Source organism: Salmo trutta, chromosome 9 (genome assembly GCF_901001165.1).
Source record: "Salmo trutta chromosome 9, fSalTru1.1, whole genome shotgun sequence".
NCBI lineage: Eukaryota > Metazoa > Chordata > Actinopteri > Salmoniformes > Salmonidae > Salmo > Salmo trutta.
Window position 1 is genome coordinate 16,677,315 of NC_042965.1, and position 288,358 is coordinate 16,965,672.

The window sequence follows — 288,358 nt, forward strand, 5'->3', positions numbered from 1 at the left end:
TCTTAAATGGAAGAAGTTTGGAACCACCAAGACTTCCTAGAGCTGGCCGCCTGGCCAAACTGAGCAATTGGGGGAGAAGCGCCTTGGTGTGGGAGGTAACCAAGAACCCAATGGTCACTCTGACAGAGCTCCAGAGTTCCTCTGTGGTGATGGGAGAACCTTCCAGAAGGACAACCATCTTTGCAGCACTCCACCAATCAGGTCTTTATTGTAGAGTGGCCAGACGGAAGCAACTCCTCAGTAAAAGGCACATCACAGCCTGATTGAAGTTTGCCAAAAGGCACCCAAAGGACTCTCAGACCATGAGAAACAAGATTCTCTGGTCTGATGAAACCAAGATTGAACTCTTTGGCCTGAACGCCAAGTGTCACGTCTGGATGAAACCTGGCACTATCCCTATAGTGAAGCATGGTGGTGGCAGCATCATGCTGTGGGAATCGAGTGCAGAGAAATCCTTGATGAAAACCTGCTCCAGAGTGCTCAGGACCTCAGACTGGGGCGAAGGTTTACCTTCCAACAGGACAATGACCCTAAGCACACAGCCAAGACAACGCAGGAGTGGCTTCGGGACAAGTCTCTGAATGTCCTTGAGTAGCCCAGCCAGAGCCCGGACTTGAACTCGATCGAACATCTCTGGAGAGACCTGAAAATAGCTGTGCAGCGACGCTCCCAATCCAACTTGACAGCGCTTGAGATGATCTGCAGAGAAGAATGGGAGAAACTCCCCAAATACAGCTGTGCCAGGCTGTATTCGCTTCCAAAGGTGCTTCAGCAAAGTACTGAATAAAGGGTGTGAATACTTTCAGTTTTAAACATTTTATACATTTGCAGAAATAATGAAAAACCTGTTTTTGCATTGTCATTATGGGGTATTGTGTGTAGATTGATGAGGGGGGAAAACAATTTAATCCATTTTAGAATAAGGCTGTAATATATCAAAATGTGGAAAAAGTCAAGGGGGCTGAATACTTTCCAAATGAACTGTATATGTATTAGTGTTTCAATACTGTTTTTATTGTGATAGTGTATGATTATTACTTTGCTTACTAACATTAGTTTGATCTAACAAATATAAAATATAAGAGAGAGCTTATTAAAGTGTTATCTGACAGAAAACATTCATTCCTGATCCACATGCCTTGCAGAGTAAGCACATTAATCTTTGGGAAATGATCTTGGTAAAACACATTCATCCAGTTCTAACAGGACATTTGACAGATGACCTGACCTTGTCTCGTCAAATCCACCTCTCGCAGAGTGATCTTGGGGTCCCAGGCAGCAGACCAATAATGTGCTTTAAATCCACACCAATCACTGAAGGACCACAGTCTTGCCAAAAGACAAGGTTAGGGTAACAGGAACAGTGACATGGTTATCAGCACAATTTCCCTCCTTGGTTTATTTAATCCATCTATGTATTTTCTGGGATTTTTGTTCTCAACAAACTATGCTAAAATATCACAATCGGATATCCATTCTTTACGGTCTGTCAATGAGCCTGTATATCGGGGTCCATGTGCCATGCACACAGGATATTATCTGGCTGTCTTAAATTTAGACAGCTTGTAATAAGTAAGGAACAGAGACTGATATCATAGGAGTACTTTTTTTATGGTTGTATGAAAGCATTATATTTTGACATCATATTTTGACATCTACTTGACATCTGAGAGGAAATATGTCAAATTATGAATGTGTTCATTTCTGCATGTTTTTGACATGAAGAGAGTTGATAAACCACATCACTGTCAAAGACCGAGGTCTTAAATCTAAAACTTGAAGGGCAATACAGGAGAATTACCCACTGACTGATGGACACATCTGGGCCCAGTTTAGACAAAGTGATTGTAGCAGTCATATCTTCCTGATGTGTCTCCTGCTCTGTTCAATTGAGTTCTACCCTACTGAGCACACCACCTCATTTTAACATTGAGAATATTTGGTTGAGACGTTGATCAATGATATTTCAACCTTTATTCATAGTCAAAAAGACAGCCAGAAGTTTGTTAAATTCCAATGTGTTATCACTATGCTTTCAACCATCTACAATATAAGCACAACCAAATTCCAATGGAAAAACAGTGTTGAATTTTTGGTTTAGGTGTCACCCAAATGTCTATTACTATCAGGTATGAAGGTAAGACCCAGATGCAGACCATGTCGAATTAACAATAGTTTAATATTCCAACAGGGGCAGGCAATAGACAGGTCAAGGCAGGCAGGGGTCAGCAAACCAGAGGTGGGGCAACGGTACCGGGCGCCAGTCAGGGTAAGGCAGAGGTCGGTAATCCAGAGGGGGTCAAAGGTACAGGTCGGCAGGCAGGCTCAGGCAGAGTGGTCAGGCAGGCAAGGGTCAAAACGAGGAGAGCAAGAAAAGAGAGACTGGAAAAAGCAGGAGCTCAGTTGGTAGAGCATGGTATTTGCAACGCCAGGGTTGTGGGTTCGAGTCCCACGGGGGACCAGTACGGGGGGAAAAAAATTATGAAATGTATGCATTCACTACTGTAAGTCGCTCTGGATAAGAGAGTCTGCTAAATGACTAAAATGTAAATGTAAATGAGACACAAAACGCTGGTTGACTTGAATAAACAAAACAAACTCTCAACAGACTTGCAGAGCACAGGTAGAAAGAAGTACACGGGATAAGGGGGAAGATGGGCGACACCTGGAGGGGGGTGGAGACAAGCACAAAGACAGGTGAAACAGATCAGGGCGTGACAATTACTGTGCTTTCAACCATTTAAAAGCTCAGCAAAGTTCAAATGAGAATACAATGTCAGATATTTTGTTTATTTATACAGCAGATACATGTGTTATCACTGTGCTTCGTCTAATAGCAGAACCAAATCTAATTGTATTTGTCATATGCACCGAATACAACGGGAGTGGACTTAAAAAAAAATAGTAATACAAATAAAAATAGTACACAAGAGGAAATACACAAGAATGGAGCAAAATACAGGGAGTGCCAGATCAATGTGCAGTATTTGAGGTAGATATGTACTTGAAGGCAGGGTAAAGTGACTAGGCATCAGGATAGATAAGAGTAAAATAAAGAACAGAGTAGCAGCAGCAAATGATGTGTAAAAATGTGTGTGTGTGTTTGTGTTCTTTCACTGCAAAACTAAATAAATATAATAAAAAGCATTCAATTGTGTTTCTTTTTTAATTTTACTTTTTGGGGGGCAAAGATCAAATGGGGTTTTCAAGTTAAATTTTCTAATTTAGTTTTCTGAGCTTCTGAATCTGGCATGTAAATGCAGCCAGTAGATGGCAATGTTTCAAAGAGCCCTTGCTTGTGCATCACTATCACTAGCTATCAGTAGCTAACAGGGAAAAAATCAAAATGTGAGCGCGGAGCATGAGCGTGAACCATAGGCGTGAACAGCACACCCAACACCAGCAGTGGTCAGTCACAAAAGGCAAAGCCCCGTAGAGATAGTTCTGAATACATTGCTGGTAAGGACAAAAGCAAATGTATTGTAGTGTCAGCTTTCAGCGTGTGGAACAGAGATCAAAGGGAAAAATGCAACCAACCTCAAAGTTAATCTGAACAGCACCCACAAAGAATTTCAAGATAAAGACAAAGTGAGACAGCTACACTGAACAAAAATATAAACGCAACATGTAAAGTATTGGTCCCATGAGCTGAAATAAAAGATCCCAAAAATGTTCCATACGCATAAGCGTATTTCTCTCAAATGTTGTGCACAAATTTGCTTGCATCCCTGTTTTTGAGCATTTCTCATTTGCTAAAATAATCCATCCAACTGACAGGTGTGGCATATCAATAAGCTGATTAACCTCTCTGGCGCAGGTGGGACGAATTCGTCCCACCTGCGTAACAGCCACTTAAATCCAGTGGCGCGATTTTTGAAACGTTTGAAATACTATTACTTCAATTTCTCAAACATATGACTATTTTACAACTATTTAAAGACAATACTCTCGTTAATCTAACCACACTGTCCGATTTCAAAAAGGCTTTACAACGAAAGCAAAACATTAGATTATGTCAGGAGAGTGCCCAGCCAGAAATAATCAGACACCCATTTTTCAAGCTAGCATATGATGTCACAAAAAACAAAACCACAGCTAAATGCAGCACTAACCTTTTATGATCTTCATCAGATGACACACCTAGGACATTATGTTATACAATACATGCATGTCTGTTCAATAAAGTTCATATTTATATCAAAAACCAGCTTTTTACATTAGCATGTGACGTTCAGAAAAAGCATAACCCCCGCAAACTTCCGGGGAATTTACTAACAGTTTGCTAAATTACTCACGATAAACGTTCACAAAAAGCATAACAATTATTTTAAGAATTATAGATACATTACTCCTCTATGCACTCGATATGTCCGATTTTAAAATAGCTTTTCGGATGAAGCACATTTTGCAATATTCTAAGTACATAGCCCAGCCATCACGGGCTAGCTATTTAGACCTTTCCTGTTCTTCGTCAGAATGCACTCCCAGGACTTCTACTTCAATAACAAATGTAGGTTTGGTCCCAAATAATCCATCGTTATGTTCCATCAGCCACGTTTTGTTCATGCGTTCTAGACACTATCAGAATACTAAATCACGGTCATGAGCATGGCGTGACAAAAAAATTCTAAATACTCCATTACCGTACTTCGAAGCATGTCAACCGCTGTTTAAAATCAATTTTTATGCCATTTATCTCGTAGAAAAGCGATAATATTCCGACCGGGAATCTGCAATAAGCTAAACAGCCGAATGAAATTTCTCCACGGGGGCGAATCGCGCACGCGCCTCATTGCATTGTCACCTAATGGGACACTTGGAAAAGGTGATAATCTGTTTCAGCCTGAGGCCGCCTCATCATCGTTCCTGTTTTTCCCGGGCTCTGAGAGCCTATTGGAGCCCTAGGAATTGTCACGTTACAGCTAAGATCCTTACTCTTCAATAAACAGAGGCAAGAAGAACGACTCCTTGTCAGACAGGCCACTTCCTGCATGAAACCTTCTCAGATTTTTGCCTGCCATAGGAGTTCTGTTATACTCACAGACACCATTCAAACAGTTTTAGAAACTTTAGGGTGTTTTCTATCCAAACCTGAACAATAATATGCATATTCTAGCTTCTGAGTTGGTGTAGGAGGCAGGTAAAAATGGGCACATATTTTTTCCAAAATTCTCAATACTGCCCCCTAGCCCAAACAGGTTTAAACAGCATTGTCATTATAAAGGTGCACCTTGTGCTGGGGACAATCAACGGCCACTTTGATATCAACGTTGTGAACAGAGTGCCCCGTGGTGGTGGTGGAGTTATGGTATGGGCAGGCATAAGCGGCGGCAACGAACACAATTGCATTTTATCGATGGCAATTTGAATGTACAGAGATACCATGACAAAATCCTGAAGCCCGTTGTCGTGCCATTCATCTGCCACCGTTACCTCATGTTTCAGCATGATAATGCACGGCCCCATGTCTCAAGGATCTGTACACAATTCCTGGAAACTGAAATTGTCCCAGTTCTTCCATGGCCTGCATACTCACCAGACATGTCACCCATTAAGCGTGTTTGGGATGCTCTGGATCGACCTGTATGACAGCCTGTTCCAATGTATTAAAAATAAACAACTGAAATATATCATTTACATAAGTTTCAGACCCTTTACTTAGTACTTTGTTGAAGCACCTTAGGAAGCATACACTGATATCACAATAAAAATAGCATTGAAACACTAATACATATACAGTTCATTTGGAAAGTGTTCAGCCCCCTTGACTTTTCCACATTTTGATATATTACAGCCTTATTCTAAAATTGATTAAATCGTTTTTCCTCCTCATCAATCTACACACAATATCCCATAATGACAAAGCAAAATCAGGTTTTTCATTTTTTTTGCAAATGTATAAAAAATGTAGAACTGAAAGTATTCACACCCTTTATTCAGTACTTTGCTGAAGCACCTTTGGAAGCGAATACAGCTTGGCACACCTGTATTTGGGGAGTTTCTCCCATTGTTCTCTGCATATCTTCTCAAGTTCTGTCAGGTTGGATGGGGAGCGTTGCTGCACAGCTATTTTCAGGTCTCTCCAGAGATGTTCGATCGGGTTCAAGTTCAGGCTCTGGCTGGGCCACTCAAGAACATTGAGACTTGTCCTGAAGCCACTCCTGGGTTTTCTTGTCTGTGTGCTTAGGGTTGTTGTCCTGTTGGAAGGTGAACCTTTGCCCCAGTCTGAGGTCCTGAGCGCTCTGGAGCAGGTTTCGATCAGGATTCGACTCCTGGTATCATATGAATACTCAAGACATTGAAAATGTGTACAATTGAAGGAAATCAGCTTTAAGACTGCTAAATGTTCTCGATGGCGTAATGTGTAGAATTGCAGAAAATGTTTCTCTCTGCCAACAAGAAGGGTGTGAACAGTTTGAACAGCTTGGGGTCGCATGGGTTGTGAGGTGGGGGTTTGTTACTATACCGATAAATTAGAATATCTATCTTTGCCTCCTAGAGAATTTGTGTGAGCGGACCATCTCAAATAGTACTTGAGTACCCCGCTATAGGCCAACAACACATAAATGGCTCCTAGCCTCCCTTGAATAAGGCTACTTTCTGACACTAAAACATAATAATATAAAAACAATAGAAATATTTTTATCAAACTGAAACAGAATTAAAAACTAGTAAATCAAGTCTGAAAACGAACTGAAACTAAAAGAATTTCAAATAAAAATCTAAAAATGAATAGAAATAAAAATGAATAGAAAATCACAAAACTATAATAAGCTTGGTACAGATATTCCAGGTAACTGTTAATTAACTATTTAGCAGTCTTATGGCTATTTAGCATTCTGATGGCTTGGGGGTAGAATCTGTCTCGGAGCCTGTAGGTTCCAGAGCCGATGCTCCGGTACCATATGGCCGGACGGTAGCAGAGTGAACAGGCTAATGCTTGGGTGGCTGGAGTCTTTGGCAATTTTTCAGGCCTTCCTCTGACACCCCCTGATATAGAGGTCCTGGGTGGCAGGGAGCTCGGCCCGGGGATCTCCTAGGCTGTCCGCACCACCTTCTTTAGCGCTTTGCGGTTGAGGGAGGTGCATTTGCCATACCAAGTGGTGATGCAGCCAGTCAAGATGCTCTCATTGGTGCAGCTGTATAACCTTTTGAGGATCCGAGGGCCCATAAAAAATATTTTCAGACTCCTGAGGGGGCCTTCTTTACGTGGACCATGTTAAGTCCTTAGTGATGCGGACTCCAAGAAACTGGAAGCTCTCGGCCCGCTCCATTACAGCCCTGTTGATGTGGATGGGGGCGAGCTCTCCCCTCTTTTTCCTGTAGTCCACAATCAGCTCCTTGGTCTTACTGACTTTGAGGGAGAGGTTGTTGTCGTGGCACCACACCACACTGCTAAGTCCCTGACATCCTCCCGGTAGGCTGTCTCATCAACGTCGGTGATCAGGCCTACCACCGTTGTTGTCAGCAAACTTGATGATGGTTTTGGAGTCATGCGTGGACATGGAGTCGTGGGTGAACATGAAGTACAGAAGGTGACTAAGCACACACCTGAATTGCAGCTGAGATTTTATTAAAAGTAAAGTACATGGTGCAAGTGATTAATGCTGTTCGAGATTCTGTCAGGTTATTACAGAAATTGTGAAGATTTCCAAAGACCTGCAAGCTTTTCATGCTATCAAATCAAATGTATTTATAAAGCCCTTCTTACATCAGCTGATATCAGCTGATTTCAGCCTAAAACTACAAACAGCAAGCAATGCAGGTGTAGAAGCACGGTGGCTAGAAATAACTCCCTAGAAAGGCCAGAACCTAGGAAGAAACTTAGAGAGGAACCAGGCTATGAGGGGTGGCCAGTCCTCTTCTGGCTGTGCCGGGTGGAGATAATAACAGAACATGGCCAAGATGTACAAATGTTCATAGATGACCAGCAGGATCAAATAATAATAATCACAGTGGTTGTCGAGGGTGCAACAGGTCAGCACCTCAGGAGTAAATGTCAGTTGTCTTTTCATAGCCGATCATTCAGAGTATCTCTACCGCTCCTGCTGTCTCTAGAGCGTTGAAACAATTAGGTCTGGGACAGGTAGCACGTCCGGTGCACAGGTCAGGGTTCCATAGCTGCAGGCAGAACAGTTGAAACTGGAGCTGCAGCACAGCCTGGTGGACTGGGGACAGCAAGAAGTCATCAGGCCAGGTAGTCCTGAGGCATGGTCATAGGGCTCAGGTCCTCCGAAAGAGAGAATGAAAGAAAGAATTAGAGAGAGCATACTTAAATTCACACAGGACACCGGATAAGACAGGAGAAATACTCCAGATATAACAGACTGACCCTAGCCCCCCGACACATAAACTACTGCAGCATAAATACTGGAGGCTGAGACAGGAGGGGTCGAGAGACACTGTGGCCCCATCCGACGATACCCCCGGACAGGGCCAAACAGGCAGGATATAACCCCACCCACTTTGCCAAAGCACAGCCCCCACACCACTAGAGGGATATCTTCAACCACCAACTTACCATCCTGAGACAAGGCCGAGTATAGCCCACAAAGATCTCCGCCACGGCACAACCCAAGGGGGGGCGCCAACCCAGACAGGAAGATCCCATCAGTGACTCAACCCACTCAAGTAACACACCCCTCCTAGGGACGGCATGGAAGAGCACCTGTAAGCCAGCGACTCAGCCCCTGTAATATGGTTAGAGGCAGAGAATCCCAGTGGAGAGAGGGGAACTGGCCAGGCAGAGACAGCAAGGGTGGTTCGTTGCTCCAGAGCCTTTCCGTTCACCTTCACACTCCTGGGCCAGACTACACTCAATCCTAGGACCTACTGAAGAGATGAGTCTTCAATAAAGACTTAAAGGTTGAGACCGAGTCTGCATTTCTCACATGGATAGGCAGACCATTCCATAAAAATTGAGCTCTATATGAGAAAGCCCTGCCTCCAGCTGTTTGCTTAGAAATTCTATCTATGCTAATCTTGATCATGCACACTTTATATGATTACATAAGACATTTATATACTGAACAAACATAAATGAGTTACAGTTCAAAAGGAAATCAGTCAATTTAAATGAATTCCTTAGGCCCTAATCTATGGTCACAGATACCTTTAAAGAAAGTAGGTGCGTGGATCTGAAAACCAGTCAGTATATGGTGTGACCACAATTTGCCTCATGCAGCGTTACATCTCATTCGCATTAAGTTGATCAGACTGTTGATTATGGCCTGTGGAATGTCCCACTCCTCTTCAATGTCTGTGCGAAGTTGCTGGATATTGTCAGGAACTAGGACATGCTGTCGCACAGGTCGATCCATAGCATCCCAAACATGCACAATGGGTGACATGTCTAGTGAGTGTGTAGGCCATAGAATAACTGGGACATTTTCAGCTTCCAGGAATTGTGTACAGATCCTTGCGACATGGGGCCGTGCATTATCATACTGATGGTGGTGGATGAATGGCACGACAATGGACCTCAGGATCTCGTCATGGTGTTCGTTGTCCGTAGCTCATTCCTGTTGTACAACTCCGTAGGTGGAGGAGTGTGTCATATGTGTGGTAGTGCAAAACCTAGAGACAGACAAGGCAATTCAGCACTCAAAGGGGATTTATTAACTCAAAAATGGCTCACAGGTAGCTTAAGGAATGTTCATGTCCCAAAAGAATGTTCTCACTTCGGCATTGGGGTGCTGACTGGTCCAATGATTGCAACAGAGGTTTGGCGTGTCCTCCCCACAATTCTCTCTCCACCTGAAGGCCACTGCCTTCTCATGTGCTGCTGCTGCAGCCCTAATTGTAGCCAGGTCTACAAGAAGTGCATCTGCAGTCAATTAAGTATCTGTGGCGAGATGCCACACCTTGTAACGAGTGGTTTAGCCACCAGATGGGGCCAAAAGCAGGCCTTTTTTTCCCCTTACACCCCTCGGGTGCTCACACTGCCCATACCATAACCACACCAACACCATGGGGCATTCTGTTAGCAACATTGACATCAGCAAACAGCTCACCCACACAACGCCATACACTTGGTCTGTTGTTGTGAGGCCGGTTGGACGTACAACCAAATTCTCTAAAACGATGATGGAGGTGGCTTATGGTAGAGAAATTAACATTCAATTATCTGGCAACAGCTCGGGTGGGCATTCCTGCAGTCAGCATGCCAATTGCACACTCCTTCAAAACTTGAGACATCTGTGGCATTGTGTTATGTGACAAACTGCACATTTTAGAGTGGCCTTTTATTGTCCACAGCACAAGTTGCACCTGTGTAATGATCATGCTGTTTAATTAGCTTCTTGATAAAATTAAGATCCAAGATGGCATAGCAGTAGGACGTGTGTGTTTGTCCTTGTCTTATCCCATGTAAATAGCCGGTCTTCTTCGTATATATCTTAATCTCACTTTCTATCTATGAACTAAATATACTTTTCTGCCACCTGCCTCACCCATGTGGTACGGATCTGCTATTTTTATTCCTTATAACTGGAACTTCCATCAGGAGCTAGCCAGCTAACTAGCTACTAGTCTTTGTTAGCCACGGCTAGTGGTCTTCACCTTTTTCTCGGTCACCAGCCAGCCAGCCTTAGCTCAGACAACACCTGTCTATCTGCTCGCCGCGATATCAACCCAGAGCATATGGGACTTCTTCTCTCTACCAATCACCGGATTCCTGCCACTCTGGACCATTACACCGAATCATCACAGCTAGCTAGCTGCAAACGAGTGGCTACTGTTAGCTAACGCCTCTGTCCCGAAGCAAGCACCAGCTAGCCTTGAGCTAGGCCCATATACCAGCTAATTCTAGGGCAACACCTCCTTTGCCAATTGGCCTGGACCCTTTATTGTTGACACAGAGCCCCACCGATCCATCACGACTGGACTGCCGACGTGATCGCCCAATGTGGTCTCAACAAGGTATTCTGTTAGGTTGTCGCCAAAGAACCATCTACTATCCCCGGCCCGCTTACTTTTCTGAACGCTGTGTACCCTTCTTGCCTAGCGTAGTAGTGACTACCAAACAGCACCCTGACTCACCTATTGCTGCTCTTTTGACCCTATGATCACTCGGCTACACAGCTGATGACTGTTTCAATAACACGGTACCTTATTTTGTTTACCTGTCGGCCCCAGCCTCAAGCTCAGGTCCTGTATGTACCTAACTGACCCGCTCTGCCCAATCATCGCCATTTACCCATTGTTGTCTTAGGTCTCCTGATCAACACCTGTGTTTGCTTTATGCCTTTCTCTAATGCCTTGTCTAGTGCTGTCTAAGCTAGTTCTTATTGTTTTAATTCCCTGTAAAGCCCTCAATCCCACTCAAAATGCCTTAGATAGCTCTTTTGTCTCACCCCACACACATGCGGAGACCCAACCTGGCTTAACTGGTGCCTCGAGAGACGAAACCTCTCTCATCATCACTCAACGCCTAGGTTTACCTCCACTGTACTCACCACCTACCATACCATTGTCTGTACCATTGTCTCACATCCTACCATACCATTGCCCTGAATCTATTCTACCACGCCCAGAAATCTGCTCCTTTTATTCTGTCCCCAACGCACTAGACGACCAGTTCTTATAGACTTTAGCCGTACCCTTATCCTACTCCTCCTCTGTTCCTCTGGTGATGTAGAGGTTTACCCAGGCCCTGTAGCCTCCAGTTCCAGTCCTATTCCCCAGGCGCTATTATTTGTTGACTTCTGTAACCGTGAAAGCCTTTTTGTCATGCATGTTAACATCAGAACCCTCCTCCCTAAGTTTGTTTTATTCACTGCTTTAGCACACTCCACCAACCCTGATGTCCTAGCCGTGTCTGAATCCTGGCTTAGGAAGACCACCAAAAATTCTGAAATTTCCATCCCCAACTACAACATTTTCTACCAAAGAACTGCCAAAGAGGGTGGAGTTGCAATCTACTGCAAAGATAGCCTGCAGAGTTCTGTCTTACTATCCAGGTCTATGCCCAAACAGTTCGAGCTTCTACTTTTAAAAATCCACCTTTGCAGAAATAAGTCTCTCACTGTTGCTGCTTGTTATAGACCCCCCTCAGCCCCCAGCTGTGCCCTGGACACCATATGTGAATTAATTGCCCCCCATTTATCTAAAGAGTTTGTAATGTTAGGTGACCTAAACTAGGATATGCTTAACACCCCGGCCGTCCTACAATCTAAGCTAGATGCCCTCAATCTCACACAAATTATCAAGCAACCTACCAGGTACAACTCTAAATCCGTAAACACGGGCCCCCTCATAGATATCATCCTGACCAACCTGCCCTCTAAATACACCTCTGCTGTTTTCAACAAGATCTCAGCGATCACTGCCTCATTGCCTGCGTCCGCGGTCAAACAACCACCCCTCATCACTGTCAAACGCTCCCTAAAACACTTCAGTGAGCAAGCTTTTCTCTCTTTTTTTCCCACTTTTTTTACCCCCTTTTTCTCCCCAATTTCGTGGTATCCAATTGTTAGTAGTTACTGTCTTGTCTCATCGCTACAACTCCCGCACGGACTCGGAAGAGGTGATGGTCGAGAGCCATGCGTCCTCCGAAACACAACCCAACCAAGCCGCACTGCTTCTTAAAACAGTGCGCATCCAACCCGGAAGCCAGCCGCACCAATGTGTCAGAGGAAACACCGTACACCTAGCGACCTGGTCAGCGTGCACTGTGCCCGACCCGCCACAGGAGTCGCTAGTGCGTGATGAGACAAGGATATCCCTGCCGGCCAAACCCTCCCTAACCCGGATAACGCTAGGCCAATTGTGCGCCGCCCCATGGGCCTCCCAGTTGCGGCCGGCTGCGACAGAGTCTGGGCTCGAACCCAGAGTCTCTGGTGGCACAGCTAGCACTGCGATGCAGTGCCTTAGACCACTGCGCCACCCGGAAGGCCGCGAGCAAGCTTTTCTAATCGACCTGGCCCGGGTATCCTGGAAGGATATTGACCTCATTCTGTCAGTAGAGGATGCCTGGTTATTCTTTAAAAGTGCTTTCCTCACCATCTTAAATAACCATGCCCCATTCAAATAATGTAGAACTAAGAACAGATATAGCCCTTGGTTCAGTCCAGACTTGACTGCCCTTGACCAGCACAAAAACATCCTGTGGCGTACTGCATTCGCATCGAATAGCCCCCGCGATATGCAACTTTTCAGGGAAGTTAGGAACCAATATACACAGGCAGTTAGGGAAGCAATGGCTAGCTTTTTCAAACAGAAATGTTCATCCTGTAGCACAAACTCCAAAAAGTTCTGGGACACTGTAAAGTCCATGGAGAATAAGAGCACCTCCTCCCAGCTGCCAACTGCAATGAGGCTAGGAAACACTGTCACCACCGATAAATCTTCATTAATCAAGAATTTCAATAAGCATTTTTCCTACGGCTGGCCATGCTTTCCACCTGGCTACCCCTACCCCGGTCAACACCTCTGCACCCCCCACAGCAACTTGCCCAAGCCTCCCCCATTTCCCCTTCACCCAAATCCAGATAGCTGATGTTCTGAAAGAGCTGAAAAATCTGGATCCTTAAATTTGGACACTAGACCCAAACTGTTACAGACCTATATCTATCCTACCCTGCCTTTCTAAGGTCTTCGAAAGCCAAGTTAACAAACAGATCACCGATCACTTCGAATCCCACCGTACCTTCTCCGCTATGCAATCTGGTTTCTGAGTGGGTCATGGGTGTACCTCAGCCACGCTCAAGGTCCTAAGCGATATCATAACCGCCTTCGGCAAAAAAGACAATACTGTGTGGCCGTCTTCATCGACCTGGCCAAGGCTTTAGACTCTGTCAATTACCGCATCCTTATCGGTAGACTCAACAGCCTTGGTTTCTCAAATGACTGCCTCGCCTGGTTCATGAACTACTTCTCAGATAGAGTTCAGTGTGTCAAATCGGAGGGCCTGTTGTCCGTACCTCTGGCAGTCTCTATGGGGGTGCCACAGGGTTCAATTCTCAGGCCGACTAGTTCTCTCTGTATATATCAATGATGTCGCTCTTGCTGCTTGTGATTCTCTGATCCACCTCTACGTAGACGATACCATTCTGTATACTTCTGGCCCTTCTTTCGACACTGTGTTAACAAACCTCCAGACAACCTTCAATGCCATACAACTCTCCTTCCGTGGCCTCCAACTGCTCTTAAATGCAAGTAAAACTAAATGCATGCTCTTCAACCGATCGTTGCCCACACCCGCCCGACCGTCTAGCATCACTACTCTGGACGCTTCTGACTTAGAATATGTGGACAACTACAAATACCTAGGTGTCTGGTTAGACTGTAAACTCTCCTTCCAGACTCACATTAAGCATCTCCAATCCAAAATTAAATCTAGAATGGGATTCCTATTTCGCATCAAAGCATCCCTCTCTAAGGTCACTCCCTGACCTTAGAGAGACGTTTTATTTCCTCTAGTTTGGTTAGGTCAGGGTGTGATGTGGGGTGGGCAATCTAGTTTTTGTATTTCTTTGTTTTGGCCGAGTATGGTTTCCAATCAGAGGCAGCTGTCTATCATTGTCTCTGATTGGGAATCATACTTAGGCAGCCCTTTTTCCCTCCTTCAGTTGTGGGATCTTGTTTTTGTACAGCTCAGTAAAGCCTGCAGAACGTGACGTTCGTTTTCCTTTGTTTGTTGTTTTGATTTAGTGTTCTGAGTTATAATAAATATTAATCATGAGCACTTACCACGCTGCACCTCGGTCTCCTCCTTACAACGATCGTCACACTCACTCATGCTGCCAAACATACCCTCGTAAAACTGACTATCCTACCGATCCTTGACTTCGGCGATGTCATTTACAAAATAGCCTCCAACACTCTACTCAGAAAATTGGATATAGTCTATCACAGTGCCATCCGTTTTGTCACTAATGCCCCATATACTACCCACCACTGTGAACTGTATGCTCTCGTTGGCTGGCCCTCGCTTCATATTCGTCGCCAAACCCACTGGCTCCAGCTCATCTATTAGTCTTTGCTAGGTAAAGTCCCTCCTTATCTCAACTCACTGGTCTCCATAGCAGCACACGCTCCAGCAGGTATATTTCACTGTTCATCCCTAAAGCCAACTCCTCCTTTGGCCGCCTTTCCATCCAGTTCTCTTCTACATTGCTATATTGCTTGGATATTTTATTTCAGCTCATGAAACATGGGACCAACACTTTACATGTTGCGTTTATATTTTTGTTCAGTATAATTAAAATATTTTCTAGACAGGTGGGTCCACCCCAAAGTGCCGCATGTCATGACAGACACCTGTCTCGATCATTGAGAGAAGACTTGAAATAGATAACATGGCGGCTTACACATTGTTGGATTTCTTCATGGAGCGAAACCTTTATTTTTTTAATAACAGAGCATTTTCTAAATTCAAATGGGGGTCAACTGGACAGATACATTTTATGAGACTCCTGTTTCCATGAATCGAGGACGAAGATAGTATTGCCAATACCAGCAATTGTTGAAAAAGTAATACATTTTCATACTAAGTTAACATACCGTAATATAAAATTACTCAATTAAAAGTGAAAGTCACCCAGTCTAATACTACTTGAATAAAAGTCTAAAAGTATTTTGTTTTAAATATACTTAAGTATCAAAAGTAAATGTAATTGCTAAAATATACTTAAGTGTCAAAAGAAAAAGTATAAATCATTTCAAATTCCATATATTAAGCAAACCAGACAGCACCATTTTCATGTTTTTTATTTATTTACGGATAGTCAGGGGCACACTCCAACACTCAGACATAATTTACAAACAAATAATTTGTGTTTGTTGAGTCAGCCAGATCAGAGGCAGTAGAGATGACCATGGATGTTCTCTTGATAAGTTTCCTGTCCTGCTAACCATTCAAAATGTAACGAGTACATTCACGTGTCAGGGAAAATGTATGGAATAAAAAGTACATTATTTTCTTTAGAAATATAATGAAGTTAAAGTAAAAGTTGTCCAAAATATAAATAGTAAATTACAGATACCCCCCAAAAAACGACTTAAGTAGTACTTGAAAGTATTTTTCCTTAAGTACTTTACACCACTGAATACCAGGTTAGTTGAAAAATGTCTGGCAACATTTTGTGTTGGCAAACCTGTTACAGACAGTATAATAGATACTAATTGTTTTGGGTTAAATTACATTATCTGGTGTTACAATCTGTAGCTATCCCGAGGACAGGTCAAGGCAAGTGCTCACGGCTACTGGTAAGGTTTCTTGACTTGGACATTCATTTTTTTGCCAACACATGGCTCACTTTTGCTTAACCAGCTAAACAGCTGCTTTTAGCGAAAATGTCTTTGGAGTTACCTTTTTCTAGCTCTTAAGCTATGTTAGTTTAAACTTTCTCTTCCAATTATAATGCGGGGAGTTGAAAATAATGAAAAACGATCTACTAAATCTATTCATTTTAAAATGTTGATTACTTCTCATTGCTATTATCATTCACCTGATAATAAGAAAAGATATGAAAATATATATATAATTGTTTCACATAATATGATGTGGGTTCCTGGGTCACCAGTTTGCCTCGACGGGGGTCCCTGGGGAAGAAAAGGTTGAAGACCCCTGATCTACAGGTATAGGGTCCTGTACTGATACAGAGAGTAACTGTTTCACAAAGGCCAGTATCAAAGTAGAAAGAATAGTACAGTGGCAATAGTGCATTGGCATACACAAGATTGCGTCTATCGTTTGTTACTAGCATAACGTCCACAGAGAGGCAGTAAGGGTGCACTCTGGCTGCACTACAGAGCCTCTGCCAGTCACACTCCCTCGCATTAAGCTGGTAGAGACTGATGCAGTCTCATGAATACAAATCCATTCCCCACACCGACCGCCTGACTGACTGACTACAGGAGGCCACACAATCAACGCATGGAGCACAAACCATTTGCATACATATTAAAGTGACGCTTCCAAAAAATTGAGAGAGGGAGAGCGAGAAAGAGGGAGAGGAAGATGCAGCAAAAGAGAGGGTATATGCAAACAAGGCTTTCGTCAAATATGCAGGAGCTAGCTAGCATCACTCAGGCATAAATCTGCATGCTTCCGCAATCGAGCGAGCAAGCCCCAGTTGTACAGTGAAGTGACTGACTGTCTGAGATGCACATGGTCAAGGGGACACCCTACAGGGCACCATGTTATTGATCATAGTGTCATATCAGAACACGTTAGATGAAGTCCCTTAGAACAGGGAACCATAGTGATAACTGCTGATTGATTGGGCTAAGCCAATGTGACTGATTATAGGTAATGGACATGCTGATAAAACAGCATGTCCTGGCAGTGTGGAAGATCTGAAAAATATGACTGTACCTCATTCAACATTGGATTTCATATTTCTGGCAGTATTCATGCAAGGAAGCTTAATAAAACACAATTTACTGGTCTGAGAATTGGAAGTACTGCCATGCTGGGTTTCCCATGACTGTGTGTGTGAATAGTAGCCTACATGTTGGACACCCTTGAACCCTCTTTCCTGTTTTCCAGTCTGAGCATGAGGCAGGGAACCAGTGCATTCTGTACAGGTGATCTACACACAGGAAATGGAAAACTGTGTGAGGAAATTAGTAACAGGATATGTTGAAAATAACATAAAGGACATAGACAGAAAGTGTCATATGATCTGAAACAGAAGGTTGATTTATGTAGCCACAGAAAAATGTGGTTTTGAATGGACATTTTTTATTTTGCTCTCAGTGTGCCGTGCACATACACAACACATGGAAACATTATGACTTAAGCTCTGTGAAAAAGGCTACATTTTCAGATGTTTTTACTCATTTCTTTTTTCATAGCACTTGTGCTAAATTCAACGTATGTTTTCATGTGTGAATGGATAGAATTTCTTACATCTGTTTGCCACATTTAACAGCAAAGACCTTCAGTAGTAAATGCTCTGCTATTTGTTCATATATTTACATTTTGTGGTTATAAAAGTTCCTTAAGTTTTGCTTTTGTTTTCAGGAGTACAGAACCTATGAATGTGCCCCTTGCAATACACCTTTCATATTATAAATAAACAGCTATAGTGGCTGATGTTGTTAATATTAAACACTGCAGTATGTATTATGGTTTACAAAAAAACAATGCTATTGTACATTTGTGTGGTGCTCTTAATGTAAGACCTTCGCTGTCTTTGTTAGAGCTTTCGGTCTTTCTGAAATGGGAGTGGCATTGGCAGAGGAATTGTGTCAATATATATAATCTTTACAACTTTATATTCAATTTGCATGAAATATTATATATCTGACTTTTCCTTGAAGGTTGCAGGTATAGTCTCTTCTGCTCTTCTTCAGAAGAGTCTCTTCTGAAGGATGCTTCCTGGAGTGGTTAAATATTAATACAACACCATATCCTGCTCTTCCCCCTCCATCCCTCTCTCTCTCCTTATTGTTCCACCCTCACAGTAACCTTGCGTATGCATATGTAAATTTAGCACACTTGCTTGGTGGAGGCAATTGTATGCATCTTTACCAGCCGACAGCCTCAATCTTTTTTTCTTTCAGCACCTTCCCTCTTCCCTGTTACACAGAAATCAGTCTGCATTGCAGGGATTAGAAATGGTCTGTTTGCATTTTAGAAGTTTATATAGTTAGTTTACATTAGAATTGTTCATTTGCTTGGATTAAGTAGAATTTTGTTGACTGAGATCATTTAATCAATGTATAAAATTCAAAGAGCTAACCCTGATCAGAGATCTAGTCTTAGAACTATACTTTTCCCATCCTCTTTTCACTGCCTTGGAGAGAGGAGAGTAAACTTTTTTTTTTAAACTTTGTTTCAAAGATATATATTTTGTCAGGCTTATACATCAATAACCCTTGTGATACACAAGGTGTCACTGAAACCACATGCTACTACCCTCTGAGACAGTAATCGCTCTATTTTGTCTACAGGTCAAAACAGATCGTAGCACTGTATTGTAACTAGCTGCCGTTTTGGGAATGGGTCCACTCTTGAGACAACTGAAACAGAATTGATTGTGATATTCAGAGAATCCGTAGGGTTGTTTTCTGTAAACAGTATGCATATCAAGTCGTTGGCACAATTACTTTCTGTGTAGATTCTTTCCTCTGGATATCGTTACCTTAAGGCCTTCAATAGCCATCTCCCTCTTGCCCATCACTAGTTAAGACCATTATTTCTCTCTGAGTTGATTGAGGCTACTACTGTACCACTTGTCTACTTCCTTGCATTGTTTCTCCTTGGTCTGTCCATCTAGCAGTGTTGAATAAGTAATGGGGCTGTTATCAACTGTGCTCAGGGTGAGTATACGTTCTTATCCAACACATTAACATGTTATAATATGGAACATTTTATACTGCTGCTTAGTGTCACTATAAATGACAATCATTTAATTTAATTTAGAGTTAGACAAGGATGGCACATAAAACAGGTGTATCGCTGCAGGTCACTGCATTAGTGCCCTTGACTTGGCTGTCTCTCTGTCTGTCAAAGAGGGTGACATGGTGTTAAACATTTGACCTGCACCCTGATAGTGCTTGGTGCTGTAACTATGCCCCACTTTGGCAGAGATGTTAACTGTGTGTGTGCGACTGTCATGTATGTGCCCTGACTTGACATTTGTGATGGCAGTGTCAAGAAAAAAGAAAATAAATGGATGTGGATGAATTTGAGTGTTTTAAATCAAACACTGGTGAATTCAGGTTTCTTTTTGACTCTAGTATACGTTGGAATTGTAGTTCCCATCCTTTATTACAGTTAAAAACCCAAACAACACTGACTTGAGTGTAATTGTAGTAGGCTGTATTGTTGTTACTGCATGCCTCAATCTCTGCCAGTGCGTTCTATTTGAAAGACTGAGGCTATAGCAAACCATGTGATCACCTTGTGGGTGGGGGAAGTCCCTTTTGTCAAGGTTCAAAGACAGTCAAAATGAGTCACACTCATTTGATTCTCTGATTCTGGACATTCTGAAAATATACACTTAAACACTGCCATACACTGACAGACTTACCATCACACACTACTAATTTGACCTACAGTTTTATCAGGACATAATAGCCTTAATTCTGTTCTTTTTTTCACCTAAGTGGTTAACTCTACAGTAACCTACAGTATTTGGCAGAATATGAAAGATTTGTGTGTATTGGGTATATGTTGTGAAATTGTTAGATATTACTGCACTGTCGGAGCTAGAAACACAAGCATTTTGCTACACCCACAATAACATCTGCTAAACACCTGTATGTGACCAATAAAATTATTTTATTTTAGGTGACCAATATGATGTCATCCATCTGTCTTCTATCAGCAGATGTGCAACTCGGTGTGTGTTTGTGTGTGTGTGCGTGCGTGCAGCAGATTCAGTCATTCATTATTCAATTAATTTCTGCACATCTCATTCAATATAACTATATGTTGGATGAGTTGAAATAGTCATTTGATTAAATGACATGTTTGATGATAAATGTAATATATTGCAATAACAGCAATACAATGGGTTTCCATAAATTATGATTGGGGAGATGAAAGTGTAGCCTACTAAAGCATTAGTAGGCTGTGAGCTTTTGGCACAAAGATATTTGAATAGTAGTATAACAGCCTCTCTCTCATTGGTTAGTACCTACTACAAGGCGTGGCAAGCAAGCCAGTCTTTAACGCGCGGTTTTGTTGGTGGAAACTGCAATGGGGGAGGAACCTATGCGAGATAGCTTTAAATCCCTCACAGCAATGAGGGGCATCATGCCCATTTCCAGAAAGTATGGGAAAGCAAATTCAGATGTTCTCCACGAATTGATTAAACTCTAGGAAGAATATTGCTATTTTTACGCACAGATTAGTTTTTTTTTTTTTCACCAGAATCAGATAAAAACAGTTGGACATTTTTAATGATGGGGGAATGTGCCATTGACGCACAGAATCTTATCTCCATTTCTTTGCAGAAAATCCATAACTCCAGGACGCAGAGAGGAGGTATCAAGCTCCACAAGAACCTGCTAGTTACCTACGTCCTGGCGAACGCTAGAGACTTTTACATGAGCGTGGAGTTCGCAGGAATGTACAGCATACAGCAGAACGGAGAGATGAGGACTGTCTCTGATGAAAAGCAGGACTCATTTGAATTGACCAAGAACTGCGACGAAATAGCTGGTGAGTTTTGCGGCAACTACAGCGGGGATTCGTTGGACACTTACCACTGCGCAGCGCCACAGTCGGCTGGTTACACAGCAATGGTGCCCGAAACGCACACTCAAACGGTACCTGCCTGTCCCATGGCTCCTGTGCGTCATTGTGACTCTAACCAGATGGACTCGGAAGTCAGCTGGGACTGTTATTCGGAACATTACACATCCAAACGGGACATTCTTCTTTCAAACACACCCAACAATCAAAAGACTGTATTGGACTTGGACACACATGTAGTGACTACTGTCGATTATGGATATCTCCCCGCTGACCACTGCGCGTCTCTGAAACAACATGGTCAGTGCCTGCAAAGTTCACCTAAGAAACGAAAAATTGACTCAAGTTATGTTTCTGATTCCGATTATCTGTCTGATTGTTTGCCCATGTCATGCAAACAGATTAGGTCTGAGGACGTTTATTGTTGTAGTTCCGAACAGCTGGACACAAATAACATCTCCAATCTCATGTCAGTGTTAGACTCGGGGTTTAATGAGCTGTTGAACTGGCAAACGGACTTGGAACAAGTAGGCCTAGTTAATGGACAAACAAACTGTTGCAAACAAGCATTGGCGGGCAGCGGTGCATGGACGAGAGTAATTGAAGCTTTTTGATCGACACGCTTTTACTTTTTCTACACTCCATTTCTGGTCTCAAATAAAATATGTATTTTACACACTCTTCTCCTCTCATTTTAAAAGCTGTTGAACTCAATTTCACTTTTGCGGAGAGGGCCCTTTCTTGATCCTGCACCAGCATGTTGCCTTCATGTGATCAGCACGAATGTGTGACGCAGAACGAGCTCCACCATGCGACAATAGAACATAATTACACTTATTTTGCACACAGAATGTATAGATATCACTGCCGCCGTGAAATGATAATACAATTACCAGGTGTATTGTGCATTTTATAGGGCAATATAAGCTGTTTTAATTAGGCCTTTGAAGACCAAGTTCATTTTGTTTAAATATGTCTTACATCATTTCTGTGGCATGCCATCATACTTAATGATGTCCCTCCACAAAACAAGGTAGTATGTATGCATCAAGACAGTATGATTGAATATGGGCAACAGTGTATCCAGCAGTAGACATAGGCTATATCGTTTCCTATCATGGCCGGAGGGGGGCGTAGAGATGTCCGACATTACTCAGTAACTTCTCAACTGGTGTAACTTTAGGCGTGGGCTATGTCCTTGACATGACAGCTCGAGGTGTTTCTTTACACTAACAACAACCAAAGCCTCGCGGGGTCATTTTTATTCAATTATGTTGGGTCTTCTTTTGAGAGTCGTGGTGAGTCAAACGTTTTTATAATTCATAAATGCGCAGTTGTGCACCCATAACTGAGGGCAGCGCGTTCACTATTACTGCTGTAAATGTATGTTTGTGGTGGGGGGGAAATAACGTTTCAAGGTTAATGGCTATATCAGATCAATACTGATAACAATTCGTTGAGGGACAGTGGGTTAAACTATTATGCAATATTTTAATATAGACTACAGCTTGCTTTTTATTTGTGTTTGCAGTGGTGGAAAAAGTACTCAACTGTCATACCTTGAGTAAAAGTAAAGATACCTTAATAGAAAATTACTGAAGTAAAAGTGAGTCAATTAGTATTAAGTAAAAGTCTTAGTGTCTGGTTTTAAATGTAGTTAAGTACAGTGGTGGAAAAAGTAGGCTACTTGTCATACTTGAGTAAAAGTAAATGCCATGAATCAAATTCCTTATATTTAGCAAACCAGATGCACGGTTTTATTTTTTTCTTATTTTTATTTACTGACAGCTAGGGGCACACTAAACACTCAGACATAATTTACAAATGTAGTATTTGTGTTTAGTGAGTCTGCCAGATCAGAGGCAGTAGCAATGACAACGGGTTATATTGATAGTCTAAGTACTCAATTGGACCATATTGCTGACCTTCCTGAGCATTAGAAATGTCAATGAGTACTTCTATGTGTCAGGGAAAATGTATGTGATTAAAGAATACATATTTTCTTAAGGAAATGTATTGGAGTAAAAAATTTAAAAAATGTAATTATTCAACAAAATTACAGACCCCCCCCCTCCAAGGAGTGTTCAAAACATTAGGAACACATTCCTACTATTGAGTTGCACCCCTTTTGCCCTCAGAACAGTCTCTGTTTGTTGGGATGCTGGCCCATGTTGGGGATGCTGGCCCATGTTGACTCCAATGCTTCCCACAGTTGTGTCAAGTTGGCTGGATGTCCCTTGGGAGGTGGGCCATTCTTGATACACACAGGAAACTGTTGAGCGTGAAAAACAGCAGCGTTGCAGTTCTTGACACACTCAAACTGGTGCACCTGGACCTACTACCATACCCCCATTCAAAGGCACTTAAATATTTGTACTTGTCCATTCACCCCCTAAATGGCACACATACACATTCCAGGCACGACGTCCGCTGAAGGCCCATTCTGCTAATCGCGACCTGCTAGCTACATAGAGCTACTTGGAACCCTACTAATTCCCCGACTGGTCTACCACCATCGTATCGACGCCACCGCACGAAGAAGCAAAAACAGACTTACCCCCATCGCGACGTCCCCCGGTCTGCTAACTGCTTGCTTGCTAACCCGGTCTGCTAATTGTTAGCTTGTTTAGCCCCGGCCTACTAACTGTTAGCTTGTTAGCATCGGCCTGCTAACTGTCTGAATTGCCGTCTCCCCAGTCAGCCCAACCAATCACTGGACCCATATGTTCACTTGGCTACGCATGCCTCTCTCTAATATCAATATGCCTCGTCCATTACTGTCCTGGTTAGTGATTACTGTCTTATTTCACTGTAGAGCCTCTAGCCCTGCACAATATGCCTTAATCAACCATGTTGTTGCACCTCCTACATATGCGATGACATCACCTGGTTTAAACGTCTCTAGAGACTATCTCTCTCATCATTACTCAATGCCTAGGTTTACCTCCAATGTACTCACATCCTACCTTACCTTTGTCTGTACACTATGCCTTGAATCTATGCTATCGTGCCCAGAAACCTGCTCCTTTTACTCTTTGTTCCGAATGTGCTAGACGGCCAGTTTGTATAGCCTTTAGCCATACCCTTATCCTACTTCTCCTCTGTTCCTCTGGTGATGTTGAGGGTAATCCAGGTCCTGCAGTGCCTAGCTCCACTCCCACTCCCCAGGTGCTCTCATTTGTTGACTTCTGTAACCGTAAAAGCCTTGGTTTCATGAATGTTAACATTAGAAGGCTACTCCTTAAGTTTGTTTTACTCACTGCTTTAACACACTCTGCCAACCCGGATGTCTTAGCCGTGTCTAAATCCTGGTTTAGGAAAACCACCAAAAACTCTGAAATCTCCATCGCTAACTATAACATTTTCCGCCAAGATAGAACTGCCAAAGCAGGCGGTGTTGCAATCTACTGCAAAGACAGCCTGCAGAGTTCTGTATTACTATCCAAGTCTGTACCAAAACAATTCGAGCTTCTACTTCTAAAAATTCACCTTTCCAGAAACAAGTCTCTCACTGTTGCCGCTTGCTATAGACCTCCCTCTGCCCCAGCTGTGCCCTCGATACCATATGTGAATTGATTGCCCCCCATCTATCTTCTGAGCTCGTGCTACTAGGTGACCTAAACTGGGACATGCTTAACACCCCGGCCATCCTACAATCTAAGCTTGATGCCCTCAATCTCACACAAATGATCAATGAACCTACCAGGTACAACCCCAAATCCGTAAACACGGGCACCCTCATAGATGTCATCCTAACTAACTCGCCCTCCAAATACACCTCTGCTGTTTTCAATCAAGATCTCAGCGATCACTGCCTCATTGCCTGCATCCGTAATGGGTCTGTGACCAAACGACCACCCCTCATCACTGTCAAACGCTCCCTAAAACACTTCTGCGAGCAGGCCTTTCTAATCGACCTGGCCGGGGTATCCTGGAATGACATTGACCTCATCCCGTCAGTAGATGATGCCTGGCTGTTCTTTAAAAGTGCCTTCCTCACCATCTTAAATAAGCATGCCCCATTAAAAAAATGTAGGACTAGGAATAGATATAGTCCTTGGTTCACTCCAGACCTGTCTGCCCTTGACCAGCACAAAAACATCCTGTTGCGTTCTGCATTAGCATCGAATAGCCCCCGTGATATACAACTTTTCAGGGAAGTTAGGAACAAATATACACAGGCAGTTAGGAAAGCTAAGGCTAGCTTTTTCAAACAGAAATTTGCATTCTGTAGTACTAACTCAAAACAGTTCTGGGACACTAAAGTCCATGGAGAATAAGAGCACCTCCTCCCAGCTGCTCACTGCGCTGAGGCTAGGAAACACTGTTACCACTGATAAATCCACTATAATTGAGAATTTCAATAAGCATTTCTCTACGGCTGACCATGCTTTCCACCTGGCTACCTTTACCCCAGTCAACTGCCCCCTCCACAGCAAGCTGCCAAAGCCCCCACCATTTCTCCTTCACCCAAATCCAGATAGCTGATGTTCTGAAAAATCTGGACCCCTACAAATCTGGACCCCTACAAATCAGCTGGGCTAGACAATCTGGACCCTCTCCTTCTAAAATGATCTGCCGAAATTGTTGCAACCCCTATTACTAGCCTGTTCAACCTCTTTCGTATCGTCTGAGATTCCCAAAGATTGGAAAGCTGCCGCGGTCATCCCCCTCTTCAAAGGGGGTGACACTCTAGACCCAAACTGCTACAGACCTATATCTATCCTACCCTGTCTTTCTAAGGTCTTCGAAAGCCAAGTTAACAAACAGATTACCGACCATTTCGAATCCCACCGTACCTTCTCCGCTATGCAATCTGGTTTGCGAGCTGGTCATGGGTGCACCTCAGCCACGCTCAAGGTCCTAAACGACATCATAACCGCCATCGATAAGAGACATTACTGTGCAGCCGTATTCATCGACCTGGCCAAGGCTTTTGACTCTGTCAATCACTACATTCTTATTGGCAGACTCGACAGCCTTGGTTTCTCAAATAATTGCCTCACCTGGTTCACCAACTACTTCTCTGATAGAGTTCAGTGTGTCAAATCGGAGGGCCTGTTGTCCGGATCTCTGGCAGTCTCTTTGGGGGTGCCACAGGGTTCAATTCTCGGACCGACTCTCTTCTCTGTGTACATCAATGATGTTGCTCTTGCTGCTGGTGATTCTCTGATCCACCTCTACGCAGACGACACCATTCTGTATACTTCTGGCCCCTCTTTGGACACTGTGTTAACAAACCTCCAGACGAGCTTCAATGCCATACAACTCTCCTTCCGTGGCTTCCAACTGCTCTTAAACGCAAGTAAAACTAAATGCATGCTATTCAATCGATCACTGCACGCATCTGCTCGCCCGTCCAGCATCACTACTCTGGACGGCTCTGACTTAGAATACGTGGACAACTAAAAATACCTAGGTGTCTGGTTAGACTGTAAACTCCTTCCAGACTCACATTAAGCATCTCTAATCCAAAATGAAATCTAGAATCGGCTTTCTATATCGCAACAAAGCATCCTTCACTCATGCTGCCAAACATACCCTCGTAAAACTGACCATCCTTCCGATCCTCGACTTCGGTGATGTCATCTATGAAATAGCCTCAAACTATCTACTCAACAAATTGGATGCAGTCTATCACAGTGCCATCCGTTTTGTCACCAAAGCCCTATACACTACCTACCATTGCGACCTGTACGCTCTCGTTGCTTGGCCCTCGCTTCATACTCGTCGCCAAACCCACTGGCTACAGGTTATCTACGAGTCTCTGCTAGGTAAAGCCCTGCCTTATCTCAGCTCACTGGTCACCATAGCAGCACCCACTCGTAGCACGCGCTCCAGCAGGTATATCTCACTGGTCACCCCCAAAGCCAATTCCTCCTTTGGTCGTCTTTCCTTCCAGTTCTCTGCTGCCAATGACTGGAACGAACTGCAAAAATCTCTGAAGCTGGAGACTCATATCTCCTTCACTAGCTTTAAGCACCAGCTGTCAGAGTAGCTCATAGATTACTGCACCTGTACATAGATGGGCTGTTTGCAGATGAGCTATCTACCTACCTCATCCCCATACTGTATTTATTTATTTATCTTGCTCCTTTGCACCCCAGTATCCCTACTTGCACGTTCATCTTCTGCACATCTACCATTCCAGTGTTTAATTGCTTTTATTGTAATTACTTCGCCACCATGGCCTATTTATTGTCTTAACTCCCTTATCTTACCTCGTTTGCACTCTCTGTATATAGACTTTTTGTTTTCTTTTGTTCTACTGTATTATTGACTATGTTTTGTTTATTCCATGTGTAACTCCATTTTGTATGTGTCAAATTGCTATGCTTTATCTTGGCCAGGTCGCAGTTGCAAATGAGAACTTGTTCTCAACTAGCCTACCTGGTTAAATAAAGGTGAGATAAAATGTCTCAATTGACTCAAGGCTTAAAAATCCTTCTTTAACCTGTCTCCTCACCTTTATCTATACTGATTTGAAGTCATTTAAACAGGTGACATCAATAAGGGATCATAACTTTCACCAGGATTCACCTGGTCAGTTTTGTACGCTCAGTATATATTCTAACCTGAAGAAGCTGTCAGGAAACTTGACAGCCAAGCACAGTCCAAACAAGTAGTGTAACAACATACTAAACTTGACCGAGTTGCTTGGTCTCAAGTTTCTTAGTCATAACATTTGCTCATACATTGCTCTAATGATCTATTGTTTGCTTTGGTTTTTGGATTCATACAGAATTATACTGATCACACCTGTTTAAATTGAAACCAACGTAAATGCATGTTAATCACTTTGTTTAACCTTAATATGGTGTCTGCTTTATTATGTTCTGGTTTCCGTTGCAACGGCCTAGACCCTTTGGGCTCTATTTTCAGCTGGCGTCAACAAGCCAGCGCAATTGCAAATGCCATATGGCATCCCAAGCCGCGTCCTAAGAGCATGCACAGGCCAGCTGACTGGAGTGTTTACGGACATAATCAATCTTTCACTATCCCAGTCTGTTGTCCCCACTTGCTTCAAAATGTGCACCATTGTTCCTGTACCCAAGAAAGGGAAGGTAACTGAACTAAATGACTATCACTCCGTAGCAATCACTTCTGTAATCATGAAGTGCTTTGAGAGGCTAGTTCAGAACCATATCACCTCCAACTTACCCGACACCCTAGACCCGCTACAATTTGCATACGGCTCCAACAGGTTCACGGACGACGCAATTGCCATTGCACTGCACACTTCCCTATCCCACATGGACAAGAGGAGGACTACTAACGGAGGGCTGAGCATGCCCCCATCCACATCTACAGGGCTTTAGTGGAGCGGGTCGAGAGCAAGTTCCTCTGTGTCCACATCACTAAGAAATTATCATGGTCCACACACAACAACACAGTCATGAAGAAGGCACGGCAATGCCTCTTCCCCCTCAGGAAACCGAAAAGATTCGGCATGGGACCTTAGATCGTCAAGCCTCACCGCTCGGTATGGGATCCGACCTCAAGGCACTACAGAGCTCAGTACATCACTGGGGTTGGGCCGAACTTCATTGGCATCCAGGATCTCTATACCAAGCGGTTTCAGAGGAACATACTATTTATATATGTACTGCTGTACTACATTTTGAAAATGATTTTAGACTTTTTGATTGTGTGTTTGTTTGACATTTACTGCTGTGATTGATAGGAACTTGGAACATAAGCATGTCGCTGCACCCGCCATAACACCTGCTAAACGTGTACGCAACCAAGATTTTATTTGGTTAAAAATGTTGATCCGTTTTAAGCTCTTCTATTTTCAAACCCTAGCGCCAGGATTTGTAATTTATCTGTCTTATGTGAGCTCACTCGCTCTGAGGTGGGAGGGGTGGCAATTGTGAGAGAAAGAGTTGTGCCCTTAAAAACGTGCGCCAAAGTGCCAATTTCAGTATGCACTGGTGGGGATATTTAAGACCAACCAAAAGTTGGTCTTAGCGGTAACTCAGTTGGTTATGGCATGGATTTTGACATCGGAAGCGCAGCCTATCCACCCGTGACACACAGTACCCATATGCACATGGAATTAGAGATGCACTACATGACCATAAGTATGTGCACACCTGCTCGTTGAACATATCATTTCAAAATCATGGGCATTAATATGGATTTGGTCCCCCCTTTGCTGCTGTAACGGCCTACACTCTTCTAGGAAGGCTTTTCACTAGATGTTGCAACATTGCTGCGGGGACTTGCTTCCGTTCAGCCACAAGAGCATTAGTGAGGTCTGCACTGATGTTGGGCAATTAGGCCTGTCTCGCTGTTGGCGTTCCAATTCATCCCAAAGGTGTTCGATGGGGTTGAGGTCAGGGCTCTGTGCAGGCCAGTCAAGTTCTTCCACACTGATCTCGACAAACCATTTCTGTATGGACCTCGCTTTGTGCAAAGGGGCATTGTCATGTTGAAACAGGAAAGGGCCTTCCCCAAACTGTTGCCACAAAGTTGGAAGCACAGAATCGTCTAGAATATCATTGTATGCTGTAGCGTTAAGATTTCCCTTCACTGGAACTAAGGGTCCTGGCCCGAACCATGAAAAACAGCCACAGACCATTATTCCTCCTCCACCCAACTTTACAGTTGGCGCTATGCATTGGGGCAGGTAGCATTCTCCTGTCATCTGCCAAACTCAGATTAGTCCGTCAGACTTCCAGATGGTGAAGTGTGATTCATCACTCCAGAGAACGTGTTTCCACTGCTCCAGATTTGCGCATGTTGATCTTAGGCTTGTGTGCAGCTTCTCTGCAATGGAAACCAATTGCATGAAGCTCCTGACGAACAGTTCTTGTATGGATGTTGCTTCCAGAAGTTGTTTAACTCGGTAGTGAGTGTTGTAACAGAGGACAGACGATTTTCAGCACTCGGCGGTCTCGTTCTGTGAGCTTGTGTGGCCTACCACTTTGTGGCTGAGCAGTTGTTGCTCCTAGACGTTTCCACTTCACAATAACAGCACTTACAGTTGACCGGGGTAGCATTAGCAGGGCAGAAATTTTACAAACTGACTTGTTGGAAAGGTGGCACCCTATAACGGTGCCATGTTGAAAGTCACTGCGCTCTTCAGTACGGCCATTCTACTGCCAATGTTGATCTATGGAGATTGCATAGCTGTGTGCTTGATTTTTATACACCTGTCAGCAACGGGAGTGGCTGAAATAGCCAAATCCACTCATTTGAAGGGGTATCCACATATACTTGTATATAGTTTGTGCTTTTTGTGGCCGTCAACCTTGTATTAAAAAAACAAAGCATAGCCTCCTCTCCTCTTATTGAAGGCAGTTTTTTTTGTCATGCCCAATGCATTCGCCAAGTAGTCAAGACTATTGATAAAGGGTTTGGCTTGTGAGGCCGCTTTGAAATATACATTTGTCACCAAAGCTTTATTAAAAGATCAAGTTTGGCAGCAGCGAACAGTGAGAGGACATCCCGGCTATTATATTATTTTAGCCAGCTCCTGGTATTATTTTGGATGTGCGTAAAATCCCCTCCATGTAGGCTATATGCCCATCATTGAATGAGAGATGAGATAATCCAGTGACAGTCCTATTTCAAAACATGTACCTTATTTGTCTGTAACAAACCCTTAGTAGGATACCCTTACCCTGCTATTACGAAAGCTGGTTCTACAGCAATGGATCTGGTGTTATTCTTATGCTGGCCATACATTAGCCTGCAAGTAGCCTATCCATAAAGGGTTTCTAAATGGTCTACTCTTGAGGCTTTTGCCGACATACTTTTGCATTATTCACAATTCACATAGATCTACCTGCTGTGCATACTCCATTCGGCTTGTATCCATCCCCACTTCCAAAGAGCGCTTCTTGTCCGGTTACCAAAGATGCGCTCCTCCAAACAGGCCTAGGCTATATCTTGCTTATTTAGAACGTGCCTCACACATACGGTACAATTTACGGGAACTTTGTCCTTTTAGTTTGAGGAGAAGTGCGATTCGTAAAGGCCTATACTCGTTGAAGCCAATTACAACAATGTTGACTATCAGCACTCTAAACATATTGAGAAAACCAAGGTTATTATAGCAATTTATGTGTTGTAGGCCTGTAGTTTGCCAAAAAACAATAACTTTTTGCCACTGGGGGACAGTAATACATAAGTTCATGGGCCAGAACCGTAGACTTGGATAGACCTAGCATCTCTGTATCTGTATCATGATGGCGTCTGTGAGAGCATGGGCAGCACCATTGAGGCCATCATCTTGAGATGGTCAATGTTCTTCTTCTCAAGTAAAATTCATTGGCTGATCCCTCCTGATGACACAGCTGTCACGACTCCAACCGGGTCATCAGGAAGGATCAGTCAAGGAAGTTGGAAGTCCCACCCAGTTGACTAAATCAAAATGGTGAAAGTCCTGAATGGAGCTGCCCATGCTAACACAGGCTTTTGGCCACTACAGGACTCCATACAACTTTATGGCCAGGACATAAATAATAAATCAATCGATTTAAAGAATAAGCGCCTAGACTGGTGCAATAAATATAGTGGAAGGAAACTCTCTTGCCTATGTTTACACCAATCCAAAGCTTTGTTCTAACATCTACTTCGTTAAAAATCAAGTACTTTTACCTTTATCTGACAGAAAGAGAGAGGAAAAAACAACAAATGAAGTCATGGCCCATTTGACATGTTACGTTTATGTAATATTAAACATGTATCACTGACTAACCCCTTTAAAAAGGGTTCATAAAAACAGCTGCAACAACAGCAAAAACATAAGCAATACAATATTTCTTCACAAAACTATCAGTTCACAGAACTGTGTGTGTGTGTGTGTGTGTGTGTGTGTGTGTTTTTCTCTTCAACCAAACAAGATTTTCTGGCTTCTCTTCAAGAAGACACTGCGTTTCAGAGAGGTGGTCATTCAGTTTCTCAAGCCTGATGACAGTTGTCCACAGACAGATAATATTCTCTCCACAAACACTTAGGATGCAGTGGCAGAAACCAGATTCAGTGCCACAGGGCACAGTTTGCCTGGCAGAATTTGAGGTGACTCTGTAAACATGCCCCCCTTTACATCTTCCAGGTATTTCCGCAGCTTACATGGGACACTTAATGCCCTGCCAGGTTGACCCTCCGGCTGGACAGTGACCTCAGACACAATCTTCGATGCGAGGAAGCTATATTTCTGAAGCACAGTGGTAGAGATACTATCTGGATTAATCGTGCTGGCATCTTCCTGGGGTCCTGCTCCATGGCTGTACTCGCAGATTTTCTGAAGTTCAAAATCATCTGCTTCCCTAATCAGGGGCTCCATCTCTGTTGAGCGATGTGCCAGAGACACACTTGGGTCCATCAGGCAAGCTGCTGCAGGGGTTGGATCAAAGTTGGCTGTCAGTGGATTCAATAAGCATGTGAAGTGCTCACACAGTGACTTCAGGAGGACCTGTGCCAACTGTTTTGCAACAGTAGTTGACAGCAAGTGTGCCTCAAGGTTGAGAAGGCACACCACCACATCAGACAGCGACTGGCTGTCAGTTTGAAGTTGGTCAGTGTGGATTGAGAATGGCTCCAGCCTTCTTCACAAGCTGCTATAGCTTGGCCCAGTCACTGGTCAGCAAGTTGGTCGATGTGGATTGCGAACAGCTCCAGCAACTTCACAAGCTGTTCTAGCTTGGCCCAGTTACGCTCCATGCTCGCCCTTGGATTCTTCCATGTGAGCTAGTGATAGTGATGCACAAGCTAGGCCTATTTCAAACATTGGCATCTACTGGCAGCATTTACCCACCAGATTCAGAAGCTTGAAAACCCCATTAGAAAATAAGCTTAAAAACCCCATTAGATTTCTGTAAAAAAGGTATGATGGTTTTTATTTTATTTTAATTAGTTTTGCAGTCAAATATAATCATTTTAGCTTTTCAAATGTTTTAATTTTAAAAAATTATTTCATTTTACTAAATTGTTTTTCCAGTGTTAGTTTTTATTTTAGTTTCAGTATTCGTTTACTATAATAACCTTGGAGCAAAAACATGTTTTTCTTTTTTTTTTACTGTTACTGTCACAACTCCGGACCTATAGCACTACCCCCAGCACTTAGATTTACCACTGCGTTAGAGGGCTCTATTTTAACAAACCTAGAGTATGTATCATGGTGTTGACAGTTGCTAGCCAGTAGGCCTACCAATCAGCTCTGTGGTGTTCACCTAACATTGCTGATAGATTTTATATGCTAATGAAATTATCAACTTAATATTTCAGGAACTTAAACTAAATATCAACCTAGATACTGTACAGTATGTGTGGTATTTCAGTATGTCATATTAAATGCAAAACACATTCTTTATTAGAAATGCAATGACACAGAATGCATTTTTTCAGCTAAGGCCGGGCTTGGTGAAGCCATGTCGCCTGGTCAAGCCGATGTCAGTGACCATCCTCCCAGAGAGGTCCTCGCATCACCAGGACAATTTGCCCAAGCTGCCCGTGCCTCCACTAAGGCAGACATTTGAGCGCTACCTGTTGATGCTGGAGCCCCTGCTCAGTGAGGAGGAGATGGATCACACACGCAAGCTGGTCAAGGAGTTCCTCATTCCTGAGGGAGTGGGAGACAGGTTGCAGAGGAGCCTGGAGCGCAGAGCTAGCAACAAAGAAAACTGGGTGGGTACTGTCATAGAACAGAACTGGTCTCATAGAGCAGAGATGGGTACTTAGTAGGGCAGAGCACTGGGTTGATCTGGGTTGATTGGCAGGAACAGATACCTGTATTATATCCTTTATTCACCTACAGTATATGTCATGTTGATGGTCTATAGCATTATCATGGCTGTTTGTGGATGTTTATGCAGCTCACAGAGTGGTGGATGCAGTCAGCCTATCTGGATTCCCGGATGCCTGTGGCAGTCTATTCCAGCCCTGGGGTGGTCCTGCCCCGCATGACCTTCCAAGATCGCCAAGGACAAATGAGGTGAGCAACAAGGAACCATGCGTGTCTGAGACCACTGTACCAGCCATTGCTACGAGATTATACAGTAGATACCCACCCTCCCTCCAGCACTAAAACATTTTAGGGCTGTCTATACCGATCAGTGAAAAGGACATTTTATAGGCTTACTGCTTAGTAGAAAAGTTCGTAGAAAGTGATTGACTTCAGTGTTGTAATCCGCCATAGCTCTGTTGAACTTGAGAATAAGCTTGAGATTCAGTTGACCTTTAGACAGACTCCCCTTTCATGCTGGCTATTTTAAGCACATTGGCTGCTCATAGCATTGCTCAGCTTTTTTGGACCGCGGTGACCCACGTACGCAATCAACATTGCAGACAGTGCCAAACACATGAAATAGAAGATGACACTAGAGCAGACTTCCATGTTCATATGAAAAGTCAATGATTCAACAATATACTGTACCGTAATGTACACCATCTTATTCGCTAGACTAGAGTGACACAGACAGAGATATAGAATCAAAATGGACAGATATCATGGTTCTGAGTTGGACATGCTAAGCAAGTCTGGTTGGAGATATGAGGACATGGAAAACAATGGTGTACTAAAGTGTATTGGAGTTAATTATGTGAATAGAACATGAGATGCTGGAGAGGTAAAAGGCTGAATCTCAAGTTGGATGAGGAAATACCATATAAGGTATCATACTTAATTAATCAATAGGGCGACAGGTAGCCTAGCGGTTAAGAGCATTGGGCCAGTAAGCGAAAGGTTGCTGGTTTGAATCCCTGAGCCGACTAGTTGAAAAATCTGACGATGTGCCCTTGAGCAAGGCACGTAACCCTAATTGCTCCTGTAAATCACTCTGGATAAGCGTGTCTACTAAAATGTAAATCAATGTTTTCTGCTCAGGTTTGCTGCTAAATTGATTTCAGGAGTTTTGGACTTCAAACAAATGATTGACAAGTGAGTAATATTGATATAGAAAATATTATCTATCCTAATGATATACATCTAATATATATTTGTCACCCAAGTTGACTCTCTAACTCTGTGTCACAGTGAGACCCTACCTATTGAGTATTTGGGTGGGAAGCCTCTGTGTATGGACCAGTACTACCAGATCCTGTCCTCCTGTCGTATCCCTGGACCAAAGAGAGACACTGTGGTCAACCATGCTATCGGGAAAGTGGCCCCTACTCACATCACTGTGGTCCATAACTTCCAGGTACACTAGGGTGTGCTATTGCTTTGCTTTTCTCTCTTTGATGCTGCTTTATGTTGCTACAACACAAGAGAGGAAATCAGTAACATTGTTGCATTGTTAGTTTATTGTCTGTAACCCACTTAACCAGAAGCTCAAATGCTGATGGACCTTCTCCCTCTGTCCTTAGTTCTTTGTCCTGGATGTGTATAACAGTGATGGCTCCCCACTGACGGTGGACCAGATTTACATGCAACTGGAGAAAATCTGGAACTCGTCCCTGCAGAGCAACAAGGAGCCTATCGGCATCCTGACTTCCCAGCACCGCAACACCTGGGGCAAGGCCTACAACAACCTCATCAAGGGTGAGGCCAGGGAGAGCCTTGAATGCTAGAGAAGGGTCTTTGGAGCGCATGGAGTGACCCACCAAATAAACAAAACCCCAGTCATAACCCAGTCTTGAGCCATAACGTAAGAGTGACTGGATGCAACCTATCCCTTTGCACACACTGTTTTAGACATATTGGTCGATGCTTTTCCTCAAGGTCCTCGTAGCTCGCTCATTGTATCGTTTTCTTCCTTAGACAAGACAAACAAGGAGTCTGTCCGTGCTATCCAGAAGAGCATATTCACGGTGTGTCTAGACGCCCCCATGCCACAGATGTCTGAGCAGCGCTACCAGAGCCGCGTTGCTGCCCAGATGCTGCATGGTGGAGGGAGTCGCTGGAACAGCGGCAACCGCTGGTTTGATAAGACGTTACAGGTGAGCTCCGAGACTAAAGCTGTAGAACAAAGGTTGTATCCTCACCGATACATGTTCATATTTTTATTCACAAGAGTCTCTTGCATTATTCTACTGTATTCATAAATGTATTTTAAGTCTTATTATTATAACGTGTATTATTTCATCCCCAGTTTATTGTGGGTGAAGATGGTACCTGTGGTCTGGTGTATGAGCATGCCCCAGCTGAAGGCCCACCCATTGTGTTCCTAGTGGACTATTTGGTTGAGTACATGTAAGGCATAACAAAATATGTTTATTTCATTCATTCATTAATGGTACACAGCACTACCAAGGTCATTGTGTACTACAGATAAAAAGGTCGGCACAGGTTGCTGGTTGCTATGGTTGCAATGGCCATTTTTCCAACCAGAGCAGGTGCATTATGCCTGAGTGTAGCAAGCATTTTGAAGATTCTCTATTTGTCATGTTTAGATAGTGCCTGATCCATTTGAAAATGATTTTTACTACCATTTGAAGCCCACTGATCATGGCCAAGCTGGAATCATGATCCTGGCCTGCTACTGAATGCGACTCTGCCTCTCTTGAAGTATAATGTTTTGTGATGTTTAAACAGGGGAAGGATGGAGGTAGTACGCGCTCCCATGATCCCTCTGCCCATGCCTCCCAAACTGCGTTTCAATATCACACCTGAGGTCAAGAAGGATATTGAGTCGGCCAAACAGAATATGAACATGCAAGTAGAGTCTGTTTGTGTTCCTAGCAGTTTCCATTCAAACATATCTTTGAAGCGTTTCTCACTCTTTGGCTACTCTTTCATTCACCAGAATGTCACATGATTTGGATGTGAACGTGGTCTACTTTGCTGACTATGGGAGAAATGTTCCAAAGGCTCACAAGATGAGTCCAGATGCCTTTATACAAATGGCTCTACAGCTTGCCTACTTCAGGTGGGTTTCATGAACAAAACAGTCAACATCTGAAACAGCAGTCGGGTTACCTTAACCTATCACTTTGAGACATATTGATGAGACATATTGCTCTTTCATGTTTCAGAATGTATCAGATGTGCTGTTCCACTTATGAGAGTGCGTCCCTGCGTATGTTTGCACTTGGTCGAACAGACACAATCCGCTCCTGCTCCAATGAGTCTCTCAAGTTTGTCCAGGCAATGGAGGACCTAGCTAAACCGGTAGGTCAACTCTGAAACCTGAACGTTGACACTAAATAAACAATAAACCCTGACTGTCACTCTACTGTAATGATGTCTGTTTATCCCATATGTTGACAGAACACAGAGAAGGTTTCTCTATTGGACAAGGCATGCCAAGCCCACGTAGAATACACACGCATGGTGAGGACTTGATGGAAATGAACATTTACTGTATTAATCCATGCTTGTCCCCACTCACTGCAATGTACATTTATATTGTGTATGTCAAAATGAGCAGGCAATTCATGGCCAGGCCATAGACAGACATCTCCTTGGCCTGAAGCTTCAGGCGATTGAAGAACTGACGTCCATGCCAGAGATATTCATGGACACAGCCTATGCTGTGGCTGAGCATCCCAATCTCTCCACCAGCCAGGTATGAAGGCTGTTTATGTGTTCTATTTAGCATCCCAAAATACAACATATATAACAGGACAAATTGTAAACAGTGGTTTGGTAATAATTTGTTTATTAGGTTTGGCCCACATTTGTACAGCTAAAGGTAATGTTTCACTGTCGCTCTTCTCCAGGCTGGTGCCAAGACAGACTGTGTGATGTGCTTCGGTCCACTGGTGCCAGATGGCTACGGAGTGTGTTACAACCCCATGGCAGACCACATCAACATTGCCATTACAGCCTTCAACAGCTGTGAAGAGACACATGCTGCCAACTTTGGCCGGGCTATGAAGAAGGCTCTGAGAGACATGAGGTCTCTGCTGGAGGAGACAGCTAAGGCCAAGCAATGAGTCCCCACGGGACATGGCGGCTCTTTATGGCTGTGTGGAACTGAACCTGTGCTGGAGGTAGTGGGGGAAACTGAAGCCACCCGGGTATATCTAGTGCTGTAACATGGAGAGAAGAGAAGCACTTTGCAATGCGTTAGGTGGGCCTTGGGAAGATTTTGGGCCCTTCAGGTAGACGTGATGGAGGGAAAATCCTGTAGGAGAGACAGTCCTGTAATAAGCAAAATAATATCAAGACTGTAAAGCGAGTATGATTGATGGAAAGTTATACATTTCATGTTGAATGAAATCCTTTTCCAAATAGAAAGCGCCATATGTCAAAGAAAGATCCACACCAGATCATGGCAGTGACTATACTCTATTACAGGTGAACTATCTTAATTTGACCAGTTTCTCACAGCAGGACAATAATCCTGCAGCAACAGGAAATGTGAATTATTATGTGTGTTATTTATTGGACATTTTTGTAGGGATTGATGAATTATTTTGTTGAATAAATCAAGTCTGACATTTTTAAAGTGGAAATTGAGAACTTTAGAAAATGTTCTGCGACAACAGAGTGATTGAATTAAGAGATTACATCTGTCTGTTTTAGTTATATTTAAAAGTCATGCAGTATGTTGGCGCTGTCTTAACATTTATTTTTGTGGGATTCTATAGATGTGTTTACTTACAAATTTGTTATTTCATATTCATAAAATACGTTTTTTAAGTTCTGAAAATATGTGCCATACTAATGAGTTGCTGAGTGGTTCTGCTGTGATTTACTTTGGTAAATGTTTTCTATACAACAAAAAAATAACAAACAAAATAAGACGGACTGCTGTCATTTATTTTAATGTTCCAAAATTCTGACAATACTGATTAAACTAAGGACAAATTGTTCTCCAGTAACAGCCTAAATTCCTGTCTTGTTAAATACTGTATAATAGAAATGCGAGCCACGGATCAAGGCTCCACGAATGAGTATTCAGCTCGGAAGCTCCCGTTGCTATGCAGGTACTCGCCATGAAATTCTATCTCTGCCATGTTTCCAGCTGATCGCCAGTCAAAAAGCTGTTGGCCCTTGAACACGTTGGTCTTCAAGACGTCTACATCTCGTATCTAATGGAGATGGTATTAGAGGCATAATGTTATCTACAATGGCATACATGTCAAGATTCATGGTTAAATGTATACTCAACTAGTTTGCATTGATGAATATACTGAAAAGCAAGGGAGAACAATCTCCCTCCTCCCTGACCATAATGAAGGTGGACTGGGCTGCTGTGCTGTTGACCACAGGGCCCATGCTCAGAGCCCGGATCCTAATCTTCACTGAGGGTGGGGCGTTGATGAGGACTCGACAGGTGTGACTGCCCAACGCTGAGGTCATCGTTGGATTCTCAATGAACCCGCTGGGAGCAAACAGCTGGACATCACAGTCTGTAGGAGCAACAGTAAGAAGCATGTGGGTTTGTATTCAATTAACCAAATAATATGTCCTTCTAAAAATCTATTGTTCCAGCTCTGTAACACCATGCCACTCTGCCTTCTGTTCCAGCCAATACAGTAGCAGCTCAGTGTTACCCTGGTGGTGACTCTTCTTGTTGTTCTTCTGACTGCTGTAAGTGAGCAGCACTCCGTTTCCGGGGGACAAGAGATGCTGGCGTACCAGCAGGACGTTGGTCCTGGAGGTCAGTTCAGTGTCCTCAAGCTGGTCACACTTCCTGACCAGTACCAGCCTGTCATAGAATGCCACATACTCCCCTAAGCACGCACACACACACACACACACATACACACAGGGTTATTGTTGTCCATTTCGGTTGCCATAGATAGACAGTACAAAGGGTATTATAGCATTTCTCACTTTTCTTGCAGCTTAGGGAGCTGGACTCTACTTTCAAGTGGATGACCTCATCCAGGGGCCGACCTATTGACAGGATGCAGCGACCTGTCTCATGTCTCAAGTCCACTGTGCCTGACTCCTCCAGCAGAATCTGCCCACACAGACCTAGATGGCGACACACAGTAGATAACTATTACGTTAGCTGATGGAGCTCTCTCAATGCTTGGTCTATGCCTTTTCTGATGAGCGCTAAAGAAGCAGAGAGTTCTGCCACCTTACTGGTTTTAGGTGTCACAGTGGGCATGGCGGTGGTGGTCTGTGGTGTGGTCAGTTCTGTTGCAGTCAGGGTTGTCTGGGTCAGGCTGAGAGTAGGAGACACGAGTGGCTCTTCATCCGTGGGAGTGACTTCCATGCCCTGGGGACTGGGTAACTGGTCCCTGGTCTCTAGTGAGGGGGCGTTGGTGGTGTGTGTGTGGGTGAGGGGACTAGTCTTCTGTAAGACCCTGCAGTCGTCCATCTGGCAGCCCCGGATGGTGATGGGCTTGGGCATGTGCATGCAGAGCAGTGGGCTGAGGGGCTCAGGCTTAGTGGGTCCCATGCAGGACACTGCTCTAGACTGGATCCCATACCCACACGGCACTGAACACTGAGAGACAACAGAAAAGTTAGTCAACAGTACATCTACATAATTTATAAATCACTCATGTATGAAAACACCACTGACCACTGTACCTACCTGATTCCAGTCTTTCACGTCCCATCTGAAGGTGCACACCTGCACCAGACAGGGTACTGTGGTAGCAGGTTTAATGGCTGCATGGCACCTCTCCTCAGACACCTCCCTGTCCCCATGGATATACTCAACACAGGAGACATGCCTCCTGGCTACCCCCAGATCACAAGACGTAGAACAGGCCCCCGTTCTCAGCACTCTCCACCTGGACAGTTATCTCAAGTTCAAGTTTATTTACACCCAGCAATACATACAGAAATCTCTATATGGCACTGTCTGTTGACACTCACATTCAAGACAAACTGAAATCCATGGGTGGTGAATTCCACATTTAGATTCTCTTTTTTACCCTGGTCTTCCAGCCAGTGTTCAGTGTCTGTGTTTACCGTTTACCTGGCTGGGCAGGTGTTGGAGTTGCATGGTTTACCTGACTGGGCAGCTGTTGGAGATGCATGGTTTACCTGGCTGGACAGCTGTTGGAGTTGCATGTGACCACTGCTATGGGTTTGGTCATGTTACTGCACTCTGTATTGTTCACAACCACCTCCTCATCTCCCTCGGTCTCCTGGGAGCAGTATAGCACCCTATGGGCCACGCCTCCTCCACACGACATACTGCACACTCCCTGCTTGTAGCGCCACCTGCATGGGAAACACACTGCTGTTACCCTGCTATGACAGAGCTGTCATTCTTGTACTTGAAAGGATGAACTCACATGGGAGGGCAAGGGGAAGGGTTGCAGGACTCTGTGTGAGGCTCTGGTTTGCTGGAGGCATCACAGTAGACCTCAGGCACTGCTAGCCTGGTCTGGTGGTCCAGACATGAAAACCACACCTGCAGGGTACCTACACATGTATAAGGCTTGTGTTGACCAAGGTACCACACTGTCTTTGTAAAAATGGAAGGGATTAATAGGTCTAATTTACCATTTCCGCAGGTCTTTGAGCATTGGCCTATCACAGGGCTCCAAACATACACTGTTAGGTACCTGGAGCGGTACCTTAAACCAGGGGATTTGTTAAGTGTTGGTTGATCCTGGTAAAGACAAATTAATGGATGTCAAACTTCCATCTTCTCCAGTATGATGTCTTAGAATTCGGTGTGCACATTTATGAGATGTATTATAGATCTCTGCTGTACCTGTCCCTTAGACTCCCAGCCAATTGGGCAGACATCGATCACACAAGACACTAAGACAGGTGGTTTGAAGAGCCCTGAACACAAGCTATGGTCCACCTCAACATCATGACCACCTTCGTACCGCACACATGTCACAATGCGTTTAGCCGCGCCGGGCCCACACACCGCTGAACACTCCCCGGCTTCTGACGCATTCCACCTGTCACACACATCCACCATTTTTTTTTATGTCAATACTGTACTGGGCCATTAACCTACATGGTGCAACTTGGACCTTGTTTGCTTCATGTACATATTGTATTTGATCATAAATATGTATACCTTGCAGGGCAGGGTTGAAAGTTGCATGTATCCACTGATTGTGTGGCAGAGGGTTGTGGACATTCAGAAACTGCCACCTGTAGGACATCTGCTCCTTGCCTTTGAACACATCTCACAGGGCGTACTTTCTCTCCACCACCACACAAGGCACTGCAGGGCCCAAACTCTCCCATCTCCCAGCTGGAGAACACAACACAGGACATTGGTCAATCAGTTTGATGAAAGTTTAAGCGTTCTAGGTGTGACAGTGTGCAGTGAATGTAGAGTGGACCTGGGGGGACAGGCTGGGAGGTGACAGGTTGTCTGCTGAAGCAGGAGAAGGGGAGCTGAATCACAGTAGACCTCCTCCAGATGCTCCTTGGTGTCTTCATCCATACAGATATACATAGATTTCTGTATGCCTACAAGAAAAAGAGAGAACAGTGGCTCTATAAGAACAGTGACATTTGGAAAGCCCTAAAGTACTACCACAACAAACTAAATATATTTATTCAACAATCATTTGTAAAAATGATAAAAAATTCAAAGTGACTCTTACCAGAGCCACAGGTGACAGAGCAGGATGTTGTAACAACAGTCCACTTGCCCCTGGGTATCTCTTTTATAAAAGCATTATTACTAATGGGAGTATAAAAGTGGTAGGTGATGTTTGGATTGGTTTGTTCTCCATATTCTTTTCCATATTTCCGATAGACCTGTAGGAGCAAAAAACAAATGTCATTATTCCTTTCTATTTTGAGGAGTCAGCAAAGTTCTATATGTGTGTGTACATAGTGAATGGAGATACTGTTCCTCTTCTATATGTGTCTCACAGTTATCCCCTCTGATATATGGAGGGTCTGTTGCCATATCTAGGAATGTCTCTCTCCATGCTGACCTGTATGTGTGTCTCCTCTGTAACAGTTCCAGGCAGCAGCAGCTCCTCCATGAGAGGCAGGAGGTCAGGGGTCAGGTACAGACGATAAACCAGACGACCGTCCTCCAGAGGAGAGGGGTGAGTGATGTTTAACGCAATGCTGCCACTCCCAGACACAACATACTGATTCCCAATCAACACCGCTATGGGTAAAAACACCAGACACCTTGCTTATTGTCCTTTATATTATTTGGGGTTTCTTTTCAAACCACCCAAGGTCACCCCAGATACTCACCCAGGTGAGTGAAGACGGGTGCCCTGTTGACAATGTGAACCTGAGTGGCGTTTACTGGCAGGGTCAGGAATGTGACGTACTCTGAGAATCAATTAAGCAGGGAAAATCTAATTGAATTACTGGAATGAGATGGAGGTAGAAATGATCACTCTCCGGACTGAAGAATGGGGATATTTGAGCAGTTACCTCTGGCCTGACCACCACTGTAAGACTGAGAGGTGAGACTGCAAGAGGAGCCATCCCCTCCACACACCCCACACACATCCTCCACCTTCCCAGACTTCAACACTCCATCACAGCCAAACAGCTAGTGGAAGAAATTATTGCCCATTAGCTTATGAGGACATGTCAGGTCTAATAATTTCTCAAAGCATCTCTAGAACTCTCTAAGGTGGAGAAACCGAAGCAGGCCTTTACCTGGCACGTCCCTCCTAGACAAGCTGTCGTGGCACCAAGGGGAGCTGGAGTGTCTGGTTCACAACGAGTCCCATCCACAAACTGAGACCCGCGGCTCACAATGAAGTTCTCTCCCTTACACTGGCACATGTACCTGCACTGTTCATCCCCTGGTCATGGGGGGAAATAAGAGGGATACAGTGGAGTCAGTAATGTAGTAGTTTGTCCTTTGTTTATTGCCCTCCATCCCAATGACCCAACCATTCCCCATTGGCAAGGTGTCTTGGCCCACCTGTGACAAAGCCTACAGCGGGGATCCAGGTGTAGAGGGAGGCCGTGTTGGGGGACAGGTACAGGGGCTGTAGATCTGTCTGGGAGCACTGCTCTGCCATGAAGGCCAGCTGGGTCCTTTCACACTGCTACTCAGACAGCATAGTGTGAGGGGAAGAATGCCGAACATTGCTTGTTGTGTTCACACCCTATGTTTCAGTTAACATCCTTTTGACGAGCAATTGAACTTTCGATCATAATAATCTTTTGAAGAGAATCCACATTTCTATTTCCAATTCAACTTCCCTCATTCCACTCAAAGCATGTGTATGGAGTGATTTCAGTGCTAAAAGAAACTGTATTTGAATTACTTAATTTAGGATATAATTTTTTTCTGTAATTTTTTCATTGGTAATGCATACATTTTATCATATAATTCATAATTTGAATAGAATTGAATGAATATTGCATTCAGTTTTAATTTAATATTCAAATTCAATATTTATATATTGATCTTCAATATGGTAGATATTGCATTCATTGTCTGTGCATCAAGTTTACAAACTTTTAAATTAAAGTCTATCAAAGTTTCATATATTCAACTTCTCGGATGCATTCAGATTCAGTGTCACGACTTCCGCCGAAGTCGGTCCCTCTCCTTGTTCGGGCGGCGTTCGGCGGTCGACGTCACCGGTCTTATAGCCATCGCCGATCCACCTTTCATTTTCCATTTGTTTAATCTTTGTTTTCTACACACCTGGTTTCATTCCCCAATTACATGTTCATGTATTTAACCCTCTGTTTCCCCAATGTATTTGTGCGTGATTGTTCTATGTTCATTTGGTACGTTATGGCTGGTTTTCGACGGGTGCTGTTTTCACCCGTGCGTAATTGATTACCGTTTATTGTTGGTCAAGTGTATTGTTACCTTGTGCCTTTATTTTGAGTAAGTATGTTGCTCACTCATTCTGCTCTCCTGCGCCTGACTTCCTGCGCCTGACTTCCTGCACCAGCTACACCTACCTTCTGACACTCAGTTTTCAAATTCAGATCTCTAAATTCAAATTCAAATACCTGAGACAGCCTCCTGGTACTTCGCAAGCCAGGAAAGGTAGAGGAGAAAATCTATAATCAAACAGAACTGCCATGGGACTGCCAAGCAGAAGAATATCATCCCATGGAGAGAAGCACGAGATTGAATTTTACTCAACTTTCTAGAGCAGTGGTCACCAGCCGGTCAATCGCGATCGACGGGTCAATCTCCAAAGCATTCCTAGTCAATCGCCAAACATTTCTGTAAAAAAACCCGACAATATTTTATTTTTTTATTCATCTCGAGCTGTTGGCGGTAAGTGCACCTGATTCAGCTGCCCTGTGTTCTGCGTAGACGAACTGTTGCCTTTTTGAACCATTTCATGTGTCTGGAGGTACAATCTCTGCCTTCCCGGCAGGCCGGAGAGCAAATCAAGTGCACTTAGGTCTACCGCTGGCCAAACGGATGGCTCAGATTACCGTATCCGCAGTAACATAACAGGCATAAAAGAAAGCTACAGCAAAGTTGATACTGTGAGATTTCAAAGCGTTTAAAAGCTGCTGTTTTTATGAGTGAGTTTATGTTCTTACGCTTCGAACACACTGACAGCGTCATTGCATTTTGGTACACCAGAATTACATTCATTTCCAATGAAACGCTGCGTTTGCCTTGCAGCATTGTGTTGCAGTGAATTCGGTGTGTTGCGTACGTGAAACTGTATGCGTAGACGGCTTGACAGAAATGGGAGCAGAAGGTGAATGTTGAACTTTTGTTGCATACATATCCAGCTGGTGCTACATACTATTTTGCGCAATGACGCTGTTGGTGTGTTTGAATTGAAGCGTTACGCTTCGATCACACCGACAGCATCATTGACCACTGTTCTAGAGTTTTCCCTGTTAACACTATCAACGTTTCCCTTTACTGTGGCAATTGTGATCGAATCAACGCGATGTTAGCCACTTTCAATGCAAAATACTGAAGCAAAATTAACTATGCAAGAGATTTTGATGAAGGCAGAACGCATTGGAGTAGGACTCAGCCCGTACTCTACACAGATTGGTGCGGCATAACCAATCATAGCTGCAGTAGGCTTATATGCAAATAGACCATTGCCATATATGGATCTGTGCCATTTATTTTGAACTGGACTGTGTTTACAGCATGAGCGGTTGTGAGTAGATGTGCTTGTTTTGAGATTAAAGCGAGAGCTGCATGTAGCCACGTGTGCACATTTTGTTCACATACTTTGCTAGTTTGTGAGTTATTAGCTCAGTTATAGATCATTTGTAGTCAGCAATAGGCGAGTGATTACTTCCTACAAGAGCATTAAACATGTACATTTCTAGACATCTTTGAAAAGCAAGTCAGTTAAAGAGGTTTTTCTGTCTTAAAGGGGCAGTGTTGTATTTTGAGACAGGCTTGAATAAGCTAAATAGCCATTAGTCAGAGGGTAGCATAATTTGTCTGATTCTCTGTAATAATGGTATGGGAATAATAATGCATCTTATTTTGTAAAGTGGTTTCTTGCATCAGAAAAGGACAAGTGGATAAACAGGTTAATGTCAAGCCCTGCATGTTTTTTTTCAAAAGTCATGGAATGTAGGCCTACATTGAACACCACACATTGGCTGCTACTGTAGGCTGAATGATAGAACAGCTATTTCCATGTTAAAATGATAAGCATTTTTCTCCATCATTTTGATCAAATAGTCACAGTATTTGACCACTGTTAAAACTGTAACTTAAAGCAGGTGCTGCCTCAGTGTTCACAGTAAACGCGACCTGGAAGTTGTACAGAATTTTCACAATGTTGAAGTTTGCGCTCAGGAGACCTGAAATTTGCTTAGTGACAAAAACATTACAGGGAACATTGGAAGGGAGTGTCACAAAAACCGCAGTTTGGCCCCGACAAGAATATAGTGGAATAGCCCTGTCATAGCCCTTCTAAGGATAGTCTTTCCACTCCTTATTTAATCTTACTCTGACTGGGTTCAAACCAGGTCTCCTGCATGTAACAAGACTGCGTTAGCCCACTTAGCTAAAGCCTACAGGAATGAGTTCAGGAAGCTAACTCAAGTCTCCAGCAAGCTTTCTCATCAAAAGACCGTGGTTCATCGAACCATCTTGGTTATATTTTACCCCCCTTTGACCTCATACTTAGAGATCACGGCACCAATTTAACTAACTGGTTTCGAAATCAGGCCTACTGCACAACAAAACTTTCTGCGGAAAAAATAAGCAGACAGATCTGTGCAACGCATTTAATGAGAGTGCAACAAAGGTGGTTTGGTGATCCATGAATATGATGAGCAACCTTGCCTGAGACCTGAAGACGTGTTAGTTTGACTGATGGGGTTCTAACCCAGGTCTCCTGTGCGCCAAATTCATAGGAAATAAGATACATTCAACCGTCAGTTTACCACTATCTGTGCTCCTCTACCGTTCGTGGCTGGCAAAGTACCAGGACGTTGTCTCTGGTTTTGAATCTGAATTTAGAGAACTGAATTTTGGGAATGTTAGTTTGTAAACTTGATACACAGAAAATGAATGCAATATCTACCATATTGAAACGGAATATATAAATATTGAGTTTGAATATTCATTGATTTTGAATATTAAATAGAAATTGAATTGAAAAACTGTGTGCTATATGTAACCGATGTGAAATGGCTAGTTAGTTAGCGGTGGTGCGCGCTAATAGCGTTTCAATCGGTGACGTCACTCACTGAGACCTGAAGTGGTTGTTCCCCTTGCGTTGCAAGCGCCGCGGCTTTTGTGGCGCGATGGGTAACGATTCTTCGTGGGTGTCAGTTGTTGATGTGTGCAAGGGTCCCTGGTTCGAGCCCAGGTTGGGGCGAAGAGAGGGACGGAACCTACACTGTTACATATATATATATATATATATATATATACTACATTCAATTAATTTTCAAATCATGAAATATGAATTCAATGATTCAATTTGTGCATTACAAATAAAACAATATTACATTGAAATTCAATATAAGTAAAAAAAAATATAATAATTTTAGCACTGAAATCGCTCCATACATGTGCATACAGTACTCACGGCACAGAATAAATGGTGCAACAATTTACCTTGTAAAAATGACCTACGGAGGCCCACTGTAAACATAAACATGACCTGTGGAGTTTTACCTGCTGGTGACAAAGTTCAGCCTCTTTATCCCTGCCCTTGCAATCATTCCCACCAAATGCAGGTCTGGAAATGAAAACATTTTTTTAATGAAAATTATGAAGACATCCATCAAGAATGATAAACTGTTTGGATAATCTCATTTGCCAGAAATGTACCACTTGAACTTGAGGAGTCATGAGAATTAGTGTTGTAATTGGGCCTGACTGTTGTTTCTTGTTACCGTGGGTTGTTGCATTGCCTGGTCCGGGAAGTAACGCCCCCGCCACATATCCGTGAGCATGGGGAGAACTGGGACCAGCTGGACCAGGACCCGTGCACCACCACAGAAGAAGAGGAGCTGAGCTGGTCTGGGGACACACAGCGGCCCTTCAGGCACCACTAGAGGACGTACAGGGTTAGAGGTCAGGACTGCTTTAATTTCAACCCAAATGTTGCATACTTTGACCAAACATAGTCATAGTGATTTGAATGTGACTAGTGATAACATAAGGCTGTACCTGGTTGGGTGCACACTCTGTCCCATCCAACAGAGGCACCAGCAGGCGTTTACATGAGCTGTTGTCATCAGGTTTGATGTGGCAGGAGAGAACACGGCACACAGGCTGACAGGAGGAAAGAATTAACCAGACAGAGCTATAGATACTGTCAACATCCTGTATAACCAGTCTTATTTCTACAGTATAACCATGATAGTATAATCACAGAAGTGGCTGCCATTAATGTCATAATGTGTCCCTTACCAGGTCAGTGTTGGTGAAGGAGCACGCCCTGGCGGTGCTACCAAACGCTATCCGGCACTGGTCGTCCACGCCATAGTAAAGGCCTGGCTTCCAGTCTTGCAGAGAGCCAACCAGGACAGGCAAGTCTTTCACACAGTCAGCCTTGCCTTCACTGGAATAGCATTACAAACACATATCTTACTCTCATCACCAGCCTTCTACAATACTCACTGTTGTGTACAGTACCACTGACCATTATTACATTTCTGCAGAGTAATCTACTTATGATGAACAGTTCATTATTAAGAGTCCATGTGAGAAACAGCTGGCATGCTTACCTGAAGAATGTGTACAGCTGCTGTCTGCTGCACTGGGACCAGGTGAGATCCACACTGTTGTAGCCTCCATCAGAGGCCATCATAAAGCCACTGCTGCTGCATGTGTTACCGGTCCCATCATGGTTTATACCAAAGCTGGGGAAAAGAAGTGAAGATTACTAACTGTAGCTCATCCCATGCTATTGACAATGTCTTACCTGTGGCCTATCTCATGCCACTCTGTCTTACCTGTGGCCTAAGCTTTTGATAGTTGCTTAAATAAAATTATGTTTTTAATGGTTTTTAATGGTGAGCGAGCGTTGTGCCTTTTTCCTTTTCAAATTACCTGTGGCCTATCTCATGAGCGATGGTGATGCCCAGATCAAAGCCTGTGTCCTCTGTGATTACACAACTCCATTGGCTAGAACATGCCCCGCCTAGCTGGGCCACGCCCCTCACCTGCTTGTTCCCATTGGGCAGCTCCAGATCAAATCTGGTAGAGGACAAACAAATTACAGTAAAGTAAAACCACAAGATTTACAATTATATAAATGTTCTAACTTCAGACAGACTACAATTGAACTTGAAAAAAATAGCACAGGATAAAGTACAATGACCTACCTTGTGATGTATAACACAAGGTCAGCATGCAGGGGGTCCGTGTCATTAGAGGGGATGACCCTTCTGGCCCACTCACACACACTCCTCAGAGACGAGGAGATGTTGGTGGAGATGTTAATCTCTGGCTGAAAGTGAGAACATAGCACTCTGAGAGGGAAGTGTTCTTCTGGCTCCTCAGCCAGGCCTCCATGTCAGACTAGCCCACCCAGGTGTGTGTGGTGTGGGGTGGACAGACATTGTCAGACACTGACCTCTGGTTCTGAGAGGATGATCATGCGGACCAGATGCACTCTCATGTTGGCTCCCAGTGTCATGTCCCTCAGCAGCTCTGAGGCCTGTGGGAAGATAACAGGACACACCAACACTGGATGACCACTTTCAATAATCATTTAGATGCCTGACGCAAACAATAACAAACAGACAAAGACAGGCAAACAGGCAGGCAGACAGACAGACAGACAAACTCACAATGTTGAGGTTGGTAAGTATGTATCTCTCTGTGTCCTGCCTGTGAACCAGCTGCACGTCAGGTGCCACCACCACTAGCAGCTCCAGGTGGGTCACCTCAGGCATTATGGCTGACCTTCGGCGACGCAGCCTCTTCACTGTCAGGATGAAGACAAAAAGAGCAGTATGCTAATAGAATGTGCGAGGATGAAGTATGAAACATTAAATACAATGCTATAATGCTTGAACACTGACTGTGAGAGTGTCTGGGAGGGCCTCTGGCACTAAATGGCTGGTGGAACACCAGATGAGGTGTTCCTGGACTGGAACAGTTTCTGGCTTCAGTCAGATTAATGTGTTTTTGAAGCACTGGCTGAATGTATAGTCTCTCCTTCTCTTTACCTGCAACAACCAGGCCTTGCTGTTGGAAATAGAACAACATTTGCAATCCAAATTAATTTAAGAGAATTATGAATGTTAAAGACAGAATAACAGTATGAATAAATAAACTGTAGAATTGTTTATGTCTTAACTTGGAAAACGTACCATTTTCCTGGCACAGATGGTGAGAAATCCTTTAGTTGAAGGAGGATGTAAAACTTTGGCCTGCTGACAACACATGGCATGACTTTTCCTTATGATGTTGAGAGTGGTGTTCCGAGCTGTCTCTAATGTGGACTGACAGGAGAAGGACTGCTTCCTCTCCCCGAGCCCCAGCACAAAGCGCTTCCCTTCGGTCTCGAAGGAGCATCGCCAGGGGCCAGTGTGGAGCTCCGTAGAGGCACAGTCTGTCCAGATGAGCTGAAACTCAGGCACTGGGGTGAGAAAGGTTACAATACTGTACAGTGGGAAGAAAAAGTATGTGAACCCTTTAGAGTTATCTGGATTTCTGCATAAATTGGTCATAAAATGTTATCTGATTTTTATCTAAGTCCCAACAATAGAGCAACACAGTCTACTTAAACTAACACAAACAATTATAATTGCTCATGTCTTTATTGAACACGCGTGTAACCATTCATAAAAAAAAACATTTTTATGGGGCAGTGCAGCTCTAATCAAAATCTCCAATCTCGTCTCATTGATTCGACTCCAGGTTAGTTGACTCCTGACTCCAATTAGCTTTTGGGGAAGTCATTAGTCTAGAGGTTCACATACTTTTTCCAACCCACACTGTGAATGTTTAAATTATGTATTCAATATAGACAAGAAAAATACAATAATTTGTGTGTTATTAGTTTAAGCACACTGTGTTTGTCTATTGTTGTGACTTAGATGAAGATCTGATCAATTTATGTCAAATGTATGCAGAAATCCAGGGAATTCCAAAGTGTTCACATACATTTTCTTGCCATGTATGTAAATTATTGTATCCACCATAATGGTTCAGTAAGCTCACTCTAACCGTATGGAAACTGTGTCATTATTCAGTCATACCTGAGGTAGCAGAGTCAGTACCAAAATAAAACACCATGTCCTTTTGATCCAGGGAGTGCAGAAATAGCTGGAGAGGGGATACAAATTAAATGTTGGGGTCATTTTGTGAGCAGCAACATGAGGATTAGATTCACTAATCCATTCCTGGTATGTATACAGTATGACAGATTACAGCAGGCCTATGTCCATGAGGAGCACAATCAACTGAACAACAATAATATCTCTACAGAACCCCTGAGAAATGTATCATACAACTGAGATCCTGTGAAACCTGTGATCTGCCTCTGTAGGTAGAGATTTCCGCAGGACGATAAACAGCGCAAGTTGAGGAGGTCAATGTACTTTGCAGATGTCACAAACAGAAGAATCACCAACCACATCCCTGTGTTTTCCACTTACCTCCTCCAATGGAGATCTCATTAGTATTGCTGTGGAGCCTGGCAGCACTGACAGCAGACAGAGCAGCGCCAAGGCTGCCATGTTTCCCCTCTCCTCTCCCTGTGGGACCACACCACACACTACCTGGCCTTGCTATATATCTATCAGAGTAAGAGGACCAAGATCTTCCTTCCAGCCGAGTCTGATAAGACCCAGCCAAATGGGGAAGTGGCAAACAAGTTTACTAAAACATCAGGGGCAGTAGTTGATAAGTGACAGACTTCATTTGTTGATTTTCACTGTGGGAGTAGGTGAAAAGAGCAATGCCAGCTGATTGGTTGGTTGGTGAACACTGATGTTTATTCTATTGGTCACTGGATGTCACATTTCTCCACAAACTCACTCCTTGCTTGTTTCATGTACAGTATTTTGTTAGTGACGTAGTACTTACTGTAAGACGAAACGTTCCATGAGAGTTAGTACATGGAAATGCCATTTTGTGCAATGGTTATAAATAACCTTTTGAACTTGACAACTTGTTGATTATACCAATTTCCAGCAATTACTTTCTAAGTGTGTAAATCATGCTCTAAGAAAAAATAAATTGTTAATTTGGCCTTATCATTTTCACAGAAGCTCTAAACTGAATTTATACAAGTTCACACATACAGTATAAAAAATGCTACAGGCCATTTTTGTAAGTGTAATATAGTACCACCAGAGGACAGACAAGGCCCACTGTAACATTACAGATGTACTGAATGCTGCTTAGATTTTATTTAACTAGACAAGTCAGTTAAGAACACATTCTTATTTACAATGACAGCCTACCAGGGGCAGAACGACAGATTTTTACCTTGTCAGCTCAGGGATTTGATGCAGCAACCTTTCGTTTACTGGCCCAATGCTCTAACCACTAGGCTACCTGCTGACCCCTGTAGATGTGATGTCTACCAGCCTGGTCTCATAGACTAGATAATACCTAACAAAGTAAATTCATCCACCTCTGGCCTGCTCGCCTCCCTACCTCTGAGGAAGCACAGTTCCCGCTCAGCCCAGTCAAAACTGTTCGCTGCTCTGGCACCCCAATGGTGGAACAAGCTCCCTCACGACGCCAGGACAGCGGAGCCAATCACCACTTACCGGAGACACCTGAAACCCCACCTCTTTAAGGAATACCTGGGATAGGATAAAGTAATCCTTCTAACCCCCCCCCCTTAAAAGATTTAGATGCACTATTGTAAAGTGGTTGTTCCACTGGATATCATAAGGTGAATGCACCAATTTGTAAGTCGCTCTGGATAAGAGCGTCTGCTAAATGACTTAAATGTAAATGTAAATTAAAATGAGTATGATCTGATTGGTATGGTTACATAAGACAGGTTACTTAAGGTCAAAATCGAAAGGAGGGTGGTTGGTCAGGCTAGATGGGTGGTGTATAATGTGAATGTCTAGCAACCCGAAGGTTGTGTGTTCATATCTCGTCACAGACAACTTTAGCTAATGAGCAGCTTTGCAACTACTTAGCATGTTAGCTAATCCTAGCCTTAACCTAACTCCTAACCTTAACCCCTAGCTAACGTTAGCCTCCAGATATTGTAATTTGTAACGTATCATAAGTACTGCAAATTCTTAACATATATTACGAATTACAATATGTACAATATCATACCAAATGGATGATGGACATCTACAAATGAATACATACCAAACGTAACATATCATACCAGATGGATGATGGACATCTACAAATTAATACATACCAAATGTAACATATACCAAATGGATGATGGACATCTACAAATTAATACATACCAAATGTAACATATCATACCAAATGGATGATGGACATCTACAAATTAATACATACCAAATGTAACATATCATACCAAATGGATGATGGACATCTACAAATGAATACATACCAAATGTAACATATCATACCAAATGGATGATGGACATCTACAAATGAATACATACCAAATGTAACATATCATACCAAATGGATAATGGACATCTACAAATGAATACATACCAAACGTAACATATCATACTCATTTGAGTGCATCTCTGTCCCTCCCTCTCCACAGTGGGCATAGTTTATCTCTATAAAGCTGGTCCCATCTGCCATTAGTCGGCTAGATATCTGCCTGTTGTCAGTCTGAATTAACAGCTGGGTATCAGGCAGTATACCAACAGAGCTGCTATATTGAAACCTGCTTCCCCCTTGGAATAGCTGCCACCTGCTGAGAGATTATCCTGCTGGTTTGGAAAATGGTGCTGTAGGCCAGGGGTTTTCAAACCTCAACTGTTCCATGTATTTGAACGATTTCACTTTGAACTATTCCACAGCTAGCACACCTGATTCCACCTGTCAACTATTCATCAAGCCCGTGAATAGGTGAATCAGGTGAGCTAGTTCAGGAAAAATAAGAACAAGTTAAACCTCTGGGGGTCCCCGAAGAGAGGTTTGAAAACCACACAGGCTACCTGTAAACCAGACACTGAAAAGGATAGAAACAGGTTGACAACTTTAAGTTAACTGTGCTGAAGGAGTATTTCCCAGTATGTGTGGTTTCCCTCTGACTGGATCTCCAACATTATGCAGAGTGGATACGGCCTGTATACAGTACCACCATGAGATACTTGTTTATTGGTTGTCCTTATTCACTCACTTGAAATCTGTGGCATCCAGCAAGTGCCTACTAATGTTTCTACCTCATAGTACATTAGCTTCATTATATGCCCTTACTGTACACTTAACATATACACTGTGGCTCACCACTATTCTAATCTAAAACATCCTTTCCTAGTCAACTCTTTATGTATTTCCCTTTGAAATTACCAAATGTTCATGATAATTAATTAACTTTGTCCTGCTAAAGTAAATTGGCCTGGAGTCATGAAGTTCAATCTAACATACAAGATTGTAATTCTTTGCCTTTCTCCTAGTGTTTTTAATTTCCGTATTTGCTGGTCTTTATTGATCTGCAGGCATTGCTGTGCTGATGGAGTAAGTCTGTCACTTGTGATTAATCAAATCTGCATTCCTTTGGAAAGTTTTCTCCTTGACTATTTATGAAAGTGCCATAATGATTGATCTGATGCTTAAAAAATGGTAGAGCAGCACTTAAAAACATCAGCACTAATAGCCTCAAAACATCCTTTTTGGATGTTTCCATTAATTGTTTTTGGGGCTTAGTAAAATCTGGCTTCACAGAGGGAATCTGTGCAATATTTCCCTCTATTGAAGGATCTTTTATTGCATCCCCAATGCTGTGTCAGGCATGGAAATTCAAGTCAATCAGTTACCATTAGACAGGTTTAGCCATATACTGCTTCAATAGAACATCCAACAGATTGGGCTGGAAAATTATTACATTATTATTGTTGGGTTAAGATATTCACTATAATATACTATATGGACATGAAGAGTGTTGATAGTAGAGGTCGACCAATTATGATTTTAACGCTGATACCAATTATTGGAGATTTTAAAAAAGCTGATACCGATTAATCGGCTGATTTTTATATATATATTTGTAATAATGACAATTACAACAATACTGAATGAACCCTTTTTTTATTTTAACTTAATATAATACATCAATAAAATCAATTTAGTCTGAAATAAATAATGAAACCTGTTCAATTTGGTTTAAATAATGCAAAAACAAAGTGTTGGAGAAGAAAGTAAAAGTGCAATATTTGCCATGTAAAAAAGCTAATGTTTAAGTTCCTTGCTCAGAACATGAGAACATATGAAAGCTGGTGGTTCCTTTTAACATGAGTCTTCAATATTCCCAGGTAAGAAGTTTTAGGTTGTAGTTATTACAGGACTATTTCTCTCTATACTATTTGTGTTTCATATACCTTTGACTATTGGATGTTCTTATAGGCACTATAGTATTGCCAGCCTAATCTCGGGAGTTGATAGGCTTGAGGTCATAAACAGCGCAATGCTTGAAGCACAGCGAAGAGCTGCTGGCAAATGCAGTAAAGTGCTGTTTGAATGAATGCTTACGAGCCTGCTGCTGGCTACCACCGCTCAGTCAGACTGCTCTATCAAATATCAAATCATAGACTTAATTATAATATAATAACACACAGAAATACGAGTCTTAGGTCATTAATATCGTCAAAACTATCATTTCAAAAACAAAACGTTTACTCTTTCAGTGAAATACGGAACTGTTACATATTTTATCTAACGGGTGGCATCCCTAAGCCTAAATATTGCTGTTACATTGCGCAACCTTCAACGTTATGTCATTATTATGTACAATTCTGCCAAATTAGTTATGGAATTGTTAGGAAGAAATGGTCTTCACACAGTTCGCTACGAGCCAGGCAGCCCAAACTGCTGCATATACCCTGACTCTGTTTGCACAGAACGCAAGAGAAGTGACACAATTTCCCTAGTTAAAAGAAATTCATGTAAGCAGGCAATATTAACTAAATATGCAGGTTTAAAAATATATACATGTGTATTGATTTTAAGAAAGGCATTGATGTTTATGGTTAGGTACACATTGGTGCAACGGCAGTGCTTTTTTCGCAAATGCGCTTGTTAAATCATCACCCGTTTGGCAAAGTAGGCTGTGATTCGATGATAAATTAACAGGCACCGCATCGATTATATGCAACGCAGGACAAGCTAGATAAACTAGTAATATCATCAACCATGTGTAGTTAACTAGTGATTATGTTAAGATTGATTGTTTTTTATAAGATAGGTTTAATGCTAGCTAGCAACTTACCTTGGCTCCTTGCTGCACTCGCGTAAAAGGTAGTCAGCCTGCCACGCAGTCTCCTCAGAGTGCAATGTAATCGGCCATAATCGGTGTCCAAAAATGGCAATTACCGATTGTTATGAAAACTTGAAATCGGCCCTAATTAATCGCCCATTCCGATTTATCGGTCGACCTCTAGTTGATAGCAGTGGATATGATAACGAAAATACTCTATATTAGTTGCCTTGCATAAAGTCTAGAGATTGGAGCACAGTTCAGATCTTGTGTGCTACACAACATGTCTCTCAGTATTAACATGGAATAATTCTTTCAAATTGCAACATTAGGTCATTATTTAAAATTATTCATGACCATATCAGTCATAATACAAAGATGCTGTGAGTTTCAATGAGAAAGAACCAAAAGTGGAAAATACTACAATATAATGTCAAAATGGTACTACTACTACTACTACTACTATCTTCGAAGTTTACCAATACATTGGCCTAAAGGTGCATTTATGCATTAGGAAAGTGAGTGCGAAGGAGCCTCAAATGATTGGTGAGGGTGATGGCTCATGAGGATGCAGGGCAGGGAGGGAGACCTTGGCAAGTGCTGAGAGACAGGCTGCACTGGCCTGGTTAAACACTCCCAACACACAGACTGGCAAAGTTATATGTTTGCCAAGTATTGGGCACAGTCAGGAACAAGGCGCACACATTCGCCCATCTGTCACCAAACACCTTATAGCATACTGCCCAGTGCACAGGCAGTTTATTATACTCAATCTATTCCTCTGAGAGTATACCTGCTATTTGTGCAATGTAAGAGACTGCAGGACTCCTCTTGTGAACACTAATAGGCTGTCCCGAGCCCCTGTCAGATACAATGGGTTCCTCTCTGTTGTGAATGTTAAGAGGATATGTACTGACTGCATCCAGCTTTCAGCCTTTCATCAACACAGTCCCAGTTCACTTAAAACCAAACAATTCATTTCAAATAAACATTTTGCCTGTAGCCCGCTGACAGATATGGAAATTGAAACTGATGGGGAGGTCTGCCCTGTATATGTGTTTAGGGATTTTACCAGGGGTGCATTTCTGTGGCCCTAGAAAAATAATTTTACATTACTTTTTCATAAAAAACTGAAAAACAACAACAAACCCAACTGCCAGAAAGACATCTCTCCTCTAACTGTCCTTATTTTCTTACAATTCCCAATCAGGGGCGTCATGCACCAATTATTTTAGAGGGAGCACAAAGTACACACATCTCAACCGGGGCGGTCTGGGAACAGTCAATTAAGTTGCAGCAGTTTTTTCACCAGTAACCTAACGCAGCGCTCTAGCCCATTAGTGGAAACCAAGACTGTTCTCAGGGCGGGTCTGACTAGCAGAAGTTACTTTTTGTAGCAGGTTAGGAGAATTTAAACGGGCAGGTTAGGATAATTAATGTGGCAGGTTAGGAGAATTAGGTTAAGGTTAGGAAAAGGGTTAGTGTTAGCTAAAATTATCCCCAACCTGACTTGAACATATTGTAAACTGTCATGGTCAAAACATATAGATTCAATAGTTGAAAAGATGGGGAGAGGTCTGTCCATAATAAAGAGATGCTCTGCTTTTTTGACACCACACTCCAAAAAGCAAGTCCTGCAGGCTCTAGTTTTGTCGTATCTTGATGATTGTCCAGTCGTGGTCGAGTGCTCCAAGGAAAGACCGAGTTAAGCTGCAGCTGGCCCAGAACAGAGTGACATGTCTTGCTCTTCATTGTAATCAGAGGGCTAATATAAATACTATGCATGCCAGTCTCTCTTGGCTAAGAGTTGAGGAGAGACTGACTGCATCACTTCTTTTTATAAGAAACATTAATGCCTTAAAAATTCAAAATTGTTTGCATAGTCAACTTATACACAGCTCTGACACACACACACTTACCCCACCAGACATGCCACGTGTGGTCTTTTCACAGTCCCCAAATCCAAAACAAATTCAAGAAAGCGTACAGTATTAAATAGAGCCATTATTGCATGGAACTCCCATCTCATATCGCTCAAATGAACAGCAAACATGGTTTCAAAAACCTAATAAAGCAATACCTCACGGCGCAAAGCCTCTCCCTTATTTGACCTAGATAGTTTGTGTGTATGTACTGATATGTACGTTACGTGTGCCTTTTTAAATTGTTATTGATGTAGTTCTGTCCTTGAGCTTTTCTTGTCTATTAATGTTCTGTATTATGTCATGTTTTGTGTGTACCCCAGGAGGAGCAGATGCTGCTTTTGCAACAGCTAATGGGGTTCCTAATAAAATACCAAAATGCATATCTAGCTACAACCAGGTCTGCCCTGAGAACAGTCTTGGTTTTCACTGATGTGATGTTGCTAATGCAGCAGGCGTAAAACAAACGGATCCCCTGGTCTGATAGCTTCAAACTGATTGGCTGAACGAATGTATTGCCGGCTGCATCTCCCGATCTGAAATACCTCACCATCAAATGCCGACCACATTACCTACCGAGAGAATTGTCTTCGGTCATTATCACTGCCGTGTATATTCCCCCCAAGCCGACACCGTGACGGCTCTCAAGGAACTACACTGGACTATGTGCAAACTGGAAACCGCATATCCTGAGGCCGCATTTATTGTAGCTGTGGACTTTAATAAAGGAAATCTGAGGAAAATGCTGCCACAAAGTTTATCAACACATCTCCTGTGTTACACGCACATCACATACCTTCGATAATCAGATCATGCCTCCATTCTTCTCCTCCCCACCTGTAGGCAGAAACTTAAACAGGAAGCATCTGTGGTAAGGACTGTTCAACGCTCGTCTGACCAATCAGAATCTATGCTTAAAGATTGTTTTGATCACACGGACTGGGAAATATTTCCGGGTCGCCTTTGAGAATACTATCAACGTACACTGAAGCTGTGATTGGGTTCATCAGGAAGTGCATAAAGGATGTTGTTCCCACAGTGACAATAAGAACTTATCCAAACCAAATATGTAGGATGGATGGCAGCATTGGCGCAAAACTGAAAGCGGGAACCACTGCATTTAACCATGGCAAGGTGACTGGGAACATAGACGTGCACAAACTGAACAGCTATGACCTCCGTAAGGCAATCATAGAGGCAAAACGACAGTACGGGGACAAAATGGATTCGCAATTCAACGGCTCAGACACGAGACCTACTGTATGTGTCAGGGAATCCAGACAATCATGGATTATAAAGGGAAAGCCAGCCACGTAAGGACACCGACACCTCGCTCCAGATGAGCTAAACACCTAGCTGCCGACACGGGCCTTCTTCGCTCCCTAGGACTGTGTGCTCTCGTTCTCTGTGGTCAACGTGAGTAAGTCATTAAAGTGTGTTAATCCTTGCAAGGCTGCCGGCCCGGACGGCATCCTAAACCGCATCCTCAGAGCAGCTAGCTGGAGTGTTTCCGGACATATTCAATCTCTCCATATACCAGTCTGTTGTCCCCACTTGCTTCAAGATGTACACCATTGTTTCTGAACCCAAGAAGCCAAAGGTAACTGAACTAAATGACTATCGCCCCATAGCACTCACTTCTGTGATCATGAAGTGCTTTGAAAGGCTAGTTTAAAGACCATATCACCTCCACCTTACCCTAGAACCTAGACCCACTACAATTTTCATACTGCCCCAACAGATCGACCGGCGACACAATCGCCATTGCACTGCACACTGCACCTGGACAAGAGAAATACCTACGTAAGAATGCTGTTCATCGACTACAGCTCAGCCTGAACCCCTCCCTGTGTTACTGGATCCTGGACTTCCTGACGGGCTGACCCCAAGTGGTGTAGGTAGGCAACAACACATCTTCCACAATGCTGGGGCTCCACAGGAGTGTATGCTCAGCTCCCTCCTGTACTCCCTGTTAACCCATGACTGCATGGACCCACACATCTCCAACTCAATCATCAAGTTTGCTGTCGTCACAACAGTGGTAAGCCTGATTACAAACAATGAGAAGACAGCCCACAGGGAGGAGGTGAGAGCCCTGGCGGAGAGGTGCCAGGAAAATAACCTCTCCCTCAACGTCAACAAAACGAAGGAGCTGATCGTAGACTGCAGAGAGTGCACGCTTCCATCCACATTGACCAGGCTGCGGAGGAGATGGTCAAAAGCTTGAAGTTCCTTGGCGTGCACATCACTGATGACCTGAAATGGTCCCTTCACACAGACAGTGTGGTGAAGAAGGCACAGCAGCGCCTTATCGAACTCAGGAGGTTGAAGAAATCCGGCTTGGCCCCTAAGACCCTTACAAACATCTACAGATGCACCATTGAGAGCATCTTGCTGTATCACTGCCTGGTACAGCAATTTGCACTGTCCGCAACCGCAAGGCTCTTCAGAGGGTGGTGTGGTCAGCCCAAAGCATCATTGGGGGCACACTGCCTGCCCTCCAGGACATCTACAGCACCCGGTGTCACAGGAGGACCAAGAAGATCATCAAGGACCTCAGCCACCTGAGCCACAGCCTGTTCACCCTGCTAGCATCTAGAAGGAGGAGACAGTACAGGTGCATCAAAACTGGGACCGAAAGACTGATAAACAGCTTCTATCTCCAGACCATCAGATTTTGAAACTGTCACCACTAGCCGGCCTCCGCCCAATACCCTGCCCTGAACCTTAGTCACTGTTACTAGCTGGCTACCACTAGCCGGTACTCTACCCTGCACTGCTTTGCCCTATGAACATACAGTCATTGAACACTGGACACTTTAATGTGTACATGCTGTTTTACCCACTTTACATGTATATACTGTATTCTAGTCATGGCTCATCCTAAATAACTACTGCTGTACACACCTTTGCTATTCATATATTGTCCATACTGTTTATACACACTAAACGCATTGTATCAAATCAAGTCAAAGTTTATTTGTCGCGTAAACAGATTGCCAGATGTTATCGCAAATGCAGCAAAATGCTTGTGTTTCTAGCTCAATAATACCTAGAAAACAATACGCAAATAATCAAAGGGATGCTGGCCCATGTTGACTCCAATGCTTCCCACAGCTGTGTCAAGATGGATGGATGTCCTTTGGGTAGTGGACCATTGTTGATACACACGGGAAACTGTTTGTAACGGCTGTCGTAGAGAGGGGACCATAGCGCAGCGTGTTGATTGCTCATGATGAATATTTATTTTAACTCAGAACACTAAAGAAAAAATAACAAAGAGAAACCGAAAGCGCACAGTTCTGTCAGGTACAGAAGACAACTACCCACAAACACAGGTGGAAAAAAACCCTACTTAAGTATGATCGCCAATTAGAGACAACGAGGACCAGCTGCCTCTAATTGGAAATCATCCCCCCCAAAAAACATAGAAATAGAAAACTAGAACTCAAACATAGAAATACAAAACATAGAAAAACACAAAACACCCTCTGTCACGTCCTGACCTACTCTACCATAGAAAATAACATCTTACTATGGTCAGGACGTGACACTGTTGAGCATGAAAAACCCAGCAGCGTTGCAGTTCTTGACACAAACCGGTGCACCTAACACCTACTACCATACCCATTCAAAGGCACTTAAATATTTTGTCTTTCCCATTCACCCTCTGAATGGCACACATACACACAATCCATATCTCATTTGTCTCAAGCCTTAAAAATCCTTCTTTAACCTGTCTCCTCCCCTTCATCTACACTGACTGAAGTGGATTGAACAAGTGACATCAATAAGGGAGCATCGCTTTCATCTGGACTCAAATCAAATCAAAATGTATTTGTCACATGCGCCAAATACAAGTGAAATGCTCACTTACAAGCCCTTAACCAACAATGCCGTTTTAATAAAATACCAACAAAAAAAAGAAAGAGATAAGAAACATTTTTTTTTAAAGAGGAACAGTAAATAACATTAGCGGGGCTATATACAGGGGGTACCGGTACAGAGGCAATGTGCCGGGGAACCGGTGTCGAGGTAATTGAGGTCATATCTACATGTAGGTAGAGTTATTAAAGTGACTATGCATAGATAATAACAGAGAGTAGCAGCAGCAAAGAAAAGGGTGGGGTGGGCAATGAAAATAGTCCAGGTTGCCATTTTTGATTAGCTGTTCAGCAGTCTTATGGGTTGGGGGTAGAAGCTGTTTAGAAGCCTCTTGGACCTAGAGTTGGTGCTCTGATAACGCTTGCCATGCGGTAGCAGAGAGAAAATTCAATGACTTGGGTGGCTGGAGTCTTTGACAATTTTTAGGGCCTTCTGACACCGCCTGGTATAGAGGTCCTGTATGGCAGGAAGCTTGGCCCCGGTGATGTACTGGGCCGTTCACACTACCCTCTGTAGTGCCTTGTGGTCAGAGGCTGAGCAGTTGCCATACCAGGCAGTGATGCAACCAGTCAGGATGCTGTCGATGGTGCAGCTGTAAAACCTTTTGAGGATCTGAGGACCCATGCCAAATCTTTTCAGTCTCCTGAGGGGGAATAGGTTTTGTCATGCCCTCCTCACGACTGTCTTGGTGTGCTTGGACCATGTTAGTTTGTTGGTGATGTGGACGGCAAGAAATGTGAAGCTCTCAACCTGCTCCACTACAGCCTCGTCGATGAGAACAGGGTCGTGCTCGGTCCTCCTTTCCCTTTGTCTTGATCACATTGAGGGAAAGGTTGTTGTCCTTGCACCACACGGTCAGGTCTCTGACCTCCTCCCTATAGACGGTCTCATCGTTGTCGGTGATCAGGCCTACCACTGTTGTTTCATCTGCAAACTTAATGATGGTGTTGGAGTCATGCCTGGCTGTGCAGTCATGAGTGAACAGGGAGTACAGGAGGGGACTGAGCACGCACCCCTGAGGGGCCCGTGTTGAGGATCAGTGTGGCGGATGTGTTGTTACCTACCCTTACCACCTGGGGGAGGCCCGTCAGGAGGTCCAGGATCCAGTTGCAGAGGGAGGTGTTTAGTCCCAGGGTCCTTAGCTTGGTGATGAGCTTTGAGGGCACTATGGTGTTGAACGCTGAGTTGTAGTCAATGAATAGCATTCTCACATAGGTGTTACTTTTTGTCCAGGTGGGAAAGGGCAGTGTGGAGTGCAATAGAGATTGCATCATCTGTGGATCTGTTAGGGCAGTATGCAAATTGGAGTGGGTCTAGGGTTTCTGGGATGATGGTGTTAATGTGAGCCATGACCAGCCTTTCAAAGCATTTCATGGCTACAGACATGAGTGCAATGGGTAGGTAGTCATTTAGGCAGGTTACCTTAGTGTTCTTGGGCACAGGGACTATGGTGGTCTGCTTGAAACATGTTGATATTACAGACTCAGAGAGGGAGAGGATGAAAATGTCAGTGAAGACACTTGCATGGTTCAGAATATTAGGGATCAATTAAAGCCATGTAAATACTAGGGCCGGGACAATACCAGTATCGTGATACTTGTTCGTGTCATGGCAAGGAAACAAAACACGAAGTGGATTTAACTTCTTTAGGAAAACAGACCTAATTTTAGAAACAAACATTATGTTGTCACCCAGAATCACATTTATTTGTTTTCCAAGCTATAGCACACAGGATTTAAATCCAGCAGTTTTTTAAAGGGCCAAAGAGTTTGGTCTGCTTCCTGTTTTTATTTTTGCCATGGAAAAAACATTGCGATACTGGTATCGTCCAGGCCCAAGTAAATACAAGCATATTCATCTCCTTTTCAGCACCAATTGGTAGATTTAAAAATACTCTGAATTTGTATATTATTTAGGGTTAGGAAAGTATTTATGAATAATAAATTTTAAGGACCAAATATATTGGTGAATAAAAAATACAATGGTTTAATTCATCCTGAAAGTTGTCATATTCAATTGTTTAATCCATGAAATATTGGAAGGTGAGAAAAGTGTACAATAGGGGTTGAACAGTAGTCCTATAAATCTACCCTAATAATCCTCACTAATCATGGAACTGTGATGACAATGGTCCAGTCATCGTGAACTGTGCACCAGTCTCCAGGTTTTAAACTGCTATGTATGGTATGTGTTGCATAATGATTCAAATAGGCTACATGTCCTAAATTATTCCACAAATTGTAACGTGTTAGCCATATAATCCACTATTGCTAGCGAACTTCGGAAACAATCACACAAATGTGACAGAGGAAAGAAAGATAAACGATGTAATGGAATGATGAACATTTTAAGGAAAGACTAAAGTGACAGACATAAATGTATGTGGGTATAACTGATGTTGGCTACTGATAGTGGCTAATATTTAGCACAATACAAATTGTAAAAAGTAGTCTGTGCATATAATTAAAACATTCTAGAAATCAACTTGGTAGGTTTTGGCGCTATACTATCATTTGCACATGGCTACAGAAGCCTATAGCTTGGGTCAAATATAATACCTGCAAGTTATAAGGCCAGCATTTCATAAACTCCAATGTGGAAAAGTTATGTTGATATGCTTCAGTTTGCTGCCATATGACTGGTTTCACAATAATTGTAATTTATATTTACAATCCCCTTATCCAAACGGCTTCAATTTACCTAACTCTCATCAATGGCTCTTATCAATTTGTAAACTACAGTGCATGGAGAATGGTATTATTTCTATCGGGAAAATTAAAGTAATGTTGTTCCACTTGGAACCGACAGGTTTCTCGAACATATTCACCTTTTCATCGTGCATAAAATTATGAGGGAATTAAATCAAAATCAGGATATGGCGTATCTGTAGAAACACCTTCATTTCTTTGATCACCCCAAACAAATATCGGGTGAATAGCATGCTATTCTCATGTTTAATTTCAAGGTCAGAATACTCGTAGAGAGAAAAGTGCATAAAAAGGGAATTAGGACCATTTATGCATGCTTAACTCGTATTCACCGCCAAGTCAGTCATTGTGAGTCATCCCAGGTTTCAAAATCTCTAAAGTAGAAATAAGTCAGAGAGTCAGAATGTGTCAATTAAAACTTTATTATTGAATAAAAAAATTGATATACACTAGTTTTTCATTTGCATGTATATATTGTTTTCCTTAAGGCCCCCACTATTAGCAAGATTGTCACGTTTGTGTGTAGAGAAGGACCAAGGCGCAGTGTGCTCTGAGTTCCACATTATTTTAGTGAAACTTTACAACCAACAACAAAAAAAGAAACAACCAACAAACCGTGACGACAGAAGTGCTACATGCACTGACTCAAAATAAGATCCCACAAACAGGTGGGAATAGGCTGCCTAAATATGATCCCCAATCAGAGACAACGACATACTCTGATTGGGAACCATATCAGGCCAACATACAAATACAAAACTAGAGGACCCACCCTAGTCACACCCTGACCTAACCAAAATAGAGAATAAAAAGGATCTCTAAGGTCAAGGCGTGACAGTACCCCCCCCCCCAAAGGTGCGGACTCCGGCCGCAAAACCTAACTCTATAGGTGAGGGTCCGAATGGGCATCTAGCCTCGGTGGCGGCTCCGGTGCGGGACGTAGACCCCGCTCCGCTCGCGGATTCGCCATCTGTGGTTGCGACTCTGGTGTGAGGATCACTGGAGGCTCCGGACCGTGGACCGTGGATCGTCGCCGGAGGCTCCGGACCGTGGGTCGTCGCCGGAGGCTCCGGACCGTGGGTCGTCGCCGGAGGCTCCGGACCGTGGGACGTCGCCGGAGGAACCGGACCGTGGGACGTCGCCGGAGGAGCCGGACCGTGGGACGTCGCCGGGGACTCCGGACCGTGGGTCTCACAGGGGACTCCGAACCGTGGGCCGTCGCAGGAGCTTCCGGACCGTGGGCTGTTGCCGGAAGCTCTGGACTGTGAAAGGGCACTAGAAGCCTGGTGCGTGGAGTTGGAACAGGTGGCGCCAGACTGGTGACACGCACTTCAGGACGAGTGCGAGGAGCAGGCACAGGACGTACTGGACTGGGGAGGCGCACTGGAGGCCTGATGCGTGGGGCCGGTACAGGTGGCACTGGACTAGTGACACGCACTTCAGGGCGAGTGCGAGGAGGAGGTACAGGACGTACTGGACTGTGGAGGCGCACTGGAGGTCTGGAGTGTAAAGCTGGCACAACGCGTCCTGGACAGATGACCACCTTCGCACAGCTAGTGCGGGGGGCTGGCACAGGATACACTGGGCTGTGGAGGCGCACTGGAGACAGTGCGTAGAATCGGTGTAGGATGTACTGGACCGTGGAGGCGCACTGGAGGTCTGGAGCGTAAAGCTGGCACAACGCGTCCTGGACAGATGACCACCTTCGCACAGCTAGTGCGGGGGGCTGGCACAGGATACACTGGGCTGTGGAGGCGCACTGGAGACACAGTGCGTAGAACCGGTGTAGGATGTACTGGACCATGGAGGTGCACTGGAGGTCTGGAGCGTAAAGCTGGCACAACGTGTCCTGGACAGATGACCAACTTCGCACGGCAAGTGCGGGGGGCTGGCACAGGACGCACTGGGCTGTGGAGGCGCACTGGAGACACGGTGGTTAGAACTGGCACACATTGTACCGGAACGGTGACACACACCTCAGGGCGAGTGCATGGAGGAGACACACGACGTACCGGACTGGGGAGGCGCACTGGAGGCCAGATGTGTGAAACTGGTGCATATGACACCGGACTGGTGTCACGCTCCTCAGCACGCCCGCTCTGCAGCGCTCTCAACGCCAACACCTCTCTCCGGAATCTTTCGTCGAGTTCCTCACTCTACTCCCCGACTGGCTCACCCCTCAGCTCCGCCGACCACTCCGTGTGCCCCCCTCCCCCCCCCAAAAAAAATTCAGGCTGTCTTTTGGGCTTGCGTCCTGGCCGCACACCCTGGCGTTGTCTTCGTTCCTCCTTCGCTGCTTCCGCCTGTTTCCATGGCTGGCTTTTGTCTCCTGCCATTATTTCCTCCCAAGTCCAGGATGTCCTCCACTCCTGGCTTTCCTCCCAGGCCCAGGATCCCTGCTCCTCCTGGGCACGCTGCTTGGTCCGTTGGTGGTGGGATCTTCTGTCACATTTGTGTGTAGAGAAGGACCAAGGCGCAGTGTGCTCTGAGTTCCACATTGTTTTAGTGAAACTTTACAACCAACAACAACAAAAAAGAAACAACCAACAAACTGTGATGACAGAGGTGCTACATGCACTGACTCAAAATAAGATCCCACAAACAACAGGTGGGAAAAGGCTGCCTAAATATGATCCCCAATCAGAGACAACGAGATACAGCTGCCTCTGATTGGGAACCATATCAGGCCAACATAGAAATACAAAACTAGAGTACCCACCCTAGTCACACCTTGACCTAACCAAAATAGAGAATAAAAAGGATCTCTAAGGTCAGAGCGTGACAAAGCAAATTATAATTTTGCACAAAAAACACAAGATAGACAGGCCCATTGGGCTAAAAATGGACCAGCCCATCTGGCATTTGCCCAAAAATGATTGGCCAAATTGTAATATGTTAGCCATATGATCTACTATTGCTAGCGAACCTCAGGAACAATCAAATGAACGTGACAGAGAAAAGAAAGGTCAAAGATGTAATGGAATGAGGCAAAATGTATGGAAACTAACACTAAAGTGACAGTTATAAATGCATGTGGGTATAAACTGATGGTGAATACACATTAGCAGTTTTTGTTTGCTGGTAAATCCTTTTTTTCCTTGAAACCGAATTGTGATGGCCAGTCCACCTCCGGGTGTTTGTGAAACAGGAAGAGAGGAATCAGATTAACATATTTTCAAGGTTTTCTCAATTAAAAATCACTTAACAAATAATGATACACTCTCACAAACAGAAATAGTACACACCCATATACACAAATGTCAAATGGAAATTAATGTTATTAATGTTACTAATTATTCAGTAAATTATTGATAATTGCTGAATAATTGGCTTTAAACTTTACATCCTTTAATATAACGCCACCTTTTTTATACACAAGGGGAGGTCCTTGGGACAAGTTAAATACAGGTTTGTCAAATAAATGACATAAACAGAGTTAACCAAAGTGTCAAAACTGAGAATCTAAGCCATTTTTGTGTATTTACTACCCTAACCTATGAAATTGTTTTAAGATAGTAATTACATGGACCATCTAGATATTTCATTTTAGGACCCCTTGGATATAAGAAACATATATGTATTTATTTGTATTTTTATGAAACATTGAACTCATAACAGCGCACTGAATAACACACAAATACATAGCAAAAAAAAGATAGGCCAAAAATAAATCAGAAGGAAGTATGGTTTGTAGTGTCTGAAATGCATCAGATATGTATTGGAAAGCTCAGGAAAACATCAGGGACGATCATAATGCAATAATTCGCTCCCATTCATTTAATCGCAGTCATTTTCTGCTGAGTTGGGAGGTGGCTGACCTTTACCTTCTAACGAGTCGTCAAGGCTTGCCTAGAGCAAAACAGACTATTATGCATATGAAATGGGTCAAGAAACGAAAATGACAAAAGAATGTCAAAATCAGATTTGCATCATCAAAGCAACAGTCCAGATTTCCTTAAAGTGTTGTCAACATTTTGAACCAGCTCCTTTTCATATTCCCACAGCTTTTTGTCCACAAGCAGCTGATCTTTAGTGAGGCTACCTTGCAGGGGAACTCTGACGTGTACTAGCCGACACACATCAGGTGGTACCCAGAAGGTCTCCCCTAAAGTCTTCAGCACAGAGTGAACAGATGTCTGTACTACATGTCTAGGGTTGACAATCAGTTTGGTAGGGTTGATAACAGCCTCTCTCGAGGGTTCTCTGTAAATATGCTCCAGGATATTGATCCCTGGAATTTCCCTCCATTGTGGCAGTTTGAACTTGCCACTGTCTTCATAATGGTTTTTGGGGAATATGTGATTCTCAATGACGAAGACTCCTACTCTGGGGTGCTGGTGTTGAAGGTCCTCCAGCAGTAGATGCAAATTGGCATGTTGGTAAGGCATCACGATCTCATCAATGTCATGAAGAAGTACATACTTCGACTGGTACATGTATCTATAGATGCATTCATTCAGAGTGGTCAGCTGCCCATAGTAGTGGAGATCTCCTTTGTGCTCCTCAAACCTCCAGCCTTTGGATGGGTTGAGGAACTGATCAATCGGCCATTCTACTATTTCCAGTATACCCTCTTCCCTGTAGTGAACTAACACTGGTTCCAAGTCCTGACCACAGCTGGTGTTATAGATAACCACTCTCTGCACCCCAAGGAGTTTGTACATCTCCACAGTTTGGACATTGCAGGACATTATTGTAGCCCCCGAAAAGGTTGGAGATGCACACTGTAAAGTTGTATGGAAATATCTTCTCCTCTCTCAGTTCTTTGTTTTGTATGGACAGGAAGTGCTGGTTTTGGGTGGCTTTGACATCTGAATGTATTGATATTGTGACATGTGTCACATTATACATAGATGGACTCTGGCACAGCACATCTGTGGTCACAAAGGGGAATCCAAAATGGCCACTGTGCATCTCCACCTGTGCCACTGAGGCAGGAAAGCAGCCATGTCCACCACATAAAAAACAATGAAGTGGCTGGAGATCATCTCTTCTGATTATACTAACGATGCGGATTGCTCCATCCACTCTGTGGTCTTTGTAGGCAGACACCATTAAATGCTTTGTGTCTTTAATCTGAGTTATTGTTTGATGACTTATGAGAATTTGTCAGTGTGTTTTTGCAGGGTATTTGTTTGCATTTGATTTGATATATATGGACCATGTCCAACATAAACATACCACAGCAAAGAATATTAGAAGACCAAACTTCAATTTCATCATACTGTAGGCTATGTCCATCAAAATCCAGCTCTGTGATTCCAGACCAGACCTATTAGGGGGGGACATCGTTTTTTGTTTAGAGCTCAAGTTCCCTTTTTTAAATACAGTAGCTAACCAATGCAACTTTGTCCTTGTGTTTTATTTGCGGACTCAGATATGACTATTTTAACATTGCAACATCCACATGAAAAAAAATTATAATTTTCCAAATTAGGCTTTTTTCGATGGGATGCGCATCAACAGAATGTTTTCACTCCAGTGCAGTAATAATACGAGCGCTTTATTTCCAGATGAAGTTAACTATGAGGAAACACTGGTAATTATAATAACAGATTTTAAACGTAATAAGGTAGTTGCTACATAGGTGAGCTACATATGCTTTTTATCAGCGTAGCCTAACATAAATTCGAGGAATCAATGTATTTACAATTGTCTTGGTCAAATTGATCAAAACTATCAAACATACAAAATGTCCCATTTAATAATAATTGTGTAGGCCACATACCTTATTCATTGATCTTCTTAGCAGGTACTCCTCAATGCCATCGGAAGAATCCCGGAACATATTCCAGTCTGTGCTAGCAAAACAGTCCTGTAGTTTAGCATCTGCTTCATCTGAACACTTTTTTATAGACTGAGTCACTGGTGCTTCCTGCTTTAATTTTTTCTTGTAAGCAGGAATCAGGAGGATAGAATTATGATCAGATTTGCCAAATAGAGGGCGAGGGAGAGCTTTGTAGGTGTCACTGTGTGTGGAGTAAAGGTGGTCTAGTATTGTTTTTCCTCTGGTTGCACATTTAACATGCTGATAGAGATTAGGTAAAACTGATTTAAGTTTTCCTGCATTAAAGTCCCCGACCACTAAGAGCGCCGCCTCTGGATGAGCGTTTTCCTGTTTGCTTATGGCGGTATACAGCTCATTGAGTGTGGTTTTAGTGCCAAATACAGATGAAAACTCTCTTGGTAGATAGTGTGGTCTACAACTTATCATGAGATACTCTACCTCAGACGAGCAAAACCTTGAGACTTCCTTAGATATCGTGCACCAGCTGTTGTTTACATATGCATAGGCCCCCGCCCCGTGTCTTACCAGAGGCTGCTGTTCTATCCTGCCGATAGAGTGTATAACATGCCAGCTGTATGTTCTTAATGTCGTTGTTCAGCCACAACTCGTTGAAACATAAGATATTACAGTTTTTAATGTCCCGTTGGTAAGATATACGTGCTTTCAGTTTGTCCCATTTATTTTCCAGCGATTGAACGTTAGCTAGCAGGACGGAAGGCAAAGGCAGATTAGCCACTCGTCACCTGATCCTCACAAGGCAACCTGATCTTTTTCCGCAAAATCTCAGTTTCATTCTCCAGCAAATGACGGGGATCTGGACCCGGTCGGGTGTCTGTAGTATATCCCTCCCGTCCGGTTCATTGAAGAAAATCTCTTCGTCTAATCTCTTCATCTAATCTGAGGTGAGTAATCGCAGTTCTGATGTCCAGAAGCTCTTCTCGGTCCTGGTCAGTCTATGTCTTGGAAAGAGCAGGTATTCGTAATGTTTTGTATACTCAGGGTAGATATATATATATATACATGTATATATACACAGACGTGGCCAAAAATATTAGCACCCTTGCATTTAACCCCCCAAAAAGTTGAAATTGACCAAAGTATTTGGTCTCCAAAATTCTTTATTTCACTGTTAATATTACAGAACTTAATATATCTGTAACGAAGATGCAGGCAGTCAGGAAGCAGGTGCAGTCAGTGAGTTTAATAAGAACGAACATAGAGTGAATACACAAACAAGAGTAGAGTCTGAACATGAACACAAACAATACTGCCTGATGGGTGATAACAACGGAGTGATAGATAAAGGTGGAGTAATCAGGGAAGTGATGAAGTCTAGGTGTGCCTGATGATGAGGCGCAGGTGTGTGTAATGATGGTTGCCAGGTGTGCATAATGATGGGTTGCCAGGATCGTAGGTTAGTAGACCGGCGACGTCGAGCGCCGGAGTAGACTTGACAATATCCATTTAAATCAGAAAATAAACAGAAATAGCATTGACAAAATTGACACCCTAGACTTAATATTTGGTAGCACAGCCTTTGGTCAAAATAACTGCAATCAAGTGCTTCCTATAGCCATCGATGAGTTTCCTGCACCTCTTTACTGGCAGTTTGGCCCGCTCCTTTTGTGCAAATTGCTCCAGTTCTCAAATCAAAGTTTATTTGTCCCGTGCGCCGAATACAACAGGTGTTTCACCTTACAGTGAAATGCTTACTTACAGGCTCTAACCAATAGTGCAAAAAAGGTATTAGGTGAACAATAGGTAAGTAAAGAAATAAAACAACAGTAAAAAGACAGGCTATATATAGTAGCGAGGTTATAAATGTAGCGAAGCTACATACAGACACCGGTTAGTCAGGCTGATTGAGGTAGTATGTATATGTAGATATGGTTAATGTGACTATGCATATATGATGAACAAAGAATAGCAGTAGCGTAAAAGAGGGGTTGGCGGGTGGTGGGACACAATGCAGATAGCCCGGTTAGCCAATGTGTGGGAGCACTGGTTGGTCGGCCCAATTGAGGTAGTATGTACATGAATGTATAGTTAAAGTGACTATGCATATATGATAAACAGAGAGTAGCAGCAGCGTAAAAGAGGGGTTGGGGGGGGCACACAATGCAAATAGTCTGGGTAGCCATTTGATTACCTGTTCAGGAGTCTTATGGCTTGGGGGTAAAAACTGTTGAGAAGCCTTTTTGTCCTAGATTTGGCACTCCGGTACCGCTTGCCATGCGGTAGAAGAGAGAACAGTCTATGACTGGGGTGGCCGGGGTCTTTGACAATTTTTAGGGCCTTCCTCTGACACCGCCTGGTGTAGAGGTCCTGGATGGCAGGCAGCTTAGCCCCAGTGATGTACTGGGCCGCACGCACTACCCTCTGTAGTGCCTTGCGGTCAGAGGCCGAGCAATTGCTGGACCAGGCAGTGATGCAACCAGTCAGGATGCTCTTGATGTTGCAGCTGTAGATCCTTTTGAGGATCTCAGGACCCATGCCAAATCTTTTTAGTTTCCTGAGGGGGAATAGGCTATGTCGTGCCCTCTTCACGTGCCCTCTTTTCTCCCAGGTTTGAAGGGTGCTTTCTCCCAACTGCTGTTTTCAGATCTCTCCACAAGTTTTTAATGGGATCTAGATCTGGACTCATTGCTGGCGACTTCAGAACAGTCCAGTGTTTTGTCTTGAACCATTCCTGGGTGCTCTTTGAAGTGTGTTTGGGGTCATTGTCCTGCTGGGAGACCCATGACCTTTGACAGAGACCAAGCTTTCTGGCACTGGGTCCGACATTGCGCTCCAAAATGCCTTGGTATTATCCTGATTTCATGATGCCATGTACACGTTTAATGCACCAAGTGCCAGAGGCAGCAAAGCAACCCAAAACATGAACCTCCTCCATGTTTGACTGTAGGGAAAGTATATTTTCTTTGAAGGCTTCATTTTGTTTTCTGTCAACATAAAGATGGTGTGCTTTACCAAAAAGCTCTAATTTGGTCTCATTTGTCCACAGGATAAGGATTTTGGCATGTTCAGGTGTGTTTTGGCAAATTGCAGTCAAGCTTTCTTATGTCTCTCTCTCAGCAGTGGGGTCCTCCTGGGTCCCTTACCTTATAACCCCCTTTCATTGAGTTGGAGACGGAAGGTGCGAGTTGAAACTGTCATACCATGTGTCTGAAGGTCAGCTTGAATCTGTGTGGCAGTTGATCAAGGAGCTTTCTCCACCATTCAAACAATCTTCTGCTTGGCTACAGTGGCAATGGCCTTTAACTTCTTGTTAACATTATGTACAGTGGAAACAGGAACATCAAGGTCTCTGGAGATGGACTTGTAGCCTTGAGATTTTCAATGCTTGGCTACAATCTTGTGTCTGACCTCCACAGATAATTCTCTGGTTTTCTTTCTTTGCAGTATACAGTGACACAAACAGGAGAATAAGTCCTTTTCTCTATTCAAACTGGTTGAATGAGTGATTTTCATATTGCAGGCACCTGCAACTCACCACATGTGAGTTCAATTCCAAAGTAAAGGAGAATCCCCTGCATGAAACTGCATAACCTGCATAACTACTTCTAGAAGGTGCCAATAATATTGTCTGGGCCATTTTATGATTTCTTTGTGCAATAAGCTAACATTTAGTAAATTATTCAGACTTTTTGGTTTTGTTCAACTGCAACCAAAGACATACATATGTGGATACCAAAATATTTGTTAATTTCAACACAACAGTTTTCTGGAAGAAATGGTGCAAAATTTGCAAGGGTGACAATATTTTTTTTAGGTACTCTTTGCCTGGTACAGTCAGAGTGTACCCCCTCTGCAAAATACCATTGACAGATCTTTTTGTAAATAATGATGATAAAACGTGTGATAAAAATGAAGAAATAACAAACCTGAGGGGGCACCTGCCCTTGTGCCCCCTATGGACATGACGTCACTAACTGTAATGACAAAGTCCCTCATCCAGAACATCACAGCACACCACTAGAGATGGCTCTCTCAAGGTGATGTGATTTAAAAGGAATCCCAGCTCCACTGCCGTTGTGCCTTTGACCAAGGCACTTAACCCCAAAAATTGCTCTAACTGCACTGCACCGCTGCTGACCCTGTTCCCCATTGGTGTGTGTGCTGGTTAATTAAGGCAGAGAACGAATCTCTGTTTCTAACCAAATGGAAAATAAAGTATCTATCCAGTTCTATTCTCTTACACTTAATTGCTGTTCATCTTGAATAATTTCACAATACCTCTGATTTACAGTTCGAAACAGACTATCGAAAATTGCACAGGAAATAAACGGTTAATAGCACATGTTGTCCTGAGGTTCAGGACTGCGATGTCAGGCGCCTCTGAATCTAGCTGACGCCAGTGGAAGAGACCGGCGGGAGAAGCGCGCTCTTTAGACTACAGAAGCCTCGCGGGAAAAGCAGATAATTCATCCATTTACAGTTAATTCCGGATGCCTGTCTGAAAATGAAGGTGAGTGTTTCAAAAGAAATCTGTCATCATGTCTTTCTGTTACAAGGGTATTATTTGTCATAGATAGTGAAAGTAGCTTTAGAAGTAAACGAATGACAGGTAACAAACCGAAGAGCTCAGCCTTCACCGTCGCCATATCCATTTCTGTTTGTGTTGCTAAGCAATAGCTGAATCCGTCTCTGCTACTGGTATCCTACTTTCGCAAACTGGTAGCCTACTTTTTGACTGTTTCGTTATTGAGTTGTTATTTTGTTCTAAGAAACATCACACAGCCTGGGTATAGTTGAAATATTGTAGTGAACTCAAACCAAAATGCAATGAGGAGTAAAATTATTATATGTAATTTAGATATGTTATTTTCTTTGAGCCTGGCAGAAAGTCTTAATGTTTTTGGATAATTGATATGCTAGATTGAATGACAGAGCAATTCCAAGGTAATGCTGAGACTTAGATTTTTCACTTTAAAATGTAGGCTATGTCAAACAAAAAAACTATGATTGCAAAGTTAAAGAAACCATACAACTCTATGCACAATGGACTACTTTTATTAATTACCACTGAACATTTTACCAAAGCACATGTACTTGAACAGTGCAGATGCAAAGTTTGGTAACAGAATGAAGATTTGTGCTGTTTGTTCCATCATTCCTTTACCAAACTTTGCATCTGCACTGCAAGAGCATTGTGAAGACTGCATACAGGAGCAGGGCTTTTCTCTCTCAACCCAATGAAGTCAAGCAAGTTGCTGTTTCAGTATTGTCTGTGAACTCGGCATTGAGAAGTGCTCAGCATTTGACACTGTCATTGGTGTGGAGTGGGTGAGATTCCAGGGATTAAGGCTTGCTGATGTTCACAGTAATCTTGCCCTCCTGGCACTGCCTGACCTTGCAACTGCTGTTTTTTATTTTACAGTGTCTGGGTTACTTGGGACCATGGAGCTGAGCAAACACAAGACGATGATTACTGTCACCACAATCACATGCATAGAGAAGACAGTTCTGGCCAAGAACAGAACAAACACAGGCATAGACCCTAATGCTTAGTGAGGAAAGGTGCCGTATTGTCCTGTACTGTACTGAGACTCAGGCCTGTGACACAGAGCAATTCCATTATTCATCTCCTGGCCACTGTGAAGCCAGGAAGGTTGGAGAATTATGAGTCAGAATGGAAGAGAAAAGAGAACTGTCACTCTATAAATCCCTCAGCCTGTAAACTCACTGGGACATTTTTATTTTCTCTCTAATTTTCGGTATTTTGCATTTTAAATGACAGTTTAAGTCGCAAAGACCTTTTGACTTTGTATTTTCTGCTGCTGTGTCTGAAGGAAGTCCTGCTGAGATCTGAGTTCAAGCCTGGGGTGTAATTGAAAAGGGAGCGCATCTAAGGCTGAGCCCTGTTCATTGTATTTCTTTTTTACCCACCCCCTTATCTCAGCTGTCAAGAGGGAGGATTCTCTTATAAGTTACCCGAAGCCACAGAGACAGTGGTGGGAAAAGAGGGTGGGAAGAAGATAAAGGCGGAAAAGGAGGGGTGAAAGGAACAGTGAGCTGAGTGTGAGGGAGTGTGTACACACAACCCAGAGACTGAGTGACTCCTGTAACCAAGGACAAAGGTAGCAACGCATCACAACGTCACTCTCGCCCACTGAACATTCTAAAGAAAGGGGAGGCGAGCACTCCGACTCTGAATCAACAGTCTCCCATTATTCAGTTCTGAGCCCCTGGGGTTGGAGTGATTGCCCTGGAGTGCTGAAGTCTGGGCACATCTTGGCCACATCCAAAGTGGACTGCACTGAACAGAAGCCTGGTGGGTGGATGGAGTTAAATTCTCTGCCAGAGTTTACTGTTCTCTTATTTCAGTGGTATAATTGCATTGCTTTCTTTAACTGGCCCATATTTGCATGTTTGACCAGCGAGGACTGAGGAGAAGACTGAGAGGGGTGTTCAGTGTGTGTCAAGGTGGAGCTGGAGGAGGCGTGGAGGAGTAACCCAAGGCAGTGAGGACAAAGGTACCCACCATGGGAAAATCAAACAGCAAGCTCAAGCAGGAGGTGGTGGAGGAACTCACCAGGAAGACCTACTGTGAGTGGCCTTTTTTTTTAATGTTATATCTTTTTTCAACTGGACTGAGATAGGATGTGGATTGTATAAAATGCAAATATTTTATGTTGGGATAACAAAATCATTGTAACATGGATTAATAAATAACCTATAATAATACATGCCTATTTCATAACTATGTAACAGCATTAAAACAGCATTATAAGAGCACTGAACCAAGTCTGATTTAGTGCTGGTGAATTTTCTAGTGTATTTTATGATGAGCAATATTGAATAAAATACTAAATGTGTACCTCATATGACCTGGTTTCCATGTAGCCTGTATAAGACATCTAGGCTTCTGTTTCTCTTAATCCTCAGAAACAACAGCACAAATTAAAGGCCCAATGCAGCTGTTTTATATCAATATTAAATCATTTCTGGGTAACAATTAAGTACCCTACTGTAATAGATGTATATTAACATGGGCAAAAATAGCTTTTTAAAAAACTATTTCTCAAGCAAGAATTTTGCTAGGACTGTCTGGGAGTGGTCTGCGTGGGGAGGGGAAAACTGAAAACTAGCTGTTATTGGCAGAGAGGTTTGGAACCGCATGGTGATGTCACCATGGAAACTCCAGCCCATGCAAACCTGCTGATTAGAAGGTCCTGTGTAGATTGTATTTTTAACAAGCAACTATCAGGAAATAACACTTATCACATTTTTCACACTTTTACAGTATTTGTTTCATCAGCTGTTACAATATGATAAAAAACATAGGAAAACAGCAATTTTACTGCCCTGGGCCTTTAAATGTCATCTCCTCTGTGGATATAGCCTAGGCTTCATATTTTTGGCTTGCATAAATATTTCTATGGTGTCACAAATTGTGATTAGTTCAGGTCTTTGGAATCAGTCCACTGGGAAGGAGAGATATATGAATATGCAGATGGAGTTAAGACTTTGGATCAGCAATCAAGCTGGTGGTGGTTTGCCAAAAGTTATGAAATATGGGCTTGATGGAGCCTTCATACATTGCCATTAGTATGCACATTTAGGCAAAGGTCCTCAAGTAGCAGGCGAAATAACACTATTTTCATTGTGTGCAATAGGTCACTTAGCCTAAGTCAGGCAAAGTGGACTGGAGGCATTTGCATCAATAGCAAGATAATCACAATTATGTTAATTAGGATCTCTAATCACAGAATGAACATATCCACATACTGTTGAAGTCGGAAGTTTACATACACCTTAATCATCTCAACTCAACATCATTTCAACTCAGTTTTTCACAATTCCTGACATTTATTTAATCCTAGTAAAAATGTCCTGTCTTAGATCAGTTAGGATCACCACTTTATTTTAAGAATGTGAAATCTCAGGATTATAGTAGAGAGAATGATTTATTTCAGCTTTGATTTCTTTCATCACATTCCCAGTGGGTCAGAAGTTTACATGAAAATGTTATATAGGCTTGAGGTCAGGACTTTGTGATGGCCACTCCAATACCTTGACTTTGTTGTCCTTAAGCCATTTTGCCACAACTTTGGAAGTATGCTTGGGGTCATTGTCTATTTGGAAGACCCATTTGCGACCAAGCTTTAACTTCCCGACTGATGTCTTGAGATGTTGCTTCAATGTATCCACATCATTTTACTAGCTCATGATGCCATCTATTTTGTGAAGTGCACCAGTCCCTCCTGCAGCAAAGCAACCCCACAACATGATGTTGCCACCCCCGTGCTTCACGGTTGGGATGGTGTTCTTTGGCTTGCAAGCTTCCCCCTTTTTCCTCCAAACATAACAATGGTCATAATGGCCAAACAGTTCTATTTTTGTTTCATCAGACCAGAGGACATTTCTCCAAAAAGTACAATCTTTGTCCCCATGTGCAGTTGCAAACCGTAGTCTGGCTTTTTTTATGGTGGTTTTGGAGCAGTGGCTTCTTCCTTGCTGAGCAGCCTTTTAGGTTATGTCGATATAGGACTCATTTTACTGTGGATATATGATACTTTTGTACCTGTTTCCTCCAGCATCTTCACAAGGTCCTTTGCTGTTGTTCTATGATTGATTTGAACTTTTCGCACCAAAGGACTTTCATCTCTAGGAGACAGAATGCGTCTCCTTCCTGAGCGGTATGACGGCTGCGTGGTCCCATGGTGTTTATACTTGCGTACTATTGTTTGTACAGATGAACGTGGTACCTTCAGGCATTTGGAAATTGCTCCCAAGGATGAACCAGACTTGTGGAGGTCTACAATTTATTTTCTGAGGTCTTGGCTGATTTCTTTTGATTTTCCCATGATGTCAAGCAAAGAGGCACTGAGTTTGAAGGTAGGCCTTGAAATACATCCACATGTACACCTACAATTGACTCAAATGATGTCAATTAGCCTATCAGAAGCTTCTAAAGCCATGACATCATTTTCTGGAATTTTCCAAGATTTAAAGGCACAGTCAACTTAGTGTATGTAAACTTCTGACCCACTGGAATTGTGATACAGTGAATTATAAGTGAAATAATCTGTCTGTAAACAATTGTTGGAAAAATTACTTGTGTCATGCACAAAGTAGATGTCCTAACCGACTTGCCAAAACTATAGTTTGTTAACAAGACATTTGTGGAGTGGTTGAAAAATTAGTTTTAATGACTCCAACATAAGTGTATGTAAACTTCCGACTTCAACTGTAGCCATTTAAATGAAGCCGTCCATTTTGCATATAAATATTGCTTTTTGTTCCTTCAGCATTTAGAACACTAGAGTTGAAACATTCAATTTGTGCTCACAGTATTGAGTCTAGTGGTGTGGTGGTTAGCTTGTAGCATTGAATGCCAGGTGTTGGGTGGGAGTTGACAGCCAATGGCTGCCTAATGACAGTTCTGTTCACGCGGTGGGCTTCACCACACCACAACCAGGGAAGGCTGCTGTGGCAGGAGATTGAAGAGCTGAGGAAGATTTGGCTTCGTGCTGGGATGGGCTGTTTTCTGCTCTCCTTTATCCAGCTCTCTCTTCTGTTTTCTCCTCTCTCTCTCTCTCCCTCCACATCCCCTAATTGCCCTATTTGAGCAGGGAATGGAACAGTATAATTAGGATCTCATCTCCTTAGCTTTGCACAGAGGGGCACCCAGCCTTTTCTCCCAGCATGAACACTCCCTTACCCCGCTCTCGTCTAATTTAGACACCCTATCATTTCTCCCCTCATTCCATCTCCTTTTCTTTCTGATTCTTCTTCTCCCTCTCCTGTTGAGAGGCTTAAATATTCTTCCTCTAACTTATAAATCATATCCTTTCTTCCTTTCTCATTGGAAGTTGTTTTCCTTGATCAATTTTGAGCCCAGGAAGTTATGGCCTGTTTTCAGTGCCATAATAAAATATTAAAAGAAGCTGGCTTACCCTACTGTCCTGTCCAAGGCACACACCCAAATTAGAGGAGGAGCACCGTCTGTGCGTTAACAATTTCAGGATGCAGTTCTGGAGATTGTGTTTTTTTTTTTTTTGCATCTAAGGTAATTTGACAGCCAGTCAAGTAAATCTCATAAGCAACGTTTTTACTCCTATTGCCAACCTCACTTTGATCCAATGTCAAGTTTGAGACATTCTCTTTTGACACTTCAAAGTAAAAGCCTATCTATAATTATACCAGTCTTACACATTTGATTGTGCGGGCAGAAAGCAGAGATACTTCCTCTGCTTGCCATTTTCTATTAGCTATTTCAATTTGCCAATTTAACAAGCATTTAATATTGCATGTTATGGCTTAAAACATACCCATATTTTAATGTAGGGGGCCACAGTTTAGCCTACTGTACCTAAAACTGAACAAGCCTAAATGGTTTTCCAAATGACTGGTCTGATATCATATGGAAAGAGGAATCCCAGTCAAATAACTTGAGGATGTAATAGGTGTTTTTGTTAGCCGTCAGACTCAGCTCAGAGGTTTATACTGACAGAGTGCAAGCTGGATGTGAGTAGGCCTGCAGGGCAAATGAGCTGCTAGCCCTGGCCTCACTGCTCTCCTCCCTCCTCATACGCTGATTGTATTACTGCCCATTGCCTTTGACTGAGTTACATAATCAAACTTGATTAAATCTCAGCCATGGTGAATTGCCTAGATTTTTGGACGGCATTGACTTTTGAGGCCAATTTAATGGCTTGCCTGACAGTCGTGAGATTGACTCTATAATTTATGAATATGTCACATGATAATTCTCTGCAAAGAGCTGAGCAAAGCAGTTATGTACATGTGGGCATAGGCTATACCCTCAGTGGAAATTGGTTGCATCATGTCTCTTTACTGCTCTTATACCTACTGCACCAGTCAGCCACAATACTGGACAATGATTCTGGTTCTAAATAGGCTAATAAAAATATTGTAACTAGTCTGTTAAAACCTCTACGGGATCGGTGTCCCCTCTACGGGACGCTGAGCTAACGTGCGCTAATGTGATTAGCATGACGTTGTAAGGAACAAGAACATTCCCCAGGACATAGACATGTCTTATATGGGCAGAAAGATCAAATGTAGCATAGTTTTGTTTGATAAAATCTATTTTTATATTCAAATGTAGGAACTGGGTTCTACAGTTTGAACCCCTGCTGTGTATGCACATGTCTTTTCTGTAGGGAAGCTAATTATCCATCATTTATGACATTCCTGGGAGTGTAATTTTTAAAATGTATTACCATATCATTTTTGTATGTTATCTATAGTTATGTACTTGAAAATGTATCAATTGACCAATTCAGCACATTTGGGTAGACTTGATACAACATTTTGAACAGTATGGTTCATTGGATCAGTCTAAAACTTTGCACATACACTGCTGGCATCTAGTGGCCAAAATCGAAATTGCGCCTAGACTCCTAAGTGATATAATGGCCTTTCTCTTGCATTTCAATTGGAACAAAAAAATAGGAAACACATCTTTTTCTTTGTATTATTTTTTACCTGATCTAATGTGTTATATTCTCCTACATTAATTTCACATTTCCACAAATTCAAAATGTTTCCTTTCAAATGGTATCAAGAATATGCATATCCTTGCTTCAGGTCCTGAGCTACAGGCAGTTAGATTTGCGTGTCATTTTAGGCGACAATGTGGAAAAAAGGGTCCAATATTTAAGAGGTTATTAAGAGAGAACAAATCGCCTGGCTGAGTCATTCTCACGAAACTGACAATTGACCCCATTATGCTCAAGTGTAATTTTTCCATAACTTTTCTTTAGAATCATTGAGATTAGGATCAGTACTTATCTATTTAATAATAATAATAATAATAATGTTTTTTTTTATCAGATATTATGTATTTTACCACCATTTCCACAACTACCAACACAAAAATGGTCATTACCGCAACAGTTTTCAAAGTCCCAAAAAGTAATAAACAAATCAATTTCTAATATTTTTTTACATTGCTCCCCTAATCAGAATAAAAATATAAAACATGTATTTCGTATTTTATCTCATTGCCATAACACACAACCTTTTTTTTTTTACTTTGTTTTGGTCATAATAATTTTTGTATACATGTCATTTTTTAAATTTTTATTATATGTAGACACATTTGAATAAAGAACAAAAGTCACATTAAGCAAAATTGTTAAAGTACAGTGCATTTGGCAAGTATTCAGACCTCTTGACTTTTTCCACATTTTGTTACGTTTCAGCCTTATTCTAAAATGTATTAAATTGTTTTCCCCCCTCATCATTCTACACACAATACCCCATAATGACAAAGCAAAAATAGGTTTTTAGAAATTAAAAAAATGGAAATATCACATTTACATAAGTATTTTAGACCCTTTACTCAGTACTTTGTTTAAGCACCTTTGGTAGCGGTTACAGTCTCGAGTCTTCTTGGGTATGACACTACAAGCTTTACACACCTGTATTTGGGGAGTTTCTCCCATTCGTCTCTGCAGAGCCTTTCAAACTGTCAGGTTGGATGGGGAGCGTCGCTGCACAGCTATTTTCAGGTCTCTCCGGAGATGTTTGATCGGGTTCAAGTCCAGGTTCTGGCTGGGTCACTCAAGGACATTCAGAGACTAGTCCCGAAGCCACTCCTGTGTTGTCTTGGCTGTGTGCTTAGGGTCGTTGTCCTGTTGGAAGGTGAAACTTCGCCCCAGTCTGAGGTCCTGAGCGCTCTGGAGCAGATTTTCATCAAGGTTCTCTCTGTACATTTTTATCAAGGTTTCTCTGTTCATCTTTCCCTCGATCCTGACTAGTCTCCCAGCCCCTGCTGCTGAAAAACATCCCCACAGCATGATGCTGCCACCACCGTGCACCATAGGGATTGTGCCAGGTTCCTCCAGATGTGACGCTTGGCATTCAGGCCAAAGAGTTCAATCTTAGTTTCATCAGAGCAAAGAATCTTGTTTCTCATAGTCTGAGAGTCCCTTATGTGCCTTTTGGCAAACTTCAAGTGGGCTTTCATGTGCCTTTTACTGAGGAGTAGCTTCCGTCTGGCCACTCTACCATAAAGGCCTGATTGGTGGTGCTGCAGAGATGGGAAAACCTTCCAGAAGGACAACCATCTCCACAGAGGAACTCTGGAGCTCTTTCAGAGTGACCATCGGGTCACCTCCCTGACCAAGGCCCTTCTACCGGGATTAATCAGTTTGGCCGGACAGCCAGCTCTAGGAAGAGTCTTGGTGGTTCCAAACTTCTTCCATTTAAGAATGATGGAGGCCACTGTGTTCTTGGGGACCTTCAATGCTTCAGACATTTTTTGGTACCCTTCCCCAGATCTGTGCCTCGACACAATCCTATCTCGGAGCTCTATGGACAATTCCTTCGACCTTTTTGCTTGGTTTTTGCTCTGACATGCACTGTCAACTGTAGGACCTTGTATAGACAAGTGTGTTCCTTACCAAATCATGTCCAATCAATTGAATTTACCACAGGTAGACTCCAATCAAGTTGTAGAAACATCTCAAGGATGATAAATGGAAACAGGATGGACCTGAGCTCAATTTCGAGTCTCATAGCAAAGGGTCTGAGTACTTATGTAAATAAGGTATTTAAGTGTTTTTATTTTTTATCAAATTTTCTAAAATGTCTAAAAACCGGTTTTCGCTTTGTCCTTATGGGGTATTGTGTGTAGATTGATGATGGAAAAAAGTATTTAATCCATTTTAGAATAAGGCTGTAACGTAAAAAATGTGGAAAAGGGGAAGGTATCTGAATACTTTCTGAAATTACTGTATATGTTTTATTTTTCCTAATATTTCCTAAATATTGGTGCGTTACGGTAATGATGAGCAGGTTTCAAAGATGAGATTGCATGTTTCTGTAGTGAGTGTTGCATAGTTTGCCATTGAAAAACGACTGATCTCTATAGACGGGTTGGTTGTTTAGCAACAAAACGTGTGTACACAGCTATGGGGCAAAACAGACGGGGTTGACTTAGATTGTTGACAACATGTAAGCTATATTTCATCTCCATTGTTTATTGAAAACAAAAATACATTTTCACAATGAGCACTTGTTGTCTCTCAAATGCATTGTTACAGTTGTTGGTTAGCTAGCTAGTGAATTTTAGCCATATTAGCATTGACATGAAATCAGTCAAAACACCTCAAAACAAGACATGGTATCAAGAACAAGATGAAACGAGCTGAAATTAGCCACCTACAATCCCCACATGGCAGTTTCTTGTAATTCTTTCTAGCAATCTGACCATCCAGAATCACAACAACACGTTGACTTCTTCCCAATGAAAGCGCGCACATCGTTTTCATGACGTTGTCAGCTAACCCATCTCAAAGATTCAGTAACTCAATATATCATCAAAGTGTGTCATTGTTAATCCCAAATGACTTGTATAATACAGCAATTACTGATCTTAATGCAATTGACAAAAATAACCCTTATTTCAGTATAGGTATAAGTACTGTAATTACATGCATGTATTTTTAATAAGTCAAAAGTGGACACATTTTATTTTACAATTTATCCAAGGTCTTTACTGGTAATATTGGTGTGATTGTTATATTAAGACGTGGATATTTTTGGTTATAAGGTATTTTTGATGTATATCTGGGTTGAATAAGATCCTATGGGCAAACGGCATAACACAATATGAGATATGGACCAAATATTTATGATATCCAACAACAAAATAGGTAAGTGTGAAAACAGGTACACATGTCAAAATTTAGTATATCCTCCTTTAATTAGTGGGGTTGATCTTTGCTGGATCACAAACTGTCGATTATGGCCTAAAGAAAATTAAATGGAGTTTATACACCCCATATTTCTTGATAAACCCTACTTAATCAAATAACTGTTTTTATAAAAATGTTTTTCATGAAATTTGATGGTATTTGAAGGAAACCAGATCAAAGTATTATGACCAAAGTATGAAAAATGACTTGCTTTTACATTACATTTACATTTACGTCATTTAGCAGACGCTCTTATCCAGAGCGACTTACAAATTGGTGCATTCACCATTGATAACATTTGATCATAAAGTTACTGGTCCCCCTCCCCCATGTCAAACACATAGATTAATTATTGAGGGGACAAGGTGACATCAACTTAACTCTCATTTAATTACACCAATGGTAACATGATATTCTTTTACTTAATTGAAATAAGTACTGCCTTGTAACCAACATCGGAGAAAACGTGTTTCCAGAGGGACGTGGTTTACATAGCTAGATAGCTACTCTACCGGTGCCAGAATTTGACTGTAGGATGTCAGCAAAACCCTATTCATCTATAACAAAGATACTTACAATAAGCTCCCTGCCAACTAAGCCTGTCTTTTCAAACTTCCTGGTAGTTAGCCATGAGAGAGAAAGTACTTTTCAGAATGACTATTCAGGACCTTCCCATTTAAGTAGTGGTCCTAGTAAATAAACAAAATTACCAACACAGCACATCCAAATTAAGGTTCTCATTTCCGAAACAGACCTAAAAATGGTGGGTAATGAGAAATTTGTGTTTCGGTAATGAGACCTCCTAAACTCAATCTGCAAATAATAGAAGACAGATGAGTCAGCAAACAATTGACCACATCACTAAAGCCCATTCATGCCACCATGTTGGTAAGTTAATGGTTCTCTGACTTTTCCCCAATTTCAGATTTTTTGCCATTTTAATAATGAGAAGGCCAAGTGGGGTAAAGGGGTTGTTTGAGAATAAGAACCTCACTCTGAAGGCATATAAGTGAATAGATTAATTTGTGCTTACCTAAGGACTACTCCTCTAGATGATGCATCATGGGTGAATAACATTTTATTTAAAAACTGGTTGGAGTTTTACGGGAACTTAAGCGTTGAGACACGTCCACAGACAGTGTTTTTATAAATATTATAGTTTAATGTAAACGTAAACTAGTATTCCGTTTTTATGATTTATGGAAAAACTAAAGCAACATATTTTGTGTTTTATTCAAACAAGTTAGGTTTTTCTACGATGAAATTGTCACCAGATCTCAACCCAATTGAACACTTATGGGAGATTCTGGAGCGGTGCCAAAGACAGCGTTTTCCACCGCCATCATCAACAAAACACCAAATTATGGAATTTTTCATGGAAGAATGGTGTCGCATCCCTCCAATAGAGTTCCAGACACTTGTAGAATATTTGCCAAGGTGCATTGAAGCAACGCCCTATTAAGACACTTTATGTTGGTGTTTCCTTTATTTTGGCAGTTACCTGTATTTATTAAGCAAAATACCCAAGAAAACAACACTGCATCAGGCAATGTAAATAAATAGCCTATCCTTTGCTCTACATGACAAGCTTCATTAAAATTTTGAATTAACTACTTAGTGGTGAAATGGCACTGTCTAGGTTACTGTTGAATGAAAGAGGAAAATTAAGAGAATGGTTTCTTTTTTTTTTGGTCTTTAAAATGAGGCAATCTTTCCCCAAAGGATATTTGTTTGAGCGTGTAGGCGGAAAGGCGGACACCTACTCTCAATTATATCATCCCTCTCCCTTTCCACTGGGAACTCATTCACTCACTGGCATGAGCTTGTACTTGGAAGGTTACAGGTATTCCTGGACATGACCTTTGCACATTCACTGTGTAAGGTTCAGGTAATATGATAGTTGTGACTATTCAAACCTATGAATTATTCCCTCCACAGACTGGATAAAGTCTTGCAGGACTCTATATATGATTTTTTTTTTCATCCAACCAATATGGTGACAACAACATTATGACCTGTGGCAGAGGGAACAGCAAAATATAGCCTGTGAACATTTAGTTTGTTGTATTGTGTGTAGTGCCTTAAGTAGCATCCTGTATAGAGAAAGCTACCTGTCTGTCCGAAGAACCACTGCTATGAGCAGTGTACCTTCAGAACGCCGTCACAGGACCCCCAGGTTTTCAGCCCTTGTTTTAGAGAGTATGCCCCAGGGTTCAGATTGTGAAAGGAGAACCATGAGAGAGTAGTTGATTAGATACTGGCAGATAATAATGCTGCTTGTGTGGGCATGATAACATGTCTCGTTACCCAAGCCACTCACCTTCCTGCTGAGTGACCTCTCTCTCTCTCTCACACACACAATGTGCTAAATTGACCTTTGAAATAATAATAATGATGTGGTCCTTGGGAGCAATGCAGCAGATTTGTGAATTCCATAGCTTCAGGTGTGATGAATCATTCGGTTTGTTAACAATATGTACGGAATTACACATTCCTCAGGGTGGTTCCAAATTGAGAAACCCCAGTGAAATCATAATTTAAATAGACAGCACTATTAATAATATGCTTTCAAGCCAGATACACTGTCAGTCCAAGCTGTACAGTCATGGGAATCTGTGATTTTCAACTGCCAATGGATTTGCCAAGTCATCTTAATGGTCTGATACATGGTACATTAGTTTGTCTCTTGCTAAAAACAGTTTCTTTTTTTCTTACAGTTACAGAGAAAGAGGTGCAACAGTGGTAAGTACATCATTTTAAATGACCCTCCAAATCTCCTTCTCCACACTTTGTATTTTACCCCTCTTCTCCCAAAAATTCTTCTAACCTATGCATTGCCCCTAGTCCTCAAATAGACTCAAATAGAACTGTAGCTGCCCATGTGGGTGATATTGACTGAGTCACCTGCAACATATGTTGTCTACTACATTTGGCAGATGTTCTTGTGTTAATGCCAGGTGCTCCAGGGGCCAGCTAAAGGCTGACTGCAGTCTGCAGGGCCACTGTGACTGGTCTGAACCTGAAGAGTAGGTCTGCTGCTCTGGGGGCTGAGAGCAGTGACTAGGGTGTGAGCTGGCTGGGCTGGTGGCCAGGAGCTTCCTGGGTTGTTGACTCATGTCTGACTGATGCTCCAACTCTGCAGCTGGGTATTAAGGCTTTTCTACAGAGGGAGTATTTCACTTTATATAGCCCTCTGATTAAATCCTCAATTTGATAGATCCGTGGCACACAGATATTGCTTCTGAGGTGAAATCCATGGGAAAAGTATTTAAGTAGGCTAGATAGTATAGTTCTACTGCAAAGTTAATTTCTCACACATTGCCTTGGAGACAGATGAGTTCTGAAAATAGAATGACTTTGAAGCCTGATAATAGTGAGACAGAGTGACTTTGGAGTCTGTCTGATAACACTGATACAAACACCTCCGTGATCTAATCCCTGCGCCTCCCAAGCCTTCTGGGGCTATTTTCAAGAGGGACTTCTGATAACAACAAAAAAATCGCTAGGTGCAAAGAGCATTCTACACTCTTTTGTGTTACTATAGCTCATAGCATTCCCTCCATGAGATTGTGGGCGTATCATCAGATTGCACCTTAAATGTGTTTCAGAGAGGGTAGCCGTATTATCATGTATTGCTCTCTGGCCTCCCACTACTCTCAGACTGCACTTAACCTACTGGCTTTGTGACTAAATAGGCCTACATGAACACAGACACCTCTCAAACCAGCCATGTCACAGATTTCCTACAGAGTCAGGGATTGGTGATATTGTTGAGGATGAAATCAAATCAAAGTTTATTGGTCGCATGCACAGTTTAGCAGATTGTCACGAATACGCAGGTAGTCAGGAAGCAGGTGCAGAAGGAGAGTTAAAAACAATGATTAAAGGCAAATTAACAAAACAGAAGATGGGTACTGAACACGAAAGCAAACCAATACTGCCTGATGACTGAGGCTACTGACGGCCAAATAAAGGGAGAGTAATCAAGGTGATGATGAAGTCCAGGTGTGTGTAATAATGGGGAGCAGGTAGGCGTAATGATGGTTGCCAACATCGGGGGTTAGTAGACCGGCGACGTCGAGCGCTGGAGTAGGCGTGACACATGTTATAGCGTGAGCAGCAAAATGCTTATGTTACTAGCTCCTAACAATGCAGTAAAATGTCAAACAAGTACACATATAAATACAAATAAAATAAAAATGCACGATCACCCCAATTAAATATAATATATACTGAGTGTACAAAACATTATGAACACGTGCTCTTTCCATGACAAAGACTGGCCAGGTGAATCCAGGTAAAAGCTATGATCCCTTATTGATGTCACTTGTTAAATCCACTTTAATCAGTGTAGATGGCCAGGTCGCAATTGTAAATGAGAACTTGTTCTCAACTTGCCTACCTGGTTAAATAAAGGTGAAATAAAAATAAATAAAAGATGAAGGGGAGGAAAAAGGCTAAAGAAGGATTTATAAGCCTTGAGACAATTGAGAAATGGATTGTGTATGTGTGCCATTCAGAGGGTGAATGGGCAAGACAAAATATTTAAGTGCCTTTGAACAGGGTATGGTAGCAGGCACTGGTTTGTGTCAAGAACTGCAACGCTGCTGGGTTTTTCACGCTCATCAGTTTCCAGTGTGTATCAAGAATGGTCCGCCACTCAAAGGACATCCAGCCAACTTGACACAACTATGGGAAGCATTGGAGTCAACATGGGCCAGCATCTCTATGGAACGCTTGAGACACCTTGTAAAGGCCATGCCCCGATGAATTGAGGCTGTTCTGAGGGCAAAAAGGGGGGGTGCAAGTCAATATTAGGAAGGTGTTATTAATGTTTTGTACACTCAATGTATATGTCATTTAGCAGACGCCTTTAAGAGACTTAGTCATGATTGCATACATTTTACGTATGGATGGTGCCGGGAATAGAACCCACTACCCTGGCATTACAAGCACCCTGCTCTACCAACTGAGCTACAAAGAACCTGATATGCTTATCAACCAGGCTCAAATGTTGCTGCTGCCCCCTGGGGAAATGGCGTGTGGAAGTGTAACCTGGATAGTGTTTGTCTATGGCCTAATACTAACCCCCCCCCAAATTTAAAAAAAGTATAAAACCATTGTCAACAATATCTATTTCCAGTCACAAAACTAAAACCATTAAATTGCCAAAAGTCTCTGACTTCACCAAACTAAGGGACAACCTGTAACCTCTCCGGTTCTAAACTGATAGACCAACTCCATTTGCTCGGCCCATGGTCACAAGCACCAAGCCCCATCTGATATGTAGACAACAATGAGAGACTTGGAGCACTCAATGGAGGGGAACTGTTGGCCATATCCTCCTCACTTAACAGAAGACACACTAGGCTTACATCCTGCAGGAACTGTCAACCGCTCCTCAACAACAGGAAGTGACAACACCGGTGGATCTGGCTTCTCCACCAACCTCACTTCTTCAAGCTCCTGATTGTCATCACAAGACACAGCCGTGTCAACCTGCAAAACCCAGACCGGTCTTCCAGCGAATCCTCACAACATGACTGGAAATAATCTTCTCCGTACCATAGCTCCATGAGAAATGTGTCAGCTAAATCAAAACCTGACACCCAAACAACCTCACGGTCAGCCTGTTGAGGAACCACAACCTCCATTACTTTGGCAAAGAATGTGTCAGCTAAAGGAACAAAACTGACAAACTGACTTCAACAGATCACTCGGGGGAACCAACTTATTTCGCAGACACAACCTAGTGGCTCAGTAGCACTCAACCCAACAAAGAACGTCTCCCCTAAATGTACACCTGAATGAACCTCAAGGGTGCCCTACATCACATATCTCTGCCCAGGTCTCAGCTAGAGACACACAAGAATCACCTTCCTCACTAGGGAAAACCATTTCCTGGGAACCACTAGTTTGGAAAAGAAGTCCCCACACAAATCATCCTCCTCCCTATCTGGTTTGCATTCTTCTGACCCTAAGTAACTGCACACACTGGGGATACCTCAAAACGCTCCTTGAGAGACTCCACCCCTTACACACCTGACCTTTCACTGGGGTTAAACTAGCTCATCTAGCTCAAACCTGATCACTTGGGGAAACTAGCCCATTGCTCTGATCACTGGTGAAATCTAGATTATTAACAAGACTGTCAACACAAACTTTCTACCCTCTATACTGTCCTTCATTTATCTGCTCTTTCAAGAGTGCTATTTCCTGTTCTAGCCTCGCAATTTCCAACAAGTCTACCTTCTGAATGCTATCCACCAGAACCGCACTTCTGCCACCGCACTTCTTGTTAGCATGAGAGAACCTCAATCTGAAAACCTCAACCAACTATCCTTTGCACAAAACACTGCTGGCTCAAATGCCCCCATGGACAAAATCAGTACGCTAATCAGAACAAATAAATCCACTCACAAAAGTCACAGTTAGCACTAGCTCACCGCTAACCAACCAATACATCCACGCACTCCAAGCCCATAGAGATAACCACTTCTATCAGGCAAAAACCTAACCAGCACGCCATGCTCAAATTCTACAAACCATAGCCACAGTTAGCCACTAGCCTAGCAGTAACACAACTTGATTTACCACAGCTACACACTATAGCAACCTTTAGCCACTACCCTAGTGCTAACACAAACACATGTGCCACATAGCCCTCCAGACTACAAACTGGGAAATGTAATCCTGCAAATAGCGCCAAAACAGCTATCAAAACCATAGCCAAAAACATTCAACACAAAATGTTCCAGCCCACGGGCAAAACACCTCATCAGCCCTACCGTAGTTAATGATTACCAGCTGCAAACTACATTCGCAGGCGTGACCACACCAAATATTTCTGTTGACCAACACCATCAGCTATCTTGGTAGCCAGCAACCTGAAGCTCACACCTGCACTGCTGACAACATCACCTAGCATGCTAGCTTGACACAAACACCTGCTACAAACTTTATCAACAGATGCACAGCCACACCATACCAGTTCAAACCACCCGGACTAACATCACAAATGCCAACATGTGTTAATATTTATCCCGGACTAGCCCCCATCTGTTAGGACACCAATCACTAGCCTACGGATATTGTTGCACTCACTTTGTCTAGGGGTCTTAGGACTAGTTATGTGGTCTGTAACCTGAATGAATATGTGCATTTATGTGAGAAAAAATATTCCATTTTATTTGGAATGGCAAGCCAGCCAAAATTAAAAGGGCCTATTTATATAATTAATATGAATTCGGAGGGCAGAAATGATTCAATACTAAAGCATTAGACCTCTCACTAAAGGCGTCAGTCATACAAAAGTTATACTTAAATCCGAACTGGTTCTCTAGCAAATTAGTAAGAATGTCTCACCCCATGTTCAAGAATGGCCTTTTTCCCTTTATTCAGATTTCAACTGCTCACTTTCGGTTATTTGATAATGAAATCATCTCCAAAAAATAGTTATTTTTTAAACAAGCCATAGAAAGTTGGTTGGAATTTAAGTTTAATCCACCAGAAAAGACAGAACAAATAATACAACAAATATTGTGTTTAAACTCAAATACACTAATTGATTATTTTTTTTAAAACTATTTTTTGATAAAATGTTTAAAGAAATGTATAATCTTTGTAGATTATATCATAAATAGGACTTGTGGAGTTGTGTCACACATGCAGCTAACACAAATATATGGAAATGTCTGCTCTACCCAAAATTACAACCAACTAATTGCAGCATTACCCACAAAAATGGAAGAGGCAAGTGGAAGGGGGAAAAGTAAGGAACTTGTCTGTCGGCCCTGCATTAAAGACCAAAATTGGTTAAAGAAAATTGTGATAAATAAAATATATCCCAGTTTAATTTAAGGACCCAAAAATTGACAGCTGTGCCATTTAGATTGCGAAATAGTTGGGAGGAGATTTTCGATGTGCTGATTCCATGGCACATGGTTTATGAATTGACACGCAAAATGACACCGGTTTCAAAACCTTTATTTTTAAAAAAAAATTTACTTTCAATTTCAATTATTATAGAAAATTCTTGCAACCAATATAATGTTTTATATATGGAGGATACAACCTTCCCAGCTCTGCAGATTTTGCTGTGAGGAGGCAGAGTCATTAGATCATTTATATTGGTACTGTCCATATGTAGCTTGTTTTTGGTCACAGGTCCAGGAATGGCTGAAGAATTGCAACATTTACCTGGAGCTAATGCTGCAGATACACTGTAGCAATACTGGGTGATTTGAAAAGTCAGTCAATTAATCAATAATATACTTTAAGCAAAAATGTTAATCTTTAATTTACAATCTGTAGAAACTATGAGAATAGAAAGGTTCAGAACTTTTTTGAAGCATCACAGCACAGTTGAAAAATATATGGATGGTGATAAGAGACAGATGGGAGGGGTTGAATGGAGCTGAAGGGTGGGACTGATATCAACAAGATAACAGATGTAAAATATACTGTGTCTGTAAAATGTATATAGGTTCAAAACTTTTGTGAAATAGCACAGTTAAAAATATATGGCAAATAGAAATCAAACTGGATGGACATCAGAAATAGAGGAAGACCAGGACTAAAAACAAACAAAACTATTGTAAAATGGATTGTGACTGTAAAATGTATATTGCATGTATAAGCTGGAAGTAGAAGCTTACTCCAATTAGGGGAGAGGTGGTAGGGTTTGTGGGAAATAATAAAGGAAAATATATTTTATAAAGATATACACTGCTCAAAAAAATAAAGGGAACACTTAAACAACACAATGTAACTCCAAGTCAATCACACTTCTGTGAAATTGTCACAAGTATTGCCGTGTTGAATGGAGGACCAATACGCAGCAGGAATGTGGATGCTCATCTTTTAATTATAAAGAATGAAGCGTACACAAAAAACAAGAAAGACGAATGACAGTTTTACATGCTAACTCCAGAATGCTTAGCAGTGCAAAATATAACTACCCACAAATGACAAACCAAACACACACCTACTTATAGGACTCCCAATCAGAGGCAACTAGAAACACCTGCCTCCAATTGAGAGTCCAGCACCCAAACCTACACATAGAAAAACTAACCTAGGACATACTATTTCAGAAACATACACCCAAAACCCAGGAACACATAAATAACACACCCCTCTAAACCACACACAAAAAAAAACACCATACAAAACAAACATACCTCTGCCACGCCCTGACCAAATATAATACAAATAATACCTAAATACTGGTCAGGACGTGACAGAAATCAAACTGTCCACTTAGGAAGCAACACTGATTGACAATAAATTTCACATGCTGTTGTGCAAATGGAATAGACAACAGGTGGAAATTATAGGCAATTAGCAAGACACCCCCAATAAAGGAGTGGTTCTGCAGGTGGGGACCACAGACCACTTCTCTGTTCCTATGCTTCCTGGCTGATGTTTTGGTCACTTTTGAATGCTGGCGGTGCTTTCACTCTAGTGGTAGCATGAGACGGAGTCTACAACCCACACAAGTGGCTCAGGTAGTGCAGCTCATCCAGGATGGCACATCAATGCGAGCTGTGGCAAGAAGGTTTGCTGTGTCTGTCAGCGTAGTGTCCAGAGCATGGAGGCGCTACCAGGAGGCAGGCCAGTACATCAGGAGACGTGGAGGAGGTCGTAGGAGGGCAACAACCCAGCAGCAGGACCGCTACCTCTGCCTTTGTGCAAGGACGAGCAGGAGAAGCACTGCCAGAGCCCTGCAAAATCACCTCCAGCAAGCCACAAATGTGCATGTGTCTGCTCAAACGGTCAGAAACAGACTCCATGAGGGTGGTATGAGGGCCCGACGTCCACAGGTGGGGGTTGTGCTTACAGCCCAACACCGTGCAGGACGTTTGGCATTTGCCAGAGAACACCAAGATTGGCAAATTCGCCACTGGCACCCTGTGCTCTTCACAGATGAAAGCAGGTTCACACTGAGCACGTGACAGAGTCTGGAGACGCCGTGGAGAACGTTCTGCTGCCTGCAACATCCTCCAGCATGACCGGTTTGGCGGTGGGTCAGTCATGGTGTGGGCTGGCATTTCTTTGGGGGGCCGCACAGCCCTCCATGTGCTCGCCAGAGGTAGCCTGACTGCCATTAGGTACCGAGATGAGATCCTCAGACCCCTTGTGAGACCATATGCTGGTGCGGTTGGCCCTGGGTTCCTCCTAATGCAAGACAATGCTAGACCTCATGTGGCTGGAGTGTCAGCAGTTCCTGCAAGAGGAAAGCATTGATGCTATGGACTGGCCCGCCCGTTCCCCTGACCTGAATCCAATTGAACACATCTGGGACATCATGTCTCGCTCCATCCACCAACGCCACGTTGCACCACAGACTGTCCAGGAGTTGGCGGATGCTTTCGTCCAGGTCTGGGAGGAGATCCCTCAGGAGACCATCCGCCACCTCATCAGGAGCATGCCCAGGCGTTGTAGGGAGGTCATACAGGCACGTGGAGGCCACACACACTACTGAGCCTCATTTTGAGTTGTTTTAAGGACATTACATCAAAGTTGGATCAGCCTGTAGTGTGGTTTTCCACTTTAATTTTGAGTGTGACTCCAAATCCAGACCTCCATGGGTTGATAAATTGGATTTCCATTGATTATTTTTGCGTGATTTTGTTGTCAGCACATTGAACTATGTAAAAAAAAAAGTATTTAATAAGATTATTTCTTTCATTCAGATCTAGGATGTGTTGTTTAAGTGTTCCCTTTACACACACACACACACACGTATTTATGTTTATATACAGTTGAAGTCGGAAGTTTACATACACTTAGGTTGGAGTTATTAAAACTCGTTTTTCAACCAATCCACAAATGTCTTGTTAACAAACTATAGTTTTGGCAAGTCGGATAGGACATCTACTTTGTGTATGACACAAGTAATTTTTCCAACAATTGTTTACAGACAGATTATTTCACTTATAATTCACTGTATCACAATTCCAGTGGGTCAGAAGTTTACATACACTAAGTTGACTGTGCCTTTAAACAGCTTGGAAAATTCCAGAAAATGATGTCATGGCTTTAGACGCTTCTGATAGGCTAATTTACATCATTTGAGTCAATTGGAGGTGTACGTGTGGATGTATTTCAAGGCCTACCTTCAAACTCAGTGCCTCTTTGCTTGACATGGGAAAATCAAAAGAAATCAGCCAAGACCTCAGAAAAAAAATTGTAGACCTCCACAACTCTGGTTCATCCTTGGGAGGAATTTCCAAACGCCTGAAGGTACCACGTTCGTCTGTACAAACAATAGTACGCAAGTATAAACACCATGGGAACACGCAGCTGTCATACTGCTCAGGATGGAGACGCGTTCTGTCTCCTAGAGATGAACGTACTTTGGTGCGAAAAGTTCAAATCAATCCAAGAACAACAGCAAAGGACCTTGTGAAGATGCTGGAGGAAACAGGTACAAAGGTATCTATATCCACAGTAAAACGAGTCCTATATCAACATAACCTGAAAGACCTCTCAGCAAGGAAGAAGCCACTGCTCCAAAACCGCCATTAAAAAAGCCAGACTACGGTTTGCAACTGCACATGGGGACAAAGATCGTACTTTTTGGAGAAAAGTCCTCTGGTCTGATGAAATAAAAATAGAACTGTTTGGCCATTATGAGCATCGTTATGTTTGGAGGAAAAAGGGGGAGGCTTGCAAGCCAAAGAACACCATCCCAACCGAGAAGCACAGGGGTGGCAACATCATGTGGGGGTGCTTTGCTGCAGGAGGGACTGGTGCACTTCACAAAATAGATGGCATCATGAGGTGGGAAAATTATGTGGATATATTGAAGCAACATCAAGACATCAGTCAGGAAGTTAAAGCTTGGTCGCAAATGGGTCTTCCAAATGGACAATGACCCCAAGCTTGCTTCCAAAGTTGTGGCAAAATGGCTTAAGGACAACAAAGTCAAGGTATTGAAGTGGCCATCATAAAGCCTTGCCCTCAATCCTATAGAAAATGTGTGGGCAGAAATGAAAAAGTGTGTGCGGGCAAGGAGGCCTACAAACCTGACTCAGTTACACCAGCTCTGTCAGGAGGAATAACCCTAACCCTAACTTATTGTAGGAAGCTTGTGGAAGGCTACCCGAAACATTTTACCCAAGTTAAACAGTTTAAAGGCAATGCTACTGTAACGGCTGTCTTCAGAAATGGACCAAGGCGCAGCAGGTATGTGGATACTCATAGTTTAATTTAAAAAAAAAAGAGTAAAGCATCCACGGTGAAAAACAATAAACAAGACAGCAGCAACAGTTTTACAGGCTCTACAAACGCAGTGCAAAAACAACCACCCACAACCCCAAAGAAAAACACACACACCTATATAGGACTTCCAATCAAAGGCAACTCAACACACCTGCCTTCAATTGGAAGTTCCAATCAACAATACAAACATTCCCATACACAAAACTGCCACGTCCTGACCCCAAAACTAAAACAATAGCTCCATCTGCTGGTCAGGACGTGACAGTACCCCCCCCCTCAAGGTGCAGACCCCGGAATGCACCTACCAACAGAAAACCCATAAACAATAACCCCTAAACAATAAGGGAGGGAAGGGAGGGTGGCTGCCGTCACCGACGGCACTGTGCTACACCCTCCCTCCCCAACCCACCTATCCTGGAGGTGGCTCAGGTGCAGGACGTGGACCTCGCTCCACCTTCGGCGTCGCCCACTTTGGTGGCGCCGATAGCTGCGCCGGGCAGACGGGCCACTCGGGCTGACCCTGGCAGACGGACCACTCGGGCTGGGTCGGAAGACATGCGGCCACTCGGGCTGGGCAGGAGGGCCACTCGGGCTGGACCGGAGGGCAGGAGGGCCACTCGGGTTGGACCGGAGGGCAGGAGGGCCACTCGGGTTGGACCGGAGGGCAGGAGGGCCACTCGGGCTGGACCGGAAGGCAGGAGGGCCACTCGGGCTGGGCCGGAGGGCAGGAGGGCCACTCGGGCTGGGCAGGAGGGCCACTCGGGCTGGGCCGGAGGGCAGGAGGGCCACTCGGGCTGGGCCGGAGGGCAGGAGGGCCACTCGGGCTGGGCCGGAGGGCAGGAGGGCCACTCGGGCTGGGCAGGAGGGCCACTTGGGCTGGGCCGGAGGGCAGGAGGGCCACTAGGGCTGGGCCGGAGGGCAGGAGGGCCACTAGGGCTGGGCCGGAGGGCAGGAGGGCCACTAGGGCTGGGCCGGAGGGCAGGAGGGCCACTAGGGCTGGGCAGGAGGGCAGGAGGGCCACTCGGGCTGGGCAGGAGGGCCACTCGGGCTGGGCAGGAGGGCCACTCGGGCTGGACAGGAGGACCACTCTGGCAGATCCTGACAGGCAGGGCACCCTGGCAGATCAGGGCAGGCGGGCACCTCTGGCAGAACCGGGCAGTCGGGCCACCCTGGCAGAACCGGGCAGTCGGGCCACCCTGGCAGAACCGGGCAGTCGGGCCACCCTGGCAGAACCGGGCAGTCGGGCCACCCTGGCAGAACCTGGCAGTCGGGCCACTCTGGCGGCTCCTGACTAGCGGGCGGCTCTGGCGGCTCCTGACTGGCGGGCGGCTCTGGCGGCTCCTGACTGGCGGGCGGCTCTGGCGGCTCCTGACTGGCGGGCGGCTCTGGCGGCTCCTGACTGGCGGGCGGCTCTGGCGGCTCCTGACTGGCGGGCGGCTCTGGCGGCTCCTGACTGGCGGGCGGCTCTGGCGGCTCCTGACTGGCGGGCGGCTTTGGCGACTGTTGACTGGCGGGCGGCTCTGGCGACTGTTGACTGGCGGGCGGCTCTGGCGACTGTTGACTGGCGGGCGGCTCTGGCGACTGTTGACTGGCGGGCGGCTCTGGCGACTGTTGACTGGCGGGCGGCTCTGGTGACTGTTGACTGGCGGGCGGCTCTGGTGACTGTTGACTGGCGGGCAGCTCTGGCGACTTACGCCTGGCGAGGCTGGGCTGACGCACTAGACTCCTGATGCGTGGGGCTGGTACTGGACATGCCAGCCTGGAGACACGCACCTCCATGCTAGTGAGTCTAGCGGGAAACACCGGACCGAAAGGGCGCACTGGCGGTCTTGAGTGCAGGGTTGGCTTCACCCCTTCCGGCTCAATGCTCACCTTGCCCTGGCACCTGCGGGGCGCTGGTACCGGGCGGACTGGTCTGTGCGTCCGTATAGGCGAGATGGTGCGTACCTCACCGTAACATGGCGCCCTCCACCTCATACGCACCTCACTGTAGTCACGGGTAGCTGGCTTACGGCTCTTCCCTGGCCTGGCCAAGCTACCCGTGTGCCCCCCCAAAAAATCTTGGGGCTGCCTCTCGGGTTCCCTTAGCTCCCTTAACTTGTCCTCCCAGAATTGTCTTTCGTCCTGCCAGGTCCATTCCTCCATTTTTTCCTCCCGTGGCTTCCTCCTCTTCTGCTGCTTGGTCCTTTGGTGGGTGGTTCTGTAACGGCTGTCTTCAGAAATGGAGCAAGGCGCAGCAGGTATGTGGATACTCATAGTTTAATTCAAAAAAAGAGTAAAGCATCCACGGTGAAAAACAATAAACAAGACAGCAGCAACAGTTTTACAGGCTCTACAAACGCAGTGCAAAAACAACCACCCACAACCCCAAAGAAAAACACACACACCTATATAGGACTTCCAATCAAAGGCAACTCAACACACCTGCCTTCAATTGGAAGTCCCAATCAACAATACAAACATTCCCATACACAAAACTGCCACGTCCTGACCCCAAAACTAAAACAATAGCTCCATCTGCTGGTCAGGACGTGACAGCTACGAAATACTAATTGAGTGTATGTAAACTTCTGACCCACTGGGAATGTGATGAAAGAAATAAAAGCTGAAATAAATCATTCTCTCTACTATTATTCTGACATTTCACATCCTTAAAATAAAGTGCTGATCCTAACTGACCTAAGACAGGGAATTGTTACTATGATTAAATGTCAGGAATTGTTGAAAAACTGAGTTTAAATGTATTTGGCTATGGTGTATGTAAACGTCTGACTTCAACTGTATATATAAACATACATACGTTTGTATGTATGTATATGTTTATATATATATATATATACACAAACACGTGTATATATATTATATATGTGTATGTCTATTTTTTACCTTTATTTATCTAGGAAGGTCAGTTAAGAACAAATTCTTATTTTCAATGACGGCCTAGGAACAGTGGGTTGACGGCCTAGGAACAGTGGGTTAACTGCCTTGTTCAGGGGCAGAACGACAGATTTTTACCTTGTCAGCTCAGGGATTCAATCTTGCAACCTTTTGGTTACTAGTCCAATTCTTTAACCATTAGGCTACCTGCTGGTAAATAGTACCCGCAAAACACCAGTCTCAACGTCAACAGTGAAAGGGCGACTCTGGGATGCTGGCCTTCTAGGCAGAGTTGCAAAGAAAAAGGCATATCTCAGACTGGCCAATAAAAAGAAAAGATTAACATGGGTAAGTGAACACAGACACTGGACAGAGGAACATCCCGGAGTCGCCTCTTCACTTTGACGTTGAGACTGGTGTTTTGCGGGTATTATTTAATGAAGCTGACTTGTGAGGCGTCTGTTTCTCAAACTTGACACTCTAATGTACTTGTTCTCTTGCTAAGTTGTGCATCGGGGCCTCCCACTCCTCTTTTTATTCTGGTTAGAGCCAGTTTGTGCTGTTCTGTGAAGGGAGTAGTACACAGCAATTTCTCACATGGAATAGCCTTCATTTCTCAGAACAAGAATAGACTTTGTTTCTGGCCATTTTGAGCCTGATATCGAACCCACAAATGCTTATGCTCCAGATACTCAACTAGTCAGTTGTATTGCTTCTGTAATCAGCACAACAGTTTTCAGCTGTGCTAACATAATTGTAAAAGGGTTTTCTAATGATCAATTAGCCTTTTTAAAATGATGAACTTGGATTAGCTAACATAACGTGCCATTGGAACACAGGGGTGATGGTTGCTGATAATGGGCCTATGTACGCCTATGTAGATATTCCATTAAAAATCAGCCGTTTCCAACTACAAAGGGATAACGAATCCAGTTGTTTGTGTCATCCGTTTCGGGGAAAGTACCCGCGTAATTGCGCACCCAACTCACTGGTACTTCGCTATATCACATTTGACAGTGTCCATAAGCTTGAGTTCATTTGCACACAAAAAATCATACAATGATGAAAAGACCTGTGTGTTGTCCTTGTTAATGTAGACAGAGAAGAGCTCCAATTTCTTAATCATAGCCTCATTTTTGTCCCGCACATTGAACATAGTTGTGGAGAGTCCCTGTAATCCTAGATTCAGATCATTCAGGCGAGAAAAAACATCACCCAGATAGGCCAGTTGTGTGAGAAACTCGTCATCATGCAAGCGGTCAGACAAGTGAAAATTATGGTCAGTAAAAAAACTTTTAGCTCGTCTCTCAATAAAAAAAAAAACTTTCAATACTTCTGTATGTTGTAAAAGCGTTACATGGTCGCTGGCCATATCATAGTGCAGAAAATAGTGCAGAAAATACACGAGAGTTCAGGGGCTTTGCTTTAACAAAGTTAACAATTTTCACTGTAGTGTCCAAAATGTATTTCAAGTTGTCAGGCATTCCCTTGGCAGTAAGAGCCTCTCGGTGGATGCTGCAGTGTACCCAAGTGGCGTCTGGAGCAACTGCTTGCACGCGCGTTACCACTCCACTATGTCTCCCTGTCATGGCTTTTGCGCCATCAGTACAGATACCAACACATCTTGACCACCAAAGCCCATTTGATGTCACAAAGCTATCCAGTACTTTCAAAATATCCTCTCCTGTTGTCCTGTTTCCCAGTGGTTTGTGTAACCAATGCGAAATGGCTAGTTAGTTAGCGGTGGTGCGCGCTAATAGCATTTCAATCAGTGACGTCACTCGCTCTGAGACTTGAAGTAGGGTTTCCCCTTGCGTCGCAAGGGCCGCGGCTTTTGTGGCGCAATGGGTAATGATGCTTCGTGGGTGTCAGTTGTTGATGTGTGCAAGGGTCTCTGGTTCGAGCCCAGGTTGGGGCGAAGAGAGGGACGGAACCTACACTGTTACATTGATGCTGTTGACCCGGATCATTGGTTGCTGCGGAAAAGGAGGAGGTCAAAAGGGGGGTGAGTGCAACCGATGTGAAATGGCTAGTTAGTTAGCGGTGGTGCGCGCTAATAGCGTTTCAATCAGTGATGTCACTCGCTCTGAGACTTGAAGTAGGGTTTCCCCTTGCGTTACAAGGGCTGCGGCTTTTGTGGCGCGATGGGTAACGATGCTTCGGTGGGTGTCAGTTGTTGATGTGTGCAAGGGTCCCTGGTTCGAGCCCAGGTTGGGGCGAAGAGAGGGACGGAACCTACACTGTTACATTTGCAGAAGAGGATGTCTTCCTTAATTGACCCCCCTTTAAAGTAACGGACATATACCAGGAGCTGTGCCAGGCACGCCACATCTGTTGACTCATCCAGCTGTAACGCATAGTATTCACTGGCTTGTATGCGAAGCAGTAATTGTTTCAAAACATATCCTGCCATGTCACTGATGCGTCGTGAAACAGTGTAGTTTGATGAAGGCATTGTCTGTATAGTTTTTTTGGCCTTTTCCCCCAGCATTGTCCCAGCCATATCTGTGGCAGCAGGAAGAATTAAGTCCTCCACAATAGTATGGGGCTTGCCAGTCCTAGCCACTCGGTAGCTCACCATATAAGGCGCTTCTAGCCGCCTTATTAATAGTACCTGTTGCTTTTATACATGTCTTACTACTCAAAAGTCATCTTAATTCTCGCTCAAAAAACTCCTGTGGCTTATTTTTGAAATTGGCATGTTTTGTTTCTAAATGTCTGCACAGGAGTGAAGGTTTCATCGAGTTGTGAGATGAACACATATATAACACACTGTGGCTGAGGAAAGGCACTACTCCCAATATACAGTACCATTCAAAAGTTTGGGGTCACTTAGAAATGTCCTTGTTTTTGAAAGAAAAGCATTTTTTGTCAATTAAAATAACAACAAATTGATCAGAAATGCAGTGTAGACATTGTTAATGTTGTAAATGACTATTGTAGCTGGAAATGGCAGATTTTTTTTTATCTACATAGGCATACAGATCTACATAGGCGTACAGAGGCCTATACCCAGGTATTCCAGTTTGGGAATACCTGATCTAAAATATTGTGTGCTACAATGTAAGGCTGCTTGTTTCCAAATTATAACTGTTTTACTCAGGAAATGTTGTCTGCTGAACTGTTTTGTTTCCTTGCCACAATACCTCTTGAGTATCACGATACTGGTATTGTGACAACCCTAAAACATATACTTTCTTGAAGTTTTAACAGGTTAGATAAAAAATACCCAATTATGGTCTCCCCATCATCATTGACACAAAAAAGGGTGGACATTTATGCAGTACTGTATTATTGGTAAACTCCTCATTGTGGATGTGTTGAGTGCTTGGTCTCTCTGCATCTCATGAATCTGTGAACACATATAGAACAGTGACTGTGTGTTACCAATGGCAGTTAGGAATAGGTGATGTCTCACACACAAACATATACTATCTTGAAGTTTGAACAGGTTAGACTAAACCTACCTAATTATGTTCTCCCCATCGACGACCTTTCGTGAGCAGGCAAGTGGTGAGGCTGGAGGTGAGGTCTTTGCTAGCGCCCCATTGATGGGCATAGCAGCGTAGATCAGCTCCTAGCCCCTTATCAAAGATACTGGTCAGTCGCACACACACAGAGCATGATTAGCCTGGTGGAACCAACCTTATCAATGTGATCACCTTTCTATTTCACTTCAGATATCATAAAATGTGAAGTGAAATAGAATGGTGAACACAGCGATCAGGCTGGTTCCACCAGACTACGTCATGCCCTTGAGAACTACTTTATTGTGGAAAAGTGTACTTACTATGCATGTGATATGTGGTTGTCTTACGATGAATGCACTAACTGTAAGTCACTCTGGATAAGAGAGTCTGCTAAATGACTAAAATGTAAAAATGAAGCAATGGAGGAGGTGGGGTACTTGTGTCGCATGACACTTTTATTCTGAAGTTTTGCCTGGCAAGCTGTGAAAATTGCAGGTAAACAGTGAATTAAAATATTTTGGTTAGGTCGCTAAACCATTTGGGCTCCCGACTGGCGCTGCGGTCTAATGCACTGCATCTCAGGGCTAGAGGCGTCACTACAGACCCTGGTTCAATTCCAGTCTGTATCACAACCGGCCATGATTGGGAGTCCCATAGGGCGGCTCACAATTGGCCCAGCGCTGTCCTGGTTAGTGTTCGGCCTGGGGTAGGTCGTCATTGTAAATAAGAATTTGTTCTTACTGACTTGCCTAGTTAAATAACAGTTTAAAATTGCAATCACATTGCTTGACATGTTATGATACCCACCTTTTCTCCTTCTGATAGGTCCCGGCATCCGTTCATGACCAGGGGATCAGTCTGGCACCCAACTGTGCACTTTGTCTATCAGAAAAACAGGGTCAACGATTGTCATCATCCCTCAATTATAAACATAGCTCGAGAAATAACAACCTTGTTTGGAAGCTAATTCTATGCTTGACAGATGTTGACTGATTGGCTCCAGATTGGATTCGATTCAGGCCGGTGACACCATACAACCTACTGTGACATGTTTTGCCATGGCCCTGGGTTGGTTTGAGTTGGTTGCTGCTAGTTAGTACACTGCTGTAGTCAGACATGAGTTGTTATCTAGTACTACCATAGGTCCATTCAATATTTATTTGTGCCCTAGTCATGGGTTGCACCTTGGAGGCTAATGTGACTGTTTCATCTAAATTACACAAATTTACAGTGACATGGAAATACGATGACATTGCCAAAGTAGGCAAATAATTAGTAGCAAACAACTTTGCCATATTATGTCGTCAAATTTCCAAAGTTAAATCTAGAATTGGCTTCCTATTTCCTATTTCGCAACAAAGCATCCTTCACTCATGCTGCCAAACATACCCTCGTAAAACTGACCATCCTACTGATCCTCGACTTCGGCGATGTCATTTACAAAATAGCCTCCAATACCCTACTCAATAAACTGGATGCAGTCTATCACAGTGCCATCCGTTTTGTCACCAAAGCCCCATATACTACCCACCACTGCGACCTGTACGCTCTCGTTGGCTGGCCCTCGCTTCATACTCGTCGCCAAACCCACTGGCTCCAGGTCATCTACAAGACCCTGCTAGGTAAAGTCCCCCCTTATCTCAGCTCACTGGTCACCATAGCAGCACCCACCTGTAGCACGCGCTCCAGCAGGTATATCTCTCTGGTCACCCCCAAAGCCAATTCCTCCGTTGGCCGTCTCTCCTTCCAGTTCTCTGCTGCCAATGACTGGGACGAACTACAAAAATCTCTGAAACTGGAAACACTTATCTCCCTCACTAGCTTTAAGCACCAGCTGTCAGAGCAGCTCACAGATCACTGCACCTGTACATAGCCCATCTATAATTTAGCCCAAACAACTACCTCTTCCCCTACTGTATTTATTTATTTTGCTCCATTGCACCCCATTATTTCTATTTCTACTTTGCACTTTCTTCCACTACAAATCTACCATTCCAGTGTTTTACCACCATGGCCTTTTTTGTCTTTACCTCCCTTATCTCACCTCATTTGCTCACATTGTTTATAGACTTATTTTTCTACTGTATTATTGACTGTATGTTTGTTTACTCCATGTGTAACTCTGTGTTGTTGTATGTGTCGAACTGCTTTGCTTTAGCTTGGCCAATTGTAAATGAGAACTTGTTCTCAACTTGCCTACCTGGTTAAATAAAGGTGAAATAAATAAATGTAAAAAAAAAATTACTTTGCTGTTACTAGCAAAATTCGTCAAAAATAGCCAGCAATGCTAATGTTAGCTAGCTAAAAAAAATGTTTAAAAAAAGTTATATTGCATCTACAGTCAATCTGGCGACATCACAATCATGACAAAAAGTTGTCCTACTAATTATTTGCCTTCTTTTGAAATGGTATCGTGTTTCCAAGCCAAATCCGAGTTGTATTGAGGTAGGCTAACGTTATCTAGCTAGCAGTGATAATGATTATCAAATATACATAACCAGCAGTCTATGGCCTAGCTAGCTACTACCGGTATGCTCACCACTGGGCTCCTTCCACAGGGCATGCAAATCATTTGGATGTGCATCCTGCTGGAAACATGCATTGCATAGTTAATCTGTATAGGGCTTTTCAGTCTAAAACATCTGTGATCCTTTGAACGTGTTGGGGCGATGAAACAGTGGAGCCACATTGAATGAAGGGAAGCGAAGTGGGCAGAGGGGCGATTTGCACGTGGAGCTTGGCAAAAGAGGGCATGATTTGTTTACATAATTGTAATCCAAACCCAACCTACTTTTACTTGTTGTGACGCGCTGAGGTTCCAAACTCCGTGTTAGACGAGACTGACTTTATGACCAAAATTATCCTCTTTACACTTTGTAGTCATTTTTGACACTAGAATACATGTTTCTGACTCAAATTGATGCCTCAGGTCGTTTTCAAAGGGATTCGTTGGTGTTTAGGGGCAGCTGCTCTTTAAGAAATTTGAAGCACACAGGGAATTGGGTCATTTCCTCTGCCATGCAATGCTATAACAGTCAACTCATCTAAAAGCAAAATAATGATGCAGCTGCCTGATTATTCTGTTTTTATTTTTGTAGTAAATTAGTGGATGAAGATCAATAGTTGCATACATCTTACCCCCAAGCTAGATCTAGCTATACAACATATGATGATTTACTGTAGCCTATAGCACTTTGTAAATGCTGCCTTTCCCTATTTGTCTCATGTGCCAGGTCTTTAACATTATTTCATCTGCCTTGGCTTTGTGTCAAAACTTGATCCTTGTACGAGAGAGAGAAGTCAGTGCCTCGTGAGCCAGTCAATCAGTGTGTTGATGCACTGCCCTCTCTGATAGGGTCAGGGAGCAAGGGCTCATCCACATCCCTGTCCACACGCAGCAGAAAGACAACGCTCGGCTGGCTCTGTGCTTCAGCACGTGGCTACAGAGTCGGCCTGGGTGCACTGGGGCAGAATAACACCCTGGCTGTGCACTCCATCCAAGTCAGTCAGCCTTCCATCCAGTCTTTTACATAAAACGTTGCATGACTCCTCAATGGAAGATCAGCCGCAATCACCATGGTTGAGTGTGAAAGATGAGAGGCAGTTTAAACAGGGGAAAAGCCAGATGGTGTGTAATTAGTGGAGGAGCCACTGACAGACATAGAAAAAATAGCAAGGTTAGATAAATAGACTCTTAAACACGACCCTAGGCAACACATTGACTAGGGTTTCAATGATGGACTCTTTTGGCATAGAGGAACTACATCACTGCCTAAGTCGATAAGAAAAAAATAATAATACATCTGGAGGCTCTCAGACATGCCAGAATGCTGCGATTGAAAACCAAAGTTTGCAAGCAAAGCCTTTGCAGTGGTTTTAGTTAAGGTACTTGATGCAAACTAGCCACTTGCGAAATGCACACATTAAAAATAACATCTGTGATCTCCATCTTGCTAGCTACTATTTAGTATTTTGTTCAAGCGGATAAAGTAGTGACGTAGGCAGTGACGTAGTTCCTCTATGCCTAAAGAGTCCATCATTGAAACCAGACCCTAGTCACTGTGTTGCCTATGGTCGGGTTTTCGAAACTCTTAGATAAATGCTGGTGCTGTTAAATGTCTCCTCCATATTGATCAATGCTAATCTATTCAGGGGGAAATGTTATTAGCATGCTTAGTGCTCACCTGCAATCAATAACACAGGGACATAGCCAAGTATCCCTGCCAACTGGACAACAACAAGGGAAAATAGCTAAATAGCCTTGTCCACAACACTGTTTATAGCCATCCACCATGATGACAGATTGCAGCGTGTTGGTAGAAAGCTGCCAGTCATGTACAGTATATCCCCAGGTTGCCTCACTAACTATGACATAAAGTCACTGGTCTACTGGTTTAGGCTATTTTCATGTGAGTAAGAACAATTATCCTGAAAGGCCTGGGAGCTCGGCTACATGTCCATGCACAACTGCACATATGCTAGTGAGTTAGCCAGGGTCACATCAAACTAGAGAAAGATGCTTCACATTTAGTTAGATTAGGATCATCCTGCCCAATTACTAGTCAATGGTTACTAAGCAACTGATTTGAATCTAAAGGCCTGTGTGTTTTTGCACTAGCCTGTTTTTGCATGAGTCCCCCAATGAAATAAGTACTGAAATGATTTCCCTCTCACAGAGACAATGGGAATTTCCCAAATGAGTCAGACAAAATCTATTTCACTTGAAATGGGTCATATTGGGATTATGATGTGCTTTGTATTACCTGCCCGCTGAACGGCAATTAGACTTGATTCCTCATTGTTCTTCAATGGGCTTTCGTTTCCTCTGCATATCTCCACATCCGGATATGCAAATAGGAGGATTATGGCCTTCTCTTCAACATTTTCTCAGCCCATCTTTAGAGATTCGCTGTGTCTGTCTGTCCTATTCTAGGCTATGCAGGAGTGTGTTTTATCTGCAAGGCAGATTAAAAGTATGAGTTTCAGAGTGAGGAGCCAAAGGAAGGAGTGAGTGTACGGAGGATCTGTCCTGGCTTCATTCTTCATTCCTCTCAGTCTGGCCTTCATTACAGCAGATCCTCATCAGGACCAGTCTGTGTCTGTTGTCAATCACACAGAGACATGGGAAGTTATGGGAACTCGCAAAACACCTGTCTACCTCTCAACATCACTGTCTAACACTGGGTCAGACGTCATGTGGATGCACATTTTAGTCCACCAAACTGATAATACCTGATAATACCCCCATGCTTTTACCTGAGAGCGATGGAGAGAGAAATATACACTTATCTCCTTAAACTAGCCTACCCATCTCTGATTCCTTCTTCGAATCTCCCTCTCCCTCTCCGTCTCCCTCTCTGTACAGACCCATTAAAGGCTTGTTATTTTACTCTGATAACACTGTTTCTTTATTGAGTTGTACAACGAGACTGTCTACCTTTGAGGGACGGGGCTTGAAATTGGTTCTATAAATAGCTGTGATGTTATGTCATTCTGGACATATCATCTCATCTCTAGAGGCTAGAAGCTCACTGGTTGATTTATCATTTATGCACATTATCAAAAGACAAGAAAGTAATTTGATTTTAATTAAACTCCCTCTGCCTATTATATTTGATTAGAGACATTATCTTATCTCCTAGCAAGATAAATAGCTTTGGGTTAAACCTTTTTATACAACATGCTGTTTTAAACTAGATCAATGCTGCTTGCCTGTGAAGAGCTGCATCTGAAGCTCAGTGTTATTGAACAATGTCATATTATATTCAATAGGCTAATTGTATCCCTATCATGTTAACTTTCTCTTGTGTTCTCTTTGCCTTCCTCTATCATCATCATCATCATCTCCTGCAGGTACAAAGGCTTTATAAAGGACTGTCCAAGTGGTCAGCTGGATGCTGTGGGCTTTCAAAAGATCTACAAGCAGTTCTTCCCTTTTGGTGACCCCACCAAGTTTGCTTCTTTTGTCTTCAACGTCTTTGATGAAAACAAGGTTTTTGTTTTTTTATTATTTGTACCTCCATACAATTACATGTGCTTTTTCTGTGATTTTAATTCCATTTTCAGTCACTGTCATGTTAGAGGAGTAAATGCTTACATACTGTATAGTAAAAAGGTTTAGGATGCTGTTTCTGGTAGATGGGTGAGATAAATCTGTGATTATCTAACAGTTTCCAGTCTCTGTGGTGCCTTGAGGGTCATAGCACTGTGTAACAGTCTCTAATCAGAAGTGGAATCTGAGCGCAGAAAGGGTCCCTTTTATGGGGTCAATCAGAGGTGAGATGGGTTGACAAAGCACATGTCAGAGGTTCCTGGAAATGAGAGGGAAATGGACTTTGAACAAAGGTTTTTGTGATTCACAACAAGGCATTGCAATTCTTGTTTCATCCCCATGGTCTGTAGGCTTTGAGAGGAACCCCAAACGTTGTGTGAGTGTGTGGCTTGTTAATGAAACACGCTAGCTCGGCCTGGCATTATGTTATCAATATTCAATATTAATCATTCATAAAGCAGCATCCTCGTTTAGTTATCAAGGTCATCTGTTGTGTTGTTAAGAGCAGCCCTCGCAGGCTGGTCGATGACCCCTGGCGGCCATAGCCACGCACTGGTTCTGATGTTTATGTATGAGTTTAGTTTGTGCTAAGCACCCTGTCGTTAGAGAGAATGCATTGGTTCTAATAGTATTTGTAATCAGTGTAATTTTTCAGTTCTATGTCTGTTTTACAACAGCTGGCTGGCTGGCTGGTCCCTTGTCTGGTGGAGATAGAATCAGTCTGAGAGTTTTTAAATGCTTTTCTTGGGTCTCAGATCCCATATCTCTCCTTTAGCAGGCCTGGCTCAGGTCTGGGGTATATAACCTAGGATGTAATTTTGCCTACATCAGTATCTCTTGAAAATTAAATCAGAAAAGGTCTACTGGTATCTTCAAAATAAATATTTTGTTCCCCTCTTCTCACTATCATGTAGTAGCAGGCATTGCTGTCTATTGTATGTAATCACAAGCGCATACAGTCAGGATGCTCGCTGCATTTTGGCAAATTTTTGGAAAATATCAAGCAGCTGATTGTTTCGCAATATTTTAAAATACAATCGCGGGGAAAACAAAGTTTGGAAAAGCAAATGGTTTCTGTTGCAAATAGTATATTCTGATCCGTCTGTAGTTAGGCTACCAAAAGATCTTACCAAAAGTATGTGGACACCTGCTCATCGAACATCTCATTCCAAAATCATGGGCATTAATATGAAGTTGGTCCCCCCCTTTGCTACTATAACAGCCTCCACTCTTCTGGGAAGGCTTTCCACTGAATGTTGTAACATTGCTGCGGGAACTTGCTTCCATTCAGCCACGAGAGCATTAGTGAGGTCGGGCACTGATGTTGGGCGATTAGGCCTGGCTCGCAGTCGGCATTACAATTCATCCCAATGGTGTTCAATGGGGTTGAAGTCAGGGCTCTGTGCAGGCCAGTCAAGTTCTTCCACACCGATCTCGAAAAAACATTTCTGTATGGACCTCACTTTGTGCACGGGGGCATTGTCATGCTAAAACAGGAAAGGGCCTTCCCCAAATGGTTTCCACAAAGTTAGAAGCACAGAATTATCTAGAACGTCATTGTATACTGTAGCGTTAAGATTTCCCTTCACTGGAACTAAGGGTCCTATCCCGAACCATGAAAACAGCCCCAGACCATTATTTCTCCTCCACCAGTCAGATGGTGAAGCATGATTCAACACTCCAGAGAACGTGTTCCCACTGCTCCAGAGTCCAATGCGGCAAGCTTTACACCACTCCAGTCGACGCTTGGCATTGCGCATGGTGATCTTAGGCTTATGTGCGGCTGCTCGGTCATGGAAACCCATTTCATGAAGCTCCCGACGAACAGTTCTTGTGCTGACGTTGCTTCCAGAGGCAGTTTCGGTAGTGAGTGTTGCAACCGAGGACAGATGTTTTTATGCGCTACGCGCTTCAGCACTCAGCGATCCCATTCTGTGAGCTTGTGTGGCCTACCACTTTGCAGCTGAACCGTTGTTGCTCCTAGACGTTTCCACTTCACAATAACAGGACTTACAGTTGAACGAGGCAGCTTTAACAGGGCAGACATTTGATGAACTGACTTGTTGGAAAGGTAGCATCCTATGACGGTGCCACATTGAATGTCACAGCTCTTCAGTAAGGCCATTCTACTGAAAGTGTTTGTCTATAGAGATTGCATGGTCAGCTCGATTTTAGACACCTGTCAGCAACAGGTGTGGCTATAACAGCCGAATCCACTAATTTGAAGGGGTGTCCACACTTTTATATATATAGTGTACCTGGCAGCATGCATCCATCTTGCTAATGACCAGAGTTGACATGCTTTAGCCTCAGGGAGAGCCAGGTGCAAAGCAGAAATAGCAGCAGACATGGAGCACAAGCCTGACCCACTTTTCAGCAGTAGACCAAACAAAGTGTTTTGGGGAGTTAGTGTGAAAGAAGATATTTGTCTTGTGTCTAACACCCCCCCCCCCCTCTCTGTTTTTGAATAGGACGGACACATAGAGTTTTCAGAGTTCATCCAGGCCCTGTCGGTGACTTCGCGGGGGACACTGGATGAGAAGCTCAGATGTAAGGAGAGATGACCCCTTCACATCAGGCAGTGCACTTTGACATTTCAGTGACAGGATCTGAGTCTTTGTGATCGTATTGTTATGCATGTACAGAACAAAAAGACTGACAGGCTCACAGAAGACTACAAATAAGAGATTGTTAAGTATTGTCGTGCACCAAGTTCAATGGTGTTGCCTACGATGTGGGCCCTGGGTTTGGATTACCTTTAGAAAAGATTTGGGAGAAATTGTTCTGACTCTGTGAGAAATTAGCCTTTTGAAGTCTCTTGCATTATTTGAATTTTATATGCCTCGTTTTTACATTTACTTGTTCATTCTATCTCAGAACCCTCATCCCACTCCACTCCCCCACATACAGCCACTCATGTTTAATACCTTAGTAAAAGGTCAAGGCTACATACATTCATCCATCCCCATCTACCTGTACACAATCCCAAAACAACTTTATTTACAGTCAGTACTGGGCCTTCACCATCTGTTTTTTTTTTGCTGTATTTAGGGGCTTTCAAATTGTATGATCTTGATAACGATGGCTACGTCACACGAGATGAGATGTTAAACATCGTAGATGCCATATATCTGATGGTGGTAAGTTATACAATACCAAAATGTTCTAGTGTCAAAAAGGCTAATGGTAGAATTCACATACAGTATTTTACATTGACCTGAAATATTGCAAGACAATATATTTGCCTTTGTGTTCCAGGGGAACACTGTAGAGTTACCAGAAGAAGAGAATACACCTGAGAAGAGAGTGGACCGTATTTTTTCCATGATGGACAAGGTATATCTCTATTCCACAAATAAAACACTGTAGTAACCCAAAACCACCACCATGGGTTATGGTAGAATTATGTAGCTATTTATTGACCTCTGGTTTGTTGGTAGCTATTTTGCTCTTAGTTGTACAACTTATAGATCACTTTGTTTCTCAAGTCAGTGGCGGTACTATTGTAATGAGCTGACTAGCAACTCCACAGAAAATAGCATGTGTATTGTGTTCCTACTGTGTCCCTGTGCTGTAGTGCAGTGAGGCGGGCCGTCTAGAGTTTAGACCTCTTAGCCGTAGCCATCCCAGCATCACTAACAATTCCTGCAGTCTATAAACACCACAGATATCCCCTCCACCACCACAGCCCAGTGCTAATGCCCACTCAGCTCACTCAGGCCCTCCACGTCCTTGGCTCAGTGAACGATGAGATGGAGCCTGCTTGGGCATGTTTGTCAGTTCCATACCCAGTGCAAGGATCAGCCTATAGGACTGGCTTCAGAGCACAGCAGCAGTGCTCAGTCATTTGTATGGGCGGAGGGAAGTGAGCTGACCATTCAAGTGCACTGAACTAGATCAGCCAAGCCATGTAGAAAAGACCCTGGTATATTACATTAATGGGGACCGAGTGGCGCAGTGGTCTAAGGCATTGCATCGCAGTGCTAGAGGCGTCACTACAGACCCGGGTTCGGTCCCGGGCTGTATGACAACCGGCCGTGATCGGGAGTCTCATAGGGCGGTGCGCATTGGTCCAGCGTCGTCCGGGTTAGGGGAGGGTTTGGCCGGGGTAGGCCGTCATTGTAAATAAGAATTTGTTCTTAACTGACTTGCCTATAAAGGTAAAATAAAACAATCATGATTTGTTTGCCCCCTGCTGGTAAGATAGAGTAAAAGCAGCCTGATCTGCGATGGAGATGCTGTTCCGTTGTACTATATCTTCTCCTGTGTTCTTATTCCAGAATGCTGATGGCAAGTTGACCCTGCAGGAGTTTCAGGAGGGTTCCAAGGCAGACCCCTCCATTGTGCAGGCACTGTCACTGTACGATGGGCTGGTATAGGGCCTAAAGTGTTTAAAGGTGAGTGGAGCAGTGATCATGCAGCATTGAATTCAATACCCCAGTGGTGGAAATGTCATAAGGTTGTACATATAATCAAAATCATGTTTTATAATAAGATAAACAAATAATTGTGTGGTCAATTGATCTGTTTGAGGATGACAATGTGTGTTATTGAGAATACTACAGTTTACGAAGTGCAGTATAGTATAGAGGTCAGAGACTCGGTCTGAAAACAATGCAAAGCCGCCATTGTCAGACCACAGTTTGTCCTTATGCATTATTCAAGTGCCCTCTGCTGATTGCTGGCAATGAAACAGCCATGCAGTGCTCAGAGAGGAGAAAGGGCAGTTAGCTGGTCTCTCCTCCCCTCTGTCTAATGTATTCCACAGCCCAGTATTGCTGTAGCTGACGTTCTGCTCAACATGTGATAGTGTGTTTCAGCTCAATATAGACACATACATGGGACAGCTTGGGTTTAAAGTAGCACTGCATTTACTTGTTAGTTCTGTGTCTCTTTTGTCAATAGGATCTTGCACTGTTTGTGTCCATGTCTGATTTCGTTGCCACATTGAACTCAATGGTGATTATTATTACAGATTCGCAGATGAGTCCAACATAGTGCCATCACACCTGCTATGAGAAAAAAGCATCTACAAGCATCAACATCCCTCCATGCACTATCCAGAAGGAGACGTGGGGTGAGGAGAAAGACAAGGACTTGTGTAATACTGCTGCCGTCAATTGCACATATTCATCTGCACTCTAAGCATAGAAAACAACTCTGAGCCCTCTGATATACAAAAATGTAAAATAAAAAAGGACAAGAGGGGAATATACACTGAACTTATACTTACAAGCAAGGCAGTTGTTTTTCCTTGTGGACTGTGCTGGAGGATACCCTTTGAGGTGTGTGTGAACTGTGAACGGCGCTCTACAGAGTCAGAGTGGTGTGACTGACACGTGGAGAGCTGTCACGTGGCTACCTGAAAGACTACAGCAGGAGACATCAGCAGGCACTGATTGTTTTTGAGTGTTGAGGGAGATCAACTTATTTATAAATCCATGTATATAGGATATACTATAAATAGTCTTGTTATTATGTGTTGCTTTGCTGCGTTTGTTGGAGTGCTGTTCATTAACATGAAATTAAGCTTAATCGTTTTTTAATCAGTTTTAATTAATGGAATGCTTATTTTCATCCTGCTTCCTGCACAAACCGCTTCCTTTGTTTTCTTTTATATTTTTATTTGAGGAGTAAGTGTTCAGGGAGGGGCTTTCATTTGTAAGGCTTAAATTATTATGTTTGGGTTATGTGCCTCCTATTGTGTTGGATGTATGTTCCGTTTCCCATCAGCACTACTGTCAAGGCACTGTAATGTCTCAATGCCACATCCTGAATGACACGATCAAGCTACACAGTGTAATTCCTCACAGTTGACATATCTCAACTGAGGCTCATTATTTCCTTTGACGTCGTCTTACTCCACCCTGTGTATACACAAGGCTTCAGCTATTGAGAACAAACAGACATACATTCTCGTTGTAAAGCTTTTTGCAGGCTGTCTGTTTGAACCTGTCCTGTGTGTTCAACAGAAGCCATAAATCCCAGCATGTGATGATGCCTTTTCCCGTTCAGTCTCGGTCATTTCAGTCTTAACATTAGGCATTTGTCAGCTTCACTGATTTAGCCTTACTCAAGTGATAAAGATAATTTTCCCCTGTGCTGTCATTTACATTGAACAACACAGAGCACAGAGTAAAATGCATTTTAAATCTGCAAAATGTAACTTTTTGGGCGACCTGACCAAATTGTGAGTTATAGACCTGTTATTCCCATTGAAATTAAGTCTAAGAAGCTGTAGACCTGTTCTATGTGCGCTATTTCTATGCTTCCTGTTCGTAAGTTTCGTTTTCGCATCTTTTACTTTCGGTTTTGTACACCATCTTCAAACACCTGAAAATACAATATTTTGGGTTATTGAAAATATATTTTACAGCGGTTTAGATGGTATGATGATTCTCTACACTATACTTGCTTGTTTTGTCACATAAACTGAAATTAGGCGAACTATTACAATTTTAGCAACCAGGAAATGCCGGAGCGATTTCTGCATAGTGGACCTTTAAATGGCTGCCTTTACATTCTGTGTGATTGAAATTCTGTTTTTGTAAATTCAACCTCAAAGCTCTCTAAACTCAACTTGTTTCCGAAATGGTGTCTCGGTTCCCTCAAATACTCTTTTATTCAAAAGGGATACAGGAACAAAACTCAGCCAGAAAAAGGTTGAAGTAATTGTTCAATGGAGATTCAGACTTTTGTTCAACTTAAACATGAATTACCCTGTTATAATGAATTAAGGATTACATTGACTGTAACTTGTTCATTAAACAGTGCTTTAAGACAGTTCATACTGTAGATATGAGTAAAGACAGGCCTTAGTGTTGCTTTCTACTTCAAATCCATAATCTACTGCTACACCATAGGTTTGCAGTGTAAGTTTTTATGTCCTGACCTAACTTCAAGTATTCCTACAGCACACTTAGAAGAGACCATTAAGAAGTAGTGAGATTTTCTTGGTGTCTGATATGTGCCATCCCTGTGCGGTTGAAAAACTCATAGTGGCTGGGTAGAGGCTAGCCAGGCCCTCAGCAAGTTCCACTGGGCTATTAATCTGTTTAACATTGTCTGTCCATTCTTATCCAACTGGTCTGGATGCAGGAGATATAAGAGCCATTAGAACTGGAGTTACTACATGCCAAAGGGGGACCAAAGTGGGCCAAGCTCATACAGTAAGTCTAAATAATGACCTGGTTGGTTTAGAAGGAGAACATTTCTTTATCATTGCAGTAAACATCTTTAATTCATTGTGTTCTGGCATTGGTGTTGCAGCAGCATCCCATAAAAGGTATTTTTTGTCTTTGATATGCTTTCTTGGGTAAGCAGAATTGTGGAATAGGAGACTGAAATCATGATTCCTTTAGGCACAAAAGTGTGACTCTAAAGTCTCTGTCAATTTCTTGAGGAAAGGTTATTTCCTGTCTCTGACACCAATGGTTCTTTTTTGGGGTCAATAAAATGTTTTCATTCTAGCAGACCCTTTCCTTCCTCTTGTATGGTTGCCTTCTCTCCTCGCCAAACGTCCGATATGCTGCATCAATCTCTTGGCTTGCATGGCTTGACACTTCTTTGCGCTCAAATAAAACTCAGTAAGAAATCTTAAAATACATAAATCCCTGAGAGCGACTGCCTCACCATGTGATGTAATTGAAGTATCCGTTCTTATCAGGATCTGTAATCCGACGAGAAAGGGACGCTTGGCTTCCTCAGCCTTTCCTCTGAAAAAGCATCTGGCATTTCTGTCTCATGTCAAGCCACCGACTCCATTTATGCACCAGCGGGATATATTTCTATACATATTTATATATACATATATTTTGGTGTCTTTTTTTCCAGAGACAACTAATCTCATGCTATTCTACACATTTTGCAATGAGGCTGAGAAAATTTGGCACTTTAAAGCTAATTTCCTGCAATTCTACACATATTGCCATGGGGCAGAGAGGAAAATATACAGTTTTATACAGTAGCTAATCTCATACTATTCTATTCATTTTGGAATGAGGCTGGGAGAATTCATGCATTTTTAAAGCTATTTTTCTGCTATTCTACACGTTTTGCAATGCTGCTGAGAGAAAAGGTTGCAGTTTTACAACTGATTTCCTGTTATTCCATTTTTTTTTACATGTCTTATGATGTGTTCATATCTTACCTGGGGAGGGGGGAGCAACCATAGAGATCCTATTAAATTACTAGAAGGGCTATGTTATAAACCTTCAAATTTCCAAAATGGGGTGAAAATGGCAGCCATATCGGTCAGGGAGAAATCAAAACCAGTTTAATTGGAATGAATGGCACTAGAGGCATAATCCTGATTTTTCTAATGCAGGAAAATAAAACAAAGGCATGTATCAGAAATTGTGTAATTTAATTATTGTTAACCTACAATATTGTCATATAATACTAAATACAGTTTATACAGGATTTGTACACATTTTCTGTATAAATAGCCTCTATAATATATGTAAACAGACCATAAATGTCTAAATGTTTTGTTTCTTGGAAAGCTGAGTGCTATTACATGATACAATACCAGTGCGTTTACAATATTTTAAATCCTATCATCTACTGATTTCAGTCAGTGTATGGCTGTGGATTGACTGCTTTGTTTGAATGGAATGTTGGCATATTAGCAGTTAATTTGTAAAATTAAACAAATCATTCCTCTGGCTGGCTTGCAAGCTAACAAACATACAGTGCAGATAAATTCTTCAAATAAATAATTTTACACACCATGGTTGACCAACTCCCTGATTATATTATTATATTTTTGTATATATTTTTTTCTGGGGGGGGCCTCAGAGCCTGTGGACCCCCGTTAGGGGATGCAAGGTCCGTGATATGCCAGCTAAACATAAACACTGCTGTTATAATAAAGCTCAAGCCATTTCGACAATGCTGAGTCGTGAAAACAATTATTCTCCACTGTAAAATTGCTTAAAAGTCGTGCACAATTGCACCTCTAGCTTGGCATAAGGTTGACCGGATCCAGCCGTGAGTACCCGGCCAGGAGAATGTGGATGGGGTTGGGCTGGAAGTGATAGCCGGGTCAAGTTACACAAAAAAATATGCTTGTTCCTATTCAGGACCCTTTTAACACCCATCCCTGCCCCCGTTCCGAGCGCTCAGCATACACTACCATTTCTCCAGAGGAGCTGCTTTCTTCAATCTGTCCAAATTTTTGTACATGGATGTTACTCGGGACGAAATAACGTGCTACACCATCTAGTCTAGATCTACATGTAGGCTATTTCAGTTGAGGCGCAACATTTTTCATTGGTTGTCTTTGGGAATAATTCGATTTCTATAGATACATTTTTGGGGGGGATGCGCCAAAACGTATTTTTTTTATGTGTTAGTGTTTTAACTGGTTTGTTACATTTATGAAATCAAACACAGATGCAGTAAATTGAGAATGACCGGTATTATGTTGAAGTGCCTTGTCTTGGCGCTCTTTATTTGCGGGCACAAAGTCCTGACCGACCCGCGAGTTGAGGGTGGCCAGGAGCACTTTGATTCCATGGACAGTGACAGCGCTTCAACCCTGGCATTTGTGTTCGATGTTACTGGCTCAATGTATGACGACCTCAAACAGGTGATAGATGGTGCCTCTCGGATCCTGGAAAAGACCCTCAACCGGAGGACAAGACCCATCAAAAACTTTGTCCTCGTGCCATTTCATGACCCAGGTAAAAAAAATTATGAAAAGTTGCATAACCCTAATTATTTCTTACAAGAGTAAGACATTTAGCATTTTTGAAAAAACAAATGACAATAGGCATACATTATTTACATTAAACAATTGACATTAAACAATAAGGCCTCAATCAGATCAAACATTAAAGGAACTGTCCAGTGTTTCCAGATTTCTATGAAATATGACATAATTAATTACAATAGGAGTGATGGGCCAGCTCAACTTCTTCAGGCGGATGACATCATCCTCTATGAGGAAATAGCAAGCATTTTTAAAACTTCTGTTTAAGATACAAATTTAAGGTGGGTTTTTTTAAAACAGTTTTTTATTTATTTATGCTTTGGCCAAAAATACAAGTATAGGATGAGTCCCCAAGCGTCCCTCTTCCACTCAACCTCTATGGGAAAGCTGGAGCTTGAAAAAAAGAGAGTGCCCTAATGGGGGAGGGTGTTTGAGCCCTGATGAGAAGCATATGCTGTCTGCTTGTGTGTAATTACCCCAATCACCCCCATCCACCCCTCCGGAAAGCCTACCAGCCCCAGTAACCAACCCTGGGTGGAAGGGCTGGAGGCTGAGAAGGGGATGGTGTGCTCGGCTAGCTACACTAACGCCACATATTTTATCTGTGTTTAATTTAGTGTGCCCTTGGGGACTTTGTAAGCCTCCTGAGAGTGCAAAGAAACAGGGTGACAAAGAGGCGTGACAGTGTCTATGTTGTATGGGCGCTTATGACTGAAGTGGGGACAAAGCCTTAAAAAGCCTGACAGAAAAATGACAGAGGGAGAGAGAGGGATCAATAAATACTCACCAGGTAGTCTGGCAGTCTGACATGCCCACGTATTATCAATGTCTAATAGTTATATTTGGTAAGAAATGTGATGGCAAAGCTTGAAGCACACACACACACACACACACACACACAAACACACACAAACACACCCACACTGCCCCTAACCCAATCTACGGGCCTCTCCCTCACTCTAGAGTAAAAGACTGTTCTATATGGCAAGCTATTCTATATGACAGACAATATATTCTCTGTGTGTTGATTAATGTTTACTGCTCCATCGACCAGCCCCTGAAGGATTCCAAATAAGTGTCAGATCTTAACAGGCTGTTATTAGTCACGTTGGGGTCCACTGCAGTATGAGAGAGGTTCAGGTTACCCAACAGAGAGTGCTGACTTCAGCACTAAACACAACTAATGATTACTCAGTCATCATGGGCATTTTGAAGAGATGGCGCAATACCACCACAGACATGCTATATTTAAGCAATAAGGCACAAGGGGGTGTGGTATATGGCCAATATACCATGGCTAAGGGCTGTTCTTAAGCACGACACAACGCGGAGTGCCTGGATACAGCTGTTAGCCGTGGTATATTAGCCATATACCACAAACCCCTGGGGTACCTTATTGCTGTTATAAACTGGTTACCAATGTAATTAAAAAGGTAAAAATTCATTTTTGGTCATAGCTGTGGTATACCATTCTTACTGGCATAGGCCCTCAGATCCTCAAAAAGTTCTATAGCTGAACCATCAAGAGCATCTTGACTGGCTGCATCACCGTTCGGTATGGCAAATGCACCGCCCTTGACCTCAAAGTGCTACAGAGGCTGGTGCAGACAGCCCAATACATTACTGGGGCCGAGCTCCCTGCCATCCAGGACCTTTATGTCAGGTGGTGTCAGAGAAAGGCTTGAAACATTTTCTAAAACTCCAGCCACCAAAGCCATAGACTGTTCACTCTGCTACCGTCCAGCAAATGGTACCTGAGCATTGCCTCGCAGACCAACAGGCTTTGAAACAGCTTCTACCCCCAAGCCATAAGACTGCTAAATAGCCAGTGCTAAATAGTCAATTAATGGTACCCAAACTATCTGCAATGATTCTATCTTGCACTGACCCTACGCAAAGCATATACACAGTCACAGTCAACACAACACAAACACACATACATACACATCACACACACACACACACACACACACACACACACACACACACACACACACACACACAAACACACATTGGCACACACACTTTTACACATAATTTGCTGCTGCTACTCTGTTCTTTATTTTAATCGTATTATTATCTATCCTGATGTCTAGTCACTTTACCCTGCCTTCATGTACATATCTACCTTAAATAACTTAATATTATTATATATCCTGATGCCTAGTCACTTTACCCTGCCTTCATGTACATATCTACCTTAAATAACTTAATATTATTATCTATCCTGATGCCTAGTCACTTTGCCCTGCCTTCATGTACATATCTACCTTAAATAACTTAATATTATTATATATCCTGATGCCTAGTCACTTTACCCTGCCTTCATGTACATATCTACCTTAAATAACTTAATATTATTATCTATCCTGATGCCTAGTCACTTTACCCTGCCTTCATGTACATATCAACCTTAAATGACTTACTATTATTATCTATCCTGATGCCTAGTCACTTTACCCTGCCTTCATGTACATATCTACCTTAAATAACTTAATATTATTATCTATCCTGATGCCTTGTCACTTTACCCTGCCTTCATGTACATATCAACCTTAAATGACTTACTATTATTATCTATCCTGATGCCTAGTCACTTTACCCTGCCTTCATGTACATATCTACCTTAAATAACTTAATATTATTATCTATCCTGATGCCTTGTCACTTTACCCTGCCTTCATGTACATATCTACCTTAAATAACTTAATATTATTATATATCCTGATGCCTAGTCACTTTACCCTGCCTTCATGTACATATCTACCTTAAATAACTTAATATTATTATCTATCCTGATGCCTAGTCACTTTACCCTGCCTTCATATACATATCAACCTTAAATGACTTACTATTATTATCTATCCTGATGCCTTGTCACTTTACCCTGCCTTCATATACATATCAACCTTAAATGACTTACTATTATTATCTATCCTGATGCCTAGTCACTTTACCCTGCCTTCATGTACATATCAACCTTAAATGACTTACTATTATTATCTATCCTGATGCCTTGTCACTTTACCCTGCCTTCATGTACATATCTACCTTAAATAACTTAATATTATTATCTATCCTGATGCCTAGTCACTTTACCCTGCCTTCATGTACATATCTACCTTAAATAACTTAATATTATTATCTATCCTGATGCCTAGTCACTTTACCCTGCCTTCATGTACATATCTACCTTAAATAACTTAATATTATTATCTATCCTGATGCCTAGTCACTTTACCCTGCCTTCATGTATATACAGTTGAAGTCGGAAGTTTACATACACTTATGTTGGAGTCATTAAAACTTGTTTTTCAACCACTCCACAAATTTCTTGTTAACAAACTATAGTTTTGTCAAGTTGGTTAGTACATCTACTTTGTGCATGACACAAGTAATTATTCCAACAATTGTTTACAGACAGATTTCTTTACTTATAATTCACTGTATCACAATTCCAGTGGTTCAGAAGTTTACATACACTACATTTACTGTGCTTTTAAACAGCTTGGAAAATTCTGGAAAATGATGTCATGGCTTTAGAATCTTCTGATAGGCTAATTGACATCATTTGAGTCAATTGGAGGTGTACCTGTGGATGTATTTCAAGGCCTACTTTCAACCTCATTGCCTTTTAGCTTGACATCATGGGAAAATCAAAAGAAATCAGCCAAGACCTAAGAAAAAAAGTTGTAGACCTCCACAAGTCTGGTTCATCCTTGAGAACAATTTCCAAATGCCTGAAGGTACCACATTCATCTGTACAAACAATAGTGCGCAAGTATAAGCACCATGGGACAATGCAGCCGTCATACCGCTCAGGAAGGAGACACATTCTGTCTCCTAGAGATGAACGTACTTTGGTGCGAAAAGTGTAAGTCAATCCCAGAACAACAGCAAAGGACCTTGTGAAGATGCTGGAGGAACAGGTACAAAAGTATCTACATCCACAGTAAAACGAGTCCTATATCAACATAACCTGAAAGGCCGCTCAGCAAGAAAGAAACCACTGCTCCAAAACTGCCATAAAAAAGCCAGACTACAGTTTGCAACTGCACATGGGGACAAAGATTGTACTTTTTAGAGAAAAGTCCTCTGGTCTGATGAAACAAAAATAGAACTGTTTGGCCATGATGACCATCGTTATGTTTGGAGGAAAAGGGGGAGGTTTGCAAGCCGAAGAACACCAACCCAACTGTGAAGAACGGGGGTGGCAGCATCATGTTGTGGGGGTGCTTTGCTGCAGGGGGGACTGGTGCACTTCACAAAATAGATGGCATCATGAGGCAAGAAAATTATGTGGATATATTGAAACAACATCTCAAGACATCAGTCAGGAAGTTAAAGCTTGGTTGCAAATGGGTCTTCTAAATGGACAATGACCCCAAGCATATTTCCAAAGTTGGGACAAAATGGCTTAAGTACAACAAAGTCAAGGTATTGGAGTGGCCATCACAAATTCCTGACCTCAATCCTATAGAAAGTCTGTGGGCAGAACTGAAAAAGCGTGTGCGAGCAAGGAGGCCTACAAACCTGACTCAGTTACACCAGTTCTGTCAGGAGGAATGAGCCAAAATTCATCCAACTTATTTTGGGAAGCTTGTGGATGGCTACCCAAAAACGTTTGACCCAAGTTAAACAATTTAAAGGCAATGCTACCAAATACTAATTGAGTGTATGTGCATTTCTGACCCACTGGGAATGTGATGAAATAAATAAAAGCTGAAATAAATCATTCTCTGTTATTATTCTGACATTTCACATTCTTAAAATAAAGTGGTGATCCTAACTGACCTAAGACAGGGAGTTTTTACTATGATTAAATGTCAGAAACTGTGAAAAACTGAGTTTAAATGCGTTTGGCTAAGGTGTATGTAAACTTCTGACTTCAACTGTATCTACCTCAAATACCTTATTATTATTATCTATCCTGATGCCTAGTCACTTTACCCTGCCTTCATGCACATATCTACCTCAAATACCTCATACCCAAGCACATAGATCTGATACTGGTACTCCCTGTATATAGCTTTATTCTTGTGTATTTTATTTTATTCCTCATGTTAGTATTTTATTTTTGTGCATTGTTTGGAAGAGCTCGTAAGCAAGTATTTCACAGTAAAGGCTACACCAGTTGTATTCAGCGCATGTGACAAATACCATTTTAATTGGATTTGAGCAGCATGAACTGCTGTTGAAATTATAAGTGTAGTTCCTCCATTTAGCTATTAACTCCAGAAATCATGGATGACTGAGGACTTGAATTACTGTATGTGGCAACTACAACATCCTTTTCCCAATATGTTCATTTTGATTATGTTCCAAGAGCTAAAAAACAAAATAGGAAAGACCTGTAGTTTTTATAGTAGATCATCAAGCACCCTATCATTTTTCAGTGCAACTGACTTAGCTTTTTAGATGATCTGTTAATAACATCCACATTATGTTTTCTCCTAGACATTGGCCCTGTGTCCATCACCACTGACCCAAAGAAGTTCCAGCAGGATCTGCAGGAGCTGTTTGTCCAAGTGTGTACCAGAACCAAAGCCTGATACAACGTTATAGCTATACCATCTCTGCCAGAACATCCGCCAGGCTCCATATGATAGGCTGTACATACTTTATATCAATCTGTAGACCAGGAAGAGTATGGGCTATACAGGATATGTAGATATGCAGACTACTTAGAATATAACGCCAATAGTCTCTACAGTCAATACAGTATAGGTTTCTCAACTAAATAGGATTAGGGTTAGGCTATACAGCACAGGTCTTTAGACTATGCATAGTGATGCATTTCCTGTTCCTATTGAGGCCCTCAATGATTGCGTTGGATCAGTGGTCTGTGTGTTGTCTTCTCTCAGGGAGGTGGAGACTGTCCAGAGATGAGTATAGGAGCCATAAAGAAGGCCCTGGAGGTTTCCCTACCAGGCTCCTTTATCTACGTGTTCACTGACGCCAGAGCCAAGGACTACCGCCTCAAACGGGATGTACTGCAGCTGGTGCAGCTCCGACAGTCACAGGTAATGATTGCCCTCTAGAAAATGCTGGGTTGTTTGGTTTACCCAACTGCTAGGTTGCAGGTGTTGGGTCACTTAGTTTGGTTGTTTTCTTTAACCTTTAAAAGTCTAGCCACATAGAAATGCATTCAATAACTCATTCATAAATGTCTGAAAAGACTTTTAAAAAAAAATTTAAGGAAAAAGGTTTTGAAGTGTCTGTCCTATATCTAGGAGATAGAAGTATTTTTGTTTTTGGACACATATTTAACACCTTATTTTTGTTGGCACAAAACTACCTCCATACTTCCATGAATTTGTATGACTTACCTTCAAACGAGTCCCGTAACTCTCGTAGGGGTTGTAGAGCAAAACAGAGAACACCATCGTGTTCGTGAGAGTCTCATCTTTCCATAGAGTTTTCGTGAGAAGACCGATTTTTGGGATGTCTCATGGTCTGACAAACACCGCTGTAGCTCGGCCACCTTCCACTTTCCACCGCAGATGCTAGCTTAAACTGACATATTTTGATAGGGATTTTTTTATTACGTTACTTAGATTGATGCACGGGTGCGTCAATAGACTCTTAAGGATTAAAAAGAGCAAGGTTAGGTTGTTGAGTTATTGGTGCTGGGATATTGAGATATGACCCAGCAGGTCAGATCAGAAGACTGGAGGCGTAGTTTAGTAGGGGCGTGGCTTTCAGATAGTTATTTTTAGTCACCCGTGAGAGTAAATGTAATTCCTGTTAATCTGTTCTGTTGTATAATTATCATATGTTATGGTTGGACATTGGCATTTTTATGGCTTCAATTAGGCTTAGGGAGCAGTTTAAATGTACACAATTGTTACCCGAACGAAAATGGGGGAGTGTCAAGCTTTTTATGTTTCAGTCAGGGGGAGGATATAGTATTTTTTTATTTAGTCCAGGGGAGGGTCATGCAACTTGCAATTCATTAAATGTCATATTGGTCACGGTTTGAGAATGAGTTGCTTATTATAGTATCTAATGTGTGCCCGATGATGCCCCTCATCCATGATTCTCTGCTCAGCGCGCAATATCAAGTGTGCCTAGTGTGGTCACAATAAAATGATCCATAGGTAATACTATAGGCTATAGGCCTAGACTATATGAAGATCACGCACGGAGAAGCGCAGGGCAAAGTTATATTTAAAAAAAAATGTACTTCCTTCCCGAGTTTTTACACTGCTGAGATGGTGTATATGAAACTAGGCTACACTGTATTACACACTGCAATGGATAGACATTCCCAATCATGAGCCCTGGCCTTCCCCTGCTCTTGCTGATGTAAACCCTTTTGTGCTGCCTAACCAATGGTTGTGCTGTTTACGGTGGCACTTCAGGAGGTGAGTCAAAGGTTTCTTCAGAAAATAATGTTTTATTTGTCCCAAAAATGCTAAATATATGCTTTACGTGCGGAATAGGCCTACTACTTTCCTGTTCAGTTTAAGAGTGAGAGCACGAATATGAAAAGGAGGACCGGAAGTAAGCTTGCTACTGCTATAATTGATTTTATTGATGTTTCGTTGTCCATAATGAAATTATTTATAAGAGTTATATTGACCTCCCAATAAGCCATATTCAAGTAATTTACATAATTTACATTACTATGAAGGGGCAGCCGTGGAGATGGACAGCGAATGGGTGCTGAAAGTAGGCTAATTTGAGAAGGCCTAATTCATTTAAACAATCTTCATTTTAATTAGACTTTAGGCTACTAACAACAAGTGGGCGGGAGCCTATTTAGTCATATCAATAAATAAAAGGTAGGCTTACCTGTTTGACAGATAAAATTATAGTCTACTATCCATAGATTTTGTCAACCAATTCCTTCAGTCATCATGCACTCCATAAATATCTCAGTGTCAGTGAAGAGCTTGGTGTGTTAAGTTTAAAACAGGGCTCAAATTGAGGGGTAATGTGAGGGTATTGTGGTCTTTGTTAAAGAAAATGTATAAAAGCATAGGCCTACCCCTTGTTAGTTTAAGATTCAAAAATAAATAAATAATGGACCTGATTATATAAAGTGATCTATAACGACATTTTAGTCCGCAATGCTTTAAGCTAGAAACAAGCTGTAAAAATGCCAGGTAAAGACGTGACTCCGATGCATATGATGTATCTTTGGTTTGTCTCTATGACATTCAGAGGCTGCGCTACAGCCTTTTGTAGCCAAGGAGACAAAAAATGTACTTTACTTGGGAAGTAATGTGTGATTTTGTCACTACACAATTGACGGTCGACATTCCAGCAGGCTATTAAACAACATACTAACTCTAAATCAGTCAGGAGCAAGCCAGGTAGCCTAAGAAGGAACGGAACTGAATTATTTAGGCTATATTATTCTCATTTCAAGGCTATAGTCTGCCATTTAACAAATCAATTGTGAAGCATTTGTGACACTCTACAGGCTGGCAGGAACACTCAGCATGTCAGCAACACATCAACAACAGCACTTCAAAAACATGCCTATAAATGTTGCATTAAGGTTGTATAAAATTAAATTAATTACTTAGAATTAAATAATAATGAAACAGAAAATGCCTTATTAGACTATACAGTCAGTCATTCTACAGTGCATTTGAATTCACTTTTACACGAGTTTGGCCAGTCTTTGGTTTGAGGATCATGCGGTAAGCTATGCATGCCTAGTTTGTTAATGTAGCCTAGCAGATGCTCTCATATTCCCATGCCCTAATCACTGCCAACACAAATCTATTTTATAACAGCAATATCATGGAATAAAAAATAATACATTACAAAATGATAGATTCCCAAAATAAAACGTTATAATGGCATATAGGCCTACAGTACCTGATGATACGCGGCTGTGTGTTAAACAACAACTAGCTTTTTCTTGAATTAATTGATGATCAGATACTTTAGTTGTAACTGGTTCCGTTGCTCTCAATTTTTACAGTTGATAGACAACTTTAGCACTGTTTCAAACTTAGACTATCCTCTTTTTTAACAATAGCCTGCATAGAAATCAAAATGTCTGTGGTGCTGCAGCATACACTCATTCATTGTCATGCTCTGTTGTGGTATTAAAAATATTCTACTTGTCTCCGGTCATGTCAAATGACAGAATTGCATGAAATACGTTTCTAAAATAAAATAAATTATTGGATCGCTAATAACATGATAGATTCATGCAGTGTTTTTATTATAATGGATATCTTTTCACCCATACCCTTGTCCGCGATGGTCTGCGCATCCACAACCTTCTGGCTACTCTGCCATGTAATGCTTACAAAACAAAGAACAGTTTCTAAAAGTGGAAATCTAACACTCTGGGCTGGGTTTCCCAAAAACATTGTAGCACTAAGATAGTCTTCCGTCCATTTAGTGTCAATGGAGTTAAGATGATCTTAGTGCTACGATGCTCTTGGGAAACCCTGGTCTGTCCTAGGAGTGAGGGTAAACGATAGGCATGTTCTCTGCTATCTTTTTAAGTGTTCAAGGAGGGTCGGGTTAAAGTATATTTTACTGAATGTATGGCCATCCATTTTCATTTCAGAGAGATCCAATTTTCTCCAGGCACCCCTCATAAATAACGTACAGTCTCTTACAGAAGTCTACGTGTTCAATAAAAGCCTATATAAATCCCATTGTTGGGGTGCAATAAGGTGGCAGACCCTTATTATAATATTCTAGAAGAATGTGGAAAATGCCCCCCAAAATTATACACTTGCAATATATACAATTAACATAATGAACAGGAATTACATTTACTATCACAAGGTGGCCAATAAGATATATCAGAGAGCTACGCTGCCAAAAATTCCTACGGATTACGTTCAAAAAGTCCAAGCTAGTAGTTCAATCCAGCATGAAGGTAATAAATACCCAAATTATGGTTAAATTAACCCATGTTTGGGTAATCACACAGCCCAACTCGCTCAGTCAAAATAACCCAGGATGTGTTCCGTCCAATATTTCCCCAGAACTGGGTTACCAAAAAACCCAAGTTAAGTTGTTTTTAACCCAACATTTTTTAGAGTGTGATGGCAATGTCTGATAACAGTAATCTCATGAAAGTTCAGTAGTGATAACCATCCACCACTGTCTTCTGTGTGCACCCAGGTTGTGTTTGTGCTGACTGGGGACTGTGGAGACCGCTCTCAGCCTGGGTATAGAGCCTATGAGGAGATCGCTGCCACAAGTTCTGGACAGATCTTCCACCTGGACAAGCAGCAGGTCAATGAGGTGAGAATCAGAAGAGGAGAGTCATCAAACTAATTTATATACAGTACCAATCAAAAGTTTGGACACACCTACACTTCAACATTCTACATTCTACATTGTAGAATAATAGTGAAGACATCAAAACTATGAAACATATGGAATAACGTAGTAACCAAAAAAGTGTTAAACAAATCAAAATATATTTTAGATTTTAGATTCTTCAAAGTAGCAACCCTTTGCCTTGATTACAGCTTTGCACACTCTTGGGATTCTCGCAACCAGCTTCACCTGGAATGCTTTTCCAACAGTCTTGTAGGAGTTCCCACTTATACTGAGCACTTGTTGGCTGCTTTTCCTTCACTCTGCGGTCCAACTCCTCCCAAACCATCTCAATTGAGGTTGGGTGATTTTGGAGGCCAGGTCATCTGATTCAGCACTCCATCGCTCTCCTTCTCGGTCAAATAGCCCTTACACAGCCTGGAGGTGTGTTGGGTCATTGTCCTGTTGAAAAACAAATAATAGTCCCACTAAGCGCAAACCAGATGGGATGGAGTATCGCTGCAGTATGCTGTGGTAGCCATGCTGGTTAAGTGTGCATTGAATTCTAAATAAATCACAGACAGTGTCACCAGCAAAGCACCCCCACACCATCACACCTCCTCCTCCATGCTTCACGGTGGGAACCACACATGCGGAGATCATCCGTTCACCTACTCTGCGTCTCACAAAGACAAGGTGGTTGGAACCAAAAATCTCAAATTTGGACTTATCAGACCAAAGGACAGATTTCCAATGGTCTAATGTCCATTGCTCGTGTTTCTTTGCCCAATCTAGTCTCTTCTTCTTTTTGGTGTCCTTTAGTAGTGGTTTCTTTGTAGCAATTCGACCATGAAGGCCTGATTCACGCAGTCTCCTCTGAACAGTTGATGCTAAGATGTGTTACTTGAACTCTGTAAAGCATTTATTTGGGCCGCAATTTCTGAGGCTGGTAACTCTAATGAACTTATCCTCTGCAGCAGAGGTAACTCTGAGTCTTCCTTTCCTGTGGCGGTCCTCATGAGAGCCAGTTTCATCATAGCACTTGGTGGTTTTTGCAACTGCACTTTGATGGTTTTTGAAACTGTACTTGAAGAATCTTTCAAAGTTCTTGACATTTTCCGCATTGACTGACCTCATGTCTTATAGTAATGATGGACTGTCATTTCTCTTTGCTTATTTGAGCTGCTCTTGCCATAATATGGACTTGGTCTTTTACCAAATAGGGCTATCTTCTGTGTTCCTCCCCTACCTTGTCACAACACAACTGATTGGCACAAACACATTAAGAAGGAAATAAATTCCACAAATTAACTTTTAATTGAAATGCATTCCAGGTTCCAAGCTGGTTGTTGAGAGAATGCCAAGAGTGTGCAAAGCTGTCATCAAGGCAAAGGGAGACTACTTTGAAGAATCTCAAATATAAAATATATTTTGATTTGTTTAACACTTTTTTGGTTACTACATGATTCCATATGTGTTATTTCATAATTTTGCTGTCTTCACTATTATTCTACAATGTAGAAAATAGTAAAAATAAAAAAAAATCTTGAATGAGTAGGTGTGTCCAAACTTTTGACTGGTACTGTATATTTTTTCAATCACACTCATGAGGGTGTGCTGAGTCAATGGTCAACCATAAGTGTGATTTTTCTGTAAGAATTATAGGCTTTTAGTCTCTTCAGGACATATTTAAAAAAAATGCAGTTGGGTTCAAATGAACACATGGTGTAAGGAGAATATTTTATATGTAAAAGCAGTCAAAAGAATAGCGATATGAACCCGTTATCACTCATACATGTATTCATAGTGTATTTTATTGACACACATCAAATATTTTTGTAGTGCATATTAATCGTACCAGGAACTATATAATAGTGGTGAGTGACTACTTTATCTCAGCATGTAACTGAACCACAAATCTTGGAAACCTAAGTCAACGGAGCTCAATAACTCGCAGTCAAACTTAAAACAAGACTGAGTTTCCTTTGGGAGAGACACTGGTATCCTGCATGTCATCAGAGGAGATGGCTGGGCTGAGGAGAGGGCAGCTCTACACTTGAGCCAAGTATTACTGTTCACTGGAAGATGGCCCACTGAACCCCTGAACCCAGCTCTCTATGTGTGTTTTTATGTGTTTCTGCTCTCTTTCAAATCATATTGGTCTTTATGTATTCATGTGTATGTATGTATGTATGTATGTATGTATGTATGTATGTATGTATGTATGTATGTATGTATGTATGTATGTATGTATGTATGTATGTATGTATGTATGTATGTATGTATGTATGTATGTATGTATGCATGTATGTATGTGTGCGGGATCTGGTTCTATTAGCACTTCATAACCTTCACAGTTCATTGAGGAGTGTTTGAATGTCAGATCCACATTGCAGGGCATTGCTGTGTTACAGTATAATGGTTAATAATGAAGAGCTGAGGGACCACATTCACACCACCAACAGAAACCAGTCCTCTCATCGTGGGCCCCAGCTGGCCAGAGTGTGGATAGTGCTAGACCAGGTTGGATTGCCTTTACATGTTTTAAAGTGACCACTCTCACCTTTCAAATGTTATGCTAATTGACAAGCTCTCCACTCATTTAGCATGAATCAACAGAACTACAATCCTATTTCAGATGTACAGTACTCCTGGGTGGCATGGTATTACTGAATTAATTTAAATCCTTTAATCCTTAGAAACTGCATACCTCAAATCTAACTAAAATCTCCCCTCTTAATATCAGTTTAATAAACTGTGGCCAAATCAAATATACACAATCTTTTGTGGTCTCGGGCAGAGATGTGGAGAGAAAACAGACTGCTTATTTTACTCTCTAATACCAGGATATGATCTGTCATGGCTTCCCTCTTTCTTTCCAACACAGCTGCCCTCTTGAGCTGACTCCAAATCCACACACAACAGCTCATTGTGAAACCTTGTGTGTGACACTCCTTAAACTCTTAATACTTAACTTGTTGTAATCACTGGAGCAATCTGTCAGCAAGCCCTCGGGCAGAAAAAGAACACTAATGCGCTGTTTAATTAATAAAGCCTCTTAAGGATCTGATGATGACATACCCAAATCTAACTGCCTGTAGCTCAGGCCCTGAAGCAAGGATATGCATATTCTTGGTACCATTTGAAAGGAAACACTTTGAAGTTTGTGGAAATGTGAAAGGAATGTAGGAGAATAACACACAATAGATCTGGTAAAAGCTCATACAAAGGAAAAAACAACCGTTCTTTTGTATGTTTTTTTGTACCATCATCTTTGAAATGCAAGAGAAAGGCCATAATGTATTATTCCAGCCCAGATGCAATATACATTTTGGCCACTTGATAGCAGCAGTGTATGTGTAAAGTTTTAGACTGATCCAATTAACCATTGCATTTCTGTTCAAAATGTTGTATCAAGACTGCCCAAATATGCCTAATTTGTTCATTAATAACTTTTTATGTTCAAAATTGTGCAATCTCCTCAAACAGTAACATGGTATTCTTTCACAGTAATAGCTACTGTAAATTGGACAGTGCAGTTAGATGAACAAGAATTTAAGCTTTCTGCCAATATCAGATATGTCTATGTCCTGGGAAATTTTCTTGCTAATCATATTAGCCTACGTTAGCTCAACCGTCCCGTGGAAGGGATACCTATCCCGAAGAATTAAACTTGGAATCTGGTTGTAATGGTCATGGAGGCCATCCTCATTTTTCAGTGTGTGAGGGATGTGAGAGGGCTGAGAACCTGGCCAAGAGAGATCTTTCTGGGCTCTGGGAGGTTTCATCTATGCTCTAATCTGTGCTTATGGATGATGTCTGTTCTGTTGCGTGAGCTGGCCATGAGCTCATGGGTTATTGCTGTCCATCTATAAACTACTCTAGGCTGTTTATGATCACCTTGTCAGCAGCCTGGCTAATGCATGTTCGTGTCTCTGTGTTTCAATTCCACACGCACTCCTCACTGAAGTGGCTGGACTTCCTTCCATAAAATAACCACTAGTAACATTGGCCCAATGGTTTCCTCATCAGGTGGGCTCAGTAGTGAGTTAAAGGGACAGGGGATTTTGTTAAAATATCAATTAAATCTAGTTAACCCGTGTCCTCTGTCGTGTTCCTGATGTTAGTGAATAAAGCCAGTCTCTGTAGTCTAGACCTGCTCTCAGAGACATGAAGACAGATGTGGTAGACTCTTGCTTGTTGTCTGGGGGAAAGGCAAGGCAGGTGTTTTGAGGTTCCAATCCAATAGGAGAACGGGGGTCCATCTGGGACTGATTTGGCCTAATAGCCTGGTTCCTGGCACCCCGTCTGCTCTCTCACAGTGATGGTGGTAGCGGCTTAACCCCAGAGCCGGAGTTGGGAGACCCCTTTGTGCAAGGAGGGCTGTGGTCTATAGGTTCCCCAACCACTATGAGAGAAACATTCAAGCGGTCTGCTAGGGTGTTTCAAAGGGGCATGAGGAGGAGGAATCCCTTTAGAAAACAACCTAGCTGGAAGATAAAAAGAACAGTGTATCTCCTCAGCCTTAGCTGACCTTCCTCTGGCCAACCTCTTTGCTCTAGACTTAAAATAGCAGAGGTGCTTCTTCCTGACACAATACCACGTGCCTGTTCAGCCGAGACACGGCAGATGAGGTTTCAAAGACTCGTAGATCCTCTGGATTCCCCATGGCTCAGGCTGTTGCAGCAGCAGAACGCAGCATGTTCCTCGAGGCACACCTTGGCCAGACCAAACAGCATCAGGTCTATCTCTGTGTCTCCCCTGTTCCCCATGTCCCACACTAACAAATAATGGTTCTACATTGTACCAGATAGGGGTTCTTTGGCTTGTAACCACAGCAAAACCCTTTTTGGTGCTATATAGAATGCTTTTTTGAAGGTTCAATAAAAAACCATGCTCATAAGGTTCTAAATGGAACCTGTATGGTGCTACAAAGAACCCTTTCCTAAGGTTCTATAAACAACCATTAAAAAAGGTTCTATGTAACACCAAAAAAACGGTTCCCTTTTTAATGTTTTTTTTTATGGAACCTTTTCTCAATCTGAAAGGTTCTTTGTAGATCCTTTTGAAAAACAATACTGGTCAGCCAAGTTATATTGATAACATTTCATAGGTGTTATTATTGCGTTAATTGACAAGTTGAAACAAGTGCGCTACATCTGGAACAGCTGGGGGTCCCCTGAGGAGAGAATTGAAAACCACTGACTGATTTAGTCAACTGTTCTCAATTGACTTAAGGCCATGCATTCGTTTTTCACAAGACACCATCACTGGCCATAGTCATATGTAATTCATAATGGCATAACACAACATATTAAATAAACTGGAATGTGCTCATGGTTGCACAAAAAGCGCTGTGCGTAAACCACACCCCCAAATATTCGAATGAGCTGCCTCCCATACATGTTAATTATCACTAAAAGAGCTGTAAAGAACCTTTGATGAGCTCAAAGGGTTATTTGAGTCATTAGGTTTCCACATAGAACCATCACCCATCCCAGAGAACCCTTGAGGAACCCTAATGTTTTAGTGTGTGAGTCTTTGGGGAGATCTCCCTAGGTGCTTGAGATTAAATATACACCGGTTTGAGGCAGATGTACAGTAGGTCACTCTATAGCAGTTTCCTGCTCTGCTGGGGATGGCAGGACATGTGGCAGAAATTACAGCTGTTTCCAGTTGTAAACTCAGAGAGGAACCAGCTGCTGTCAGCACCCAGTTGGCCGGCTTTGCTCACTCCAATCTTCTCCATTATTCCTAAATATATTAAGATGTGTTGAATAAGCCCCATTTCTCAGAGGGGCCACTGAAGCAATGTTTTCTGTTTGTTTTATTATAGACATAATGCAACCATAATGTCTGTACTCACGATTATGGGGTCAAAACAAATACAAGACCACAGTTGCTTGTTAAGCACTTGAAAGATGGAAAAAATGATGATCCGGTCAGAAGAAATAGATTCAGTTATACAACGGGTTCTTCTCTTCTTTTCCTGTAAAGGGGAAAGGACACCTTGTTTTTTCTTCTGAATCCTAACCACCAGCATGATTTCACCTAGAGGGTTGAGTATATAATCAAACATTGAAATTCTACCTGTCAAATATTCTACAGTAATAGTCAAGGGGGAAAAGTATACTCAGTGATGATTACTCCTGAAATTGATTGTAATAAAGCCCCCCAGGCTTATTTCAGACTCAGCGGAAGCCAGGGATTGGTTAATCTGTTCTCTGAGAACAAGATAATGACCCTCATATCAGAGTGAAGCCTCCACAATCCCATCAACCCAAGACCAGACCAGTCCTTGCAGGCCATGTCTGCTATTTAAAGCCCAACCAATTTGCAGGGTTGGGGAGTAACAGATTACATGTAGCCTAATTGACTACACAAAAAAATCAGATTACATATACTTTTGAAAAAGTAGATGATTACTTCTAGAATTACTTTAAAATTCAGAAAGGATGTTTGCGGGAATTTATTTTGATGAAGTTGGCGAAAAAAATATTGGCCTCCTTTCTGTTTTCTCAATGATATTCAAATCAGCTAAGAAAAAAAATGCCTGCTTTAAATTTGTTCTTACTGAGAGAGTGTGACCAGAAATCAGAGACCACTATGATGACACATAATGCGTTTGATGGATCGCAGGAAAATGCTTTTGTAAACCACATTACAAGCAATGTCATCCAATGGTGCGACTGCAAACAGAGCAAAATGAGATTTTATATTGGACAAATTCAGGTAGGTCCCTCCCGGTTTCTTTCCTTCTGCTTCCATTTAAGAAACGTTTTGCAACAGAATCGGCTGCAAATTATCAAATCAAATTATATTCGTCACAATACACATATTAAGCAGATGTTATTGCGGTGTAGATTAGGGTGACCAGACGTCCCCGTTTTCCGGGGACAGTCCCCGTTTTTGGTGGCCTGTCCCCGGCTGGAGCTGTCCCCGGAAATGTCCCCGTTTTTAACTCTGCGTTAAAAACAGATCGCAAAGTGAAATATTTGACTTGGCAAGACCGGAGTTGACGTCTCAATCGCGTTGTGCTTGTTTAGGCCAACAGAGGGGGCTGCTCGCTATAGCAGCTTCATTCGCTCTTCTTCTGCTAACTACTTGCTCGCGATAGTTTTAGAGAAAACTGCGGTGGAAAACTCGGCCAGAAGCTAGCAAGTATCAAGTGAATCCACAACTTCACCACAAACGTCTTTTCAAGCCAGATAAGTTACAATCGTTTGAAATACTAGCTAGTGATGTTATGTCACAATTTATTATATAGATAGATGATCTGCTCTATACGTTTTTAAATAGGTTATGCTAGCTAACGTTAGCTATGTAGACTAAGTTAGCTAGCTAGGTTAGCTAGCTACTGTTATGGTAGCTAGGTTAAAAAACGTTCACATGTAAACATGCAGTGGACGGGCTATTTTGAAAATATGATTATATTAAATTAATGCACAATTAATTCAGAGAATATTTTTGTAGATTACAATTGTAATGGTTTGGCATTACAATAAGTAGTGTGAAAATATATTTAGAAATGTTCATGGATAACATTAGCAGTGGAGAGGAAGGAGACAGATGAGTGAAGGTAAAGATATGGTTACAGAGCCTGCCAATGTATTATTCCAAAAAACGTTTTTGAGATAAAATACAAAAATGAGGCAAGCAATGGGAATCTGTTCAAATACTTTATCTAATAGTATGCTATTTATTAATACAGATTGGAGAGGAAGGAAAAATTAAGGGAGTAAAAAGAGTGAAGCAAGGAGAGTGTAGAAGAGTGAGGTGGAAAGGAAGACGAGTGAAGAAAAGAGGAGGAGAAGAAAAAGTTAAAAGAGTAAGAAGAGTGACACAAGGAGAGTGAAGAAGAGCAGACAGAGGAGATACAATTACTCTTTCCAAGAAACGGAAATGCACTTTTTATGAAAAACATGAGAGAATTTCCATTTATACGCTCAGGTCAAGACGATAGAATGGTTCACTGCACCCTTTGTAATTCCTCTCTGTCAATTGGCAGCCGGAGAAGAACGGCAGTGGTAGAACATCAACAGACGAAAAAGCATAAAGCCTCTCTGATTGTCCGTGTTGGTATGCCGTCTGTCACCACGTTCTTCAAGAACGTAGAGCCTTCCCAAGAAGAATATGGTTTAGCTGTGCAGGAGGGTGTCTATGCGACACAATCATAGTTACAGATCTATGGACTGCACAGCACAACTGGCACGGAAGCTTTATGAGCCAAAGTTTACATGTGCTAGGACAAAATGTGATGCCATAGAGAGTAATGTGTTAGCAACATGGGCAACTACTTTGGTAACACAGACCTAGATCAGGTTGAATTTGTGTCCCTGTCCATTGATGCGTCCAATCATGGACATGTAAAGCTGCTGCCAATAGTAGTCAGATATTGTAAGGTATATGATAGCAGCACATCTGTGGAAACAAAACTGCTTGATTTTGTTGAATTGAATGGAGAAACAGCAGAGGAAATTGCAGCTGAGGTCCTGGTGGTCATCCAAAAATGTAACCTGGAAAACATTTTCTGCTGACAACAAATACCAACTTTGGAGGACTGAATAGGCTGGGGAGGGCCATTGTCCATACCAAAGTTAAAAATGCTCTTCAGCGGGAGGCGATTGGCTTAAGTTGTCCTGCCCACATCATTCATAACACGGCCAGAACAGCTTTGGATATGATGTTGAGTACCTGCTCACAAAGATATTTGGATATGTTCATATTTTCACCGTCAGAGTAGAAAGACTGAAGGGCTTTTGTGAGTTTGTTGGCCAGGAGTACCATAACATTTTAGGACACAGCCATGTTTGCTGGATGTCCATGCTCCCTGCTCTAGAAAGAGTGCTGAAAATGTATGTGCCATTGAAATACTTTTTTATTTCTGAAGACAAGTGCCTTGTTGTCCTGAGAACAATGTTCGAAGATCCACTAACTGAACTTTGGCTGGCCTTTGTCCATGGAAACTTGATCGTATTCAGTGACACGATCAAGATGCTTGGAGGCCAGGACCACTGTGCTGTGGACTCCGCTGCAATTCTGAGAAACGTTAAGGCAAAATTGACTGCAAGACGTGATGACAACTTCATTCCCTTTCTCAAAACATCTCAATCATTCTTCACTATGGCTGTGAACTATTGCAAGCATGGGGAAAGCACACAGATAATCTAAAAGATTTACAGGCAACCTCTGCGTGAAGAGATCCAGAAGGCAGCAGCCACACTGCAGGAAAAATGCCCCAATGTGACCATCAATGAGGATGCATTGTGTGACGAGGTTACTGGCCTGCAAGAGTTCCTAAAGGGGGGATCGCTTGAAGAATGGAAAACATCTGAGACACCGCTTAGTCAGAGATGGAGCACGGTGGTTACCCACTTCAAATAGAATGACATCCCACACACTAACTTGGCTAGATTAGCGTCTGTTGTCATGTGCTTACCTGGAAGTAATGCACCAGTCGAGAGAGTGTTCTCCCAAATTAATGATCTATGGACAGCAGCAAGATCTAGGTTCACTGTTCCTACCATCAAGGCCATGCTTACAAACGTCAACCTCCCCTGCCAGGAGTTCATGGAGAAGCTGGCCAAAGACAGCAATCTTGAAGAAAAGACATTCTTCTGAGAAAAATACAGATTAGGTTGGTTTAAGTATATTGTGTACCGTAATTTCCGGACTATAAGCCGCTACTTTTTTCCCACGCTTTGAACCTCGCGGCTTAAACAATGACGCGGCTAATATATGGATTTTTCCCGCTTTCAAATTAAAAAACAAAACACATTCTGTGACGTGCTCAGTTTTTTGGCGGCATGAAGCTTTCATTAGACCAATGAAATTGCCGAACGGGTTAAGGTCAAACAACTTTTTTGTTTACTGTTTAGATTAAATCGAGCGCGCTCAAACTTCCCATCATTCTGATTACGGTAGTAATTTTGTCACCCTCATCATGGCAAAGACACGGAGAAATGCATATGATGCAGCTTTCAAGTTGAAGGCGATTTGATCTGGCTGTTGGAAAAGGAAATAGAGCTGCTGCACGGGAGCTTGGTCTGGAGCAATGACTTTCTTGGTAGGCTACTGTTTACTGCTAATTTTTTATTTTTGTTACAAGCCGTGTTTCGTTAAAGCCTGTGTAAAGTTCATTTGTTTCAATGTACCGGTAGGCACCTGCGGCTTATAGACATGTGTGGCTTATTTATGTTCAAAATATATATATTTTTTAAATTCACTGGGTGCGGCTTATATTCAGGTGCGCTTAATAGTCCGGAAATTACGGTAGTTACCAATCTCATCAGCATCTTATTTCTTTATTATGTTATTAAGTATTTCACATATACTATTGTCTATTTTTTTTCAATTTTGCTCATGTTCTCTTCTGCTCTTATTCTACCAGGACCACTGAATGGCAGTTCAGATCGGACAGTTCTGTCTTGTCTGTAGTGTTTCTGTAATACAGTTGTTTTCTCTATCACAGTGTGCCTGTTAGACTAAATACATGAAACCGGAATTGTCCCGCTTTTTTATTGCATAGATAATAACATTGGATATTTTAATTATATATTGACCGCCGAACTGGAAATGTCCCCGGTTTTCATTTCAGAAATCTGGTCAACTTAGTGTAGATAAATGTGGGTTGTTCCTAGCTCCAACAGTGCAATAGTATCTAACAATTCACAGCAATGCACAAACATCTAAAAGTAATAGAATGGAGTTAAGAAATATATAAATATTAGGACGCACAATGTCGGAGTCGAGATATCAAAGTGTACAACAAAAACGTAAACAATACATTTTTCACATGCAAATACCACTTTTGGGAGTGCTCAAAGCATTTATTTTTCAACTCGAAGCAATGAGCCCAATCAGTCCATCATAAACAACAGAGTAGGCTAATTAGTCCATCGTTTTTGGGTTATACTCAGGTAAAACAATTTGACTAATCTATATTTCCATATTTCTAAGTTCTATTTTTGAAGACAAGGGGTATTATATTAATTGGAATGACTGAAAATATGACTGACTGTTGTTTTTTTATGTAAAGATATAGCCTAATCATATTATTATCTGTAGAAGAAAGCAGTGAAGCCTGCATAACCAACCCATTAAGTAAAATGCAACGTCCATTTATGGACAGCTATGTAAACTGTAACACTAAGGTAACCTACCTAAATGACTACTGACCCGTAGCACTCACGTCTGTAGCCATGAAGTGCTTTGAAAGGCTGGTCATGGCTCACATCAACACCATTATCCCAGAAACCCTAGACCCACTCCAATTTGCATACCGCCCTAACAGATCCACAGATGATGCAATCTCTATTGCACTCCACACTGCCCTTTCCCACCTGGACAAAAGGAACACCTATGTGAGAATGCTGTTCATTGACTACAGCTCAGCGTTCAACACCATAGTGCCCTCAAAGCTCGTCAATAAGCTAAGGACCCTGGGACTAAACACCTCCCTTGGCAACTGGATCCTGGACTTCCTGACAGGCCGCCCCCAGGTGGTAAGGGTAGGTAACAACACATCCGCCACGCTGATCCTCAACACAGGGGCCCCTCAGGGGTGCATGCTCAGTCCCCTCCTGTACTCCCTGTTCACTCATGACTGCACGGCCAGGCACAACTCCAACACCATCAATAAGTTTGCCGATGACACAACAGTGGTAGGCCTGATCACCGACAACGATGAGACAGCCTACAGATACCTGGCCGTGTGGTGCCAGGACAACAACCTCTCCCTCAACGTGATCAAGACAAAGGAGATGATTGTGGACTACAGAAAAAAGAGGACTGAGCACGCCCCCATTCTCATCGACGGGGCTGTAGTGGAGCAGGTTGAGAGCTTCAAGTTCCTTGGTGTCCACATCACCAACAAACTAACATGGTCCAAGCACACCAAGACAGTCGTGAGGAGGGCACGACAAAACCTATTCCCCATTAGGAGACAAAAGATTTGGCATGGGTCCTCAGATCCTCAAAAGCTTCTACAGCTGCACCATCGAGAGCATCCTGACTGGTTGCATCACTGCCTGGTATGGAAACTGCTCGGTGTCCGACCGCAAGGCACTACAAAGGGTAGTGCGTACGGCCCAGTACATCACTGGGGCCAAGCTTCCTGCTATCCAGGACCTCTATACAAGGTGGCATCAGAGGAAGGCCCTAAAAATTGTCAGACTCCAGCCACCCTAGTCATAGACTGTTCTCTCTGCTACCACAAGGCAAGCGGTACCGGAGCGCCAAGTCTAGGTCCAAGAGGCTTCTAAACAGCATCTACCCCAAGCCATAAGACTTCTGAACATCTAATCAAATGGCTACCCAGACTATTTGCATTGCCCCCCCCCCCTTTTAGACCGCTGCTACTCTGTTGTTATCATCTATGTATAGTCACTTTAATAACTTAATAACGTATTACATGTACATATTACCTCAATTTCCTCGACTAACTGGTGCCCCCCACATTGACTCTGTACCGGTACCTCCTGTGTATATTCTCGCCATGGTTATTTTACTGCTGCTCTTTAATTACTCGTTACTTTTATTTCTTATTCTTATTCGCATTTTTTTACATTTATTTTATTTAAACTGCTTTGTTGGTTAGGGGCTCGTAAGTATGCATTTCACTGTAAGGTGAATACCTGTTGTATTCCGTGCATTTCATTTGATTTGCATGTTATCAGAAAACACACAATTTGATTTAACATTGATGTATCCTGCAATAGATACATTTTTATCTTCTTCTAATGCCTCTTAAGCAGGTTGACGTTTATTGGGATGAGTCTTGTCCTTGAAGCAGAACTGACTGAGGCTTTTTGGTCTTAATTTAAGGTTAGGGTTAGGCATTAGGGTTAGCATTGTGGTTAGGGTTAAGGTGAGGGTTAGGTTTAGATTTAAAATCAGATTTTATGACTTTGTGGCTGTGTCAGCTTCTAACCTGCACCTCTTAAGGGGAAAGAAATCTAAAAGTAACTGAAACTAATGAGATTATATGACTGAGTTTGGGTAATCCAAAAGTTACTTTCCTGATAAAATGTTTTGGACATGTAACTGTAATGGATTACATTCAGAAAGGAATATACCCAATCCTGCCAATATGACAGATTACAGACAGTAAAAAAGTTCAGCCATATATAGCCTGAATTGATCCTGCACATTGGATCTGTTAATCTGGAATAGATCTCAGGACAGGGGAACCAATGCCATGATTCATTAAAAGAGGTGTGCACAAGCATTGCCCTTTCTGGCAGACAGTGTGTTACCTTCCACTGTGAGAGAAACTCCTCTTGGGAATTCATGCTTAAGAGTGCAGAAAACTGTATATTATCTTTTTGACAGTTGAGCTGTTTCACTTTCTTTTTGTTTATGGAAGATCCCTTTGAGACATAAGATGGTTCAAAGACAAAGACCAGCTTGCAGTGTTGAAGCAGACAGTTTCAGAATCAGAGAGAGGTCACATGCACATCCTTCCTGTCCTTTCCCTCTAATTGGGTTTCTCGTAGAGATCTTTGCTAGAAAGTCTAAGTCCCAGACCACCCCTGTCTAGTCTGTCCTCTAGCTGTGTGCTGTGTGGAGTGTGCTGCTATCTTGCTGAGATAAAGTCTTCTCTCCTGCCAGGTCTTGAAGTGGGTGGAGGAGACAGTGCAGGCCCTGAAGGTTCACCTGCTCTCCTCCAATCATGACAGCGCTCAGGAGAACCAGTGGGAGGTGCCCTTTGACCCCAGCCTGAAGGAGGTCACTGTGTCACTTAGTGGACCAGCACCTCAGATCGAGCTCAGGGATCCCCTTGGTACATCATGCTTTCATTATGTATTTTCGCTGTATAGATAGCAAATAACGTTGTCAATACTTGAGAGTAATACTATATCCATCAGTGGATAATGCTGAGGGGAGGACGGCTCATAATGGCTGGAAAGGAGCTTGTGGATTCCACTCCAGCCATTACCATGAGCCTGTTCTCCCCAATTAAAGTGCCACCAACCTCCTGTGATATCCATTTTGCTGAACATTTAATGTTATTTAAAATGTTGCAATGATATTGTTATGTCTCAATTGCTTAGGTCACACTGTTAGAGTGGAGCAGGGCCTCACAGAGCTGCTGAATATCCCAAACTCTGCCCGTGTTGTCAACCTGAAGTTCCCCCGACCTGGAGCCTGGACTCTGAAGGTACTGTACCGTAGATCCTCCTGACATGGTTGTGATCATCCTGCATTGAGAATGAGAACTGCTTTAGTCACCTCTGAGACAAAATACAACAACTGAATGTCCTGTATGTCCAGGTGGGCTGCGGTGGCCGCCACACTCTGAGAGTTACAGGGGTCAGCAATCTGGACTTCCGGGCTGGGTTCTCCAGTATACCAGTGTCTGAATTCAACCATACCAGGGAGAGACCCATCAAAGGTAATGTGTGCATGCAATTTTATATATTTGTATGTATACGTGATTGCATTGAATAACGTTGGGCTCCCCTCCCCGTCTAAAGGAGTTCCAGCCCATGTGCTGCTGAAGTGTACAGGACTGAAGCCCCCAGGTCAGCTGAGTCACATGGAGTTAGTGTCAGGTTCAGGACGCTCCCTACGCACCCTCCCCGTGCCTCTGCCCTCTGACAGGGGCAGCCGAGGACTCTGGAGGGTTCCAGAATTTCACACTCCTTCCCAAAGCTTCTTCCTCAAGGTGACAGGGAAGGATGAGGAAGGGTACCGCTTCCAGAGGTTGTCCAGTGTCTCCTACACAAACATCATCCCAGGTAATCATCCCTCTCCTCAGTCTCCTCCCTAGTGTCTCCAAGACAGACCTCGTCCTTTGTGTGACCTCTTCCCTCCTCTCTTTTTTGTCATGACAAAGATCCCCCAGCGGTGAGCATGCCCAAGGTGGTGAACGGCTTTTATATGCTGCCCGCTATGATTGGCTGTTCGGTAGAGAGCGACGTCCCCTATAGGCTGAGGTTCACCAGGAGTGGAGTTGCTATTGGGGAGGAGAAGTTGTTCCAGTGAGTCTCCGTCTGTTCTGTTTGTTGAACACACTATAACACTTGACTTTCCCTCCTTTTGGATGGAACAGCCATATGCACTCAATACCCGCTGTAAAACAGCTAATTAGGTCATGGGGTATGACACAGTGCACTGTTTGCAGTTACCAGCTCTGCAAGACATTATTGCCGATAGACTCGGTTGCCTTTTATTGCTGCATCAATCAGGAGACGGGTATACACAGTAGATTTTGTGTACATTACGCATTCGATTGTGTCATCTTGGAAAATTAACAAGCGTTATTTCTTTCTCCCTCTGTTCTGACACTCTGTTTTGAATTACATACATGAAATAATGCCGACCTCTGACGAGAGGTATTCGCTGTGTCTCTGTGCCAGAGAGGACCATCTGTCAGTGGTGTAAGACGGTATCCTGTTCCCATCATCACTCCCCTGCCAGCTAACTGTTCATGTGTCTCAGGTTCTCTGGCAAAGCATTTTGGGAAATTCCACATGCCTCAGGTGAGGATGAGGGTCCGTACGAGTGCATCGCTCAGAGCAGCGCAGGACTGGGACGAGCGCTCACACAGCTGACCGTGAGAGGTATGTCAGAACACACACACACACACTCACAGTCACAGATCACTTGTAGTACTGTAGCTAGTCAAAGCTTTCCAAAATACTTATCTTATTTATATATTGCTGATTTAAATACCACTTTGAAACAAAACATGTATTTCCAAATGTTTACATTGACAGTAAAATGAACTGTTTTGTCCCTGCTCATAGTGTGTTGTTTGTCTCACTGTGTTGACTCTGTGTTTCCCATGAGACAGAGCCTACTCCGGTGCTGAAGGCCCCACTGAACGTGAGCTCTACTGTGGGGGCTGTGGCTGTGATGGCCTGCCAGGTGGAGGGCTCCATGCGCCACAACCTGACCTGGCAGCGGGCAGGCCTCACTATCTTGGCCCACTCCGGGAGGGTCAGGGTCCTGCCCAACTCCTTCTTGGAGATCAATGAGGTGCAGCCCCAGGATGCCGGCCAGTACCAGTGTGTGGCCACCAATGCCAACGGAGACAACCGAGTCACAGTGTGGCTGCTCGTCCCAGGTACTGTAGCTCACCGCACTCCAACCACACTGTACTGATCATCTGCTTAAACACTAAACACACCAGGGTATCCGCCATACCTCCTCCAGGCCTCTGGCATCTGCTTTCCATTACTGCCTTAGTAGCATGACTTATCCACTTCTCCAGTAACGCTCCCAGTCAGAACATGTTTGAAATCAGCCCAATTGATGCAAGTCGAAAATTGCAGCTTTTATGATGGGCATGGACTCAGATGCTTGTAATGCGTTTGCAAAGGACAAACAAATTTGAAACATGCCTCTGACTGCGATCCGCTGTGATCATGATGTCAGGCTCTCCCGGTCAATCACGCTCTGCCCCCAGACTAGCAGGGGTTTACCACTGCTTAGCCATGATCAGCTCTGCCTGTAATAAATCATTACTCATACAAACATGACTGGGACATGAGTCATCAGCTCTTTCCTATGGATCCTCTCTGTCTCTCTGCAGAGGCCCCTTCTGTGGTAGTCAGACCCCAGAGACAAGCCTTCTCCAGGGGTTCTGAGGTCCGCCTCGTCTGCACAGCGTCCGGTTCCCCCCCTCCGCAGCTCTTCTGGAGTCATGGAAACATGTTCCTCACTAATCGGCCAAGGTAAAGGAACTCTTAGCCCACTCAACACCTACACGACAGCAGCTGCAGAGAGTTGTTTGATTCTATTTTAACAGCCTACCATGAATATACAAATGTCACATCTCGTTTGCTTTATTTTACAGTTACAGCTAACCACAAACTATGTTATTCCAGATTTTTGGTAAATTTACGTGATATGGCTGCCAATAAATACATTTTCAAAAGAGATTGGACATACTTGGACATCTAGTGATGAAATTCACCAAGATACCTGTATTTGTAATCATCTAAATCAATAAAAATGAATTCCCATGACTGATGTCTGTCTTACATAATACAGGATGAGTATATCCAACCATGGAGGTCTAACAATCAGAGATGCTCTCCCCGAGGATGCTGGGAACTACACCTGCCTGGCAACCAACGAGGCTGGAACCGCCACTCAGACTGTGTCTCTCAATTATGCAGGTGGGTAGAGATGTGTATCAGTTCCAGTCCTCACGTTGAGTGAGAGAGCACTATAAAGGCTATGATGTGGGCTTTCCATTTAAAAACTAGTTCTTTACCACTTTTACCACACGCATATATTTTCAGTTCAGTCACTTTTGAATGGTTTCTGTGTGAGAACTTTTGTTGAGTGCTGTTTGAATTATGTGTTTGGACTATGTTCTCTAGCTATGTTCTCTAGATTGACAGTGGCATATTTCCCTGTCTTTCACAGTGGGTTATAGCTTCCCTGTGTTGGCAGGGTTGACACTCCTCAGGATGTATTTTTAGCCTTGCTGTTATTGAGTGCTTGACAGAGGACACAACACTGATGGACCATGGCAGCTTCTCCCTGGTGTGTGCTTGTATTATACTCACTTTTGTCTGGGAGTGTCATTTTGAACAACACTGATCTGTCAAGACACCATGAAGCTGGCTCTGGCAGGATGCACCATCACATCCTTTCAACTGTCTTTCTCTCTGGGCTCCTGTAGAGCTTGTCCCTGTCACGTCTCTGCAGACGTACGAAGCGTGTGAAATGTCAGACAGCGATACTTCTATTTTTACCTCCTGTCTGAGCCGCTGCCCAGTCAATTGACTGAATTAAATTCACAATGATTTGCTATTCTGACCACGTATAGCATTGTGAGCATGTCTGCCGATTTGGCAGATAATACAAACGTTTTGATCATGTTTATTATTTCATCTTTATCTTGGTTCACCCTTCCTCCATACAGAGGAACCCAGTATCTGGGTGGTGAAACAGGTTGTGTTGGTGGAAGTTGGAGGTGATGCGACCCTGGAGTGCCGAGCCACCGGAGTTCCTCTTCCTCTGGTCAAATGGTCCAAAGGTAAAACACTGATCACTTGTGTGATACGTTGCCAATAGTACACTAGATAGGATCATATCTAATCACTTGTTTAATCTGTTATGATAAATGACATTCATTAGGTCGATATTTGTCTGTGTGTCATTTTCTTGTCGTTTCTCAGGTGATCTACAGGTGGGCTCAGTTCCTTTTGCTGAGCAGGACGTGCATCACGGGACGCTGCAGATCCGAAGGGTGCAGGAGATGGATGCTGGGGAGTACAGCTGTGTGGCGAGTAACCCTGCTGGAACCTCGTCTGCTACTGTTATTCTGGAGGTCGGAGGTGAGGGCAGCCATTTTAGGCTTACTGAATTAATGCCACTTTCAGATAACCAGTAATAATGGTAAGACATTGCATCCTTTATCTAAACCAAGTAGGTGTAATACAGAATATTGATGTATTTTGAACAGAGTAGTTCTATGTCCTTTTTATACACTGTATTTGATTATCGAGAACTTCACGTTGATCTCCCACTCTTTCTTCCACAGCGGCCCCTCTATTCTCAGAAACCCCAGTTGACATGACAGTGGATGTGGGGGAGAATGTCACGCTGCCCTGTGTCGCCCGTGGTTTCCCCTTGCCTACAGTTACTTGGCGTCTAAAGGATGGTAGAGCCATCATCTCTAAAGCATACAGCAGCGGTGGCACGGTGCAACTAGAAACAGGGCATCTCCTGATCCAGGGTGAGTCTTATGTCCCTTTCCCACTATTCTTCTTTACACTATTACACTATCCCGCTATCCCAATAATGAGTTCCTTACCAAAACAGCAGGCACCAAAGAGACCACAGCCCTCCATTGGCACCAAGTGGGTGACTGGCATGGCTGACATTCTTTGGGTTCATAAACATAGAAGAGGTGGAGCACCTCAGGTCAGGATAAAGCTGGCACTGCAGAATGAATAGAGCGTCTCCCCTTTCTCCCTCAGCGAGGGGAACTGAGGCGCTTTGAGGGCCTTAGAGAATTGATAGAGACTTTTATGTCAAGTTAGGGGTGAGTGAAGTTCAACTGTATAATGTGGATATAATATATTTTGGACCATGCCTTGGTCAGAGAGGGAGGGAGGGAGGGAGGGAGGGAGGGAGAGAGAGTTGTTGGTATATCTATCCACAGCTCAGATCCTAAATGTTTATAGGCTGGGTTCTTTTTTGTTGGGGAGGGAGAAACAGTACTATTTGCATGGCGAAGTGGACTTCCATCACTGGCCCCATCTGTGTCTATGTGCTGATCTGATTTTCTTAAATGGCAGCAGATGTTTCTGTCTTTACCTGGCGTTGTTTAAAGGAAGAGAGTCCAGTGGTCTCTTTATTAATGCCTCAGATATGTAGGCTACATATTGTACCCGCGTTGGACAACTTCGTTTTCACCGTTTACTCTTCACGTGAGTTGACATCAGCCATTTAGACACTTGCAATGTAATCATGTTTTCATCTGTCATCACGTGGTCTAAGTAAAATATACTGTTTAGGACATGTCGTAGAGGCAGCTGTACTACAGTGTGTCTAATTGTATTGATACATTTTTTTAATGAATCCTAATGACATTATAAATAAACCAAGAGAATGCCAGTAGATGATTGAGCCAGAGTTGATGAAATCTTACAATGAAAACGATGTCTAGCTAGTATGAACTTGTCTATTCTTAATTCCATTACTTGCACACGTAACCTGTCTCATACTGAGGTTTGTGTGGAGATGCCATCCTGTTCAGTGGAATCTGTATTTATTTGATCACGGTAACGGTATTCTCAGAGTAACTATGCATCTGTCCACAGATGTCTGGTTGGATGATGAAGGCCTGTATGTCTGTGAGGCCAAGAATCAGTTCGGAACCATCAGGACTGAGGCCAGAGTCAGTGTCGGTGGACTGGGTATGAACTCGTGTTTGTGTTCAGTCTTACCTTTCTCTGCTGATAGATAACACCAGTATCCATTGCTGCCTCTCCCCATAATAGTTTCAGTTTGATCCTGCATTATTTTATCAGCTGCTGCTTTGTATTTCGGTCTGTCTGCTCATGTAATGATATCCCCCTGTTTTGTCCAACAGAGCCCCCTCTTTTGGCACATGGTGCCCCAGTCATCACCACTGGGATTGGTCAGTCCCTGAGCATACCCTGCATGCTATTGGATGGAATACCCCTGCCAGAGAGACACTGGACCCACAATGGAAACCAAGTGAGGATGACCTGTCCTGAATAATCCTACATTACTACCTCTCAGAATGTGTGTTTATCATTGCCTAACATTATCCATTGCTGTTCCCTAGCTGCAGCTGAGTGGCAGGAAGTTCCTGAGGAGCGATGGCAGCCTGTACATAGAGAGGGCACTCCCAGAGGATGCTGGGATGTATGTTTGCACTGCGGTGAACGTAGCCGGGTCGGTCAACACATCAGTCAGCCTGGAAGTCCATGGTGAGAGGAGATACGGTTTACAGACCGGTCAAAGGGCTACGGCAGATCCTCTATAGTCGTGGACCATCTAATTAGCTTAGGAATGTGCTGACTATTAGTATGGGAATACAACATCTTGAGCAACTTGTAACTTGAGCACCCTGCGGTGTTATAGTTGAGAGAATGTTTCATATACTCCATGCTTTGATGAAGTCATTTTGTCCATAGACAACAATGACAGACATCCAGATTAGGGTTCATCGACAAGTTGTAATGAAGACGATTTGAGCTAAGTCCAGTGATAATTCTGCTCGCCTTGTTGTCCACGCTCAGTAGACAGCTGTACTTGTGACCTACTTTCCCAGTGCCCCCAGAGATCAGCGCTGGTCCATACCACTACATAGCCAACGAGGGCGTGGCCATCACCCTGTCATGTGAGTCCAGTGGAGTTCCCAAGCCAACTGTTGTCTGGTCCAAGGTAGGATGCTATGCTTTCTGCTCTGAAGATGTTTTTACTTTAATGATGGTTTTGGCTCCATCATACGTGTGACAAATGGCCTTTGACAAATCGCATAATTTAGCACAAGGGAATCTAGTGGGGATTGCAATCACAGCCCATCCATCTTAAGATGAATGGCCACTAACATCATGTAAATAACCTTTAAACTAATATAACACTTGTGTATATATTATAAGGCTGCCTGTGTCAAGGAATGTTTATTCATAGCCTCGTTCCATACATTCTCAGATTAATACACTAGAGTCAAGTAAATTTATATTCTTGTCAGGTGAAAGTGAGTCTGCAAAAGCCATTTTGTGTTCAAAGAAGAAGGGGAAGTTGTACCGTGTGTGCGTGTGTGCGTGTCTGAGAGAGAGAGTTTAGTTTGGGAAGGGAAGGGGGCTCGGCTCTGTAATTATAGCAGGCATCAGAAGTGAATTTGGGCATTGAACCTTTGGCCTAGTTATGTGTCCCAGTGCTGTTGAGTGTGTATCTGGGCCTCACTGTGCCTGCTCTTCCCTCAGGGAAGGGAGCCCCTGCCCAGAGACAGGTCCTCCCCTCAGTCAGACCCTGATGGCTTCCTCCATATCCTCAACCCCACTGCAGAAGATGCTGGCATATATATTTGCACAGCCACCAGTGCAGTGGGCTACACCAGCCATGAGATCAAGCTTAGTGTCAACAGTAAGGGCTGCACATTAACTTACAGCAAAGGCTGTCCAGTGCGAGATGTCAATGGCCTCTCTCCAAAGTGTTTCATTGACAGAGGAAGTACTGTGTAAAAAAAATAATCATAAGGCATTTGACATGTTTTAGATTACAAAAAACGTTGTATGCTTAAGAGCAGACCTGCCTCTGTAAAAATATAATGTTTCCCTTTCCCTCAGCCAAGCCTAAGATCGTAGGTGTGAGTGGTGAGGAGAACACGGTGAAAATGGCTGCTGAGGTGGGCTCTGAGGTCATCCTCCCTTGTGAGGTCCAGGGCAGTCCCTCTCCTCTGGTCACATGGAGCAGGAACGGCCAGCCCATCCCTCCAGTCACTGCCTGGTAAGAGGAAGACCCATGGTTACATAAGAATGTAGCAACAATGCAGTGAAATGGTAAATAGGCAATAAAAGGCAAGTTTCTCACCATACCAAGGTGATTACCTTACCCCTGACTTAACTGACCAACCTTTTACAAGGGACGCTGATTGAATCCGGCTGCTATCTAAAGCAGCCGTTAACTGTTGGAGCTCATTTAGTGGTGCCTTTTGAAGCGGCAGAGGCAGCAGCCTGGCGCTGGGCTGTGTGTTGCGTGTGTGTAGTCGTATGGAACAACTTCTCTGAGGAAGAACATATGGTAACACATGACTCTCTCATCCCTGAATCTGTGGTCACTCAGCACAGGCTTCACTGTCTGGGGGAGTCTGTCTATAGGCCACAGACTAGAGACAGTGAAACCCACCGGCCATGACCAGTCCCTATGTCTCTGGAGGATCTGTGTGACAGTGTTGAAAGCTGTGGTAGTGGTGGAATGAGGATGCTTATGTGGGGCCAGGAAGGAGTGGGGGACAGGGAGGGGGAGGGGTGTGCTGACGGGAAGTAGGGGAGAAGACTGACAGGAGAAGAGAAAAAAGTACAGCCTGTTTGACGTTTGGCTCCCCTGTGGATCATCTGCCATAAAAGAGCATGCCTTCTCCTTAGTCTTTACCAGCCCTGGCTGTCTGATGAGAATAACACAGCTTCACCAACAACCCCTTCAACCCTCAGCACTGGAGCGGACAGACGCAGTCTCTCCATCCAGGAGTCTATCTGCCCCCCATCCTTTGGCCCAGCCGGTGTGAGCAGGGAGAAACTGATTGTTTTGAATAACTCAGTCAGTGGGTGTTCTGAGTGTCTGCTGCCGTAGCCCTGTTCTTCTCCACAGCAGGGGGGGAGGAGAGAGAGGCTAGCCCAGCCCACCCCGGGTCAGTCGGGGAGGCTAGGGAGCTGCACTCAGACCTCTCTGATAAGCCCAATTTGTCCCAGTCAGCATGTATACACAGATGTATGTTGGGTCCATGTCTCCAGTTTGTGCTCAGCTCCCTGCTCCCTACTAAGGTGACTTAGAACTACTTTACTTCTCAGTAGAGACTGACCGCTGCTGAGCCAGTCATTCCGTTTCTATGATGTATGCTACTGGTTGGGTTTGAAGCAGTAGGGGGGCAGAGTCTTTCAGCCACATGTGCAGTGTTGAAATATAGGGCTGTTTGTGGTTCCAGATCATTTCCAAACATGTTATTGATATAATTTGAGTTGCTTAGCAGAGAAACTTATAAATCTCAGAGCATTGTTTACATTTGTGCATATCATCCATTTCTGCAGCTGGGTGTAGTTCTGCTAGGGATCTCAATTCAGTTGAGAAGTTCAGTTACTATTATGCAATATGAAAGGTATTATAAAAGCCAGAACTACACAGGCATGTACAGCACGCACACATGCACACACTCACACATATTCACAAAAATGTAAACAGGGTTGAGGATTTCCAGTGTGACTCCACTGTGAGTAACAGTGTTATACTCCGCCTGACCTCTGACCTCTCTCCATGTCCAGGTTCACCGTGCTGCCTTCTGGCTCTCTGAAGATCACCGATGTCCGACTGATTGATAGTAAACTTTACACCTGCTCAGCAGAAAACCCAGCCGGCAACGTGTCCCTCAACTACAATTTACACATACAAGGTATCTTGTTATGGATTCTCACTTTGTAGGTGCTATGTGAACTTGAGATCTGACAACCTGTTTCACTTCACTGTTCAAGATGATGTCATGCATCTAATAGATATCATGAGACACAAACCTTGTTTGTTTCTTTCCCAGTTAAGCCCAAGATCCAGGCAGCTCCGTCCCTGCTGAAGGCGCTGATAGGCCAGACGGTGGTTCTGCCGTGTGTGGTTCAGGGGGAGCCCAGCCCTGAGATCAGCTGGTTCCACAACGGACGTCCTGTCGGGGCGAGGGACACTGCAGCCCTCAGAATCCACAGGGCCAGCCTCGCTGACCAGGGCACCTACAGCTGTGTGGCCAAGAACACTGCTGGACAGGATACCATGGAGGTCAAACTGGAGGTGCTAGGTGAGGCATCTGATTCATCAATCTCCTAATATACTGTACATCTATTTATTTATCCATTCATCAGATCAGCCCATGCACTCTGTGAACAATTTCCACAGACTGATACACAATGGTGTCATTGTAAATAGTGTTGAAAAAGGTTCACTCAGAACTGACCGTAACGGTATACCTAAAACAGATGTTTTACATTGAGGAAAACACCGTCCCAGCTAAACCCAATGAGTCTCATCGTAACGCCGGCATGTTTTGGACTTCTAACCCCTTTTTAACATTGAGTTTGAGCTTCTGGGTTGTACCATTGGATTTGTCTATTTATTCTGCATCTGTAGATACCAAGTCTCTGTGATTAACGGAGGCTGAGCTAGAGCGGTGTTTGTGTGACAAGGGTGGATCCCGAAGGGGCCCGGGGCCGGGTCTTTTTAGAAAAACGTCTGTAGAGTCCGAAAGTTTGTAGCTCAAACCAATCTATGAAAAGCTGAGACAAACACGCGCATGGTTTGCTCTATGATGTTCACAAGCTACACGAGCCTTCAGAAGGTAAGGCGTTCTTCTACATGGGAAATCCCAGGACATAGCAGAGGTGGGACCAAGTCATTGTTTTGCAATTCACAAGTAAGTCTCAAGTCTTAGCACTCAAGTCCCAAGTCAAGTCCCAAGTCAAGACCATCAAGTCTCAAGTCCTAAACTTTGAGTTTCGAGTCCTAAACAAGTCACATTTGGTGAAGAGAACATTATAATACCCTCCCCCCCGTAGTGATCGACTATTGAGGATCGCTATGGGGTGCAATCGGGCGATGTAGGCTTGTACACAATCACCCAACTTTAACACACACACACACTCTCTCTCTCTGTGTGGTTACAGTAGGCTAACATATGTCAATGGTTTTAGGAACAGCGGTAACATCAGGCAGGATTTAGGCTACCAACTGCCTAGCCAGTTGTAGCTCAGTCTTGGGTGCAATGATCACGTTCCCGCACTGACTGACTGTGTGGAGGCTCATTGATTTAACGTTACGTTAGCCTACATGCTACACTAGTCAAGTAATAAGATATATAGCTGTCGGCTATATTAGCCACGACTTACCATTCTTTGTGCAGCTTCAAATGTCGAACAAAGTTGGAAATTGTTGCGCCTCCGTCTGTAATTTTCTTCCCACATGTTTTGCAAGTTGCAATCCGTTTTTTGTTTATACAGCGTGGTCTTTATATCCGAAAATAATAATTTTGGGTATCATCTTTCCAAGGGCTCCATCTGAATTCACCCACCGACGTTCCTCTGCACTGCCACGCACAACTTTTTCTCAGCTGGCACAATTTGATTGGCTGCTGTCCGATTCAAACTGTAATCCATTAAATGAAGAGTTGATGCGCTGCACACTTTTTTAATAGCATAATTTTTTATATTTGGGCTTGGGGAGGGTATCAAGTCAGGTCGAGTCAAAAGGCTCAAGTCCAAGTCAAGTCACGAGTCATTGGTGTTAAAGTTAAAGTCGAGTTGCAAGTCATCAAGTCATGTGACTCGAGTCCACACTTCTGGGACATAGTGTCCATAATGCTGTAATAAGCTCACATAGTTGCTGTCACAACCTGCAGACAGTTGTCATATTCATTTCCCAGTGAGCAAACCATTTCTGTATTTACAGCATTCATATACATTCGTTTTTGCTTTGGCGGACCTTCATTTTTTAAATTTACATTTGTCAATAAAACTCATGAATGCAACTGTTTATGTCAAATGGTAAAACACTTCATTGTGAGGCTGGATATAAGGGCTGGACATGTCGATAAATGAAAGTCAGATAAATGAAAAGCCCATTTTTGCTGGTTAAAGACAGACTAGACAAGGACTGTTGTCTTTGGAGGTGCTTTCTCTGGAAGCAGCATCATATGGTCAGAATGTAAGTGCAGCTCATCGGGATGTGCAGGGGTGTCATGCACCCCCAAAATCTGAGGGGGCACAAAGTACTTTATGGCTGGGTGGCGGTCTGGAGGGGGGCTAGGCCCCCCATTTGTAAATGTGAGAATTTACCTTTTTTAACCTTTTTCCTGCAATCTTGGCTTATTTTTCTGTATATCTAAGCATTCCTCTTGAGTTGTCTCCATCTGCATCTTTGCTCAAATCTGTGTAAAAGATTGAAAGGAATGTTAGTCTTATTCAGTACATTTAGTTACTGCTCTCTTTTCTAAAGTCTAATAACCTTGCCAGTAGGCATGCCAGCTAACTACTCTAACTTGATTGATAGGCTGAAATAGCTTGTTGTCAGCTAGTTGTGAAGTTGTCAGATGGGAACATATCTGGGCTAGCTAAATCCAACTTCATAAAATTGCTAGGTGGCTATAAGTACAGTATTACAGAGAGAAAACAAATATATATATTTTTTATCCAAGACAAATGTGACCCTGTACCCCTTATGGACATGACGCCTCTGGGGATGTGTGCAACTTACTCCTCAGCCTGAAGTGTCCCACTTGCTCCAGCGAATTGCTAGCTTTTCTGGTAAGATGACTGTTAAGATGCTTTAGGAGGGTGGTCACGTGTGCTAACAAGGCAGAGGTCCAGGGTTCGAGCTTCGTGTGAGCTGAATCCGGAGGAAGTGGTACTCGCTAAGCAAGCAGCGTGAGGTCCTTTAAACAAGCAGCCCTATAAACTCCATTCTATTTGACAAGAGCATGGGTCAGTAGGTTAGTGGGTGTTGATTGAGGGGATATTTGACCTTAGAGGTCAGCTTAAGCTGAGGGAAGGATTAGAGGAAGTCAGAGCTGGAGGTTAACGAGTGAGTAGGGGTCAAAGGAGACATGACTCACATTGTCAGGGTCAGTAGCACAACATCTTCACCCCAACGCTAGGATTAACCCTAGCACTCATGTCTTACCTAATACTACTCTAGCTGAACATTAACACGAAAATCAAGCCTATATCTTATAGAAATCTCAACCTAACTTTGACACATATTATTTACAGTAGCCTTTATAACCCATGACGCTAAATAAACCCTTTGTCTTATTCCCTGTGCTGTCCTAATGCTATACCCTTTACACAGAGGCCCCGTCCTTCGCTGAGCCTGGAGATGTCATCATGGAGAAAGTGTCTAACAGCAAGGTCACCATCCCCTGCCCCGCCGAAGGTAGGATAAGATTTATTTATGTATGTTTTCTGGGGTGATTTGTGATAGAGGGAAACACGTCTGGTGTCAGAAGAAATGCACAATTTACACAGCCTGACCAAAGTGAACAGATCCGGTGAATCTTTTCCTGGTAATGTTTGGATGGAACTGTTTTGTTTCATCATTCCCAGAGCTAGCTCCATATTAAATGTAGGACAAGGTGTGGATTTATCTAGCTACCTTCAAGGCATTGCTCTGCTTTCTCCATAGGACTTCATTTGTCTGTGGAAACAAATGTGTGTTTCAATACCCCTGCTATCCCAATGGTGTGCTTTCATTCTATTGAATACTGTTTGTCTCTATTTTCACATCTTGGTGAAGGGGGAGGTAGCACGCAGCATCGCTGAGAAAGTGTGTGTGTTTGTTTGAGCATTCTTTCTTATGCGTGGGCCCATTGAACTTCTTGTTGACAGGGTATTTAAATAGGTGTTCAAATCAAATGCGATTTGTCACATGCAGGTGTATACTGATGGTGAAATGCTTACTTACGGGCCCTTCCGAATGCATAGTGAAAAAAAGAGAAATAATATAAATATAATAACATGAAGAATAAAATACAACGAGTAATGATAACTTGGCTATATACACAGGGCACCGGTATCGAGTTGTTTGTATGGAGCCGTGCCATGGTAACGGGCATGTTTGAGAAGGTGAGGAGTGGGCTAATACGGACATGCAGCAGCTGGAACATCATTCTGCCTGAAGATGTGGCTCAGCGGGCCACATCTGCTTTCCTCTCCGCTCTGCGAGGGGGCCTGCTGGGAGAGGAATCCTAATTACAGACTGCTGCTGGCAGATAATAGACAGAGATATCTGGGGTACTACTCTACTGAGTAGGCTGGCTCCACTGGCCCTCCTGGTAGAGCTTAGACAAGCAGCCACACTATTACCATTACATGGTAACACCCCAAAGAACTCAAAACAACCCCAAACAACCCCCCAAAAAACAAACAACCCCAAACATGAACCTGAAAGAACCCAAAAGAACCTTAAAGTACCCAAAAGAACCTCAAAGTACCCTAAACAACCCCAAACAGGTACCCCAAAACAACCCAAACGTACCCAATACAACCCAAAACAACTAAAAAGTACCCATAAGTAACCCCCCAAAAAACAACATACCCCAAACAACCATAAACAAGTACCCAAAACAACCCAAAAGTACCACAAAGTACACAAAATACCCAAAAGAACACACAAGCACCCAAAAAGTACCCAAAAGAACCCAAAGGTACTCAAAACAACCCTAACATATGCAAAACAACCCCAAACAGGAACTCCAAACAGCCCAAAAGTACACAAAACAACAAAAACAACCACAAACAGGTACCCAAAACAACCCAAAAGTACACAAAACAACTCAAAACAACCACAAACAGGTACCCCAAATCATCCAAAAGAACTACAAATGGGCAGCCAAAACAACACAAAACCACCCAAATTATAAATTCAGGTTTATGTTTCAGACAGGTCAATAATGGCTTGCTTGATTGGGCTGGTTCACCTCTACAGGCTACAGGGACCCATTTGATTACACATTAGAGATAATCCAGGTCCCTCAAACATCATCAGTGACGTTTCCTGTAAACTGTGACACAGTCCTGGTCTCCTGCCATGAATGGAGCGGTCTACAGAGAACAATAGTAATGCAGTCTTTTTGTAGGCACTAACTTCGATGGCTCGTTGGTCAAATCCTACAGGGAAATTAATGTTTTTTTTTGGATAAATGCCGAAAATAAGGCCAAAACAAGCACATAAAGGCTTCATAATTAAGAAAGTTGACTGACTGATATTCAGGGCTGGTCCAGGCATAAGCGACATAAGCGGTCCCCGACCGAAAATGGAGCTCATTCGGGGTCTCAACTTACTATTGCGAGTAAGAATAGTAGAATACACCAGGTACAATTTAGAAATGTGGTTGTGCATCAGAAGTTTTTCCCTTGTTATGTCAGTCACTGACAGTCACTGAATTAGCCATGTCAGCTAACAATTTTTGATTGGTAGTTAGTTGATTGAAGTAATCATGACTGAATACTGACCGGGCACGTGCCCAGGGGCCCCGACCTTCAGGGGGCCCCTATCGATTTTGTTAGTCATTCTCACTTAGATATCAAATTAACATGGCATTAAGTCATTACAAAAATGTGTTTGATTGCAGGAAATTAGCTTCAAAACTGCATAAATGTCTCTCTACCCTATTGCAAAATGTATAGAATTGCAGAAAATTTGATGTAAAACTTTACGAAAATGATCTCTGCCCCATGGAAATGTTTTTTTATTGAGCCGATGGTCAGGGGGCCGGAACATAATTACAAATCATTTGTAGACTGCAAATTGACCGCAAGAAGCCCAAAAATATATGTTTGACCAAAACATATAATAATTTCAAACATTGATCTTGTCGTGTTTCTCTATTATGCGTGGGAGTATTTGGGAACAGATTTCTTAAATTAAAATCACATGGAGCTGATTTCCTGGTGGTTTTTTTTGTAGACTTTTATGTCCCAACAATAAAAATTCAGCATACACATTTTGATTTATTTCTGCTCAGAAAATGTTTGGGGGGGAAATAAAACCCTGGGGGACACTGTCATAGAACAATACATATAAAATCTTCTAAGCTTGTGTTAATCTCAGACCTTATTTTCGCAGTTTATCCCATAACCCATTTTTTCCCCATCATTTCCCCCATAGGAATGGCTGAACGAACCAGATGTAACTCGTTTCTGGTTTTTGGGACTACAAGCTGGCAAGCTCTATTCGCTCAAGTAATAGCTCTATCGACTCAAGAAGCTAGGCTATCATTCTGTGATAACACACTGACCTTATCTATTTCGTACCCAGAGTAATACACAGAGCATTCAAACTACTGGAGAAAACCCCTCAAAATGATCTCAAATTGTGTTTTTGCACAATAAAATGAAACACAGACTACCCCTTCCTCATCTGGAGACTATTGGGTATGTTGTGGTGGACTGTCATTAAAATTGCTTCACGGGAATCTGGTACAATTAAGTTTAGTGTGGCTAGCAACTAGATGGCTCTGAATGCACTGTCATGCAGTCAAATCTACTGCTAACTACTTATGGACCTAACTAGTTCACTCTAGTTGTATCCTGATGTCGACAGCAGATGATAGTTGTATTCATAATATACTGTAGCTAATTTAGCTAGCAAACAAACATTTTGAGAAAACAAGTTATATTAACCAGCTAGAGAGCTAGCTAGCATTAGCAATGTTTGGTGGTCAATTCCGGATTCGAAAAATACTCCAACAGCCTCTGCATTTCAGGAATCACAATAGCAAGTACGCCTGGTGCATTCACTGTTATTTAGACATTTAATCAATTGAGCTACATTTTCTATGAAAACTCTGTTTTGTCATAGGTCTCATTGGCTTTCATGTGCTTGAAACATGAGCTTGTCCGAGGTGTCGGACTCCATTGGAGATCTGCGATTGGTTGCCCAAAATTCTGGGTCTTGATTTAGCGAAGGGTCAATTGACTGAACTGAAACTGAATTGACCCTGTCCCTGACCCCCACACACCCACCCTATCTGCGTTCACTCACATACACATTTACCAGAGTAGGCAAATAATTATATCCACACGTTCATACACTACATGACCAAAAGTATGTGACACCTGCTCGTCGAACATCTCATTCCAAGATCCACCCTTTTTTTCAATTATCACCTAAAATGACATACTCAAATCTAACTGCCTGTAGCTCAGGACCTGAAGCAAGGATATGCATATTCTTGATACCATTTGAAAGGAAACACTTTGATGTTTGTGGAAATGTGAAATTAATGTAGGAGAATATAACACAGATCTGGTAAAAGATAATACATAGAAAAAAACATGCGTTCTTTTGTATTTTTTTGTACCATCGTCTTTGAAATGCAAGAGAAAGGCCATAATGAATTATTCTAGCCCAGGCACAATTTAGACTTTGGGCACTAGATGGCAGCAGTGTATGGGCAAAGTTTTAGACTGATTCAATGAACCATTGCATTTCTATTCACAATGTTGTTTCAAGACTGCCCAAATGTGCCTAATTGGTTTATTCATACATTTTCAAGTTCATAATTGTACACTCTCCTCAAACAATAGCATGGTATTATTTCACTGTAATAGCTACTGTAAATTGGACAGTGCAGTTAGATTAACAAGAATGTAAGCTTTCTGCCCATATCAGATATGTCTATGTCCTGGGATTTTTTTGTGTTTCTTACAACCTCAGGCTAATGTGATTAGCATATGTTAGCTCAACCGTCCCAAGGTCGGGACACCGATCCTGTAGAGGATTTTATAAATTATGGTAGGGCAGACATTTGACGTACTGACTTGTTGGAAAGGTGGCATCCTTTGACGGTGCCACGTTGAAAGTCACTGAGCTCCTCAGTAAGGCCATTCTACTGTCAATTTTTGTCTATGGATTTTATACACCTGTCAGCAACAGGTGTGGCTGAAGTAGCCGAATCCACTAATTTGAAGGGGTGTCCACATACTTTTGTATATGTAATGCAGCTTGTTTTTGCCAATATCTACTATTTCAGTCATACTGTACTTTGCTTTTATTATTTCTTCTATCCTGACGATATAGAATCCTGACCTGAACCCAATATATCACATACCAAACTGAAACGTGAACCTGAACTGATCATTTGGGTGGTTTTGTGTTGTTTTGGCTACCAGTTTGTGGCTCTTTTAAGTACTTTTGGGTTCTGTCGGGTACCTGTTTGTGTTTTTCTGTGGTTGTTTTGGGTACTTTGGGGGGTTATTTCTGAGACTTTTGGGTTGTTTAGGTTACCTGTTTTGGGGTGGTTTGGGGTTATTTGTTGATGTTTGTGTTTGTTTTAGGTTGTTTTGAGTACTTTTGGAGTCACACTTTATTTGAATAGTCCGGATAGTCCATTTATAGTTGCTGTACAGATGGTTATACTATCAACAAACAATCTGATATTAAGCAACTGCTTACAAAGGTTACGGTTAGGGTTAGGTTTAGAATAAGGGTTAGGGTAAGGGTTAAGTTTAGGGTTAGGATAAGAGTTAGGGTTAGTAGATAATTAGTTGAAATGTTACTGATAGTCTGTAGATAGGACTATCCAAGTGAAGTGTTGCCCCTGATTTGGGTTGTTTTTGGATAACTGTTTGTGGTTGTTTGGGGTACTTGTGTGTTGTTTTGGGTACCTGTTTGTAGTTGTGTTGGGTACTTTGGGGTTATTTTAGGTACTTTCCGGTACCTGTTTGGGGTGACTAGTTGGACCTGTTAAGGGTCCCTCACAGATGGTCACAGCTCTAGGCAGCAGCACTAGGAGTCTGGCCAAGGAAACAATAGCTTGTTCATCACCCATTGTTTTATATAAATGTGTCTGTCTGCATGGATGTTGAATGGGAAAATGAAAGGAGATTCTACCATCAGGAAAAAACTTTTTTTTTTACCAACAGGAACACTTAATGCCCAGTAATAGTGGAAGACAAGTACTTGTTTAAAAAACACATGGAAGAGACAATCGAAGGAAACGTAGTGAACCCTGCAGATAAATACAAGAAACAGATTTTAATGAGATGTTTTTACTTTTAAACAGAACATCTGTATGCATTTTCTCACAGCAATGAGATAATAAAATTGAGTCAGTGTTCTAAAGTGTAAACATGTGCTCTGCGTGGGACTGGGTGATAACATTACCTTTGGTTCCTCTCTGTGGTTCCTCTTTGTCCCCTGAGTTTAGTATTTTTGGACAGGGAATGAAATATGTGTTTAGTTTCCAGTACAGCCTCCTCTCTCTCTGGTGTTTGGATATGTTCTGTAAATAGAGATGGTACAGGGGTTTACTTCCTTCTCTGCTCTTAATGCAAAAAGCTGGACTGGATGTCCTCACACCTACAGTTGGAGTCGGAAGTTTACATACACCTTAGCCAAATACATTTAAACTCAGTTTTTAGCAATTTCTGACATTTTATCCAAGTAAAAATTCCCTGTCTTAGGTCAGTTAGGATCACCACTTTATCAGAATAATAGTAGAGAATGATTTATTTCAGCTTTTATTTCTTTCATCACATTCCCAGTGGGTCAGAAGCTTACATACACTCAATTAGTATATGGTAGCATTGCCTTTAAATTGTTTAACTTGGGTCAAACTTTTCGGGTAGCCTTCCACACGCTTCCCACAATAAGTTGGGTGAATTTTGGCCCATTCTTCCAGACAGAGCTGGTGTACCTGAGTCAGGTTTGTAGGCCTCCTTGCTCGCAAACACTCTTTCGGTTTTGCCCACAAATTTTCCATAGGAATTGAGGTCAGGGCTTTGTGATGGCCACTCCAATACCTTGACTTTGTTGTACTTAAACCATTTTGCCACAACTTTGGAAGTATGCTTGGGGTCATTGTCCATTTGGAAGACCCATTTGCGAGCAAGCTTTAACTTCCTGACTGATGTCTTGAGATGTTGCTTCAATATATCCACATCATTTTCCTGCCTCATGATGCCATCTATTTTGTGAAGTGCACCAGTCCCTCCTGCAGCAAAGCACCCCCACAACATGATGCTGCCACCCCCGTGCCTCACGGTTGGGATGGTGTTCTTCACCTTGCAAGCCTCCCCCTTTATCCTCCAAACATAACGATGGTCATTACGGCCAAACAGTTCTATTTTTGTTTCATCAGACCAGAGGACATTTCTTCAAAAAGTACGATCTTTGTCACCATGTGCAGTTGCAAACCGTAGTCTGGCTTTTTTATGGCGGTTTTTGAGCAGTGGCTTCTTCCTTGCTGAGCGGCCTTTCAGGTTATGTCGATATAGGACTCGTTTTACTGTGGATATAGATACTTTTGTACCTGTTTTCTCCAGCATCTTCACAAGGTCCTTTGCTGCTGTTCTGGGATTTATTTGCACTTTTCGCACCACAGTATGTTCATCTCTTGGAGACAGAACGCGTCTCCTTGCTGAACAGTATGACGGCTGTGTGGTCCCATGGTGTTTATACTTGTGTACTATTGTTTGTACAGATGAACGTGGTACCTTCAGGCATTTGGAAATTGCTCCCAAGGATGAACCAGACTTGTGGAGGTCTACAATTTTTTTTCTAAGGTCTTGGTTGATTTCTTTTGATTTTTCCATGATGTCAAGCAAAGAGGCACTGAGTTTGAAGGTAGGCCTTGAAATACATCCACAGGTACACCTCCAATTGACTCAAATGTCAATTAGCCTATCAGAAGCTTCTAAAGCCATGACATCATTTTCTGGAATTTTCCAAGCTGTTTAAAGGCACAGTCAACTTAGTGTATGTGAACTTCTGACCCACTGGAATTGTGATACAGTGAATTATAAGTGAAATAATCTGTCTGTAAACAATTGTTGGAAAAAGTATTTGTGTCATGCACAAAGTAGATGTCCTAATCGATTTGCCAAAACTATAGTTTGTTAACAAGAAATTTGTGGAGTAGTTGAAAAATTAGTTTTAATAACTCCAACCTAAGTGTATGTAAATCGGGTACGTTTTTTATCCGGCCGTGAAAATACTGCCCCCTATCCATAACAAGGTAAACTTCTGACTTCCAACTGTATGTATGTCCTGTCTTTCTTATGTAAGAGATACCTCAGACTGGCTGATATGGGGTAATGCTGTGCCCACCAAACACCATTCAGTCCCCTGCTCCACCACTTACTCCATCTCAGACTCCTTTCTCTGCTCCGGCCATTTTCCCCATTGTAAAGCTCCAAACACATCTGTTTCAGTCACCGATACATCACATCAAGGCTTTGAACTACCGGCCCAAACACTATTCTTACTGCCCAGGATCCCCCTATGATTTTGGTAGTAAATCATGACACCAGTACTTTAAATCAGACATCTACCAATATCTTGTGTTTGGCTTTTGTGTACTACTTTCTAGCCTTGAAGTATCCTAGCCCACGGACCAATAGGGCTCTCAGTCTCAGTAACAATTTGGCAACATTTCTCCTGCTGTCCTGCTGTCCAACAGATAAATATAGGGCCTGCTTTTTCCAGTCTGGGACTCTTGCCCATTCAGCCCTCCTGTGGGGGAGCACAGGGACAGAAGTAACTTTTGTTTCTGTCAGTTGTGATCGATAAATCCCTCCTCAGACCACCTTACAACACTACTCACACCACCTCTCTGTTCTCTCTACACCCACAGGCTCACCCTTTCCAAAGGTGCGCTGGTTCAAGAACGGTCTTGGGATATTCCCTGACCAATCAGAGTTCTCTGTGGCAGAAGATGGCTCTCTAGTGATTGGCTCTGCATCTGCCAGTCACAGCGGGGACTTCAAGTGTGTGGCCAGCAATGATGCAGGCTCTGTTGAGCGGAAGACACGGCTGAAAGTGAATGGTGAGACCTCATAAACTCGATCTTTATACAGACCTGATGTCAGTTCAGATCACAATAAAATGTGATCGACCGCCTTGATTCGGTCTTATGTAGCAAAATTTGAAATTGTGTTTTTTACATTGGATAAAAGCAGAGACACAGAGCTACAAAATGGTATATCACACACTGCATTTGAGGAACAAGGGGAAAGTAATTCTGCTTTGAAAGTTGATAAACTTGTAACCTCACTTTTGAGAAAATGGCCTTTGAATGTTTTGGTACTACTATTGGAGAGTTCTTCTTTGTCTACACCCATTCAGCATCGTTCACACCCTCTTAAGCTTTCACCACACCCATCTCTTTAAACATTGATCCGAGCATTCTGTCCTAACGACAACAGTCAAGCACCCAAGCTACCTGGCTAACGTTGGCTAGCTTGCTAGCTACTTCCAGACACAAATGAGAGAACAGCTTGCTGACCATTTTATTCACCCTAGCAGAGCTGGATAGGTGTTGAGCATTCATAAATTTGTCAGTTATTCTGCGCTCTGGCACATTCAGACGAGAGTGCTCTGAAATCGGGGTAGATAGCCAGAGCGAATTTACCAGCTACGTCTATCAACAGTTGTCGCAATGACATTCTATTGAAATGCTTTTAAGTATTTTGTTAAGACGTGTAGCTAGCTAGCTAGGTAAACAATGAACCATAATCCCAACACATGATGTTACTACCTTGCATTAATCTGCAAGCTAACCAACCAGGTTCAATGTTAGCTAGCTAACATTAGGCTATAACTAGCAAAGCAAATGTCTCTGAGATTCGAATAATAAGATCATACACGTCACGTTAGCTAGCGAGCCAGCCAGCTAATGTTTGCTAGCTACCTAACAGTACACTTTAACTTGAAATGAAAAAATGACTTTCTGTCAAAATTAGAAATGTGTAATCTGAAAATGTAGCTAGCAAGACTATCTTACCCATTTACATCATAGATGGATGCTTCTCCCTGTCACGGATGCCATGGTTGCCCTTAGTTTGAAGATGTAATCCGGAGACAGGTGTTTTCTCCATCTCCTTAGCTATCATACTAATTCCACTGATTTCAAAACTCGGTCCTCCAGAAAGTGAAAAGGAACACTAATGCAGTTCTACTACGTGATACATAAAAAAGCAGCATTAGACAGGATTACCTAGACATACTGACCAGCTCAAATAGACAGAAGCGTGCTACATGGCAGACCAATCTGAACTCATCTCTCGGCATGTGCAGCCCACTCATTATCTCTACCAATTATGGCTAGCGGGAAGGTTGCTTCTATTTCTGTGGCTAAACCAACTAGGCTCGTAATTTAACAATTTTCTTTGTATCTACAGATGGTGTACAAGTCTTTTATTAAGGGCACATGAAAGTTCATGTTCCAGAAGGCATTTCTGCCAAAAAACACATTTTGATTAAAAAAAGGTTGACATTCAAATGGCTCTCCTGAGAGGTAGTGACCCATGACATATGCCTAGTTTACTGAAAATAGTCACAAATGTGTTAATAAGGGGACTTCTAGATGATGTCTGTCTCCTGTATTCCTCCAGTTCCCCCCGAGATCCAGGATGATGGACAGCCCCTGAACCTGACTGTCACCCTGAAGCAGCCCCTCACTCTCGGCTGTGATGCCTTTGGTATCCCCTCACCCACAATCACCTGGACTAAAGACGGACTTAATGTGAGCCACCTACCAGTCATTCAAATAAGCTTCTTAAAAAACACTAAGAAATAATGTATTGGTTGTATATTGTATGTTACCATCTCAGTTAACACTTCTCGGGAGAGAGAATATTGTTGTAATGTTACCTGTAATGTTCCCCTAATATTTGAGTGTCCAGTTTTTCGTTAGTTAGGGGAACATTCTATCTATGTTAAGTAAAACTTTCTGAAAACCGTTTTAGCATGTTTTAATTAATGTTCTAGACGCGTTTTATTGCACATTGCAAGAACATTCGTCCAGTTTCCTGAGGGGTTAGGACAATATTCCATCAATGTCCCACCAAACATACATAGAACATGGTTGCCATGTTCTCAGAATGTACGATATTAATGTTCTACACACGTGCCCCAAAAACATCATTACACATCACATCTTGTTACTTTTGCAGAGCCAATCAAGGCCCATGTTCTGTGTATGTTTGGTGGGACTTTGATGGAATATTCTCAGAACCCACAGAAAACTGGACACTTGAATGTTCTTGCAACGTGTCTAGAACATTAATATCTGAGAACATGGTAACCATGTTCTTGGTAAGTTCTATTTGACATTAAGGAAATGGTCTCTTGGAAACATTCCTTGCACATCACAGGAACATTCCTATGAAAATGTTAGTTAATGTCCTAATGAGACTCATAAGGGAACATTTTCTAAAGTTGTGGGAATGTTTGTTGTTAGCTGGGATACTTCTAACTGTCAATGACAATCATGTTATTTGTATCTTGCAACACAGTGACACCAAGTGGTAGTTTAGTTTATCACAGTCCAATATTGATCATACAGTAACAAGCACTAATTATGTGTTTAGGTGGTGGACTCCCTTGGAGTGTACCTTCAGAATGGGAAGAGACTTCTGAGAATCTACCGGGTCCAGGAAGAGCATGGGGGCCAGTTCACCTGCACAGCTAGTAACACAGCCGGGCAGGCCCGAAGGGACTACAACATTGTAGTACAAGGTGATCCTTCATAGTGCTTCAAATCAAGTTGTGGTCCTACCGCTCCCATTGATTTTAAATTTAAGGAAAGTAAACAAGCAGGCATTACAGGTCCAAGGCAGAGTTGTATGCTTTCTTAAGCCTAATTATCTGTGTGTGTGTGTGTGTGTGTGTGTGTGTGTGTGTGTGTGTGTGTGTGTGTGTGTGTGTGTGTGTGTGTGTGTGTGTGTGTGTGTGTGTGTGTGTGTGTGTGTGTGTGTGTGTGTCAGCCCCACCAGTAATCTCGGGGACGTCCAGGGTACAAGACCTGTCAGTGGTTGCAGGACAGGAGGTGGAGTTCCAGTGTCGGGTCGGTGGGCGCCCAGCCCCCAAAGTGGAATGGAGCCGGGATGGAGAGTGAGTATTCCATTATAGTTGTATGAGTTTGATATCAGATTTTGTGTGGGGATGAATCAGTACACAATCCGGCTTTGGTGTATTGATCCCTATTCCTCCTCTCCAGGGTGCTGTCCAAGGATGGTGACCCCCATGTGGAGTTCCATGAGCAGGGCCAGGTGATGAAGGTGAATGTGGTCAGACTGAGGGACCAGGGCTTGTACCAGTGTCTGGCCAGTAACAGCGCTGGGACACAGATGCGCCAGTTCAGACTCATAGTGCTAGGTATCCCCTCTCTCATGTCTCCTTCTCAATGAATTCACACATACAACACACACTTCCAAAAATCTAATTAAAACTCAATGTTTATCAATGTTTATCAATGAAGCAGATTCACCTTCTGTACAACAGTATACCTTGAGAAAGTCACCTTCTCTTTCTCAATCCTCTCTCTCCCTGTTTCTCTAGCTCCCCCCACCATCAGGGGCCCCAGTGAGACCTCAAAGGTGTCTGTGGTGTTGGGTTTCCCCACTGTTCTGCCTTGTGATGTAGAAGGTTCTCCCATGCCCAGTATCACCTGGCTGAAGGACAACCAGCCCATCGTGTCCAGTGCACAGCTCACCTACACCCGGGGTGGGCAGGCGCTGCGGCTGGGGACAGCACACGGAGACAGTGCTGGTATTTACACCTGCCGAGCCTCAAACCCCGCAGGCACCACTCTCAAACACTACTCACTCAGTGTGCTTGGTAAGTGAACCAGACAGGGAGAGGGTTGATTCCAGTGTACAGAATAAAATGTAGTCTTAACATCAACCAAATGAAATGTAAATGCGGATTTTGAATGTCTGTTTCATTTGATCAGTTCCACCCCAGCTTGAAGGGAACTCTACATCTCTGAGTTTCGGCGGCCGAGATGAGAGAGTGCGTATCAATGGCTCAGTAACCCTGTCCTGTCTGGCTAAAGGCTTCCCTGAACCCAAGACCCAGTGGTTCAAAGATGGACTGGTTGGTTTGTGTTTCTGTCTGTCTAGCTGTTTCTCATCATTTAATTTAGCGCCATAGATGTCTATTTCTGATAATATGAAAACGTGATGGTGTTGTACCTTCTGTTTCTAGTTGTTGACTAGGAACTCCCACACTGGTATTCGTGAGAGTGGTCAGTTCCTTCACATAGACAATGCCATACTCTCCCATGAGGGACAATACACCTGTGTGGTCACCAACACTGCAGGAGAGGACAAGAGAGACTTCCATGTCACCATTCAGGGTGTGTCCACGCATGGAATTGACACTGTCTGCCCTTTGCAAGATTTGTTCATTCACACTATGCAACCTAATCTCATAGCACTCTTGTGATACTAACTGAACATTATTTTTCTCTCTCTCTAGTTCCTCCCATCTTCCATCGGGTGAGTAACGGTGCAGCGGCCTGGGGTCTGAGAGGAGAGGATGAAGAAGAGGAGGGAGGGGACAGAGATGATGAGATAACTGAGAAGAGAGAGGTGGTCCTGGGGCATCCCATCAGCCTGTCCTGTGAGAGTAACGCCATCCCCCCGCCCCGTCTCAGCTGGTACAGAGAGGGACATAAGCTCTCCACTGCTGACGGAGTGGTACTGCTGCCAGGTGAGAGGGGTCAATGCCCTCTAGGTCTAGGATATGAAACCGGTACAACGACCAGTATGGCACTACTGCAGCATCAGCTCCACTGTGATCCAATGGGATGCTGTGTTACGTTGTTGTTCTCTAGGTGGGCAGGTGCTCCAGATCCCTCGGGTCCAGCAGGAGGATGCTGGAAAATATACATGTCAGGCGGTGAACGAAGCAGGAGAAGACCGCATGCACTTTGACCTGGATGTGCTGGGTTGGCATGTTTTCTTACGACTTCCTGTCATTCTGTCAATTCATTTTTCAGCGATAGCCTAACAACTATTAAATGTATGAAAGGGCCAAGGAGTCATTTCCTAATGTTTCTCTATGTTGACGTCCTGTTTGCCCAGTTCCCCCAGTGATAACTGGCCAGTTGGATGAGTTCATGCAGGAGATAGGAGCGGTAGTGAACAGTACAGTGGCTCTCCACTGTGACGTGACGGGTCATCCAGCACCAGCAATCTCCTGGCTGAGGGACGGCACACCACTGCAATCCGGACAACACCACAGCATCAGCAAGGACGGGAGACAACTACAGGTCAGAATCCCATTATGACATGGTTGGAACAAAGTGTCGTGTCTTTGGGCATCAGTAACTTGAAGACATGTTTATCAAATAACTCTCTGTAATTATTATTACGCGATTAACTGATTAATCGTGTAACTGTAATTAACTAGGAGGTCGGGGCACCAAGGAAAATATTCAGATTACAAAGTTATAATTTTCCTAATATAACTTTCCAGATATCATAATATCTGACCGATTATTTTCTGATTAATGATGTATTATTACCTCGCGTCAAGTCTCATTCCAAACGTCGTAAATTGTTGTTATCTGCACGAACCCAGTCTTCACTAAGTCATCCATACATCAATTGTCTTAAAATCATTTATTTACTAAACTAAGTAATTAACAGAAAGCATACAAACAGTAGGAATCATTACAAAGAAATGGTAGAGTAATGTGCCCTAGTGGGCTAAACCGGCATGGCGGCTTGTTAAACAAACAAGGGGGTTGGGGGCAGCGGAGAAGGCACAACAGAGTTGATAAATATTAACAATTGATATGCTAATCCTTTGCACATGAACGCTCACTCATTCGGGAACAATTGCAATCAATATATATTTACGCTCAGTGTGTCGTCGGGATCCTTGTTGGAGAGTTCCCTCTCTCTCTCTCTTGGTTAGAATGGATCTTTCAAAGCGACATTCATTAACGTCGTTATAGAATGGATGTTTCGTCAGTCTTCGTGTTCAATGATACCGAATTTCTAGCTGCAGACTAGTAATTAATATCAAAGACTTGTTATTATTCTGTCGGTATCGATAGTCTAAAAGTTTAACTACGTGGTATGGTTAAAGTTCAGTAGAGGGATGCATGGTCATACCTATTGGCCAACTCGTAATGGAGTGGAGGCCTGGTCTAAAGAAATAAATTCTGGGTGGGGGTTTTATACTGAACATAGAAAAGCTGTCACATGATGCCTTGTCCTGTCTGTGTCCCTGGGGGCGTGCCGATGACTGAGTTAACCTCTCTAGGGAAGGTGGGACGAAATCGTCCCACCTACGTAACAGCCAGTGGAATCCTGTGGCGCGTTATTCAAATACCTTAGAAATGCTATTACTTCAATTTCTCAAACATATGACTATTTTACACCATTTTAAAGACAAGACTCTCGTTAATCTAACCCCACTGTCCGATTTCAAAAAGGCTTTACAACGAAAGCAAAACATTAGATTATGTCAGCAGAGTACCCAGCCAGAAATAATCAGACACCCATTTTTCAAGCTAGCATATAATGTCACATAAACCCAAACCACAGCTAAATACAGCACTAACCTTTGATGATCTTCATCAGATGACAATCCTAGGACATTATGTTATACAATACATGCATGTTTTGTTCAATCAAGTTCATATTTATATCAAAAAACTGTTTTTTACATTAGCATGTGACGTTCAGAACTAGCATACCCCCCGCAAACTTCCGGTGAATTTACTAAATTACTCACGATAAACGTTCACAAAAAACATAACAATTATTTTAAGAATTATAGATACAGAACTCCTCTATGCACTCGCTATGTCCGATTTTAAAATAGCTTTTCGGTGAAAGCACATTTTGCAATCTTCTAAGTAGATAGCCCGGCATCACAGGGCTAGCTATTTAGACACCCACCAAGTTTAGCCCTCACCAAAGTCAGATTTACTATAAGAAAAATGTTATTACCTTTGCTGTTCCTCGTCAGAATGCACTCCCAGGACTTCTACTTCAATAAGAAATGTTGGTTTGGTTCAAAATAATCCATAGTTATGTTCAAATATCCTCTGTTTTGTTCGTGCGTTCAAGACACTATCCGAAGTGTAAAGAAGGGTGACGCGCCCGACGCGTTTCGTGACAAAAAAATGTGAAATATTCCATTACCGTACTTCGAAGCATGTCAACCGCTGTTTAAAATCAATTTTTATGCCATTTTTTTCATAAAAAAGCGATAATATTCAGACCGGGAAACCGTGTTTTAGTACAAAGAGAGAGAAAATAAAAACATGGGGTCGCCTCGTGCACGCGCTTCAGTCTCATTGTCCTCTGATAGACCACTTACCAAAGGCGCTAATGTTTTTCAGCCAGGGGCTGCAAAGACGTCATTCAGCTTTTTCCCGGGTTCTGAGAGCCTATGGGAGCCGTAGGAAGTGTCACGTTACAGCAAAGATCCTAAGTTTTCAATAAAAAGAGTCAAGAAGCCCAAGGAATGGTCAGAGAGGGCACTTCCTGTACAGAATCTTCTCAGGTTTTTGCCTGCCATATAAGTTCTGTTATACTCACAGACACCATTCAAACAGTTTTAGAAACTTTAGGGTGTTTTCTATCCAAAGCCAATTATATGCATATTCTAGTTTCTGGGCAGTAGTAATAACCAGATTAAATCGGGTACGTTTTTTATCCAGCCGTGTAAATACTGCCCCCTAGCCCTAACAGGTTAAGCTTTGAACAGAAATACAATTCTCTCACATTAACATCAGTACATAGCATCTCAGCATATTCCAAATAGCTTTATCCTTATTAATACATTTTATACAACCATTAGATGTAAGTCTCATCGCTGAGGCTAGTATATAAACCTTAGTATGGTAATATGGCAATATTGTCTCTGAGTTTCATAAAATTGTACCAAGCGGACCAGTTCGTAGCTGGATTCTTCACCGATCTTTTATACCTTCTCCAGAACATAAATGTCGTTCGGTTCCCCCGTTCTGTGACTAGGAAGAATTCTTTGTTCTCTCTATGAAACCATTCTGTCTCAACTGTGGCCTGTGAGGCAGGACATTCCCTTTGGAATTTACGACCGCCTTTTGACCACAGCAGCCTGGGTAGGGGGAGGTAGGTAGGGAGATGGTGCATAGAAAAGGCCTGGTGCGGGGGGGGGGGGTTAACTGTGCTCGCTGTACCCAAAGAGGGCAATGTCATGACAAAAGCATTGCACTGCATATTACAGTGTCAGAACTTCACTCAACGCCTCCCTGGCCCCCCCCCCCCCCGTGCTGGTGTCACTAATACCAGCACAGTGTCACTAATATAATGCAATACAGGGACCTCTGTCACGTGAGAGTTTGTGGCCTTTTGTGTCTTTATGTGCTGTACTGTGTGTTTTTCATTGATTTGATGTTTATTTTTATTGTAGCACTTTGAGTTTTTGAAAATACCTAAACATGTTTTTTTTGTTTTTTTAAGAGGTGTAGGTCTATAGTGTTATGTTATTCTGTCTTTCAGGTCCTCAGTGTGCAGGTATCAGACATGGCTGGATACCTTTGTGTGGCTGAAAACAAGGTTGGAGCAGTGGAAAAGCTCTTCAGTCTAACAGTGCAAGGTCAGATGGAATATAAATGTCATTCAAATCCCACATTGAGAGGATTCTTTCAATTCACACAGGAAGGACATGGGTACTTTCTGGTTTCCTGTGAATGTGTGTGTGTGTTATTGTGAATGTATGTGACATGTGATAGTTGATTCCTGTTCCTCTCCAGTTCCCCCAAGGATGGTGGCTGGCAGGGAGGAGGAGGTGAGTGTGATCGAGGGACACATGGTGTCCCTGCTGTGTGATGTCCAGGCGTACCCTCCTCCAGAGATCACATGGACCAGAGATGGACAGATCCTCCAGTTTAGCATGGGAATCCACATCCTGCCAGGTCAGAGCTAGCTCCTAAACACACTGCCCAGAGCCCATAGCACGCTTCATAACTCCCAGTGTACTCAAATGTCTGATGAAATCACTGTACATAAACTATGCATTGCAATCTATGTATTGTCTGTACTGTAGGAGGTCAGATGCTGCAGCTGCCCCGGGCCAGACTAGAGGATGCAGGACAGTACGTGTGCACTGCCACCAACTCAGCAGGCCAGGACCAGAAGAGCATCCTGCTCAGTGTTTATGGTGAGAAACACTACGCTAGTATTGTGATGCCCTCATCAGTGTCACACTTCACCTGCTGCATATCTGGATTAGGATTAACAATGACTATTTTATTACTGCTGTGGCTTACAGTCCTGCCCACGCTGAAGCCCCGCCTTGACTCTGAGTCAGAGGTCGTGACCCCTCAGATAGGCTCGTCTGTCACTCTGCGCTGTGAGGCTCGGGGGACCCCGGAGCCTGAGGTCACATGGTACAGGAACGGGCTACAGCTGGCAGCTGGGAATGGACTGAAGGTGGACCAGCAGACACTGGAGATCATGGGAGTGCAGGTGAACACACTGTCATCACCTTCAGTTTGTGCTACTCTAACTGTCTCAAGCATTAGCACTGATAGCTGAGGGCATGACATTAACCCTGTTTTAAGTATCAAAGTGAAACACTGTTGTTCTGTTTCACACTATCTATGGTTCATGGTCCATAGATGGCTGATGGTGGAATCTACACCTGCAAGGTGTCCAATGTGGCTGGACAGGTGGACAGGACCTTCCGCTTGACTGTCCAAGGTGAGACTTGCCTCCCATGTACCCTCCGATTAGATCTGTTTCTTACATATGATAATACTGGTATATCAGATGTCACAGTATAATGAATCTCATTGTCTCTATGATGTTCCTCTCCTCAGTTCCCCCTGTCCTGGATGGGCCTCTTCATGAGTCTCTCACTCAAAACCTGGGCTCCCATGTCACCTTGTTGTGTGAAGCTACAGGGGTCCCAGTACCTAGCATCACCTGGCTGAAGGATGGCACCCCTATTGGTAAGATGGAGAAGTTTCATAAATGAACTGTGAAAATACAGTTTTGACAATATCACATTTTGACACTTGTATTAATGCTATTGAATTAATGAGACCTCCAGCTGCTGGTTTAGGCTGACCTCTGACCTGTTTTTTTTCCTGCCCAGTGAGCAGTCTGCAGTGGAAGTGGTCGGTACGAGGCAACAGACTGGAGCTGGGTCCTCTCACCCTCTCTCATGCTGGGACCTACACCTGTGTGGCCAAGAACAGGGAGGGACAGACTCAGAAGGATTACACTCTCACAGTGCAAGGTAGGCTACAGGCTGTCCACTACACAATCTCCCTCCTTTGCAAATTAGATTAAACCCAAGAGAATCACATTTTGTAAGAGATTCACAACCCTCTGCATGGCCTCTGTTCCACTATGAGTCAGCGCTGTGAGTCATAGTGCTGACCTTTTGTTTCAGTGTCGCCCACGATCCTGGACTCTGGCCACTCGTCTGACCTGAGTGCCCCAGTGGGCGATGAGCTGACTCTGGAGTGCAGAGCGACAGGGACACCTGCACCCCACCTCAGCTGGCTGAAGAACGGAGCCACTCTGGAAGATTCAGACCCCCAAAAAATAGAGTGAGTCCATCTCGCTTACAGTGCAGGCTCCAGCCTAGGTCTGTGTATCAGTGTTATGCTCTTAGTAATCACTGATATGTTTGTCTCCTGTGTTACAGCATAGCCCCTGATGGGAGCACTCTAACCCTGCTAAGGCTCAGGCCTGAGGACTCTGGGACGTACACCTGTCTGGCTGTTAGCCCTGCTGGCCAGGAGAACAAGATCTACACCCTCTTTGTACTGGGTCTGTTGTCTTTTATCTACCTGTTGATCAAAATATGTCCTAACTTAATTGGTACTGATCTTCCCAGAAGCTATTTAGATTCTAAGTAACAATGATTTTGTAATGCCCCTCAGTACCCCCCTCTATTTTGGGCGAGACTAGCGCCCCCAGAGAGGTGCAGACCACCCAGGACAGTGTGGTGACACTGGAGTGCCAGGCAGTGGGAAACCCTCCACCTCAGATCAGCTGGCTGAGAAATGGACGCCCCCTACTCCTGTCTCCCCGTACCCGCCTTCTCTCAGCAGACACTGTACTTAGGTAAGATTCTACACATGTCAAATGTCAAGTTTGGTTCCTCTCTCACAAAAATGCCTTAATGAAGGATAATGCTTTAGAAAGTGTGTTGGAGCTGTGTATATGCCCTGTGTGTGTGTGTGTGTGTGTGTGTGTGTGTGTGTGTAGGATTTCTCCAGTGCAGCTGGCAGACTCTGGGATCTATACATGTGAGGCACGCAGTCGCGCTGGCCTCGCCGAGCTCAACTTTGACGTACAGGTTCAAGGTACTAACTCCCCATCTCCTTTTGATGCGTACACTACAGATCTGAAGGAGCTGTATCTGTGTGTACTGATATCTGTGTATCTGTCTCTGTGTCAGTGCCTCCAGGTGTGGAGCCTGTAGAGTCAGTCACAGTGGTGCGGGGGTCCTTGGTGACACTGACCTGTGAGGCGCGGGGTGTCCCTCCTCCCTCCCTGACCTGGCTGAAGGATGGCCAGCCCCTGTCCCTGCACCGTAACCTGCTGTTGGACGGCCAGGAGACACGGCTGCAGCTGCCTGATGTGGGGCTCTCTGACAGAGGCCTCTACAGCTGTGTCGCCAGCAACCAGGCTGGCAGCAGCACCAAGAGCTTCAACCTCACTGTGTTGGGTGAGCAGATAGAACAAACATTCTCCATTCACCCAAACATAACCTACAAACAGATAAAAAGTTAAAACTCCACTGAAGCAATTGGAAAGGGATGTCATGTTAGTATTTATTTTGTGTTTTCACACTGGTGTCGTTTTGTCCGATACAGAGCCTCCAAAGATCTCCATCTCCAGTTCTCCAGAAGAGTTGATGGTAGCTGTGAACACTGCTCTGGAGCTGGAGTGTACTGCCGAGGGCATCCCTCCTCCTACCCTCAGCTGGCTCAAGGATGGGCGCCCCTTACAGGGAGATAGTGAGAGAGTGCAGGAGGATGGACACTTTCTTAGGATTGCCCAAGTGCAGGTGAGTCACAAACCCAATGACACAGCATTTAGTTGACATTCAGACCTTATTGCTGTGTTATGATAAACACCAGATAATAACCAGTGATATCTGGGTTGTTAGGTAGAGGATGCAGGTCTTTATACCTGTCTGGCTACCAGCCCAGCGGGCGAGGATGGAAAGAACCACTGGGTCCGGGTTCAAGGTGATGCATGCGTTTACTAGCCATACTTGTTGGTCCTGCCAAAAGGTTGGATTCTGATTATCAACGGTTGTGTCTTCCTGTTCCAGTTCCCCCAACTCTTCTTGGCTCTGATGATGTCAGATTGTTGTCAGTCCCAGCCAAAGGACACCTGACTATGGAGTGCCAGGCTGACCTTGACCCTCCACCTGACATACAATGGTACAAGGACGACTTGAGACTACAGGTCAGACTGGACGTCAGGGCGGCAGGAATCACAATACATGGTGTTATATAATCTTATTGACTCTGTCTCTCTTTTTGTCTCCCTTTCTCTCCTGGTTCCAGCTGGGGGGTCGCATCCAGAGGCTTGCCGGGGGTCAGTACCTGGAGATCCAGAATGTTAGGCCTCAGGACAGTGGCCAGTACAGCTGTGTGGTCACCAACATGGCTGGAAGCACCAGCCTTTTCTTCACTGTGGAGATCCTCTGTGAGTTGATGAGATGAGTTAAACAGAGGATTGGGATACATTTAATTTACATTGAACAAAAATATAAACGCAACATGCAACAATTTCAACAATTTTACTGAGTTACAGTTCATAGTGAAATGAGTCAGTTTAAATAAATTCATTAGGCCATAATCTATGGATTTCACATGACTGGTCACAGATACTTAAAGAAATGTTTAGGGACATGGATCAGAAAACCAGTCAGTATCTGGTGTGATTACCATTTGCCTCATGCAGCGTGACACATCTCCAGGATGTTGATTGTGGCCTGTGGAATGTTGTCCCATTTCATTTCAATGGCTGTGCGAAGTTGCTGGATATTGGCGGGAACTGGAACACACTGTTTTACACGTCGATCCAGAGCATCCCAAAAATGCTCAATGAGTGACATGTCTGGTAAGTATGCAGGCTATGGAGGAACTGGGACATTTTCAGCTTTCATAAATTGTGTACAGATCCTTGCGACATGGGGCCATGCTGAAACATGAGGGGATGGCGGCGGATGAATGGTACAACAATGGGCCTCAGGACCTTGTCACGGTATCTCTGTGCATTTAAATTGCCATTGATAAAATGCAATTGTGTTCATTGTTCGTAGCTTATGCCTGCCCATACCATAACCCCACCGGCACCATGGGGCACTCTGTTCACAACGTTGACATCAGCAAACCTTACACGTGGTATGCGGTTGTGAGGCCTGTTGGACATACGGCTTATGGTAGAGTAATGAACATTAAATTCTCTGTCAACAGCTCTGGTGGATATTTTACTGCAGTCAGCATGCCAATTGCACGCTCTTGCAAACCTTGACACATTTGTGGCATTGTGTTGTGTGACAAAAGTGCACATTTTAGAGTGGCTGTTTATTGTCCCCAGCACAAGGTGCACCTGTGTAATGATCATGCTGTTTAATCAGCTTCTTGATATGTCACACCTGTCAGGTGGATGGATTATCTTGGCGAAGGAGAAATGCTCACTAACAGGGATGTAAACTAATTTCTGCACAAAATTTGAGCGAAATAAGCTTTTTGTGCATATGGAACATTTCTGGGATCTTTTATTTCAGCTCATGAAACATAGGACCAACACTGTACATTTTGCATTTATATCTTTGTTCAGTATAATTAAAATATATAGATATGTGTATATACAGTATATGCAATCTCCGTAGACAAACATTGGCAGTAGAATGGCCTTACTGAAGAGCTCAGTGACTTTTAACGTGGCACCATCATAGGATGCCACTTTTCCAACAAATCAGTTCATAAAATTATTGCCTTGCTAGAGCTACCCCGATCAACTGTGGGTGCTGTTATTGTGAAGTGAAAATGTCTAGGAGCAACAACGACTCAGCCACAAAGTGGTAGGCCACACAAGCTCACTCTTGGCATTCTCTCAACCAGCTTCGCCTGGAATGCTTTTCCATCAGTCTTAAAGGAGTTCCCACATTTGTTTAGCACTTGTTGGCAGCTTTTCTTTCACTCTGCGGTCCAACTCATCCCAAACCATCTCAATTGGGTTGAGGTTGGGTGACTGTGGAGGCCAGGTCATCTGATGCATCACTCTCCTTCTTGGTCAAATAGCCCTTATACAGCCTGGAGGTGTGTTGGGTCAATGTCCTGTTGAAAAAGAAATGATAGTCCCACTAAGCGCAAACCAGATGGGATGGGATGGTGTATCGCTGCAGAATGCTGTGGTAGCCATGCTGGTTAAGTGTGCCATGAATTCTAAATAACTCACAGACAGTGTTGCCAGCAAAGCACCCTCACACCATCACACCTCCTCCTCCATGCTTCAGGGTGGGAACTACACATGCAGAGATCATCCGTTCACCTACTCTGCGTCTCACATAGACATGCAGGTTGGAACCAAAAATCTCAAATTTGGACTCATCAGATTAAACCATAATTCATTTGAACGTGTGTTTTCTTTTCTTTTTCCCCTCAGTGCCACCAGTCATCAGAGAGAGCAGCTCTGAGGTCACTGCACATATCAGTCAGGATGCAGTCCTGCCTTGTAAAGTAGAGGGGGAAACCTCACCTAGGGTCATGTGGAGGAAAAATGGCATCCCTATAGATCCTGACAATAACAAGTAAGGGCTTACTGCTTTTTGTTCCAGCCACTTAACTTAGGCTATAGAGGTTGTTGGGATACTGTCTTTATACAGATGGGTAGATAGCCCAGTTAGCTGATTGATTGCGTGTGTCCCAGGTACATCATGCTGTCTGAAGGCTCTCTGCGTGTAAAGGCTGTTCAGCTGAGTGACGCTGGGCGCTACTACTGCACCGTGTCCAATCAGGCCGGATCAGATCACAGTGGGATGGACTTACGTGTGTTAGGTAAATACAACTCAGAGAATTACAGAATCACACCATAACACGGTATATTTACGTTTTTACATGGACATTTAGTAGACATTATCCAGAGTGATTTTCAGCGCCTTACAGTCAAATGGGTTTGTATGCCATACATATCTGTATGTCATTCCTGATGACTCCATGCTGTGTCCCTGTAGTGGGTCCCTCGATCAGCCCTGGTCCTTTCAATGTGACGGTGACCACAGGGGTGAGAGCCGTACTGAGCTGTGAGACCACAGGTATACCGGCCCCTAAAGTCACCTGGAAGAGGAACGGCACTCCACTAGACCCCAACCAGCAGCCTGGCACATACAAGTAAATGAAGCAGAATGACCTCTCCTGTGTGAATTAATGGACATAATCCAAATGGATTCATTCTGAAGTATTGCCTTTAACTTTTTTATTTTTTTCTTAAGGTTACTCTCCTCTGGATCTCTGACAATTTCCTCTCCATCCAATCAGGATGAGGGATACTTTGAATGCACAGCAGCCAATGAGGTTGGAGAGGAGCGCCAGGTCATTGAGGTCATCCTACAAGGTATTGTTGCTTTGAGGTCCTACTCAGACGTTTGTAGACTGCCCTTTCATCTCACATACAGCAGAACAGACTGAGATTTCTCCTCTCTGTCCCTCAGTCGCTCCGACCATTGAAGATGACATTACAACAGTCACTGCCATCAAAATGGCCCCTGTGGTGCTGCCATGCCTTGCACAGGGCATCCCAGAGCCCACTGTCAGCTGGACCAAGAGTGGAGCCAAGCTGGGCTCACGGGGAGGGAGTTACCGGGTCCTGCCCACAGGTAGGTACACTTGCTGCTCAGAGGGTAACATGGTGCTGTTGCCATCAGTGATCCTATCATGTTAGTACGTTGGTGTTCATTGTTGTGTTACTGTACTCTTTGGATCCAGGAGTTCTGGAGATCACAGCTGCTACCCCCAGTCATGCAGGGAGGTACACATGCTCTGCCCGGAACCCTGCAGGAGTGACCCACAAACACATCACTCTCACAGTGCAAGGTGGGTCCTCAGGTGGATTGTTGTTAAGGTTATAAAGTAATGGTTCATGTTTTTGCTTTGTAACTCTCTTATGTCTTCATTTTACAGTTGAATAATCTGTGTGTGATAAACCATGTTAATGGGTTTGCCCTCTCCCACTCAGAGCCCCCTGAGATCAGGCCTATGACAGAGGAAGTACAAGTAGTGTTGCATCATGGGATGGTTTTACCTTGCGAGGTGCAGGGTTTCCCTCGACCCTCCATCACATGGCAACGGGAGGGTGTTCCCATATCAGCTGGTGAGAATGCCCTCTTTGGACACTTGATCAGAAATCAAGCCATTATATAACACAATAGTCATTTATAGTCTGCTGTTTCTGAATAGGGATGTCTTCCTTCCATGGCTCTTCAGGTCACAAACTGTCTCTCCTCTCAAACGGAGCTCTGAAGTTCTCTCGGGTCACTCTGGGTGATGCGGGCACCTACCAGTGTCTGGCACAGAACGAAGCTGGCACAGCAATAGGAAGGACACGTCTAGTACTGCAAGGTAACACACTACATTTCTACAGAGCACAGACATGTTGTTCAAACAGCACGGAGGCACTTGTTGATACTTAGATGAGTGTGTGGGCCTCAATAGTGAAAGGTACTATGTGTCTTCGTGTTGCTCCAGTTCCCCCAGTGCTGAGAGTTCCTCGTGAGGAGTACACAGCAGTCCTGGGCCAGCCAGTGAGCCTGGAGTGTTTGGCAGACGGACAGCCCCAGCCGGAGGTGTCCTGGCAAAGGGAACGCAGGCCACTCACAGAGGGGGCACATGTACAGCTCTTAGCCAATGGCACCCTGAGGATCGCAGCCACACAACGCAGTGATGATGGCCTGTATACCTGCTCAGCCAAAAACCTCGCTGGCAGGGCCAGCCATGACATGAGGCTTGTCATAATGAGTGAGTGTGATATGAGGTCAATATGATATTAAATCAAGGTTAAACCTGACAGTGTCTCATGGAACAGAGTTACTGATCTGCCAGTAATAAACTGACTCGGTCTTTCTTCTAGTCCCGCCCATGATTCCTGTTGGTCAGCCAGAGTTGTCCGTCATCCAGGGCTTCCAGGCCTTGTTGCCCTGTGCGGCTCAGGGTTCACCAGAGCCCAGGGTGTCATGGAAGAAGGATGGTAACATCGTTCCCAGCCTGCCTGGCAAATTCACCGTGCTGCGGTCAGGAGAGCTGATCATTGAGAGGGCAGAGGTCAGAGACACATTTCTGTTTTACATTGCATTATAATGAAGGTGGTTCAGGTGAAGGTCCTGATCAACGTTTTGGCCTTTGTAGCCAGATGATGGTGGTGTGTTCACCTGTGTGGCCACCAACACAGCAGGCACTGTGAGACAGGACACCCGCCTGTCCGTCAACATGAGACCCGCCTTCAAGGAGTTACCTGCTGACGTGACCATGAACAAAGGTCAAAGTCTCAGCTTGTCTTGCCACGCCCAGGGCACCCCTACCCCTGTGGTCTCCTGGACCGCTAACAACAGCCCCTATCCAGGTACACCACTGCCCTCCACTGGCCCCATGTTCTGTTATGATCGATATGATGTAGTCGTAGGTACTGTATATAGTAATAGTCATCTTGATTACTCCAAACATGTCTCTCTCTCTCTCAGTTTCCAGTGTGGACGAGGCAGGCAGAAGCTCCTTGGTGATAGAGAATGTGACCTTGAGGGATGCAGGAACCTATGTGTGCCTAGCAGAGAACAGTGTGGGCACCATCAGAGCACTCTCATTTGTCCGCATCAGAGGTGAGTACTTTCAACACCTCATGACCTTTTGTATTAGTATTGTTTTATATTCCTTGGCAGGGGCACACTGTTTGTAATGGATGTGTTATGGTAATGTCTCCTTAGAACCACCGGTGTTGAAGGGAGAGGCCCACACCTCTCAGACTGTGGCCCAGAGTGGCACTGCCATGCTGGACTGTCCTGTCCATGGAGACCCCAGTCCGGTCCTCCGCTGGGTCCATGACGGCAGACCCCTTCTCCGCTCCCTTCGCCTGCAACCCCTCCATAATGGCTCCTTGGCCATCTACAGCATCACAGTAAACACAACCCTGGACCTGTCCCACCTGTCCTATCAGTTTCCCTCAGAAATCTATTTATCCAGTGTTAGTTTAATTTGAGAGTTCATATCTTAAGAGTAAAAAATGGCAATAAAAACAAAAAGAGAGTAGGCTTACACAAGAAATGAGAGTGAGAGGATGGACCACTGACTGCAGTCAATCTGCACTCCATTTGCAGTCCTGAGTCATGGAACATTGTGTGACCTAACTGCAGTGTGCCAGTCTGGCCAGTCAGATTGTAGTGAGCTCATGCTAAAAAGCCAACAGTATTAGCTAGAGAGGGAGAGGGAGCTCAGAAATGGATTTTCCCAGGCTTGCTCACTGTTGTGTACTGTGTCTATAATTTTTAAAACTCTGTAATTGATTCTGTAATTGTACGCCCTGCAGCTAAAACTTTCACAAAGACAAATGGTTCCCCTTCCTACAGAGTGCTCTAATGTGATACTTCCTCTCTCTCTGCTGTCATAATGACACTTACTGCAAACAAGCTAATGGAAAAACCTTAAATTCTCTTTTAGAAAATGTCAGCTTTTAAATGCCCCAATGAGGGATGAAAGTTCCATTAAATATCTGAAATAACATACAAATTATAAAAGCACTCCATGGAATGTAAGGCAAATATGTTTACCACTGGAGAAATGTCACTAAATGACATTATGTTATTTGGAAGAGTGAAAGGATGAGGGTCCTGAACAGCATATCAATTCTCATATTTCAGAAGAACAATGATAACGTGCTTGTGTTAAAAGTGTTTATGCCCTAACATGTATATCTGTCCCCATCTGTGTCAGAGAGAAGATGCAGGGGAGTACCAGTGTGTGGCTGAGAGTGAGGCTGGAGTCGCTGAGAGGACCATTTCTCTCAAAGTACAGAGTGAGTGATGTGGAGCATGAACACAGTCACACAACCTCCATTTCCAAATGCTGGCCTTCATTCAAACAATCCGGAATCAACATGCAGCCCAGGGTACCAAGCTCCCCATCAGAGCCTTGAGTTAGGTCACCTGCAGAAAAAAAGGCTGATATGGAGGATGTCATTCTGGGAGAAGTGCAGTAAAGTCCCCCTAATTAGCCATCCAGACTGAATGGTGGAACATGATTGAAATAATCTATATTTGAGTAGCCTATAATATCTGGTGCAGAGACGGACATTCTGTGTATGTAACCATAACCTCTGTTGCTAACATGGCTTTTCAAGAGAATGAGCAATTTGCTGGTAATAACATTTTAATGCCAACTCTTGATACATGTCCCAAACAAAAGCCTCCTTCGAGACAGAAACTCTTAGTCCAGGTATTAGAAAACATTGTACCATGAAACCTTTTCAAACCATTAATCAGGCTTAAATGCTCTGGGACCCTCGTTCCAAGCCTAGAGGAATATTGGGAGGTCATCTGAATATTCGTAGAACATTTATTGAATGACTCTAATCTTGATTTGTTTCTGTTTCTCTGAGAAATGTCTGAAGAAATGTTCTCCTATTTCTACCTTTGGATATTCCATATTCAGGAAGGACAGGGGAGAGGGCTGAGGGGGTGGATTGCTTTTGTACATGAAAGATGACTTTAAATGCAATCGTATCATATGGAAACATGTCAATGACCTTGAATGTCTTCCTCTCCCCTCATACTTCTCTCACTATTATTGGATTATATCGACCACCAACATCTGATATTAATTTATTAATTTATTTATTTTTTATTTCACCTTTATTTAACCAGGTAGGCTAGTTGAGAACAAGTTCTCATTTGCAACTGCGACCTGGCCAAGATAAAGCATAGCAATTCGACACATACAACAACACAGAGTTACACATGGAGTAAACAAAACATACAGTCAATAATACGGTAGAAAAAAAGTCTATATACAGTGAGTGCAAATGAGGTAAGGGAGTTAAGGCAATAAATAGGCCATGGTGGCGAAGTAATTACCATATAGCAATTAAACACTGGAATGGTAGATGTGCAGAAGATGAATGTGCAAGTAGAGATGCTGGGGTGCAGAGGAGCAAGATAAATAAATAAATACAGTATGGGGATGAGGTAGGTAGATGGGCTGTTTACAGATGGGCTATGTACAGGTGCAGTGATCTGTGAGCTGCTCTGACAGCTGGTGCTTAAAGCTAGTGAGGGAGATGTGAGCTTTAGTGATTTTTGCAGTTCGTTCCAGTCATTGGGAGCAGATATCTCGTTTTTATGACCATCTAAATGCCATGCTTAAAGAATGAGATCATCTTGATGAGCAATTTCAATATAAACTGGAAAAACAAAACTTGCAGGAAAAAACTCTGAGATCACAGACTATTTCAACCTGACTCAAATAATACAAGGTCCAACCAGAGTAACACAGTCATCTCAAACTCAAATTGATCTGGTGTTTACTAACAGACCTGATCGAATGACTAAGTCCACTAACTTACTAACTGGCATTTCTGACCACAATGTTACATTAGTGGTTAGAAAGATCACTAAAAATACATTTAAGAACCATATTAATGTGCAACAGTACGATAAAAATATCCTGAAAAGTGAGCAGAGTCAAAGTCAAATTGACTGGTCTGATATGTTAAGCAATCCAGAGTCTGGATACAGAACATTTCTGTCAGCCATTGATAAAGTGGATACCTCTTTTACTAGGAAATTTCACGTTAAGCCAAGGAAAGCTTCTCTGCCATGGCTCAACGAGGACCTCTGGAGGCAGACGGGAGAACGGGATCTTTCCTTGAAAAAAGCACTGAAGTCTGGTCAGAATGATGGCAGATGTATATTTACAGCACTGAGAAATAAGGTGATAAGGATTATAAAAAAAGCAAAAGCAGAGTTCTTTCTTAGAGTGATCAATGAAGCAAGAAGAAATGGAAAAGTGATTTGGGAAAATTTCAACAAACTAACAGGGAGAGGACCTGGGAAAAAACCAATCCTGAATTAAAGGTTAATGGGTTTCTAATTCAAGACTCTGATTCGACCAAGACCACAGTTCTCACTCCCATAGATAATAATAAACCAATATTCAAAATTCCTGAAATCTCAGCATCAGCAGTGGACAGTATTATTATCTTTTCAGGAGCTCTAGAACAGAATATGTATTTGGTCTAAACAATGTATTCCTGAAGAGACACAAATATTCTCTGATTGCCGCTATTGTACATCTAGTTAATCTGTGCATCAAATATGGGTTCTTCCCCAATGCTTGGAAGTTTGCTGCAGTGATACCTGTTTAAAATCTGGTGACCCAACACTGGTGGAAAATTACCGTCCTATAAGCATTCTTCCAGTGCTATCAAAAGTAGCCGAAAATCATCTGACTGATCACCTCATTCAGGGCAACTCCATACATCAAATGTAATTTGGATTCAGAACTAACCATTCTACCGAAACAGCCAATTGCTATTTTCTGGAGTGCATTAAATCTAAACTGGACGTAGGTGGTGAAGTCAGCGCAGTCTTTTTGGATCTTAAAAATGCCTTTGATACTGTGAATCATGAGGTCCTCCTATCCAAACTATCCTCCCTTAATGTGTCCACTGAAGTTATTAGTTGGATGTTTTCCTATCTGACAAATAGAAGTCAAAGGGTTCGTTTGGGGGACACTCAGTCGGACACTCTTTACTATAACATTGGGATCCCACAAGGGTCAATATTAGGCCCCCTTCTGTTTACCATCTATATAAATGATCTCCCACTTGCTTGCCCACAAGTTAACATGCAGATGTATGCAGACAATACAGTTATGTATGTACACTCAAAAACTAGAAAACTAGTTAACTTGTTAACTGACACTACGGTACATGTTTCTAAATGGATTACAAATTGTTGCCTGCATTTAAATATCGACAAGACTGTTTGTGTGTACTTATCTAAGAAATCCATTGATTCTTCCCAACGAACTGTTCTTGTTAATGGGGAGAATCTGGAATTTCGGCATCATTTTGGACTTCAACTTGACATTTAAGAAACGTGAAGAAGATGGTTAACACAGCCAAGTTTGGATTATCCAACTTTAGGTTTATAAAGACCTTTCTTTCCACAGGAGGCCGCCAAACTATATATGCTATGATCTTCTCACATCTGAGATATTGCCTCACATGCTGGTCCCAAGCAGGAGCTACTATTCTGAAACCAATTGAATCACTCTACAAACAAACACTTAAGATTTATGATAACAAACCAAACCGTTACCACCATTGTCATATAATTTACAAACATCATTTATTTAGTCTGGATAGCTTTAAGCAGTATGTAGATGCAAGCCTTGTCTTTAAGATCCTGCATGATCTTGCCCCTCCACTCCTATGCCGGCATACAGTATAATGCTCAAGGAAAGCACCTCCTGGATAACACGGGCAGTAAGAGGGGATTGTGTCCCTTTTTGACACAGTAAAATCGGTCAATCAGCCTTCTCTGTTAGAGCTATAATATACTGGAATGCAATGCCCATGGACTTGAGGAGCTCCACTGATTATTGTATTTTTAAATTGAAAACATGGCTCAAATCTATCCAAACCTGTTCAGAGTTATCTGTGGTTCTTCATATGTAAGATGATAGTGTTGTTGTTAGAATTATATATTTTTGGATGTAATGTATTTGCATTGTTTTAGTCAGTATTTGTATAGTGGCTGTGTAAAGGCCCTTACCTTTACACAGGCCCAAATTAGCTTTTGGCTAACCCTGGCATATTTATATGATGTTGCATTATTGTAATATTCATGTTGATTAATGTTGATTGTCCCCTATAAATAAATAAATAAAATAATTATAATATTCCTACAATTAGATCCTCTTGAACCATTAGATCAAATGAATAAGAAAACACACAATAGTAATTATGGATTGTTTATGTAATTCTCTGTATGGATGATCCCTCCCTCCCTACTCTCCCTCCCTCTCCTGCCACAGTCAATGGAGGTTATTCTAACTGGGAGGATTGGGGCCCATGCAGCACCACCTGTGGTCGAGGGAATCAGGAGCGAATCAGGTTATGCAACAATCCAGAGCCGGCCAATGGGGGGAAATCATGTGACGCTCCCAGTAGGGACTCCAGGAGATGTCAGACTGGACTTTGTCCAGGTACGGCTGATTGAACTGTTCTCCTGTCACTCCAAACGGATGCAGATGAATTTAGCAATTAAATGATGTATGTACATAGAATATGTAGTACTACAGCTACTCTTAAATCATGTGTAACTTAATACTTCTCTCGCTCTCTCTCTCTCTCTGTGTGTTTGTTGACTGAAGGGGAGGCCCCTCGTAAGGCCAGGGGGAGTCTGATAGGGGTGGTGAATGATAGGGAGTTTGGGGTGTCGTTCCTGGAGGCTAACATCACAGAGAACCCGGAAGAGGGCACCAGCACCATGCAGGCCCACCTGGATAACATCCCTCCTAGTGTGGGTGAGTGCGAGAGATGTCTTACAGTAACCAGTAGAATCCTCTCAGAAGCACATCTAAATGCAAAAATCAAGCACTTGCTGTAAAGTTATTTCCCATAATCAAGTACTTCATGTAAAGTTATTTCCCATAATCAAGCACATAGATCACTCAGCCACTGATCATTGCTGTATCCTGACCTATCATACTTTGCTCAGAGGTATTTCCATAGAGGCTGTGGTCTAACTACTGATGTTTTGCAGGTCCATTGCTACGGGTGTTGGTGTCTGTGTTTGCTCCCATCTACTGGACCACAGTGCTGCAGACTGGAGCAGCCAGGAACGGCTACTCCCTGACCCAGGGCCTGTTCAGACAGGAGTCACAGCTGGAGTTTGACACAGGTCAGCACTGAAGAACAGATACAGTAACATCCTGTAAATTAACCTGAACTAAGGTTTACTCTACTGTAAATGTAGTCCTATAACAGTGGTTGTCTCTTGTAAGCGGAATTGTCCCTTTAAATCTGTACATTGTAAGAGAACCAGCAGAGGGCGTAGTTCTCCATGACTGCAGGTTTTTGTTTTTACTAGGATCTGGTTTCAATGACGGACTCCTTTGGCAACTTCAATAAGAATCCCCAAAAATATGGGGTGGGTCCTCTTCAGACAGACAACTCTCCCAAGTGACTGTTTTATAATGTATCCCAGATGTATTTGAATGTTGTGTTTGTGTTCGTAACCAGGAGAGATCCTTCGGTTGACCCATGTAGCCAGAGGTCTGGACTCAGAGGGGGCTCTCCTAATAGACATTGTTATCAACGGCTTTGTCCCTCCAACATTATCAACCTCCCATCTCAATCTGCAGGTGTGTAATGACTAACACTGTCATCCTAAGGCCAGCTGAAGTCCCTGACTGTGACTAACCATAAGTCTTAATTAAATCTCTTAATTAAATCTCTATATAATCAATCTCTAATATGATGATTGCTTTGTGTCATGCAGGAGTTTGATGAGTCATACGTGCAAACGGGACCAGGGCAGCTGTACTCATGGTCGTCCCAGGCCCACCAGAGAACAGGCGGTCCCATGGTGCTGCGCTGTAACCACTCCATCATCTACGAGGGCCGAGAGGAGCGTCAGGGGCCCCTGCTGCAGCTCATCAAGGTGTCCCAGATGAATGGCATCTACAGCGTGTTCACTCTCAGTCTGGACTTCCAGATCACAGCCTCCCTACTCCTACCTGGTCAGTGGAAATACAAGACAGATTACCACAAGGCAGGCTAACACAATACAGACTTACACAATACAGACTAACAGACAGTCAGACACTTGACTTTTAACCTCCCTGGGCAAGGTGGGACGTTTGCGTCCCACCTAGTCAACAGCCAGTGGAATCGCGTGGCGCGAAATACAAATACCTCAAAAATGCTATAACTACAATTTCTCAAACATATGACTATTTTACACCATTTTAAAGACAAGACTCTCGTTAATCTAACCACATTGTCCGATTTCAAAAAGGCTTTACAGCGAAAGCAAAACATTAGATTGTCAGGAGAGTACCCTGCCAAAAATAATCACACAGCCATTTTCAAAGCAAGCATATATGTCACAAAAACCAAAACCACAGCTAAATGCAGCACTAAGCTTTGATGATCTTCATCAGATGACACTCCTAGGACATTATGTTATACAATACATGCATGTTTTGTTCAATCAAGTTCATATATCAAAAACCAGCTTTTTACATTAGCACGTGATGTTCAGAACTAGCATACCCACCGCAAACTTCCGGTGAATTTACTAAATTACTCACGATAAACGTTCACAAAATACATAACAATTATTTTAAGAATTATAGATACAGAACTCCTTTATGCAATCGCGGTGTCAGATTTTAAAATAGCTTTTCGGCGAAAGCACATTTTGCAATATTCTGAGTACATAGCTCAGCCATCATGGCTAGCTAATTTGACACCCACCAAGTTTGGCCCTCACCAAACTCAGATTTACTATAAGAAAAATTTGATTACCTTTGCTGTTCTTCGTCAGAATGCACTCCCAGGACTTCTACTTCAACAACAAATGTTGTTTTGGTTCCAAATAATCCATAGTTATATTCAAATACCTCCGTTTTGTTCGTGCGTTCAGGTCAGTATCCGAAGGGTGACGCGCGAGCGCATTTCGTGACAAGAACATTTCAAAATATTCCATTACCGTACTTCGAAGCATGTCAAACGCTGTTTAAAATCAATTTTTATGCTATTTTTCTCGTAAAATAGCGATAATATTCCAACCGGGTGACATATTCATTCAAAGGCTGAAAGAAAAAAAATTTGAATTCTCATGAACGCGCATCTCCAGTGTCACTGTTCCCAGCCTGACCACTCACAAACAGAGCTGCTGTACTTAGACCAGAGACTGCAGACACCCCATTACACTTTCTGGCGCCTTCTGAGAGCCAATGGAAGCCTTAGAAAATGTCACGTTACAGCAGAGATGCTGTATTTTCGATAGAGATGCCACAGAAGGAGAACAAATTCTCAGACAGGGCACTTCCTGTATGGAATCTTCTCAGGTTTTGGCCTGCCATATGAGTTCTGTTATACTCACAGACACCATTCAAACCGTTTTAGAAACTTTAGTGTTTTCTATCCAAATCTACTAATTATATGCATATTCTCGTTTCTGGGCAAGAGTAGTAACCTGTTTCAATCTGGTACGTTTTTTTATCCGGCCGTGCAAATACTGCCCCCTAGCCCCAACAGGTTACTTTTAACTGATGCACTGTAGCAAACACATTCATTTTTAAGATGTAATTTTCATTGTTTAAAGTTGTGGTACAGTAACATCATCTGCTCATGGATTGAATGTGCTCCTCTGTCTTTAGATGGGGATGGAAAAATGTGCCCGGAAGGTTTTGTCCTGGATACAGCCTCTTACTGTACTGGTACGTTTTGTATACCTTTTCCTCCTTCAATTTCTTTCGTCGATCGACCAATGTTATTTTGTAGTTTGCATTTCAATTAACTCATTAATGCATATTATCTTTATAAACTGTATCTGAATGCTTAGATGAGGATGAATGTGCTGCCGAGTCGCCTTGCTCTCATTCCTGCAACAATGTGATGGGTGGCTTCTCCTGTGCCTGTCCCTCTGGCTTCACCATCTCCCCAGAAACCAACACATGTCAAGGTCAGCCACAGGAAACACTCTAACTGAATGCTGCATACTTTATCATACCGTTATACCGTATACTGTATCTCCTAATTAGATACAACGTTACAGAAAGTGATCGGTCTGTAAAGGGATCTGGTATCATGGTGATTTGTATGCTATATTTAGAAGGTAATCTATTGTGAAATTTGTACAATAAAAAAATGTTGGGGGATAAAATGTCAACAGAATCAGTTAGCTAGCACACACACTATTTGGTTCCGGGTGATATTATCGCTATGAAAGTATACATCCTACTGCTGTATTGCAGACAGTGTTCTTGTGTTTGACCTCACATGTGGTATCTCTACAGATATTGATGAATGTGCCCAGGGCTCCCACATGTGCCACTACAACCAGCAGTGTGTGAACACGGTTGGCACATACCACTGCCAGGCTAAATGTGGCCCAGGGTTCAAGCCCAGCGCCATGGGAACCAGCTGTGAAGGCAAGTCTATTCACAACAAATACACTTTTTTTGGGGGGGGGGGGGGGGATTCTCTTTCAGTCATTCATCAACTGAATAGAATACATTCTAGTCTCCATCCTATAATAGGGTGTTGACAATAAGGCATATTAGTAACAGAGTTTGACCTGTGGTGTGAGTTTCAGATGTGGATGAGTGCCAGGAGTCGTCTCTCTCCCCGTGTCAGCAGCAGTGTCTGAACAGCCTGGGCTCCTTCCGGTGTGTCTGCAACCCTGGCTACCAGCTGTCTGGCCAGCGCTGTCTGGGTCAGTGGACCCTGTGACTCACTGATGATATTTTCAACAGAATCAAATCTTTCATACCAGTATCATATGGAAGCAGTGATTTAAATTGTGGGATCTCTAACCCTTTATGTTTGTTTGTATACAGACATCAACGAGTGCAGCAGGAATGTGTGCCCAGCTCACCAGCAGTGCCGCAACACAGAGGGAGGCTACCAGTGTTTCGACAGCTGCCCAGCTGGCATGAGAATGGGAGAGAATGGGGCCTGCGTGGGTATGATGCCATTTATACTTCACCCATCTTTTACTTTGAATGTTGTTGCACGCAGGTACAGGTTTGTGGTGTGAGAATGCTGATCCTACCATTACAGTATGCCCTGTGTTTACCAACATTGTGGTTCACAGATGTGGACGAATGCCAGGATGGAAGCCACTTGTGCCGTTACAGCCAGATGTGTCAGAACACCATGGGAGGGTACGGCTGTGTCTGCCCCAGAGGTTATCAGTCCCAGGGGGTGGGCCGTCCATGCCTGGGTAAGACACTTCATTTTGGCATAGACATGTATTGCTACACTAAACATCATGCTACTGTCCAATAAAATCTTGTTATAAGTAGTGTCTGAGTCTTGTTTTGCCTTTCAGACATTGATGAGTGCCTACAGACGCCAAGCCCCTGTGCCCACCAGTGCCGTAACGTGCCAGGCAGCTTCCGGTGCCTCTGCCCACCAGGCACTGTGTTAACGGGGGATGGGCGCTCTTGTGCTGGTCTAGAGAGAGGACAGGTCTTCTCCAACGGTAGCCGCGTCAGAGCAAGACTGCGCCCACAGCTGGTGTCATCGCTGGGTAGGCCCATTCTCTCTCGGCATCATGGGGTATCCCGCATCACCAGACAGAGCTGCCCCATAGGCTATACCAACAGAGATGGCACATGTGTCGGTGAGTCATCCCCCCCCCCCCGAAGTAGTAGGAGTCCCGTTCAGTCATATAATTGGCATCTGTGTTTGTGGACAAGATGGAGAAAAAGCTTTGCAGCTTCTCATTTTCCTTGAATGTCTGTAAGCAAAGGCCACAAGCAAGGGAGTTGAGTCTGGTACGTCTTGCTCACCTCATTGTGTCATCGGTCTCTGTACAGATGTGGATGAGTGCTTGCTGAGGAACCCATGCCAACATGATTGTCGGAACACAATAGGCAGTTTCCAGTGCCTCTGTCCTACAGGCTACCAGCTGTTACCCAACAGCAGGAGCTGCAGAGGTATGGAGAAAACAAACAATACACATAAACACTACACAAACCACCCACCACGATTAGGTTTACATTGCCAAGAACACACACAGATACTGAGTTTCCTTTCTGATGCTTGCAGACATTGATGAGTGTGCAGTACAAGGCATCCAGTGTGGACACAACCAGATGTGCTTCAACACTCGTGGAGGATATCAGTGTTTGGACACGCCCTGCCCTGCATCCTATCAGAAAGGAAGAAGTCCAGGGTATGGAGCTTCAATAAAACACCACTGTGTGTTTGCAATGTGTGGTTAGACAGATCGTTTCCTGGGTATTTTTGTAATCAAATTGTATTAGTCACATGCACCAAATACAACAGGTGTAGACCTTACAGTGAAATGCTTACTTACGAGCCCCTAACCAACAATGCAGTACAAATAAGAATAAGAAATAAAAGTAACAAGTAATTAAAGAGCAGCAGTAAAATAACAATAGCGAGAATATACACAGGGGGGTACCGGTACAGAGTCAATGTGCGGGGGCACCGGTTAGTCGGGGTAATTGAGGTAATATGTACATGTAGGTAGAGTTATTAAAGGAACTATGCATAAATGATAAGAGAGTAGCAGCGGTGTAAAAGGGGGGCAATGCAAATAGTCCAGGGTAGCCATTTGATTAGATGTTCAAGAGTCTTATGGCTTGGGGGTAGAAGCTGTTTAGAAGCCTCTTGGACCTAGACTTGGCGCTCCGGTACCGCTTGCCGTGCGGTAGCAGAGAGAACAGTCTATGACTAGGGTGGCTGGAGTCTTTGACAGTTTTTAGGGCCTTCCTCGGACACCGCCTGGTATAGAATTCCTGGATGGCAGGAAGCTTTGCCCCAGTGATGTACTGGGCCGTACGCACTACCCTTGCGGTCGGAGGGCGAGCAGTTGCCATACAGTCACGATGCTCTTGATGGTGCAGCTGCAGAACCTTTTGAGAATCTGAGGACCCATGCCAAATTCTTTCATTCTTTCTCTTGAGGGGGAATAGGTTTTTTTGTGCCCTCTTCACAACTGTCTTGGTGTGCTTGGACCATGTTCATTTGTTGGTGATGTGGACACCAAGGATCTTGAAGCTCTCAACCTGCTCCACTACAGCCCCGTCGATGAGAATGGGGGCGCGCTCGGTCCTCTTTTTCCTGTAGTCCACAATCATCTCCTTTGTCTTGATCACGTTGAGGGAGAGGTTGTTGTCCTGGCACCACACGGCCAGGTCTCTGACCTCCTCCCTATAGGCTGTCTCATCGTTGTCGTGATCAGGCCTACCACTGTTGTGTTATCAGCAAATGTAATGATGGTGTTGGAGTAGTGCCTGGCCATGCAGTCATGAGTGAACAGGGAGTACAGGAGGAGAATGAGCACGCACCCCTGAGGGACCCCTGTGTTGAGGATCAACGTGGCGGATGTGTTGTTACCGACCCTTACCTCCTTCCCATCAGGAAGTCCAGGATCCAGTTGCAGAGGGAGGTGTTAAGTCCCAGGGTCCTTAGCTTATTGATGAGCTTTGAGGCCACTATGGTGTTGAACGCTGAGCTGTAGCCAATGAATAGTATTCTCACATAGGTGGTCCTTTTGGTGAGAAAGAGCAGTGTGGAGTGCTATAGAGAGTGCATCATCTGTGGATCTGTTAGGGCGGTATGCAAATTGGAGTGGGTCTAGGGTTTCTGGGATAATGGTGTTGATGTGAGCCATGACCAGCTTTTCAAAGCACTTCGTGGTTACAGACGTAGACCTTACTGTGGCTCTGGGTCGGTAGTCATTTAGGCAGGTTACCTTAGTGTTCTTGGGCACAGGGACTATAGTGGTCTACTTGAAACATGTTGGTATTACAGACTTGGACAAGGAGAGGTTGAAAATGTCAGTGAAGACACTTGCCAGTTGGTCAGCGCATGCTTGCAGTACACGTCCTGGTAATCTGTCAGGCCCTGCGGCCTTGTGAATGTTAACCTGTTTAAAGGTCTTACTCACATCGGCTTCAGGGAACAGCAGTCTTCCGGAACAGCTGGTGATCTCATGCATGTTTCAGTGTCATTTGCCTCGAAGCAAGCATAGAAGTAGTTTAGCTCGTCTGGTAGGCTTGTATTGGATATCATAAGGTGAATGCACCAATTTGTAAGTCGCTCTGGATAAGAGCGTCTGCTAAATGACTTAAATGTAATGTAAATGTATTACTGGGCAGCTCTCAGCTGTACTTCCCTTTGTAGTCTGTAATGGTTTGCAAGCCCTGCCACATCCAACGAGCGTCAGTGCCGGTGTAGTACGATTCGATCTTAGTCCTGTATTGATGCTTTGCCTGTTTGATGGTTTGTCGGAGAGCATAGCAGGATTTCTTATAAGCTTCCGGGTTAGAGTCCCGCTCCTTGAAAGCGGTAGCTCTAGCCTTTAGCTCAGTGCGGGTGTTGCCTGTTATCCATGGCTTCTGGTTGGGGTATGTACGTACGGTCACGGTGGGGATGACGTCATCCATATACTTATTGATGAAGCCAATGACTTATGTGGTGTACTCCTCAATGCCATCGGACGAGTCCCGGAACATATTCCAGTCTGTTCTAGCAAAACAGTCCTGTAGCTTAGCATCTGCTTCATCTGACCACTTTTTTTAATTGATTGAGTCACTGGTGCTTCCTGCTTTAATGTTTGCTTGTAAGCAGCAATCAGGAGAATAGAATTATTGTCAGATTTGCCAAATGGAGGGCGAGGGAGAGCTTTGTACGTGTCTCTGTGTGTGGACTACTTACCTTAGTTACCTTATCACACCACCATAAAGTAATTGTTGTGCTGTTATCTATGTATGTAGTAAGTCACGATCATTGGTCCCTCTAAACAATCATGTGGTTGTGTTGTTCATTAGATATAGTATGTCAATGACCTTTGGAGCCAGCTGATAACAGACGGTATCAATACCTCTGAAAGTGTAACAGTTGACTCTACTCTCTCCATGGCAGGACGTGCTACAGACCCTGCTCTCGGGACTGTGGCTATGGGGGTTCCCCTCTGCTACTGCAGTACAAGCTGTTGACCCTCCCCCTGGGCATCCCAGCCAATCACAACGTGGTGCGCCTGTCTGCCTTCTCGGAGGAGGGGGTATTGCAGGAGACAACATCCTTCACCATTCTGGAGCAGGGCAGTGAGGAGGGTCCAGTGGTGGGGGCAGGGGGCCAGATGTTTGGCATCCGGGACGAGGCAGGCAGGGGCATCATCTTCACCCTGCGGCCCCTGCAGAGGTCAGGCCTGGTGCGTCTGGGGGTGCAGGCCACCACCCTCTCCACACAGGGCCGCATCACATACCAGAGCATCTTCATCATTTACATCTCCATCTCTAGATACCCCTACTGAGATGAGCCCCCCCAGCTGGAGGCTGGAACTGACTGTGTGTGCCCCTGAGAGGCCACTGACCCCTCCTTCACCAACCTCTGTAGAATCAGGCCCACAGCCTGGAGGCCTGTGAGACAGAGCGTGCTAACCAAGCCAAGAAAGCACTAATCATGAGACAAGGCAAACAGTATTAACTCTAAGGATTTCATGGATATTTGGACCCCCATCTCTGGTGCAGTAAGTAAACTGGATTGAAATGGATCTTAAACAGTGGGGACACAATTTTGCCAAAATCTGTTCTTGTAAAGAAATTGACCTTTTATACGATTTGTTGGATTCATTACAATGAACACTCCAAAGATGGTCCTGTAGCATTAGAATGGTGTGTAGTTATTTATATTGTGATACAGTGCCTTGCGAAAGTATTCTGCCCCCTTGAACTTTTCGACCTTTTGCCACATTTCAGGCTTCAAACATAAAGATATAAAACTGTAATTTTTTGTGAAGAATCAACAACAAGTGGGACACAATCATGAAGTGGAACGAAATTTATTGGATATTTCAAACTTTTTTAACAAATAAAAAACTGAAAAATTGGGCGTGCAAAATTATTCAGCCCCTTTACTTTCAGTGCAGCAAACTCTCTCCAGAAGTTCAGTGAGGATCTCTGAATGATCCAATGTTGACCTAAATGACTAATGTTGATAAATAGAATCCACCTGTGTGTAATCAAGTCTCCGTATAAATGCACCTGCTCTGTGATAGTCTCAGAGGTCCGTTTAAAGCGCAGAGAGCATCATGAAGAACAAGGAACCCACCAGGCAGGTCTGAGATACTGTTGTGGACAAGTTTAAAGCCGGATTTGGATACAAAAAGATTTCCCAAGCTTTAAACATCCCAAGGAGCACTGTGCAAGCGATAATATTGAAATGGAAGGAGTATCAGACCACTGCAAATCTACGAAGACCCGGCCGTCCCTCTAAACTTTCAGCTCATACAAGGAGAAGACTGATCAGAGATGCAGCCAAGAGGCCCATGATCACTCTGGATGAACTGCAGAGATCTACAGCTGAGGTGGGAGACTCTGTCCATAGGACACCAATCAGTCGTATACTGCACAAATCTGGCCTTTATGGAAGAGTGGCAAGAAGAAAGCCATTTCTTAAAGATATCCATAAAAAGTGTCGTTTAAAGTTTGCCACTAGCCACCTGGGAGACACACCAAACATGTGGAAGAAGGTGCTCTGGTCAGATGAAACCAAAATTGAACTTTTTGGCAACAATGCAAAACGTTATGTTTGGCGTAAATGCAACACAGCTCATCACCCTGAACACACCACCCCCACTGTCAAACATGGTGGTGGCAGCATCATGGTTTGGGCCTGCTTTTCTTCAGCAGGGGCAGGGAAGATGGTTAAAATTGATGGGAAGATGGATGGAGCCAAATACAGGACCATTCTGGAAGAAAACCTGATGGAGTCTGCAAAAGACCTGAGACTGGGACGGAGATTTGTCTTCCAACAAGACAATGATCCAAAACATAAAGCAAAATCTACAATGGAATGGTTCACAAATAAACATATCCAGGTGTTAGAATGGCCAAGTCAAAGTCCAGACCTGAATCCAATCGAGAATCTGTGGAAAGAACTGAAAACTGCTGTTCACAAACACTCTCCATCCAACCTCACTGAGCTCGAGCTGTTTTGCAAGGAGGAATGGGCAAAAATGTCAGTCTCTCGATGTGCAAAACTGATAGAGACATACCCTAAGCGACTTACAGCTGTAATCGCAGCAAAAGGTGGCGCTACAAAGTATTAACTTAAGGGGGCTGAATAATTTTGCACGGCCAATTTTTCTGTTTTTTATTTGTTAAAAAAGTTTGAAATATCCAATAAATTTCGTTCCACTTCATAATTGTGTCCCACTTGTTGTTGATTCTTCACAAAAAAATTACAGTTTTATATCTTTATGTTTGAAGCCTGAAATGTAGCAAAAGGTCGAAAAGTTCAAGGGGGCCGAATACTTTCGCAAGGCACTGTAATGCTACAGGTGTGGCAATATTATTTTATCCAAAGTGTTTTCCTATCATTTTTCAAGTCATTGTTGTCTCTTGAACCAGCTATAAGGTGCTATTCTGAAGGTACTTGACAGCTTTGTTGAATCAGTAAGGCAAATGGTGTTTGCATTGCAAGAACAAATTGATAAGAAAACATTGCTTCACCATCTTAAGCAGGATGTACAAGACCGTTTGAGATTGATTGCACTTATCGGAATCTGTTTTGAATGGAGTTGGCCTCAGGTAGTAGGGCCACAATATGGACATCAGAGAAAATGTCCCTTTCTGCTTAAACCGGTTTAGTCATTAGACTGTAGTATTCTGATTTAGCCATCCATCTTTCTAAATGTGTTTCAAAGGTGCAGGGTTAAACCATGGAGGGGAGGAAGTAGCAAAGACATTGTGCTGAACTAGAACTGTTCATTTGTAAACCAAAAGCATACTCAATTAGTATTATACATGAAAACACACCCCAAAATCAAAGAGAATTTGCAAGTGGAGAACCACATTTAGTGGGTGTTTGCAGGGGTGGACTGTGACAAGCAATCAGACCTGGCATTTCTAACACACCGGCCCATCTCTAAAGCCCTCACACCGGCCCATTTTCTTCCTCGAGGCCCCCACACCAGCCCCCAGTATTCGCCAGATAATAGTCATTTTTCACACAAAAAAAAAAACAAGTTAGACCGGCCCACTGGGCTAAAAATGGACCAGTCCATCTGGAATTTGCCCGAAATGACAGATGGCCAGTTCACCCATGTCACTAAGTTAACATCCAACACTCCTCTATGAGATAAGGGGAGCATCAATTTCCTGTTATAAGGTACATGCAGCTATGTGATACATTCACCACAACACTTATTCCATTGTTCACCCCCTTAGACCATGAATGTATTTTGCAAAAAGGAACATTCATAACTTATATACAGCGATTAAGATATTCGTAACATGATTTCTGACATCAACCCAAAGTTTTGAACTGTTGTAAATGTATCCTACACAAAACAAACCCAAAAAAGTTTTGCTCAGAGTGGAAAAAATGGAATCTGTTCCAGATGAATCCACATATAACGATGGTACAACCTGATGCAGAGTGTCTTGAACAGTTCCTCTCTGTGTGGCCCACAAGTTATATAAATATCTCACTGTGGTATGGAATTACAAACATGACAAGAGGAACTGATGATGCACTACCCAATTTCAAAATGGCACCTTGTGCACTCTACTATGACAACTTTCAAGAGTAAGTTTAAAGCCAGGCTGAGTTCCTAACAACAACAAAAAAAGAAACCGTTTGGTTGTCAGTTCTGTTCCCTGAATGGGTTCCAACTCCTGTCTCTAACCTGACAAGCTATTTAATGAAATATGTTACCTAATCATTTTGTAGCCATTAGTTCAGTGGCTCGTTGACAAATTTTATAGAAATTATGCAATTGGTGATTTTGGACCATTGCTGATGCCCTCGACAACCCTCAGCAGCCAGTGTCTAATACAGTACATATTTCAGTAGGCCCTATACCACAATAAACAATTTTGTCCCTTAAACCTAAGAATTGAATACTTCAAGAATTCAATACTTATTTCCCTCATTAAAATGCAAATCAATTTATAACATTTTTGACATGTGTTTTTCTGGATTTTTTTGTTGTTATTCTGTCTCTCACTGTTAAAAAAAATGTACCATTAAAATTATAGACTGATCATTTCTTTGTCAGTGGGCAAACGTACAAAATCAGCACGGGATCAAATACTTTTTTCCCTCACTGTAGTAACCAAAAAAGTGTTAAACAAATCAAAATATGTTTTATATATTTGAGATTCTTCAAAGTATCCACCCTTTGCCTTCATGACAGCTTTGCACACTCTTGGCATTCTCTCAAGCAGCTTCATGAGGAATGCTTTTCCAACAGTCTTAGCACTTGTTGGCTGCTTTTCCTTCACTCTGCGGTCCAACTCATCCCAAACCATCTCAATTGGGTTGAAATCGGGTGATTGTGGAGGCCAGGTCATCTGATGCAGCACTCCATCACTCTTCTTCTTGGTAAAATAGCACTTACACAGCCTGGAGTTGTGTTTTGGGTCATTGTCCTGTTGAAAAACAAATGATAGTCCCACTAAGCGCAAACCAGATGGGATGGCGTATCACTACAGAATGCTGTGGTAGCCATGCTGGTTAAGTGTGCCTTAAATTCTAAAATTCAAGGCACAAAATCACTAGACAGTGTCACCAGCAAAGCACCACCACACCTCCTCGACCATGCTTCACGGTGGATACACACATGTGGAGATCATCTGTTTACCTACTCTGCTTCTCACAAAGACAAGGCGGTTGGAACCAAAAATCTCAAATTTGGACTTATCAGACCAAAGGACGGATTTCCACCGGTCTAATGTTTCTTATCCCAAGCAAGTCTCTTCTTATTATTGATGTCCTTTAGTAGTGGTTTCTTTGCAGCAATTCAACCATGAAGGCCTGATTCACACAGTCTCCTCTGAACAATTGTGTCTGTTACTTGAACTCTGTGAAGCATTTATTTGGGCTGCAGTTAACTCTAATGAACTTATCCTCTGCAGCAGAAGTAACTCTGGGTCTTCCTTTCCTGTGGCTATCCTCATGAGAGCCAGTTTCATTATAGCGCTTGATGTTTTTTGCGACTGCACTTGAAGAAACTTTCAAAGTTCTTGAAATGTTCTGGATTGACTGACATTCATGTCTTAAAGTAATGATGTACTGTTGTTTCTCTTTGCTTATTTGAGCTGTTCTTGCCATAATATGGACTTGGTCTTTTACCAAATAGGGCTATTTTCTGTATACCACACCTACCTTGTCACAAGACAACTGATTGGCTCAAACAGATTTATAGGGAAAGAAATTCTACAAATTAACAAGGCACACCTGTTAATTGAAATGCATTCCAGGTGACTACCTCATGAAGCTGGTTGGAGAACTTTGAAGAATCTCAAAAAATATATTTAATTTGTTAACAATTCTTTGGTCACTACATGATTCCATAGTTTTGATGTCTTCACTATTATTCTACAATGTAGAAAATATTAAAAATAAAGAAAAACCCTTGAATGAGTAGGTGTGTCCAAACGTTCGACTGGTACTGTATAAATTGATCCCCTCATCATCAGGCGGTTTGTTATAATGTTATGATGGAATGCAGTGTATATAAGACAGGATTCAAGACAGATTTTATATTTAACAATATGGCATACTATTAGCATTATAATCACTATAAACCAGCAAACGATCCCTTTAGGAATATTATAGATAAATTGTTGTATTGTTTGAAAATAAAATATAGAAATTAAGGATGCAAATACTGACCAAAAACAGTTATATGAATAGTGTTTTTGGCACATTTTGGGAAAATGTGGCTAATATTTTACAAAGATGATGTATTTTGGAAACCGGGCTAAATTGGTTTTGTTATCTGCATAATTTGAATAAATGTTTTTTTTGTAATTGACCTTTTATACGATTTGTTGGATTCATTACAATGAACACTCCAAAGATGGTCCTGTAGCATTAGAATGGTGTGTAGTTATTTATATTGTGATAATGCTACAGGTGTGGCAATATTATTTTATCCCAAGTGTTTTCCTATCATTTTTCAAGTCATTGTTGTCTCTTGAACCAGGTATAAGGTGCTATTCTGAAGGTACTTGACAGCTTTGTTGAATCAGTAAGGCAAATGGTGTTTGCATTGCAAGAACAAATTGATAAGAAAACATTGCTTCACCATCTTAAGCAGGATGTACAAGACCGTTTGAGATTGATTGCACTTATCGGAATCTGTTTTGAATGGAGTTGGCCTCAGGTAGTAGGGCCACAATATGGACATCAGAGAAAATGTCCCTTTCTGCTTAAACCGGTTTAGTCATTAGACTGTAGTATTCTGATTTAGCCATCCATCTTTCTAAATGTGTTTCAAAGGTGCAGGGTTAAACCATGGAGGGGAGGAAGTAGCAAAGACATTGTGCTGAACTAGAACTGTTCATTTGTAAACCAAAAGCATACTTAATTAGTATTATACATGAAAACACACCCCAAAATCAAAGAGAATTTGCAAGTGGAGAACCACATTTAGTGGGTGTTTGCAGGGGTGGACTGTGACAAGCAATCAGACCTGGCATTTCTAACACACCGGCCCATCTCTAAAGCCCTCACACCGGCCCATTTTCTTCCTCGAGGCCCCCACACCAGCCCCCAGTATTCGCCAGATAATAGTCATTTTTCACACAAAAAAAAAACAAGTTAGACCGGCCCACTGGGCTAAAAATGGACCAGTCCATCTGGAATTTGCCCGAAATGACAGATGGCCAGTTCACCCATGTCACTAAGTTAACATCCAACACTCCTCTATGAGATAAGGGGAGCATCAATTTCCTGTTATAAGGTACATGCAGCTATGTGATACATTCACCACAACACTTATTCCATTGTTCACCCCCTTAGACCATGAATGTATTTTGCAAAAAGGAACATTCATAACTTATATACAGCGATTAAGATATTCGTAACATGATTTCTGACATCAACTCAAAGTTTTGAACTGTTGTAAATGTATCCTACACAAAACAAACCCAAAAAAGTTTTGCTCAGAGTGGAAAAAATGGAATCTGTTCCAGATGAATCCACATATAACGACGGTACAACCTGATGCAGAGTGTCTTGAACAGTTCCTCTCTGTGTGGCCCACAAGTTATATAAATATCTCACTGTGGTATGGAATTACAAACATGACAAGAGGAACTGATGATGCACTACCCAATTTCAAAATGGCACCTTAGGCAGCGTGGAAAGTATCACCTGGAGTGGCGTATCCAGGCCAGGCATGACCCCTGATCAATGTCTCCACAAGCCTCCTCCACTGCCTGTAGAAGGGGTATGCGTTGTTGAGGATGGTGATAATACACCTTCCAACGCCATGCAGAGAAGAATTCTTCAATAGGATTCAAGAACGGAGAGTATGGGGGGAGATTGAGTGCGATGAAAAGTGGGTGACCAGTGAACCAATCGCGGACCACAGCAGCCCGGTGGAAGCTAACATTGTCCCAGATGATAACGTACCTGGGCTGCTCTGGCCCCTGGTCATTAGGGATTAGTCTGTTGTGGAGGGTGTCCAGAAATGTGATAATGTGTGCAGTGTTGTATGGGCCTAGGATTGCATGATGGTGAAGGACGCCGTTTTGACTAATAGCCGCACACATTATGTTGATACCACATTGTCCCGGGACGTTGATTATGGCACGGTGTCCGATGATATTTCTGCCGTGGCTCCTTGTTTTTGCAAGGTTGAAACCTGCCTCGTCCACAAACATTAGCTCATGATGTACTGCATCTGCTTCTAGCTCCATGACTCTCCGAAAGAGACAAGACAAAACAATGTAGCACAGTATGAAAAGACAGGGATCAGTCAATATGATGTAGTACAATACACTTCCAGATCCAGTACCAATTATATGATAGTATAGCTTACCTGCACATATTCATATCTCAGTTGTTTTACACGGTCTGAGTTTCTTTTGAAAGGGACTCTGTACATCTGCTTTATCCTAATTCTAATGAATTTCAGTAGACGAGACAGAGACTCACTCTGTTGACATTTTGGAATATGGTGTTATCTGCCATTATGTGGTCCTGCAGTTCTCTGAGTCTAATGCAGTTATTTGCAATGACCATATGTACAATGTGGGTCTCCTGCTCTGGGGTGAACAGTCAACCTCTTCCAACAGATACTGGTTTTCTTGCAGTTCTGTAAAAACATTTGAATGGTTTTAGTGATAGATCCTTCTCATGAAGGTTCAGTGCATATTACTGTATCAGTAAGACTACAGCACTTACAGTTACTTACCGGTTCTCATTTCGAAATATCCAGATGATACCTGCAACAGTATAGAGGCTCAGATTTGGTTGAACCCATTGCCCAGCCTCTCTCATGCTCATCCCATGGTTGACAACATGGTCAACCACAGTCGCTCTGATTTCATCAGTTATTGTTTTCCTGACTCCTCTTCCCCATCCTCTCCTTCTCCCCGTCCTACTTCACCTCCTCTTTCTCCTCCTACTTCTTCACCTCCTCGTTCTCCTCTAGTTCTCATCCCTCTTACTCTGTCCAATATTGGCCTCCATTGTTGTCCAAACCAAATGTTTACTGTGGCCTATTTATAGTGCTCAAGCTCTGATTTGTAAGTGAACTCATTATCTAAAAGTGTTTTCACATGTATCAATGTGGATAGGCAATTGGCGAAATAGTGTAGCAATGTAGAGACCAATGTTTACAGTTTTGCTAGAAGTGTGTTATAAAATTACAAACGGAGTAATGCAGTGAACGTGCATTCCGTTTGGCACCGTTGGTAAATGCATTGGCTACAAGTGTCAATGATTTCAGAGATCGTGCTTCAAGAATCACTGTTAGTGTTTAAGCATTTAGAAAAAAACTGTATTGAAAGAGTTCTGGCAGTGTCAGACCAATGTACACCTTTCCTACGCATGCCTTTCCCACACACACTTCTCAGTAGTTGTTATTCAGACTTACCTTATGCAGGTGTTTAACGGGCTTTGCAGACGTGGCTCCCTGGGCTGAATACATTTTATTCAACTGCTGAAAACCCTCCCACTTGCTTGTCAACAGATTTTCTCATGGAGTTTTCATTCAGTTGAGTTTTCACTACATTTATCTAAATCCATCCCTTTAAAATTAGGCACACCATTAATTAAAAAAATCCTCAGACTCACTAGAATATATGGAGAGCATTGTTCAGAATATTAGGGATGAATTAAAGCCATGTAAATACTAGGGCCGGGACAATACCAGTATCGTGATACTTGTTCGTGTCATGGCAAGGAAACAAAACACGAAGTGGATTTAACTTCTTTAGGAAAACAGACCTAATTTTAGAAACAAACATTATGTTGTCTTCCAGAATCACATTTATTTGTTTTCCAAGCTATAGCACACAGGATTTAAATCCAGCAGTTTTTTTTAAAGGGCCAAAGAGTTGGTCTGCTTCCTGTTTTCATTTTTGCCATGGAAAAACATTGTGATACTGGTATCGTCCAGGCCCAAGTTAATACAAGCATATTCATCTAATTTTCAGCACCAATTGGTAGATTTAAAAATACTCTGAATTTGTAAACTCAGCAAAAAAAGAAACGTCCTCTCACTGTCAACTGTGTTTATTTTCAGCAAACTTAACATGTGTAAATATTTGTATGAACATAAGGTTCAACAACTGAGACATAAACTGAACAAGTTCCACAGACATGTGACTAACAGAAATTGAATAATGTGTCCCTGAACAAAGGGGGGGGGGGTCAAAATCAAAAGTAACAGTCAGTATCTGGTGTGGCCACCAGCTGCATTAAGTACTGCAGTGCATCTCCTCCTCATGGACTGCACCAGATTTGCCAGTTCTTGCTGTGAGATGTTACCCCACTCTCCACCAAGGCACCTGCAAGTTCACGGACATTTCTGGATGGAATGGCCCTAGCCCTCACCCTCCGACCCAACAGGTCCCAGACGTGCTCAATGGGATTGAGATCCGGGCTCTTCGCTGGCAATGGCAGAACACTGACATTCCTGTCTTGCAGGAAATCATGCACAGAATGAGCAGTATGGCTGGTGGCATTATCATGCTGGAGGGTCATATCAGGATGAGCCTGCAGGAAGGGTACCACATGAGGGAGGAGGATGTGCGTTCCTGGTGTAACTCAGGCAGTTGTTGTTGCCATCCTGTACCTGTCCTGCAGGTGTGATGTTCGGATGTACCGATTGGGGTGGTTAATTTCTTTACTATCAAATGAGGAGACAAACTTATCACACAAGTCAGAGTTATACTTAAACTAAATCTTTAATCACTTATAAGGGGGTAGGTCAATACAACGCATGCATATAAAGTGAATTGATTGAGTACTCTACGATAATGATGGCTGGTCGACGATTCACGCTCAGATGATTCATTGAGCCACGAGACAAAAGTACAAAGGTCTTTTTATAGCCAAGATACACCCCTTTTAACCTACATGACGAACAACAGATATATAGAATGGGTCTTAAGGTTAAGATTTGTGTGAAAGATACTGTCTGCTATGTATTATAGGTATCTGCTGTGTCAACAGTTTTCATTGTGTAGAGACCAGTGTCTGGCCCCGTATAGAACAAACATTAACTCATGCTCTGGAATGCTCTTTAGGTTTTGTCACCCAAAAAACATGGTAAATCTCCTGTCAGTGTTATCTCCCAGGGGCCCATCCTCAGTAGAACACACACACAATATATAGAATACCTCTGTTGAATAAAACAACCATTTGATGCAATAAAAGTATTATAACATAATCTTAAACATTTTCCACCATATGTTCCTGTGCAGGTGTTGTTACACGTGGTCTGCCACTGCGAGGATGATCACCTGTCCGTCCTGTCTCCCTGTAGCGCTGTCTTAGGCGTCTCACCGTACGGACATTGCAATTTATTGCCCTCGCCACGACTGCCATAACTGTGACCTTAATTGCCTACCGTCTGTAAGCTGTTAGTGTCTTAACGACCGTTCCACAGGTGCATATTCATTAATTGTATATGGTTCATTGAACAAGCATGGGAAACAGTGTTTAAACCCTTTACAATGAAGATATGTGAAGTTATTTGGATTTTTACGAATTATCTTTGAAAGACAAGGTCCTGAAAAGGGGACGTTTCTTTTTTTGCTGAGTTTATATTATTTAGTGTTAGGAAAGTATTTATGAATAATAAAAACTTTAAGCACGAAATATATTGGTGAATAAAAAATACAATGGTTTGGTTCATCCTGAAAGTTGCCATGTTCAAATTGTTCAATGCATGAAATATTGGAAGGTGAGAAAAGTGTACAATAGGGGTTGAACAGTAGTCCTATAAATCTACCCTAATAATCCTCACTAATCATGGAACTGTGATGACAATGGTCCAGTCATCGTGAACTGTGCACCAGGCTCCAGGTTTAAACTGCTATGTGTTGCATAATGATTCAAATAGGCTACATAACCTAAATTATTGCACAAGTTATCCATATGATCCACTATTGCTAGCGCACTTCAGGAACAAATCACACAAATGTGACAGAGGAAAGAAAAGTAAACGATGTAATGGAATGATGAACAACAATAAAATCTAGTGACAGACAAATGTATGTGGGTATAACTGATGTTGGCTACTGATAGTGGCTAATATTTAGCACAATACAAATTGTAAAAAGTAGTCTGGGCATATAATTAAAACATTCTAGAAATCATAAATCAACTTGGTAGGTTTTGGCGCTATACTATCATTTGCACATGGCTACAGAAGCCTATAGCTTGGGTCAAATATAATACCTGCAAGTTATAAGGCCAGCATTTCATAAACTCCAATGTGGAAAAGTTATGTTGATATGCTTCAGTTTGCTGCCATATGACTGGTTTCACAATAATTGTAATATATATTTACAATCCCCTTATCCAAACGGCTTCAATTTACCTAACTCTCATCAATGGCTCTTATCAATTTGTAAACTACAGTGCATGGAGAATGGTGTTATTTCTATCGGGAAAATTAAAGTAATGTTGTTCCACTTGGAACTGACAGGTTTCTCGAACATATTCACCTTTTCATCGTGCATAAAGGTGGTGGAATTAAGTCAAGGTCAGAATATGGCGTATCTGTAGAAACACCTTCATTTCTTTGATCTCCACCCCAAACAAATATCGGGTGAATAGCATGCTATTCTCATATTTAAGTTCAAGGTCAGAATACTCGTAGAGAGAAAAGTGCATAAAAAGGGAATTAGGACCATTTATGCATGCTTAACTCGTCAGAATTACCCCCAAAGAGCTTTGAGTCACCATCATTAAGTATTCACCGCCAAGTCAGTCATTGTGAGTCATCCCAGGTTTCAAAATCTCTAAAGTAGAAATAAGTCAGAGTCAGAATGTGTCAATTAAAACTTTATTATTGAATAAAAAAATTGATATACACTAGTTTTTCATTTGCATGTATATATTGTTTTTCCTTAAGGTCCCAGTATTAAAAAGAGAATTACCATTTTGCACAAAAAAAACAAGATAGACAGGCCCATTGGGCTAAAAATGGACCAGCTCATCTGGCATTTGCCACAAAATTATTGGCCAAATTGTAATATGTTAGCCATATGTTCCACTATTGCTAGCGAACCACAGGAACAATCACACTAACGTGACAGAGGAAAGAAAGGTAAAATATGTAATGGAATGAGGCAAAATGTATGGAAACTAACACTAAAGTGACAGTTATAAATGCATGTGGGTGTAATTGATGGTGAACACACATTAGCAGTTTTTGTTTGCTGGTAAATCCTTTTTTCCTTGAGACCGAATTGTGATGGCCAGTCCACCTCCGGGTGTTTGTGAAACAGGAAGAGGAATCAGATTAACATATTTTCAAGGTTTTTTCAATTAAAAATCACTTAACAAATAATGATAGATTCTCACAAACAGTAATAGTACACACCCATATACACAAATGTCAAATTGAAATTAATGATACTAATTATTCAGTAAATTATTGATAATTGCTGAATAATTGGCTTTAAACTTTACATCCTTTAATATAACGCCACCTTTTTTATACACAAGGGGAGGTCCTTGGGACAAGTTAAAAACAGGTTTGTCAAATAAATGACAAGAGTTAACCAATGTGTCAAAACTGAGAATCTAAGCCATTTTTGTCTGATATTTACTACCTTAACATATGGAATTGTTTAAAGATAGTAAATACATGGACCATCTAGCTGTTTTATTTTAGGACTCCTGGGGGTATAACAAACATGTATTTATTTGTATTTTTATGAAACATTGAACTCATAGCAACGCACTGAATAACACACAAATACATAGCAAAAAAGAGGCCAAAAATAAATCAGAAGGAAGTATGGTTTGTAGTGTCTGAAATGCATCAGATATGTATTGGAAAGCTCAGGAAAACATCAGGGACGATCATAATGCAATAATTCACTCCCATTCATTTCATCGCAGTCATTTTCTGCTGAGTTGGGAGGTGGCTGACCTTTACCTTCTAACGAGTCGTCAAGGCTTGCCTAGAGCAAAACAGACTATTATGCATATGAAATGGGTCAAGAAACGAAAATGACAAAAGAATGTCAAAATCAGATTTGCATCATCAAAGCAACAGTCCAGATTTCCTTAAAGTGTTGTCAACATTTTGAACCAGCTCCTTTTCATATTCCCACAGCTTTTTGTCCACAAGCAGCTGATCTTTAGTGAGGCTCCCTTGCAGGGGAACTCTGACGTGTACTAGCCGACACACATCAGGTGGTACCCAGAAGGTCTCCCCTAAAGTCTTCAGCACAGAGTGAACAGATGTCTGTACTACATGTCTAGGGTTGACAATCAGTTTGGTAGGGTTGATAACAGCTTCTCTCGAGGGTTCTCTGTAAATATGCTCCAGGATATTAATCCCTGGAATTTCCCTCCATTGTGGCAGTTTGAACTTGCCACTGTCTTCATAATGGTTTTTGGGGAATATGTGATTCTCGATGACGAAGACTCCTACTCTGGGGTGCTGGTGTTGAAGGTCCTCCAGCAGTAGATGCAAATTGGCATGTTGGTAAGGCATCACGATCTCATCAATGTCATGAAGAAGTACATACTTCGACTGGTACATGTATCTATAGATGCATTCATTCAGAGTGGTCAGCTGCCCATAGTAGTGGAGATCTCCTTTGTGCTCCTCAAACCTCCAGCCTTTGGATGGGTTGAGGAACTGATCAATCGGCCATTCTACTATTTCCAGTATACCCTCTTCCCTGTAGTGAACTAACACTGGTTCCAAGTCCTGACCACAGCTGGTGTTATAGATAACCACTCTCTGCACCCCAAGGAGTTTGTACATCTCCATAGTTTGGACAAACTGCAGGACATTGTTGTAGCCCCCAAAAAGGTTGGAGATGCACACTGTAAAGTTGTATGGAAATATCTTCTCCTCTCTCAGTTCTTTGTTTTGTATGGACAGGAAGTGCTGGTTTTGGGTGGCTTTGATATCTGAATGTATTGATATAGTGACATGTGTCACATTATACATAGATGGACTCTGGCACAGCACATCTGTGGTCACAAAGGGGAATCCAAAATGGTCGCTGTGCATCTCCACCTGTGCCACTGAGGCAGGAAAGCAGCCATGTCCACCACATAAAAAACAATGAAGTGGCTGGAGATCATCTCTTCTGATTATACTAATGATGCGGATTGCTCCATCCACTCTGTGGTCTTTGTAGGCAGACACCATTAAATGTGTTGTGTCTTTAATCGGAGTTATTGTTTGATGACTTATGAGAATTTGCCAATGTATTTTTGCAGGGTATTTGTTTGTATTCAATTTGATATATATGGACCATGTCCAATATAAACATACCACTGCAAAGAATATTAGAAGACCAAATTTAAATTTCAGCATACTGTAGGCTATGTCCATCAAAATCCAGCTCTGTGATTCCAGACCAGACCTATTGGGGGGAAGACATCGTTTATTGTTTAGAGCTCAAGTTCTCTTTTTTTTTTTTAATACAGTAGCTAACCAATGCAACTTTGTCCTTGTTTTTTTATTTGCGGACTCGGATGTGAATATTTTAACATTGCAACATCCACATTAAAAAATGTATAATTTTCCAAATGAGGCTTTTTTCGATGGGATGCGCATCAACAGAATGTTTTCACTCCAGTGCAGTAATAATACGAGCGCTTTATTTCCAGAGGAAGTTAACTATGAGGAAACACTGGTAATTATAATAACAGATTTTAAACGTAATAAGGTAGTTGTGAGCTACATATGCTTTTTTATCAGCGTAGCCTAACATAAATTCGAGGAATCAATGTATTTACAATTGTGTTGATCAAATTAATCAAAACAATCAAACATACAAAATGTCCCATTTAATAATAAATGTGTAGGCCACATACCTTATTCATTGATCTTCTTAGCAGGTGACACACGCTTTCATATTTCAACGTCTCCACATGGTGGACTCCGAGCTAGTGATGGGTCGTTCTCGAACGAACGGCTCTTTTTCAATGGATCAAGAACCGAATCGCATCTGTGAAAGAGCCGTTCAATTGGCTCCCTGATTTCATAGGCTACTGCTTGAATAATCTTCCTTTTTTTGCGGGCGATCTAATAATTCCGTCTGGTTAAAATTGATTTGAACTCGCATATCACGATCTGACATAATGGTAGTCCACTTTTTAGGCTTTACATTCGAGATGTGCTATTTTTCATTTTAAGCACTCGTCACCAGTGGATCCATATGACCTGGGCTGGCCGTCGTTATCGCACACACATAATCATTTACAGTACTTTTCCATGTAGCCTACCTTAAATAATCCTTAAAATAACTGGTGACAAGAAGTAGGCATACTACTGGCTTGATGCTTTAAAAGCTTATTGCCTCTAATTGGCAGCTGTAGTTTCGCCGGTAGGGAGAAGGGCGGTTGAAGGGGGTGGGATGTGTGAGGAAAATCTACCAATGCAGGTGCTTCTACACCTGCATTGCTTGCTGTTTGGGGTTTTAGGCTGGGTTTCTGTACAGCACTTTCAGATATCAGCTGATGTAAGAAGGGCTATATAAATACATTTGATTTGAAAACTGCACGTGAACGGCAGGAGCACAGCTGCAGCTTGACAAAGCGGGATATCTCCGGCGCCGCGTGAATGAGGAAATGGCCAACATAGCTGACACACAGCGCGCGACCACGCAGTCAGGCGTCTTCGTCTTGTCATGTCCCGTGTATATATCTTTTAATATATTTTTTTCTTCGCATATATTTCTTTATAATTTTCTTAACCTCAACTTCAACATACTCTCCTGCAACCCGCCTCACCCAATGTGGTATGGATGTTCTATTTTCTTTACTTTAGAACCGGAACCCCCAACAGAAGCTAGCCAGCTAACTAGTGTAGGGGGTGGGTCCCAAAGACCCTCCCCATTATTGATTAAGGGGACCTTAAGATTCATATGTTTTGCTGCAGGCCTTATAATAAGATACTGTTGCTATGTGTCTAAAACCTCTGCCACTATACGTTGCACAAGCTATCTATATTAGTCTTTGTAGTTAAGCCCTGGCTGTCGCGAGAGTGTGCTTGCAGGCTAGGTCTGAGGCAAACCAAAACTAGATAAAGAGAAGTGACCACTGTCTGGTTTTGACATTTTGATCTTGTGTTACAGTAGACAATGCTAATAAATTCAGAGAAGCTACTGTACTAGGTTGCCTTATTGATACACACATGCATTGACGTAGGTGATTATACCACTAGGGAGTGATCACATGAATAAAATCAGCTGTGCCCTTAGGTGGGGTGCAAAACTTACTCGGAAACATGCGTGCTATGTTCCCGTTGTCAACTTCTGTCTGCAATTGCATGAATAAATGAATGATTGATTTACTTAAAGATATTGTCTGATTGCTGATTTCACCAATAAGCAAATGATTGACAAGGAACGAACACCGACTCGAGCTACTAGCTAGTAGTCAGCTAGCCACTGCTAGCGTTCATCAGCTAACCTTTAGGCCGGACAACTCCTGCCAGTCTGCACAGCGCGATTCAATCCAGAGCATATCGGACTTCTTTTTCTCCATATCTCCGGATTCCTACGACAAGCTCTGAACCTTTTCACCTGGATCATCGCAGCTAGCTAGCTGCTATCCGAGTGACTACGTCTGGCTAACGTCTCTGTCCCGAAGCAAGCACCAATAAGCCTGGAGCTAGCCTATGCTAGACCCATCTCCCGGCTAGTTGAAGAGGTCCATCAGTCACTCCTTGGGCTACAATACCTATTTTGCCAATTGGCCTGGACCCATTTTACTGCCGATACGGAGCCCCGCCGATCCATCACGACTGGACTATCACGACCGGATGTAATCCTCCCAAAGTGGTTTTTCAACAGGCTCCTCCGTCGCGACGTCCCCTGAATGCCGATCTGCTAGCCTGCTAGCCGTGGCCCACTAGCTGTCTAGAGCATATCGGACTGTTAGCTGAAGAGGACCGTCAGCCAATTTCTTGGGCTACTGTAGCTATTTTGCCAATTGGCCTGGACCCTTTTATTACACGGAGCCCTGCCGATCCATCACGACTGGTCTGCCGATGTAACAGGACGAGGGGGATACAACAGTCTCTTCCGTTGCGACGTCCCTCTAAGGCCCTTCTGCTAGCCCTGGCCCGCTAGCTGTCTGAATCGCCGTGTCTCCAGCCCGCCTAGCTACTCACTGGACTCTATGATCACTCGTCTATGCATGCCTCTCCCTAATGTCAATATGCCTTGTCCATTGCTGTTTTGGTTAGTGATTGTTGTCTTATTCACTGTAGAGCCTCCAGCCCTGCTCAATATGCCTTAGATAACTGTTTTGTTCCACCTCCCACACATGCGGTGACCTGCTTTAAATAGTGTCTCTAGAGACAATACCTCTCTCATCGTCACTCAGTGCCTAGGTTTACCTCCACTGTATTCACATCCTACCATACCTTTGTCGGTACATTATGCCTTGATTCTATTCTACCGCACTCAGAAACCTGCTCCTTTTACTCTCTGTTCCGAATGTACTAGACGACCAGTTCTTATAGCCTTTAGCCGTACCCTTATCCTACTCCACCTCTGCTCCTCTGGTGATGTAGAGGTTAATCCAGGCCCTGCAGTGCCTAGCTCCACTCCCATTCCCCAGGCGCTCTCATTTGTTGACTTCTGTAACTGTAAAAGCCTTGGTTTCATGCATGTTAACATTAGAAGTCTCCTCCCTAAGTTTGTTTTATTCACTGCTTTAGCACACTCTGGATGCCCTAGTCATGTCTGAATCCTGGCTTTGGAAGGCCACCGTAAACCCTAAAATGTCCATTCCTAACTATAACATTTTCCGACAAGATAGAACTGCCAAAGGGGGAGGAGTTGCAATCTACTGCAGAGAGAGCCTGCAGAGTTCTCTTACTAAATGTATCCAGGTCTGTGCCCAAACAATTTGAGCTTCTACTTTTAAAAATCCACCAGAAACAAGTCTCTCTCTGTTGCTGCTTGCTATAGACCACCTACTGCCCCCAACTGTGCCCTGGATACCATATGTGAACTGATTGCCCCCTATCTATCTTCAGAGCTCGTGCTGTTAGGTGACCTAAACTGGGACATGCCGACAGTTTCATTCCTCTGAGATTAGGGAAACCTTGAGGGGTACTCCCTCTCATATCATAAATGCTCAGAGTTCTAGCTAGGTCAGGTCAACCACAGTTTAATGGTTCTTGGTGTTTACTTAAACACACACACCAACATTCCTCTCTTCCCCAGTCCAACCTAGTTAGATTTATGCTGAACATTTTAGTTACTCATTATACAGGCTACATAAACCATGTCAATAATAATTAGGTTTCAGGGTAGAATTATTTAATTATTATCTTTAAACATAGAAGAATTTCTATCACCAACTTGCCCTCCAAATACACCCATGCTGTCTTCAACCAGGATCTCAGCTATCACTGCCTCATTGCCTGCATGCGCAATGGGTCTGCGGTCAAACGCTCCCTAAAACACTTCAGCGAGCAGGCCTTTCTAATCGACCTGGCCCGGGTATCCTTGAAGGATATTAACCTCATTCCATCAGTATAGGATTCCTGGTTATTCTTTAAAAGTGCTTTCCTCACCATCTTAAATAAGCATGCCCCATTCAACAACAAAAAATTACCAGGAGCAGATATAGCCCCTGGTTCACTCCAGACCGGACTGCCCTTGACCAGCACAAAAACATCCTGTGGTGTACTTCATTAGCATCAAATAGCCCCCGCGATATCCGACTTTCAGGGAAGATAGGAACAAATATACACAGGCAGTTAGGAAAGCAAAGGCTAGCTTTTTCAAACAGAAATTTGCATCCTGTAGAACAAACTCCAAAAAATTCTGGGACACTGTAAATTCCATGGAGAATAAGAGCACCTCCTCCCAGCTGCTCACTGCACTGAGACTGTCACTGCCGATTAATCCATGATAATTGTGAATTTCCATAAGCATTTTTCTACAGATGGCCATGCTTTCCACCTGGCTACCCCTACCCCGGTCAACAGCCCAGCACCCCCCACAGCAACTTGCCCAAGCCTCCCCCATTTCTCCACCCAAATCCAGATAGCTGATGTTCTGAAAGAGCTGCAAAATCTCAACCCCTACAAATCATCCGGGCTAGACAACCTGGACCCTCTCTTTCTAAAATGATCCGCCGAAATTGTTGCAACCCCTATTACTAACCTCTCTTTCGTATTGTCTGAGATCCCCAAAGATTGGAAAGCTGCTGCGGTCATCCCCCTCTTCAAAGGGGGAGACACTCTAGACCCAAACTGCTACAGACCTATATCTATCCTGCCCTGCCTTTCTAAGGTCTTCGAAAGCCAAGTTAACAAACAGATCACCGACCATTTCGAATCCCACCGTACCTTCTCCGCTATGCAATCTGATTTCCGAGCTGGTCATGGGTGCACCTCAGCCACGCTCAAGGTCCTAAATGATATCATAACTGCCATCGATAAGAAACAATACTGTGCATCTGTATTCATCGACCTGGCCAAGGCTTTTGACTCTGTCAATCACCACATTCTTATCGGCAGACTCAACAGCCTTGGTTTCTCAAATGACTGCCTCGCCTGTGTCGTGTCTTTGGCTATGCCGGATTAAGTGATATGACATGCTAACTTATAAAATTATTTCTCTGTAATTAATATTACCTGATTAAGCTAATCATGTAAATGTAATTAACTAGAAAGTCGGGGCACCACAGAAGAACGTTTATAGAGCTGTTATCTTCTGAATAAACTCTTAAAATACTTAGTAATATTTTACATCGATAGCAGTCAATCTTATCTTATTTTCAATCTCATCATGAAAGTTTTAAAATCTTGGTTATCTTCACGAACCCTGGCTAACAAGTTGAATCAGCAATACAAAATTGGGTTTAATTATTTATTTACTAAATACCTAACTAATCACACAGAATTACAAATACACAGAATTCATATGATGTCATACAGAAAGCGTCCTGGTGGACTGAGCCTGTATCATGGCTGGTTACACAAAGGAAAAGGGGGTTGGGCTTGAATGAAAGAGCGGGAAGATTTAGGAACACAGAAACAGCAGCTATGCTATCGTAAATACATTATCTTATGCATTCTAAATTACCGCCCATTTGGAAAAGGAAAATGCAATAAATATTTACTCTGAGCTGCGCTTCGGTAGATTGGTCGTAGATGCTGGCCGTGGTTGGCCAACAGATCTTCCTGTAGTGGTAATGGATACGTGGTGGTATCTTCGTCTGGTTGTTAGACTGGATCCGTCGTCCGTCCGTTCCTAGCCCACGTTAGCAGCGGCTAACTCAACGGCTAGGAAGTATCACTTCTGTAGTGAATAAGCTCAAAGTTCATACCAGTTCATACCATAGCTCACGCCGAGGTTGGCTTAGTTCTGTTCTTGATATGTGTCTGTCCTTATAACGTAGAGGCTGCAGTCCTCCCGTACTGGAACACCTGAATGTCTTTTCGTCAAAGACTTATATAGTGGAGAGGGGGAGGAAGGAGGCGCCCCATCGTTTATAACCCCATGTCTCTACAAAGGGTTTGGCCACTGATCGGCAGGGCACTTTCCTTATGAAAACCCAATTCTCTCATTTGGAAGCTAAAATTACTTTTAATCTCCTAACAAACAATTTCAATATCAAACATTTCAATTGCATAACAATTCCATGTGACTCTGATAACTAGAGGGTGTATACTTTCTCAGGTAAAGGTTATGTCCTCCTGTCATCAATCATAATGTCTCAGATAACAATGAACTGACATACATACTCATTACGTTATCAAGCATATTTCCAACTGGTTTTATTATCAAAAGATGGTTCCTTTCCCCATGTTTGATGTTCCCAGACTCTCTATATTTAACACAGGCTATTCCAGTCCTTCAGTAGGGTCAGAGAGAGAGGGGAAGGGAGAAGGTATTTATGGGGGGGGTCATAAACCTTACCCACAGGCCAACGTCATGACACCTGGTTCACCAACTACTTCTCAGACAGAGTTCAGTGTGTCAAATCGGAGGGCCTGTTGTCCGGACCTCTTGCAGTCTCTATGGGGGTGCCATGGTTAAATTCTCAGGCCGACTCTTTTCTCTGTATGCATCAATGATGTCGCTCTTGTTGCTGGTGATTCTCTGCTCCACATCTACGCAGACGACACCATTCTGTATACATCTAGCCCTTCTTTGGACACTGTGTTAACTAACCTCCAGACGAGCTTCAATGCCATAACTCTCCTTCCGTGGCCTCCAACTGCTCTTAAATGCAAGAAAAACTAAATGCATGCTCTTCAACAGATCGCTGCCCGCACCTGCCCGCTTGTCCAGCATCACTCCTCTGGACGGTTCTGACTTAGAATATGTGGACAACTACAAATACCTAGGTGTCTGGTTAGACTGTAAACTCTCCTTTCTGACTCACATTAAGCATCTCCAATCCAAAATTAAATCTAGAATCGGCTTCCTATTTCTCAACAAGGCATCCTTCACTCATGCTGCCAAACATACCCTCGTAAAACTGACTATCCTACTGATCCTTGACTTCGGCGATGTCATTTACAAAATAGCCTCCAACAATGTACTCGGCAAATTGGATGCAGTCTATACTACCCACCACTGCGACCTGTATGCTCTCGTTGTCTGGCCCTCGCTTCATATTCGTCGCCAAACCCACTGGCTCCAGGTCATCTATAAGTCTTTGCTGGGTAAAGCCCCGCCTTAGCTTACTGGTCACAATAGCAGCACCCACCCGTAGCACGCGCTCCAGCAGGTATATTTCACTGGGCACCCCCAAAGCCAATTCCCCCTTTGCCGCCTTTCCCTCCAGTTCTCTGCTGCCGATGACTGGAACGAATTGCAAAAATCACTGAAGCTGGAGACTCATATCTCCCTCACTAACTTTAAGCACCAGCTGTCAGAGCAGCTCACAGATCACTGCACCTGTACATAGCCCATCTGTAAACAACCCATCCAACTACCTCATCCCCATACTGTTATTTAAAAATTTTTGCTCCTTTGTACCCCAGTATCTCTACTTGCACATTCATCTTCTGCACATCTATCACTCCAGTGTTTAATTGCTAAATTGTAATTATTTTTGCCACAATGGCCTATTTATTGCCTTACCTCCCTTATCTTTCCTCATTTGCACACACATCGTTTATTCCATGTGTAACTCTGTGTTGTTGTTTGTGTCGCACTGCTTTGCTTTATCTTGGCCAGGTCGCAGTTTTAAATGAGAACTTGTTCTCAACTAGCCTACCTGGTTAAATAAAGGTGTGACTTTTTTTTTTTTTTCATTTTAAATAAGAGACATAGAGCTCCTCCCAACCACCTTTTTTAAAAGTGAACAGCCTCTCTGCAATGATGATAGTTGTTATCATCCCTTCAGTATACAGGCCATACTAAGCCTGACTCATGGCTCACATCCCATCGTACTTTCCAGTACAATCTGTCAAAGCAGGATTGAATAGCAACTCTGAAAAGATTCTGCACAGCTTGCATTTGTTACAGGGTTAATAGTGGACTTTGCAGTGATCATGCTTGAGAATAAGCCAAGAGCACAGAATGAGCCCTTGACTGTTTCACTTATTCAACACCACCTGCAAGTAAAATACAACTGGTGCTCTCTTATCTGTATGTGCCCTGACAATATAGTCGTGAATATGTACCCTATGCAAACTTTGCTATTGGTAGCTCTTGAAAGAGACAGGTGGAAAGGGTGAGAAGCAGGTGAAAGAGAGTTTTAAAGTACACTGGTGATTATGGATGGTGTGTAAGCCAGCCATGACACAACCCTGTCACCCACAAAGGTCTTCGCTGAGATCTGGAAACACTATCACCATTGAACTCAAGAACACACACACTGACTGTAGTATTTCTATGATGAGATCCCTGAGCACTGTCAGAATGACCTAAGCAATTACCTTGGACCTGCTCATTCAAAGACTTTCATCTGTAAAACTTGATGAAAGCAGATTTGTATTAGATGTAGGATCAGCTTACCCTCCCCAAATTCTAGAGGGAAAACACAAAACTGACATCAATGTTGAGGGGGAAATTCACCCTACTGTACTCATTGGTGCCCCAGTTTATCTGACTGTTTGAACTTTGTACCCAGATTACCCCACAGGCTTTAAAAGGTGAACCTACCATCCACTGTGGAGTCCTAAAAGTCAATCTCCTAGAATCATGTTTTTTGTTTCTAAGCCTTTTTGAAGTGTTTGATATGTGAATCAGGAGAGTTCATAACAGGGAGAAATTGTGTTATTGTGTTGTGTGAACAAAACTTAGTGAAGGGAGGAGTTGAGGAGCTGTTTGGATCACGGAACCTCTGTAAAGCCACTCAACCAGGCCCAACTGCATGCCAACTGTTGCTCTCTACACTCCAATGCAATTTTCACAAAAGAAAGTCCCGCTCTATGGGTGCATTAACACCCCCAAACATTTCCTGTTGTGTTGTTTTTGATGAACATACAATACCTATTATTTGTATAGTGGATTACTATGGTGCATTTCACAGAACTGTCAGAACACACTACATTGCAGTTTCTCGATTGCTTACACACAATTCCTGGAACAACTCACCATTTTCTCAAATCTTCACACACAATTTTAAAAACTCACATGGCTGGATTAATTCAAAACACTGCTACCAAAATGTTTAGAATAGGTTCAGAGAAATCATTTGGAACTTTGTAAAATCAGAGCACTGACTATCCAGATAAGCCTTTCAGAACACCCTGGTGAGAGAAATTCAAAACAGTACTGTAATAAATACCTCTTACATTAGTGGATAAGGGAATACTACTGTAAATTCTGTTTTGGGCAAAAACCTGACCTTTGAAATGTCACACTGACAAAACATGTAAGGAAGAGTCCATGCACAGTAAAATACCCAATTTCCAAAAGCTTTATTTTCAAGTGCAGCAAATGTGCAGGTTACTCAGCTTCAGCATCAGCGTTCATCATCTCGTCTCAGGTCTGGGTCAGGCCTTATGTTTGCTCTTGCCAGGCAGCATGGGAAAAATGCCCTTGTGTGCCTTAGAAAACCCTGGATAGACTCCACAGACACATCATCACAGGCGTCCACCATTGCCTCCAGGAGGTTTTGCTGTGCGTAGGGGTTGCGGTCATACACTCTCCACTGCCATGCTGAGAGAAATTCTTCAATCGGATTCAGAAATGGGGAGTATGCTGACAAAAAAATGAACGGTGAACCTGGGGTTGTCATTGAACCAGGCGCGAACCAGAGCAGCCAGATGGAAACTCACATTATCCCAAATGACAACATATTGGGCTTGCTCTGGTTGCCCTGGCTCCCCTTCCTCTTGAAGAATATTATTGTGCAGCTGATCTAGAAATTGAAGTAGTTGTGTCGTGTTGCATGGACCCACTTTGACATGGCGGTGGAGGACGCCACGATTGCTGATGGCTGCACATAGTGTGACGTTGCCTCCCCTCTGGCCAGAAACTTGTATGATGGCACGGTGACCAATGATGTTGTGCCCCCTTTTGCGCCTTTTTGTTAGTTTGAAACGTGCCTCATCGATGAAGATGTACTCCTGTGGCTCAGCTATGGCATCCAGCTCAAAGATTCTCTAAAAAAAAGAAAAAAAATGGTTATTTGAACAATCCAGTCAATGGTGGGAATACTGATGCTGTCAATTCCTTGGAAGACTACCTGGTCTTCAACTGTTTGGGTTTCAATTTCCCTCAAACGGAAGGCATTACTGGAAATCACCATATTCACCAGGGCTCCTGCTCAGCTGTGAGAAGTCTCCGCCTACCTCCAATAGATGGCAGCCTCTCAGTTCTGCAAAAATGAAATTTGTCCATTACTGACCTACGGTCATCCATTACTGTGGTAAAATGGGATAATGGAATCTAAGACAAATAATTTATAACTGAATTTTTCCAGTATAATATATGTTCAGCAAATCCCCTTATTGTTTGGGATACCTGTGGCGGATGAATCAGAATTAGTTGGGTAACATAGATAATTAACATGTTTTATTTGCATAATATGCTTATGTGAGATACTTGTCATTAGAATGTATCCTTTTGGACTCTGGTGTTGACTGTTGCACGTCTTCCCTTAGCTGGGGCTCAGTCACTTGGGGCCCAGAGAGGGGAGAGGACAGGCTTGTCTTTCACATGTCCCTGGTGCTATGCAGAATATCAGAAAGGGAAGAGGACAGAATGGAACATTGTCTACATATGTGTGTGTGTGTCTTACTGAGGATGGGCCTCTATGAGATAGCACTGACAGAGGAGATTTACAATGTCTTTTGATAATAACGCCTAAAGAGCATTCCAGAGGACATGAGCTAATGGTTCTGTTCTATACCATACCAGGGAGAGACGGTTCCAGTTTGGAGTAGGAGGACCAGACACTGGTCTATACAATGAAAACTGTTGACACAGCAGTTGCTGTCTGCTATGTTTTATAGATAGCTTTCATACAAAACTTAACCTTGTGACCCATTCTATGTATCTGTGGTTCGTCATGTACGGTGAGAGGGGTGTATCTTGGCTATAAAAGATCTTTGTACTTTTGTGTAGTCACTTTTCAATGGTTCATTAGAGATGGCGCATCATTGAAAGTCAAAGTGCTTTTGCAAAATCTCTTATTATTAAAGATGTAGTTTAAGTATAACTCTGACTGGTGTGTGACTTTTGTAACTCTCCTCATTTGGTAATGCAGAAATTAGCCACCACATACCTTTAAATGTACCTTCAGGGGTCATTCAATTCAATATTCATCAATAATAAAAAAGCAGTTTCTGGCTAAAGAAACAAGACTAACAAGGGAAATCCATGAACTAATAGTACAGGTAGATATCAATAAAAACGATACTACAGAGATGCAAAATAAGTTAGAGGAAAAACAAAAAGAACTTGAGGAACGATCTAATGTAATCTATTACAAAAATAAAGCAAACTGGATGGAATATGGAGAAAAATGCACAATTATTCCTGAATCTCCAATATAGGAACGCTAACAAAAATAATTTGCAGAAACTCGTTACTGAAGACCGAGTCATCTATGATTCTCCGAATGACTATTTTAAAAGAGGAAGCTAATTATTTTAGGCAGATGTTCTCTTTTCTGTCTCATCCTCTCCCACTGAATGAAGATTACGGTAAGGAATTCTTTCCAAATAATATAAAATATGGAAAATTAACAAATGTACAGAAAGATCAGTGCGAAGGCCAAATTACAGAGGAAGAACTTTTTGAGGCTATTAAATCCTTTCAGTCTGGAAAAAACCCAGGGCTTGATGGCATACCGGTAGAGGTATACCAAGTATTTTTTGATATACTAAAAGCTCCATTGTTAGATTGTTTTAACTACTCCTATAGAAATGGTAGTGTCTCAGGTACTCAGCAGGGATGTCCGATTTCTCTATTATTAAAACAAGACCCAGATGGCAAATATAAAGACCCAGTATATCTAAAAAACTGGAGGCCCCTTACACTTCAATGTTGTGATGCAAAATACTAGCAAAATGCATAGCACACAGAATTAGATTTAGACTAAGTACACAACCCTGAGGGGCCTCTGTGTTAAGGATCAACGTGGCAGACGTGTTGTTGCCTACTATTACCACCTGGGGGCGGCCTGTCAAGAAGTCCAGGATCAAGTTGCAAAGGGAGGTGTTTAGTCCCAGAGTCCTTCGCTTAGTGATGAGCTTTGTGGGCACTATGGTGTTGAACGCTGAGCTGTAGTCAATGAAAAGCATTCTCACATAGGTGTTCCTTTTGTCCACGTGAGAAAGGGCAGTGTGGAGTGCAATTGAGATCTGTTGTGGCGGTATACGAACTGGAGTGGGTCTAGGGTGTCCGGGAGGATTCTGTTGATGTGAGCCAATGACCAGCCTTTCAAAGCACTTCATGGCTACAGACGTGAGTGTCACGGGGCGGTAATCATTTAGGCAGGTTACCTGCTCTCCCTTGGGCACAGGGACTATGGTGGTCTCCTTGAAACATGAAGGTATTATAGACTCGGTCAGGGAGAGGTTGAAAATGTCAGTGAAGACACTTGACAGTTGGTCCGAGCATGCTTAGAGTACACGTCCTTGTAATCCGTCTGGCCCAGCGGCTTTGTGAATGTTGACCTGTTTAAAGGTTTTTATCACACAGTCATCCAGAACAGCTGGTGCTCTCGTGCATGCTTCGGTGTTGCTTGCCTCGAAGCGAGCATAAAAGGCATTTAGCTGGTAGGCTCGCGTCATTGGGCAGCTTGCGTCTGGGTTTCCCTTTGTAGTCCGTAATAGTTTTCAAGCCCTGCCACATCCGACGAGTGTCAGAGCCGGTGTAGTAGGATCCAATCTTAATCCTGTATTGACGCTTTGCTTGTTTGCTGGTTCGTCTGAGGGCATAGCAGGATTTCCTATAAGCGTCCGGATTAGTCTCCCGCTCCTTCAAAGCGGCAGCTCTAGCCTTTAGCTCGATGTTGATGTTGCCTGTAATCCATGGCTTCTGGTTGGGAAATGTACATACAGTCACTGTGGGGATGATGTCATTGATGCACTTATTGATAAAGCTATTCCTCAATACCATCAGATGACATATTCCAGTCTGTGCTAGCAAAACAGTCCTGTAGTGTAGCATCCGTGTCATCTGACCACTTCCGTATTGAGCGAGTCACTGGTACTTCCTGCTTTAGTTTTTGCTTGTAAGCAGGAAACAGGAGGATATAATTATGGTCAGATTTGCCAAATGGAGGGCGGGGGAGAGCTTTGTATGCATCTCTGTGTGTGGAGTAAAGGTGGTCTAGGATTTTTTCCCCCCCTGGTTGCACATGTGACATTCTGGTTAAAATTTGGTAAAACTGATTTAAGTTTGCCTGCATTAATGTCCTCGGCCACTAGGAGCGCAGCTTCTGGGTGAGCATTTTGTTCTTTGCTTATGGCCTTATAGAGTTGGTTGAGAGTAGTCTTAGTGCCAGCTTTGCTTTGTGGTGGAAAATAGATGGCTATGAATAATACAGATAAGAACTCTCTTGGTAGATATTGTGGTTGACAGCTTATCATAAGGTACTCTACCTCAGGAGAGCAATACCTCGAGACTTCTTTAATATTAGACATCGCACACCAGCTGTTATTGACAAAAAGACACACACTCCCACCCCTCGTCTTACCAGAGGTAGCGTCTCTGTTCTGCCGGGGCATGGAAAATCTCACCAGCTCTATATTGTCTGTTTCTTCGTTCAGCCACGCCTCGGTGAAACATAGGATGTTGCAGTTTTTCATTTCCCGTTGGTAGGATAATCTTAGAAGGCATTGAGAGTTTACTCGCTCGCCTCCGGATTCTCAGAAAGATCCCCAATTTGCGTCCCTTTTTCCGGTGTCTTTTCTTCACGCAAAAGGCGTGGATCTGGGCCTGTTCCAGTGAAAGAAGGATATCCTTCTCGTTGGACTTGTTAACTTCTTACATCTAGGGGTTCCGCTAGCGGAACGCCTCGCCAATATCCAATGGAAGAGCGTGGCGCGAAATACAAAAACCTCAAATGCAATAATTTCAATTTTTCAAACATACGACTATTTTACACCATTTTAAAGATAACTCTCGTTAATCTAACCGCCTTGTCCGATTTCAAAAAGGCTTTACAGCGAAAGCAAAACATTAGATTATGTTAGGAGAGTACATAGCCAAAAATAATCACACAGCCATTTTCCAAGCAAGCATATATGTCACAAAAACCCAAAACACAGCTAAATGAAGCACTAACCTTTGATGATCTTCATCAGATGACACTCCTAGGACATTATGTTATACAATACATGCATGTTTTGTTCAATCAAGTTTATATTTATATAAAAAAACTGCTTTTTACATTGGCGTGTGATGTTCAGAAAATGTATTCCCACCGAAAACCTCCGGTGAATTTACTAAATTACTCATCATAAACATTGACAAAATACATAACAATTATTTTAAGAATTATAGATACAGAACTTCTTTATGCAATCGCTATGTCATATTTTAAAATAGCTTTTCGAGCGAAAGCACATTTTGCAATATTCTGAGTACATAGCTCAGCCATCACGGTGAGCTATTCAGACACCCGCCAAGTTCGGGGCTCACTAAACTCAGAATTAGTATTAGAAAAATTGTATTACCTTTGCTGATCTTCGTCAGAATGCACTCCCAGGACTGCTACTTCCACAAGAAATGTAGTTTTTGTTCCAAATAATCCATAGTTATGTCCAAATACCTCCGTTTTGTTCATGCGTTCAGGTCACTATCCAAAGGGTAACGCGCAAGCGCAATTCCAGACAAAAAATTCTAAATGTTCCATTACCGTACTTAGAAGCATGTCAAACTCTGTTTAAAATCAATTTTTATGGTATTTTTCTCGTAAAATAGCGATAATATTCTAACCGGACAACAGTGTATTCATTCAAAGAGGAAAATAAAAAATAGCATGGTCTCGTGAACGCGCATATCCAATCTCTCTGTCACCAGGCAGACCACTGAGAAACTGAGCTACTATACTCTGCCCAGAGACAGGAGAAGGCTCAATCTGCTTTCTGAAGGCTTTAGAGAGCCAATGGAAGCCTTAGAAAGTGCTACGTAACCCCACAGATACTGTAGTTTTGATAGAGAATCAAAAGAAGAACTACAAATTCTCAGACAGGCCACTTCCTGCTTGGAATTTTCTCAGGTTTTTGCCTGCCATATGAGTTCTGTTATACTCACAGACACCATTCAAACTCTGGGCCCGAGAAGTAGGCTGTTTAATTTGGGTACGTTTTTCATCCGGACATGAAAATACTGCCTCCTATAGCGAAGAGGTTAAAGGAAAAAATGTCTTACAGTCCATGGTGAGTAATCACTTTTCTGATGTCCTGAAGTTATTTTCGGTCATAAGAGACGGTAGCAGCAACATTATGTACACAATAAGTTAAAAAAGAAGTTGCAAAAAAATTACAAAATTGCACAATTGGTTGGGAGATGGTAAAACGTCAATCATGGTCTTCGGCGTTATCTGTTATCCCACCCAATCTATCTCCGTTTCCTGCACCTCAGACCCAGCCAAGGTACCGGCATCCGGGAAAAGGAAGTCGTCATCAGTAATTCCAAGCTTCCTCAAGAATGCTACACATCTTTTCATGAAGTTTGTAAACAGTACGTGGCAATGTGCACAAGGACTGGTTCGAGCAGATGCCGCCGGAGAATGCTCCAAGCCGAGACAAACTACACAAAGATCGTGACTATCTTTCAGAGAAATTATATAACCGCATGACTGGGGGCATCGTCATCTCGGTCATTTTCTTAGCCATCTTACTCATTGAACCAGAAAATGTAAGAATTACGAATTGTTTATGATTAGAAAACTTATGAGAGCAAGTACAGATTACGATGTCCGGGGGGTGAGCACGCTCTACCACTAGGGGACAGTTTAGTTGGCGCAATGTAAGACAGTCTCATTTTCCAATTGTTTGTTTAAGTAGCGTTAATTGTTCCTGTTCACACAGAAGTGAAGCACAGAATAATTGAAAGAATGAATCCCAGCCTTATCAGCTGTTGAAGGTGGGGCTTCCAGCTCAGCGTGGATTTCATTGTACTGTGTGATTGTAGATCCTTCAACCGAAGTCGCGAGAGTGCGACTCCCTGTAGTATGCTGTACCGAAGTTGACTGACTGAAGGGGAACTTTAGTTATTGATTAGGAGAAAGTATGCCATCCCATCTGGCTTAGTGGAACTATCATTTGTTTTTCAACAGGACAATGAAACAACACACCTCCAGGCTGTGTAAGGGCTATTTGACCAAGAAGGAGAGTGATGGAGTGCTGCATCAGATGACCTGGCCTCCACAATCACCCGACCTCAACCCAATTGAGATGGTTTGGGATGAGTTGGACTGCAGAGTGAAGGAAAAGCAGCCATCAAGTGCTCAGCATATGTGAGAACTCCTTCAAGACTGTTGGAAAAGCATTCCTCATGAAGCTGGTTGAGAGAATGCCAAGAGTGTGGAAAGCTGCCATCAAGGGAAAGGGTGGCTACTTTGAAGAATCTCAAATATAAAATATATTTTGATTTGTTTAACACTTTTTTGGTTACTACATGATTCCATATGCACTATTTCATAGTTTGATGTCTTCACTATTATTCTACAATGTAGAAAATAGTAAAAATAAAGAAAAACCCTTGAATGAGTAGGTGTGCCCAAACTTTTGACTGGTACTGTACATGTCATTGGAATCCTCAAAAATAGTGAAATGAGTAATGTCGTCTGCTTCAGACCATCATAATACCGCATCAGTCTTTGGCCTTCATTGTATGGGCAGATTGAGTAATACTCTCTCAACCATGATGACATTATGTGCTAGAGGACTTCAGTGGAGGGTAGGCACTTTAGCCACAGAATGAGCAACCCTTTAGATAGATCGCCCAACAGTACTGTTACAAAATACATTGAGGATACTGTATGTAATGCAGTTAGGGGATGACCACTAACCACCAGTATACATTCACCACCAGTATACATTCTGGTGGTGTTGCATCTGATTTACAAAACTGGGAAATACAATGTTTGCCGTAAGTCTCGACATTAATGTCAATGGTGTGCAAGTGGAAATCTTGAGTAATTTCCAATGTTCTTCCGTATTCAAAATGCTTACCCGCTTCATGATTCCTGTCCAGCCCTTTAAAGTACAATATGCTCTGAGGCTCTAACGAGGGTTAATAAATACAAAACTGTTGGAAACATGTTTTTAGAACCATTAACAAGATTTGTTTGCAAGTGTTTTGTCAACGTTACGCTCACTTGTGAAGCCAAATTTATGAAGTCATACATTTCCAGATGACACATTAATTTCCCACTGCCCAGTTACTAAGACATTAGTGAATGTGTTGATTAACATATGCATGTTCTTACACAGACCATTTCCACTGGCCCGCCAATTAGGCATAAAGGATGAGATGGTAAGGTTTACTGGTCACTATGGCAGCTACAAAAAACAATCCTCCTACTGGGTCAATGTGAAAACCTTGAACGTCATCACACCATCCATCCTTGAACGTGTGCACCCATAAATTGCAGTGATGCACGCACAGATTTCAAATTTGCTATTGTAATTGTGTGATACATTAAATATGAATTATTATGTAACATAGCCTATAGTCTTCTCATTCATCCTTGTTAATAATAATCTAACAAGCTAACTTTGGGTAAAAACTTTGGGTAAAAACAGTAGAGCTGCAACAGATAAGCTTTCATTGGAAGTCTCAATCAAACATGCCCCCTGTGTAGTACTGGTAAATATTTTTTATTTCAGTTTCCTTGGGACAATGTTCCCTTCCAACATGGGAGTACATTATTAATGAGTTACAGCATCTACCTTTTGTTGGCCTATATTACCACTTCATCTGTCTGCGTTTATTGAATATGTAGCCGATGACATCATATTCCACTGTTGAGAGGGGGCCCCCAGCTTGGCTTAAAAACCACCCACCATGTTCCCACCAACTCCCCCCACCCCATTCATCTACCCACCCATATCCATGTTTCCCCATCCAATTCAACCCTCATCTATTTACGAGAGCATCACTTTCCACCCTGCTATCCCTCTCACCCTTTACCTGTCTGCACGGACAAGACTTCCCAGATGCTGAGCAATAACTGCTGGCTGGCACAGACAGGTGAAGTACTGGAAATGAATTATTCAACTTTTTGGCCCAATACAACCATCATCAACTTACAACACTCACCTTACAAGGATTTAAAGGTGTGGGTGACCAGAAGTGGTGATGTCAAAGAGTAGGGGCCAAGTCAACATTTCCTGAGATGTACATCCAAAAACGATTCAGGTTGGATCACACTCAGGGATCTGTTCTCTTTCCTTTGCACAGAATGCCCAGATGAAAGTATCTTCCTTGGATTCCAGCTGGTCTCAGAGCCTGGCTATGAGCACATGGACTTGGAAGAGCTCTTGTGTGGGCTAGACGCTGACTTCATTCCCCCCAAAGCTAACCACATGAGCCCCATCCATCTTGTCCCCCTTCCCTTCCCTCCCATTCAGCCAGAGCTGCTTCCTAACTAGGGACTGCAGTTGGGAGAAAAAGAGACTCACATGAAATCCATACAATATTCAGTAAGAAATTACAAACGTATACAGTACCAGTCAAAAGTTTGGACACACCTACTCATTCAAGTATTTTTCTTTATTTTTTACCATTTTCTACATTGTAAACTTAACAAAAAAAGAAACGTCCTCTCATTGTCAACTGTGTTTATTTTCAGCAAACTTAACATGTGTAAATATTTGTATGAACATAACAACATTCAACATCTGAGACATAAACTGAACAAGTTCCACAAACATGTGACTGACAGAAATGGAATAATGTGTTCCTGAACAAAGGGGGGGGTCAAAATCAAAAGTAACAGTCAGTATCTGGTGTGGCCACCAGCTGCATAAAGTACTGCAGTGCATCTCCTCCTCATGGACTGCACCAGATTTGCCAGTTCTTGCTGTGAGATGTTACCCCACTCTTCCACCAAGGCACCTGCAAGTTCCCGGATATTTCTGGGGGGATGGCCCTAGCCCTCACCCTCTGGCCCTAGCCCTCAGGACCCAGACGTGCTCAATGGGATTGAGATCCGGGCTCTTCGCTGGCCATGGCAGAACACTGACATTCCTGTCTTGCAGGAAATCACGCACAGAACGAGCAGTATGGCTGGTGGCATTATCATGCTGGAGGGTCATGTCAGGATGAGCCTGCAGGAAGGGTACCACATGAGGGAGGAGGATGTCTTCCCTGTAACGCACAGCATTGAGATTGCCTGCAATGACAACAAGCTCAGTCCGATGATGCTGTGACACACCGCGCCAGACCATGACGGACCCTCCACCTCCAAATCGATCCCGCTCCAGAGTACAGGCCTCGGTGTAAAGCTCATTCCTTCGACGATAAACGCGACTCCGACCATCACCCCTGGTGAGACAAAACCACGACTCCTCAGTAAAGAGCACTTTTTGCCAGTCTTGTCTGTTACAGCAACAGTGGGTTTGTGCCCATAGGCGACGTTGTTGCCGGTGATGTCTGGTGAGGACCTGCCTTACAACAGGCCTACAAGCCCTCAGTCCAGCCTCTCTTAGCCTATTGCGGGCAGTCTGAGCACTGATGGAGGGATTGTGCGTTCCTGGTGTAACTCTGGCAGTTGTTGTTGCCATCCTGTACCTGTCCCGCAGGTGTGAAGTTCGGATGTACATGTGTTGTTACACGTGGTCTGCCACTGCGAGTACAATCAGCTGTCCGTCCTGTCTCCCTGTAGCACTGTCAGAACGAACATTGCAATTTATTGCCCTGGCCACATCTGCAGTCCTCATGCCTCCTTGTAGCATGCCTAAGGCAAGTTCACGCAGATGAGCAGGGACCCTAGGAATCTTTCTTTTGGTATTTTACAGTCAGTAGAAAGGCCTCTTTAGTGTCCTAAGTTTTCATAACTGTGGCCTTAATTGCCTACCGTCTGTAAGCTGTTAGTGTCTTAACAACCGTTCCACAGGTGCATGTTCATTCATTGTTTATGGTTCATTGAACAAGCATGGGAAACAGTGTTTAAACCCTTTACAATGAAGATCTGTGATGTTGGATTTTTATGAATTATCTTTGAAAGACAGGGTCCTGAAAAAGGAACATTTATTTTTTTGCTGAGTTTAGAATAACAGTGAAGACATCAAATCTATGACATAACACATATGGAATCATGCAGTAACCAAAAAAAGTGTTAAACAAATCAAAATATATTTTATATTTGAGATTCTTCAAAGTAGCCACCCTTTGTCTTGATGACAGCTTTGCACACTCTTGGCATTCTCTCAATCAGCTTCATTTGGTAGTCACCTGAGAGAGAATACAGTAGACGGCACACGTCAAACGTTTGATTTATGACCCTATGTCCGGGTGACGTGTGTATGCCCATATTTGGGCATCTGGTCAGGACATCCTGGCGGGAAGTTATCACGTGGTTATGCCCATATAAGGGCATCCTGTTCCTGTTGTCACGTGTTAGAGTGTGTGTTAATTTATGCATATATTGCATCTATTCCTTTGAAGTTGTCATGATGATTGATGTGTAGGGACCTCGTTGAACTGGGGGGTTTGAACATTTCAAAGAGGATGGCCTCCCACCCCCTATTTTATTGCCCATAAGGCTGTTGTCTATGAAACAGGAATGTCCGGGGGTATTGTGGGGGGCAGACGCATTATAAATAAGACCCAGAACAACACATGCGGCCATGATAAACCACTAAAGAAATTAAACAAGATTTTAAAAATAAACCCAGAACATTAATCAGAAAATTATGTCTCCTAGGCCAATTCTGGGGGTACTATGTGCCTCGTGTAAGGAACCCGATGACAAAAGCATCGAGGACATTTTCTGTGAGGCCCCTGAATGTTTTAAAGGAGTTTTGGATACGAGTGACGGACATATGGCTTACATATTCCAACCTGAGGATTCAACTGTGAAGATTTTCACAGACAGCGGCCCCAGGCCCCTTTATCAAGCAAAACCCCGGGAGTTTTTCTCCTGTGCTGTGTATGAGAGATTGGCTTAAGATACGGCTAGCGCTATGTCAAATTGAACAGTCCCTGAGTGGTACATCCCTACCCGGCTACGCTTTGGAAGAGTTGCTGTGCGGGCGAGATGATTTGAAAGCCATAAGAATCTCTTCAATGGCGTGTAGCCCCGACTCCAAAGTGAAAATTTTAGCATGTGAACAATATGATAGTACAAATGCGACCAAATCTGTCAGTTCATATGTATTTTCCAAAGCCTGCAAGAATGTAAACTATTTTATGCCTGTCTTTAGCTTTAAATGGTGTGATTACCATATATTCATAACCATGATGAAAAAGCTGGACAGTCTTTTCCAAAATCGTGAACAATTACGTCGCTGGCCGCTTCTATCCTTAAGACATACTCAGGGTCTACATGCAAGACGTTTGATCTATCCATGGAGTGAAAACTTACGGAGCGGGGCTTGTGTGGGATATCCTGCGAGCAAGAGAGCCTGTCTTGACGACGGGGAATTGGAAACGGACGGGTGTATAAACCTATAACCGGGTCCTTTATCTGTAAGAAAGGAATAGTAAAATTGTTTAACTAATTATAACATGTTTTAAAAAGGTTTGTACTAAAGATTTAAAATTAAATAAAGGGTTTTAAAGAGGTATCTCAGCTTTAACGAAGGGACGTGTGTGTGTTTCAAAACAAAGGGTTTTCGGTGGTGTGTGTTCAACAATGCCTTGGCATTTGCACTTAAGGCTCTATCTCTCTCTCTCTCTGTCCAGATATCTGTCTACCCCATCAAAAATTGTGTGAGGTTGTATGGGGGCTGTGTTTGTGCGACTCTTCAATTGCGTTTGAAACAATAACGGAACTTACGATTCATTAACACACAAGCCTTTCAAATCCGATTTTATATCACCCCAGAGGATGTGGGGGCTCAAAAGTCAAAACCCACAGCCGGAATATATCATGTCTCGACTTACCCCTGGGGATACCCCCAAGCTGTTTCCCCCTGAGGTGCTATGAAGCATAAAGGCAATACAGCCAGACAGAATATTTCGAGACACCCTCCTGTTGTTTTAAATCATTGTTTTGTTCTCTAAACAATACCGTTACTCGCCCAAAAAACTTCACCCCGGCACTGTAAATTTACCCCACATGACGCGTTAGGGACACGACCGCGGAACGAGGCTAGTGAAACAGACCGTATTCTAGCATTCTGTATGACATGCTTTAATGCAACTCCAAACCACTGCCAACAGCCCAGAAGAGCGGAAGACTGAACAGCTAAAAGGTAATCTGTAAATCCATCCTAATGGAGCTTTTTGAAGGTGAGTTAGTGAAAATAATATATTAGATTTAGATGTGTTAGGTATTTTTTTCTGGGAATTCTTTGGATATTACATTTTGATATTGTTCGAATATTAAACAGACGGTATATGTTTTTTTTTTTTACAGATATTATAAAACGGGGGAACAACAATTTTTTAGGTATGTCTTTAGACCAAATGCACGTATTTTTATAAGTTAAAATGTATATATTTCGTATAAATATATGTTAATATTATCTAACGTCGGTAGGCCATCCGTCCTTTACCCAGTTGCTACCGGGAATAATTGATTTGGAACCGACAGCGTTAGACGGGGGTTCTCAGAAACATACAGTGCCCGGTCCTTTACGTAGCCCTTCACAATCACACTATTTTCGTCGTAAGTCCAAAAATAAAATCCATAATTAATATTTATACATTTAAAAACAAGAAGTGTGCATCCTATTTTAAAAGCTATTTTTGTGTTCACAGAGGACAGTCCACCAAGAAGGACCCCTGCTGCATTATGGACTCTGAACGACTACGGAGGAGCAGATGAAATAGATGCTATTCTCCCGTTCTGTACGAACGTTTTTCAAACACACCAAGAGCCGAGGCTATAACCATCATATCAACTCCCCCGGGAACCTCAAGCCAATCATGCCATATTCTCGACCCCAAGATGCGACGCACAACTCAGGCCCTTGTGCATAACGCAGAATCACCCCGGCCCGAGAAGTGTTACTGGGCTGGAAACCTACTGCTTCAAGAACAGACTTTCTATGGCTACAGTATGAACCCAATATATATACACTGCTCAAAAAAATAAAGGGAACACTTAAACAACACATCCTAGATCTGAATGAAAGAAATAATCTTATTAAATACTTTTTTCTTTACATAGTTGAATGTGCTGACAACAAAATCACACAAAAATAATCAATGGAAATCCAATTTATAAACACATGGAGGTCTGGATTTGGAGTCACACTCAAAATTAAAGTGGAAACCCACACTACAGGCTGATCCAACTTTGATGTAATGTCCTTAAAACAAGTCAAAATGAGGCTCAGTAGTGTGTGTGTGGCCTCCACGTGCCTGTATGACCTCCCTACAATGCCTGGGCATGCTCCTGATGAGGTGGCGGATGGTCTCCTGAGGGATCTCCTCTCAGACCTAGACTAAAGCATCCGCCAACTCCTGGACAGTCTGTGGTGCAACGTGGCGTTGGTGGATGGAGCGAGACATGATGTCCCAGATGTGCTCAATTGGATTCAGGTCTGGGGAACGGGCGGGCCAGTCCATAGCATCAATGCCTTCCTCTTGCAGGAACTGCTGACACACTCCAGCCACATGAGGTCTAGCATTGTCTTGCATTAGGAGAAACCCAGGGCCAACCGCACCAGCATATGGTCTCACAAGGGGTCTGAGGATCTCATCTCGGTACCTAATGGCAGTCAGGCTACCTCTGGCGAGCACATGGAGGGCTGTGCGGCCCCCCAAAGAAATGCCACCCCACACCATGACTGACCCACCGCCAAACCGGTCATGCTGGAGGATGTTGCAGGCAGCAGAACGTTCTCCACGGCGTCTCCAGACTCTGTCACGTCTGTCACGTGCTCAGTGTGAACCTGCTTTCATCTGTGAAGAGCACAGGGCGCCAGTGGCGAATTTGCCAATCTTGGTGTTCTCTGGCAAATGCCAAACGTCCTGCACGGTGTTGGGCTGTAAGCACAACCCCCACCTGTGGACGTCGGGCCCTCATATCACCCTCATGGAGTCTGTTTCTGACCGTTTGAGCAGACACATGCACAGTTGTGGCCTGCTGGAGGTCATTTTGCAGGGCTCTGGCAGTGCTCCTCCTGCTCCTCCTTGCACAAAGGCGGAGGTAGCGGTCCTGCTGCTGGGTTGTTTCCCTCCTACGGCCTCCTCCACATGTACTGGCCTGTCTCCTGGTAGCGCCTCCATGCTCTGGACACTACGCTGACAGACACAGCAAACCTTCTTGCCACAGCTCGCATTGATGTGCCATCCTGGATGAGCTGCACTACCTGAGCCACTTGTGTGGGTTGTAGACTCCGTCTCATGCTACCACTAGAGTGAAAGCACCGCCAGCATTCAAAAGTGACCAAAACATCAGCCAGGAAGCATAGGAACTGAGAAGTGGTCTGTGGTCTCCACCTGTAGAACCACTCCTTTATCGGGGGTGTCTTGCTTATTGCCTATAATTTCCACCTGTTGTCTATTCCATTTGCACAACAGCATGTGAAATGTATTGTCAATCAGTGTTGCTTCCTAAGTGGACAGTTTGATTTCACAGAAGTGTGATTGACTTGGAGTTACATTGTGTTGTTTAAGTGTTCCCTTTATTTTTTTGAGCAGTACATGTTATTAGTTATACATTTTTTTTATTATTAGTTATACATTTTATGATTGAATATGTTAAAACAATGACAAATAATGTTTTTTTCAGACTCCAACAATACATGCCCGGCAGAATCTGGAATGCCTGGTGAAAAAAGTCTAGAGCCCATGGTCTCCATGATTTGTCAGAACAGCCAGCGTCAAAAAAGCAGAGGGAATTTAATTATATATTGTTAATATATAGTATTTTATCTGAAATGTATTTGACATTTTTATCTAATATATTTTATGTTTAATAACCTATTTTGTATGTATATTTTTCTTTCAGACTGCCCCCCTGGCGTATAACGACACAGAAGACCATACACAACGAGAGCACGCAGAGGATTTCGGCGCACAGGATACCCACAATAAAACACTGAAACCGGATGATTTCAACGTTTTAAATGACATTTCAGAGGTAGACGATTTGATGTTGTGCGAGGCGGCCAGCCTTCTTAATTCCGCCAATTCTTTGGTAGAAACACCCGATCCTGAAATAGAACAAGCTAGGTTTCTCACAGCCTTTTACAGGGCTCTAAAATCCAGAAAGGTCTTGCTACGCAAACGAATGGTGGCTTTACTCAAGAGGCAATACAGTCAAGATCTATCCTTCTGGCATAGAACAATGCCACGTTTGTTAAACAACAATCTGATTAAAAACGCAAATACAGGCGCTAAAAACCAATATGTAACATGGATGAGCCAACAGACATAATTCAGACAGTTGAGAATCTGTTAACGCAGATCCCGCCCGAACTCCAAGCCTTAATTAACCAAGTGAATGAGGCTGGGGTAACATCAGACATAATTACGATAGATGAAAACCTGTTATCACAGATTACCGCCGAATTCATATCCTTAATTAACCAAATGAATGAGAGCATAAGATCTTCTACACCGGACCCCACACAGACCCCGCCATTAACTCCCCGGTCCGAAGAGTCTGAAACGCAATACGATGTTTTTGAGGAATTGGAAAATTGTCTAATAAATCAGGAGGGAGATGGTCTTGATAGAAGTGTCTGGGTTGTGTACCGAAATAAATTCAGCAATATAGAGATTCGACAGTTTTTCAATTTCACATGGCTGAATCTGAATCTTGACTATGCAGTGTTTTATGTGATGATACTCTGAACGAACTGTTAGACAAGGCAACAGATTATGGCGAACCTCGATGTCTTACAGCTTGAAATGTGTCGAGATAGCTTCCTAAACACTGCATCTCTGGTTTTACCCAATGGTGCCGCAGATCTTGAACAATTAATAGCCCTGCTGGAACGACTTGTTCAATCAAATTTATCCATCATAGCCGATAGGACCCTCGAGCTTGTAGTACAAATAATACGTCAACTCCTGGGTGGAGGGGGTTAGAGAAGGAAACTTGATAGTTTCATGCAATCAGAAATCATAAGCAATAAAAGGGCATATCTCATAGACGTTCACAATCCTGGTAATAAGCTATGCTTTGCAATAGGCCTAGCACATTTACTCAACCCTTGATGTACTGATCTAGTGGCGTTACAAAAGGCTCGGGAGCTCCAAATTGCCGTGGGTCTAGGTATACAGGAAGCTGTGGCTTTCTCTGACATAGTCAAATTTGAAAACTTTCTGAACATCAAGATTGTGGTTTTGTACCACAGTAGAGCTAATGCAGCTCTCTTGAAATTCCAAAACAACCCACAACCTCATCCTCAGATTCTGTACTTTTATGTGCAAAACGACCATTATTATGCTATTACCAACATCACAGCGTTTTTAGGAGCTCCTTATGTGTGTCCATCATGTCATACAGGCTACACCCGAAAAGGGGGGCACTCTTGTTGTTATAATTGTTCAGTATGTCTGGATGAAACATGTCCGATGCAACCCTTAAACCTAACACCCTGTGTGGATTGTTAACGCACATGTCGTTCGGCCTACTGCTATGAAAAACACAAAATTTAAACATGGCACCCCAAGGCATGTAAATCTGTACGCAGTTGTGACATTAAAAAGAAATGCCCAAAATGCCATTGCAATTACAACCTTAAAATAGACAGCCATCAGCCCTAAACCTCATGTGTGTGGAATCATACATTGCCCAATCTGTAAAGGGCCTTTGAAAAGCAGAGATACTGAAGTGGTTCAAGAAGTGCCACATGAGTGTTATATTCAGCCCTTGGCTGAAGATGAACATTCAGAGAAATACGTTTTTTATGATTTTGAGACTAATCAACAATCGGGTTCATTTGCCTATTTTTGTATCTACCTTGACTTTCAAGGGTGATAAGTGGTCGGCAGAGGGGCCCAATTGTGCACTCCTCTTTTTAAAACACTTCAGAAAACCCCAGTACAGAAACTTCATGTTTATAGCTCACAATTCTAGAGCCTATGACTCCTATCTTCTTTTGAACCCTCTGATACAACAAGGCGTTGCACCCAGTGTCATAGCTCAAGGTAGCAAAATCTTGTGTTTTGTAGACTCCGCCTTCAACCAGAGATACATTGACAGTTTAAGCTTCTTACCCATGAGATTGGCTCAAATGCCTGAGGCCTTGGGTTTTGAAAACTCTGTGAAAGGTTGGTTTCCTAATTTCTTCACATCTGAGGAGAATTGACATTATATTGGATCCCAGCCCCGAAATGTACGGGTGTGATCATATGTCTCCCAAAGAGCGAGAGAGATTCATGACATGGTACGAGACAGTATGTCATAGCACTTTTGATTTCCACAAAGAAATGGAGTCATACTGTGACAACGATGTAGTTATACTTCGTGAAGGATGCCTCAGATTCAGAGAAGAGGTCATCAAAGATGCAGGCATTGACCCCTGGAGTTGTACAACTATTGCATTGGCATGCATGAAAACCTATCGTACACACTTTTTACCTCCAGCATCTATCGCTCTTCCATCGCCTGACAACTACTGACGCCAATTCAAGTCATACTCTAGTGGGTCCATTCAATGGTTGGAGTACTTGGCCCAGGATAAAGACATTTTTATTCAACATGCTTTGAATAGGGGTGAGAAGGCATTTGGGCCTTATCATGTAGATGGATACACACAGATTGACGGTGTTTAGACAGTGTTTGAGTACACCGGTTGTTTCTTCTACTGTTGTAAGTCTTGCTTTGTGCCCCAGGCCATGTGTGTCCAACCCAAAATACTTTTGGGGAAATGTACCAAGAGTTCCAAGACAAATTGGAATCCTTACAGGCTACTTACGGGTTGAATGTGAATGTGATGTGGGAGCATGAGTGGACCACACTCAAAAAGTCTGAGTCATGTTCGAGCCTTCCTTTACAGCTTTGACACATCAGAACCTTTGGAACCACGACAGGCCTTGCATGGAGGCCGTACCAATGCTTTGACATTGCGATGTGTAGCGCAACCTGATGAGACAATAGGATATGTAGATTTTACATCCCTTTATCCTCATGTAATGAGTTCCTCATGCTATCCTATGGGGCATCCTGAAATTATTCACTGCGACTTTGACTTACCCCAAAACTATTTTGGTCTGATCAAAGCAACTGTCTACCCTCCTAGGGGTTTGTTTATACCAGTGTTGCCTTACAAGGGACCTCAAGGAAAACTTTTCTTTCCCCTTTGTTGCACCTGCAGTGAAAACAACAACCAGGGAAAGCCTTGTGATCACTCAGATCAAGAAAGAGCCCTGACAGGTGTATGGGTCACAGTTGAATTCTCTAAGGCTTTAGAGATGGGGTATCGCGTGGCCAAAATCTTTGAAGTGTGGAACTTTTCCAGGAAATCAGACACTCTTTTTAAAGAGTACATCAAGACCTTCTTGAGATGCAAGCAAATGGCTTCAGGCTATCCTGCATCGGTCACAGATCAAGAGAGCAAAGACAAGTACATTCAAGACTATCACGACAGAGAAGGCATACTTCTTGATCCAGACAGAATAGAGGTAAACAGAACCAAAAGAAATGTGTCGAAATTGTACTTAAACTCTCTTTGGGGGAAGCTTTCCCATAGAAGCAATATGCTAACAACGACGATCATTAAAGACCCCAAAGAATTTTTGGAATTTGTTTTTTCGGACCAATACGAAATTTCACATTTTTCATTCTTGAGTCAAGACATTGCCCTGGTGCAATGGAGACGTAACAAGAAGTGGGTTCTACCCCCGCGTAATATAAATGTGTTTCTTGCAGCATTTACCACGGCCTATGGCCGACTTGAACTGTATGCCCTTATGGAGCAGCTTCAGAGGTGGGTTCTTTACCACGACACAGACTCTGTGGTATGTAAGCAAACAGGGTGATTGGAACCCCCCACTTAGCAACTATCTGGGTGGTTTAACGAGTGAACTCGAAGATGGTGACCATATCACAGAATGGTCCTCCTGTGGTCCCAAAAGCTATGGTTTTAGGTCTAAGGACAATCACGTGGTGTTGAAAGCCGAAGGCGTGACTCAAAACTATGAAAATGCCCTGCGTGTAAACTTGGAATCAATCACACGCTTGGTCGAGGGGTTCATAAACGACCGGAATAGTGACTTGGAGATTTTTAGCTCCTACAAAAAAATTGTTAGGGATAAAAAGGGCTTCCATCTAAGGAATGCCCCACTTACTAAAAGATTCAAGGTAGTCTATGACAAGAGATTGCTTTTACCTGACGGGACCACATTGCCCTTTGGCTACTGACTTATGTTACAAGCCCCTTGTGTCTTAAAGCTTAAGATATAATGGGTGCTGTAGAAGGTTTTGATCCCCGGTTGCAACTACCATTTTTGTCCTTAATCGCAGGCCCATCCAATAGTGGTAAAACTTGTTTTGTAAAAAGTATTTTAGAGAATTCTAAATATGTATTATCTCAGAAACCTGACAATATTGTGTGGTGTTATTCGTGTTATCAACCTTTGTATGATGAACTGTTGAAGAAAATAAAAATCATGTTTGTTGAAGGAATACCAGAATCCCTGTCTGATGATGAACTTCTCCCTCCTCAGAAAAACAATCTGCTGGTTTTGGACGATATGCTATTTGCATGTAGCAAACATCCTGAAATTACATGGTTTTGTTCAAAAACCCTAGAGACAAACTACAAATTAACACTCTAGCTCAGCAGATGTACCCGGGAAGGAAATCCTACTTTATGGAGAGCTATGAGGACGCTACCAAAGCTCCATTTTCTTATTTAAAATCAAATATTCCAGAACACCTGAGGTTCCGAACCGGCTTGTTCCCGTGGGAGTGGCCGGCTGCGTACATTCCTAAAAAGTAACCGCTATGTCTCTGCGTTTAAAAAGAAACCTTCCCCTCTTGAGAAACCTAGTTGGGGCTACCGCTAAAGAACAGAAGGCCATCTTGGGTCACTGTTCTTCAGATCTCATATTATCCCTATGTGAGATTGCTTTGAATCTTCTCAAAGGACGCATTCCACTCACCCTGACCCAATTAAAAAAATTAAAGAGACAAAAGACCGCGATCAAACTCTTTGCCAATAAAAGGGCCAGTCTTCAAAAGAAAAGACATAACATACAACAGTCTGGGGGTTTTCTTCTGCCTTTACTAACTACAGCTGTGCCCTTCATCACCAGCCTTATTGCAGCCAGACATGGGGGTTGAACACAGAGTGTGATGGCAAATAAAATGTACTTGGTGCCTCAACAAGAGTTGGATAGATTTAAAAAACAAGTGCAGGGTCCTGAAAATATCAGACAAACAGCGGAAAATGATTTGGATACGACCATGAAGGATATTTTGAACCGAAAAGGATTGAACCCCTATGATAAGGTCCAAAAATACACAAACCTCTTGCAAAGGTATTTGGACTTGGTAAAACCAGTTGAGAGACCAGCCATTTAACGCTTTCCCTACCGGACCTTTTAAAAGATGACGCGCAGGAGCCAAGCCCCTGTAATGCCTGTACCTGCGATCTTACCGGCTGAAGATCAAATGCCTGTTGAAGATAACGTTATGCATGACATATTGACACATGTTCCGGCACGTAACAGGAAAATTGTTAGATACATTATGAACAAGATAAAAGACTCAAAGGGGACCACTACTTGGAATGACAAATAAGAGTTTATCCTTCAGGGCGCTGTTGTCAAGGGTTCCCATATGATGGACTTGCTTAAAAGTACCACGGCAGCCCACAAGGTTGCTGATGACAGAAGATCTCCCAGGTGGCGTCAGTTTCTTAAGGCCCTGGCAATCCTCAACATTCCCCTCTCGGGTGTACCCAACTATAAGCTTCGTCAACAGATTCAAACTTTAAAATAAAAACCTTCAACGAGCTAACAGCAGCCCTAAAGATGTTCCAACAACCCCTCCCCCCTTTGAAAGGGATGATGATAATTCATTTACCCCCCTGAACGTCTCTGTACCTTTTCCTAATCCCAATCTCTCAGGGTGGTTATACTTTTGAATGACTTTTGAATGACTATGATTAAATTCAATACATTTTATTTGAAAAATTAAGCAATTTAACATTTGTGGCATTCTTGAAACATTTGACGTGAGCATACGCCTTGATTACACGGTCTTAAAGGACACATATTTGAACACTTTTGATATTTTCTAACAAAACAAGCTACAACGTTATCATTACTTCTTAAATCATCATTATAAAGAGACATAACATCTTGAAAAGAAACTCCACGGGCTCATAGGTAGAATACACAGTGTTGACCACATATAGTGGAAAGATTATCTTGTACTTGTTAGATGCTGTAGTAGATCTTTGATCCATTTTTGGTCAAAAACGGTTTAAACTTTGGTATCAGGGCGTGGTTAATGCAGCAGCCGCGTACTTAGTTTTCTTCTGACCCTTCTGAGGATGACCCTTCTTGGGGTTCCTTTGAATCATAATCCTCAGGATTCATATATATTATGCACTTCCTTAGCCGAACAATGCTCTGCCGCTGTTGGCTCTGTACGAAAAGAGCGTCCAACAATTCTAACATTTTCAATTCCATTAGATCCCAACTTTTAAAAGGAATAAGTATGCGTAACCTAAAATCCCCAGTCAGGCCACCATCACGAATGTTTTGGTTGCGTATTGCCTCATTGCTGATATAGAACTCCACGAACCCACATGGTAGTCCATTCTTTCTTTGTATTTTCACCCTGTGAAATATTCTTCCTGAGGAGTCAGGGGCACCCTCCAAATGGGTCTCGTAGCCCATGAACAAGCTATACCCCTTCGTGATAACTCTCAGTTCGGGACACACCACCTTGCGAAAAACCTTCCAGTCTTCAAGCCCGTAGTCCACTCCTAAATCCTGGTCTGTATTTTCTTCTTCTTCGGCTACGGTATAGAGTTTCACTCTACAGGCCGGCTAATCAAACAGAGAACCCCATTGCTGTCCATTAGAAATCATCACTTGATCTTTCAGCGCAGTTGCGAGGGGTATTTGGGTTCTATACATATTTAGAAACCGCTTTTTTGGTGCATCGTATATTGATGCTTAATACTCGGACCTTTCTCTGTTTCAACCGAGGTCCTGCTTCGTTGTTAGTCATCACTGCTGTATCACTGATCACAAAATCCATCCGTCGAAAAACCAGCTATCATGTACCGAACTAAACAGAAATAATCACGCACAACAAACATGGGGGAAACAGAGGGTTAAGTACATGAACATGTAATTGGATAATGAAAACCAGGTGTGTAGAAAATAAAGACAAAACCAATGGAAAATGAAAGATGGATCAGCGATGGCTAGAAGACCGGTGACGTCGACCCGCTTAATGCCGCCAAACAAGGAGAGGGACCGACCTCGGCAGAAGTCGTGACACGAGGTCCCTACACATCAATCATCATGACAACTTCAAAGGAATAGATGGAATATATGCATAAATTAACACACACTCTAACACGTGACAACAGGAACAGGATGCCCTTATATGGGCATAACCACGTAATATCTTCCCGCCAGGATGTCCTGACCGGATGCCCAAATATGGGCATGCACACGTCACCCGGACGTAGGGTCAGAAATCAAACGTTTGACGCGTGTCGTCTACTGTATTCTCTCTCTCACCTGGAATGCATTTCAATTAACAGGTGTGCCTTATTAAAAGTTAATTTGTGGAATTTCTTTCCTTCTTAATGTGTTTGAGCCAATAAGTTGTGTTGTGACAAGGTAGGTGTGGTATACAGAAGATAGCCCTATTTGGGTAAAAGACCAAGTCCATATTATGGCAAGAACAGCTCAAATAAGCAAAGAGAAACAACAGTCCATAATTGCTTTAAGACATGGTCAGTCAATTAGAACATTTCAAGAACTTTTAAAGTGTCTTCAAGTGCAGTGGCTAAAACCATCAAGGGATATGATGAAACTGACTATCATGAAGACCACCTTGGAAAGGGTGACCCAGAATTACCTCTGCTGCAAAGGATAAGTTCATTACAGTTCCCAGCCTCAGAAATTGCAGCCCAAATAAATGCTTCACAGATTTCAAGTAACAGACACATCTCAACATCAACTGTTCAGAGGGGACTGAGTGAAGCAGGCCTTCATGGTCGAATTGCTGCAAAGAAACCACTACTAATGGACACCAATAATAAGAAGAGAGTTGCTTGGGCCAAGAAACATGAGCAATGGACATTAGACCGATGGAAATCTGTCCTTTGGTCTGATTTTGTGTCCAAATTAGTGAGACGCAGAGCAGGTCGCAAACCTATACAAGCTACTGGGGAAACCACGCCAGCCTACTTTTTATTTTTCTTCCACCCCAATAGCCGGACTCTCGACAGCCAACTGGCCGGTGCTCAGCATGGATCCATCCCCGAATGGGTCTCCCCCTTCCCTGGAGAACAGAGCTGTTCTCGAACCAACCTACCAGCCGTGGAGATACGTCACTCGCTGTGGAAGTCGAAGAAAGCGTCCTCTGGGACCGGGGGTCTCCTTGGAGATGTTAAGCCCAGAACTGACACAGACCAGAAACGGCTTTGCTGCCCTGGATCCAGAGGTTCCGGCGCCTTCTTCCCAATTGACATTGGATCCGGAGGTACCTGCTTCTTCGTCCTCTGTTCTGTCTCCCTCTCTGGTAGTTTCAGTGTGGATGAGGTGAAAAAAGTATTGTTGTCTATCAACAATGACAAGCCACTGGGCTCTGACACAGGTATAAATACACAGTGTATAATGGGAAGATGGGCGACACATGGAGGGGGGTGGATGACAAGCACAAAGACAGGTGAAACAGATCAGGGTGTGACATATTTATTTAAAACCTGTTGGGGCTAGGGGGCAGTATTTGCACGGCTGGATAAAAAACGTACCCGATTTAATCTGGTTACTACTCCTGCCCAGTAACTAGAATATGCATATAATTAGTAGATTTGGATAGAAAACACTGTAAAGTTTCTAAAACTGTTTGAATGGTGTCTGTGAGTATAACAGAACTCATATGGCAGGCAAAAACCTGAGAAGATTCCATGCAGGAAGTGGAAATCTGATTTGTGGAATCACCTTCAACACTTTGCCTATGAAACACATCGTGAGTTAGGATTCATTTAGCACTTCCTAAGGCTTTTACTAGATGTCAACAGTCAAAGGGGTTTGAGTCTTCTCCGGTATAAACTGACCGAACGAGAGGCCTGGAAAGTTGGTCATAGAGGGAGGGCCATTACTACTATGATGCGGGCGCCCATGGGTACCCTCTCGTTCCGAAACGTTTAGTAAGACAATGCAATCGTCCGCCTTGAATATTATTGAAGCGCTGATTGAAAAAGGCCCTAAAGGTTTATGTTATAAAACGTTTGACATGTTTGAACGAACGTAAATATAGATTTTTTGCACATTCGTGACGACAAGTCCCGCGTGCCTCGTACATTTTGAGTAGCCTTCAGAACGCGCTAACAAGAAGGAGCTATTGGGACATAAATTATTAACTTTTTCTAACAAAACTACATTTGTTGTGGACCTGGGATTCCTGGAAGTGCCTTCTGATGAAGATAATCAAAGGTAAGTGAATATTTACAATAATATATTTGATTTTAGATGACTCCAAGATGGCGCTAACCTGTATCGCCTAGCCTATTTTTCTGAGCATATGTAACGGCTGTCGGGAGAGAGAGTAGACCAAGGCTCAGCGGAGTTAGTGTTCATCATGATTTTAATTAATGTAAGAACACTATACAAAACTGAACAAAAACACGACAGCAAAACAGTCCTGTTAGGAAATAATCTAACAGAAACAATTACCCACAAAACCTCAACGGAAAAACAGGCACTTATGTGTGACTCCCAATCAGCAACAACCAATTGCTTGGAAGCCACACGGCCAAAATCAATGAAACATAGAAAATGAACATAGAACGCCCACCCAATGTAACTCCCTGGCCTAACCAAAATAAAGAACAAAAAAAACCCTCTCTATGGCCAGGGCGTTACAGCATAGCACCTCGTTTATTGCAAAGTGTGATTTCCCAGTAAAGTTATTTTTAAATCTGGCAATGCGGTTGCATTCACGAGATGTTAATCTATAATTCTTTGAATGACAATATTATATTTGACCAATGTTTTCGAATAGTAATTTTGTAAATTGTAGCACTGATTCACCGGAAGCATTTGAGGGAAAATATTTTCTGAACGTCACGCGCCAATGTAAAATGCTGTTTTTATATATAAATATGAACTTTATCGAACAAAAAATGCATGTATTGTGTAACATGATGTCCTAGGGGTGTCATCTGATGAAGATTGTCAAAGGTTAGTGCTGCATTTAGCTGTGTTTTGGCTATTTGTGATGCATGCTAGTTGCTTTGAAAATGGCAGTGTGATTATTTTTGGCAGGGTACTCTCCTAACATAATCTAATGTTTTGCTTTTGCTGTAAAGCCTTTTTGAAATCGGACAACGTGGTTCAATTCAGGAGAGGTGTATCTATAAAATGGTGTAAGATAGTCATATGTTTGAGAAATTGAAGTTATAGCATTTATGAGGTATTTGTATTTCGCGCGATACGATTCCACTGGCTGTTGACTAGGGTGGGACGCAAACGTTCCAGGTTCCCAGACAGGTTAACACTTTTTTGGTTACTACATGATTCCATATGTGCTATTTCATAGTTTTGACGTCTTCAGTATTATTCTACAATGTAGAAAATAGTAAAAAATAAAGAAAAACACTTATATGAGCAGCTGTGTCCAAACTTTTGACTGGTACTGTATATAAAGTGTTATTTCATTTAAACTATACTCTGCTACCGTTTTGGATATGATTCTAGTTCGTGTCAGTCATAATTATACAGGAATTTCATAAACATGTTAGCCATACCAGATCAGATGTTGTTGCTCATCAATTTCACAAAATTCAGCAAATTAAATCAAGTGATAGAGAAATAATCTTCTCTCTAATGGAGGAAAAAACTGAGGACCTTACAAATACAGAAATCACATGAGTGCTCTAACTCAACTTATGTAACCATTCAAAAGAGGGTTAGCTTCACCTGTTTTCCGGAAGCGAGGAATATGAAAATGAAGTAGAAAAATTATTGCAGATGTAGGATCTTAATTTGAACACCCTGTTGCAGGAGAACTTTCCTGCAATGCAGGAAATGTTAAATTTGAAGTGTATTTGAGGTTTAAAAAAGCTTCTGAAATTTGTAATTTCCACATACAAATTTCAGAGTTGATTTTCCCTTACGAAAAATGAATCAACCCCTACAAAAATGTCCATTAATTATAATCCACATAATAATTCACATTAGCTGTTGCTGCAGGATTATTTTCCTGCTGTAGCAAACTGGCTCAAATTAAGATCTTATATCTGTAGATCAAGATGAAAGTAATTTTCACAGAGAATGTCAAAACAAATGAGGTATCTTTACTAACCCAGCAGCATTAACATAGTTAATGCTGGCCGTCATTATAAATAAGAATTTGTTCTTAACTGACTTGCCTGGTTAAATAAAGGTTAAAATATATATATATATATATATATATATATATATATATATACACATTTTTTTTAACATCGTTTAATGAATGTTATTCTGCAGCCTTCTGCACCGTTAGCAGGAGTTAAGTTTCCCTTCTCCAGTCCCACAGTTGTCCAGTAAATCAGTAGGCTGAGATTTACAGCCTCTTTGGGCAGGTAATTGTCAGTACTGCACCGGTGATTATGCTGTTCACTGCTGGAACAGTGTCAGCTTTCTCACGCCAAGGCCACCAGCAACAAGGTGAGAACACCCTCGTCTATTACCTTGGTCTAATATCACAGGAGACACATGACACAGGTCACATTACATGTGAAAATAAGACCATGTTGTGTCTAGTGGATCACTCTGGGCCTATGCATGATAACCATCAGAGTGCCAGTTGTGAGAGACAGTTAACCAGTGGACATTTTGATACAATTAATGTGGTATATGGATTCTACCACAACATATGCATAATATATACAGTAGCAGACACATGATGATAAAATGTAGAAACCCCAATGAATTTGGTTGTTTCAGGCTCAGAAACAGCAAGACTGCTTAGCCACTCTTCCTTCCCATTGCTGAACCAGATGCCATGCTAGCCCCTGCCTGTAATCAGACACTTGTAAATTAACTTTTTCAACAAATGTTCAGGTGGTTCAGAAGTGTTTTGGACAGCTATCCAACTATACTCTGCCAGACTACTGGGTCAAAATAGCAAAGGACTCAATGACATTGTATGCATCTAGATAGGCTATATTCCAAATAGCGCAAGACATAAATAAGATCATGGTATCTACATGGTCATAATTACATGTTCATGGCCTAACTACCTCCTATAACTACATCTCCTATAAAGTTCTAGAACCCCCAGTTCACAAGGCAGTTGAACTCAACGTTTGTTCAGCATGAATAGAAACATTCTCTGTGTAATGAGCAACCTATAGAGGGTCAGAGTTTACTGGGTCATTTTATGCTTGACCGTCTAATACATTTCTCTCCTAAATGGAAACAACTGTATGTAACGGTCGCCGTGAACACAGGACCAAAACGCAGCGGGAATATGAATGCTCAACTTTTTAATATTAAGAAAAGTGAACAAAACAACGACTACACAGTTCCATAAGGCAAAGTAGCTATACAGAAAACATCTACCCACAAAACCCAAAGGAAAAACAGGCTGCCTAAGTATGACTCCCAATCAGCAACAACGATATACAGCTGTTCCTGATTGAGAGCCATACCTGGCCGAAACAAAGAAATCCCAAACATAGAAACACGGACATAGAATGCCCACCCAAATCACACCCTGACCAAACCTAAATAGAAAAATCAAAAGGCTCTCTCAGGTCAGGGCGTGACAGTACCCCCCCCCCCCCCCCCAAAGGTGCGGACTCCGGCCGCAAAACCTGAAACTATAGGGGAGGGTCTGGGTGGGCATTTCTCCGTGGTGGAGGCTCTGGAGCGGGACGCAGACCCCGCTCTACCACTGGCTCACCCCACTTCAATGGCTCCCCTAGAGCGTGATCTCCTGCCGCCGACCACGGACTGGGGACCCTCGCAGCGGGCCCCGGACTGGAGGGCGACTCTGGCTGCGCCCGGCTGGCGGGCGACTCTGGCTGCGCCCGGCTGGCGGGCGACTCTGGCTGCGCCCGGCTGGCGGGCGACTCTGGCGGCTCCGGACAGGCGGGCGACTCTGGCGGCTCCGGACAGGCGGGCGACTCTGGCGGCTCCGGACAGGCGGGCGACTCTGGCGGCTCCGGACTGGCGGGCGGCTCTGGCGGCTCCGGACTGGCGGGCGGCTCTGGCGGCTCCGGACTGGCTCTGGGCGCAGGCACAGGATTCACCAGACTTGGGAGACATGCAGGAGGCCTGGCTCTGGGCGCAGGCACAGGACTCACCAGGCTGGGGAGACATGCAGGAGGCCTGGCTCTGGGCGCAGGCACAGGAAGCCTGATGCGTGGGGCTGGTAATGGTGATACCAGACTGGATACACACACCTCAGGGCTAGTGCGAGGAGCAGGAACAGGGCATACTGGACTGTGAGGTCGCACTGGAGATCTGGTGCGTAGGCTTGTTACCCATCTTCCAGGCTGAATAACCAACCTAGCCCGGCGCGGGTGGAGCGCAGGCACAGGACGAACTGATTTCTCCCAGCACTCCGGAGACATAGTACGCAGCGCCGACGCAGGATAACCTGGACCGAGACAGCGCACCGGAGACCAGATGCGCTGAGCTGGAACACTCCGCCCCGGCTCAATGCCCACTCTCGCCCGGCAGATGTTAGGAGCTGGGATGTAGCGCACCGGGCGCTCAACGCGTACTGGGGACACCGTGCGCTCTGCCGCATAACATGGTGCTGGGATGTAGCGCACCGGGCGCTCAACGCGTACTGGGGACACCGTGCGCTCTGCCGCATAACATGGTGCCTGACCATGTTGGGGGGGGCTGCCTCTCGTGCCTGCTGCGCTGCCTTGCCTCATATTGCCGCCTCTCAGCTTTAGCTGCCTCCAGTTCTTCTTTCGGGCGGCGATATTCCCCAGCTTGTCTCCAGGGTCCCTTTCCGTCCAGAATTTCCTCCCAAGTCCACGAATCCTGAACCCTCTGCTCCTTGTTACCACGCTGCTTGGTCCTCTTATGGTGGGTAGATCTGTAACGGTCGTCATGAACACAGGACCAAAACGCAGCGGGAATATGAATGCTCATCTTTTTAATATTAAGAAAAGTGAACACTTACAAAATAAACAAAACAACGACTACACAGTTCCATAAGGCAAAGTAGCAATACAGAAAACATCTACCCACAAAACCCAAAGGAAAAACAGGCTGCCTAAGTATGACTCCCAATCAGCAACAACGATATACAGCTGTTCCTGATTGAGAGCCATACCCGGCCGAAACAAAGAAATCCCAAACATAGAAACACGGACATAGAATGCCCACCCAAATCACACCCTGACCAAACCTAAATAGAAAAATCAAAAGGCTCTCTCAGGTCAGGGCATGACAGTGTACAGGTGTTAGAAGCCATAATCTGAAGGTGACACACACATTCCATGTTGTACACTGAGAACACTGCCTGATCACTTAGGCCCACTGAGCCTTTAGCAGATGGAAGAGTTATGGCTCTAAACCCCGCTTTACCCATGACAGAAATAGCTATGTGTGTGTGTGTGTGTGTGTGTGTGTGTGTGAAGCCTTGCCACTGTCCTGACCCTCACACTCCTCCTAGGGACCATGCAATGGGTGGCTTGGTGACCTTGAATGACCTACTGCTCACTCTGACAGCCTAACTGTATATTATGAACCCACAGAACAAGGTAGTAACTGGCACGAATCTCCGGTTTAATGCACACTGTCAGTTGTACAGTATAGCGCTCTAGCTCCAGAACAGCCGGACATTATCGACCACTATGCAGAGCCATACAACTGGATATCAACTGACCAACAGGACCAGATACAGTAAGCTTTAACCACACAACACGTGTGACCTATAACTGCAACAATACTTAGCTTTCTCAAAATAGAAAGAGTTGCATTTTACTGCTTAACTATTGTTTCAATATACAATGACACATCAAAAAGGAGTCTAATACCACAACTAAAAGTTGGCCAATGTCTTAATAAGGCAGCGAGTGCACTCTTTTACCCCAATGTCGACTGGATAGTCCTCCATTACAGGAATACGCGTCGGTTTGTCAGCGATTTGGAGCTAAAGCTTTGCGAGAAATCAATGCATTCTAGGAAATCTGATTACAACTCTTCCCCTTATTTTGCAACAACTTGGAGAAAAGTAAGTGCCAGCATACCACAGTAAAATATTGTTTGTCTTGGCAAAGCAGTCATTCATTATTCACCAATCCTCTATAATTTTCTCTGTTTTTTGGCTCCATTTGAGCGATTTAAGACTTTACGAGTGTCTAGGATGCATGGGATAAGAGCTGAGCTTCCTGGAAATGAGAGTGCTGGTGGCTGGGCTCCAGAAGAGCAGTGCCTTCAGCAGCGTGACCCCAGGGAGGGTCTGGTGGTGGGGGCCTGACAACCATTCATCACGGCCAGTGCCCTGGAACAGACGGCGAGGCACGCCTGAAGTGTGGCCTGCCTGAAACCAGTGAACATTACAGCCATGGATATTTACAGACATGGTTTATGCAGCTTGAATTGTAATACACACTTATATTTAGCCTCTCGCCTTTTTGACTTTTACAACACAAATTGGACCTGTCAACCTCTTCTGACTGTTGCATGAAATACTGCTGTGGATGGTTATAAAATATAGCAAACAACCTCTTCTCACTGTAGCCATTTTGGACATACAGTATACCGTAGAAAGTCTATATAATGTAGTCTAACAACAATATGGACTGTATAATACACTGCTATCAGCTGTGGTGGACTACGGTCTATTAATAAAGGTGTTTAGGGAAATGTGATCATATTGCACTGGGGTGTGTACAGTAGTACTCTATCTTGGAGGGTCTGTGGAGAACAGGCATGTTGAGAAGAGAGAGTCATAACCGTTCATCTAAATATACCAAGGTCAGTCAGATACAGATTTACAAGACTAACTCTTGAGAATGAGAGAGAGGACTCATGGTGTGCATTCTCAGTGGCTAAAGCCTGATACAAACCATTCAAGGGATCATTGCGAGGTTGAGTCAAGAAGAAATTCATGATTTCACAAACAGTCAGTGGAGGTCATCACGGTAAATGGCACTGTGTTGAAACCTTCAATAGCACATAATTAGAGGCCCCCACAGCCACAGCAGAGACCAGCCATAAGTTACAGAAGGCAGCTGTTTTAAAACAGCTTTCACAACTCTGTTGTGATATTCCCACAATGGCATTCCCCTCACTGGCCTGAGGACAGGTGTCAAGGCGCCTTAAGAGAGATTTACCCTTAATTGGGACCAATGGAAACTGTGAAGTTGTAGAGATATTGCTCCGGTCGTATAGATGGCATCATTTGCTTTTATATGCCTTGATTATTAAAGACGCATGATCAATTTTAAAGGTCTTGATCTTTTGCTCACTGAGTAGAAAGGAAGATTTACAGTTTTGAAAGTCATTGGCTCATAAATCAAAGGCAGTCTTTTAAACGAGCAATAGATTAACTGTTAGATTAATACAATTTATTAGCATGAAAAGTGGTGTTCCTGTCATTGCAGACATGTTTCAATAATATTTACACAAAGTATTTTAGGCCTCGCTTTTCTTACGCAGGAGCTACAAGAACTGCTTGTCACATAAGGTGCCAATATGAAAAATATTTGTATTTCCAAACGTGTGTGTGGGTTAGAGAGTGAGGAGGGCACAGAGTGAGACATATACAGTACAGATAGAGTGAGCAACAGTGTGGCTATAGGCAATGACCTGACTGACAAGGTCCTCTACTTGGCAAAGGAAACTGTAGTAATATGTTCTAAACTCCAAACAAACAGGTCAAGTGCTTTGCCCTGACCTTCAAACTGCTCAAATGAGCATTCCACTGTCATGACCTCATACGAGGCAGCAAGGGCTGAGGGTAGTAAACGCCACGGCAACTGTCTCCGTGGACATGACTTTTCCAGTCGGGCTCCTGTCTCCACTCTCAAGGACCATCAATGAGGGTGTGAAAGAGAGCCTGTGGATGCACCCACAGGCGTTCCACTGTACTTTACTCTGCACTGCAGACTCTGGGCTAACTTTACTTTACTGACTTTATTGTCCCCATGGGAAATGTTGTTGAGGTATCATGTACACGTTTAAAGTGGTGTTTAAATACAGTAGAAAACAAATTGACAATACAAAATTCATAACAGTTACATGCTAACAAAAAAAGACAAGCCTGCTGGCTTCACTGGGTCGATAGGAACATTAGCCTGAGCTGTTCAGATACTGTAGGATATCACACCTGGCACAAATGATTGTCTATTTCAGTTTTTCCTGCCGGGGGGTGCCCTATACCTTCACCCAGAGAGAACTAGTTCCAAGTCAGAATACAGGGGGTGGCTTGGGTCTAAAATGATTTTGTGAGCCTTGCTGAGGGTCCTGACATGAATGATCTCATCAAAGCCTGTCTGTTTGGCTCCAAGTACCTTACTTACTGTGGTCATAATCCTTCTCAGCATATTTTTCTGGTTGACAGTGGCATTGCCAAACCAACAAACAATACAAAAACTTAAAATACTCTCAATGAAAGATTTGTAAAATAGAGTCAGTACAGTACAATAAAATATCCCAGCTTTTTGAGAAAGTACAGTCTCTGACTCTTTTTGTAGATCAGGTCTGCACATTTACTCCACTGAAGCTTATTGTCCAATATTTGTATTCCTCTACAATCTCTATATTCTGGCCTCTGATAGATGTTGCAGAGGTAGGTGTTGTTCACCTCCTGAAGTCTATGCACGTCTCTTTGGTCTTGTTGGTATTGAGGAAGTATGATTCCTCACAGCACTCTACAAAGTCATTAAGGACTGGGCCATGGTGTTCTTTGTTATCATGCAACAGGCTGATCAAGGCAGTGTCATCAGAGAACTTAACTAAGTGTCTGTCAGGATGGGAACAAGTACAACTATTAATGTACAAGATGTACAGGAGTGGGGACAAAACACATCTCTGAGGAGAGCCTATGTTGGTGGTGCGTATGTCCGACACGTGGGGACCCACCGTGACCCGCTGGGACCTCTGGTTCAGGAAGTCCAACAGCCACAAAACCAGCCCCCCATCTAAGGAGAAGTCCCTTATGAATCTCTGTGCCAGAATGTAAAAGTGGATTGTGTTGAAGGCAGAAGAAAAGTCAACAAACAGTACCCTGATTTGGGATTTGGCACCCTCTAGATGTCTAAAGACCATGTTGAGGAGAGTAAGAATGGCATCATCAACTCCTCTGCTGGGCTAATAGGCAAACTGAAACGGGTCGAGGAACTTCTGGGTGACTTTTCACAATTTTCTCAAGGCATTTCATTACTAAGGATGTCAAGGCAACAGGGTGGTAGTCATTCAGCACAGAGGGATTAGATACTTTAGGAATTGGTATAATTATTGAGTTTTTCCACAATACTGGCACGTGTTGCTGGTCGAGTGAGGATTGGAAAATGTCTGTAAAAACACCAGCTAATTGTTCAGCACAGTGCTTTAACACATGTCCACTTATTTTGTCTGGGCCTGGGCTTTTGTATGCATCCCCTGAACAACTTCAAAACATAAGCCTGTTTAACAAAAACCCTCTTAAACATTTGTAATGATGCTTCCATTTGTTTTACCTCTGACACAAAGTCGTTTGTTTCAAATCTTGAGTAGAAAACATTTACTTCATTAGCCATGTTCTGGCCCTCATGTCTCCCAAGGTCAGCATTGGTTTTCCCCTGCCTATGTGGGGGTCACTAGCCATGGATGTAGTCCCTTACCAGGCCACCCTTGAGTTTCCTGAGGAGAGGGTCCTCTCCACCTTTGCTTGTGTGCCTCCTTGTCCACCAGATCTGTCTTTTGATCTCACGTTGTACATCTCTTAAAGCCTATCTATCACCCTCAGTATAAACTGCCTTCATTCTATTAAGTAGTGATTTTAGATTTTTTGATACCCAAGGCTTATTGTTAGGGAAGATTTTACAGGTCTTAGTAGGCACAACTGGTTCAACACAGAAACACTGAAACAACATCTGCGAGTTCATTAAAATCAGAGTTGCTGTCCTCAAATACCTCCCACATAGTACAGTCAAAACACCCTTGGAGACGAGCTAAGGGGTTAAATGCTACAGTACATCTACATGTACTGTAAGGACTACTTTACACTGGGTGCTCTTATAAAACAATAACAAAGCCCTGATTGTACATGATGTAATAGGTGACAGATAACAGGCAAACAAGCAGGAAGATAAATCAACAATTGATGCCACTTCACCCAATGAAAGTGAGAGTATACTGTCAGGGTGTTTCTGTCTGCAGAGCTCCTACTCTTGTGGAGAGAGAGGTTTTAAGGACACTGCCAAGAGAAAGCCAGTGGAAAGAGCTGACACATCATTGGAAGCTAAATATCGTCTGCCACCGCATGGAAGGTATGACTGGTAAATATGAGGTAACTGTGCCTTTCTTTTTTTGTGCCTTTCCACTTTCAAGTGGTGAAGAGAGTAATGTGAGACATAAGTACAGTACACACTATTCTCATGAGGGAAATATTTTTGGGGCGACACGTTCTGGAACGATCATGAGCACGCATTGGAAAATCATTACTTTAGAGTTAAGCTACTGTATGGGCACAAAATAATGTTCAGTTATACAAGGACTTGCATATTAATCCACATTAAATACATGTTTACATTCCTTAAGCTTTACTGATATTATGGTTGATTTAGAAGCCTAAATATAGCAATTAAATTACATCCCAGGGATTTGTTTTGATTCAGTGTTGTGACTAGAGAAGCACACTGCACATGTGCAGAACAATAATGCTGGGTTCAGGAACATACTGTCTGGAAAAGCAGTCTCTCTGTTGATTGGCTTCAGAGTAGCAGCCTATATTAGGAAGTCTACCTATATGTGAATTCAATCAACAGGCCCCCTATTGTTTAAACTGGAGCAAGCTGCCAGGTTGGCTGAGTAAAACCAATTAAATGTTTCATTAGACATCGGTACTGGATGAATGCAACTTTTGAGCTCTCAGCAAGATTTTTATGTCTGAACATCAAGTCCACAGAAATGACGTGACGTTTACAGGGACATCTGTCAGAAGACGTTAGAAATGAAATAGCCATTTCTCATTCTGCCACTAGGAGGAAATTAAACACTTCACTCTCTTTAAGGCGTAAAGTACACATTAACTCCAGGGAGTCAGTTACAGAGGGACAGCATTTAAAAACTGAACAGGGCACTGTTGAGCATCTCATTGGCCTCAGCTTCACACAGTGTTGTGTTTGATATGGGTTGAATGGATGGGTGTCCTGTTGGTGATATAATCAGTTCATATCCTCAGTGGGAGAAGAACCCATTCAACCTGAGTCATCACTACTATGCAGTTGCATTTATAACTGTCACTGAAGAACTTTGGAAGAGTAAAAGAAAGTGCTTCAAGCACTGCCAAGCCAAACACAGAACTCTGATTTTCAGAGCCAGAGGAGCAGGAGGAATGGTGGGCCTGTGGGTGTGGAGGAGCAGGCGGAATAGTGGGCCTGTGGTTATGGAGGAGCAACTCAACGTGCGCAAAGAGCCTGCAGAGGTGTGGCCAAAATATGAGCTCAGCAGAGCCTGTTGGACCATGGAGCCGGGGGGATAGGTGTGTGTGTGTGTGTGTGTGTGTGTGTGTGTGTGTGTGTGTGTGTGTGTGTGTGTGTGTGTGTGTGTGTGTGTGTGTGTGTGTGTGTGTGTGTGTGTGTGTGTGTGTGTGTGTGTGTGTGTGTGTGTGTGTGTGTGTGTGTGTGTGTGTGTGTGTGTGTGTGTGTGTGTGTGTTGGGTCTAATTTCCATCCTATTCTGTCCCACTGTTGTCCCTTAAGTGCATTTGAGTGAGCGATGGTCAGGTCCAGAGCCATAACCAGTAAGGTTCACCGTACTTCTGCTCTTAGGCATCCCTTCTTTTTACTTTAATTCAAGCCAACTATTGTAACCTGAGAAATAGACTCCTTGCTTGAAGCTCTAAATGGTTTTGAATTATCATTCATGCATATGATATGGAAAATTGATCAAATCATTTTGCATTACTCAATGCTCAAGTTAACATTTTCCACAAGTGTGCATTAGATGATACGATAGAGTATAGTGATATCATTTTATATCAAACCATCTTCAGATTACAGGAAATTCAGCCTGAAGTAGAAATTACTCCTTTTTCAAATTGCCTTGGGAAAAGTGTATGGAAATAATGTTCTAGTCTGTGGCTATTGAATCCAGGCACACCACTTTTAACACATTATCTCATAATGCAGTGGAAAATAGCAAATTCCCACTTTGTGGTTCCTCTGGTTTCACCCTCCAAATTGCATCTGGCCCTGGAGTCTTGATGGGGGAAAGGAGAAGTCCATGCTTTCATCTGGAAAGTATTACTGGGGTTTGCAGAACATGGGAAACAATAACACCGGGAATATTCCTATTCTATCCATAGTGCTCTGTGAGCAGGACAAGATATGCTGCAGTCAGCAAGTTTCCCCCCACCACAGCCACCGCTTGGCCCCCAGCCTCAACCCCTCTTTTTCTACCATACACGCTGTACTGTACTGTATATAGTGGGCTATTGTTTAGCAGGGCCTGGGGGAGAGAGGAGAGGAAACTCCAAGTACTGTTGTGTGATCTACAGAGGAACACAGCTCCCACAGGAAACACCTCTATCACCTGGCCAGACATGCAGGCAGCAGGCCCTGCATCAGATATAAAACACATGAATAGAAATAACATTGCTTTTGATTCATTCTAATCCACTTAATTTGAGGCTGTTCTACTATAGATTGGAATTGTATCAAAGCCCATGTCTGATTCAACTAACTCTCTCCCCAGTTGAATCACATTTCCCGTAAATGAAAGTGGTCAGTTATGAAGGGAACCGCTTGACATTCTGTGGTGCTGGACAGGAGTGGTAATTGCTCTGAGGATAACCCACTGTAGTTCCCCACAATCAGACAGGGACTCCCTGATGTTGAATATGGAAATATACTGAGGCTACAGGGTCAACAACTACTTCCTTTTTCAAAGCCCTTCTGAGCAGAGTGATGTCCTTCTGCTTTCCTCATCTGGGCAACCAAAGCCTTCCAGCAACTGATTAACTAGTGATTTCATAGAGGAAATCATCACGACTTATTTGTAAGCTCATGTCAAACACAATCACAATGGGCACACATACAGTAAAAGAAAAAGCCCAGCCAACATAGACTTCTCTTTCTGGTGAATGTCAAGTGTGGAGAAACTTCCTGTAAAAAGTAAGAATACAGAACAACAAACAACAATGTCTCCATCACAGTCTAACAATCCCAGTGTACAAGTGCAACATTACACATCCTACAGGCACATGGTCCTCTACCTCAGCTCTGGAGGTATTGGTGATTAAATGCTCTCGACCATCAGATTGTCAATAGAGGTTGTCCATGCTGTAAAGCTCTCTGTCAGAGCCGGACAGGCTCTGGTCTGGGGATGAACCCCATGGAGAAAAGCGTCTTGCTCCAGAGGTGGAGCAGTCGAAGAGCAGGGTGGCCTGAGAATAATCTACCAGAGCTCTGGTCTGTTTATTTGAGCTCTAATGATCCAAGACAAACAGGCTGAGCTTTCAGAGAGCGGGTGGGCTCAGTGTGATCTGCCTGTGTGTGACTGCGGTAGTAGTGCCCCTACTGTAACTCTGCCCACAAAGGGCCAGAATGACGCCAGTGAACCACCAGGAGGGGAAGGCTACATGGAGCCTACATAAACATGGTTATAGAGAGCAATAACACTGTCCAGCTGAGAGGACTGGACCTGGCCAGGTCAAAGGTCACCAGTGTTTCTGGATGTCAAGGTCTCCATGGGAGATAGTGAAATCAGTCATCAGCGTCTCTGCTCTTTGATGCATCTCTGCACAAGGCGACAGGGCTTCTGGGACCACAGAAAGGCCTGTGTTCTTGGGCAGGGACACACAAATACAGATGCCGTTCTCAAACACCCGTGTGGAAAACACCACACTTCAGTGATTTTGGCCACATAAACTGGACAGAATACTCCCCGGCATTTAGGGTCAGTATCTGCGTCTTGGAAATAAACTCATTAAGCAAGAATTTATCTGAATAAAAATGATGGATGGCTAGCAGACTGATGTGGAATGGACAGTAAGTGAAGACACATCAGACATACATCATTAAAGAAAGTCTCCTGGCTGACATTTTTGTCAGATATTTGGCATAAGCATGATTACAGTCGGTCTAACATTTTCCACTTTCATTCCAATCAAGGAGAAAAAGGAATCCCCTAGCTAACTGATGTTTGAGTATTGACTTTTAGATGACTGTACATGCATTAAACAGTTTTATAAACTGGGTGGTTCGAGCCCTGAATGCTGATTGGCTGACAGCCGTGGAATATCAGACCATATACCACTGGTATGACAAAACATGTATTTTTACTGCTCTAATTATGTTGGTAACCAGTTTATAATAGCAATAAGGCACCTCGGGGGGTTGATATATGGCCAATATACCACTGCTAAGGGCTGTATCCAGGCACTCCACGTTGTGTCGTGCTTAAGAACAGCCCTTATCTGTGGTATATTGGCCATATACCACACCCCTTCATGCCTTATTGCTTAAGTATATCATTGATGGTGACAGAAGAATGTAGAGTATATGAGACAGTGATAACAGGACAGTGCAGAAATCAAAAGTGATAGAACTGCTTAGTGATGGATCAAAATTTACAGAATGGGTACCAGTCAAGGGGAGAGTTTAGTATTTTCTTTATGGTCATGTAGTTTGTAATTGATGAAATTTCAATATTTGTCATTTGTTATTAGGCTATATATCAAATCAAATCAAATGTATTTATATAGCCCTTCGTACATCAGCTGATATCTCAAAGTGCTGTACAGAAACCCAGCCTAAAACCCCAAACAGCAAGCAATGCATGTGAAAGAAGCACGGTGGCTAGGAAAAACTCCCTAGGAAAAACTCCCTAGAAAGGCCAAAAACCTAGGAAGAAACCTAGAGAGGAACCAGGCTGCCGGCTGGATATTATAACAGAACATGGTCAAGATGTTAAAATGTTCATAAATGACCAGCATGGTCAAATAATAATAATCATAGTAGTTGTCGAGGGTGCAACAAGTACGTCCGGTGAACAGGTCAGGGTTCCATAGCCGCAGGCAGAACAGTTGAAACTGGAGCAGCAGCACGGCCAGGTGGACTGGGGACAGCAAGGAGTCATCATGCCAGGTAGTCCTGAGGCATGGTCCTAGAGCTCAGGTCCTCCGAGAGAAAGAAAGAAAGAGAGAAAGAGAGAATTAGAGAGAGCATATTTAAATTCACACAGGACACCGGATAAGACAAGAGAAATACTCCAGATGTAACAGACTGACCCTAGCCCCCCGACACATAAACTACTGCAGCATAAATACTGGAGGCTGAGACAGGAGGGATCAGAAGACACTGTGGCCCCATCCGATGATACCCCCGGACAGGGCCAAACAGGCAGGATATAACCCCACCCACTTTGCCAAAGCACAGCCCCCACACCACTAGAGGGATGTCTCCAACCACCAACTTGCCGTCCTAAGACAAGGCCGAGTATAGCCCACAAAGATCTCCGCCAAGGCACAACCCAAGGGGGGGCGCCAACCCAGACAGGAAGACCACGTCAGTGACTCAACCCACTCAAGTGACGCACCCCTCCCATGGAAGAACACCAGTAAGCCAGTGACTCAGCCCCTGTAATAGGGTTAGAGGCAGAGAATCCCAGTGGAGAGAGGGGAACCGGCAAGGCAGAGACAGCAAGGGCGGTTCGTTGCTCCAGCCTTTCCGTTCACCTTCACACCCCTGGGCCAGACTATACTTAATCATAGGACCTACTGAAGAGATAAGTCTTCAGTAAAGACTTAAAGGTTGAGACTGAGTCTGCGTCTCTCACATGGGTAGGCAGACCATTCCATAAAAATGGAGCTCTATAGGAGAAAGCCCTACCTCCAGCCGTTTGCTTAGAAATTCTAGGGACAATTAGGAGGCCTGCGTCTTGTGACCGTAGGGTACGTGTAGGTATGTACGGCAGGACCAAATCGGAAAGATAGGTAGGAGCAAGCCCATGTAATGCTTTGTAGGTTAGCAGTAAAACCTTGAAATCAGGCCTTGCCTTAACAGGAAGCCAGTGTAAGGAGGCTAGCACTGGAGTAATATGATCACATTTTTTGGTTCTAGTCAGGATTCTAGCAGCCGTATTTAGCACTAACTGAAGTATGTTTAGTGCTTTATCCGGGTAGCCGGAAAGTAGAGCATTGCAGTAGTCCAGCCTAGAAGTAACAAAAGCATGGATTAATTTTTCTGCATCATTTTTGGACAGAAAGTTTCTGATTTTTGCAATGTTACGTAGATGGAAAAAAGCTGTCCTCGAAACAGTCTTGATATGTTCTTCAAAAGAGAGATCAGGGTCCAGAGTAACGCCGAGGTCCACAGTTTTATTTGAGACGACTGTACAACCATCCAGATTAATTGTCAGATTCAACAGAAGGTCTCTTTGTTTCTTGGGACCTAGAACAAGCATCTCTGTTTTGTCCGAGTTTAAAAGTAGAAAGTTTGCAGCCATCCACTTCTTTATGTCTGAAACACAGGCTTCTTGCGAGGGCAATTTTGGGGCTTCACCATGTTTCATTGAAATGTACAGCTGTGTGTCGTCCGCATAGCAGTGAAATTTAACATTATGTTTTCGGATGACATCCCCAAGAGGTAAAATATATAGTGAAAACAATAGTGGTCCTAAAACGGAACCTTGAGGAACACCGAAATGTACAATTGATTTGTCAGAGGACAAACCATTCACAGAGACAAACTGATATCTTTCCGACAGATAAGATCTAAACCAAGCCAGAACTTGTCCATGTAGACCAATTTGGGTTTCCAATCTCTCCAAAAGAATGTGGTGATCGATGGTATCAAAAGCGGCACTAAGATCTAGGAGCACGAGGACAGATGCAGAGCCTCGGTCTGACGTCATTAAAAGGTAATTTACCACCTTCACAAGTGCAGTCTCAGTGCTATGATGGGGTCTAAAACCAGACTGAAGCGTTTCGTATACATTGTTTGTCTTCAGGAAGGCAGTGAGTTGCTGGGCAACAGCTTTTTCTAAAATGTTTGAGAGGAATGGAATATTCGATATAGGCCGATAGTTTTTTATAATTTCTGGGTCAAGATTCGGCTTTTTCAAGAGAGGCTTTATTACTGCCACTTTTAGTGAGCTTGGTACAAATCCGGTGGATAGAGAGCCGTTTATTATGTTCAACATAGGAGGGCCAAGCACAGGAAGCAGCTCTTTCAGTAGTTTAGTTGGAATAGGGTCCAGTATGCAGCATGTGTGCCTGATGCCACCCCTCATCTCTGATTCTCTGCTGGGTGTGCAATATCAAGCGTGCCTATAGGCTATTTAGTGTAGTCTCAATCAAATGATCCATAGCCTATAGGCTACGAAGTGCATGCTTGGAGAAGCACAGAGCAAAGTTATATTTCTAAGATGGCTGCTGCGATGCTGTAAATAAAACTAGGCTGCATTACACACGGCAATGGATATTCCAACCCTGAGCCCTGGCCTGCTCTGCTATTGTTGATCAAAACCTTTTGTTGCCTAACCAATGCTGTGTAGGCCTACAGTGACAGTTCAGGAGGATTAGGCCTAGTCAAAAAATGCAATATCTTGCATGCGGACTAGCCTATAGCCTATGCTCTGTACAGTTTGAGGAGAGAGCGAAGATGAGAAGGAGGACCGGAAGCCAACTTTGATAGCTTGCGACTACTATAATTTATTTGAATAAAAACAATATGTTTCTTGCCCATGATGTATTTATCAGAGTTATTGACCTCACAACTTTTGGTTTCATGCATGTTAACATTAGAAGCCTCCTCCCTAAGTTTGTTTTATTCACTGCTTTAGCACACTCTGCCAACCCGGATGTCCTGGCTGTGTCTGAATCTTGGCTTAGGAAGTCCACCAAAAACTGTGAAATCTTCATCCCTAACTACAACGTTTTCAGACAAGATAGAACGACCAAAGGGGGCGGTGTTGCAATCTACTGCAGAGATAGCTTGCAGAGTTCTGTCCTGCTATCCAGGTCTGTACCCAAACAATTTGAACTTCTACTTTTAAAAATCCACCTCTCCAAAAACAAGTCTCTCACCGTTGCCGCCTGCTATAGACCCCCCTCGGCCCCTAGCTGTGCTCTGGACACCATATGTGAACTGATTGCCCCCCATCTATCTTCAGAGCTTGTGCTACTAGGCGACCTAAACTGGGACATGCTTAACACCCCAGCCATTCTGCAATCCAAGCTTGATGCCCTCAATCTCACACAAATTATTAATGAACCCACCAGGTACAACCCCAAAGCCGCAAACACTGGCACCCTCATAGACATCATCCTAACCAATATGCCCTCTAATTACACCTCTGCTGTTTTCAACCAAGATCTCAGCGATCACTGCCTCATTGCCTGCACCCGTAATGGGTCAGCGGTCAAACGACCTCCACTCATCACTGTCAAACGCTCCCTGAAACATTTCAACGAGCAAGCCTTTCTAATCGACCTGGCCCTGGTATCCTGGAAGGATATTGACCTCATCCCGTCAGTAGAGGATGCCTGGTTATTTTTTAAAAATGCCTTCCTCTCCATCTTAAATAAGCATGCCCCTTTCAAGAAATTTAGAACCAGGAACAGATATAGCCCTTGGTTCTCCCCAGACCTGACTGCCCTTAACCAACACAAAAATATCCTGTGGCGTTCTGCATTAGCATCGAACTGCCCCCGCGATATGCAACTTTTTAGGGAAGTTAGAAACCAATACACACAGGCAGTTAGAAACGCCAAGGCTAGCTTTTTCAAACAGAAATTTGCTTCGTGCAACTCCAACTCTAAAAAGTTCTGGGACATTGTAAAGTCCATGGAGAATAAGAACACCTCCTCCCAACTGCCCACTGCACTGAGGATAGGAAACTCTGTCACCACCGATAAGCCCACTATAATTGAGAATTTCAATAAGCATTTTTCTACGGCTGGCCATGCTTTCCACCTAACTACCCCTACTGCATTCAACAGCACTGCACCCCCCACAGCTACTCGCCCAAGCCTCCCCCATTTCTCCTTCTCCCAAATCCATTCAGCTGATGTTCTGAAAGAGCTGCAAAATCTGGACCCCTACAAATCAGCTGGGCTTGACAATCTGGACCCTTTCTTTCTAAAATTATCTGCCGAAATTATTGCAACCCCTATTACTAGCCTGTTCAACCTCTCTTTCGTGTCGTCTGAGATTCCCATAGATTGGAAAGCAGCTGCTGTCATCCCCCTCTTCAAAGGAGGTGACACTCTTGACCCAAGTTGCTACAGACCTATATCCATCCTACCCTGCCTTTCTAAGGTCTTCGAAAGCCAAGTCAACAAACAGATTACCGACTATTTTGAATCCCACCGCACCCTCTCCGCTATGCAATCTGGTTTCAGAGCTGGTCATGGGTGCACCTCAGCCACGCTCAAGGTCCTAAACGACATCGTAACCGCCATCGATAAGAAACATTACTGTGCTGCCGTATTCATTGACCTGGCCAAAGCTTTTGACTCTGTTAATCACCACATCCTCATCGGCAGACTTAGTAGCCTTGGTTTCTCAAACGATTGCGTCGCCTGGTTCACCAACTACTTCTCTGACAGAGTTCAGTGTGTCAAATCGGAGGGCCTACTGTCTGGACCTCTGGCAGTCTCTATGGGGGTACCACAGGGTTCAATTCTTGGGCCAACTCTTTTCTCTGTATACATAAATGATGTCGCTCTTGCTGCTGGTGAATCTCTGATCCACCTCTACGCAGACGACACCATTCTGTATACTTCTGGCCCTTCTTTGGACACTGTGTTAACAACCCTCCAGACGAGCTTCAATGCCATTCAACTCTCCTTCCGTGGTCTCCAACTGCTCCTAAACACAAGTAAAACTAAATGTATGCTCTTCAACCGATCGCTGCCTCCACCTGCCCGCCCATCCAGCATCACTTCTCTGGACGGTTCTAACTTAGAATTTGTGGACAACTACAAATACCTAGGTGTCTGGTTAGACTGTAAACTCTCCTTCCAGACTCACATCAATCATCTCCAATCCAAAGTGAAATCTAGAATTGGCTTCCTATTTCGCAACAAAGCATCCTTCACTCATGCTGCCAAACATACCCTCGTAAAACTGACCATCCTACCAATCCTCGACTTCGGCGATGTCATTTACAAAATAGCCTCCAATACCCTACTCAACAAGCTGGATGCAGTCTATCACAGTGCCATCCGTTTTGTCACCAAAGCCCCATATACAACCCACCACTGCGACCTGTATGCTCTCGTTGGCTGGCCTTCACTTCATCATCGTCGCCAAACACATTGGCTCCAGGTCATCTACAAGACCCTGCTAGGTAAAGTCCCCCCTTATCTCCGCTCACTGGTCACCATAGCAGCACCCACCTGTAGCACGCGCTCCAGCAGGTATATCTCTCTGGTCACCCCTAAAGCCAACTCCTCCTTTGGTCGTCTCTCCTTCCAGTTCTCAGCTGCCAATGATTGGAACGAACTACAAAAATCTCTAAAACTGGAAACACTTATCTCCCTCACTAGCTTTAAGCACCAGCTGTCAGAGCAGCTCACAGATCTCTGCACCTGTACATAGCCCATCTTTAATTGAGCCCAAACTACTACCTTTTCCCCTACTGTATTTATTTATTTTGCTCCTTTGCACCATATTATTTATATTTATATTTTAACTTTAACTTTCTTCAAACTACAAATCTACCATTCCAGTGTTTTTTCTTGCCATACTTTATTTACTTTGCCACCATGGCATTTTTTTGCCTTTACCTCCATTATCTCACATCATTTGCTCACATTGTATATAGTCTTATTTTTTTCTACTGCATCATTGATTGTATGTTGTTTTACTCCATGTGTAACTCTGTGTTTTTGTATGTTGTCGAACTGCTTTGCTTTATCTTGGCCAGGTCGCAATTGTAAATGAGAACTTGTTCTCAACTTGCCTACCTGGTTAAATAAAGGTGAAATAAATAAAATAAAAAATTCTTTAGACACTGTGTTAACAACCCTCCAGACGAGCTTCAATGCCATACAACTCTCCTTCCCTGGCCTCCAAATGCTCTTAAATACAAGTAAAACTAAATGCATGCTCTTCAACCGATCGCTGACTGCACCTGCCCGCCCGTCCAGCATCACTACTCTGGACGGTTCTGACTTAGAATATGTGGACAACTACAAATACCTAGGTGTTTGGTTAGACTGTAAACTCTCCTTCCAGACTCACATCAAACATCTCCAATCCAAAGTTAAATCTAGAATTGGCTTCCTATTTGGCAACAAAGCATCTTTCACTCATGCTGCCAAACATACCCTCGTAAAACTGACCATCCTACTGATCCTCGACTTCGGCGATGTAATTTACAAAATAGCCTCCAATACCCTACTCAATAAATTGGATGCAGTCTATCACAGTGCCATCCGTTTTGTCACCAAAGCCTCATATACTACCCACCACTGCGACCTGTATGCTCTCGTTGGCTGGCCCTCGCATCATACTCGTCGCCAAACCCATTGGCTCCAGGTCATCTACAAGACCCTGCTAGGTAAAGTCCCCCCTTATCTCAGCTCGCTGGTCACCATAGCAGCACCCACCCATAGCACGCGCTCCAGCAGGTATATCTCACTGGTCACCCCCGAAGCCAATTTCTCCTTTGGCCGCCTCTCCTTCCAGTTCTCTGCTGCCAATGACTGGAACGAACTACAAAAATCTCTGAAACTGGAAACACTTATCTCCCTCACTAGCTTTACGCACCAGCTGTCAGAGCAGCTCACAGATCACTGCACCTGTACATAGCCCATCTATAAATAGCCCAAACAACTACCCCTTCCCCTACTGTATTTATTTATTTATTTTGCTCCTTTGCACCCCAGTATTTCTACTTTGCACATTCATCTACTGCAAATCTACCATTCCAGTGTTTTACTTGCTATATTGTATTTACTTCATGGCCTATTTATTGCCTTTACCTCCCTTATCTCAGCTCATTTGCTCACATTGTATATAGACTTATTTTTCTACTGTATTATTGACTGTATGTTTGTTTTACTCCATGTGTAACTCTGTGTTGTTGTATGTGTCAAACTGCTGTGCTTTATCTTGGCCAGGTCGCAGTTGTAAACTTGCCTACCTGGTTAAATAAAGGTGAAAAATAAAATTAAAATTAAAAAAACAATAAGCCAGATTTGAGTAAGTTACATTGTGGTACTGCAAATTGAAGCAGCATTCAAACAGTCAATATGTTGACCCTTTTATTTCAAGACCTCTGCAATCCGCACTGGCATGCTGTCAATTAACTTCTGGGCCACATCCTGACTGATGGCAGCCCATTCTTGCATAATCAATGCTTGGAGTTTGTCAGAATTTGTGGGTTTTTGTTTGTCCACCCGCCTCTTGAGGATTGAGCACAAGTTCTCAATGGGATTAAGGTCTGGGGAGTTTCCTGGCCATGGACCCAAAATATCGATGTTTTGTTCCCCGAGCCACTTAGTTATCACTTTTGCCTTATGGCAAGGTGCTCCATCATGCTGGAAAATACATTGTTTGTCACCAAACTGTTCCTGGATGGTTGGGAGAAGTTGCTCTTGGAGGATGTGTTGGTACCATTCTTTATTCATGGCTGTGTTCTTAGGCAAAATTGTGAGTGAGCCCACTCCCTTGGCTGAGAAGCAACCCCACACATAAATGGTCTCAGGATGCTTTACTGTTGGCATGACACAGGACTGATGGTAGCGCTCACCTTGTCTTCTCCAGACAAGCTTTTTTCCAGATGCCCCAAACAATCGGAAAGGGGATTCATCAGAGAAAATGACTTTACCCCAGTCCTCAGCTGTCCAATCCCTGTACCTTTTGCAGATGATCAGTCTGTCTCTTATGTATTTCCTGGAGAGAAGTGGCTTCTTTGCTGCCCTTCTTGACACCAGGCCATCCTCCAAAAGTCTTCACCTCACTGTGCCTGCAGATGCACTCACACCTGCCTGCTGCCATTCCCGAGCAAGCTCTGTACTAGTGGTGCCCCGATCCCGGAGCTGAATCAACTTTAGGAGATAGTCCAGCAAGCGCCAGGACCATCTTGGGCACCCTGAAGCCTTCTTCACAACAATTGAACCACTCTCCTTGAAGTTCTTGATGATCCGATAAATGGTTGATTTAGGTGCAATCTTACTGGCAGCAATATCCTTGCTTGTGAAGCCCTTTTTGTGCAAAGCAATGATGACGGCACATGTTTCCTTGCAGGTAACCATGGTTGACAGAGGAAGAACAATATTTCCAAGCACCACCCTCCTTTTGAATCCAGTCTGTTATTCGAACTCAATCAGCATGACAGAGTGATCTCCAGCCTTGTCCTCGTCAACACTCACACCTGTGTTAACGAGAGAATCACTGACATGATGTCAGCTGGTCCTTTTGTGGCAGGGCTGAAATGCAGCGGAAATGTTTTTTCAGGATTCAGTTCATTTGCAATCCATCTGATCACTCTACATAACATTCTGGAGTATATGCAAATTGCCATCATACAAACTGAGGCAGCAGACTTTGTGAAAATTAATATTTGTGTCATTCTCAAAACTTTTGGCCATGACTGTATAACAGCGCTATGGTCCGCGATACTTTATGCTACAAACAAGCTGTAAACACCTGGGAACGACATGACTCCGATACATATGGGGATACATTGTTTAGTTTCTTTGACATTCAGAGGCTGAGGTACAACCTTCTATGGCTGAGGATACAAAAAATTTACTTTGCTTTGGAAGTAATCTAATTATGTCACTATCAATTGATTAAGCTATTCACTATCTGTGCAATAGAAGACGTTTAAACTCAGACAGCTTTTAGGGAAACACTTGTGACCTTCTCTCATTGGGTTAACTATGGGCTAGGTGAGATGTGACTGTCCCACTCTATTCAACAGCCAGTGGAACAGCGTGGCGCGAAATACAAAAACCTGAAAAATGCAATAATTAAAAATGTTCAAACATACGACTATTTTACACCATTTTAAAGATAAGACTCTCGTTAATCTAACCACATTGTCCGATTTCAAAAAGGCTTTACAGCGAAAGCAAAACATTAGATTATGTTAGGAGAGTACATAGCCAAAAATAATCACACAGCCATTTTCCAAGCAAGCATATATGTCACAAAAACCCAAAACACAGCTAAATGAAGCACTAACCTTTGATGATCTTCATCAGATGACACTCCTAGGACATTATGTTATACAATACATGCATGTTTTGTTCAATCAAGTTCATATTTATATCAAAAAACAGTTTTTTACATTGGCATGTGATGTTCAGAAAATGTATTCCCACCGAAAACTTCCGATGAATTTACAAAATTTTCTAAATAAAAGTTAAAACTGTTGTATAAAAATGACTAATACTGCAGAAATCTGCTCTACAGCAGTATCCAAATTTATCAGATGTAGCAATCATAATTTCGTAGCCATATATAGGAAAACCAAAGTTCTAAAGGCTGGGCCTAATATAGTGTATAAGAGGTCATACAATAAGTTTTGTAATGATTCCTATGTTGAAGATTCAAATAATATTTGCTAGTCTGTGATGTGTAATGAGGAGCAACCAGATGCTGCACTTGACTCATTTCTGAAATTGCTTATTCCAGTTACTAATAAGCATGCATCCACTAAGAAAATGACTGTGAAAACTGGGGCTGGTACCGTGTGGCTCAGTTGGTAGAGCATGGTGTTTGCAACGCCAGGGTTGTGGGTTCATTTCCCACGGGGGACCAGTGGGAAACGGCAAGATTAGCATATGCATGACATGCCAACAACTAATTCTGAACCTATGCATGCATGCATAACTGACCAAATTATGAAAGACAAGCATTGTTATTGTTGTCTATCAACTTGACAAGCCACCTGGGTCTGACAACTTGGATGGAAAATTACTGAGGATTGCAGCAGATGATATTGCCACTCATATTTGCCATTGTTTCAATCTAACCCTACAGAAAGGTGTGTGTGCCCTCAGGCCTGCGAAGCAAAAGTGATTACACTACCCAAGAATGGTAAAGCATCCTGTACAGGCTCAAACAGCTGACCAATCAGCCTGTTACCAATCCTTAGCAAACTTTTGGAAAGAAATGTGGTTGATCAGATACAATGCTATTTCACAGTAAACAAATTCACTATAGATTTTTAGCACGTTTACAGTGGGGGGAAAAAGTATTTGATCCCATGCTGATTTTGTACGTTTGCCCACTGACAAAGAAAGGAACGTCTATAATTTTAAGATCCAGAAAAACGCATGTCAGAAATGTTATAAATTGATTTGCATTTTAATGAGGGAAATAAGTATCATTTTCTGGAATTTTCCAAGCTGTTTAAAGGCACAGTCAAATTAGTGTATGTACACTTCTGACCCACTGGAATTGTGATACAGTGAATTATAAGTGAAATAATCTGTCTGTAAACAATTGTTGGAAAAAATACTTGTCATGCACAAAGTAGATGTCCTAACCGACTTGCCAAAACTATAGTTTGTTAACAAGAAATATGTGGAGTGGTTGAAAAACTAGTTTTAATGACTCCAACCTAATTGTATGTAAACTTTCGACCTCAACTGTGTAGTGTTGAGTCATCACCATACATACTCAGAGCCAGTGGCAGGTTATTAGTAAAGATTGAAAAAAGTAAGGGGCCTAGACAGCTGTCCTGGGGAATGCCTGACTACCTGGATTATGTTATAGAGGCTTCCATTAAGAACACCTTCTGTCTTCTGTTAGGCAGGTTCATTAAATCTCAATCCATAATTAGCAGGGGATGTAAAGCCATAACCCATACGTTTTTCCAGCAACAGATTATGAGAGATAATGTCAAATGCTTACCTGAAGTCAAACAAAACAGCTCCCACAATCTTTTTATTATCACTTTCTCTCAGCCAATTATTATTATTTATGTAGGTGACGTACATGTTGAATGCCCTTTGCTATACAGTGGGGGGAAAAAGTATTTGATCCCCTGCTGATTTTGTACGTTTGCCCACTTACAAAGAAATTATCAGTCTATAATTTTAATAGCAGGTTTATTTGAACAGTGAGAGACAGAATAACAACAAAAAAATCCAGAAAATCCATGTAAAAAATGTTATTAAATGATTTGCATCATTTGAGTCAATTGGAGGTGTACCTGTGGATGTATTTCAAGGCCTACCTTCAAACTCAGTGCCTCTTTGCTTGACATCATGGGAAAATCAAAAGAAATCAGGCAAGACCTCAAAGCAAAAATTGTAGACCTCCACAAGTCTGGTTCATCCTTGGGAGCAATTTCCAAATGCCTGAAGGTACCGCGTTCATCTGTACAAACAATAGTACGCAAGTATAAACACCATGGGACCACGCAGCCGCCATACCACTCAGGAAGGAGACGCATTGTGTCTCCTAGAGATGAACGTACTTTGGTGCGAAAAGTGCAAATCAATCCCAGAACAACAGCAAAGGACATTGTGAAGATGCTGGAGGAAACAGGTACAAAATGATCTATATCCACAGTAAAACGAGTCCTATATCGACATAACCTGAAAGGCTGCTCAGCAAGGAAGAAGCCACTGCTCCAAAACCACCATAAAAAAGCCAGACTACGGTTTGCAACTGCACATGGGGACAAAGATCAGCTTTGCTGCAGGAGGGACTGGTGCACTTCACAAAATAGATGGCATCATGACGAGGGAAAATAAGGTGGATATATTGAAGCAACATCTCAAGACATCAGTCAGGAAGTTAAAGCTTGGTCGCAAATGGGTCAATGCTACCAAATACTAATTGAGTGTATGTAAACTTCTGACCCACTGGGAATGTGATGAAAGAAATAAAAGCTGAAATAAATCATTCTCTCTGCTATTATTCTGACATTTGTCAGTGTCAGTATAGTGAAGATGAGGAATAGAGTCAAGCGCAGGACACCGAACTGAGTAAAAATAAAGTATTTTACTCTAGAAAAGCTCATCAGTCAAAATCCACGCAGGGATAAAACAATATAGACAAAACACAACTAACACGACAACCAGGAAAAATATTAACGCACAAAACATGAGAACCAGAGGGTTTAAATAGGGAAATAATCAAAACGAAATGGGAACCAGGTGTGAACAATCAAGACATAACAAATGGACAAAGAAACATGGATCGGTGGCAGCTAGAAAGCCGCTGACGATGACCGCCGAACGCCGCCCAAACAAGGAGAGGCACCAACTTCGGCGGAAGTCGTGACAACATTTCACATTCTTAAAATGAAGTGGTGTTCCTAACTGACCTAAGACAGGGAATTTTTACTAGGATTAAATATCAGGAATATTGAAAAACTGAGTTTAAATGTATTTGGCTAAGGTGTATGTAAACTTCCGACTTCAACGGTAGTTCTTGCATAGTTTGGAACTGTACTTTGGGTCATTGTCCTGTTGTAGGAGGAAATTGTCTCCAATTAAGCACCGTCCACAGGGTATGGCATGGAGTTGCAAAATGGACTGATAGCCTTCCCTTTACCCTGTACAAATCTCCCACTTTACCACCACCAAAGCACCCCCAGACCATCACATTGCCTCCACCATGCTTGACATATGGCGTCAAGCACTCCTCCAGTATCTTTTCATTTTTTCTGTGTCTCAGAATGTTCTTCTTTGTGATCCGAACACTTGGATTTGTCTGTCCATAACACTTTTTTCCAATCTTCCAATCTGTCCAGTGTCTGTGTTCCTTTGCCCATCTAATTATTTTATTTTTATTGGCCAGTCTGAGATATGGCTTTTTCTTTGCAACTCTGCCTAGAAGGCCTGCATCCCGGAGTCGCCTCTTCACTGTTGACGTTGAGACTGGTGTTTGAGGGTACTATTTAATGAAGTTGAGGACTTGTCTGTTTCTCAAACTAGACCCTCTAATGTACTTGTCCTCTTGCTCAGTTGTTCACTGGGGCCTCCCACTCCACTTTCTATTCTGGTTAGAGCCAATTTGCGCTGTTCTGTGAAGGAAGTAGTACACAGTGTTGTACGAGATCTTCAGTTTCTTGGAAATTTCTTGCATGGAATAGCCTTCATTTCTCAGAACAAGAATAGACTGACGAGTTTCAGAAGAAAGTTCTTTGTTTCTGACCAATTTGAGCCTGTACTCGAACCCACAAATGCTGATGCTCCAGACACTCAACTAACCCAAAGAAGGCCAGTTGTATTGCTTCGTTAATCAGCACAACAGTTTTAAGCTGTGCTAGTATAATTGCAAAAGGGTTTTCTAATGATCAATTAGCCTTTTAAAATGATAAACTTGGATTAGCTAATACAACGTGCCATTGGAACACAGTAGAGATGGTTGCTGATAATGGGCCTCTGTACGCCTATGTAGATATTCCATAAAAAAATCAGCCGGTTCCAGCTACAATAGTCATTTATAACATTAACAATGTCTACACTGTATTTCTGATCAATTTGATGTAATTTTAATGGACAAAAAATGTGCTTTTCTTTCAAAAACAAGGACATTTCTAAGTGACCCCAAACTTTTGAATGGTAGTGTATATATATTTTGCTGAAGGGAGGGCCATCCATTTTCATTTCAAATAGGTCCGATTTTCTCCATGTTACCCTTATTATAAATAACGTTCACTCCCTTAGATATGTGCTGTCAGTGCTGAGAGTATGGTAGATCCACGAGAATCTCCTAATAGTTAGTTAGCTCCAGCTTAGTTTTCTCCAGCTGCTCTGGACTCAATCTGGTAACAGGAAATTACTTCAGACTGCTTTCAGACTTGGATGAAACTGAATGAAGTGCAGACACTGATTCTGACCCAGCTTGCTCATAGCATTGCTGCTGTGGTTTATTAGATCTATATTCCAAAATGTTACCACAACATGCAAAATGAAACACTTGGGCGACATTGATATTACCGATATTCTGGCTGATATTGCTTCATGTAACTCTTCAGCTGGATCACTATTATTAAGCAGTGAGGTGTTTTGGGGATTTTACATTTTTGGCTCAAAACTGTACCAAACGTCAGGAGGGATTGGAGCTTTGCTCACCTAGGTACATAAACAGAGGAGAAATGAGGTATGGATGAACATGGGTCAGGAGTCCCCCATAGTGCTTTTCCTACTGTTCACTAGGCTGTCCCCAGGACATCACTCATTAAAGTCAGCAGACCTGAATCTAAATACATGCCAACAGAACACACCTTGTTCTCCACAGTCAAGCAGCTGAGGCAGCAGGGAAATGCGCTTCAAGTCACATGTTAGCACCATTACAAGCCACAACTGACTTGAAGGCCAGCTTGTTCAAAACTGTTTTCAGAATGATGTTGTTATCCGCATAAAGGTTGTGTAACATTACTAACTAAAGGTATTTGAGTATTTAAACATAATTATTTAAGGTTCTGTAAAACGGAGCTGGACATGAATATGTTGTTCAGGATTTTAGGATAACTGAACAGCAGGGGTCACTGATTTGCCTGACTGGAGGTGTAACTAGTAAACTGGAGGTAGTGTTTTACTTCACTCCTGACCAACATAGGCTGCGTTTAGATAGGCAGCCCAATTATGGTTTTGTTTTCTATAACTGGTATGTTGACCAATCAGGTCAGCTCTGAAAAAGATCTGATGTGAAAAGATCTGATGTGATTGGTCCAAAAAAACAATTTGTAAACAGCCTCATGCAAGGGACTGTTTTTAGGTAGAGGGAAAGTATGTCAAATATTCTGCCAGTGTCCAAATAGGTAATTAACCACATCATTTTTAGGTGTGAGATGAAGTCTCCTGATAACTGACCACTAAACTGGAAGCTGTAGTATTTATCAGGACCACTCCTGTTGAAAAACACTCTCCAGCATTACCAGGCCTTCCCCATGAGGTCCCATGTCATCAGGTATTCCAGAGGGAATTCCCTTTACTATAATATTTATAAAGGTCCAGCTGCCATTGCCTTTTCGTATCCTCATTCAGTCATTATACAATGGGTGGGTCTAATCCTGGACACTGATTGGTTAAAACCGCATTCCAGCTGGTGTCTATTCCACAAGTTACCACCGGCTAAAGCTATGACGTTGAAATGCCTATTACTCCATTCCATCTCACTGAGCGAACTACTGTCTCATCAGCCTAGCCAGACAGTTTATAAACTTGATCTCTAATGTTAAAAGCATCTAGACATTTTCTCCCATTTCTTTTAGACTAGCAATTGGTTTTCAATGTCTCTCTGACGTTTGCAACATTGTTTCAATATTGAAATTTGATCTCCAGCCGTCCCATAGTAGTGAACGTATAGAGGTCGGGAGTCGGGACGAGACAGACAGGCAGGCAGGCAGCTTTTCTAAGCCACTCGAAATCATGAATCAGCATAATTTTTAACATATACAAAGAAATGTCAATAGAAAACAGGTACAATTAAATGCAGCTAGTTTGCAGGGTTTACAGCTTCAGTTTGAAGTGATTGTGTTAGCTGTGTTGTTGGCTAGCTCCTCTGTACCGCAGTGTCCTGACATTTTCTATGCCAGGTGAAATCTCCAGTGGTGGAAAAAGTACCCAATTGGGATACTTGAGTAAAAGTATAGATACCTTAAAGTTACTCAAGTAAAAGTGAAAGTCACCCAGTAAAATACTACTTGAGTAAAAGTCTAAACGTTTTTAAAAATATACTTAAGTATCAAAAGTAAATGTAATTGCTAAAATAGACTTAAGTATGAAAAGTAGAAGTAAAAGTATAAATCATTTCAAAATCCTTATAAAATAAGCAAAGCAGAAGGCACCATTTTCTTGTTTTAAAAATGTACAGATAGCCAGGGTCACACTCCAACACTCAGACTTTATTTACAAAAGATGCATTTGTGTTTAGTGAGTCCCCCAGATCATAGGAAGTAGGGATGACCACATGTTTTCTTGAAAACTGTGCGAATTTCACAATTTTCCTGTCCTGCTAAGCATTCAAAATGCAGCAAGTACTTTGGGTTGTCAGGGAAAATTTTATGGATTAAGAAGTGTTTTCTTTAGGAATTTAGTGAAGTAAAAGTAAAAGTTGTCAAAAATATAAATAGTAAAGTACAGATACCACAAAGAATTACTTAAGTAGTACTTTAAAAATATTTTTACTTAAGTTATTTTGTGCATCATTAGCTAATTCTTATGAATATATACAAATAAATGTCACTAGAAAACAGCTTGAATAAATGCAAATGCAGATGCAGTTTGCTGTTATTCTGGCTGCACTGTTTGACGTTACTGTAAGTTAGCCATAGTTGGCTAGCTAGCAAGCAAGGGATAAGAACGTTGCCAGCCAGTATGGCAGTAGAACATTTAGAATGAATGACTGGATCATGTCCATAGATACAGAAGAAAAATACATAACGACTGGGTCGCGTCGTCTCTGGGAACCGATTGAACGAACGACCAGTCCGCTTGTTAGAAACCCTAGATTTGTATCAGGACTATATCTCGTGGAAGGATGAAATAGTATGAATAAATTAATCAAAATAATGTTTTTAATGAAAATATGTCAATCATTATTTGAATATGATGGTAACCCGTTGTATAAAAGTGATAATTCCCTCGAAGCCCGTGTTTGGAGGATATATTGGCACAGTTTGCCAGCTCTCGACATCGTCTCAGGCCTACAGTAACAACACCCGTGCCAATATATCCTCCAAACACCAGCTTCTCTTGCATTATCAATTCATTATCTGTTTAGGTGAGGCAGTCCAGAGATATGGAACTTCTTGCTTTTTTGTTGCTATTTGGTTCTGAAACGATGACCTTAGTTCTTGACATGGAGCACCTGTTAAAATCTTTACATGACCTTGTTTTCTTGGATTCCTTCCCAGTGACATACAAAAGTCAGTCTTGTAAAATACATGTCTGGAAACCATAAGATATGGCTTTAGAAATCTGAGGCATACCAATGTAACCTTGAACTTTAAATGGCATGGCTATTAGGTTTGGGACACATAGTGTAATAAATGTAGAGGATAGCTGTACTAGGTTAGATGAGCTTGTTCCTCTGTAATCCTGGAGAAATACATCACATAGTGCATCAGGGTGACTATTCTCCATATATCTGGCCAAGGTTTCTGTCAAGCTGAATGGCATTTAAAATCTGCTGCAGTTGAACAACAGCAGTGTAACTTGTATAAATATCAGGAAATATAAGAAACACACCCAGCCAGCAAGGCACAGGGTTAGTATTTAGTCCGGGGACACCAGGTGGCTAGATCCCCTAACTCTAAACTTGAAGTTTGCAGCTTCAATACTTGTGGGGATGAATCAATAAATCAGCTGGGAATCAGCTGGGATTTATGAGCAAGTAAAGTGGAGAATCGGTCACACAGGCCTATGTTCCTATAGTCACTCACACTTTAAACTTCAGACTCATAAAGTCTAAATAAAATCCCATTCCTCTGAATTCTCACACATTCCACATTTAGTGGTTTCATTCTGAGGCTTTTAACAGTCAGGGTGATTCTGACAGAATCCTGAGCCAGACCCACTGATCATAAAACTGAACTCAACTTCTATCCAATAGGAACATACCAGGGCCCAGTTTAAAGGAATAATCCACCCAAAAACTATATTTTGATATTTTTTTCATTAGTCCACTGTTGATACAGTCCTAAAATGTTGTGCATGTCAGCAATCACATTTTCAAGATATGTGACATTCAAAAAGCTAATAGTCACTTCCCACATCAAAACAGCAAAACACATCCTCATGATGATGTGGCAACTGACAATTTGCTTTATGAAAGTCCTATATCTTTAAAACATGATTACTGACATGCAAAACATTTCGAGACTGTATCAACAGTGGACTAATTAAATAAATGTCAAACAATTGTTTTTTTGTGGATTATTCCTTTAACAATCACATCCGGCATTGCATACTGTGCTTTCCCCTGCGTCACTGAGAAAGAGGGAGCGAAAGGGTCCAAAGTGGGATTACTCATATGATCAATGTGAAACGATCTGACAACAAAATACAAACAAAACAACAACAGCATGTGTAAATCTAAATGTTACATGAACGCATAAGCTTCTACCGTGCGTCGGCGTACAAACAGTGAGATCATTGACCCCCTGCCCCCTTCTTCAAAAAGCAGACCATGACTCACTTAGAGATGTGACCTGCGGTTGAGTCAGTCTCACCCCAGAACAGTTCATCTTCCCAGCGATTCCAGCTGTCTCTACAGCTCCAAAACACCAGACCTCCTCAGGCACACTGCCAGATGCACAGCCAATGGAACCATCCATTTATTCATGAAAGGAAACATCACAAAGTTAAAAAGTAAATGAGAGGATGGAAAATAATAAAGTGTTAGTGTTACATGGAAAGGTCCCCATTCTTGGTGAGCAACCAGGGAGAGTACTGTATACAAGAGATTGTAGTTACAGATTGCCTGTTCTGCAGATCAGAACAGGTGAGACACAGATCAATAATTCTCCCAGACACTATAATTCTCTGTATGATACTGTAGTTGTAAATGACGGATGATGAGCTGTTTATCTGACTGTTCACTTTAGCTCTGGGGCTTATGTGTGAGTGGAGTGGAACCGTCCGTAGTGTGAGTGTACTGTAAGTAAACAAAAGTAATCCAGAAATCAATATTATTTCCTGATAAAAATTCCCCCAACGGCTTCACCCATCTAAATGTCATACTCCAACCAGAAACAAAGCATTTGTGTTTAGTGAGTCGCCAGATCAGAGGCAGTAGGGATGACCAGGGATGTTCTCTTGATAAGTGTGTGAATTGGACCATTTTTGTCCTGCTAAGCATTCAAAACTTTTGGGTGTCAGAGAATATGTATGGAGTAAAAAGTACATCATTTTTTGTAGGAATGTAGTGAAGTAAAAGTAAAAGTAGTCAAAAATATAAATAGTAAAGTAAAGTACAGGTACCCCCAAAAAACAACTTAAGTTGTACTTTAAAGTATTTTTACGTAAGTACTTTACACCACTGTGTGTGTGTGTGTGTGCATGTGGTCTCAGTAGGGAGCTCACATCAGGCACTCACCGTACAGCTGAATCACAGAGACGTCAGCCTCATCTCTATTCCTTCTCTTTCATTGGTGTAAAATTATGTCTTTCTTTCTGAACGGTATCTTATCTATTTTTCGATGTAGGTGACCCTGAAGGCATACATACCTACTGTACGCTACAGTACTGCATGGCATGACTTTGCAGTTGGAATAAGGTCACTGCTGTTTTCAGCCTTTGTTCCATTTACAATACATACAGCTAAGTAAAACAAAGCATTTCAACAGTAACTGGGAGCTTGTACTCATGAACACTGGAAAGCCAGTTAATCCATTTGCAGTTGGTCACACTGAACTGATCACAGTGATACGGATAAAAATGATGCAATGTCACTGAGTCGGTTTTCTTATTACTGTGCATTGTTAATCTTCCCATGGCCTGTCTATAGTTTACTGCTTAATACCATAAGATGATACAGTACATCCCTCGCCTAACAGAGGGATAAAACCAGATAGAAACATCTAGGAGATGGACTTCAGCCCTGGGCTTCAGCAGGACTTCAGAACTTCATGTCACAGTTACCAGGATGCAGTAATGATTGAAACAACATAGAGTACATTACCTCAAATGCCCTGCCGTGATGAAAGAAACAGCTGCAGCTTGATCCTTGCCATAGAGAAAATGCATACCAAAATCTTAAGGGATTCCTTTCGGCAGTTCTGCAACTTATATGTTTTAGGATGAAATAGAGAGGCCTTACTTAAGATAAAGGGCCTGATGCACTTAGAGCTGGGATCATCAACTAGCCTTAGCCGCGGGACGATTTTTTCTTGAGCGGATGGTCCGGGGGCCAGAACATAATTACAAATAATTTGTAGACCTCAAATTATCCGCAAGAAGCCCAAACAGATATTATATTTGACTAAAACATAACAATTTCAAAACTTGCTTACATTTGTATAGGATCACGTCTCTCTATTATGCATGGGAATACTTGGGAACAGATGTCCAAAATTTAAATCACTTGTAGCTGATTTCCTGGTGTTTTTACAGTCTTTTATGTCCACCAATTTAAAAAAATTAAAAATCACCTGTGGCCCACCAGTTGGGGAACCCTGATTTAGAGTAACAGCAAGACAGTTTACAATTTAGTAATGTAGCAGACGCTCTTGCAAGTGCCTTGTCACTTGGTCACAGACTTTTCACCTTGTCAGCTCAGGGATTCAAACCAGCAACCTTTCGGTTACTGGCCCAATGCTCTTATCTGCAAGGCTACATGCTGCAAGATCTATCCAGCCTGAAACAAAGAGCCACATAAAATCATCTACTGATCCATTACCATTTCATGTGTTCATATTTCTATTACTTCACTTTCCACCACAAACACTCCAGTTTAATGTGAACCATAATTGCTTTGCACAATGTGTTCTGTATGAGACACTCTTTTCCATCCTTAAATATATGCGGTTACATTTAGCAAGGGAGTCTTTGATTGGCTGTGACAACTCACAGAGCCTGTCTCCCAGACCTCTTCTTTGTATTGGCCTCTCTTTACAATGGCTGTCTGTGGATAGGGAGGGCAGCTAATTGCATTCAAGGCGGTGACCCGATCCTGTAGGTTCATGCTCTACAACATTCGCAGAGTACGATCCTGCCTCACACAGGAAGCGGCGCAGGTCCTAATCCAGGCACTTGTCATCTCCCGTCTGGATTACTGCAACTCGCTGTTGGCTGGGCTCCCTGCCTGTGCCATCAAACCCCTACAACTCATCCAGAACGCCGCAGCCCGTCTGGTGTTCAACCTTCCCAAGTTCTCTCACGTCACCCCGCTCCTCCGCTCTCTCCACTGGCTTCCAGTTGAAGCTCGCATCCGCTACAAGACCATGGTGCTTGCCTACGGAGCTGTGAGGGGAACGGCACCTCCGTACCTTCAGGCTCTGATCAGGCCCTACACCCAAACAAGGGCACTGCGTTCATCCACCTCTGGCCTGCTCGCCTCCCTACCTCTGAGGAAGCACAGCTCCCGCTCAGCCCAGTCAAAACTGTTCGCTGCTCTGGCACCCCAATGGTGGAACAAGCTCCCTCACGATGCCAGGACAGCGGAGTCAATCACCACCTTCCGGAGACACCTGAAACCCCACCTCTTTAAGGAATACCTGGGATAGGATAAAGTAATCCTTCTAACCCCCCCCCCTTTAAAAGATTTAGATGCACTATTGTAAAGTGGTTGTTCTACTGGATATTATAGGTGAATGCACCAATTTGTAAGTCGCTCTGGATAAGAGCATCTGCTAAATTACTTAAATGTAAATGTAATTTTTATGTCTCTGCACCAGTATAAAGGAAGTTGGAAGTAGCTTTGTGAGCCAATGCTAACTGGCGTTAGCGCAATATCCGGAAGTCTATGGTAACTGCTTCTACTAGCATGCTAGTAGTTATGATAGACTTTGCGCTAACGCTAGTTAGCAACCTCCTTCGGACTGCATGCAGAGACATAAAAATGGTATCCATGAGTTCATCTGTCTCTGGGGAAGTAGATAAAGGGCTTCATTGACAAAATCCTGAAGTATAGTTTTAACGACCAGCCTTGCACCTTTCAACATTTAGCCTTTACCCTATCTCATCATGTGCATTTGCTTTCATATGTGACAAAACACAAAATGAGTAGAGAAAAAAAGAACCATGCACGCTTGGCACATAGTTAGAAGAGTTGGAGAAAATAAGTTTAATGTACAGCTAGTTTACATCATATTATGTATAAGGACTTTAATGATATCAGGAACAAATGTTACGATTTCAAACGAAAGCTGTGGTATTTACAGTCATACAGAGGTTGAAAGCCGATAAGTGACTTTTAGATTTTTGGATGGCTTTAAAAATACTTGCCAGAAAAACATTCCTAAATATTGTTGACTAAAGCAGTATTTAGGACTGCGATAAAACAAAATGTCTTATTTAATATTGGAGAAAACGGAAGAAGGTCTAGACACAAGATGGAGAGTGGAGAGCACATCAACTAAGACAAGGTGCAGCCAAATTAGACACCAGATATAATATCTAGAATCTTCTGTTTCTAGTACTAATGACAGACAACACTGACAAAGCTCACATATGGAATTGTTTTTAGATGGTAATACCATGGATCATTTAGCTACTTGATTTGGAATTTTAGGACCCCTTTAGGTATTAAAAAAATATTTAATATAGCCCATAGAAACACATTGAATAACACATTGAATGGCAAAAAAGGCAGTCAAAAAATAAATAATGAGGAATAATGTTTTGAAGTGTCTGTCCTACATCTAGGAGATATAAGAAAGCTCAGTAAATATATATATATATTTTTTGGACACATATTTAACTTTTTTTTTACACATGTTGGCTCAAAACTACCTCCATACTTCCATTCATTTGTATGGGTTACCTTCAGACAAGCATAACGGAGAAGAGCATCGTGTTTGTGAGAGTCTCCCCTTTCCATAGTGGGGTCATATTCATTTGTAGCTCATACGGTTCGAACGCTACAGACAGAAGTTGGCACATCAGCATTGGCCACTTCAGACGAGTCCCGTGACACTATCGTGTTCATGAGAGTCTCCCCATTTCCATTGGCCAAACTGTTCGGCAGCTACAGAAGTTTTCTTGAGAAGACCGATTTTAGGGATGTCTCATGGTCTGACAAACACCTAGCTCTAGCTCTGCCACCTTTCACCGCAGATGCGGAAGGCCTACATAGGCGGATGTGGTGGATTGAGATGCAAAAAAACTGATATCTCTAGCTTAAACTGACAGAGTTTTATGGGGATTTTTTTTATTATGTTACGTACAGGTGTGTCAATTGACTCTTAAGGATTAATATCCGGTATCCAACACTGTTAATGGACTTCTTCAGGGATACATACAGTGCATTCGGAAAGTATTCAGACCCCTTCCCTTTTTCCACATTTTGTTTAAATTACATCCTTATTCTAAAATAAAATTTTCCTCATTAATCTACACACAATACCCCATAATGACAAAGCAAAAACAGGTTTTTAGACATTTTAAAACAGAAATACCTTATTTGAATGAGTATTCAGACCCTTAGCTATGAGACTCGAAATTGAGCTCAGGTGCGTCCTGTTTCCATTGATCATCCTTGAGGTGTTTCTACAACTTAATTGGAGTCCACCTGTGGTAAATTAAATTAATTGGACATGATTTGGATAGGCACACACCTGTCTATATAAGGTCCCACAGTTGACAGTGCATTTCAGAGCAAACACCAAGCCATGAGGTCGAAGGAATTGTCCGTAGAGCTCCAAGACAGGATTGTGTCGAGGCACAGATCTCGGTAAGGGTACCAAAACATTTCTGAAGCATTGAAGGTCCCCCAAAACACAGCGATTTCCATGATTCTTAAAATGAAGAAGTTTGGAACCACCAAGACTCTTCCTAGAGCTGGCCGCCCGGCCAAACTGACCAATGGGGGAGAAAGGCCTCGGTTCAGGAGATGACAAAGAACCCGATGGTCACTCCGACAGAGCTCCAGAGTTCCTTTGTGGAGATGGGAGAACCTTCCAGAAGGACAACCATCTATTCAGCACTCCACCAATCAGGCCTTTATGGTAGAGTGGCCAGACGGAAGCCATTCCTCAGTAAAAGGCACATGACAGCCTGCTTGGAGTTTGTCAATAGGCAAAGGACTCTCAGACCATGAGAAACAAGATTCTTTGCTCTGATGAAACCAAGATTGAACTCTTTGGCCTGAATGCCAAGCGTCACGCCTGGATAAAACCTGGAACCATCCCTACGGTGAAGCATGGTGGTGACAGCATCATGCTGTGGGGATGTTTTTCAGCAGCAGGGACTGGGAGACTAGTCAGGATCGAGGCAAAGATGGGTGGAGCAAAGCACAGAGAGAAAACCTGATCTAGAGTGCTCAGGACCTCAGACTGGGGCGAAGGTTCACCTTCAAACAGACCCTACGCACACAGCCAAGACAACGCAGGAGTGGCTTCGGGACAAGTCTCTGAATGTCCTTGAGTGGCCAAACCAGAGCCCGGACTTGAACCCGATCGAACATCTCTGGAGAGACCTGAAAATAGCTGTGAAGCAACGCTCCCCATCCAACCTGACAGAGCTTGAGAGGATCTGCAGAGAAGAATGGGGATAACTCCCCAAATACAGGTGTGCCAAGCTTGTAGCATCATACCTAAGAATACTCCAGGCTGTAATCACTGTCAAAGGTGCTTCAACAAAGTACAGAGTAAAGGGTATGAATACTTATGTAAATGTGATTTCTAATTATATATATTTTTTAAATATACATTTTCAAAAAAATCTAAAAACCTGTTTTTGCTTTGTCATTATGGGGTATTGTGTGTAGATTGAGGGGAAAAACAATTGTATCAATTTTAGAATACGACTAGTAACGTGGAATCAATCAAGGAGTCTGAATACTTTTTGAATGCATTGTATGTTAGGAGGTCCATGTGATTTACAGAGGTAGGACACATTTGGTTTACACCTGCTTGTCCTCACAATGGCACCCATGCTGATGGGCATCTCATCGGTGGACTGAGCTGAGCTAGAACAACTCATTTGTCTGCAGCTTCCTCTTCCGTTCTTTCCCAGATTAACTCCTGCTCTGACGGATGCCGTTAATAACCAAACAGCTTTCTCAACACACTCATTCACAAACAAAGAAGCCCATCTGTGAATCATTTCCAGTAAGAACCCACTCTTCCTTGATTCATTCCATGTGTGCATATTTGTTTTAGAATGCATTGATTGGTCACTATTTCAATATGAGTAACATGTTCCTCTGACATTTTTATTGGATTTTCTTCTTACACCTGTTGTAGATTAGAGATGGAAATAGAATTGATTAACAGTGTAACACCACTGTAATTCTGGAGGAAGACCTGGGAGTCACTCTATTGCTGAACACCTGCTCTCCATCTCCAGTTAAAGATGGGTTCATACACCATCAAACTGCATTGTCAGATGCAGGTGCTATTCTAATGAGCAGGAAGAGGAGAGGTAAAGAGACCGACTGACACATTCTGGAGACAGATTTCCATCATGTGGTGAAACGTATGTTCGTGTTTTAATAAAAAGTTACTTTGATCAAAGCTTGCTTCAAGAGATTAGCTTGTAAAATAGTAGTGATGTAAAATAACATTTGTCTTGGTTCCTTTGTCTTCTTCTCTTCCCCAGGTCCTTTGTTTCCGCACAGACAGTTGTATATTCTCAGTACAAGTAAAGATGCCTGAGATTTTTCCATTGACATTCGGAGGAAAGAGAAGGGTCATTCTTGGAAGTGACATTCATTGAAGTGATCAATAATGATGAACACAGTCAGTATTGTAAAAGACTTGCTCAAGCTCAGTGAGGGATGGCACTTGGAATTTTATGAGGATGCTTAGTTTGGTAGATGGATCTCATGCAGTCTTCAAGTGAGTGAGAAGAAACCCTCTTCAATTAGTTGGTTTCTGTGAGCTGCAATCCAATGGGCACAGACGTCATTTCAACTTGTAGTTTTGATTTACATTTGGTTGAGTTGTCAATTAAAGTGAATTCAATGTGAAATCAACAAAACATTTCACTATGTCATTTGATTTAGGTTCAAACTTGGGTGAAAGAAAGATGAAATTCCCTTACATTGATGACTTTTTGCAAATCTAATCAGTTTTCCCATGTTGATTCAATATCATCGCATTGAATTTTAAAAACAAAGTTGATTCAACCGTTTTTGCCCAGTGGGAAGCTTTCCAGCCAAAGCCTAACTGCTACTTTCTCTTAATGGCTTTGCGATATTGTCATTTATTTTCAATACCTTTGAATCCACAATATGCATATATTTTATATACTAAACATTTTCCAGGGATTGTTCCAGCTAAGTAAAGCTAAAGCCAAGAACACCAGAGCACTCTCTTTACCTTTTCCAAATAGCTTTTCCTGTCTTATCTTAAAATGCATAAGTGCAAACTATTTAATTCATTGATACAGGCCTACTGCACTTTCACAGTTAAGCAGCAAATCAGTATAATCCCAATATAGGCAGGGTCTATTAGGTTTCTTGTTGGCTGTTAAAATAATATCTTCACTGTTACAAGAGATTGATGTGAAAGCAAAATACCTACTCTAAATTGAGAAAGGTGGTAAGCTATGGCATTAAACATAACTTATCAGGTTAGTTAAGTTATAACCTGGCCATTTCATTGTTAGTATCACATTAACTCGGGCTCACAAACAATGTTTTTTGTGTTTAAACAATAGAGGGTTATAAATGTAAATCTTGTTTTTTACTATTTGGTGAATGAGAGGTTAGGGCTGGGCTGGGCTGATGGCCTATACTAGGGCTCATGTATACCCATACACACTAAGGGTTTCAAAACGGTTCTTCGGCTGTCCCCATAGGATAACTATTTTTGGTTCCAGGTAGAACCCTTCTGGGTTCCATGTAGAAATCGAATCAAACAAAATTGTATTGGTGACATGCACATATTTAGCAGATGTTATAGCGGGTGTAGCGAAATGCTTGTGTTCCTAGCTCCAACAGTGCAGAAATACACAACAATACTCACAAACCTAAAAGTAAAAGAATGGAATTAAGAAATATAGAAA

The 288,358-nt window shown here is 42.8% G+C and overlaps 7 protein-coding genes and 1 long non-coding RNA gene across 10 annotated transcripts; 5 read left to right on the forward strand and 3 right to left on the reverse strand.

The window, feature by feature from the left end:
- The first annotated feature begins 20,553 nt into the window (after nucleotides 1-20,553).
- Nucleotides 20,554-21,832, forward strand: LOC115199627 (immediate early response gene 5-like protein). Its single transcript, XM_029761946.1, has one exon. The coding sequence runs from the start codon at nucleotides 20,860-20,862 to the stop codon at nucleotides 21,766-21,768; it is 909 nt and encodes a 302-aa protein (XP_029617806.1). The 5' UTR covers nucleotides 20,554-20,859; the 3' UTR covers nucleotides 21,769-21,832.
- Nucleotides 21,833-22,291: 459 nt separating this feature from the next.
- LOC115200049 (carnitine O-acetyltransferase-like) lies at nucleotides 22,292-38,792 on the forward strand. Of its 2 annotated transcripts, none has more exons than XM_029762733.1 (14): nucleotides 22,292-22,452; nucleotides 33,512-33,790; nucleotides 33,979-34,097; nucleotides 34,989-35,042; nucleotides 35,139-35,304; nucleotides 35,471-35,645; nucleotides 35,865-36,043; nucleotides 36,196-36,296; nucleotides 36,639-36,758; nucleotides 36,850-36,972; nucleotides 37,079-37,214; nucleotides 37,314-37,376; nucleotides 37,474-37,611; nucleotides 37,766-38,792. In XM_029762733.1, the coding sequence occupies exons 1-14, from the start codon at nucleotides 22,426-22,428 to the stop codon at nucleotides 37,979-37,981; spliced, it is 1,896 nt and encodes a 631-aa protein (XP_029618593.1). In that variant the 5' UTR covers nucleotides 22,292-22,425; the 3' UTR covers nucleotides 37,982-38,792. The 2 variants fall into 2 exon arrangements, with proteins under 2 accessions (XP_029618593.1, XP_029618594.1); XM_029762734.1 differs by lacking the exon at nucleotides 22,292-22,452 and adding an exon at nucleotides 27,543-27,558.
- Nucleotides 38,790-52,187, reverse strand: adamts13 (ADAM metallopeptidase with thrombospondin type 1 motif, 13). Its single transcript, XM_029762732.1, has 31 exons — nucleotides 51,957-52,187; nucleotides 51,558-51,624; nucleotides 50,667-50,935; nucleotides 50,376-50,541; nucleotides 50,142-50,278; nucleotides 49,925-50,008; nucleotides 49,674-49,798; nucleotides 49,399-49,545; nucleotides 49,074-49,208; nucleotides 48,757-48,907; nucleotides 48,514-48,618; nucleotides 48,237-48,394; nucleotides 48,016-48,079; nucleotides 43,843-43,969; nucleotides 43,572-43,720; nucleotides 43,341-43,461; nucleotides 43,155-43,235; nucleotides 42,881-43,062; nucleotides 42,542-42,698; nucleotides 42,275-42,404; nucleotides 42,004-42,183; nucleotides 41,683-41,881; nucleotides 41,469-41,577; nucleotides 41,258-41,387; nucleotides 41,004-41,183; nucleotides 40,546-40,747; nucleotides 40,089-40,455; nucleotides 39,831-39,974; nucleotides 39,548-39,727; nucleotides 39,222-39,403; nucleotides 38,790-39,082 (listed from the first exon to the last, which is right to left on the reverse strand). The coding sequence occupies exons 1-31, from the start codon at nucleotides 52,035-52,037 to the stop codon at nucleotides 38,927-38,929; spliced, it is 4,665 nt and encodes a 1,554-aa protein (XP_029618592.1). The 5' UTR covers nucleotides 52,038-52,187; the 3' UTR covers nucleotides 38,790-38,926.
- Nucleotides 52,188-68,964: 16,777 nt separating this feature from the next.
- LOC115199628 (glycosyltransferase family 92 protein F13G3.3-like) lies at nucleotides 68,965-69,944 on the reverse strand. Its single transcript, XM_029761947.1, has one exon. The coding sequence runs from the start codon at nucleotides 69,887-69,889 to the stop codon at nucleotides 69,131-69,133; it is 759 nt and encodes a 252-aa protein (XP_029617807.1). The 5' UTR covers nucleotides 69,890-69,944; the 3' UTR covers nucleotides 68,965-69,130.
- A 5,409-nt stretch (nucleotides 69,945-75,353) lies between these two features.
- LOC115200050 (neuronal calcium sensor 1) lies at nucleotides 75,354-116,290 on the forward strand. Of its 2 annotated transcripts, XM_029762735.1 has the most exons (10): nucleotides 75,354-75,454; nucleotides 76,367-77,260; nucleotides 77,367-77,535; nucleotides 88,379-88,403; nucleotides 110,090-110,228; nucleotides 112,760-112,838; nucleotides 113,340-113,428; nucleotides 113,547-113,624; nucleotides 114,569-114,685; nucleotides 115,264-116,290. In XM_029762735.1, the coding sequence occupies exons 3-9, from the start codon at nucleotides 77,472-77,474 to the stop codon at nucleotides 114,665-114,667; spliced, it is 573 nt and encodes a 190-aa protein (XP_029618595.1). In that variant the 5' UTR covers nucleotides 75,354-75,454; nucleotides 76,367-77,260; nucleotides 77,367-77,471; the 3' UTR covers nucleotides 114,668-114,685; nucleotides 115,264-116,290. The 2 variants fall into 2 exon arrangements, with proteins under 2 accessions (XP_029618595.1, XP_029618596.1); XM_029762736.1 differs by having other exon boundaries at nucleotides 76,367-77,535.
- A 3,024-nt stretch (nucleotides 116,291-119,314) lies between these two features.
- LOC115200051 (hemicentin-1-like) lies at nucleotides 119,315-198,129 on the forward strand. The gene is made up of 81 exons (XM_029762737.1): nucleotides 119,315-119,974; nucleotides 125,461-125,531; nucleotides 125,868-126,026; nucleotides 130,111-130,233; nucleotides 143,863-144,034; nucleotides 144,306-144,412; nucleotides 144,526-144,646; nucleotides 144,729-144,992; nucleotides 145,091-145,235; nucleotides 145,696-145,817; nucleotides 146,051-146,323; nucleotides 146,792-146,933; nucleotides 147,253-147,380; nucleotides 148,136-148,249; nucleotides 148,392-148,550; nucleotides 148,757-148,951; nucleotides 150,042-150,137; nucleotides 150,314-150,441; nucleotides 150,533-150,677; nucleotides 151,022-151,134; nucleotides 151,680-151,839; nucleotides 152,043-152,202; nucleotides 153,732-153,859; nucleotides 153,998-154,249; nucleotides 157,291-157,374; nucleotides 165,578-165,769; nucleotides 167,337-167,467; nucleotides 168,315-168,462; nucleotides 168,711-168,837; nucleotides 168,944-169,101; nucleotides 169,285-169,563; nucleotides 169,679-169,821; nucleotides 169,933-170,083; nucleotides 170,206-170,439; nucleotides 170,564-170,677; nucleotides 170,814-171,001; nucleotides 174,234-174,330; nucleotides 174,488-174,649; nucleotides 174,781-174,894; nucleotides 175,006-175,202; nucleotides 175,355-175,436; nucleotides 175,556-175,687; nucleotides 175,834-175,977; nucleotides 176,134-176,293; nucleotides 176,392-176,516; nucleotides 176,630-176,813; nucleotides 176,958-177,055; nucleotides 177,151-177,420; nucleotides 177,569-177,762; nucleotides 177,865-177,946; nucleotides 178,033-178,169; nucleotides 178,271-178,412; nucleotides 180,381-180,525; nucleotides 180,645-180,772; nucleotides 180,949-181,105; nucleotides 181,207-181,328; nucleotides 181,426-181,590; nucleotides 181,700-181,807; nucleotides 181,950-182,084; nucleotides 182,198-182,332; nucleotides 182,459-182,728; nucleotides 182,841-183,031; nucleotides 183,116-183,329; nucleotides 183,448-183,582; nucleotides 183,688-183,878; nucleotides 184,691-184,772; nucleotides 188,795-188,965; nucleotides 189,134-189,286; nucleotides 189,526-189,663; nucleotides 190,005-190,126; nucleotides 190,264-190,504; nucleotides 192,152-192,211; nucleotides 192,337-192,456; nucleotides 192,791-192,925; nucleotides 193,090-193,209; nucleotides 193,334-193,459; nucleotides 193,591-193,719; nucleotides 193,828-194,121; nucleotides 194,318-194,437; nucleotides 194,550-194,676; nucleotides 197,397-198,129. Exons 1-81 carry the CDS (start codon nucleotides 119,701-119,703, stop codon nucleotides 197,785-197,787), a joined length of 12,645 nt encoding a protein of 4,214 aa, XP_029618597.1. The 5' UTR covers nucleotides 119,315-119,700; the 3' UTR covers nucleotides 197,788-198,129.
- A 1,636-nt stretch (nucleotides 198,130-199,765) lies between these two features.
- On the forward strand, nucleotides 199,766-204,082 carry LOC115200052 (uncharacterized). Its single transcript, XR_003879472.1, has 2 exons — nucleotides 199,766-199,815; nucleotides 203,400-204,082. It is a non-coding gene; the product is annotated as an uncharacterized LOC115200052 (long non-coding RNA).
- Nucleotides 204,083-209,777: 5,695 nt separating this feature from the next.
- Nucleotides 209,778-213,249, reverse strand: LOC115200053 (uncharacterized). Its single transcript, XM_029762738.1, has 2 exons — nucleotides 212,799-213,249; nucleotides 209,778-212,344 (listed from the first exon to the last, which is right to left on the reverse strand). Exon 2 carries the CDS (start codon nucleotides 212,311-212,313, stop codon nucleotides 211,003-211,005), a length of 1,311 nt encoding a protein of 436 aa, XP_029618598.1. The 5' UTR covers nucleotides 212,314-212,344; nucleotides 212,799-213,249; the 3' UTR covers nucleotides 209,778-211,002.
- Between the last annotated feature and the right edge of the window lie 75,109 nt (nucleotides 213,250-288,358).

Bases quoted from the DNA above. Each gene is read 5' to 3' on its own strand.
- LOC115199627 (XM_029761946.1), top strand. From the start codon at position 20,860: ATGATGGGGGAATGTGCCATTGACGCACAGAATCTTATCTCCATTTCT.
- LOC115200049 (XM_029762733.1), top strand. From the start codon at position 22,426: ATGTTGGGTCTTCTTTTGAGAGTCGTG. The intron at 33,791-33,978 runs GTGGGTACTGTC...ATGTTTATGCAG, and splicing joins CTAGCAACAAAGAAAACTGG to CTCACAGAGTGGTGGATGCA. The intron at 34,098-34,988 runs GTGAGCAACAAG...TTTTCTGCTCAG, and splicing joins GATCGCCAAGGACAAATGAG to GTTTGCTGCTAAATTGATTT.
- adamts13 (XM_029762732.1), bottom strand. From the start codon at position 52,037: ATGGCAGCCTTGGCGCTGCTCTGTCTGCTGTCAGTGCTGCCAGGCTCC. The intron at 48,395-48,513 runs GTACAGCCTTAT...TACGTCCTCTAG, and splicing joins CAGAGTGTGCACCCAACCAG to TGGTGCCTGAAGGGCCGCTG. The intron at 41,184-41,257 runs GTGAGTTCATCC...TTTCCCATGCAG, and splicing joins CCTTCCCCTTGCCCTCCCAT to GTGGCGCTACAAGCAGGGAG.
- LOC115199628 (XM_029761947.1), bottom strand. From the start codon at position 69,889: ATGTCCTGCAATGTCCAAACTGTGGAGATGTACAAACTCCTTGGGGTG.
- LOC115200050 (XM_029762736.1), top strand. From the start codon at position 77,472: ATGGGAAAATCAAACAGCAAGCTCAAGCAGGAGGTGGTGGAGGAACTC. The intron at 112,839-113,339 runs GTAAGGAGAGAT...TGCTGTATTTAG, and splicing joins ACTGGATGAGAAGCTCAGAT to GGGCTTTCAAATTGTATGAT. The intron at 113,429-113,546 runs GTAAGTTATACA...TTTGTGTTCCAG, and splicing joins ATGCCATATATCTGATGGTG to GGGAACACTGTAGAGTTACC.
- LOC115200051 (XM_029762737.1), top strand. From the start codon at position 119,701: ATGACCGGTATTATGTTGAAGTGCCTTGTCTTGGCGCTCTTTATTTGC. The intron at 148,952-150,041 runs GTGAGTCTTATG...ATCTGTCCACAG, and splicing joins AGGGCATCTCCTGATCCAGG to ATGTCTGGTTGGATGATGAA. The intron at 193,460-193,590 runs GTATGATGCCAT...TGTGGTTCACAG, and splicing joins AGAGAATGGGGCCTGCGTGG to ATGTGGACGAATGCCAGGAT.
- LOC115200053 (XM_029762738.1), bottom strand. From the start codon at position 212,313: ATGGACATAGCCTACAGTATGCTGAAATTTAAATTTGGTCTTCTAATA.